Raw genomic sequence first — 265,703 nt, 5'->3', positions numbered from 1 at the left:
GCGTGAGGGTGGGCAGCTCCGATAGTGGTAGGGACTGGAACTGACTGCAGAAATAAGGTCAGCCTCTCCTGGTACACAGATGGGGAGACTGAGGCCCCGAGAGGGGGCGCGGCTTGCCCTAAGGCGCACAGCAGGTCAGGCGCAGAGCTGGCTTCTCCCCAGTGTGTTGGAGCTGGCACCGGCAGTCAGAGCCTGCTTGCTGTGCACCCTTGGACGAGACTCTTTCCTGCTCCTTTCCCTGGCTTTTGTTGAAAGAAATGACAGGTTGGAGCTCATCATTATCTACAGTTACAACTCCTTCTGCTTCTGAGTGAGAAAGTTGGAAACGAAGGTAGCTGATAACAAACTGGGAGCTATTTTGGAGCTGAGAAGAGAAACTGAGACAGGCTGCGTGAAAAGAGACATTGTTCCTATCCTCTAGAACAGAATGAGAAGAAATGGCTGAAACTGAAGCATGAAGGACTGAGAGTAGATACATACATGGACTTCCCACTAGAATTTTCCAGGCACCTCCTCTTTAGTTGGTGGGTTTTATTTTTCAGCTGTTGGTTTTGTTTGGTCAAGAAAACAGAATTTCTGCCCATCCTTTTGAGGGGGTCTAAGTCTGGCTTACCAACAGGGGGATGGACCCCATGGTGTTTCCGGGACTCTTTGGGTTTATTCCCCGGAGGAGTCTCAGTTCTTCTGCATGAGGGAGAAGTGCCCATGTGGGGCCTTTGCCTCCCCGAGTTCAGCGGTTTGCGTTTGAAACATGTGATTTGGGCTGTTTCTTGCAAGGGGATTTCATCAGCTCCCACCAGCCTGCACAGCCCGCCAGAGGCGCCAGGGCTGGGGTTTCCAGAGAGACCGGGAACAGCCCCGGCCCCGCGGCGGCTGTGCTGAGCCGGTAGTTTGGAGACTGGTGGACGCCACGGACATTTCAGTTTACCCCCGTGAGGGAGGCAAGAGAGGGTATTTATAAGGCATCCAGCTCAGTCACCAGCAGAATTCCAGGTCCTTTTATGTTTCCTCAGTCCCGGGAGGTGGGACAGATCTGGAGACCGGGAGTTAGAAGACTTTGGTTCAGATCCCCAGCCCGGCTTCAGCGCCGAGTGCCTCAGTTTTCCCGTCTGTAAAATGGGAATGGGGATGCCCGCTTCAGTGCCACTGTAAGGCTCAGGAGAGGTGGCATCACGGAAAGTTGCTCAGCCCACGTTCTAAGTTTGGAGATGAGGAAACTGAGGCCCAAGGAATTTACTGGGAGGAGTGAGGTCTGCGAAGGGGGCAGCTCTCGTCTATTTTGAAGTGGGTGCTGTTGCTGTCCTCGTATTACAAATGAGAAGCCTGAGGCTCAGAGAGGTTAAGTCATTTACCTGAGGTCACACAGCTCTTCACTGGGGTTCGTGGTCCTTACCGTGGGATGTTGCAGGAGTGTGCCATCTGGTGAGAGCTGATTGTGTGCGTCTCTTCCCCATGCTTGCTTAGTGACACCGTGTTGGTACCTTGAAATGGACCAGAGTGAGGGTATTTACGCTACGGAAATCAGTAAATGCCACAAATCAGGACTTTTTCTTTTCTTTTTTCCTTTTTTTTTTAAGAGAGCTGCATGTGAAGGGTGTTGGGGGATGGGAGGCTGCCCTTGCTCTGCATGGTACCCAGGAGTTGAGGGTTCCTGGCGCTGTAGGAAGCCCCAGGGAAGCCAGGCCACAAGGCACACCCCTCAAGCCGCTCCCTGCAGTGTGGGATCTGGAAAGGAAGCCTGTATGAGATGAGGCTCCTGGTCTGTGATGGGAGCTGCGCGATGCAGCAGCCGTCTGACCTGGGGACGAGTTAGTAGGAGCCTGAATTCGAGGCCGAAATGTCTGGCCTCTAACCTGAAGGTGAAGCAGCCGTCAATGGCCTTTAAGCAGAGTGATGCCCTAAGAAGATTTGCCTGGCAGCCTGTGCGGGAGGGATTCGAGGCTGAGCCGGGGGCGGGGCCCCGGGGAAGAAGCGCTGATTGGCCAGAGGAGCCAGGAGGAGGCTGACAGCGCCCCCGTGTGCTAAACCGTGCGAACACAGTGTCCCGTTACTTTACACGCACGCCCCTGAGACGAGGATAGCAGAGAGGTGTGGAAACATAGCTAAGGTCAGAGCTGCCAGGTTTGCACCCAGGCCTTTCTGCCCCCAAACCTTCGCCTTTTTAATTCCTCGGTTCCTCCTCCACCCCAGCCCACAGTCCCCTCTTGGCTCTGATGTTTCTCGCCAAGTGTCAGCCAAACTCCAGCCCAGTTGCTGAGAGACCTGCTCCCAGGGTGGTCCCACTCCTGCCCCTAGATCCTCGTCAGCATCCGCCCTTTCATCCCTCCTGCTGAGCCTCTTCTGGGGGAAGAGCCCGTCACGTCATCAAAGCCGGAGTGGGATGCCTAGCTGTCAGTCTTCTCCGAGTTTTGGGACCACAGCCAAGGACCAAGGACTGGGTGGGGCCTCAGGGCCCAGGAGGCTGCACTCAGCCCCCCTAAGTCAGGGATGCATTTGGAGGGTAATGCTTTCCTTGTGGGTGCTGACTCAACTCTGCCCTTCATGTGCTGTGTGACTTTGAGCAAGTTGTGTAACCTCTCTGGACCTTTCTTTATCTGTTAAATGCCTGACCATGAGGCTCCAATCAGATAATACACACCATGCCCTAAAATGTTAAGAGTGGCTAAGGCTGGGGGCTGATTGCTTCTTTCCTTTTTATGATTTTCACACGTTCCTACATGTTGCGTCATGGCTATAGGCGCAGGAAAGAATGCATAGTATCAGAGTTTAAAAAGAGGAAGAGAGAGGGTGTGGGGTGGGAATTACAGAATGTCACAGAATGTCACAAAAGGTCAGAGCTGCAAAGGGCCTCACAGAGCCCATCACTCTTCCCAACCTTCATGACCAGGCGACTGACGAGGGGCGTGCCCCAGGTCTCATCAGAGCGAAGCACTTCCCAGGCGTGCTGGGTGGTGGCTTTTTCTTGTATTGTCTTTTTTAAGAATAGTAAGTGTTCGTTTTACTCTTATTTTTAAAGCAACTCTTAGTTTTAGAAAATACACATAAGGAAAAAGAGTACACTTGCCAATAATTCTACCACCTAGTGATGATGATTGTAAATATTTTGGAGCACCTTTCTCTCTCTTCTCCCCTTCATCCCTCCCTTCCTCCATATTTCACTGTTTTTTTCTTGAATGGACTCAAACTAGATCTATATTATTTTATAACTGACTTGTTCAGATAACATATCACAGTTTTTTACATCACTTCCTATTCTTCTACAGTTTGACTGCTAATAGCTGCCTAATAGTCCTTTGAGTGGAAATACAATTTATGTCAATGATCCCCTGTTATTGGACAGCGAGGTTGTTGCCAACCTTTTCACCTATTGTGAGTTCAGTCACAAAGGGATTAAGATTGTACTGTCTGGATTCAGACAGCTTGGCTCAAACCCAGCTTCCTCTCCTGTGAAGTGGACGTCATTATTCTTACCTCCTTGGATTGGCATGAGGATTAAATAATGGCATCCTAAGCCATGGAAAGTCTTTGACATAATAGGTGCTCAGCAAAGTTTTACTGTTAGCAACGCTGTCCTGCAGGTGCACGTTTCTTTGTTTGACGCTTCTCAAGGGGCGTGAATTTCTGTGTGTGTGTGTGTGTGTGTGTGTGTGTGTGTGTGTGTGTGTGTGTCTGCATGGGTGTTTCCTCGATATGACCACACCTTCCCCATCACCCATGTTCCACTTGACTGAGGAAGGCCCGTTTCCTCCCCTCCTTGGCTATTCAGGGTGGGGGCACAGTTTCTAGCTGGGTCAGTGACCTCTGGAACCAGTTTGGGGGCCACAGGGAAGAGGGTACCAGGGAGATAGCATCATTTCTGTCCACTTGGGAGGGCTGGCTGTCCCTTTTTGGGTACAGGACCCAAAGCGAGAACTGTGGTTGATGTTGAGGAAGCTCCAGAGCCAGGAGAATTAAACTCAGTCCTGCAGGGAGCAGGCCGTATTTGCGTTTCACGGACATGGTCAAAGTCATTTGCGGGTGAGCTCTGTGCCAGCTGGGCACTGGGCCAGGAATTCAGGCACGTGGTCTCATTTATCATCCCAAGGATCCTGTAAAGTCAGTATTATCCCCATTTTACAGACAAGGAATCTGGGGTTCAGAGATGTGAAGCAACTTGCCCAAGGCCACACAGCTTTCAAGAGATAACCTGAAGAACCCACAAAACCGTGTACCCTAACCCCCTGAGCCTTGCAGGCTCCCATCAGCACGTGTTTCTGCCTGTGTGGGCAAGTGGAATCAAATTAACCCGGGAGATTTCATGCTGGAAGGTCATTTCTGATACCCCTAGAAATAATCTCAAGCCCCCAAGCTTCCAAAGCTAAGAGAGGGGGAGACACTTGTCCAGCGTCACTCAGGCTGGAACTTGGGTGTCCACTTCCCAAGCCAGGCTCCCATTGGTTCTTCTCAGCCCACTCCTGAGCTCCTCATCTGCCTCCTCTGACGCCCATACTCCTGTGGAATGTAACCCTGTGGGGTAAATGCAGCAACCTGGGCAGGTAGGAGTGGGTGATGTTAGGGGGGCTTTCATTGCTTTCCCAGGGGAGGGAGATGTTGGGAGCTCAAAGAGGGGCTGAGGACAGAATAACACAGCCTTCAGCCCCCAGGATCCTGAAGTTACCAGCGCCTGGTTTCCCCCAGGTTGGCTGAGAAGCCTGGTGGCCCCACTGTGCCCCTGGGCCTCAGGACATCGTGTGGAGGAGTGACTGTCCAGGGCTCGTCACATCAGCCACCGGTGCCCATCCGGTCCTGGGCCGTGTTCCAGGCTTGAAGACAGACAGACTCACCCGCCAGTCTGATTAACATGCTGGCACTTAGATGGGGCTCAGAAGTGACAGTGGATGGAGGGGGGTAGCGGAGTGGGGGGCACTGGGAGAGTGGGTGAGAAATGGCCACTGCGGTGTTACAGCATCATGCCCCAGGGGCTGGAGGGGACCAATGGCCAAAGGCTTGCTGGGCTCCCGTGGTCAGGACGGCAGGGCTGTGCAGATGCGGCTGTACGTGGGCGAGCTTCTGGAGAAGATACTCAAGCTGGCTAGTGGGGGCCAAGGTGTGTGTGTGTTTTTGTTGGGTGACTGGGAACAATCTCTTCCCCATCTCTGGGCCTCAGTTTCCCCCACACACACGCAGTGGCTCCCATTCCTGTCCTGCCCCCTTCCCAAGGCTGTTCTTAAGCGTCAGGTGCTTGAAGGATGAGAGAACAGTTGAGAAAGCCGGCAGGCACTGTGCAGGACCAGAACCTCGTTATGAAGTTAGAGCCTCGGCTTTCACCCTGCCCGGGTTGTTAATGATCTTCCGCGGGCTGCAGTGGTGTGCACACCAAGCGTGGTTGATAAGAGTCGGTCTTAGTGAGTTTGAATCTCTACCGGCACTCCCCGGCTCTGAGTGTGGGCAAGTTGCATGGGCTCTCAGGGCCTCTGTTTACCCGCCTATAAAATGGGGATGTCACACCAGCCTCACTGGGTAGTTGCGAGGGCCACAGCCGGGTTTGGGGGACTGGCTAGATGCAGTAGGTCATCCAGCATGCATTTACTGTGCTTTTACTGTGAGTCAGGGCCTGTGCGGGCACTGGGGATATACAATGATGAGCACTTCACAGAGCTCCCCGTCTTCAGGGAGACACACCTACCATCTAATTCCAAGTGGCACGTCCCCAAGGAGGGCGGACGGGGCTGAGATCCGCAGGTTGCCTGGACATTAACAGAGCGAAGAAGTGGGGTTGGGTGAGGACGGGGAGCACGGTGCATTTGTCCCAGGAACAGCAAGGGGCCGGTGTCGCAGGAGCTCGCTGTGGTAGGGTGCACGGAGGACAGTGGAGGGAGAAGAGGCCGGAGCAGCCCCTGGGGTACGGAGTTTCCGCTTCTCAGAGCGATGGACAGCTCTCGGAGTGTTTTAAGCACAGAGGGGCCGTGTCTGGACGCTTCTGTTTTGGAAAGACCCCTTTGGTGCAGTGTGAGGAATGGATCCCAGGGAGCCGAGAGCTTTCCAGGAGGGGCTGTTGCAGGAGGCCACATAGGGGCGCAGAGATGGGGCAGATGCTGGTGAGATTTAGGAAATAAAATCAGTAGGAGTTGATGTCTGGTTACGGGGCGGGGGGAGAGGGAAGTGTCCAGGATGACGGTCACATCTGGCTTGTGCACCTGGGTGAATGAGGGTTAATCTAGGGCGGGGTGGGTTCGGAGGGCTCTGATTTGGACGTGTTGCTTTGGTGAAGTAGAATTTGGCCCATGGGTGGAGGTTGTGTGCCTGGAGGAGGCAAAGGCAGGGAGGAGGGTGGGTAAGGCTCGGGGGTGTCATGGAGATGGAACAGAGGGCACCACATGGGAGGCTGGTCTCCTTGGGCTTAGGAGCTGCCCCTCAGATGGGTTCGGGGTTATCCAGGGGCCACGGGGCATGCCTGGCAGCGGCAGCCACCTGGTGTTGATGGCAGTGCTGCCTGGGTTAATGACCAGGGAGGGAGGGGCAGCCCACCCCTCACACAATGGCCCACGTGGTCACCAGAGCTGCAGGAAGGGGCCTCATCAGGGTTTGGCGCTGCTCCACGTTGGGCTGGGGGCCATGGGTAGAGCCCCGCCACCCAGATGTAGGAATGGGCAGGGAAGGGGGTGGAGGGGTGGGGTGATTACCGGGAGGAGGGCACCTGGTTCTCGCTCTGGCTTTGCCAGATCCTCACAAGCCAACCTTGAGAAAGTCCGTTCAGTCGTTCATTCATTCATTCACGTTCCAGGTGCCTACTGAGCACTTTGCAGGCGTTGCCTCATCGAGTCTTGGCAGCAGCCCTGTGGGGTGGCTGCACTTCTGATCCCCGTTTCACAGACGAAGAAACCACGAGACTTAGAAATGCAAAGCCTCATAGGTCACAGAGGGGGCAAGAGGTGGGGTCAGGATTTGAACCCAGGTCCGCACTGACTCTAAGATCCATTTTTCTCTCCCACACTGGTGGTTCCAGACTTGGCTGCTCATCCGAATCACCTGGAGGGATTTTTGGACAATACAGAGGCCAAATTTGTCTCCTTCTTCTTTTGGTTTCCTGAATCAGAATCCCTGGCTTCTGGAGGGGGCCAGAGTGGGGGGCCACATACAGGGACTGGAGCCTGTGCCTGCTCCCCTCTCCCCGCTCCTGCCTCTCCCTCTCAGCTCTGGGTTCACAGTCTTGCTGTTCTCAGGGAAAGCCCAGCTGGCTTTGCCCTCTGCACTTGCCCTTCCGGAATATTCCACCGCCAGCCCTTCTTGGGGCTCACTCCTGCCCCTCTCTTCCTTCCAGTCACTTGTTCGAGCGTCACCTTTCCACAGAGACCTTCCCGGCCATCCGCACCTGCTCCTCCCCAACCAGTTACTCTCCGACCCAGGGATTCTCTCCCAGGGCCACACATCCCAGTCAGCTGGGACACTTGAAATCCCTGATGCCCAGAGACTGATTCTGTAGGTCTGGGGAGCCCTGGGCATCAGGATTATCAAAAGCAGCCTGGGGTGTGGACCACACTCCATCCCACTCTTCTCCATCTCGTTCACACCTCTCCGTGTGTGTTTTGTGTCTGTGTCTCCACTAGAGTGGAGCCAGGGCTTGGCCTGTCTTGTGCCCTGCCGTATTCCCAGCACCCAGCACATAGTAGGAGCTCAGTAAGTACCTGTCAAATGAATGAGCGGGATGAGGGGGGCTTGGGAAAAGGCAGCTTGCCCTCTGATGAGCCCTGAGAACAGTAGGGGAAATTTACCTGATCAGCTAGTTTCACACCTCCATGCTGCCTGGAAAATCCCACTGTAGCTACAGGACGGTGGGTGGGATGGCAGGCATCATTGCAGCCTCCCTGAGATGTTGGATTGCACATTGGCAGACAGGGCAGAGAGTCAGAGATGGAAGGGTGCCAAGAAAGCATCCAGTGCGAGCTCCCATTGTACAGGTGGGCACGGAGGCCTAGAGAGGTAGGGAGCCTCGACCAAGGTCATGCCCTAGAGGGTAGGGCTGCGGAAAAGGCTCCCAGAGGGTTGAAGCTGCTAAAGGCCTCCTTTTAGGCTCAGCATGCTGTGTGACCTCGGCCGCGCCTCTGACCCTCTCTGGGCTTCAGTCTCCCCAAGCTGTATTTTGGCTGAGATGGTCCCATCCCCACAATGCTTCCGCAAGTCCTTTCCTGAGCAGCGCGGACCCGCCGAAGGCCTGCAGGGGTTAAGCGCCTCCTGTTCGCTCTCACTCCGCACGCAGACAAACCCCCTCCTTCTGACAAACACTTGTAGGAAATCAGGCTGGGCGCTTCCTGCCGAGGCGCGGCAGCCTCAGCCGCAGCAGGGGCGGGGAGAGGAGGGGAGCGATGCTTGTCTGTGAGCCGCAGCTCGGGCTGGCAGAGCAGCCTGGACGCGGGCCAGCGCGCCATGGAGGCAGGGGGCTCCCCAGGTTTGGAACAAAGACCTCACACGCGGGTCCCCTGAGCCTGGGCCAGCGGGCTGGTGGCGGAGCCCGAGAGAGGTAGGGAGCGGAGGAGGGCGGGTAGGCCGTCTTCCCTCTGGACCGGCCAGTCACAGACTTTGGGACAGTCCGGGCCGGCTGGACTAGCCCAGCCAGGAAGTTGCAGCTACGGCAGCTGTTACTTCTCTCCCAGCTTAGGGGAGCCCGGCCGCCGGGGCCGGGGTGGATTTTAGGGGGATTTCATCGAGCCTCAGGATGCTGGCTTCCAGTCCGAGCTCTGATTCCGATCTCTGAGAACTTGGACAAGCGGTGGTCCCTCTCTGTGCCTGGGCGTCCTCGTCTGCACATGGAGAGTTTGTCCCACGGCTGCTAAGGGGCCCCAGACATGATGCACAGATGAGGAGCAGGCCAGCAGGCAGCAGGGGCGTCCCCACTAAAGAGTGGCCCCTCCTGCCACATAAGGACAAGGAGAGGGGCCAGGGACCGTCCAGCAGACCCAGCCCAGCTCTTCAGGCTGGCGGGACTCGGGTCCACAGCAGCCGGGCACCTTTCCTCGCTCCCCTCGGCCTCTGCTGCGGGAGAGAGCTGGGGGCAGGGGGTGCGTGCAGGGGGGCTTGTGGTTTCTACACAGCTGGCGGGAACCCCTTGAGAACAGCAGCTCTGTGCTCAGCAGCTGGTCAGGGAGGGCGGCCGAGTTTGGGGCTCTGAGCCCAACAGCCCAGCCTGTTTGGAGGAGCCCGGCCCCGTGATATGAGAGGTGTCTTCCTTTCTCTTCCTTTGCCCCACCTCAAGTCTGATGGACTTGGTTTCAGAGTCACGGTACCCTGGGTTTGAATCCCCAGGCCATGCTTCCTGGCTCGATGTCCTGTGAGCCCTGGCCACCTCTCCATGGCTCAGTTTCCGCATCTGGGAGATGTCAGGTCTGGGTGGGAGCAGGGGGACACTCTGGACAGCCCTGGCTGGATGGGAGGGGGCTTCAGAAGGCGCGGGGAGGCAGAGCTGGGCTGCGAGGCGGCGGGAGGGTCCTGGGTTTTGGAGCAGCTGAGGGGGCAGAAAGCCCCGTGGGCGTGGCTGACCCACTCGGGAACTGGAGAGAGAGACCACAAGGGTCTCGGAGACCCTGAGAGAGCTGAGGCAGGGGTGGTGGGGGTGGAGTGGGGAGACGTACAAAAGGAGAGGAGAGTGGTTGGTGCTTCCTTGTGGGGCTAGTCTCTCCAGGGCTAGCAGGGACCCTGAGCCCCAGGGCTCAGCCCTTGAGGGGACTTAGTGCTAACGGGGCTCTCCTGGGCTCGGCCCCCAGCTCGTGGGGCTGGAGCCTTCACCCAACCCACTGTCGTAATGAAGGCTGGCTGGAACAACCCTGCCTTTGGCTGCCTTTCTGGGACCCCTGCCCAGAGCTGTCAAGTGCTGTTCTACTTGCAGACCTCTGCCTTTGCCTATGCTGTTCCCTCTGCCTGGAATGCCCAACCCCATTCTTCTCTGCAAAATGCTCTTTGTCTCTCGGCCCCAGCTTAATGCTTCCTTCTTTAATAACCCTGCTGTATTATATGCCCCATTTGACGTTTTGGAACACTTTTCCTCATTTCTGTCTTCCTCATGTCTTGTATAGTGCTTGGCACACAGTAGGAGGTCATAGGTTTTTTAAAGTGAAGTTGCACCCACTGGGTGCTCAATATCCATCTCTGTTCCTCTGAAATGGGATCTCAGGGAAGAGGAAGGGGGTTAACAGTTGTGAGGCTGTTGTCTTCAAGAGCCAACCGGGAATCTGAAAGTTTGTTTAGCCCATCTCCCAGCTCCCAGCCCACCGAAACAGGGCGATAGCCCCTTGCGGTCCCAAGAACAGGTGGTTTTCTCCATTTCACAGTGAGGAAAACTTAAGCCCGGCAGTTCACTGTGGAGCAGCCGTACCAGGCCCAGAACCTGGTCTGCCATCACCCAGCCTGCTTCTCTTTCACAGCAGCCCAGGGAGCGCCTGTCCTCAACCCAGCCTGCGATTGCCATGTGGTTGGCACTCGTGTGTTTGTTGACTGACTGACTGACTGACCGGGCTCCATGGCACTGAGGGCGTGGCTAACCTGGAAGACAGAGACCTTGCTCAGGAGAGGCTCACAGGTTTGGGGGCCTGGGCAGCATGTGCAAAACTCCAGCCAGTGACAACAGCTGCCTCCGACGTGTGGCTTCCCGTGGTCACAGTGCCATTTCTGCGACGACTGAGTCATCCCAGGAGACAGGATGTTCCTCTTTGCGCACCCAGAGCCGCTGTGATTGGGTGGGCTGCTCTGTGGCACGGCTAGAAAAAAGCCCTTTAAAAAGTCAAAAAACCGCACACCTCCCCCGTCCCTTCCTCGGTGGAGGTTTCAGAAAAAGAAAAGCAACGGCTCTTAGCAACTCTCACACCTGCCATAGTAGCGGGAGCAGAAAGGCCTCCTCCACGTCCAAGCGCAGGCCTTGCCTGGGGTGCTGGCTTAAAATGCGGATTCCTGGGCCCTCTCCCAGAGCCACTTTGGGTCAACCTAGGAATCTGCATTCTTAGAGGATTCTTAAGAGCACTCAAGCTTAAGACCCACCAGCAGGGATTCTCAAGAGGGGTACAGGCCCCCCAGATGGTATAGGAAGCAAGGATTAGAATTTCTCTTTAAAATATTTATTTTCTATCACATCTTTTAAAAAACTCATTTTTGGATATATTTTTTCTAGTACATGTAATGTATTATCATGAGAATACATGTATATAAAGTTAGAAGAAATATATATTGGGTATGCAAGTAAAATATATTTTTACTACTGAGTTGTGTGATTAAAAAAATTTTTTTGGAGAGCGCTGGGCCAAAATTGACAGTTTCAAATCTTGCTCTGTTATTAATGGGTGATCTCGGCCAAGTCGCTATTCCACGCTGAGCTCCACTGTTCTCATCTGAAAAATAGCTTTCCTGTGACCTGCTTACCTGTTCGGGGTGAGGCAGATGGAGATCGTGTAGGCAAAGCTTCCAGCCCAGGCCGGCATAGAGTGGACACAGCCTGTGTAGTGGTGGTCATGGGGGGCTCACAGGGTGACCTGGAGGAAATTCTGGAGGGGGAGAAGGAAGATTGGGTGGGAGGGAGAGGACAGAGGCCCTGAGCCCCTGCCCGAGGAGCAGGGGTTGCCGTCAAGCGGGGAGACTGTTTCCCTGTCCAGCCCCCGCCCTTGAGAAGTCAGCCTTTCTCGGCTGCACCGTTCCCTGGGGAACTTTCTATCCAGAAATAGTTGCCTGCTGACTTTTCTCAACCGTACAAATCAAGGCTCTGACCCAGACGCAAGCACTCACGGGGCTGCAGGGAGGCCTGGGGTGACACTCCGTGGTCTCCGCGGCATGGAGGGAAGAGCCCCGACCTGGGCCCCAAGGTGACCTGTCACCCCAGCTTGTCCTGACCCTCGTGTGGCTTCGTGCTTGGCACAGAGGAGCCTCTTGGGGAGTGTCAGCCACAGCAGGAGGGTGGGAAAGGAGGAGAGGAGAGAAGGCGGCCGGGAGGGGCCCTTCCGCTGCCACAGGTCCCTCTGCAGCTGGGCTCCCCCTCTTCTGGTTCATTTTCCTAAGCAGATGGAAACTTCTAAGCTGCACCTCAGCTTGCTCATCTGTGCCTGGGATGCCCTTCCAACACCTGAACAGGACCTGGGAGGCCCTCCTGGGTCTGGCCACACCTCTCCTTGCCTGCACTCTCTGTGTCAAAGCACTCAGCCCTGCCCCACACCACCGCCATCGGGAAACCACTTCCAGGTCGCCCGCTCCCGCCTCCAGGCCTTTGTGCTCACTGGTCCCTCTGCTGGAATATGCTCTTTTTTTTTAATTGAAGTGAACTTCACTTAACATAAAATTAACTTTTTTTTTTTTTTTTGCTGAGGAAGACTGGCCCTGAGCTAATATCTATGCCCGTCTTCCTCTATTTTGTATGTGGGATGCTGCCACAGCATGGCTTGATGAGCAGTGTGTAGGTCCACGCCCGGGATTTGAACCTGCGAATCCGGGGCCACTGAAGCAGAGTGTGCGAACTTAACCACTATGCCACTGGCCAGCCCCAAATTAACCATTTTAAAATGAACAGTTCAGTGGCATTTCGTATATTTATAATGTTGTGCAACCACCAACTCTATCCAGTTCCAAAACATTTTCTTCACCCCAAAAGAAACCTGTGCCCGCTAAGCAGTCACTCTCTGTTCCTGTCTCCCTCAGCCCCTGGTAACCACCAGTCTGCTTTCTCTCTATGGATTTACCTATTCTGGATGTTTCACATAAACAGAATCATACTATTTGTGACCTTTTGTGATTGGCTTCTTTCACTGAGCATAATGTTTTCGAGGTTCATCCTTGTGGGGGCGTGTTTCAGCACTTCATTCCTTTTCATGGCCGAGTAATATTCCATTGTGTGTGTGTAGCACAAATTGTTTATCCACTCATCCATTGATGGATGTTTGGGTTGTTTTCATCTTTTGGCTATTGTGATGAGTGCTGCTATAACCATGTGGGTACATGTATTTGTTTGAGTCCCTGTTTTCAATTCTTTCGGGTGCTGGAATGCTCTTTTCACTATTCCCCAACTGCTGATCTGAATTCTTACCTGACAGGTGTCAGGGAAGGTTCCAGAAGAAGTGGCTTCTCTACAGGACCTTCCCTGACTTCCTAGGCCTGCACTGGACCCCCACCCCCGGGTACCCCCATCGACTCTGACCTTGATTTGCAGTTGCCTCCTCCGGGGCTCTGTTCTCACGTGAGCAGGGCCTGTGCTCCATGCAGGAGCCTGGCACAGGGGAACCGTCGCTAGCACACATCCAACAGCTGCCAGTGTGCCAGCTGCTGGGCCCCTCACCCTGTGACTCAGGTAATTTTGAAAAACTCGGGAGCGAGAGAGGAATTATGATCGCAGGTTTTCTGAAGGAAACACAGGCGGAGTGACTTGCCCATGGTCACACGGCTTCAAGGGGCTGGAGGAGGAGCTGAACCAGGGCTGTCTGGTTCCAGAGATCCTGCTGGAAAGGAGGGGACTGGAGGAGTAACGCTGCACCCCTTGTGTCCCCAACAGGCCGCAGGCAGGATGGCTGGCACTGAGAGGAGCCGGCGGTGACTCTGGTGCCCATGGTGGCAGCTCTGTCTCCCGAGGATGAAATGGCGCAGGTGAAGTGCAGGCCGGGCCCAACCGCCAGCTCGGGGACGCAGGTCCACTGGGCCACGCCGGGCCTGGGGAAGGGGTCCCGGCGGCGGCGCTGGGCCTGGGCCAAGGCGCAGAAGAGTGCGGATGGGAGTGGCACACGCGGCTGGGGAGAAGAGGGCCCCTTTCCCAATGCCACCAGCCCCGAGCTCCTGGAGGACTTCCGCCTCGCCCAGCAGCGCCTGCAGCCCCTGCGGTGGGACCCGGAGCCACAGCCCGAGGAGCACCAGGATTCCGCATCCGGAGAGTCTGCGGGAGAGGGTGAGACTGGCCCCCCACCCCCACAGCGGGGTCCCCCAAACATCCCCTCTTCTGGCGGGATGGGGGGAGTGGGAGGGAGTTTTAGAGATTTTTTAAATTAAAATCTATGAAGTCTATGATTAAAAAATTTGAAAGATTTAAATTACATAATTAATACTGTCCATTGCAGAAAAATCAGGAAATATAAGCAAAAAAGAGGAAAAATTAAAAATTAGTTATTGTCCAGACTACTCTTTTCCGTATGCATTTCTACAAATGTGATATAAATATGGAACAGTATTCTACAAAGTATCTTATCACCTGCTTTTCATAACTTAATAGACATGAACATTTTCCCAGTTCATCAAATGTTCCTCCACAAGTCACTCCTAATGCCTGCAGGGGAAGTCCTGGTGTGGGTATTCTGTCATTTGTTAGGGCCAGTCTCTTTCCCCTGGCCATTTAGTTAATTTCTAGTTTTTGTTGTTGTAAATAATGCAGAGATGAATGTTATTAGTACATCTTTGCACACTTGGTTTGATAAGATGCTTGGTAATGTAAATTGCTTGGTCTAGGGTGTATGCCCATTTTAAAATTTTTAAAACTCCCAATTAGCCAGCGGGAATGTTGGCATCCCTTGTTTTCTGAAATAACTGTTCCCTTTGTGTCAAGACCAACTTAGATTAAATTCCTACTTTGGCTTGGCTGCTGCCGTGTCCTGTGCCCTTCCTGTGTGCCCTTCTCCTGTCTGAATCTTGGTTTCCCCATCTGTGAAACGGGAGTAATGACACCATTGAGAATATAAGAGTTTGTACGTGGTGCCTGTTGCAGTTGGAACGTGAATGAATCGCCCCGTCTTAGGATTCTGTGAATCAGGCAGGCCCCATGTGGATGGCAGAGAAGCCATAGGCTGATAGTGGATCGTGTCATTACCCCAAGGTTCCTCATGCCAGGTCTGCTTAAAGTGGGCTTTGCCCACAGCTACCCGCTCAGGAGACGTTTCCGAGCTCTCCCTCAGGGAATGGTGGCTGGGACGCGCTGGGATAAAAGGGCAGGGTATCTCCTCCTGAGGTCACATGGTAACCCCCTGCTGTGATATAACAGCTGCTGCCGTGTCCTGTGCCCTTCCTGTGTGCCAGGTGTAGGGCTGGGCAGAGCACAGGCCACGTCTCTTTTCATCCTCACCACCCTCTGCCAGGTAGGAGCTACCAGCCTCCAGTCGGAGTAAAGGCTGCAGAGAGGTCGGCTACTTGCTCATGGCCCCCAGTGAGGGATCCCAGGAGCCACGATTGGACCAGGGCTCCCTGGCTCCAAAGCCCGCTCTCTTCACCCCACTGCATGACTCCTAGTGGCAGAGACTAACTGGCCTGCATGGCTGGGACCGAGGTTCTAGGTCCAGGACCACTCTGAACCACTGCGTGATCTTTGGCAAGTTACTTAACCTCTCTGGGCTTCAAATGTGCCGCTGTAAACAAGAGCGGCTTGCTGAAGGAGATTTTAAGGACCTGAAGGATGTGGAGGTGCCAAGGGTAGGGGAAAGAGCTCGGGGGAGCAGAGGGTGACACAAGGGTTATGACAAAGGTGCATGTGGCCAGAGCAGAGTCTGTGCTTGGTGATATCCAGACTATGTCTCATGAAACTTTGGATCTATCCCAGAGGCTGACACACGGTCTAGGACAGAGTAGGTGCTCGATAAACATTGACTGCATGGATGATGCATAGATGGATGGATGCATGGGTGGGTGGGTGATGGGTAGGTGAGTGGCTGGATGGTTAGGTAGATGGATAGATGGGTGGGTGGGTGATGGGTAGGTGAGTGGCTAGATGGATAGGTAGATGGATAGATGGGTGGGTGGGTGATGGGTAGGTGAGTGGCTGGATGGATAGGTAGATGGATAGATGGGTGGGTGGGTGATGGGTAGGTGAGTGGCTGGATGGATAGGTAGATGGATAGATGGGTGGGTGGGTGATGGATTGGTGAGTGGTGGGTGGAAGGTAGATGGATAGGTGAGTGGTGGGTGATAGATGGGTGAGTGGGTGGGTGGATAGGTAGACGGATGGATGACTGAAAGAATGGAGGGTTGGATCAATGGGTGAGTGGGTGATGGACGGGTGAGTGTGTAGATGGGTAGGTGAAAGAATGGGTGGATGGATGGAGGAATATTTCTTGGGCACCTACTATGTAATAATTACAACACTATCCATTTTCTGGGAGCTTTGCGCACCTTATTGGTCTCCCTTCCTCCCTTCCTTCTCTCCATCCAGTCAACAAATATTGAGCACCTACTCTGCAAATACAATAGTAAACAAAACCAGATGGTATCCTTGCCCTCATAGAGCTTACAGTGTAGTGGGGGAGGAAAATATTAACGAAACAATCACGTAAATAAATGGAAAACGTCAGCTGTGATAAGTATTTCAAAGTAGAGGTGTTCAGTCCTATGAAAGCCTATAAAATGGAGAATTTGACCTACTTAGGGAGATCTGAGAAGACTTCCTTGATAAAGTCAAGGTTGAGCTAATGCCTGAGGGGCAAATAGGAGTTAACTAGGCAAAGGGAGGGAAAGAAGATCTTGGCAGAGGGATTAACATGTGCAAAGGCCCCGTGGTGGCAGAGAACGTGGCATGGCTAGAGCAGGGAGAGACTGAGGGGGACCATGGAGGGAGATGAATCAGGAGAGCTAATGGGGGCCAGAGGCAGGGACCTTAGGACCATATTAAAGACACAGCTCTATCTTGGGAACAACAGGAAGATATTGATGAGTTTTCAGATGGGAGATGAGGAGGAGGGTTGAGGAGATGACTAGGTGGCTACTGCAGTAGTCCAGGCAAGAGAGGATACTGGCTTGGGCAAAGGTGTTGGTGGTGAACTTTCGAGCGATAGATGAATTTGAGAGCTCTATAGGAGGTAATCCTGACATGACCAGGTGACAGATTGGATTATGGGGGTTGAGAGGAGAGAGATGGCAAAGATGCCCCCCAGGTTTGTGTCTTGTGTGACTGGATGGGATGGTGTTGCCATTTGCTGAGACGGGGCACACTGGGGGACAACCAGATTTGGGGTTTGGGTTTGGAGGAACTTTGAGACCACTGGAGAAGGTGTTAGGTAAGTACTTGGCCATATGGGGAGCTCACTAGGATCCTCGCCATCACTGCATGATGAGGAATTGAAAGCCCAGAGGAGTAAGGTGACGTAGGCAACGTCACACAGAGAGTCCAGACCTGATATATGCTAAGCAATGACCTGTCTTTCCAGAGTTCGAAGCAGAGGATGTGGACAGCCCAGAAAGTTCCAACTTGCCTGTCAACTGGCTCCCCCAGCAGGATCCTCAACCGGACATGACTGAAGAGGAGCCTGATGAGCCGCTGGGAGACGCTGAGGTCGAGGAAGCTGGAGAGAGCTCCCCAAGGTTGGAGTATGAGACTGGTCTCAGCTCCGGGGGCAATGGAAACACCAGCCCCGTGGCTCTGGGGTGGGGTGTGGCCTCTGGCCAACAAGCCAGTGGAGACAAACTTCCAGAACATTCTGAGGTCAACCCAACTGTTGATCTCTGCTCTGCAAGGTCCTGGAGCAGTGGGACCATGAGCCTTGACCACCCCAGTGACAGCCTTGATTCTACCTGGGAAGGAGAGACCAGTGTCCCCCAGCCCCCTGCCCTGGCAGAAACCTTACCACAGAGCCCCAGCCACCACCTCCTGGACGCGGACAACAGAACTGGAGGAAGCGTTGCTTTGGCAACCCCCGCGGAGTTCCAGGACTCCTCCACACCCCCAGCCCACAGCCTCCAGCGTCCTGCAGGTGGATGGAGGAGAGAACCTGCCAGCCTCTCCTGCCCTCAGCCCGGGGACCAAGGCTGGAAGCCAACCCGGACAGCACCAAAGCCGCTGCCGTCCCGATTCACGGGCTCCATCAGCCCCCTGAATTCTCCGCCTAGGCCAGCCCGGCAGGACAGGCCGCCAGCCAGGCAGAGAGCCACTCTGGCTGGCCACTCCTCTTCTGATACCCCCAAGTACGGCCGGGGGCGGCTGAACTACCCGCTCCCTGATTTCTCCAAGGTGGGACCCCGGGTGAGGTTCCCCAAAGATGAGAGCTACCACCCCCCCAAGTCCAGGAGCCACAGCATGGAGCCTCAGGGCCCTGCCAGGCCGCTGGTCTTCAAGTCCCCTGCCGAGATCGTGCGGGAGGTGCTGTTGAGCAGCGGAGAAGCCTGCCTGGGAAAGGACGCGCCTCCTACCCACCCCATCACCAGAGTACCGCAAGAATTTCAGACACCTGAACAAGCCACCAAGCTGGTCCATCAACTCCAGGTAAGCCGGACTCATTTCTGAAGGCATGTCACCAAGGCTCCTGTTGGTCTGGAGGCCCAGGAGCCCCTGCTGGTGGACGGAGGGTTGTACCCCAGGCCCTTTGCTCACAAAGAGCAATGACTGCATTTATGCTGCAAGAGTAGTCTGTATTTGTTTGTTTTTAACTTCTGCTATGAAAAAATTCAAAACTTATGCAGGAGAGGAAATAGTATAATGAACCCCCTATACCCGTCACCCAGCCCCTGCAACCCTTTTCATCTATGGCCTCACCCCTTCCCCCGCTCACCCTACTGGAGTATTTTGAAGCCAATTTCAGGCATCAAAGCATTTTACCCAAAAATATTTTAGCATATACATCTAAAAATAAGGATTCTATCTTAAACATAACCACAATATCATTATCTTACTTAAAAGTTAATGCCTACTCCTTAATATTGTCCAATATCCAGTCAGTGTTCAGGTCTCCCATGTGTCTCATAAATGGTTTGTTTGTTTCAGTTTGTTTGAATCAGGGTCCAAACACAGCTCGTATATTGCATTCTGCCAGTATGTCTTTCAAGTCTCCCACCCCCCGCCGACCTTTTCTGCGCATTTTTTTTTCAAATCTCTTTCTTCGTTGTAATTTATTTGTTGAGGAAACCAGTTCTGTCCTATAGAGTTTCCCACATTCTGGACCTTGCGATGCACCCTCTGATGTCTCTTGATACGTTCCCTTGTCCTTTCTTTCTCCTATATATTGTCGGTTTAGGCTAGAATCTATTTCCCCTCTAGACCATGAGCGCCGTGCGGGTAGGGATGTTTTGGCAAGAGCGTGTCACAGGTGGGCCCTTCGGGAAGGATGGGATGCCTGCTGGTCCCTCATTTGTGATACTAGTGGCCACTGCTGGTCGTTGCCTTGGTCCAGTCCTTCATTTGGGGTGACAAAGTGGCAGTATTGAAATGGCATCACTCCTTCTGCATTTATTTGCTGGAAATCTTCTATAAAGTAAAACTTTCTCTCGTCAAGTATTTGGTTACCAAGGTCTTGTTCTCATGGGAAAGACAGGAGAAATGCTGGATTCCGTCCTTCTCATTATCAGTTTTCAGAACAATGTGTCAGTTCCCTAGCATCTTTCAGAGGTGACCGATGACATTTGTGTTCGCTATTCCCCTGCAATGACTTGTTTTGATGAAGCCCTTCAGTTTTGTGTAAGGGAAGTAGTGACCCTGAGTCAATGCAACTCTGATTTTCAAGTCTTCTATTTTTCTACCAAGGGATCCTTGGATGATTCATTCCATCAGGCATTAAAAAACACTTATGAAGCACATAGTACTGAAGCCCCGGGAACAGGGCAGTGAGGAAGGCAGATGTGGGCCTTAGCCCTCTGAACTGACAGACGGGCAGGGAATTGGGACAAATAAGCAAGCAGTTGTGACTGGGGTCATGCATCAAGGTAAAGCAGCGAGAGGCCCTCGTCCCTGACTTATTGCTGGGGACAGTGGAGGAGCTGACCTGCCGCCTCTGACACTCCAGAATTTGGCCACGGGGGTCTGTACTGCATGTGAGTCTGAAGGGGTCTGCTCGGCACCCGCCACTGAGCTCTTTTACTCTGCGGAACCCAGAAGCCCCCTTTAGAGGGCGGGTTCCCTGCAAGGGGTCTCCCAGCGAGGAGCCTGGCATGTGACCGCGTTGCCGTTCCTCTCCACAGGAAGACTACCGCAAGCTCCTCACCAAGTACGCTGAGGCCGAGAACACCATCGACCAGCTGCGCCTTGGGGCCAAGGTACAAGCTGGGGCGGGGTGGACGTGTGGGCCCAGGCCCCGCAGAGGTGACACTGTCCCATCGTCTTTGAGAGGGGCCACTGCCTCCTGCCTCCTGGGACCCTGGGGACACTGGAACCCAGTCCTCATTCTACCACAAAGTCTCTCTGTGGCCTCAGGCAGTGACCTTGCCCTCTCTGGGCTCAGTCTCCTTTTCCGTTGATGAGCTTTGACGTCCTTGAATCCTAGAATCCAGGATGCCCAGTAATCTCACCAGAAGCTCTGTCCTTCTAGAAGAGCTCTGGGGTAAGACCACCTGGGCTCGACTCCTGGCTCCATTACTGACCCGCTGTGTGACCTTGAGGAAGTTACTTGGGCTCTCTGAGCCTCAAGGGAGTAGCCCAGAATTTCTGCTCAGCTCCTGGTGCTTGTTTCCTGGGCCTGATCCTTCCTGGATCTCCCCTTTGTCTTTCTCCCTCCCTGCTGTCTCACCCCTGGCCTGGATGCACAGTGTGTGGCAGGAGGAGTGTGGAGGGGAAATCCATCTACCCCCATCTTGCCCAGCCCCCACCCTGACTTGAGAGAAGGCTGTGAATTCGACACTGGGGACCTTCCCCTTTTCTGGGGTGAGGCAGGAAGTGGGGCCCATCACAGCCCCTTGCGGCTTCCTGCTTCCCCCTACCCCTCTCTTGCCCCATCAGGCAGCAGTGTAGGAGGGCGGATGGGAGCTGAGGTGCAGAGATGCAGACCCTCCTTCTCGCTCAGCCCCCTCAAGGGTCCCCACAGCGAGGCCTGCCCCTGTGATGCTCCAGGACCCCTCCCCCACCACAGCGCTGCTCTCCATCCGCCATCTAGAGGCTTCCTCGAAGTGTGGGCGGAGGCAGCCGTGGTGAGAAGAGGAGAAAACGGAAGGGGCCCTGTTCTGGGAGCAGGAGTCGTCCTGTGTCCCCACACTTGCCTCATGACAGCCGGGTCCCTTCCCATCCTGGCCTCCTTGGCACATCTGTAAAAGGGAGTTAATCACACCTTCCTCCTGGGGCCACTGGCTCCCCCTGAGGTCTCAAGCCTGCTTCCAGCTCTCTGCTCTGCTGAGCCACGTTCAGGGACGGAAGGGACAGGGAGACTTAGGGAGGACAGAGGGGGTTTGGTGAGGTCTCCTCCCCGGGGAAACCACATTCTCATGGCTGCAGACTCCTAGAAGGTCCGAGGAGAAAGCAACTGGTCATCAGGTGGAAACCCTCAGCTCCTACATCTAACAGACTGGGGAGCTGGGACCGCCGGAGGGGCCGAGGCTGCCAAAGGTCGTGGTCAGGGGCAGAGGCTCGGGGCATCTCCTCCCTCCCCCCTTTCCTTCCTTCCTCCTTTACTCATTTAACGGGATGAGTCAGTATATGGAAAGCATGTACCTGCACCTGGCGAGTACTCCCTAAGGGAATATGATTATTATGAATAATATTAATATGAAGGTGTTCATTGGTGCCCATGTGTGCCAGGCACAGTGCTGGCACCGGCAGAGGTGGACAGAGTGTGCTGCCTCCTCTAATGGGCACTCCCCTGACCCAGTGGGGACTCAGGGCCTCCTATGTGTGGTCACCCTGGCCTGGCTGGTGACCCAGACCCCTATGTGTGTGAGGGGGGCATGGGAGGGAAGATGGTCACCCACTTCCGCTTTCTGGGAAAAGACTCCTTGGCCAGTGGATTCTTTTCAGTCGAAGGGTGAGCACAGGTCAGCTGGATTCTTCTGGAAGCAGGACTATACTCTCCGCCCCGACCTCCCCTCAAGCACCCCCCCACCCCGGCAATCTCACAGCCACCTCGGGGGAACAGTACAGGCAGGGCTCACTGTTGTAACGCACTGAGGAGAACACGGAGCCTGAGTAGGGAGGGGACTCACCGTGGTCCCACGGGGCCTGGGGGAGCCGGGCTTCCAGCCGGCTTCCCACTCTGTCCAGGGCTCTGTAGACTTGATCCCCCGAAGGCTGTTGTCCCTGGACCCTCAGGCCGGGACCGGCGCTGGGTGGGCAGCAATGGGTGGGCTCCAGGGGCAGGAGACTGGCATTTGCTGAGCAGTGAACTGGTGCCAGGCCCCAGGCTGAGTGCCCCACCAGGGTCACCTCGGTGAAGCCTCTTCACAAGAGGAAACTGAGGCTCAGCTGGGTGGAGTGGTTGCTTAACACCCCCCAGCTGGCAGGGGATTAAACCCACGTCCACCTGAGTCCAGAGGGGGCGCTCTTTTCCCCATGCCTGGTGAGCCAGCCAGCCCTGGCTCTGGGTCTGTGGTAGAGGCATAGGGATAGGCGGAATGAGGGTGTTACAGTGATAACAACAATAGTAATACATGCTATTTAGACCACTGTCCTAAGTAATTTACCCTTGGGGAAACTGAGGCATAGAGAGGTTCAGTAATTTGCCCAAGATCACTCAACAAGTAGGTGCCGGAGCTGGGGTTTGAGCCCAGCAATCTGGCTCCAAAGCCCACTATTGACACCACGCTCTCCAGCAGAACGGACTGGATAATCGCCGGGTCCGCACTGGGGAGGCTGACCAGGGCGTCCTCGGGGCCTGGCCTGGGAGCACCGCTGGATCCAGAGCCTGGGAGTGGGGCAGGACCAGGGAGCCTGGCTGCAGGGCTGGGAGCCTGGGCTGGTCAGGAGTCGCGCCTGGCTCTGTTCTCTACAGCCAGTGTCTGACGAGAGTTTATGGTGATCTCATGCATTGGCTGCTGCGTTCCACCTCCCCCCAGCCCCTGTCCCCCGTCTCAGCTGGAGGGGGATCTGGAGGGGTAGAGGAGACCAGAAACTACCCCAGAAAGAATCGGGGGAGGACATAACACTGCCTTTCCTAAAGTGTGCTTTCTGATGGCCACTGGTTGGTCCAGAAGCCCCTGGAGCCCCTGGGGGTGGGCGTGGGGAGGTTTGTGTGTTCAGAGGAGGCGAGGAACACTTCCTGTTCTCCCAGCTCCCTCCCCTCCCCGTCCCATTCATACAGTCCATTAGCATTTTAAAGCCTGTGAGAAACCCATCTGTGCAGTGAATAGTCACTTAACCCAGTGTTTCCCACAGTCTCTGGCCCACCCCTCACAGAGTCCTGATTAACCCCCCAAGGGAGCTAATCCATGCTCAGGGAGCACTGGGGCACATCTGGCTTGCAGGCGCCCGGGAGCCCTGGACTGGGTCCCGGCTGTGTCCTGGGAGACAGCTCAGTGGTTGCCCGCACCCACCCCCAGCTCCCAGCTTCCTGGGCATCTGCACAGGCCTTTGGCCCCTCTGCTTCAAGCTCCTCTGATCCTTGAAACAGGGCCTGTGCTGGGAGCTGCTGGTTCCTGTGGTTCCCTAGGTTGGGCCTTGGTGGGCTGGGCCTGAGGCTGGGGGAGTGGCAGGGTGGGGTAGGGGGACAAATGCAGGAGGGCTGGGCCTCCCCCTGGGATCTGGGTTACCTCGGGAGGAGAGGGGTGCTGGTGGGCAAGCCCCCACAGGCCAGTCTGAGCAGATGGCCAAGGAGATTATTAAAATCCAGCTTTGTTCTCATCAGAGGCTGGGCCTGAAAGAAGGGGAGGCAGTGGGGGCCAAGCCACGTGGGCCATTGTCTCTTTCTTTGGAGTAGATTTTTCTGCCATAGCCAGGACGTGAAGAGCAGCTTAAGCAGGGAGAGGCTGCCTGCCTGGGGGTCAGGGAGCTGCATCCACCAGACCCACCTTCAACAGCCCACTCCTGACCTTGGGGCAGCAGGGGCAGTAAGATAAGCTAGCTGACGTTATGAGGAGCAGGGGCACTGAGGCGAGGCACCACAGGGGACTGGATTTTCCAGGGACCTGCCTCTATGATGGCCATGTAAATGACAATGGTGATGGTGATGGTGTTGATGATGGTGGTGGTGATGATGGTAATGGTGATGGTGATGATGGGGATAGGGATGGTGATAGATATGATGGTGATGGTGATGGTGATAATGGTAATGGTAATGGCGGTGGTGATGATGGTCATGGTGATGATGATGGTGATGGTGATGATGGGGATGGGGATGGTGATGGTGGTGGTGATGATGATGATGATGGTGATGATGGGGATAGTAATGGTGGTGATGATGGTCATGGTGATGGTGATGATGGGGAAGGGGATGATGGTGATGGTGATGGTGTTGATGATGGTGGTGGTGATGATGGTAATGGTGATGGTGATGGTGGGGATAGGGATGGTGATAGAGATGATGGTGATGGTGACGGTGATAATGGTAATGGTAATGGCGGTGGTGATGATGGTGGTGGTGATGATGGTCATGGTGATGATGATGATGGTGATGGTGATGATGGGGATGGGGATGGTGATGGTGGTGGTGATGATGGTCATGGTGATGATGGTAATGGTGATGGTGATGGGGAAGGGGATGATGGTGATGGTGATGATGGTGATGATGATGATGGTAATGGTGATGGCGATGGTGGTAATGATGGTGATGATGAATGTGAGGGTGGTGGCTGCTGTTTATTGAGCACTCACTTTGTGCACAGAGAGGTTAGTTAAGTCAGCTGCTCCAGGACTCAAAGGTGGGCAGTGCAAGAGCCTGGACGTGAACATAGGCCCTGCAGAGCTCACACGCTAAGCCAGGGATCAGCAGACTTTCTCTGTAGAGGACCAGATAGTGAATATTTTCAACTTTGTGGGCCACACAGTCTCTATGGTAAGGACTCACCTCTGCGTGAAAGCAGCCGCAGACAATACATAAACAAACGAGCATGGCTGTGTCCACTAAACTTTATTCACAAAAACAGACCGCAGTTTGCCAGCCCCTGCTCTAAACCACTGCACAGTACCTGGGTCTCCTCTAATTTTGAGCTTCAAATGGTATTCCTTGGCCGTCTGGGCTGTTTACCGTATAAGATCCATCCTCAAATGATGGAGATCTGCTCCAACTGAGAGATTAGGTCATTCACTTGTTGGTTTACTCATCCATTCAAACAGCCCTTCATTGCTGTTATTATCAATATAATAATGATTACTGAGAATGTTCTTGTTAGTAATAAATATTAACTATTATATTATCATATAATGCATGCTATATATTAAATACTATGTTAATTATATTATGATTATCTTATAAATTATAATACAAATATTATTAATAAAAATTATTAATATGGAACGCCATAGACTTTGGGGTCAAAGCAGGGTTGTAACCCCAGCGCAAGGATTTATCAGCTGGAGATTTTGAGTAAGTGACAATTCTCTCTGAGTGTCAGTTCTCTCTTCTGTAAGATGGGGATGATGGTCCCTGCCCTGCCTCCCTTTCAGGACTGCCATCAAGAGAGAACGAAAGGACATGTAAGCCCTTTGCCCAGTGTCTGGCCCCCACCCAAGGGCTCCACTAAAAGGTGGCGTTTATTATTACAGGGCGAGTTTGTTGAGTGCCTACGTGATGGTGTGAATGAAGGTGAGGCCTTTTGGGTGGGTTTGCCCTGACCCTGACTTGGCTCTGCTTGTACCTCCCCTCCCCGCCAGGTAAACTTGTACTCAGACCCACCCCAGCCCAGCCACAGCATCCATATGGGGACGATGCCCCAGGGGACCAAGGTCTTGTCCTTCACCATCCCACAGCCCCACTCTGTGGAGCGGTGGCCTGGCCCCGCCGAGGCCCCGCAGGCTGCTGAAGTCTCAGGTGAGTCTGGGAGAGGAGACATGGCTGGAGGGCTCCTTCTGCCTGTGATGCTGCTCTGGGGACACTTTGTTCCCTGGGGATGACACTGGCCTCAGGCCGGGGGTGGGCAGGTGGGGGAGGGAGGCGAAGCCCCTGTCTGGGCCCTTTGACTTGAGGTCAGATGGAGGTGTGGCAGTGTCCCACTTTGAGCCAGAGCCGCCTGGGTGAAGCTCTGCCACTTAGCAGCTGGGTGATCTTGGGCAAGTTGCATAGCACAGAGCATCGTCACTGTGGAGCCATATGAGGGCCAGGCCCAGCCCCAAGCCTTGCCACTCATGATCTCGGTTAATCCCCACGTCAGCCTGGTGAGGTATGCACGGGTGTTACCCCACTGACGGTTAAGACCAAGGCTCAGAGAGGTGAAGATATGCCGAAAGTCACACCACTACAAGGGAGAGGGGTGGGATTTGAACCCGCGACGTTCTGAGTTAGAGCCTGCATTATTGACTGGGAACCCAGAGGCCTGGCTTGGCTCCAGCCGTGTGATCCGGGACAGATCGGGCCCTTGTCCTCTCCCATAAATGGAGACGACGCTACCCAGCCCACTTCCCGGGCCCGTGTGAGGATGGCATGATGGTGCGATGACCGAGCTGCAGCTTGATGCTGGAAGGGCTGGTTTTGAGGTTCAGCATGTCTCTCAGCCCGGGAAGGGCTGTTCTTGGCTCCAATGGTCAGTGGTTGTGTATTCCAGGGTGGCCATCGGCTCGAGGAGACCTGAGCCCCTCCTCTCCCACCAGCGCACCCACCCCAGCGTGGCCTCCAGAGGACCCGGGCATCACCCAGGACCAGCCGTCAGTGGAGCCGACCCAGGCGCTGGCTTCTCAGGCCGGCCGGTTCCTGGCCAAGGTGAGCGGAACCCCAGCTCTGCCCAGTGAGACGTGACTCATCTGGAGAAAGCAGAGCCTCTGCTGGCGTGGATGGGGGGCTCTGCGAGGCCCACCTGTCACTCCGCAGCCAGAGGTGACCTGGGCATCTCGAGAAGGGGAGCCCCTCCCCTGGTGTCAGGGGCCACAGGGCCCCAGCTCCTCCTCGTCACCCCCTGCTGGGTAGAACTCTCTTTTGTGGCATTGCTTCTTATTAAACTCCCTCCACTTGTGCTTACAAGTGTCTCCTGGTTCACCCCCAGGGAGACTTTCAGCTTTCAGGATTCTGGAAGGATAATAGAACCTCCAGGCTACCTTTCCCTCTTCAGGGTAAATCGTCCCACTTTCTTAGTTCATTTCATTACCGAAACCAATTCTCAGTCACCTCTCAAAGGGCCTGTATATTTTCATCAAATCGTCCAAATGACGGTTTGCTGGTCTGTTTATAACTATACACTTGGCCTTCTTCCAAAAGTGCTTTAAAGAGGCTTAGAAAATACACGCATTGTAACCACATTCTGAAAACGAAAGTGAGGAAACTGGGGCGAAGGGGAAGTAAAGGTGGAAAAAGAATAAAATGAACTTGGGGTGAAATGAGTAAACAAAACGTTCTTTTGGACTCCGAACATTTTACTAGATTCGTGTTTGGCTTTGAGTTTCCCAGTTGTCAATGCAAAAAGGGAAATGCAATAGTTAGATACGTCATCATGTCCATCAAACAAATTCCTTCAGAGAAACACCACCATTCTTTTCTTTTTTTCTTTTGGTAACAGCTTTGTTGAGATATAATTCACATACCGTACAATTCATTCATTTAAAGTTAATACTTCAGTGGGTTTTAGTATGTTCAGAGTCGTGCAGCCATCACCAGAGTCAATTTTAGAACATTGTCATCACCCAGTTAGAAACCCCCTGTCCGTTAAGCTGTCACTCTCCACTCCCCTTCCCCCAGCCCCTGGCAGCTGTCATCTACTTTCTGTCTCTGTGGGTTTGCCTGTTCTGGACATTTCATATAAATGGATTTAGACAATATTTGTCCTTTTGTGTCTGGCTTCTTTCACTCAGCATAATGTTTTCAAGGCTCATCCGTGTAGCAGCATGAACAAGCACTCTGTTCCTTTTTACCAACACCATTCTGTGTCCTGTAACTGGAGAGATGTTTTTTCCCTTGTCCTGTGTGTTGTAAAGTAAAGCATCGTTAAGGCTGTCACGCTGAGCAGGAGCTGGGGCGCCAGCTGACCCCTAATGAGCCAGAACCACACTGTCCACTACGGGAGCCCCTGGTCACACGTGGCTAGGGAGTACTTGACATGTGGCCAGTCCAAATTGAGATGTGCGGTAAGTCTAGGACCCATACCGGATTTCAAAGACTTAGTGCGACAAAAAGAATATAAAATATCACATTAATAATTTTTTGTATTCATTGTATGTCAAAATAATATTTTAGGTTGATAAAATTATTATTAAAATTAATTCATCTGTTCTTTCTACATTTTTAATATGGCTACTAGAAAATTTTAAATTACATATGTAGTTTACATTACATTTCTATTTTATGTTATGTAAATTATATATTATAATATAATATCATTATATTATATACATTTCTATATTATATTTTAGCACTGATCTCTAGTTTTCCTAGAAATGATCCCCAAATCATCTTTTGTCTTTTTTTTCCTAATTAAAATTTTTTTTTTTTTTTTTGTGAAGAGATCAATCCTGTGCTAACATCTGCCAATCCTCCTCTTTTTTTTGCTGAGGAAGACTGGCCCTGGGCTAACATCCGTGCCCATCTTCCTCCACTTTATATGGGATGCCACCACAGCATGGCTTGCCAAGCAGTGCGTCGGTGCGTGCCCAGGATCCGAACCGGTGAACCCCGGGCCGCAGCCGTGGAGTGTGGGCACTTAACCGCTTGCGCCACCAGGCTGGCCCCTAAAAATTTTTTATAAAGGTAATAGATGGCCACAGTAAAGACTCTCACACAGTACAAAGGGGATAGTCAGTGAAAATCTTTTCTCTCGCCCTGGCCCTTCTGCTCCATGCAAAAATGTTCAGTGCACACACACACGCACGTTTATAGAATTGGTCACATAAGTATGTGTACTATACTGCACCTTGATTCTTTTCTTTTTTTTTTTTTTTGGTGAGGAAGATTAACCCTGAGTTGACATCCGATGCCAATCCTACTCTTTTTGCTGAGGAAGATCTGGCCCTGGGCTAACATTCCGTGCCCATCTTCCTCTACTTTATGTGGGACGCCGCCACAGCATGGCTTGATAAGCAGTGCATAGGTCCGAGCCCGGGATCCAAACCTGCAAACCCAGGCCGCCGAAGCGGAGCACACGAACTTAACTGCTACGCCACTGGGCTGGCCCCTGTACCTTGACTTTTTTAATATTCCAAATTTGAATATTTATTTCTAGGCAGGCAATGAATTCACTTTGTTCAAATTTCAAAGGATACATAGAGTAGAAGACCACCCTCCCATCCTTGTCCCCCTGCCACCCAGTTCTCCTCCCCAGAAGCAATCAATGTTTCAGTTTCCTGCATCCTTCTAGAGACAGCTTATAATACACAAGCAAATGTATTTATGTATTTCCATTTTTTATTCTCCATATATTTTATACAGATGGTAATATGCTATAAACACTGTCATGTACCCTGATTTGATGCTGAAAAGTAGGTCTTGGAGGCATTTATAAAGAACATACCCATATGCCTTCCTCTTCTTGATGGCTGCGTACTGTTCCACAAATAGGCGTGTAGGTTGTTTCCCATCTCCCCCCGACCATGCTGCAATAAATATCCCTGCCTCAAAGGTCTTCATGCACATGAGTGAGTGCAAATTGCTGTGGATACATCCCTAGAGGTTCCACTTTGATTTCTCCCAAGGCTGCCATGGCCGAGGCCAGTGGTGGAGTCACTTTCTGGCACCTGCCACTCTGTGCCTGGCAGAAAACCCACATCTGGCGGTGGGACCCAGCTCCTCGTGCCAAGCGTGAACGTGGCTGAGTGCGGGGGTCTGTAGGACTCGTCCTCCGGGGTCTGGATTAATGGGGCGTGTTTCCTCCCCTCCCAATGTCCAGGTGGAGTCCTTCGTGGGCCTGATGCGGGCAGGACGGCTGACGCCCCAGGACCAGCTCAAGGTACTGCCACTCTGGGAGAGGCCCTGGGAGCTGCAGACAGCGGCTCTGTCTCCCACAGCGGAGTCTCTGAAGCCTCATTTGCTGCGAGACAGCCAGAGAATCCCAGACACAGTGTCTCCTTCTGGAACAAACAGCCCCTCTTAGCTTTCCACGGTAATGATCATGGTCACACAGTAGTGCCCACTTGTTAAGTGGTGGTGTGCCAGGCACTGTGGTAAGCCCTTGATGTACTCTGTTTCATTTTGTCATCATCAGAACCAGGGGGCAGTTACAGTCATCGCCCCCATTTAACTGGGATGGAACTGAAGCCCAGAGAGGGATTTGGAGACCACATGGCTAGTAGGCGGCAGAGCTCAGACCCAGGTCTGTCTGAATCCCAAGTCCAGGGTCGCAATCACTGCCCTGCACAGCTTCCCACTGATTATCCTGCCTCTCAGTAACCAGAAGAAGGACTTTTCTTTTTTTTAATTTTTTTATTATAAAAGTAATTGCCAAAAATTTGAAAACCAGAGGGAAAAGGGGGAAGAGACCCCTAATCTAGCCGTTATTGGCTTATTTCCTTTTGGACTTTGGTATTTCTAGATGACTACAGTCATATATAAAATCTAGGTTTCTAGTGCATCAGCCAGGGTCCCAGGAGGAGCAGATGGAGATCTGAGAGCTGAGAGTGTGGGGGTCAGTGGAGGGGCTGTGAGCAGGGGTGTCGGCAGCATCAGGGGCCCGACGGGACCAGGGAAGCCCAGGGACTAACACCTGCCCAGAGCTGTTCCCTCCCAGGTCTCTCTTCCCCAACCCCGTGACCTCTTATGTATGCCCCCCACTGCACAGACCCCACGGGAAGCCAGGGGGCAGGGAGCCCAGTGATGCTGGAGGTACAGAGCAGGTTGGGGACAGGAGCTGAGTGAGGGCTCAGAGGGGCCAATGCAACACTCCTGGTTTGTAAAAAAATATTATGATATTTTTACTATGTTACTGATTATTATGTTATTATAGAGATGTCACCTACATTTTCCGATTACAAAATGTGTGCTATGTATTATAGTATCTCACTGGGCAGATGATCAAGGACCTTGAAAATAAAAACCATTCTCTTTCTTCCCCTCTATCCTAATTCCCCCATATCCAGGGAGGTCGAGAGCTCTTGGAGGATCAAGCTTGACTGGGGACTAGACTCTAGTTTTCCTCGGACTCAGTCTGTTGTCTGCACAGAATGAGTGGGATGGGGATGGTTTTCAGCCAGGGGTAATGATCCCGCCTGCTGTAGTTTTAGCCACGTGTTGGCTGTCATCACCTTTACTCTGGGGACCTGGTGTAATCGTTAGGACCATGAGCTCTGGAGCCAGAGGACCTGGGTTCAAATCCTGGCTCTACAACTTACTCACTGTGTGACCTTCACCAACTTAAATAACCTCTCTGTGCCTCAGTTTCCTCCTCTTTAAATGAAGAGGATAAATTACCTCTCTCTTTAGGATCATGTTGAAGATTAAATGAATAATGCAAAGTGCTTTAGCGCAGAGCCCCCATGCTCAGTAAATGTTATCATTATCAATATGACAGTGATGATAATAACATCATCTGTCGTGATAGTCTATAGGATTTGGGAAAAGAGTGGCTAATGTTCCAAAATCCACAGTTTTGAAAATCAAGAATGAGGATCTGTAGTCTCTTCAGTACCTGGTCCTTCTGGGGACATAGTGATAGCATATTTGACATTATGACCGTCATGGAACATGGGGGTTCTTGTGGGTCTACCCAGGAAGGACGGGTGCCCTCTGGAGCTGGGGCTGAGACTCTAGCTGTGCCTCTTCCGGGCTAGCCTGACGGCAGAGAGCTCGACCAGGGCAGGCTGGCTCCAGAGGGTCCTAACCCCAGCCTTCCAGGACCTCGGGGAAGACCCGGGGTGAGTCCCATGGCCCACCACGAGCTGTCTAGTCCGTGCCTCTGCAGGGTTGGAGCCCACGGGGGCTGGGCACTCAAGTCTGCCTGGCCTGCTCTGGTTTCAGGGCTTCCAGCGGCTAAAGGCTGCCCACGCAGCCCTGGAGGAGGGGTACCTGAAGGCCTGCAGGGAGCAGCATCTGGCCCAGCAGGCTGCTGGCTCCGAGGGGACACCTGGGAGATTTGATCCTGGCAGGTGCGTGCTGGGGAGAGTGGCCTGGGAGGACAGATGAGGAAGGCCCTGGGTTCCCTTGGTCACCAGGAAGGGCAGCCTCCGTCCTCATAATTTGTACACTAACGGAACATAGAGAAATCCTATTCCAATTAGCAACCTATCCAAATTGGGGAATACTTGAAGGCTAAGATTTGTGTCCTTCTGGATTCACTGCCATGAGAAGTGACCTTGGAGATAAGAACTGAAACCCCTCCTTAGAGAATGGGGAAACTGAGGCCAGAAGGGGAAAGGATTCACTCAAGGTCCCACAGCCTGTTGGTGGCAGAGGAAGACTCGGGCCGAGGCCTCCTGATCCCCAGTGGCGTCCACTTTCATCTTGTTTGTTTCAAGTTCTCCACATAATCTAAGTGATGACGTCCAGTGGACCCTCCATGAGCGTTCTCTGGTGGCCCTGCTCTGAAGCGCAGCCTCCCAGACCCGCCTGATGAGGCTGCCGTCCCAGGCTCCCCGTGCCGATGTCTCCCCCTTCCAGGGAGCTGGAGGCGGAGATATTCCAGCTGGGAATTCGCCTGGAAGAGCTGAAGGACCACGTGGACCAGAACCAGCAGGAGCCTGAGCCAGCTGGGTCAGACTCGGCTCTGGACAGCCCCCCAGCCACGCCCTCCCCCCACCAGCCACCATGCCTGCCCTTTCCTTCTGGAAAAGCCCTCACGCCGGCCACCCAGACCCTCTGCCCTGAGGTACCTCTTCGCTCAACCATATTGACTGTTCCTTCCGTCATTCTTTTCTTCATTAATTGACTTCTTCACTACATAGTTATGAAGTGTGTGCCATATGCCAGGACCCATGACGCGTGGTGGGAATTCAGTGGGAAACAAAGAAAATAGGTGACCTCTACCCTCTTGGAGTCTTCTGTCTAGTTGAACCGGTTACAGCGTTATTTAACTATAATTTTGGTCAGTGCTCTGAAGGAGAATTATGAGATTCTATAAGAGTAGGTAACAGGGTAACATAACTGAATTTACGGAGTCAGAAAAACTTTCCTTGAGGAAGTAATGTTTAAAGGAGATCTGAGGATGAGTAGGAATTAGTAGGTGCAGAAGAGGAAAAGCCATCCAGCAGGGAAAACAGCCTGTGCAAAGGCCCTGTGGTTGGAGTATGGAAAGTGAGGGAGCAGTTGTCTGAGAGATGTGGCTGGAGAGGCAGGTAGGGGCCCCATGAGGTAGGGGCTTGTGGGTCACATCAAGGGCTTGGTCTTAAACTCTGCTTGGTTTTTCAGCAGGGGAGGACGTAAGAGGATTTGCAGGTGGGCCAGTCAGAGGCTGGGAGGTGGTGGGGCAGATGGAGAGATGCACATGGACTTGGGAGAGGTTTAGAAGGCACATTCAACTGGACTTGGAGTGGTGGTGAGATGGGAGGGAGCCAAGGCTGCCCTCCAGGCTTCTAGCTTGTGGTACTGGATGGATCTAGGGACTATTCACAAAGATGGGAGACCCGGGACAAGGGCCATGCGTGGAAGGGGCTTTGTCGAATTCCCTCCAGCCCCCATCACAACCCCACGAGACACAATCACTATCTGTGTTTTACACTTGAGCGAACTGAGTGTAGAGAGGTCACACAGGTGCCAGAGGTGCAGTCTCTGTGCCTTGTTTTGTGTGCTCCTTGCTGCCTGTGCTGCCAAGATTTGTCTGCTGGGGACTGACTAGAGCAGGGGAGGGGCCGGGGGCTGGGAGAGGGCTGGGCGCTGGTGGGGCATCCACGACACTGAGGTCTCGGTGGCCCACTGATTTGTGGGAAATTCTCTCACACTGTGCTCTGTCCCAGAGGGTAGGAAAACTCTACTAGGCGCTGCCTCACACACTAATGGGTGAAAACCCAAGCACACCATCCTGAGGGCTCCCACACTCCCACAGTGAAGGGGTTTTGGGGGACTGGGTGTCCATACTGGAGTGGGGGGAGGTCAGGAGAGGTGCTTCTGGCAGGAAATCTGGGTTCAAATCTCAGCCCTGCCCTTCTCTTCTGTGTGACGTTGGGTAAATTTGAGCCTCAGTTACCCGTCTGTGAAATGGGTTCTAATAACCGTCTGTGCTGGTGGGGTTGTTGTGAAGTGGTGCCTGCGTGGTGCCAGGTACACAGCCAGTGCTCAATTCTTGGCAGTCAGTCTTGAAGGTCATGTGATCCAGTCCTTGCCTTTTGCACACCCATAAAAGGGTGGCGGGGTTAGTGGGTCTAACCTATCTCTTACTCGTCAGCACCAGCATGAGCCTGGCATAAGGCAGGTCCTGAAAAAGTGGTGTTTAGGTATCTGCTGAATCTCTGCCCCTCCACCTTTCTGGCCCCAGCCTGATGCCCCCAGCATCGACCCCTGCCCGTTGCACGAGAACGTGGAGCTGAGCACGGCCAGCAGTGAGCGGGAGAACACGCCGCCGGGCCTCCCGGCCCCACTGGGGCGCGAGGGGCTGCATACGGAACAGGATTTCCACGGCCTCCTGGAGCGGTGAGTGCCCAGCAGGAGTGAGGCCAGGGCCGCTGGCCGAGGGGCTGGATCTTGGCTGGGCCTGCTGGGCAGAAGTCACGCTCCTCTGTGTTTTCTTCGGCAGGTACCTCACTGTGAAGTGCCTCCCAGAAGCCCTGAGGATGGAGGAGGAGGAGGAGGAGGAGGGCCGCTCCCAGGAAGTTGACGGGCCAGCTCCAGCTCCAGGGAGAGCGGAGGCCAGCAGGCTCCCCGCAAGGCAGCTCCCGGCGCAGGCTGAGAGAAGTCACCGGGCCCCCCGCCAGTATGTCAGGGAGCCTCCCTGCTTGTCCCATAGCAACTCGGAGCCCACAGGGGTGGTGACAGTCATAGTGTGCCAGGCAACTCTTTACAGTTTAGAAATGGCTTTCCTGACCTGTAGCTCAGTGTCTCTCCAAAACGTGGAACGGCTACCACGGATAGCTCTTGAAATGATTTTGGGTGACATGGGTCGTGACCTTCGGTAGGACAGATGTGGCATTAAATGACATTATTCTCCTTCTCAGTCTCAGACCTTCCAAGTACGTCAAGGAAAAAGTCTCCATTAGTGCTACAGTATCTTCAACACCTCTCTTGATCTTCCTTTAAAGAGAGAGAGAGAGAGAATTAGTGAAGAGGTCTCAGGCCCAGAGCCTTAGCAGGCAACAGGGTCTATCTAGAATATAGTAATACTGTTTTCATATTTTTTGTATTTATTTCCAAAGTTAGTTTCTATGTGTAACAGGAAATATCGGTGTCCTGTTTATAATAGTGACCTGAAGTCGTTTTGAGTAGATTGGAGTTTACAGAAATGGCTGAAATGGGAAGGGGGTGTGTAGATGCCTGGACCCTGGGAAGCGATGCTCCAGCCGTTTGTTCCCACGCTATTTCTGCTGTGGTGTACTGGCTGGCTTTTGTTGGCATCCCCATTTTTCAGTTGAGAAATGCGAGGTTCAGAGAGGGGAGGTGCCTTGCCCAAGGTCACACAGCTAGAAGGTGGCAGAAGCAGAGTGGGCACCCAGGGTGTCTGCCCACGGAGCTTGTGCCCTGGATGGCTGGGCTCCCAGGACAGGGCTGCGCGGTCATGCCCGGGCTCAGAGGTGGCATGCCTCTCCTTCCCTGCCAGGGAGACTGTGGAGCAGATGGTGTCCGGGAAGCCAGCGGGCTTCCGTGCATCCATGGCCAGAGATGGGCACCTGCAGGGCCTGGGCAAAGCCGAGGCGGCTCCTCCAGGCCCTAGCAGGCCACCACCCCCTCGGGGCACCAAGTCCACGGAGTCCCACCAGAGCAGTCTGACCAGCCTAGAGGGAAGTGGCGTCTCGGAGCACCTTCCTCCGCGGAAGTCTCGGCACCAAGTGGGCGGGCCCCACCTGGAGGTGAGCGTCCACAAGGGGCATGGGCTCTGAGCCTCGGGGCCACTCTTGGATCTCCTGGAGCTTTCTGCCCCCGGGACTTTGCACATGCTTTCCATCTTGGAATGCCTGCTTCTGTCCCTGCCAGTCACAATCCTGCCCATCATTCAGGGCTTATGCCCAGTGCTGCCTGTCTGCCGTAGCTGCCCCCCACCCCACCCCGTCCCTCTGCCAGGAGCTCTTGTTCCTCCTCTGAGAGCTTGTAGCCCATTGCCTGTAGTTCTCTGATTGCCCTCTGAACCGGAGCGGGTAGTCCTTGACTCCATGCCCTGTTTGTGCCGTCAGCGCAGCGATTTTGAAACTGTTGCAGGAGTCACAGATCACTATGGAAATGTGGCTTATGCTGCGGATCCTCCCATAGCGCACGTATCTGCATGTGTGCACACACACACACACACACATGCACACCTGTGGCCCTGTGAGAACATCCCATGGTAAGGAATCTGCACGAGACCGTGAACACACTGAGGGCAGGCGCCTGTGCCATTCTGTTCGTGTTCTGTATGTCTTGTGTTAGACCCCCGTGTGTAGGAGGTGTCATGTTTGATGGATTTTGTTTTCTCAATTCATTGGGCCTGGCGTTTCTGCAGTCAGAGAGGACCATGGCATTCCAGGCCCAGCCAAAAGAAGGGGAAAAGAGAATCCCATGCCCACGACGGGACTGTTCCCTCCTCCTCCTCCTCTGTTCCTCCGCTCAGGAAACCTACTGCAGGATCCCTCCCCAGGGCCCTGGCTCCCACTCCTTGGGAAGCGAGACTTCCACAGGGTCCTCTCAGGCGTTGAGTCCCTGCTGTGGTCCCGGTGCTCGTGCTGGGGCCTGAGCACCGGAGGACCCTCCCGCTCTGGGCCCGGATGTTGGGAGCTGGGCCAGCCTCCTCGCCTGTGAGCCTCTGGAATGTGAGGCGCAGGCCAGAATCCGGAAGGCTTCCCAGTGTGCCTCCGGCACATTCCTCAGACTTAAAGGGACACTGCCTCTTTCAGGAGCCCTGGATGGCATCCCCGGAGACAGACAGTGGCTTCATGGGCTCAGAAACCAGCAGAGTGTCACCCCTCGCCCAGACCCCGGAGCACCGGCTCTCCCATATCAGGTATTCTGGGGACCCTGACCATTGTCCCATCAGTGTCACCCCCTGGGATAGTCTGGGTTTGAAGTACCTGTGAGCCCAGGACAGGAGTGGATGGTCTGGGCATTCTCAAAGCCCTCATTTCATCCCCCAACAATGGTTCCTTGCCTCCATATTATTGGTAGAGGGGAACTGAGGTTCAGAGAGGGAGAGTGACTTGCCCAGCGTCACTCAGCCAATTAGCAACAGACCGGGAAATAAATATTCGTTGAGCAAATGAATGAGCGAATGGGGAATGAGTAAGATCTATAGGGAGGTGGTGTGAGGTGAGCAGATACAAGGATAAAGGGCAATCAGGGTGGCTACCTGGAGGAGACTGGGGCTGGAACCCAAAGAGAAAGGAGGGGACGCGGGTGAAGAGTGAAGTGATAGAGCCACCCTGTAGAGTGTCGGCCTCCAAGCCCGGGTGCGGGCCCCTCAGGAGGCCCTCCTGGCAACCCAGGTCTGCACAGGAAGAAAGGATTAGAAATTCTATTTCTCTGACTGTTTTCTACAAACATAATTGAGCTCCATAATTTTGCATGTGTGGGTGGGCAGGAGTAGAGCTGTGCAGTTTATAAAGAAATGCATGTATAATGGGGGTGCACCCTCAGAAACATCCTGCTGCCAGGGTGCCAAATCCCAAAGGTCGGGAGCTCATTGGTGTAGCGTGTGGAGGGGCTCAGAGGCCGTGGCCTCTCTTGGGGTGACCTCAACGTGTCTCTCCCTCCCTGGTCCGCCAGCGCCCCAGGGCTGTTAGCCCAGCCCTTCACTGCGTCTGTGCCCCGGGATGCTGCCTCCCACCCGCAGACCAGGGGTCCTCCGGTCCCCAGAAGAGCCGCTGAGTCCGGCACACCCAGGAGCCAAGCCCAGAGGCGCCCGTCCGGCCAGGACAGTCGTCTCCGGCAGAGGGCACCCAGCTTCCGCCTGGAGTGGGCGCGGGCCACCGAGATGGGTGAGTAGGCGCAGCTGGGGTAGCCAGAACCCCCGGGGTGGCCGGATTGCATGGATCAAAAAATCAAACCAACAAAAAGCTTGCATTACCCTTTAGGACACAATATATCATACAGGTTCATCGTAGAAAAATTTGAAATTACAGACAGGGTAGACAAAAGGGGACGAAAGAAAAAGATACGGTGGAAACCATCACTGCTAACGTTTTGGTGTAGAACCCGCAGTCTGTTCTCTATGCCAGTGTGTGTGTGTTTATTGACAGGCACTTAAAACGGAAATGGGACCATATTATCCGTGAATGTTTGATTATCTCCTTTTTTTCACTAAACATTGTGTTGTGAACACTTTCCATGTCTATAAAATCTACGATTTAGTTTTTACCTTTGAAAGTACATTTATTTCCATAAAAAGAAATAAAACAAATTTACAGGAAAGAACATAAATTGATGAATTTTCGCAAAGTGGACACAGACCAAGAAACTCAACATGATCAGAACCCCAGACGCCACCCCACGCCCCTTCCAGCCACTCCCTCCCCTCCCCAAGGTGGCCACTGTTTTGACTTCTGAGGCCTCAGATTCGCTTTGCCTCTTTTGAAGGTTCAACATTTAAAATATTTTTAAAAGTTTAATTAATTATTGATTCACATGCAGTTGTAAGAAATAATCCACAGAGATCCGGTGGGCCCCTCACCCAGTTCCCCCCACTGGTAACATCTTGCAAAACTACCATGTGATGTCACCACCAGATATTGACATGGGTTCGGTCAAGATACACAACAGGCCACCACCACAGGACCCCTCATGGTGCCTTTTTATGGACACACCCACTTCCCTCCTGCCTCACCCCCACCTTAGCTCCTGGTACCACTAATCCGCTCTCCATTTCTATAATTTTGTCATTTCAAGAATGTCATATAAATGGAATCGTATAATATATGACCTTTTGGGATTGGCTTTTTCACTCAGCATAATTCTCTGGAGATTCATCTGGATTGTTCCATGTATCAATAGTTTGTTCCTTTATCTCATTGTTTTTAATGCATAGGCCAGATTAGTGGTTTTGACCTGCAGTTGCCCTGCAGAGCCCTTTTGAGAGGCTCAAGTTTCGAACACTGTCCCCAGAAACACGCACACAGACGAGGGTGTGTCTGTAATTTCAGAGGGAGGTAAAGGCTGCGAAGCCGGTCCCAGAAGGACATGGTGATTCCTGACAGAGTCTGGGGGGCCCACGTGAAGGAACCATGAGCTCTTTGCAGGGGAAGATCCTGAAGACTTGGATCTGATGCAAACGTGGTGGACTGTAGGGGGAGCTCTCATTAGAAGCAGCTCTGTAGGCCAGCTTTGCACCCCAAGCCCCCAGCAAAAACCACATCTTCTGGTTTGGAGGTCAGTGGGTCATTGACCTCATGAGGAACTTTATTTGTGACCTCAGCCGGGCACCGCCTCTTGCCCGCCACCCTTCCACCCACAAATGTTCACGCTTCCAGGGTCCTCTCTGCGTAAACTCACTTTCGTCTCTTTCTGCCTCCCTAGCGGTCCCGGGTTCGGAGGTGAGGGGGCAAAAGCGGGTTTCTGAACAACTGCCCCCAAGCACGACCATCAGCCCAGTCCCTACCCCGGCCCCTGCGGCTGCCGTTCTGCCCCGTGGACCGACAGAGACCACCTCCACCCTCCTCCTCACCAGGACAGGGCGAGAGTAAGTTGGAGACATGGGTACCACGGATTTGAGCTCATCACAGAGCCGGGAGAGCGATGCCGGGGGAGGCAGGGGCTCGCCCGGCTCTCACGTCCAGCCAGTGGTGGCTGTGCTGGGGCCAGACCGGGCTATCCCACCTCCCAGCTCAGGGCTGTTCCGTGGGACTTCAGTGATCTAGACTTAGAGGACACTTCTCCAGCCAGTGGGGAATGACGCAGAGGTTCGCCTTCCTGTTGCTGAGACCTCTTTCCCTGCCCCCCCAACATCTCCCTTCTAGACAGATCTGCACTTCCCAGGGACATGTTTTCTGCGGCTTATGCATTCAGTGTATGAACTGAAAAGAGACTGTTTCTCAATTCTCTTCTTTTTAATCCCAGCACAATTTTTCTACTAAGAGAGTTGCTCCTTGCCTGGTTGAACAGAAATGGGAAAATGGGTTGGTCAGGCCTCTTACCTCTCCTCTGAGTTGCTTTTGGCCAATCATCCATCATGTGCCATTGCTGGATTGGGTGTCTGTCCCAGAATGCACTGGAAAGACTGCCTTGGAGTCGTCACTCCGAGGCCTCCTGGGCCTGTGCGATCGTGGGGCTGTCCTGTTACCCGTGTGCAAAGTCGGGTCCAGCTGCCGGCACTTAGCTTCCAGGTCTGAGTTTAGTAGGTATACTCCTGCAGTCTCCTCTGACCTCAGCCTGGGAATTAGAGGCTTATCTGCCTATGACACAGCAGGCGGTGGGAATACAATAGTGGACAAGACAGTCCTTGGCCTCGTAAGGCTCACCATCTTGAAGGATGGACAAAGCAACAGGAGGTCACACCCCCACTCTAAATACAGTGGTGGGAGAAACTCGAAGGACTGTGGGAGCACAGAGAGGGGGCATCTAGCCCAGGCAGAGCCTTCAGGGAGGGCTTCCTGGAGGAAGTAGTATCTCAGCAGAGACCAGAAGGAAGAGAGATGGAAGAGTATCCCCAGCAGAGGGAACAGCACGTGCAGAGGCCTAGAGGTGAGTGAGTGCCCATCACCTTTGAGGAGCCGAAGGTTCATTCTAGCCGGATCCTCTAGTGTGAGGTGGTGGGTGTTGAGCAATAAAGGCAGAGAGGAAGATGGCGGGACCTGGGGAAGATCTTGGAGGGCCTCCAACACCATGGTCAGAGGTTTGGATGGTGGCTTGACTCAAGAAGGTGCTCACTGCATATTCGTGAAGGCAACAGATCTATTCAAGGAGAGCAAGGGGATTTTAGCAGGGGAGTGGTCCGGCCGGGTTTACACTAGAGAGAGTTCTCTGCCCACTAGGAGGTGAGAACAGACGCCAAGAGGCTGCTGAGAGGCTGCCTCACCCGGAAAAGATGATGGGGCCAGTCGGGGTCGGGGGGGATGCATCTAAGAAGAGATGTTTAGGTGTTGGACCCCCACGACTTGGGAGCTGGTTAACTTTCAGGGTGTTCAGGGAAGAGAAGTGTCTGGAATGACTCAGATTTCTGGCTGGCCAGCAGGTTGGTGCTGATACAGAGATGGGGACCTCAGGAGGGGAGTAAGTTTGCGGGAAAGATGAATTTGAAGTGCCAGCTGTCAATCAACCACTAAAGATTAAGTCAGGGAGACTGAGATCCTGATAGAAATGACCCAGAGAGGGCAGGTGACACCCACGTGGGTGTCCCAAGTCCCCACCATCGTTCAGCAGCCTTTGGCCTGAGACAGGGACCCAGAGTTGCCCTCCGGTCTGCACGCAGCACGGAGCCCGGACCCTCTTCCCAGGCGTGTACTTGTGAGGGGGCTCTCCTCAGCCCACCCTCACAGTGGCCTTGAAATGCCCACAGGCGTCTCCCTGGGGATGGAGGGGAACCACTGCCCTGGACGCACACTGCACGGGGGCGCAGCCAGAGAGAGATCTCCACTCCCTCTGGTCACTCGTCTGAGAGCTGGAGGTGACGCCAGGGGACACTCACCCCTGAGTCCAGGGCCACCAGGCAATAGTCACCCTGAGGGGCCCCCGCCCCAGCAACTGCCCAAGGAGGAGATGGAGAGCCTGGATCGCAGGGGGACAGCCCTGCCCAACCCAGACCCTGACGCTCATGTGTAGGGGGTTGTGTGTAGGGGTGTCTGGGGGCATCGTCTGCCACAGTGCCCGCACCACCCGCAGAACGGGACTCTGGAGATGCAGGGACAGTGGAGAGAAACGCAAACAGCATTTACTCACCAGATGCAGGCAGCTCACTGAGGTCCCATAACAGGTGGGCTGTGTTTGCGATTCCATGGGGATGACAGCAGCCTTGCAGAGGGCCCCCTGCATCTTCCCGCCTGCTCACGTTCAGGTGGTGATGGGAAGAACCCTGTGTCATCTCGTCCTCTCTCCATGCACGGCCCTTGGCTCTGCGCCCTCTTGGAGCCTGGAGGCCGTTCAGTCACGTTCCCTGAGCATCTCTGAGGTGTGAGGGTCTCGGGGTGTGAGATGGGGGCCCGCTCCTCGCCTGCCTGCGGCTCGCTGCCTGGTTGGGAGACAGATGGACCAGCATCTTCTCCCAGGAGTGGAGAGATGGGCTGGAACAACGTTGGGAATGTTTGGTGGACCCCAGGAGGGCGGGGCTGAGTCAGGGCAGGAAGGAACCGGGCCTGGAGGGTTCGCTAGGCTTTCCACAGACAGAGGGGGAGGAGGGGAGGGATCCCAGGGGCCGAGGCAGAATTCCCGTTTGGAAGTGGCACTGGAGCCCATGCCCTGCTGACTCTGCACCCTCATCCTGTCTTGAGAAATTCTCACCGGGGTTTCAGAACAGCTTCTCAGAGGCCCTGCGTGTTAGGTTGGGTAAACCTCAAAGAAAGTTCTGCTCTGCTCCCCCGGTGTGCAGGGACATGAGCTCAGAGAGGGGTCAGGAGACGAGGCAAGGAATGTGGACACACAAGGAGGTTCCAGAACCAATGGACAGCAGATATGGTCCGTGTCCTCTAAAAGGGACAACGACGGGTCATCCAGGCTGCACTCCGGGGCAGCTGTGTTCACCTTGTGTCTCTTCTGTGTCTCTGTCTCCACCCCCGCCCCAGCCAGGCCATCCGGGAGCTGCAGGAGGAGGTGTCCAGGCTCCGTCTGCGGCTGGAGGACAGCCTGCACCAGCCGCCTCAGGGCAACCCGACGTGCCCAGCGTCTGCGTCCGACCGCCCCGCCCGGGCCCCGGACCGACCAGCAGAGTCCTCTGCCCCCTGGGGCTCCCACTATGGCAGGTTTGTGACCCCAAAACTCCCTCCCCTGTGCCCTGCTGGCAGCAGACGAAGGTAGACTTGACTGGCCTCTGGGGCTCTCTCATGTGGGTACAAGCACAGCCACACCCCTCTCTCACTCATTCATTCCATCATTCATTCTCTCTGACATATTTTTGGTGTGTAATATTTGATGCATAAAAGAATATATAACAGTAAGTTTGACAGATGAGGAAACTGAGGGTCAGAGAAGCTCAGAGCCATGTTCTGTGATTACGACTCTGGGGTCTTGGGTGTAGATTCTGTCTTCTCCACCTTCCATTGTGGTATAAGCATTTCTCTGGGGGGCCTTCTCGCTGCTCATCTTTAAAGTCTGCATAAAACCTCATCCAGCGACATCCTCTCTCTCTCTCATTTGCCAGCAAATCCACAGAGAGATTGTCCGCTGAGCCTGGAGGTGCCGAGCAAGCTGTCCCTACAAGAAGGCGGCGGGCCAGGTCCTCCTCGGTGCCTCGGGAGGTGCCCCGACTGTTCCTGAGTAAGTGATCACCCACCAGGGCTGCTTTCTGGAGGCCACAGTTTGGGCACGTTGGCTCAGTGGTCGGGACCACGACAGCAGCCTTGGAGGAAAGTTGGAGAAGGCTCCTGGGTTTGCTGGAGGCAGTCATGGTGCTCTGTATAACAGTCAGTGTCTGTGAGGACTTTGCAGGTACCTCGTCCTGCTGAATCTCCTCTGCACGATGGGTCCTGCTGTCCACGCTCTGCAGTTAGGGACCCCAAGCCTGAGAGCTCAGAGGACACGCCTGCAGGACACCGCTCTGGACTCGGGGCCCGGGGTCCAGCCCCAGAGCCCTCCTTCCGGGCCCTGTGACCTGGCCGGGTTGCTTCCCTGCTCTGTGCAGTTGAGGGACAGCTAGCAGTGCGGTAATAACAGCACCCCTCCTGGGGTCGGCATGAGGGTGCCTGGACGGCGCCGCCCTGTGTCCAGACTGGCGCTCAGGACAAGGTCGGGGTGTGAACGTGGTGAACGTGTCCTCTGTGGTCACTGAGGGCCAGTCTGATTAGACACGCCCAGGCCCAAGCTGGGGGACCTCCAGCCCCGCCCCTCTGATGCTCCTCTCTTTCCACCCCAGGTTCGGAATCTGAGCCCACCTCCCCCCGGCTGTTCTCTGAGAAGAGCAGGAGCCCCAAGGACAGCCCACAGACAGCTCGGGCCGGAGTGAGAGGAGGGGGCAACCACAGACAGCCAGACCGCGTCACCTTCCGGGGCCAATACACAGGTGGGGAGGGGAGGGCGGCAGTGGCACAGTCCCCGGGGTGGTCTCCTCTGTCCTGAGAAGCCTTTTCCATTCAGCCAGTCAAATAGTACCATTTTCTCTGTGTTCTGTGATACGAAAAATATCAGGGAGCATTGCCTCTGGGGACCTCGGTGCCTTGTTCATTCATTCATTCATTCATGCATTCATTCAGCAGTTTCCGATGCCTCCCCTTCCCCAGGACCCATGCTTGGCTCTGGGGAAGCCCATTCGGCTGTCAATCACAAACAGGTTGACAAAGTGCCTGCTCTGGCAGGACCTGGTCTGCAGAGGGAACTCGGCATCGTTTCCTCCTGGCCCACCTTCAGGTCTGAGTCCACAGAGGCCCTGGGTCATGAACCAGGTACCCTGCACATAGTCACGTTGCAGATGACACATAGTAGGATTTCAAAATGCTTAACATTAAAACACATATGGATATGGCCCCTCCTCTCATGAATCTGACTGCAGAGCAGAGGAGACAGTAGCAAATAAGCAGTGACAGCAACTGTGTAGGTTTTCATGTAAGTAAGTGAACTACAGACGCGGCTCCCCCTCACACCCCACTGGGGGTGGGGGGTTAACCTCAGAGCCATAGGGCTGGGGGCTGGGGACAAGGGGCCACAGGAGACACGTCTCTGCCCCAGTGGAGCCTACAGAGGCCGAGGAGGTGGAAGCAAGAGGGGCCCAGTGCACACACAGAGTGGGACCCCCCACGGCCCAGGAGGGAAAGAGAACCAGCAATCTGGCGACTCTGAAGGTCTCGTCTGAGACCCAGGGATGGACGAGGCGGGGGGCGGCGGGGCTGGGTGAGGACCCGAGAGTCTGTCAACGGTCTAATCACGTCGAGCGTTCACGCCTGCCAGGCTGGGCAGAGGCCTCATGGACGCGGCCCCGTCCAGTCCTCCCAACAAGCCTGTGACACCCGCACCATGACCATCCCCATTCCACAGCCCCTCAGAGCACAGGGAGGAAACACCGCTGACCCCAGGCCCGAGCCCTTCCAATCCCAGCCCGCAGGTCAGGCTCTGGGGAGGAGCTTCACTCTGTCATTGCTGATCCTGTCCTCCTGGGCTGCTCCCATCCTGACCGGGCCTGGGTTCGTTGATCACATCTGTGTGTCAGGAACCAGGCAGCTGGCACCTAAGTAGGATCTGAGATGACACAGGAGCCTGAGAGAGCTTTCAATAAATGGACAGATGTTTTACGTACGTGTGTATAGGTGCTTACACACTTATACATACATACATATTACGCACATACATCATGTGTGCGCACCCACAAGAGATAAAAGAGAGAGCCTGTGACACCCTCTGGAGGAGGAGGAGAGAGACCATCACACTCACAGCTCCCAGATCCACATCCATCCAGGGAGCCCACGCTGACTGTTCTGGTTTCTTCCCCAGGCCAGGAGTACCGTGTTCTCACCCCCAAGACTGCCCCCAGAGGCAGTGGCACAGCCTCCTGTCCCCACTGCCAGCCCATCAGGACCCAGGACACAGGTGAAGGCTGGTCCCTGGACAGGCGGCCAGGACAGCGGGGTGGGAGCTGCTTCTCTCGGAGAGGGGGCAGCTGAGCTGCCGTGGGCCCGACCCAAGCTCCGTGGGGGGGTCAGGGCACAGACAAGGGGACGGGGTTGTTCTGGGCATCTCGGCCCTCCAGGGTGTCCCGCCCTCACACCTACTGCTCCAGGGGCTGCTGACTGAACCCACCCTCCTTGACTTTGTGTGGAGAAACCACGGTCATGGTTTAAGAAGACCCTGAGGGTCCTGATAGGGGGTGCCAGGCAGCAGAGGGAGGGCAGCAGTGACTATGTCTTCTCTCCCTCCATCCTCCCTCCACTCTGCATCATTTCCCCACCCTACAGGAAGAGGAGTGGGGAGACCAGTGACCTGAGAATGTGGGCACCGGGTTCTAGTCCCCGTGCTGCCACTGACTTGCTATGGGACCCTAGACAAGTTCCTTAACTTCTCTGAGCCTCAGGCTTCATATTTAAGCTGGGATGGGGGAGCACAGGGTGGGGCTGGGGAGCGCGGAACTCAGCCTGGGGTGTGGGAGGGCTTGCTGGAGGTGATGGCTGCAACTCCCATCACACCCCCATTTTACCTTGGCCAGTTAATCCACCTCTTGGAGCCTCAGTTTCCCCGTCTGTAAAATAGGGGAGAGATGAGAATAGCCAGCCCAGTGGCTTGTTGGACCTGATAAAATGATGCACGAAGGCCCTGAGCAGAGGGCCTGGTCCTTCAAGGCTGACTCACTGTCACGGTTGCCATGGATACAGTTATCGCCAGGTGAAGGCAGCTCATCCCCTTGGCAGAGGTTCCTGAGGGCAGCCCCGTGCTGCGGGAGGCCTATCTGGGGGCTCCAGGCCTGGGGGTTCAGATAGAATCTCCTCCTGAAGGCTCTTCCTCCTCTTCCAGGCGGCGCCACCACCAGGGAGCCACCGGGACCGTCTCCCACTGAAGCCCTGCGATGTGTGCTGTGTGGTCGAGTTGGGTCCCCCCCAGAGGGGGATGGCCCAGACTCAGCCAGCTCTGGTAGGACACAGGCTCAATCTGCTCTCCCAGCCAGCCCCCATCTCTCCTGGATGGGGGTACAGGGCCCTGGGCGGGATTACCCAGGGCAGCTGCTCTCCCACTCTGGGACGGAGCAAACTGGGCTGCGGGTTACTTTCCCAGATCAAGGCACTCCCAGTGCGGCAGCCCAGGGTCCAGTCTGCGGAGCAGGGCTGGGTGGGCCCTCTGTTCTCTGCTAGATCCTCCCAGGGGGTCAGACTGGGTCTCTCTGTGGTGTCCCTCCCCGACAGGGGCAGAAAAGGCCTCCATGAGGAGACGCGCACCTGCCACTTCCAGCCCCAAGCAAAGGAGCCAGCAGGTGGGATCGCCGCCCCGGCCACCCCCCGGACTGTGGTATCTGGCCGCCCCGTCCTCTGCACCAGCCCTTCCCTCCTTCGCCTATGTCTCCTCGGTTCCCGTCGTGCCTTATCCGTCAGCCACTGTGTAAGCACCTTCTCTTCCGACCCTCCCAGCCTCTCTGTCTGTGTATCATGTGCAGAACAAGCCCGACACTCATGTAGTCTCTCAACAAACCCTGAATGCGCCCTGTGTACCAGGGAGAGTGCCGGGCCCTGGGGATCCAGCAGTGAGGGAACCTGGCAGAGGGCCCTGCCCTCTAGGAACTTACAGCCTCAGGGGGATCCAGAACCCTCCATCTTCCATTTCCTCCTGGGTCCTCTCAGCGAGCAAGTAATGTGCACTCACTTTTTGTTTTATATAGGTCATGATAGTGTATAACTGTGAAATTTCAGTTGTACATTATCATTTATCAGTCACCATACAGATGTGCTCCTTTAACACTTATGCCCACTCTCCAACCCCCTCCCCTCTGATAACTACTAATCTGTTCTTTTTATCCATGTGTTTGTTTATCTTCCACATATGAGTGAAATCATGCAGCCTTTGTCTTTCTCTATCTGGCGTATTTCACTTAATATAATACCCTCAAGTTCCAACCATTGCAACGATGCATCCGTTGTTGCAAATGGACAATTTTCTCCTTTTTTATGGCTGAATAATATTCCATTGTATATATACATCATGTATTCTTTACCTATTCATCAGTCGATGGGCACTTGGGTTGCTTCCATGTCTTGGCTATTGTGAATAATACTGCAATGAACATGGGGGTACATAAGTCTCTTTGAATTGCTGTTTTCACACTCTTTGGATAAATACCCAGTAGTGGGACAGCTGTGTCATAGCTACTTCGATTTTTAATTTTTGAGAAATCTCCGTACTGTTTTCCATAGAGGCTGCACCAGTTTACATTCCCACCAGCAGTGTATGAGGGTTCCCTTCTCTCCACGTCCTCTCCAACATCTGTTATTTTTTGTCTCGGTGATTATAGCCATTCTAATGGGTGTAAGGTGATATCTCATTGTAGTTTTGATGTGCGTTTCCCTGATGATTAGTGATGTTGAACATCTTCTCATGTGCCTGTTGGCCATCTGTATATCTTCGTTGACAAATGTCTATTCATATCCTCTGCCGATTTTTTGATCATGTTGTTTGTTCTTTTGTTGTTGAGTTGTATGTGTTTTTAGATATTTTGGAAATTAACCTCTTGTCGTATCTGTGATTTGCAAATATTTTGTCCCAGTTGGAGGGTTGTCTTTTCGTTTTGTTCCTGGTTTCCTTTGCCTTGCAGAAGCTCTTTCGTCTGATGAAGTCCCGTTTGTGTATTTTTTCTTTTGTTTCCCTTGCCCGAGTAGACATGGTATTTGAAACGATCCTTCTAAGACCGATGTCAAAGAGTGTACTGCCTATATTTTCTTCTGGGAGTTTTATGTTTTCACGTCTTACCTTCAAGTCTTTAACTCATTTTGCATTAATCTGTGTATGGGGAAAGATCATGGTCTACTTTCTGTCTTTTGCATGTGGCTGTCCAGTTTTCCCAACACCATTTAGTGAAGACTTTCCTTTCTCCATTGTAGGTTCTTAGCCCCTTTGTCGAAGTTTACCTGTCCGTAGATGTCTGGTTTTATTTCTGGGCTTTCATTTCTGTTCCATTGATTTGTGTGTCTGTTTTTGTGCCAGTACCACGCTGTTTTGATTACTATAGCTTTGTAGTATATTTTGAAGTCAGAGATCGTGATGATGCCTTCAGTTTTCTTCTTTTTTCTTAGCATTGCTTTAGCTATTCAGGGTCCTTTGTGGCCCCATGTGAATTTTAAGATTCTTTGTTCTATTTCCATGAAGAATGTTGTTGGGATTCTGATTGGGATTGCATTGAATCTGTAGATTGCTTTAGGTAATATGGACATTTTAACTATGTAAACTTTATTCTTCCAATCCACGTGCATGAGATATCTTTCCATTTCTTTATGTCCTCATCGATTTCTTTCAATACTGTCTTACAGTTTTCATTGTATAGGTCTTTCACCTCTTTGATTAAATTTATTCCTAGATCTTTGATTCTCCTATTGTAATTGTAAGTGGGATTGTAATCTTGAGTTCTCTTTCTGTTAGTTCATTGTTGGTGTATAGAAACACAACTGATTTTTGTAAGTTGATTTTGTACCCTACATCTTCGCTGTAGTTGTTGATTATTTCTAATAGTTTTCCAATGGATTCTTTAGGGTTTTCTATATATAAGATCATGTCATCTGCAAACAGTGAGAGTTTCACTTATTCCTTGCCAGTTTGGATACCTTTTATTTCTTTTTCTTGCCTAATTGCTCTGGCAGAAACCTCCAGTACTATGTTAAATAAGAGTGGTGCGAGTGGGCACGCTTGTCTACCTCTGTTTTTGGAGGGATGGCTTTCAGTTTTTCCAGGTTGAATATGATGTTGGCTGTGGGTTTGTCATATATGGCCTTTATTATGTTGAGGTGCTTTCCTTCTATATCCATTTTATTGAGAGTTTTATGATGAACGGATGTTAGGTCTTGTCAGTTGTTTTCTCTGCATCCCTTGAGAAGATGATGTGGTTTTCATTCCTCATTTTGTTAATGTTGTCTATCACATTGATTGATTTGTGGATGTTGAACCATCCCTGCGTCTCTGGTATAAATCGCAGTTGATCGTGGTGTATGATCCTTTTGATGTATTACTGTATTCGGTTAGGCAATATTTTTTGAGGATTTTTGCATCAATGTTCATGAGCGATATTGGCCTGTAACTTTGCTTCTCTGTGTTGTCCTTGTCTGGTTTTGGGATCAAGGTGATGTTGGCCTCGTAAAATGTATTCAGAAGTGTTCCGTGTTCTTCAGTTTTTTGGAACAATTGGAGAAGGATAGGTATTAAATCTTCTTTGAATGTTTGGTAAATTCTCCAGAGAAGCCATCTGGTCCTGGACTTTTATTTTTTTGTAGGTTTTTGATTACTGTTTCAATCTCTTTACTTTTGATTGGTCTTTTCAGATTCTCTAGTTCTTTTTGATTCAATTTTTGGAGTGTGTGTGAGTCTAAGAATTTATCCATGTCTTCTAGATTATCCAATTTGTTGGCATATAGTTTTCCATAGTATTCTCTTATGATCCTTTGTGTATGTCTGTGGTGTGTGTTGTAATTTTTCCTCTTTTATTCCTAATTTTATTTATTTGAGACTTCTCTGTTTTTTTCTTAGTGAGTCTGGCTAAGAGTGTGTCGCTTTTGTTTATCTTCTCAAACAGCAAGCTCTTAGTTTCACTGATCCTTTCTCCTGTTATGTTTTGTTTTTTTGTTTTTTTTTTTTGTTTGAATTACATTTATTTCTGCTCTAATTTTTATTATTTTTCTTCTGCTGCTGACTTTTTAGCTTTGTTCATCTTTTTCTAGGTCTGTTACGTATACTTTATTTATTTATTTATTTATTTTTGTGAGGAAGATCAGCCCTGAGCTAACATCCGTGCTAATCCTCCTCTTTTTGCTGAGGAAGACCAGCTCTGAGATAACATCTATTGCCAATCCTCCTCCTTTTTTTTTTCCCCAAAGCCCCAGTAGATAGTTGTATGTCATAGTTGCACATCCTTCTAGTTTCTGTATGTGGGACGTGGCCTCAGCATGGCCGGGCAAGCAGTGCGTGGGATCTAAACCTGGGCCGCCAGTAGCGGAGCGCGTGCACTTAACCACTAAGCCACGGTGCCGGTCCCCTGTTACGTATACTTTAAGGTTGCCTATTTGAGATTTTCTTGTTAAGGTGTATCTGTATTGCTATGTATTTCCCTCTTAGGACTGCTTTTGTGCAACTCATATGAGGTGGTATGGTGTATTTTCTTTTTCATTTGTCTCCAGATATTTTTTTTTTTGGTGAGGAAGTTTAGCCCTGTGCTAACATCTGCCAATCCTCCTCTTTTTTTGCTGAGGAAGACTGGCCCTGGGCTAACATCCGTGCCATCTTCCTCCACTTTATATGGGATGCCGCCACAGCATGGCTTGCCAAGCGGTACATCAGTGCCTGCCTGGGATCCGAACTGGCGAACCCCAGGCCACCAAGGCAGAGCGTGCACACTTAACCGCTTGTGCCACCAGGCCGGCACCTGTCTCCAATTTTTGATTTCTAATGTAATTTGTTCGATGATCCATTGGTTGTTCACTAACATGTTGTTTAGTCTCCACATCTTTTTCACTTTCCCAGCTTTTTCCTTGTAATTGAATTCTAGTTTCATACCATTATGGTTGGAAAAGATGCTTGTGATGATTTCAATATCCTTAAATTTATTGAGGCTTGCTTTGTTTCCCTATGTATCCTTGAGAATGTTCCATGTGCACTTGAGAAGAATGTGTTTTCTGCTGATTTTGGATGGAGTGTTCTATATTAAGTCCATCTGGTCTAGTTTTTCATTTAATTCCAGTGTTTCCTTGTTGACTTTCTGTTTGGATGATCTACCCATTGAGGTAAGTGCAGTGTTAAGGTCCCCTCCTATTATTGTGTTGCTGTCACTATCTCCTTTTAGGTCCATTAATAGTTGCTTTATGTACTTTGGTGCTCCTGTCTTGGGTGCATATAAATGTCTTCTAGGTGGAGTGTCCTTTTTATCATTATATGCTGCCCCTTTTTGTCTCTCATTGTCTTTTTATCTTGAAGTCTACCTAGTCTGATATAAGTATGGCAACACCTGCTTTCTTTTTTTTGTCATTAGCTTGGAGTATCGTCTTCCATCCCTTCACTCTGAGCCTGTGTTTCTCTTTAGAGCTGAGATGTGTTTCCTAGAGACAGCATATTGTTGGGTCTCATTTCTTAATCCATCCAGCCACTCTGTGTCTTTTGATTGGAGAATTCAATCCGTTTACATTTAGAGTGATTATTGATATATAAGGGCTTCATGATGCCATTTGATCACTACTTTTCCAGTTGTTCTGTATTTCCCTGTTTCTTGTCCTGTGTATTTTGGACTGCCAATTCAGTTTGGTGACTCTCTATGATGGTTTTCTCAGTTTTCTCTTTATTTATCATTTGTGTCTCTGTTGTGATTTTTTTTAGTGGTTACCATGAAGTTTGTATAAAAGATCTCATAGATGAGATAGTCCATTTCTGAGAGCCTCTTATCGTTTTAGCCTAAGCAAGTTCCATCCCTTTCTGCTTCCCATTCCAAGTTATTGTTGTCACAACTTAATTCCATTTTGTGTTGTGAGTTTGTTGTTAAAATGAACTGATTATATTTATTGATGTTTTCCTCCCCTTTATCTTTAATGTTATATTTGTTTGCTAATCTGTTCCAACAGAGAGTTGTAATTTTCTGATTTTGTCTACCAGTTTATCTCCTTGCTCAAGGCTTTGTAACCCCTTTCTTTATTTTCTGGTATGAGGGCCTTCTTGATCATGTCTTGTCGTGGGGGGGCTTATGGCAATAAACTCCCTCAGCTTTGTTTATCTTGGAAAAGTTTTATTTCTCCATCATATCTGAAGGATATTTTTACTGGATAGAATATTCTTGGACAAAGGAATTTGTCTTTCATTATTTTGAATATATCATTCCATTCTGTCCTAGCCTGTAAGGTTTCTGTTAAGAAAACCTGATGGGAGTTCCTTTGTAGGTTATTTTCTTCTGCCTTGCTGCCCTTAATATTTTTTCTTTGTTGTTGACTTTTGCCAGTTTTACTAATATTTGCCTTGGAGAAGGTCTTTTTACGTTGATATAGTTAGGAGTTCTATTAGCTTCTTTCAGTTATATTTCCAGCTCCTTCTCGAGGTTTGGGAAGTTGTCAGCTATTATTTCTTTGAACAATCTCTGTGCTCCTTTCTCTCTCCCTTCTCCCTCTGCCATACCTATAATCCTTATGTTGCATTTCCTAATTGAATCGGATATTTCTCAGAGAATTTCTTCTTTTCTTTTTAGCCTCAGTTCTCTCTCCTCCTCCATCTGAAGCACTTTTAGATCTCTGTCCTCCTCTAAGCTGCTAATTCTATCCTCCATAATATTAGCTCTGTTATTTAAGGACTCCAAATTTTTCTTTATCTCATTCATTATGCTTTTCATCTCCAACAATTCTGAGTGGTTTTTCTTTATAATTTCAATCTCTTTTGTGAAGAATTCCCTCTGTTCATTAATTTTTTCCTGATTTCATTGAACTGTCATTCTGAGTTCTCTTGTAACTCGTTGAGTTTTTTAATGACAGCTATTTTGAATTCTCCATCATTTCGATTGTAGATTTCTGTACCTTCAGGATTGATTTCTGGGTGTTTGTCTTTTTCCTTCTCATCTCGAGCATTAATATACCTCTTCATACTGTTTGATGGGGTGGATTTCTGCCTTCACGTAGTGGTATTATCTGGTCGCAGAGTCCACCTGCCAGCACTGGGTGTCGGGGGGAAGGAACTGTATGTTCTGAGCCATTGACAATCCCTGTCAGCTGTGTCGGTCTGATCCTGGGTCACTCATCGGGACCACAGTTTCCCTGTGGGGTCTCCCACCCATTGGGAAAGTGATCACATAGGGGTTTAGGGCTGCTGCCGCATGCTCCTACAGTCCCACTGAGACAGACTCTCTGTTTCAGGGCCACAGCTGTACTATGGGCCTTCGCAGCACCAGGGACCTCCTTCACTCGGGCGTGTAGATCCACTGCCACCACCTCCTAGGTCTCACCAGCTCCTGTGCTTGGTGGTCAGGGCCTCCCCACTGGATCTGAGCCCGGGCCACTCCCTAGGGGCTGTGGTGGCACTGTGGGCTCTCCCACCGATGGGAAAGCAATCACGCAGGGGCTCAGGGCTGCTGTCACCTGTTCCCAAAGTCTCACCGAGGCGTGCTCCCACCCTCGGGGCTGCAGTGGTGCTGTGGGTGCTCCAGCCAGGAGAGCAGTCGCACACAAGAGGCTGCCTGGGGGCTGGAGACTGCCCCCCTATCTCCACCACCTCTCCAGGGTTGGTCCATCCACCCGCAGAGGTATAGCTACGCGGATCTGATAGGCTGATGTGCTGTGTGGGTATCCTCTGCTAATCAATGAATGTCCATGTATTTGTAGTTCAAGGGGGAGAGATAAAGGGAAAGCTCACTCCTCCATGTTGGTGACATCACTCTCACTTTCTCTAATAGGCTTTAATATTTAGAACAGTTTTAGATTTATAGAGAAATAGAGCAGATAGTACAGAGAGTTCCCATATGCCCACACACACATACAGTTTCCCCTATTATTAACATCTGACATTAATATGGGACATTTGCACAGTTATTGAACCATATTAATACTTTATTATTAACCAAAATCGATAGTTTATTCAGGTTTCTTTAGTTTTCCCAGAAGCCCTTTTTCTGTCCAGGATCCCGTCAGGACACCACACACAGGTAGTCATCACATCCCCTTAGGTTCCTCTGGGCTGTGACAGTTTCTAGATCCCCCTTGTCTTTGACAACCTGACAGTTTTGAGGAGGAATGATGGTGAGGCTCGTGGATCTGGATGGAGCATCAGTCAGGACAGAAAGATGAGCAGTCGAGGCAGCAGTGGGTCAGGCTGGAGAGTCAGAGCTGCCCTGGAGTCCTGTCTGCCCCTTCTTAGTGCTGTGGCCTCAGTCACCCCACCTCCTTGTGAGCCTCAGTTTCCCCATCTGTGAATGGGTCATAGTCTCCATCATACACAGCTGTATGAGGGGGACATGAGACACGTGGCAGGGACCACGTGAGATGTTTGTGGAGTTTATAGGGCCTTGCCCACATGTGCTCATTGCTGGCAGCTTTGTCATCAGCGAATACTGATGCTGCTCAATGTTGTCATGAGTAAGAGGACAAATGAGTAAAAGCAGCTTCAACATGACAGGATTGTGCAGGGAAAAAAGCCTAAACCCTGGAATTGGGAGACCTGTCTTCTGTCCCAACTGTCACCAGCTGATTCTGTGCCTCAGTTTTCCTCACTGTAGAATGAGGGCGTGGGGAGTCCTCTTCAATGGCAGGTCAAAAGAAGCCTGTGTCTGGGACAGCGAGGGGCCAGAGTCACCATGAGGGCTGGCACTGGTTGGGAGCAGAGGCTCGAGGCACCATCATCCTCCAGTCCCCCATGAGGACTCCCACCTACAAAGTGGTTTCTGCCTCTCAGCTGAGTGAAGATTTCACACCCGTGTCCCTGGCTCCACCCACCCTCGGGACTGATGATGGCTGTCCCCTCTCTCCTCAGGTTCTACACGTCTCCAGGAACTACCTCAGCCCACCCCCCTGCGGAGGGGCCCCCTACAGCCTCACCCCGGCAGGCCCCGTGCCACCGGCCCTCCATCCGGCTGGACTTAGAGGACCTGGAGGAACTGCACAAGGCCCTGAGCCGAGCCGTGCAGGCTGCCGAGAGCGTCCGTGCCACCACGCGGGAGATGAGCCGCTCCCTGTGTGCCGACCTGCGCCAGGCCCCCGGCCTGCGGGGCTCCTGCCTCTTCTGACCTCCCTCGGGGCAGGCAGTGGGCAGGCTGCTTGCTGCTGTCCCCCAGCCAGGAGTCGTCTGTGCCCTCCTGAAGGCCCTGTGGACCCTCAGAGGAGGTCGCCTCCAGACCAGGGTCTGCCTGCTCCATCTCGGTGTTCCCAACCAGAGGGGGCGTCGGCCTGGTCATCAGGAGACGTCGCTGCCCAGGGCACAGCCCCTGGAGGAGGGGCAGGGACCGAGGCCGCCTTCTGTCCAGATGCAGCCTGTGGGGTCTCCTCGTCCTGCGCGTGTCCACCTCCAGCTAATAATATGGATTTTATAGACGGAGAGACAGAGTTTTCTAAACTGAGGAGTGTTCCTGGTCTTGGACCCTCCATAGGAGGCCAGAGAAGAAGGGACAGGGCCAGGGTCTCTGGAGCAAACCTGTCCACCGCCTGTGACAGCCGCTCCGGAGGAGCCGTCTCTGGGAAGGCCGTGGCTGGGCCCTTTCTCCTGGTGACTGGAGTCCGTGGGGCACGTTGAGACCATGAGGACGTCTTAGGATGTCGCCCCCAGGGTGCCGTGCACCCAGCTTCTCCCTGGTGGGAGAACTTTCCCCTGGGCCTGCTGGGATGGAGACCCCCACGGTGGGCCCGGGAAGCCGTCTCCCACGTCCCTCTCAGTCCCTCATCCGAGACCCCGCTCTCTCCCTGGATCCCTGTGGAGTCTGGCTAGTGGCCGGCTACCCGCCAGGACCCGGTCTGTGGCCATGAGGCCGGGCTATCTCCTGCCCCCACCCTGTAGCAGCGCGTACCTCAGCTTTTCCGGAATGTGTGTGCAGCGATGATATGTGTATATTTGAGGCATTTAAAAATCTATTTTCATTATGAGGGAAATGAAGAACAATGAATATTGATCTCAAAAAAAAAAAGAAAAGAAGGTCAAATATGTTCCCAAAGCCGCCCCGTCTGTGCTGTGTGTCCTCAACTTGTGTCTCTAAAGTCAAGTGTCGGGGGGAGGATTGGACGCCAAGCCTCCCCCAGGGGACCTGCTGGGGACATATTTCCAGACTCTGCCTGCCTCCCTCTGGTGGCATCTGTGTCTCCCACTTTCCCCTCTGCCTGTCTCAGAACCGTGAACCTTTTGACTGGAGGGGCCTCCCAGGAGAGGCCGTGTCAGCAAGTGCCTTTTATTGCAGCCAGAGATGGTTTGAGACACACGGCAGATTGGCGTCTGCAAAAGCACGAGCCTAGACTCTCTCTCCAGTGCTCCTTTTAGTAGCAAACAGCACCCACAGCTGCCATTCACTGAGCGCCAACCAGATGCCCATCCTGGAGCTGAGTACTCGGCGTGGCGTCCCCTCACAGTGCACACACCACCCTCCAGGTTCCCACTGTGTCCCCACTGTATTGATGAGGAGACTGAGGTTCCGGGGGGCTCTCTGCCCGCATCACGATGGTCTGCCTCCGTGTCCATATCCTTGGTTACTGTTTTTTCTTCCTAAATTTCCTTGATTGTTTTCTCCCCAACTCCTCCTTCTTCTTCCCTTGACTTTTTCTCCCATCTTCCCCACCTCCCGGCTGACTTGCCCCTCCCTGCCCACCAGGACCCATTTCTGTGTCATTCTTCAGCTGGGCCTTCTCAGTCGGGTTGAAACAGCCTCTTGCTGAAGCTGACACTGAGGTGGGAAGATTCCTTCCAGGCTCTGAGCCTCTGGTCCACACCCTTCTGGGGGCCAGGAGGCTGTTCCGAGAACGTCAGGATGGGAAGGGGGAGCCCGAGGCGGGGCCCCGGGCACAGCGGTGACTCCAGCTTCCAGAAAGGATGCTGCAGTCTTGGGTCTGTGCAGCCCGCTCTTTGGCGGGCGTTGGCGTGTGAGCCCAGGACGGGCATCAGGGCGGGGTGAGGGTCCTGTCCCTCTCGATGGCTTAGGCCCTCACAGGCAGAACTGCCTGAGAAATTCAGCCCCGGCTCTCCTGCCGCCTGAGTGGTGCCCGTTCCCTCACGTGGCCGTAAACAGGAGGCCCTCAGGTCTAGAAGGAGGCTGGCCTTCCCTGCTGGACTCCTGTTCGGGTGCTCCTCAGTTCTCTTGATGCCACGCGGTGGGCCTGCCTCACGCGTGGCCCCATCTCGAGGGCTCCAAACACACGTGCACGGGGGCTGGTGTCCAGGGGCCACCCCGGCCCCTAGGTGTCTCATCCTCCTTCTGGGTGTCAGGTGGGCCCCTGAGGACACGTCATGGCGACACACGGCCCCTCGGGCCTAGGCCCCAAGCCCCCGCGTCTCCCCGTGTCCGCCCTGCCCTGGCCCAGGCCCCCGCCTCTTGCCAGGATGCTCACAGCAGCCTCCCCTGGGGTTCCTGCCTCCGGTGCTGCCCCTCCCCGCTCGCCTCCCCAGACGGCCACGGTGGTGTCTGCAGTGGGGTCCCTCGTGCTTGGTGCCACACGCCCGAGTCCTCCCTGCCCCTTTTCCACCTGAACTCCTTCTTGGGGTCCTCTGCCTCAATGTCCCTCAAACGTGTCCTCTCAGATCCTTGGCCTGCAGCAGGAACAGCAGGCAGTATCAAGTTCCTGATCTTTCTGGACTGGTTCAGATGCCCCTTCCAGGCAGCCTGCCCAGACTTCCCCGATACAGAAGGAACCACCCCCGTACTGGGCTCCCACAGCCCTGTGCACGTGGTCATCTCTCCTGGCACGTGTGCTGGGGGTCCAGCGGGGCTCTTCCAACCGAGGGCAGGGTCTTATCCAGGGGTGAGCCAGGGCTCAGCTCAGGGCAGGCTTCAACGTGAGTGAATGAGTGAATGAATGAGTGAATGACAACTGCCCGTCCCAAATGCAGAAGCTTTATTGGTGCACCTGAGGCACAGAACAGAGGTACCAAGGGTGGGCAGGGTGAGGGTGCCCCAACGTCCCCACGGTCCTAACCCTGTTCCGCGTCCTCCTGGGGCTCCTCATTTGTCTTCTTCCTTTCCTCCTCGTGCTGCTTCTCCAGCGGCCCACACTGATCCTGCAAGACGGGGAGAGGAGAGCATAGTGACTGGAGGACAGCGGGTCCCCAGGGGGAAGATGGAGTGACCTGTGGACTGTGGCTCCGGCCCGGCTCTGCCACTTCCCAGCTGGGTGACCTTGGGCGCGTCACTTTCCCTCTCTGAGCCTCAGCTTGTTTTCCTGTAAAAAGGGGCCTCACACCCCTAAGAACAGCTGGCGTTTCCTGAACCCTTATGACCCGCCAAGCCCGCGCACTGACACTCTGGATCCCTCACCCCCATCTGCAGATGGTGCCACTGGGCTCAGGGCGGCCGTGTGGTCCCCAAGGTCTCCCAGTTGGGAGATGGGGGGCAGGCAGCAGGCCAGGGAGCCCCCCAGTGCCTGTGCTCCTCAGCCCTTTCCCAGGGTTCCCGGGGGTGAGGGAGGATTTGTGCCACTGGTGGTCGCAGGAGGTGACCTCAGGGGACAAACCGATGGACACGTTTTATGTGAATGATCATGGAAGTGTGTCATCTACATCCACAAACGTGTACCCAGCTCGTCCACTCTGGAATCTCAGAGATTGTCTCCTAGGACAGGACCAAGTAAAGCTTTCATTTATGCAGGTTTAGGGAAAGGATTCAGGAGATGCTCTCAAGGGAATTCTCAGTCAGAGCAACAATCGGGACGCTGCTCCTGGACCTGTGCAGCCTGGGGGACACTGAACCACACCCCAGCTCCCCTCGCGCGGATTAGAAGCCTGGGCTGCGGCAGGCAGTTGTAAATGCTAATGCCTCGCGTGTCTCTTTCCCGTGTTCCCACCGCCACACCTCGGGCTGCTGTCACCTGCTGTCAGTCTTTCCAGTCCCCCCACCTGCCCTGGCGTCCTCGCTGCTTTCCAGTGACTTCTCCTCCTGGGCTCTCGTCCACCCCCGTGGGCCTCTGGGAAACTCAGCTGTCCCCGCGGTGAGGCGGGTGCTTCAGAGTAGGATATCCTGCCTCGCTGTGCAGCCTAGACTGGCAGCTTTCCCTCTCTGGGCCTCTGGGGCTGCGCAAGATGGGACCACCCTGGGGTGGGCACTGCCCGGCCCCCGTGCATTCACCTTTTTCTGATCAATGTAGATGATTTCCAACTTGTCCAGGCCCTTGCACTTGATGGCTTCATAGAACTCACTCAGTTGCTCCTGGGTCACCTCCGGCTTGTCAGCTGCAGGAAGGAGCGAGGGGGCTGGGTGAAGATGCTGGGAGGCCCAGGCTGGAGGCCAGAGAAGTCTGGGGTTCTGGGATCCCAGACCCTGGAATGGGTGGTCCCGGGGTGAGGCCTAGGTGGGGTGGCAGGGCGAGGGGTCCCTACCATAGAAGGACAGCGCCATGTTCTTCTCATCATCCGGGAAGTAGAGAAGCATGAAGGTCCTGGGGTCCTCAGTGAGGATCACGTTACCAACATGTTCTCTGCCCGTCTCTGGAGGAGAAAGCCTCTGGTGAGACCACGGGCATGGCACCGTGGTTCCCATCTCACAGGCGAGGACACTCATGTGCCCAGGGCCACACAGCCGATCGGGGAAGGCCAAGGGTTCACTTAGGCCCTGTCCCAGCTCCTACTGCGTGCCAGGCCTGCACGGAGCACGTCACTCGTGTGGAATCAGAGGAGCCTTTCTCCCCGTTTTGCAGATGAGGGAAGTGAGGCCCCGTGAGGAGACTCAGACTGCTACCTGCTGTCGGTTCAAGTCCATTGGCATTTGTGTGCTCCTATTATGTGCCCTCTCTGTGGTGATGGTGGGGACGTGGGTGAGGTCACTGCTTGCACAGCACACAGGCTGCCACCCTCAGCTCGCAGAGGATGAAGAGTAGTCGAGAGAGGCGGGACTGAGCCAGCCTTGGGTTTGAATCTGAGTTCTCATTGCAAGCTGTGTGACCTGGGGAAACTACTTGACATCTCTACTTTTCTGTTTCCTCGTCTGATCTGAAGAAATGGGAGGGTGCTGCATCCTCTGTGCCCAAAGCCCCATGGCTTTAGCCCCAGCCCCCTTTCTGTAGGCTGGCCCATCCACGTCCTCCCCTTCCACATAGCAACCCTGTGCCCAAGGGCTTGCCTTCATGGCGTTTGGATATGGTTCTACTCTCCCGGTGGACATTCAAGATGCTGGATTCATAGAGGCACTGGTTCCCACTAAAGCCCGACAGAAGCGAGAGAAAACAGTAAGTCGGTCCAGGAGAAGTGGAACATCACCCATCACAGTCATCCGGGGTAGGGGTCAGGTGGGGGTTGGAGTCAGCCCTCCCCATTCCACGGATGGGAAGGCCGAGGCCAGGAAGGGGGAGGGTGTTGGTCATGGTGTCCTGGCAGCTAGGGGTAGAAGCCAGAAGCGGGGGCTGGGGCTGAGCGTGTTGGTCTCACATGGTCGGGTACTCTCTGAGCTGTATCGTGTCCTCCGCAGAGTTGGGCGTTAAGTAGAAGAAGGCCGCCTGGAGCAGCTGAGCCACCTCACTATACTCAGGGTTGCGGGAGGCTGTCGCGATATAGAACCACTTGCCAGAGAGCTGGGGAGAAGCCAGGAGCAGGTGATGGAGGCTGGGAGCAGGATCCCCGATGCGCCACTGGGCCATGACTCTGCAGATCTCTCCTCCAGGTTGCAAACAGGGGACTGCGGCCCAGGTGAGGAGGGGCCGGGCAGGAGCTCACGCTGAGCATCAGGGGTCTCCCCGCCCCACCCCCGGGCGGCCCCTTCTTGCCCAGGACAGAACTGTCCCTGCTGAGGGACCTGGCAACGAGGCTTCTGAGTTTGGAGGCTGAGGAATGCCTCCGGAGGCTGCTCAGAATTTCACCCCAGGACCAGGAGAGAAAGGGCAGTCAGGAGAGGACGCTGAGCACAAGCCAATAGGGGAAAGGGAAGCCCAGAGAGGGAGGCAGCCGCCCACAGGCCCAGCACTCACCCGGTCCAGGGTGGCATCGGTGAGAGGCGCTGCCCTGAACTTGGCACACGCCAGACTCTGGGCGTCCAGCAGAGGAAGGAGGGTCAGGACGGCGAGGGCCCAGGGCAGCGCCATGCTGAGAAGGGGAGGCACCAGGAGCCAAATAGAGCTGGTGGCTGGAGGGTGCAGGGACCTTTATAAGGAGCTGTGGGTGGATGTGACTCAATCCGGAGATGGGGAAATGCCTTACACACAACCTTCCCTCCTTCCCTGAAAGCCAGCTGTAGGCAAAGCCTCCAGCCCAGGTCTGATGTGGGTCCCTGACCTGGAGGGTTACCAGGGCCTGAAGGTCTGTCTTTCAAGGCCAAGGTGGGTGTGGGCTGGCCAGATATTTGTCAACATGTAGATTTCAAGAGGTGGGCCTCTCAGCAAGCTCTCGTTTTCATCAATTCCTGTCCCACTGAGTTGAGAGAGACCCAGCCACAGATCAAATGTTGAAGGCAACTTAGAGCTCCCAGGCTCCAGTGGGGAGTGGGGGGATGGGATGGGGGAGGGGAAGGTGGTGAGGGAGGGTCAACAGGGATTCAGTTCAACTGAGTGTGGTGACAACTGTGACACAGCAGAGTCCTGAGGGGCCCCACCCAGTCCCGGGGGGCAGGGACGCTTCCCAAAGAAGGGGGCATCCACTCTGAATGTCTGTTTCCAGGAAATGTCTTACTTGAACCATCTCCCAACATCCCGAACAGGAAGTTATCCCCGTGTGTCTCCACCCCCTGCTGTGCGAGCAGGGAGCTGCCTCTCTGGTCACGGACACATCCCCATCCTGGAGCAGCGCCCGGCATGTGGGGCCTCAGTACCCACTGTAGGTGAGTAATTCCACTGCCTATGTTGCATCTCTACTGAGGGGTAAAGTCATCATCCACATGAATACATACTTTCAAAAAGTATTATTATGCTGTGCCCACAATTTTGTATTTTTACTCAGTTCTTATATTTTCTATAATTTTTCAAGCTTTGCTGTAGTTGGTAGTTGTGATTTTTGAATGGATACATAATCTTTTATTATCTTCCTAGATTCTAACTGACTGAATCATGTCCTCCCTTTAGATAGAATGTATTTTGCTTTATGCTTTCCAGAATTTTGAGACATAATTATCTGTAGCATTTTACTTATTTTTTTTTTTTTTTTGTGAGGAGGATGGGCCCTGGGCTAACATCTGCCAATCCTCCTCTTTTTCTGCTGAGGAAGACTGGCCCTGGGCTAACATCCGCGCCCATCTTCCTCCACTTTATATGGGACGCCCCACCACAGCACGGCTTGACAAGTGGTGCGTCGGTGCACATCCGGGATCCGAACCGGTGAACTCCGGGCCGCCGCAGCAGAGCGCGCACCTAACCACTTGCGCCACCGGGCCGGCCCCCTCTGTGGCATTTTATATTGGGAGTTTTTTCCTCTGATGATAAGTGACAGAGAGAGACCAAATTGCTTTCTAGAATTACTGCACCATTCAAGAGAGAGAACAGTATGTGTCGTGTGTAAGACTTGAGCATTATTCAAAATAGCCCAAAACTGGAAACAACGCACATGTCCATCAACAGGAAAGTGGAGAAGCCAATCGTGGCCTTTTCATACAATGAGATATTACTTAGCAATACAAAGAAGTGAACTACGGATACCTGTAAGGACATGAATGAAACTCCAAAACATTGCACTGAGCAACAGAAGCCAGACTTCATAGAGCACATACCGTAGGAGTCCATTCTTCGAAAGTTCCGGAGGAACCCAAACTAACCTATAATGATGGAAATCAGATCCCTGGTTGCCCATGGAGGGAGGAGGATTTGATGCCAAAAGGCCCGGGAGAGCTTTCTGGAGCAGATGCGATGATCTGTGTTTCCTGGGGGCGGTAAGGACACACACGATGCACACCTGTGAGGACTCAGTGACCTGTAACCCACATTGTGAGTGTCACTGTGCATGTCATTGTGCATGTCACTGTGTGCCGGTTACACCTCAACTAAGTCGATTTCAAAACACTCTCCCTCAGACAGAGAAAACACACACAGGACAAATCGAAGAACACTGATGATTTTTAATGCCGTGCCGTTTTGGCAACGCACAAGTGAGTCTCTCTCTCCGCATCTGCCCAGAACTGGAAGTTCCCTTCTTTTCTGTCTTTTTGGCGGCTCGGTTAGTGTTCTGAATTTGCATTGCTCCAGTGTGAGTCTTGATAAGTGACTGGAGTTCTTCAGGAGGGAAGCGCGCAGGTGAGACAGAGCGTGGGGCAGAAGGACCTGGAAGGTCTGTGAGCTGGAGCACGTGATGGCCTCGGGGTGACCAGGGCTGGTGCTGGAGAGGTTGGCGGGCATCCGAGCCCGCAGGGTGCGAGAGCCAGGCTGAGGAGTCGCAGTGGACTGTGCGGTATTGGGGAGAGATTGAAAGATTGTAAGTGTGTGGGGGGTGAGTAGTCAGACTTGTTCTTTAGATAGATCACTGTCTGTCTGCGGTGGGAGGAGGGGAGGAAGGATGGGGTGTGGGTGGGGAGAGCAGGGGAGGCGGCTGCAGTGCTCCAGGTGTGAGAGGATGGACAAGGGACAGATGCAGACACTGTGTATTTCCAGGAGAGGCTGAGCGTTGGGCTGACAGCACCACCATGAGACCTGGGCCATTAGGGCTCCTGTCAGAGCCCAGAGCTTTAGAGGGACCCACACATCACGCACACACACACACACACACACGCGCGCGCACACACACACACTCAGTTTATTAAAGAACACATAAGCACCTCTGTCTCTTGTGATCCGGTGCCTGATACTGGCACAGAGTGACCTTTGGCCCTAAACATCCTTTCTCACAACCAGCACTGTTCAGACCCCGGGGGAACAATTCTTTCTATTTTGCTCTAATCCTAGAAACATCCGCTGCTGTAGCCGTCTGTCCTGAGCCTTTGTGGGAGATGCTGCTCCCGATACAGGAGACAGACGCTATTTCAGAGTTCAGGAGGACTTGAGGAGACTTCAGGTAAGAGAAAAGACAAATTCACTACCTTTCTAATTCCCGCCTCTCAGCATACAGGCAATAAATTCTTGCAAGATCAACTCCTGTTTCCCAATAACACGGGAGTCCGTTTTCTTGCAACGTGTAGCGGGAAGGGCCTCCTGAGGGGTCTGGGCTCAGAGAAGGTGTTCACTGAACATTCGTGAAGGCACAATGGTCCACCCCAGGACAGCAAGGAGGATTTTAGCAGGGGAGTGGTGTGGTCGAGTGTCCACTGTAGAGAGTTCTCTGGGTGCTAGGAGGTGAGAATGGAGGCTGAGAGGCTGCCTTACCCTGGAGAGATGATGGGCCAGTGGGGAGGGGAGGGGGTATTGATTTGAAAAGAGGTCTTTAGGAGTTGGGCCTTGAGGACTTGCGAGCTGGTTAATTTTCGGGGAGTTCAGGGAAGGAGAAGTGTCTGGAATGACTCAGATTTCTGGCTGGCCAACCGGTTGGTGCTGATACAGAGATGGGGACCTCAGGAGGGGAGTAAGTTTGCGGGAAAGATGAATTTGAAGTGCCAGCTGTCAATCAACCGCTAAAGATTAAGTCAGGGAGACTGAGATCCTGATAGAAATGACCCAGAGAGGGCAGGTGACACCCACGTGGGTGTCCCAAGTCCCCGCCCTCATTCAGGAGCCTTTGGCCTGAGACAGGGACCCAGAGTTGCCCTCTGGTCTGCACGTAGCACGGAGCCCGGGCTGTCCTCCCAGGGGTTGACTGGTGAGGGGGCTCTCCTCAGCCCACCCTCACAGTGGCCTTGAAAACCCCCACAGGCGTCTCCCTGGGGATGGAGGGGAACCACTGCCCTGGACGCACACTGCACAGGGGCACGGTCAGAAAGAGGTCCCTGCTCCCTGTAGTCACTCCTCTGAGATCTGTGAGTGACGCCAGGGGACACTCACCCCTGAGTCCAGGGCCACCAGGCAATGGTCACCCTGCGGGAACCCCACCCCAGCAACTGCCCAAGGAGGAGATGGAGAGCCTGGATCGCAGGGGGACAGCCCTGCCCAACCCAGACCCTGACGCTCATGTGTAGGGGGTTGTGTGTAGGGGTGTCTGGGGGCATCGTCTGCCACAGTGCCCGCACCACCCGCAGAACGGGACTCTGGAGATGCAGGGACAGTGGAGAGAAACGCAAACAGCATTTACTCACCAGATGCAGGCAGCTCACTGAGGTCCCATAACAGGTGGGCTGTGTTTGGGGTCCACGGGGATGACAGCAGCCTTGCAGAGGGCCCCCTGCATCTTCCCGCCTGCTCACGTTCAGGTGGTGATGGGAAGAACCCTGTGTCATCTCGTCCTCTCTCCATGCACGGCCCTTGGCTCTGCGCCCTCTTGGAGCCTGGAGGCCGTTCAGTCACGTTCCCTGAGCATCTCTGAGGTGTGAGGGTCTCGGGGTGTGAGATGGGGGCCCGCTCCTCGCCTGCCGGCGGCTCGCTGCCTGGTTGGGAGACAGATGGACCAGCATCTTCTCCCAGGAGTGGAGAGATGGGCTGGAACAACGTTGGGAATGTTTGGGGGACCCCAGGAGGGCGGGGCTGAGTCAGGGCAGGAAGGAACCGGGCCTGGAGGGTTCGCTAGGCTTTCCACAGACAGAGGGGGAGGAGGGGAGGGAGCACAGGGGCCGAGGCAGAATTCCCGTTTGGAAGTGGCACTGGAGCCCATGCCCTGCTGACTCTGCACCCTCATCCTGTCTTGAGAAATTCTCACCGGGGTTTCAGAACAGCTTCTCAGAGGCCCTGCGTGTTAGGTTGGGTAAACCTCAAAGAAGTTCTGTTCTGCTCGCCAGATGTGCAGAGACAGGAACTCAGAGAAGTGTCAGGAGATGTAGCAAGACAAGCGGACACATCGAGGCAGCCCTGATGGCCTAGTGGAGAAAGTTCAGTGCTCTCACTGTTTCGGCGGCCCGGAGTCGGGTCCCAGGTGCAGAACCACACCACTCGTCTGTCAGTAGGCACGCTGGGGCGGTGGCTCACATAGAAGCACTAGAAGGCCTTACAACTAGAATATACAAGTACGGACTGGGGCTTTGGGAAGGGAAAAAGAAAAAAAAGATTGGCAACAGATGTGACCTCAGGGCAACCCTTTCCCAGCAAAAAAAAAAGAAGAGTGGACACACAAGAAGGTTCTAGAATCAATTGAGAACAGAGTGGGACCCTGTTCCTCCAGAAAGGGACAAAGGCGGGGTCATCTAGTCTGCACTCCGGGGCAGCTGTGTTCACCTTGTGTCTCTTCTCTGTCGCTGTCTCCACCCCCGCCCCAGCCAGGCCATCCGGGAGCTGCAGGAGGAGGTGTGGCTGTACCGTCTGCGGCTGGAGGACAGCCCGCACCAGCCGCCCCAGGGCAACCCAACCCGCCCAGTGTCTGTGCCCGACCGCCCAGCCCCGGCCCGGGACCCGCCAGCGGAGTCCTCCGCCGCCTGGGGCTCCCACTATGGCAGGTGTGTGACCCCAAAACTCCCTCCCCTGTGCCCTGATGGCGGGAGAAGAAGGTAGGCTTGACCGGCCTCTGGGGCTCTCCCCAGACATGTGGGTTCAAGCGCAGCCACACCCCTCTCTCACTCATTCACTCCATCTTTCACTCACTCTGACATTTGTTTCCTGTGTAATATTTGATGCATCAAAGAATATATTGAACATACATGTTAATAATAAAGCTGGATACAGTGAATATCCCTCAACTCTCCACCCCACTCTGAGCTGGAATATTTCTAGACTCTCTCCCTCTCACCCACTCTCTCAGTCCTCATTCATTTATGATGATGACTTATAAAATCAGCTCACTTCTTTTGAGTGTTTCTATGGGAGGGCAGTAGGTTAAGGGATTTGTGGACATTGTTTCAATAATTCTTCTAACAACCTTCTGAGGTAATTGCTCTTCTTATCCCCATCTGACGTATGAGGAAACTGAGGGTCTAAGAGGCTCAGAGCCATTTTCTGTGATTCTGACTCTGGGGTCTTTGGTGTGGACTTCTGTGCTCTCTTCCTCCCCCTGTGTTATAAGCACCTCTCTGAGGGGCCTTCTCGGTGCTCAGGGTTTTTTTGTTTCTTTGTTTTTTCTCTTTTTTGTTGTTGTGAAATTTTTCTTGTACATTATTGTTTGTCAGTCACCATATAAATGCCCCCCTCCACCCCTTGTGCCCACCCCCCACCCCCCTTGCCCCTGGTAACCACAAAAACATTCTATCTGTTTGTGTGTTGGTTTTCTTCCACATATGAGTGAAACCATACCGTGTTTGTCTTTCTCTTTCTGGGTTAGTTCGCTTAACATAATACCCTCCAGGTCCATCCATGTTGTTGCAAATGGCACGATTTTGTCTTTTTTGATGGCCGAGTAGTATTCCATGGTGTATATATACCATATCTTCTTTATCCAGTCATCAGTTGAGGGACTCTTGGGTTGCTTCCACATCTTGGCTATAGTGAATAACGCTGCAATGAACAGAGGGGTGCATAAGCCTCTTTGGATTGTTGATTTCAGGTTCGTTGGGTAGATATCCAGTAGTGGGATAGCTGGATCATAAGGTATTTCGATTTGTAGTTTTTTGAGGAATCTCCATAGTTTTCCATAGAGGCTGCACCAGTTTGCATTCCCACCAGCAGTGGATTAGGGTTCCCATTTCTCTACATCATCTCCAGCATTTGCTGTTTTTTGTCTTGGTGATTATAGCCATTCTAACGGGTGTAAGATGATATCTCAGTGTGGTTTTGCTTTGCATTTCCCTGATGATTAGTGATTTTGAGCATCTTTTCATGTGACTATTGGACATCTGTATATCTTTTTTGGAGAAATGTCTGTTCATTTCCTCTGCCCATTTTTTGATTGGATCATTTGTTTTTTGTTATTCAGTTGTGTGAGTTCTTTATATATTATAGAGATTAACCCCTTGTTGGATATATGGTTTGCAAATATTTTTTCCCCACTGGTAGGTTCCCTATTCATTTTGATCCTGGTTTCATTTGCCCTGCAGAAGCTCTGTAATCTGATGAAGTCCCACTTGTTTATTTTTTCTTTGGTTTTCCTTGTCTGAGTAGACATGGAATTCAAAAAGACGCCTTTATGGCTGATGATGAGTAGTGTACTACCTATATTTTCCTCCAGGAGTTTTATAGTTTCAGGTCTCACCTTCAGGTCTTTGATCCATTTTGAGTTAATTTTTGTGTATGGTGAAAGAAGGTGGTCTACTGTGATTCTTTTGCAAGTGGCTGTCCAGTTTTCCCAGCACCATTTATTGAAGAGACTTTCCTTTCTCCACTGTATGTCCTTAGCTCCTTTGTCAAAGATTAGCTGCCCGTAGATATGAGGTTTTATTCTGGACTTTCAATTCTGTTCTGTTGATCTGTGTGTCTGTTTTTGTACCAGTACCATGCTGTTTTAATTACTATCGCTTTGTAGTATGTTTTGAAGTCCAGGTTGTGATGCCTCCAGCCTTGTTCTTTTTCAGGATTGGTTTAGCTATTCAGGGTCTTTTGTTGCACCATATGAATATTAGTATTCTTTGTTCTATTTCTGTGAAGAATGTCCTTGTGATTCAGATCAAGATTGCATTGAATCTGTAGATTGCTTTAGGTAGTATGGACATTTTAACTATATTTATTCTTCCAATCCAAGTGCATGGAATATTTTTCCATTTCTTTATGTCATCATTGATTTCACTCAATAATGTCTTATAGTTTTCACTGTATAGGTCTTTCATTTCCTTGGTTAAGTTTCCTCCTAGATATTTTATTCTTTTTGCTACAATTGTAAATGGCATTGTCTTCTTGAATTCTCTTTCTGTTAGTTCATTGTTGGTATATGTAAATGCAACTGATTTCTGTAAGTTGATTTTGCACCCTGCCACTTGGCTGTGGTTATTGATTATTTCTAACAGTTTTCCAATGGATTCTTTAGGGTTTTCTATATATAAGATCATGTCATCTGCAAACCGTGAGAGTTTCACTTCTTCGTTGCCTATTTGGATTTCTTTTATTCCTTTTTCTTGCCTAATTGCTCTGGCCAGAACCTCCAGTACCGTGTTGAATAAGAGTGGCAAGAGTGGGCACCCTTGTCTTGTTCCTGTTTTCAGAGGGATGACTTTCAGTGTTTCCCCGTTGAGTAGGATGTTGGCTGTGGGTTTGTCATATATGGCCTTTATTACGTTGAGGTACTTTCCTTCTATACCCATTTTGTCAAAGAGTTTTTATCATAAATGATGTTAGATCTTGTCAAATGCCTTCTCTGCATCTATTGAGATGACCATGTGGTTTTTATTCCTCATTTTGTTAATGTGGTGTATCACATGGATTGATTTGCAGATGTTGAACCCTCCTTGTGTCCCTGGTATAAATCCCACTTGATCATGGTGTATGATCTTTTTAATGTATTGCTGTATTCGGTTCCACCATATTTTGTTGAGTATTTTTGCATCTATGTCCATCAGAGATATTGGTCTGTAGTTTTCCTTCTTAGTATTGTCTTTGTCTGGCTTTGGTATTAGGGTGATGTTGGCCTTGTACAATGTGTTGGGAAGTGTTCCTTCTTCCTCTGTTTTTTGGAATAGCTTGAGGAGGATAGGTATGAGATATTCTTTGAATGGTAAAATTCTCCAGAGAAGCCGTCTGGTCCTGGACTTTTATTTTGGGGGAGGTTTTTGATTACTATTTCAATCTCTTTACCTGTGATTGGTCTATTCAGGTTCTCTATTTCTTCTTGATTCTGTTTTGGGAGGTTGTGTGAGTCTAAGAATTCATCCATTTCTTCTAGATTGTCCAATTTGTTGGCATAGACTTTTTCATAGTATTCTCTTAAAATCCTTTGTATTTCTGTGGTATGGGTTGTAATTTCTTGTCTTTCATTTCTAATTTTATTTATTTGGGCCATCTCTGTTATTTTCTTAGAGTCTGGCTAAGATTTGTCAATTTTATCTTTTCAAAGAACAAGTTGTTAGTTTCACTGATCCTGTCTACTGTTTTTTTTGGTGTCAATTTCATTTATCTCTGCTCTAATTGTTATTATTTCTCTCCTTCTGCTGACTTTAGGCTTTGTTTGTTCTTCTTTTCCTAGTTCTGTTACATATAGTTTAATATGGCTTATTTAAGTTTTTCCTTGTTTCTTAAGGTGGGCCTGTATTGCTATGAATTTCCCTCTTAGGATCTCTTTTGCTACATCCCATATGAGTTGGTATGGTGTATTTTCATTTTCATTTGCCTCCAGATATTTTTTTATTTCTTCTTTAATTTCTTCAATGACCCATTTGTTGTTCAGTAGCATGTTGTTTAGTCTCCACATCTTTGTCACTTTCCCAGCTTTTTTCTTGTAGTTCATTTCTGGCTTCATAGCCTTATGGTCAGAAAAGATGCTTGATATGATTTCAATCTTCTTCAATTTATTGAGGCTTGCCTTGCTTCTCAACATATGGTCTATCTTTGAGAATGTTCCATGTGCACTTGAGAAGAATGTGTATTCTGCTGATTTTGGATGGAGTGTTCTATATATAGCTAAGTCCATCTGGTCTAGTTTTTCACTTAGTTCCGCTATTTCCTTGTTGACCTCTGTCTGGATGATCTATCCATTGATGTAAGTGGGGTGTTAAGGTCTAGTATTATTGTGTTGCTGTTAATATCTCCTTTTAAGTCCATTAATAGTTACTTTATCTACTTTGGTGCTCCTGTGTTAGGTGCATATATATTTATAACTGTTATGTGTTCTTGGTGGAGTGTCCCTTTTATCATTATATACTGCCCCTCTTTGTCTCTCATTGTCTTTTTTATCTTGAAGTCTACTTTGTCTGATATAAGTATGGCAATACCTGCCTTCTTTGGTTTGCCATTAGCTTGGAGTATCATCTTCCATCCCTTCACTCTGAGCCTGTGTTTGTCTTTAGAGCTGAGATGTGTTTCCTGGAGGCAGCATATTGTTGGGTCTTTTTCTTCAATCCATCCAGCCACCCTGTGTCTTATGACTGGAGGATTCAATCCACTTACATTTAGAGTGATTATTGATATATGAGGGCGTAATGCTGCCATTTTATCATTTGTTTTCTGGTTGTTCTGTATTTCTCCTGTTGTCTCGTGTATTTTGGACTTCCAATTCAGGTTGGTGTCTCTCTATGATGGTTTTCTCAGTTTTCTCTTTAGTTATCATTTGTGTTTCTGTTCTGACTATTTGTGTAGTGGTTACGATGAGGTTTGTATAAAAGATCTCGTAGATGAGATAGTCCATTTCTGATAGCCTCTTATTTCCTTAGTCAGAGCAGTTTCCATCCCTAGTCAGAGCAGGTTCCATCCCTCTCCTCTTCCTCTTCTCAGTTATTGTCATCATAACTTATTCCATTTTGTGTTGTGAGTTTGTGGTTAAAATGAAGTGATTATGTTTATTCTTGATGTTTTCCTCCCCTTTATCTTTAATGTTATCATTAAGTATTTGCTAATCTGTTCTGATCGAGAGTTGTAATTTTCTCATTTTGTCTGCCTATTTATCTCCTTGCTGAAGGCTTTGTAAACTCTTTTTTTTCAGATATGAGGGCCTTCCTGATCATATCTTATATGGAGGGTCTTGTAGCGATGAACTCCTTCAACTTTTGTTTATCTAGATAAAGTTTTATTTCTCCATCATATATGAAGGATATTTTGCTGGATAGAGTATTCTTGGATGAAGGTTTTTTCTGTTTCAGAATTTTTTATATATCATTCCACTCTCCCCTAGCCTTTAAGGTTTTTGCTGAGAAATCCACTGGGAGTTCCTTTGTAGGTTATTTTTTTCTGCCTTGCTGCCATTAATATTTTTTCTTTGTCATTGACTTTTGCCAGTTTTACTAACGTATGCCTAGGAGTAGGTCTTTTTACATTAATGTAAGTTGGAGTTCTATTAACTTCTTTTACTTGTAATTCCAGCTCCTTCACCAGGTTTGGGAAGTTCTCACCTATTATTTCTTTGTACAAGTTCTCTGCTCCTTTCTCCCTCACTTCTCCATCTGGAATACCTATAATCCTTAGGTTGCATTTCCTAATTGAATTGGATATTTCTCAGAGAATTTCCTCTTTTTAGTCTTAGTTATCTCTCCTCCTTCATCTGAAGCAGCTTTATATCTCTATCCTCTAAACATCTAATTCTATCCTCCATAATATCAGCTCTGTTATTAAGGACTCCAGATTTTTCTTTATCTCATTCATCATATTTTTCATCTCCCACATTTTTGTTTGTGTGTGTGAGGAAGATCGGCCCTGAGCTAACATCGGCCAATCCTCCTCTTCTTTTGCTAAGGAAGACTGGCCCTGGGCTAACATCTGTGCCCATCTTCCTCCACTTTATATGGGACACCACCACAGCATGGCTTAACAAGTGGTGGGTCGGTGCACGCCCGGGATCCGAACCGGCGAAACCTGGGCCGCCACAGTGGAGCATGTGCACTTAACTGCTTGCGCCACTGGGCCAGCCTCTCGAACTTTTTTTTTTTTTTTATAATTTTATTTATTTATTTATTTCTCCCAAAGCCCCAGTAGATAGTTGTATGTCATAGCTGCACATTCTTCTAGTTGCTGTATGTGGGACTCAGCCTCAGCATGGCCAGAGAAGCGGTGCGTCAGTGCGCACCCGGGATCCGAACCCAGGCTGCCAGCAGCGGAGCCCGAGCACTTAACCACTAAGCCACAGGGCCGGCCCTCGAACTTTTTTGATTGGTTTTTCTTTATAGTTTCAATCACTTTTGTGAAGAATTCCCTGTGTTCATTAATTTTGTTCCTGATTTCATTGAAGTATCTTTCTGAGTCCTCTTGTAACTCATTGAGTTTTTTTATGATAGCTATTTTGAATCCTCTGTCACTTAGATTGTCAATTTCTGTGCCTTCAGGACTGTTTTCTGGGTGTTTGTCTTTTTCTTTCTTGCCAGGAGTATTACTATGTCTTCATACTATTTTATGTCGTGGATTTCTGCCTTCGCATAGTGATAGTATCTGATCACAGATTCCACCTCCTGCCACTGGGTGGGGCAGTAGGTGTGTGTTCTGAGTCCACCATGATCCCTGTCCACTGTGTCTGTCCAAGCCTGGGCCACTCCTTGGGACTGCAGTTTCCCTGTGGGCTCTCCTACCAGATGGAAAAGCGACCCCGGGAGGGCTCAGGGCTGCCACCGCCTGCTCCCACAGTCCTAGCGAGATACGGTCCCCCCTTCAGGGTGGCAGCAGTGCTATGGGCATTGGCGGCAGCTGGGAACTCAGTTGCTTGGGCCCGTAGATCCACCGCCATCTCCTCCTAGGAAGTGCCAGCCATTGTGCACGGTGGGTGGGGCCTCCCTACCGGGTCTGAGCCCAAGCCAGTCCCTGGCAGCCGCAGCGGCACTGTGGGCTCTCCCATCAGACAGGAGAGCGATCACCCAGGGGCTCAGTGCTGCCATCACCTGTTCCCGCTGTCCTGCCAAGGTGCGCTCCCACCCTCAGGGCCCCAGCGGTGCTGTGGGTGCTCCAGCTGGGAGAGCAGTTGCATGCAGGAGGCTGCCAAGGGGCCAGAGAGCACTGACCTATCTTCACCACTTCCCCAGGGCTGGTCCGTCCACCCTCAGAGGTATAGCTGCGTGGATCTCTCAGGGGTCCTGATGTGCTGTGTGGGTATCCTTCGCTGATCAATGAATGTCCATTTAGTTGTAGTTTAAAGGTGCAGAGACAAAGGGAAACCGCTCACTCTGCCATGTTGCTAAATCCCTCTCGCTTTTAATTTAATAAGGTTTAATTTTTAGAAAAGTTTCAGATTGATAGAGAAATTGACCAGATAGTACAGAGAGTTCCCATGTGCCGCCCCACACATATAGTTTCCCCTAGTAGTAACATCTGACATTAATATGGTACATTTGCACAGTGAGTGTACCATATTAATATTGTATTATTAACTAAAGTCCGTCATTTATTTGGGTTTCTTTAGTTTTTCCCTGAAGCCATTTTTTTGTCCAAGATCCCATCAGGACACCACACACACTTAGTCATCACGTCCCTGTAGGCTCCCCTGGGCTGTGACAGTTTCTAGACTCCCTGTGTCTTTGATGACCTGACAGTTCTCAGGAGGACTGATGGCCAGGCTCGTGGATCTGGATGGACTATCAGTCAGGACAGAAAAGACGAGCAGTCCAGGCAGACGTGGGTCAGGGTGCAGAGTCAGAGCTCCCTGGAGTCCTGTGTCCCACTTCTTAGTGCTGTGGCCTTGGTCACCCTACCTCCTCTGAGCCTGTTTCCCCGGCTGTGAAATGGATCATAGTCTCCATGAAGCACAGCTGTGTGCAGGGTAAATGAGACACGTGGCAGGGACCACTTGAGATGTTTGTGGAGTTTATGGGGCACGATCCCCTGGTGCTCATTGTTGTATAAACTGCAGCTTTGTCATCAGCAAATACTGATGCTGCTCAATGTTGTCATCAGTAAGAGGACAAATGAGTAAAAGCGGCTTCAACACGACAGGGTTGTGCAGGTCAAAAACAGCCTGGACCCTGGAATTGGGAGACCTGTCTTCTGTCCCGACTGTCACCAGTTGGTTCTGTGCCTCAGTTTCCCTCACCGTAGAATGAGTCCGTGGGGAGTCCTCTTCAATGGCATGTCATCAGAAACCGGTGTCTGGGACCACGAGGGGCCAAGAGTCGCCGTGAGGGCTAACTGGGTGGGAGCAGAGGCTCAAGGCCTTCAGCCTCCAGTCCCCGGTGAGGACTCCCGCCCACAGTGCTGTTTCTGCTTCTGAGCTGAGTGTGGGCGAGTCGTTCAGGAACCTTCCGCTCCACAGACTAGGAGAGCCCATCCCCCATGCACAGGCCTCCGGTGGAGGTGGAGGAGACACCTGCTGTGCCCCGACTCACTGGGCAGAAAGCTTTTCCCTGGAATTTGATGACCGGGGATAAAGCTCTGAGTGCCCAGGGGAGCTGTGGGTCTGTCGACTTCCGAAGCTGTTCCTTGTCCTTCCAGGCTCAGGCCTGTGGACACAGCCAACCAGGTTCCTGTCCCCAGGTCTCGATGGGCCATGGGGAAGGGGAACGGCCCCGGGCTTTAGTGCCTGACGGATGGCCAGTGGGAGCCCTATAACCTTGGGGGGAGTCCCGTTGCTCATCTGGGCCTCATTTTTTTCCTCTGTGAAATGGGTCGTGGTCAGGTTTAAATGAACTAATGCATGGAGAGCCCATTGTACACAGAAGGTGGCCAGTAACCATAGCGCTTCTGACGCTGCTAGAACTGGGGCTCACGGAGCCCTAAAGTTTGTCCAGCGCCGTCCGCGGGACTGAGCATGCCCAGTGGCTGAGGCCGGTGCGTCCTTTACAAGGATGAATGCGCCTGTGCTGCCACCTGCTGGTCAGCCGCCGTATAGCCCATGCGCCTGAGGCTTTCTAGCCAGGAGGGTTTTTTGTTTGGGTTTATTTGGGTTTTTGTTTTTTGTAGCTTTTGTCCTAGCGGGAGTTTTGTGTAACTTTCTGACCATTCCGGTCATCAAATTATCAGAAGGTCGGGGTGTGTGGGAACCTAGTAGTTAACACCAGATCGTCCCTGAGGGAGGGAATTGCATTGAGAAGCCCGTTTATTTGGACCAGACGACAGGTATCAGCATCTACTGGGAGCTAATGGGCTCTGGGTGTGACTCTAGCCCTGCCCTGCCAGCTCTCTGACCTGGGCCTTAGGAGCTGCCGCTCACAGAGCGTTTACCGTGGCCAGGCCGCGCACAGAGCTGTTACCTGGAATTTCCTGTGGGATCTCCCCTGGGAGGTAGCTGAATATGGCTGTCTTCAGTGGGGACACAGAGCCTGGAAAGAAATAGCTTGTCCGGGGTCCTGCTGATGACGGTGAGCATCTTTTCACGTGTCGTTGGCCATTTGTGCCTCTTCTTTGGACAGACGTTGGTTCAGATCCTGGCACAGCCTGTCTGTCTCACTGTACAGAACGCAGGGTAGAGAGGGGAGGCTCGGGAGTAAGACTAGAGTTTACAGTCGGCCCTGCAAGATGCCCCCGAAGGACTCCAGCCAGGTCCTCATGGCCTCATTCCTGCTTTATTTGGGCGAACTCTTCTTCACCCCCCTTCCTCCTCCTACACATTAGTCCACATCACAGGGGCCACCACCTCTTCTTGCCCATTGTCAGTTTCCTTGACCCTACACTTGATGGCTTGGAGGAATGCAGGAGTCACTTCCTGGAGAAATCTGAGCTGCATCTCGTGTCTCGTCAGCCCATTGTCCCCAGCGCTTTATCACATCACCCACATTCCTGCAGGACCAGGCTGGGAAGGGCACCTCTCCACCTGCTCCTTGGGGGAGGGGACCAGACCTATCAGTCCTGCAGAATCCTAACTATTATTGTCACGTTCCTCCAGTCCCCACACTCGGCAATGGGACTACCATATACTATGTCTCCCATGAAGGGTGTTTGTATGGAGCCTGGGGAGATCCTGGTCTCCCTGAGCTCTGGCTCTCGGATCAGAGGCTCCAAGAAGGGGCGGGGTCCGTGTTTTCCATTCACCACTGTAACCCCAGGGCCGAGCACACCGGCTGGCCCGTGTACATGGTCAGTGAATATTAAATGAACGGGTAGACTGAACTACTCGTTCTTGAGCACCTGTTCTGTGTCAGACACTCCTGGTTATCTTCCTTCATCCTTCCAACACATCCCTCCAAGTAGGCATTTGTTATTCCCATTGTAGAGGTGAAGAAACTGAGACCCAGAGCAACAGGGCCAGGGGCCCAGCTGGGGCTGAGAACGGGCTGATTCAAAACCCATGTCCTTGGCTCCACCCGCTCTCGGGGCTGATGACAGCTGTCCCCTCTCTCCTCAGCTTCTATGGGTCTCCAGGACCTACCTCAGCCCACCCCACCCCCGAGGGGCCCCCCCACAGTCTCCCCCCAGCCGACCTGGTGTCACCGGCCCTCCATCTGGCTGGACCTGGGGGACCTGGAAGAGCTGCACCAGGCCCTGAGCCGAGCCGTCCAGGCTGCCGAGAGCGTGCGGCCACCACCTGGCGGATGAGCCGCTCCCTGTGTGCCAACCTGCCCCAGGCCCCCGGCCTGCGGGGCTTCTGCCTCTCCTGACCTTCCTCGGGGCAGAGAGACAGAGGGCAGGCAGGGGGCAGGCCACCCCCTGCTGTCGCCCAGCCAGGAGTCGTCTGTGCCCTCCTGAAGGCCCTGTGGACCCTCAGAGGAGGTCGCCTCCAGACCAGGGTCTGCCTGCTCCGTCTCGGTGTTCCCAACCAGAGGGGGCGTCGGCCTGGTCATCAGGAGACGTCGCTGCCCAGGGCACAGCCCCTGGAGGAGGGGCAGGGACCGAGGCCGCCTTCTGTCCAAATGCAGCCTGTGGGGTCTCCTCGTCCTGCGCATGTCCACCTCCAGCTAATAATATGGATTTTATAGACAGACAGAGTTTTCTAAACTGAGGAGTGTTCCTGGTCTTGGACCCTCCATAGGAGGCCAGAGAAGAAGGGACAGGGCCAGGGTCTCTGGAGCAAACCTGTCCACTGCCTGTGACAGCCGCTCCGGAGGAGCCGTCTCTGGGAAAGCCGTGGCTGGGCCCTTTCTCCTGGTGACTGGAGTCCGTGGGGCACGTCGAGGCCATAAGGACGTCTTAGGATGTCGCCCCCAGGGTGCCGTGCACCCAGCTTCTCCCTGGTGGGAGAACTTTCCCCTGGGCCTGCTGGGATGGAGACCCCCACGGTGGGCCCGGGAAGCCGTCTCCCACGTCCCTCTCAGTCCCTCATCCGAGACCCCGCTCTCTCCCTGGATCCCTGTGGAGTCTGGCTAGTGGCCGGCTACCCGCCAGGACCCGGTCTGTGGCCACGAGCCCAGGCCATCTCCTGCCCCCCACCCTGTAGCAGCGCGTACCTCAGCTTTTCCGGAATGTGTGTGCAGCGATGATATGTGTGTATTCGAGGTATGAAAATCTATTTTTGTTAGGAGGGTAAATGAAGAACAATGAATATTGATCTCAAAACATGAAAAGAAGGCCAAAAAAGGAAAACGTTCCCAAAGCCGCCCCGTCTGTGCTGTGTGTCCTCAACTTGTGTCTCTAAAGTCAAGTGTCGGGGGGAGGATTGGACGCCAAGCCTCCCCCAGGGGACCTGCTGGGGACACATTTCCAGACTCTGCCTGCCTCCCTCTGGTGGCGTCTGTGTCTCCCACTTTCCCCTCTGCCTGTCTCAGAACCGTGAACCTTTCGACTGGAGGGGCCTCCAGGAGAGGCCGTGTCAGCAAGTGCCTTTTATTGCAGCCAGAGATGGTTTGAGACACACGGCAGATTGGCGTCTGCAAAAGCACGAGCCTAGACTCTCTCTCCAGTGCTCCTTTTAGTAGCAAACAGCACCCACAGCTGCCATTCACTGAGCGCCAACCAGATGCCCATCCTGGAGCTGAGTACTCGGCGTGGCGTCCCCTCACAGTGCACACACCACCCTCCAGGTTCCCACTGTGTCCCCACTGTATGGATGAGGAGACCGAGGTTCCGGGGGGCTCTCTGCCCGCATCACGATGGTCTGCCTCCGTGTCCATATCCTTGGTTACTGTTTTTTCTTCCTAAATTTCCTTGATTGTTTTCTCCCCAACTCCTCCTTCTTCTTCCCTTGACTTTTTCTCCCATCTTCCCCACCTCCCGGCTGACTTGCCCCTCCCTGCCCACCAGGACCCATTTCTGTGTCATTCTTCAGCTGGGCCTTCTCAGTCGGGTTGAAACAGCCTCTTGCTGAAGCTGACACTGAGGTGGGAAGATTCCTTCCAGGCTCTGAGCCTCTGGTCCACACCCTTCTGGGGGCCAGGAGGCTGTTCCGAGAACGTCAGGATGGGAAGGGGGAGCCCGAGGCGGGGCCCCGGGCACAGCGGTGACTCCAGCTTCCAGAAAGGATGCTGCAGTCTTGGGTCTGTGCAGCCCGCTCTTTGGCGGGCGTTGGCGTGTGAGCCCAGGACGGGCATCAGGGCGGGGTGAGGGTCCTGTCCCTCTCGATGGCTTAGGCCCTCACAGGCAGAACTGCCTGAGAAATTCAGCCCCGGCTCTCCTGCCGCCTGAGTGGTGCCCGTTCCCTCACGTGGCCGTAAACAGGAGGCCCTCAGGTCTAGAAGGAGGCTGGCCTTCCCTGCTGGACTCCTGTTCGGGTGCTCCTCAGTTCTCTTGATGCCACGCGGTGGGCCTGCCTCACGCGTGGCCCCATCTCGAGGGCTCCAAACACACGTGCACGGGGGCTGGTGTCCAGGGGCCACCCTGGCCCCTAGGTGTCTCATCCTCCTTCTGGGTGTCAGGTGGGCCCCTGAGGACACGTCATGGAGACACACGGCCCCTCGGGCCTAGGCCCCAAGCCCCCGCGTCTCCCCGTGTCCGCCCTGCCCTGGCCCAGGCCCCCGCCTCTTGCCAGGATGCTCACAGCAGCCTCCCCTGTGGTTCCTGCCTCCGGTGCAGCCCCTCCCCGCTCGCCTCCCCAGACGGCCACGGTGGTGTCTGCAGTGGGGTCCCTCGTGCTTGGTGCCACACGCCCGAGTCCTCCCTGCCCCTTTTCCACCTGAACTCCTCCTTGGGGTCCTCTGCCTCAATGTCCCTCAAACGTGTCCTCTCAGATCCTTGGCCTGCAGCAGGAACAGCAGGCAGTATCAAGTTCCTGATCTTTCTGGACTGGTTCAGATGCCCCTTCCAGGCAGCCTGCCCAGACTTCCCCGATACAGAAGGAACCACCCCCGTACTGGGCTCCCACAGCCCTGTGCACGTGGTCATCTCTCCTGGCACGTGTGCTGGGGGTCCAGCGGGGCTCTTCCAGCCGAGGGCAGGGTCTTATCCAGGGGTGAGCCAGGGCTCAGCTCAGGGCAGGCTTCAACGTGAGTGAATGAGTGAATGAATGAGTGAATGACAACTGCCCGTCCCAAATGCAGAAGCTTTATTGGTGCACCTGAGGCACAGAACAGAGGTACCAAGGGTGGGCAGGGTGAGGGTGCCCCAACGTCCCCACGGTCCTAACCCTGTTCCGCGTCCTCCTGGGGCTCCTCATTTGTCTTCTTCCTTTCCTCCTCGTGCTGCTTCTCCAGCGGCCCACACTGATCCTGCAAGACGGGGAGAGGAGAGCATAGTGACTGGAGGACAGCGGGTCCCCAGGGGGAAGATGGAGTGACCTGTGGACTGTGGCTCCGGCCCGGCTCTGCCACTTCCCAGCTGGGTGACCTTGGGCGCGTCACTTTCCCTCTCTGAGCCTCAGCTTGTTTTCCTGTAAAAAGGGGCCTCACACCCTTAAGAACAGCTGGCGTTTCCTGAGCCCTTATGACCCGCCAAGCCCGCGCACTGACACTCTGGATCCCTCACCCCCATCTGCAGATGGTGCCACTGAGCTCAGGGCGGCCGTGTGGTCCCCGAGGTCTCCCAGTCGGGAGATGGGGGGCAGGCAGCAGGCCAGGGAGCCACCCCAGTGCCTGTGCTCCTCAGCCCTTTCCCAGGGTTCCCGGGGGTGAGGGAGGATTTGTGCCACTGGTGGTCGCAGGAGGTGACCTCAGGGGACAAACCGATGGACACGTTTTATGTGAATGATCATGGAAGTGTGTCATCTACATCCACAAACGTGTACCCAGCTCGTCCACTCTGGAATCTCAGAGATTGTCTCCTAGGACAGGACCAAGTAAAGCTTTCATTTATGCAGGTTTAGGGAAAGGATTCAGGAGATGCTCTCAAGGGAATTCTCAGTCAGAGCAACAATCGGGACGCTGCTCCTGGACCTGTGCAGCCTGGGGGACACTGAACCACACCCCAGCTCCCCTCGCGCGGATTAGAAGCCTGGGCTGCGGCAGGCAGTTGTAAATGCTAATGCCTCGCGTGTCTCTTTCCCGTGTTCCCACCGCCACACCTCGGGCTGCTGTCACCTGCTGTCAGTCTTTCCAGTCCCCCCACCTGCCCTGGCGTCCTCCCTGCTTTCCAGTGACTTCTCCTCCTGGGCTCTCGTCCACCCCCGTGGGCCTCTGGGAAACTCAGCTGTCCCCGCGGTGAGGCGGGTGCTTCAGAGTAGGATATCCTGCCTCACTGTGCAGCCTAGACTGGCAGCTTTCCCTCTCTGGGCCTCTGGGGCCGCGCAAGGTGGGACCCCCCTCGGGGTGGGCACTGCCCGGCCCCCGTGCATTCACCTTTTTCACATCAGCGTAGATGATTTCCGACTTATCCAGGCCCTTGCACTCAATGGCTACATGCAACACCTTCAGTTGCTCCTGGGTCACCTCCGGCTTGTCAGCTGCAGGAGTGAGCAATGGGGCTGGGTGAGGATGCTGGGAGGCCTGTGTGGGCGGCCGGGGAAGGCTGGGGTTTTGGGGTCAAGCCCCAGGAGTGGGTGGTCCAGGGGCGAGGTCTGGGTGGGGTGGGAGGTGGAGGGGTCCCTACCATAGAGGGACAGCGCCACATTCTGCTCATCGTCCAGGTCTTGGGCCAGCATGTAGATCTTGGGGTCCGCGGTCAAGATCATGCTGGCAACACGTTCCTTGTCCTTTTCTGGAGGAGGAAGACTCTGGTGAGACCACGGGCATGGCACCGTGGTTCCCATCGCACAGGCGAGGACACTTGTGTGCCCAGGGCCACACAGCCAATCAGGGAAGGCCAGGGGCTCATTTGGGCCTGCGTCCCAGCTCCTGCTGTGTTGCCAGGCCTGCACGGAGCACGTCACTCGTGTGGGATCAGAGGAGCCTTTCTCTCTGTTTTACAGATGAGGGAAGTGAGGCCCGAGCGGAGCCTTGGGCTGCTACCTGCTGTTGGTTCAAGTCCATCGGCATTTGTGTGCTCCTACTATGTGCCCTCTCTGCAGTGCTGGTGGGGACGTGGGTGAGGTCACTGCCTGCACAACACACAGGCTGCCACCCTCAGCTCGCAGAGGATGAAGAGTGGATGAGAGAGAGGCGGGACTGAGCCAGCCTTGGGTTTGAATCCAAGTTCTCATTGCAAGCTGTGTGACCTCAGGGAAACTACTTGACATCTCTGTTTTTCTGTTTCCTCATCTGATCCTGTAACGTCCTCCTTGGGTTGTTTGTGAGTAGTAAGTGGGTTAATTCATATAATGTGTTTCAAAGTGCCTGACACGCAGTAAGAACTCAAAACTGGTGGCCGGTATTAGTGATTATCGCAGTGTGCAGGTGCTGGGATCATGGAGATAGAAGAAGCAGGCCTGTCCCGTATTCTCTGTGCCCAAAGCCCCCAGGGCTTTAGCCCCAGCGCCCATACTGTAGGCTGGCCCACCCACGTCCTCCCCCTTCCACACAGCAGCTGTGTGCCCGAGGGCTGGCCCTCACCACGTTTGGATATGGTCTTATTCTCCCGGTGGACGTTCAAGATGCTGGATTCATAGACACAGTGGTTCCCACTAAAGCTCAACAGAAGGAGGAGAAAGGCAGTAAGTGGGTCAAGGAGAAGTGGACCATCACCTGTCACAATCATCAAGGCAGGAGTCAAGGGCAATTGGAGTCAGCCCTCCCCATTCCCGGGATGGGAAGGCCGAGGCCGGGACGGGGGAGGGACTTGCTCAAGGTCTCCTGGCAGCTAGGGGCAGAAGCCAGAAGCGGGGCATGGGGGTGAGGGTGTGGGGGTCTCACACGGTCAAGTACTGTCGGAGCTCTATTGTGTCCTCCGTGTGGTTGAGGGCAAAGTAAAAGAAGGCCGCCTGGAAGGTCTTAGCTGCCTCCTTGAACTCAGGGTTGCGGGAGGCTCCTGCGATATAGAACCACTTGCCAGAGAGCTGGGGAGAAGCCAGGAGCAGGTGATGGAGGCTGGGAGCAGGATCCCCGATGCGCCACTGGGACATGACTCTGCAGATCTCTCCTTCAGGTTGCAAACAGGGGACTGGGGCCCAGGTGAGGAGGGGCCGGGCAGGAGCTCACGCTGAGCATCAGGCGTCTCCCCGCCCCACCCCCGGGCGGCCACTCCTTGCCCAGGACAGAACTGTCCCTGCTGAGGGACCTGGCAACGAGGCTTCTGAGTTTGGAGGCTGAGGAATGCCTCTGGAGGCTGCTCAGAATTTCACCCCAGGACCAGGAGAGAAAGGGCAGAGTCAGGAGAGGACGCTGAGCACAAGCCAACAGGGGAAAGGGAAGCCCAGAGAGGGAGGCAGCCGCCCACAGGCCCAGCACTCACCCGGTCCAGGGTGGAATTGGTGAGAGGCGCCACTGTGAAGTTGGCACACACTGGGCTCCGGGCGTCCAGCAGAGGAAGGAGGCTCAAGACGGCGAGGGCCCAGGGCAGCGCCATGCCGAGACGGGTCACCGGGAGCCAAACAGAGCTGGTGGCTGGAGGGTGCAGTGACCTTTATAAGGAGCTGTGGGCAGATGTTACACAATCCAGCGATGGGGAAATGCCTTACACACAACCTTCCCTCCTTCCCTGAAAGCCAGCTGTAGGCAAAGCCTCCAGCCCAGGTCTGATGTGGGTCCCTGACCTGGAGGGTTACCAGGGCCTGAAGGTCTGTCTTTCAAGGCCAAGGTGGGTGTGGGCTGGCCAGATATTTGTCAACATGTAGATTTCAAGAGGTGGGCCTCTCAGCAAGCTCTCGTTTTCATCAATTCCTGTGCCACTGAGTCGAGAGAGACCCAGCCACAGATCAAATGTTGAAGGCAACTTAGAGCTCCCAGGCTCCAGTGGGGAGTGGGGGGATGGGATGGGGGAGAGGGAGGTGGTGGGGGAGGGCCAACAGGGATTCAGTTCAACTGAGTGTGGTGACAACTGTGACAGAGCAGAGTCCAGAGGGGCCTGTCGGGGGAAGAGGGAGAATCTCCCTCTGCCCTTTTCTTTAAGGTTTTTATGGCTGGCCAAATAATCAACAAGACAGGTTAGCAAGAGAAAATAATACCAAGTTTAATAATATGTATACATGGGAGAAAGCAGGGACACTGTGTTTTTTAACACAATAGCAGAAATTTTTGTCTTAAATACCATGTTTAGCCAATGACAAAGGAGGATGTTGGGGGTGGGGGGAGTCAGTTACAGGAGATTACCACTAAAGCACAGTAAACAAGAGTAAGGTTATTATGCAGATTTAAGGCCTCACCTTCCACATTGATAAGCCTCTAGAAATGAGGCCATCCCCCCCTCTTCCCAAAACAGAGAGGGAGATACTTTTATAAATGGAGATTTTTCTTATAAATGTAAATGATTGTCTGGCAACTCCTGGCAGGGCCATCTAGAGAATGTGGCCAGAGAGACAGAACTTCTGATAAGAGGGGCTTGTTCGTGCCTTTTCTATTGTAACCTCCATCCTACATTATCTTTACAGCCATCATGATAGATCTGTTCCAGGAAGGAGCCACCATGTCAAATTCATTAGGCAGTTAGTGGGGGAGGTCAAATGTCCCTAGAGAAACCAACCAAGGTAAAGAGATACATTTCAGGGTGGCCAAATCTTGATCTCCCACAGGCCCTACCCAGTCCCGGGGGCAGGGACGCTTCCCAAAGAAGGGGTCATCCACTCTGAATGTCTATTTCCAGGGAATGTCTTACTTGAACCATCTCCCAACATCCCAAACAGGAAGTTATCCTCATGTCTCTCCACCCCCTGCTGTGCAAGCAGGGAGCTGCCTCTCTGGTCACCAACACAACCCCATCCTGGAGAAGCGCCCAGCACATGGAGCCTCAGTACCCACTGCGGGTGAGTAATTCCACTGCCTATTTGCATCTCTACTGAGGGGTCAAGTCTTCATCCACATGAATACATACTTTCAAAAAGAATACTTACGAGGGCCAGCCTGGTGGTGTAGTAGTTAAGTTCGTGTGCTCTGATTTGGAGACCCGAAGTTCGTGGGTTCAGATCCCATCCGGCACCTACACACCGCTCATCAAGTCATGCTGTGGCAGCGACCCACATACAGAATAGAGAAAGATTGGCAACAGATGTTAGCTCAGGGCCAATCTTCCTCACACACACAAAAAAAGTATTATTACAATGTGCTTACCATCTTGTATTCTTATTCCTTTCATATATTTTGAATAATTGTTCATGTTTCAGTGTAGTTGGTAGTTGTGATTTGAATGGATACATAACCTTTCATTCGCTCATAGATTCTAAGTGACTGAATCATGTCCTCTCTTTAGATCTACAGCATATTGTTTTATGTTTTCCAGCTTTATTTAGATATAATTATCTGTAGCATTTTATTCTGTGATTTTTTTTCCTCTGTTGATAAGTGTCAGAGAGAGACCAAATTGCTTTCTAGAATTACTGTACATTCAAGAGAGAGAAAATCATATGTCGAGTGTAAGACTTTAGCGTTATTCAAAATAGCCAAAACCTGGAAACAATGCACATGTCCATCCATAGGAAGTGCAGAAACAAATTGTGACATTTTCATACACTGGGATATTACTTAGCCATAAAAAGGAGTGAACTACAGATACATGTAACGACGTGAATGAATCTCCAAAACAATACACTGAGCAAAGGAAGCCAGACTTCATAGAGCACATACTGTAGGATTCCCTTCATTGAAAGTTCCACAAGAGCCCAAACTAATCTATAATGGCAGAAATCAGATTACTGGTTGCCCGGGACAAGGAGGAGGGTTTTGTTGCCAAAAGGCCCGGAAGAGCTTTCTGAAGCAGATGCAATGTTCTATATTTTCATGGGCGTTGTGAGGACACACACAACGCACATTTGTAAGAACTCATCGAACTGTAAACCCACACTGTGTACATTTCATTGTGTGCCAACTACACCTCAACTAAGTTGATTTAAAAAAACTCTCCCCAAAACAGAGAAAACTCACACAGGACAAATCGAAGAACACTGACGATTTTTAATGCTGTGCCAATTTGGCGATGTACAAATGAGTCTCTTTCTCCGCATTCTGGCCAGAACTGGAACTTCCCTTCTTTTCTGTCTTTTTGGCGGCTCGGTTAGTGTTCTGAATTTGCATTGCTCCAGTGTGAGTCTTGATAAGTGACTGGAGTTCTTCAGGAGGGAAGCGCGCAGGTGAGACAGAGCGTGGGGCAGAAGGACCTGGAAGGTCTGTGAGGTGGAGCATGTGATGGCCTCGGGGTGACCAGGGCTGGTGCTGGAGAGCCTGGTGGGAATCCGAGCCTGCAGGGCGCGGGAGCCAGGCTGAGGAGTCGCAGAGAACCAAGCAAAGAGCAGAGTTTGGTCTGTCTTTTGTCATAAAGCAGTTCAGCTCTGTCCCAGCCTGCAAGCCTCCTGAAGCAAAGCCACAGACAGTGAGCCAGATATAATAAGAAATATATATTTGGTCTCTACCTCTGTTTCCTGGCACACAGCTCCTAAAACTCTTGGAGTCTCCAAAGTGCTAAGTATCTTTTTGTATGCTAAGGAGATAGGCAGAGGCTGGGGGCTCCTGGACAGCCTGAGGATGGGGGCAGGTTACCACATAATTAGAGGGTTGGAACTTTCAGCCCCACTCCCTGACGTCCTGGAAGGAACTGAGGCTGGAGATTGACTTGATCACCAATGAATGGCCAATGATTTAATCAATCGTGCCTACATAATAAAGCTTTCATAAAAATCCTAAATGACGGGGTTCGGAGAGCTTCCACGTTGGGGAACATGTGGAGCCGGGTGGGTGGCCCCTCCAGAGACAGCATGGAAGCTCTGTGCCCCTTTCCACCTACCTTGCCCTATGCATCTCCCCTGACTGTGAGTTTGCATCCTCTTATAATAAACTGGTAATCTCGTAAGTAAACTATTTTCCTGAGTTCTGTGAGCTGTTCTAGCAAATTGCCAAACCCGAGGAGAGGGTTGTGGGAACCTCTGATTTATAGCCAGTCGGTCAGAAGCACAGGTGACAACCTGGACTTGTGACTGGCGTCTGAAGCGGGAATAGTCATGCGGGACGGAGCCCTTAACCTGTGGGATCTGATGCTATCTCCGGTTAGTGTCAGAACTGAATCGAATTGTAGGACACCCAGTTGGTGTCTGGAGAGTCAGAGAATCCCTTGGTGTGGCAGAAAATCCACACATTTGGTGGCCAGAAGTATTGTGAGCGGGGCAGAGAGAAATGAAAGTGTGAAAGATGACGTGGGTGGGGCCATATTAAAATACGCCAGAGCAGCCATTTCAGGGGAATTGCCTTGCACGTCTTTTCTTTATCTTCCAAACTGGACCAAACCACCAACATTCCAAAGAAGTCCGTAAGGACCAGAATATCCTGTCTGTCAGGACTGATCGAACCGGACTTTGCTCATGGCCGAATCGCCAACCAATTAATGAAGGACAAGTGTAGCCTTTTGCCTGATGATCGAGCCTCAGGCCAATCTCTGAATTACAAATCTAGCCTTACCTCATCCAGCACCAATGAACTCTTCTTTAACACAACTCACCTCATCATCCCTTTTTCCATAGAAACCCTGAGCCCTCTCCTGTAATCGGGACATTATTTGGGTTTCTACCAGAGTCTGTGCTCCATGAAATGTGATTCTTTGATCCCAAATAAAGGCTTTCCTCTTAAACTGGTTTCTGTTTTTGTAGGTTGACAAAAGTTTCCCTTACAGTGAGTAAACGGAGTGCCTCTCCTCGGAAGGGGTGGGTGGGGGTCCTCACCACCCTCACTGTCACTCAGGCTGCCCCTTGGGGGTCTCGCTGTCCCCCCAAGAGGCTATCCAAGTAGTTCCTCCAAGCGCACCCAGCACTCACCCTGACACAGTACAATTTTCTTGATCTTCTTCCATTTCAAAGATGCTTTAGTACCTCTTTGGGTTGAGGTTCTGGGCAGCCCTCCCTAGCCCACCACCCTATCTAGCTCTGGCACAATGTCCAGAGAAGTTTGGCAAGAAAGAAAGAGACAGAAAAGCAATCAGAGCAGAGTAGGATGGTGAGGAAGTGTTGTCTGGCTCTACCCCTTGCTACCTGTGTGACCTTGGACAAGTTACTTAATGTCTCTGTGCCTCAATTTCCCTAACTATAAAATGGGGATAATAATGGTACCTACTTCATTGGGTTGTTATGAGGATAAAATCAGTTCACATTTGTCAAATGCTTGTTAAGTGAAACCAGCTTGCTTCTAAGTGTCCGTCTGTGATGATTACCATCGCCGTCGGTTTCAGGACAAGCTGGAGTGGGGAGGAAAGAAAGACTCCTGCATTACATAAACATTATTTCAGGCACTGCAGGCTCCATCCCACTTCTACAGATATCAAAACGCAAAAATGTGTCTGTAGAAGGTTCAGGAAAATATGATATTTTCTCCATTAGACAGATGAGGAGACAATGGCTCTGAGAGGTAGGTGAAATGGTGAAAAAAACGAGGTTTAGACACTCAGGGAGATGCGCCCATCTGAAATGATTCATTTCGTGAGAAAGCCACTTAATACAAGTTTCTTCCTCAAAGCTGGGCCTGAGCTGTGTCTGATGACCAATTTGTGATTTTCTGGGTGAGCAGCCACAGAGAATACATGAACAGAGCAATTGTCCTAATTAGGAACTTTGTGTCAGGGCCGAGGAAGTCCCCAAAAAGAAGATTCGCTCAAGTTCAAATCCTGTTTTTGTGATCCTGGGCAACTTATGTAACCCCTTTGGACTTTGGTTCCATCATTTGACGAGCCAGCGTACTAACACGTGACTCAGGGGTTGTGTGTGAGATGAAAACACACCACACTCGACACGGCTCCTGGTGCGCGTCCAGTGCACAGAAACGGTAGCCGCTGTTATTTTGAGTGGTGCTATTATTGGGTTGAACCATATGAGACTGTGGATTTTATAGGTCAAAAAGCAGTTGAGGAGCTGGCCTGGTGGTGTAGTGGTTAAGTTCACACGCTCTGCTTCGGCGACCCGGGGTTCGCAGATTTGGATCCCGGGCACAGACCTACACACCTTGTATCAAGCCATGCTGTGGCGGCGTTTCACATATAAAGTAGAGGAAGATGGTCACGGATGTTAGCCCAGGGCCAATCTTCCTCACCAAAAGAAAAAAAAACCGTTGAATATCATTCAATTGCATACATTTCACCCTCTGTCATCAAACAATAGCTCTGTCTCTGGTTGGCAAGCAGGGAAGGGCATGTGATCCCCGTTTTGCAGAGGGAGAAACTGACGCCCAGAGAGAGGGAATGACCTGCCCAAGGCCATGTCCCAGTCAGGAAGCTGGGACAGGAATCCACCTGCCAGACTCTCCCCTCCTTGTCTGCCCCTCCCTCCCTTTCCCAGCCCCGGGCTGCCTGTCACTGTGGGATGTGACTGTCCACAGCTGTGGCTTGGTTCACTGTGGACATGTTACTGCACCAGGTCCGTTTTTGCCCACCGTCCAGAAAGCCAATCACCGAGATGATGAGATTGCAGAGAGAGAGGGTTTATTAATCACAAGGCGGCCAAGTGTGGAAACGGGAGACTGAATCAGCTTCCGAGAAATCAGGGACCCGGGGATATTTATGGGGTGGGGGGCAGGGTGGTCTGAAATGATGGGCGGTGAGGAGAGATGAGGTAAGGGATGATCTGCGCAGGCGTAGACAGACTTCACGCCTCCTCGTAGGAGGCATCTTCACAGAATGGCGGCATTAGCCTGCCCTGAGGCTGGGGTTCCAGCCCCTTGATGTCAAAAAGTCGCTTATCGGACACACGTCTGCACGGGCCCAGTTGATGGGTAGGTGGTCTCAGTCCAGCCTAAAGCGGACAAGGGGTTCAATTCCTGAAAAAAATAGCTCAAACCCCCATCACCATGGTGACCCAGGCTCCAGGGAGATGTCATCTACAGGAACCTACTGGGAGTCAGAGAGCATATTGCCCAAACAGCGCAGTTAACAATGGGTAGGTTTATCATGCAGATTTAAGTCCTTGCCTTCCGCCTTCCCGTTGTGATAAGTTTCTAGGTAAGGCCATCTTCCCCTTCTTCCTGGTACAGGGAAGAAGATACATTTACAAATGGAGATTTCCTTTACAAATGTAATTGTCTCTTACAATGGGCAACCAGAACTAAGAATGGGTGTAGCAAGGACCCTCCAGATACCCGGAGATGTCTCCTGTGATGGCCTGTTCTGAGCGCAGGCCTCCCATCCCAAACTCCTTTGGGTAGTTAGTGGGGGTGGGGGCCAATTCTGATACCCCATCGTTACTAGCTGCTTAATCATCAATGGCTAACTGTTTGCCAGTTTCAGAAAGAGCAAACACAGGCCGGCCCGGGCTGTCCCTTGGAGCTGGCTGGGCCTGGGAGGTCGACCCTGGTTGTTTCTTTACACTCGGTTGTGCAACGGGCGATGGAGATGGCAACTGCTGTCAGCTTGGAAGAGCTGCCTTCCGTCCCCAACAACCACCTATCTGTCCCTGCTGGGAACGAGCTGGCCCAGGTTTAGTGGCCTCACTGGCCAGGTCACAGAGGCCCTCCTGGAGAGCGAGCTGGGCTAAGAGTTGCAGGTGTCACAGTTTTAACATAGGCCCTCTTCCTTTTTCCCTCTGGCCCTTCTTCCTGACCCTCTGGTATCCTCCCGTGTCTTCAAAGCCACACAGATGCTGCTGACGGCTCTGGAGCTCTGACTGTGGCACAGACCTCGCTCCTGTCTTCCCAGCACCACCAGCCGCCTCCTGACAGCTCCGCTCCAGCGCCCCGTCACAGCTCAAACACAGCTTGGCCAACCCACCTGCTCTCCTGTGCAAACCTGCGGCTTATCCTACTCCCAGCCCAGTACCCCGGGCCTCCCACGCCCTACCATGTAGCACCACTTTGAACTACTTACTGATCCCCAATTATGCAGTGCCATCTTTACTTCTGGGCCTTGGCAGGCGCGGTTCCTTCTCCCTCTAATGCCCTTCCCCATCTGGTTAACCTCTCTTCATTCTCTCTCAATCTCATCTTGCGATGGTTAATTTTATGGGTCAACTTAACTGGGCCATGGGGTACCCAGATATTCAGTGAAACATTCTGGGTATGTCTGTGAGGGTGTTTTTGGATGAGATTAACATTTGAATGTGTTGAATGACTAAAAGATTGCCCTCTCAAGTGTGGGTGGGCCTCATCTAATCTGTTGAAGGCTGAATAGAATTGAAAGGTAGAGTAAGAACATTCCTCCTGCCTGACTGCTTGAGATGGACGTCAGTCTTTTCCTGCCTTCTGTCATGAACTGAAATATCAGTCCTTCCTGGATCATGAGCTTGCCAGCCTTTGGACTAGAACTACACTGTCACCTCTCCTGGGTCTCCAGCTTGCCAAGTCACTCTGCAGACCTTGGGACTTGCCAGCCATCACGATCATGTGAGCCAATTCCTTATAATAAATCTCTTTATACACATACACACGCACGCATACACATGCACACACATCCTATTGGTTCTGTTTCTCTGGAGGCACTGATTAATCAGAGTGTCACCTCCTGACTATCGTCCCTGTGCTGAGATTGCATCAGCTGTGTCACTTTTGGCTCCGCCACCCCCCACATCCGGCCTCCTGCTCTCCGCCTTCCTAACCCTTGATAAATAAATGACAAGCAATAGGACACATTGGAGCACATGATGAAGCCGTTTGGTGTAAAATTAATTCGGCCTGACCTTGTTTTTCCAAAAGGGCCAGACCGTGACCTTTGAACATGCATTGTGTATCTGCTTTAAGCAATTACCATGTCCCAAAGACAAGAACAAAAGCCCTTAAGATAACGATGCAACTTCCTCCACATTGGCATTTCCTTAAGGATAAGCATTTCTCCCCAGGCTAGGTTTTGGTTGCTGCACTCATCCTGTGACCACCCAACTCGAGACAACAGACCTGCTACCTGCTGTGCCCATCAAGACAGCAGACCTGAAACCTGCTGTGTCCATCAACCGCTGTGCTGACAGGACAATCTCGTGACTCTTGTAAAAGGCACATTGCAATCATATGTGATACATGCCCTTTGACGGTATATAACCATTCTGTACACCCCACTTCTTTGGTGCCCTTCCCTCCTTGGGGAAGGAAGGCCCTGGGCTATATGGTCCCCAAATTTGGCTCATAATAAACTCACCCCAATTTTGATTTATAGATTGATCATGGATTATTTGCGTCAACACCCTTAACCACACAAGGTTCAACTCCTCCAGTGGCCTCCACCAGACTCAGAGCCCCTCAGACAGCTGTCAGATCCATCTCTGTGACTCCAGGGCCCACACACAGCTTGGCACAGGGAAGGCGGGAATGATAAACCTGTTTGGAGGGAATGAAGAAGAGGGTTCCTGTGAGCAATCGCTGAACAAGTTCAGTGCCTGTGATGTACTGTGGCTACAGCAGAAAACAAGATCCATCCCCTGCCCTCACAGAGCTTTCTGTGGGGAAAACAGACACTAAGGTGACTGAACTTTCCCATCTGCAAAATGGGAAGTGTGATGGAACAGCTGGGCACCCTCCAGGGGTGACCATCTACGGCAGACCTCAGGAAACAGACCACTCTGTCTCAATTTCATTTCTGATTATTTGTTGGTCAAAGAAAGGAAAAGAACATTCTTATCTCATTTCCAAGGTTTTTTTTTTCCAGTATTGGAAAACCGTTTTCCAGATTTAGGAAATACCGCAGGGCCGTAATTCTTGGGACTTGAGGTTGCACTGGAATCTCCAGGGGGGCTTCTTAAAACAGAGTGCTGGGCCCCCCCTCAGGGTTTGTGATTCAGTAGGTTTGGGAAGGGGCCAAAAATTTGCATTCATAGCCAGCTCCCAGGTGCTGCTGCTTCTGCAAATTCTGGGGGCCGCACTGAGAACCGCTGGTCTAAGGTACACGACAGTGGTCTCTGCAGTCTGGGGTTTGAACTGCAGCTTTGCCTCATCACATGACCTTGGGCATGTCCCTGGGCTTCTGCTGCCCTCTGTGTGAAATGAGAGGGCATACCTGGGACCTGGGAAGCGCCAGGCCCTTCCAGACCATGAATCCTGGACTGTGTGGACAGGACTCTCGGAGCCATGCCAGGGCAGCAGCTCCCAGTGCTCACTGTCTGAGGTTGGTGCTGGGGAGGGAGGGTAGAGAAGACCAAGCCACGTGTGGACTGAAGACCTAGAAAACCAGAGCAGATTTTTAAAACACAAACTCCCAGATGTGATCTCAACTGCTTGTGACTTGTCATTTCTCCTAGATAAGAAGGGCACAAAGGTTCTGATTCATCTAAGGCCCTAGGGAAGGAGGAACAAGCTAAGAAAGAAAGAACTCTGAAGCAAGGGTCAGGAGATACGGGTCCCAGGTCCAGCAGGTATAAGTATATCCCCCAATATTGAACAGGATATACTTATGCTAAAAAAAGTAGTTATTGTTTACTGAAATCCAAATTTATCTGGGCGTCCTGTATTTTTATTTGCTAAATCTGGCTAATTCTAGCTCCCAGACTTTCACTCACTTCTTCTAAGGCAGGTGGTGGTGTGGCCTCTCTCAAGAATCCCCGGGTAAGAATTGCTCATATTGAAGCACTATACACAATTGCCGATAAATGGAGACAACACAAATTCCATCAATGGATGAATGGATAAATAAATGTGGTATATCCATACAGTGGAATAGTATTAAGCCATAAAAAGGAATGAAGCTCTGATACATGCTACAAGGATGAACCTTGAAAACATTATGCTAAATGAAAGAAATCAGTTACGAAAGGTCATAGATTGTATAATTCCATTTATATGAAATATCCATAGTAGGCAAAGCCATAGACGGGAAACAGAGTACTGGTTTTTAAAGGGGGGGATGGGGGGGTGACTGCTTCATGGGTATGGAGTTTTCTTTGGGGGTGATCAGTATGTTCTGAAACTAGATAGTAGTGATGGCTGGACAACACTGTGAAGGTAAGTTTTATGTTACGTGTATTTTGCCACAATAGAAAAAGGGCGGGGGGGCAGCCCGGTGGCATAGCGATTGGGTTTGGCACATTCCGCTTCAGTGGCCTGGGTTCTCGGGGTCAGTTCCTGCATGCAGACCTACACCACTCATCAGCCATGCTGTGGCGGCGACCCACATACAAAATAGAGGAAGATTGGCACAGATGTTAGCTCAGGGCGAATCGTCCTCAGCAAAAAAAAAAAAAAGAATTGCTCTTGTTAACCTCAATATACTTCCTCCCTGTGTGTTAGGGGTTGAATTGTGTCTCCCAGAAAGATATATTGAAGTCCTAACCCTGTTACCTGTGAGTGTGGCCTTATTTGGAAATAGGGTCTTTGCAGATGTAATCAGGTTACGATGAGGTCATTAGGGTGGGCTCTCACCCAGTATGACTGGTGTCCTTCCAAAATGATGTGCATATGGAGTCACACAGGGAGAATGTCACGTAACTGCAGAGGCAGAGACAGAGGTGCTGCATCTACAAGCCGAGGTACGCCTGGGGCCACCAGAAGCTGGACGAGGTAAGGGACCTCCCCTAGAGGCGTCAGAGGGATCCTGGCCCTGCTGACACTTTGATTTCAGACTTCCAGCCTCCAGACTGGCAGAGAATGCATTTCTGCTGTTTTAAGTCGCCTGGTTTGTAGTACCATTACAGCACCCCTAAGAAACCAATACACTGTGAGACCTGGACCCCATCCATTTTGGTGCCGTGCCCCCAGGCGCCATATTACTCCCTATCCCCCCCTCCTTTGGGGGACGCTGCATAAGCAGAGCATCCTCTGAGCATCTTCCTCCCACCCCCCAGCCCTGCCAGAAACCTCCCTCCCGGCTTTTCAAGGAAGCACACAGCCACAGATGCGTCATTCCATTGCCTCAGTTTTAAATATTTATTTAAAATCCAGAAGGGAAAAGGAGACACAGAACCCAGTGGGGTTTTAACACACTGACACGTGGACAGAGACATTAACAAGGACAGCAGAAAAACCCAAGAACGAGACAGAGGCCAGGTCGAGACTGGCGGCATGGGGACACGGAGCGCGGAGATGAGGTCCGAGCTGCTACACAAGTGTACTTCCACGGGGAGCATCCGGGCGGGGGCGGGAGGGCGAGGGGTACAGGAAGTGTCCAGTGGGGAGGGTGGGCCAGAGTGAGGTATTAAATAATGAAAATCAAATCCAATTCCCAAAGAGATACAACTTAAGAAAAAAAAAAAAAAAGACACATAGACTTTCACATAAAATTTCCCCTTCTATAAAAATAATTCCGTAGTTAAAATCATCTCAAAGTCAACCTGGGTGTTCACTGGTTCGCTGATACAGGACAATTCAGATGACACTGAATATCCCTATCACGTTGAACTCTGAGATTCCCATAATCATTCTTGTTCCTCAGCCCACATTTACACTTGCAGCTAACGATGCTGGGTTTCTATAGAATTTAACGACAATGAAAAAAGCAAGAGGATGGTCGCATCTTGAAAGGACAAGCTCCAGGAAGGGAGGACCTTGGGGGATGGTATGTGGCTCCATGAGATCGTTCCATATTTCTATTCTGCCTCCAAGGCCAGCCCTGACCCAAGGCTGCTCTTGTAACTGGTTTCATCAAGGTCAAGACTCCTCCTGGGATACTCCAGTCTAGATCGTTCTCTTCCAGACAAGCCTAACTTCCTTCCAAGGCCACGAAAAGCCAACCTAAAATCCTTCCTGCTCAGGCCACCCCCCTGCCTTAAAGAGGACAAACATTTCCAAGTCCATAAGTTAAAAGGTAAAATCTTTCTACTTCTGTTTCTGGTAGTTTTTTTCGCTTTGTTTTTTTTTTTTTTTTTTTTTCTTTTTCCTTTTTTTTTTTTTCCCCTCCATAGCAGATTACCTGATGAGCATAAGGGTGATGCTAGGAAAATTGAACACTTCCCCAAACTTTGTCATTTGGAGGAGAGAGAAAAATGTGGATGATACCCCACATCAAAACATTGCTTCAAAGTCTGTGGCAAAAATGCTAGCACCTTCAGAATCTTAAATAGGTTTTTTTTTTTTTTCCTTAAAAAATCACATACACTACGAGACAATTGCGAGCACCAGCGTTTTCACAGTGGGAGGTAGCAAACGGCACCCCCAGCCCCGAGGACCTCGCCCCGCCCCCCGGCATCCATTGCTTGCCACCCTCTGGCTGCTCCCTCTCTCTCACCTCTTTCCCAGGTGAAAAAAATAGTAATGCACCATCTTTGTGTTTGTTTAAATAAAATATATATACTTCTTTCTTTCCTTTTCTTCTTTTTCATGTCTCCTCTCTAATATTGCACATCAAAGCTCCCCGCATGGACCAGCGGATGAGATGCCCCCTTCCCTCGAGCTGGAACGTGGGGTCTTTGGGCAGGAAGGTGAGGAGGGAAGGGGGTGGCCGCAGAGCTGGGAGACAGGCCGGGGGGCTCAGGTGGGTTGCAGGCCCAGCTTGCTCTGGCTGGCTCTTTGGTTGGTCTTTGGGGCTGAGCTGGGATCCGTTGTTCCCAAGGTCACCCCATTCCCTGCTACCCTCCCAGCCACTTCTACTGGGCAGACAACAGCTGGGGCCTGCCCAAGGATCCCAGGGCAGGTGAGCTGCCTCTCCTGGGCTCACCTGCCCCTGGGTACCCTCCTTGTGCCTCCTCCTCCTCTTCCCTCCCCCACGAGGCCTAGAGGACCCAGGAGGTCAGAGGTCAGAGGAAGCACGCAGGTCCAACTTCAAGGCGGTACTGCTTCCCTGATGAGGCAGGAGGGAGGTTGTCCACGCTGACGATGGGCAGCTGCTGGGGGTCCTGGGTCCGGAAGGTGAAGAGCGTCTGATGCCAGCGGCCATCCTGGACCTGAGGGTAGAAGGCAAAGAGTATACATGTGTCCATCATGGTCCTCAGCATGTATCATGTGCATTTCCCCATCACTTTTCCTATGATGACAACTTTTAATGGCCACGTGGTATTTCACTGTAGCAACGACTCGTATTTGTCCATTTCGATCGCTTCTAATTTTTTATTCTTATATAAGTAACGCTGTAATGAACATCATTATAGCTAAACCTTTGTGCACATTCTTAATCACTTCCCTGGATCAAATTCTAGAAGACTCGCTGGATCAAAAGATAGGTACATTTCCAAGGCTCTGGATATATATATATATATATATATATATATATATCCGTATATATATGTGTATATCCGTGTATATATATATATATATATATACGGATATATATATATAGCTGCTGTCCCAAAAGCCTCTGCCAATTTCTTTTTTCTAAATAACTTTGTGTGAGAGTGTCCATTTTCCCACATCCTCACTAACATTGTGTATTACCAGGTTTGTTTAATTTTGTGAAACTGTTTTTTTTTTGACAACTCTCTGTCTTCCTCTCCGCCAACAACCCACCTGTTTTAGGCACCTGAAAATGACCAAAAATGTTAAGAAATTAGCCTGACCAGAGTGGGGGTAGAGAGAAGAGTAGAAATATATCCTCTTATAAGCAGCCTTGCAAATAAGTCCAGCAACTACCAGCCCGTAGATTTTTTACCAGCTCAGATCTTCCCTCAGAACGTTCCCAGAGAGGAAAATGAATAAAAACAATTTTATAAAACTGTCATAATAAAATTATTGCACAAAGATAAAAATTATATAGATCATGCTAATTTAGTATAAAATTGTCACACAGAATTTCATAATAAAAACAAGTTTTTCTACTTGTCCCTGCACGATGGGCCTGTGAGGGGCTCCAAGGGTTACCTTGCAGCCATCCACGGACACTTCCGGTCTGAAGTGACCCCCGGCTTCGAAGATCTGTCCGTTCCAGGCCCGGAAGCGCACAGCTTGCTTGGCTGGCATCTGCCCGGTGCCCTCCTGCCACACGGTCATGTTAAGGCAGTGGATGGTGATATGCTGCGTCACCTCGGAGCTTAGGAGGTGCAGAAAATTCATCTGGACCCGGCTGACGGCAAACTCGACCTGTGGAGGAGGCACGGCGGGGAGGCCAGGTCAGGCTTGGCTGCCCGCATCCCTCGCCTCTCTCTGGAGGGCGTGGGGATAAGCCCTCTCCGGGTAAGCGTTTCCCAACCATGCTCCCAGATGGGTGCCCACTTGCAAGATAGGGAAAATGCGGTCTGTGTGGGCCAGTCCCACAGCCCATGGGTAACCAGTGAGGGAAAGAACCGCGGTCTGCCTGACTCCAGAGCCAGGGCTGCAAGGGGTCTAATGCCATCTGATCCCCCCACCCATTGCATGGAGGGGTCTTTGGAGCTGAGCTGGGATCCAGGGGCCCAGAGAGGAAGAGGATCTTGCCCAAAATTGAGAGGCTCTTGGAATACAGAAATGATAAGTGCCTTCTCCATCCTTCCTAAGTCCCAAGATCCCGGTGGGGTGGGGTGGGGTGGGGTGGGGTGCTGCTGGAAACGGCAGACCTGACAACAAACAGGAGGATGGGATTGTGGCTTCAGTGGTTGTAGTGTGAGCCCTGACAGTTGGGTTTTCTCTTTTTTGTAATACAAGCGCCTGACTTAACCTTTGATTGACAGGCATCCATTTCAAAGACGGCTGTCTGGAATAAAGCCAGCCACAGCCTGGATAGAGTCAGGCCCCTCCCTGCACTGAGCCTCCTTTGTTTTAAAGATCTTGGTTGATTTTGATAACTCACTATTTGGGCCACTTGTTTTTTCCTCTTCTTGTGCTTTAAATTCCTGCTCTTATGTTTTAAATTCACCAATAAAGAATGAGCCCATGAAACCCTCAGCCCCCACCGTCAACCCCAAGAAAAGCAGAACCCCAGGCCCGCACGCTCTCTCTTTCTCTCTACCTGCAACCTCGCTGTGTGGCCCCAGTTGTGCTGTGTAATTTCCAGGTCCTGTAAGTAAGAAACCTTTATTTTTTCCAAGTCTCCTGATGGTAATCGCTGAGGGCATCTTGCAGTCACAAGGCCGGTCCAACCACAACACTGGTTATTGATAGGCTGACACGAGCACAGGGCAATTGGCATAGTCAGCAGGATTGCATGATTGCCTTGCAATTAACCAAGCGGAATGCCCTTTACCTGAAACTTGCCTCCTAACCACCTAACTCAGGGGGGGAACACCATCTGGGAAAGGAGCACTGCTCACTGGGGTCTGTCGTGCCGCTGTATGATTTCACGTGTTGCCTCTGTCATGTGTTGCCTGTGGGATGCAACCCAAAAGGTCACAGCTGCCATAATAATCCAGTGATCTCCCCAGAGCAGTGTCATCAAGGCTATATGGTCTAACAAGATGATTAGACCACTAACTATAAAGGTCTTAATTTACTATTAATATACGTAAGGTTCCTCCACGCCTCGAGGCCAAGGAGAGCTAAGGAGGGGGGACTGGATCACAAGGATATTGTCATCACCTAAGGAGAGGCTCTGGGCTAAAGGCACGAGGAAAAGATTCCCAGAGGTGAGAAGGACGGGAGACCTCTGCCTGCGACCACTGAGTCGGTGGGTTGTGCCCAGACTGTGTGTCCTAACCCAGGAGAGTGAAATAGCCTTGCAACTAGAAATCAATGGCACCCCCAGAGGGAACATACAACAGAGGCCTATGGTCTCTGTGTCACCACTTTGCTCACTACTGTTGCTCTTGGACCCCTGACCCAATGGGATATTACCAGGGTCCAATCCCTGGTGTGATGTCACTAAAAAAATTAATGGACAAATATAAACATCTGAACATCTGGTGCTGGTGCATCCTAAGAACCCTGAAGAGGTACACCAGCTCCTTGATAAATGCAAAACCCCATGGACGCCTCCTGGGCATTGCGCAGTGCTATGGCATCACCAACATGCCAAGACTCTGGTATTACGCTCCAGAAGCCTGAGGGCTTTTCCCAAAGACCCTGTGCATATCAGGCTAGTGGAAGCAGACCCAATCTTGGAGAAACCCTTGGACACCCTGGAAGGGAAAGCACGCACCTATGAAGAGCGTTCACAGTGACGTCATCCAAAAATTTCCAGTAACAACACATAATATTAAGGTAACAAGAAAAAATCAAGAAGTAGAAACGGAGGTTTAAAAACTATACCTTAACTAAAATTCAAACCTTTCTTAAAGATTTTATGCTTCAAGAAGGAGAGAGGGGAGAGAATTGGCTATTGAGGGGTTTGTTTGGAATGGGGTCTGAATTGGTACTCATGGCTGCCAAAATGTGAACTGGCCAATATCTCTAAAGACCCTAAAATCCACGACTTTCTTAAAGATCCATCCTGGCCATATGCTTGTTTCCTCCAAGATACTGCTGATCCTGAGGCCCCTTGGCTTTCTCCTGAACAGGGCAGAACTAAGAAATGTGCCTGATGAGTCATCCCTGCCACCAAGGGAAAAGCTGACAGGGTCATCGAGGCCTCTAGGGAGGAGGAAAAGGGAAAGGGGAAGGCAAGGGTCCCTAGAGCCCCCGATATTTGTACCAGTGCCCTCTCCCTCCTCACTTGGATATTTACTGCTTAGCACCATGCCCATCCTTCCATCACAGTGAACATGGCTAAGGCTCACACAGAAGGAAAACAATAAGACGAAGTCCATCTCCTGCTGCACAAAATTGGCACAATCCAATGGGTTTATCATCTCCATGACTATAATGACCCAATGACCCTCTCTTCATTTCCAACTCTGAAGAAGCCCCATTTGACTCTGAGTCCAGAGAATTATTTTTACAGGGCACTCCCCCTAATCACAGGGCTGTGCTACTACATTTTACTGGGACTGCCAAAACCACACAAAATGTACGAAAACTCCTAGTAGAAAACTTGCACTCTTTCTCTGTCCCTTAAAGAGGTAAATCTTACCATGTCTTTGAAATGTAAACACTCCAGAGGGTAACTAAAACTCTGCCCACAATCACCTAAGACTGAAGGAAAAAAAAAAGGAGAAAAGAGGCCTTTTGAAATACAAACTGCTATAAAAGCTCTGTTGCCCCAAATCTAGTTCACAGCCTCCTTAAGATTACTTGTCAAGGACAAATACCAATCTTAAAACTCTTCTTCACAAATATTAGTAGAAAGCTTTAGCCATTGGAGCAGGTAACCTTAACTTGTTCCGTCTGCCAGACACAATTTGAAGTCCAACGTTATTTATAAACTAGTGAGTTTTATGTTGTTGTACCTGATTCATGGCTGAAGTTTTGGAACAAAAGCTACAGGGTCTCTGTGTCTGTCTGCATGTTTATATATGTCTACAGATGTATATTATGTATATGTGATTTTTTTTCTTTCTCTCTACCTCCGGATGGTATTGCCAAAATTAATTTATAAAAGAGCTCTATTTGATTGGCTTATAAATAAGTGCTCATGAACTAAATCTTCCTAAAACTCAGAAATACAGAAACTAACTCAAATGTTTTTCAAGTTCACACAATCTGGGATAATCTTTGGTAAATAAAAGCTAGTTTAAGTTTGGTTTAGATAAAATAGGTACATCTTCAGAGTTATCAGCATTAATATAATGCAGATAAACAACTTTTATTCTACCTGGGTTTACTAGTCAGATAAATTTATGTTATCTCTGTTACTAAATTTGTCAGCAAGAAAAGTAGCTTGGGATGATGGCTGACTTTGTTTACTGTCTAATGAAGTTTTCGTGGGTAGTCTAAGCATAGTTGTTGGGAGCAAGTGATTTAGATAGATTAAGTGGAAGAAGGGCTTCAGCAATAATTAAGTGTTATGGTATGTCTACTTAAAAAGAGTTTCCAAAATCTTTGGTAACTTCCACCCTTAGAATTTTGCTAAGTTAAATTAAATGATGGGAATTCATTGAATGTCTAGATTATTTCCAAATAAGATAAAGTACTGAAACATAAATTTCTAAACAAGTCTAAATTTACCTACTTTTGACCTCTTATTACAGAGGAACTAAAGAAATTTGGGTTAGTAAATATGTCTTGTGCCACACTGAAAAATTGTGCTATAAGGAAATAGATGTTTCTAGAAATTATGAAATGTATTTATAAATTTGACAGTTTAAAGAACGCTGGTGTAACAGGCAGTTCAAAATTGCTTCTTAGTTTACACTAGAAATTAAGGTTTCTAAGGGTTAAGAATTCTGATTAACATGTGTAATTAAAACTGCTAGAAATAATAAGGCACATGTCTCTGTATGCAAGGAAGGTAGGATGTGTTTTGGGTAAAAAAGGTATGAGGAATGGACATGCATTTTTGTTAAGGGAAAAGAAAATAAATTTGTCCTAAAGTAAAATTGGTTATTTCAGAATGGGAAAGAGGAAAATAAAGGACAAAATGATATAGGAAGTTGGGAAAAGAGAGAATGGAAAAGAGAGAGAGAATTTTACCGTGTGTAGTCAAGTTGGCTAAAATTGGATTGCTGTCATAAGGATTTTTTTTTAAATAAGCTTTAATTCAATAGTATGCTTACATAATTTTCTTTCATCCGATAAAAGAACAAAGTTTTCTTGGCATATTAGTCTGCTTCTGATAAGAGACTATGAAAGGCTTTTCTTTACCTTTTAAGTAATCTGGCTAGAAAGGAAAGATCTTGTGTTTTATCAAAATAATTTCCTGTGCTTCAGGTTGTTGTAATCAGCTCTTTGATTACTTAAGAAAATTGAGTCTTCTCAATATTAAAAGAGCTAAGTTTTGCTCACAACTATGTAACTTCTGTATTTGCCTTTAAAATCTTCTGTCACTTTGGTTAAGTAGACAATTAAGTACTGTTTCATAATGATGTGTGATCTTATTTAGTCAAGTGTCCAAAACCTTTGATATTTTTGACAAACTTCCCCAAATCAAATTCTAAATGAAGTCATTTTTGACCTGGAAATAACTTCAGGATTTTCCAGAGGGCCTCTGGAACATCTCGAAAGATTTGTTCTCTCCCTTATAAAAAGAGAGGCATTAAAATAATTAGGCTTGGGCCGGCCCCATGGCTTAGCAGTTAAGTGCACGCGCTCCACTACTGGCGGCCCAGGTTCAGATCCCGGGCGCGCACCGACGCACCGCTTCTCCAGCCATGCTGAGGCCACGTCCCACATACAGCAACTAGAAGGATGTGCAACTATGACATATAACTATCTACTGGGGCTTTGGGGTAAAAACAGGAGGAGGATTGGCAATAGATGTTAGCTCAGAGCCGGTCTTCCTCAGCAAAAAGAGGAGGATTAGCATGGATGTTAGCTCAGGGCTGATCCTCCTCACACACACACAAAAAAATTAAAATAATTAGGCTTATTTGATATATTAAATTACATGTCAAATAAGAAATAATGCTACACCTTCTTTACAGATATCCTTGTATGGATAAATGCTATTAATATAAGTGTTCCAGAAATTACATGAAATTCCTAAAAGTCTGATATGTAATGTTATCAGTCATAATTCCAGTTATCATATTAAAATGTTGTGTGTCACAGAAATAACCAAATTTCCTTGTCAATTGCATTATAATGAACTCTCATCAGATCTTTAACCATAGACATTTTAAAGTCTTTTGTCATTTACAGACAGTTACTGTTTTACTCTGATACTTTTGCAGAAGTGCTACATTTTCAAGGAGATGCATGGAAAGGACTCAGACAAGTACAGGTTTCTGATAACTTTCAGATCATACCACTGAACTGGTAAGAATTTACAGAATTCTAAGGAAACCTGGATTCAAAAAACTGGTAAAAAAACATTAAGATCAAGAATTAATTACAAAGGACTGAATGAACCAATGAGGATGATTATAATTTTTTTATACGTCTGTCTGAAACATTGCTAGTTCTTTAATCTTTTGGTTTCTAGATTGAAGGAAACTTTTTCTCTTAAGCTAGCTATGACTTACAGCAATTTGGTAAAGAATACCTTTGTAAACAAAGATGAAACAATTACTCTTTCTTCCTACCTGATCCCTCTAGAATTTGGAAACTCTCAATGAGTATTCTTATTCTCATGGCAATTTAGTTATTTGCATAAGTTCAAGAAGAATCTGTTCTCCTTGTAACAGGACACAGTTGGAAACAGTGGTCATAATACCAAGGTTTTGACTGGAATGTCGTATTTGAGAGAGACATACGTAGACTCAGATATGACCAGATTGCTTTAAGGAACTAAGGTTGACTTTACAGAGGCAATAAAGCCCCTTGAAAAATTGGCATGGTATGTTGCTTACAGGGTTCCCAGCAGCCTTACCAGGTGAGTAAGGAAGGTCACTTCCTGGCAGGCCCAAGAACCTCAGGATATTTTGGGGACCTCAAGAAGAGAAGAATTCACCCAAATCTATAGGTATTCCAGGTGACATTGGATGATGAGTTCTTGGCTTGGCTTCTTGGCCTAAAAAGGCTTTTAAAAGTTCAATCTGAGATTCTTTATGAAAAGTTCCAGCAAAGCAGACTTAAAAGAGCCTGTATGGTCAATCACTGCTCTTGCTACACTTATATAATAATCAGGCCGAGTTTATTGAAACTAGACTTAATTTGCAAAAAAATTAGTCTTACTATGGTTATCTTTGATAGAAATGGGGGTGACTGTAGAGAGAAAAATTATGTTGAAATGGAAACTATAGTACACACTTCTGGATATTAGATTCTAGTTCTGTCAATTTTGTTTTGTTTTCTACCTGTAAACTGGACTGGATGCTGAATTGTCATTTCCTCCAATATCTGGCTACAACTCTCCAAATTAATGTTTCCAATTTTTCTCCCACCCTTCTGATCTGGAATCATTGAGAACTAAAACTGCCCTTTTCCCAAAGCCATGCAAGCTAACATGGGATAACTTGATAGAAACTTCAGAGAAACCACCACAATAGCTTATATGTGGACAATCTTCATGCCTGTTGCTACAGGGGTCACTCAGAAAGATCACCAGAGACATTCAAACTGCAAACCAGGAAAATCTACCAGATTGCCACTGACTCCATCTGAAGATGCTTCGAGCCCAACTTCTGGAAATCTTCCCAACTGGCTGTCTTTAGAACTCAGAAACTGGGATTATAGTCTACTCCAATCACCAACCTTTTTTTTTCTTTTGTTTCCATAGAAATGCCTCTTATTAAATACTTGATTACCTGCACCATGTGGGTGTAACTTGGGGAGCCCACCTGCATCACCGCCCCCTGAAATGAGACACAACCCTTTAACCGAACCGACCCATTCTCAGGACTAAGAGAGTGGTTCAATGAGATATGGAGCAATCTACCAACTTGGGACGGGTTCAAACCTACTTACACCAGATGACCCAAGGTGTTAAAATATTTCACAATATTACCCAACTCTTTGAACAGATTCCTGTGGCCCCTGAGATCCCCAACTTAGTTTCATTGCTGGACCCTTCAAGTTTGGGACAATGGCTACGGACTGGATTTCAGCCTATTGCCTGTATAATTATTGTAGGATTTGCTATTATAATCCTATTTAGATGTGCAATTGCTGGGTTACAATGTGCCCTACCCCTGACTTTTAGCACATCATCTATCTGGGCAGTGAGTGTCCTCATCATTGACTCTGATGCCTTGGCATCACAGGATTGTAGTGTGAGCCCCGACAGTTGGGTTTTCTCTTTTTTGTAATGCAAGTGCCTGATTTAAGCTTTGATTGCCGGTCATCCACTTCAAAGACAGCTCTCTGGAATAAACACATTGCTAGCCACAGACTAGATAAAGAGCCAGGCACCTCCCCCCACTGAGGCTCCTTCGTTTTAGAGATCTTGGTTGATTTCGATAACTCACCATTTGGGTCACTTGTTTTTTCTCTTCCTGTGCTTTAAATTCCTGCTCTTATGTTTTAAATTCACCAATAAAGAATGAGCCTATGAAACCCTAGGCCCCCACCCTCAACCCCAATAAAAGCAGAACCCCAAGCCCGTGTGCACTCTCTCTCTACCTGTGACCTCACTGTGGGGCCCCAGGTGTGCTGTGTAATTTCCAGGTCCCGTAAGTAAGAACCCTTATTTTTTTTCAATGTTTCCTGATGGTTATTGCTGAAAGGCATCTTGTAATCATAATAAGAACCACAAGGGCCGGTCCAGCCACCACATTGGTTATTGATAGGCTGAGAATGGCACAAAACAATGGTTCATTGTTCCTGACGGGGATGGCCACCGGGATGGGCGATCACGCTGCCAACCCGGGCACCAACTCTGACCTCACCCTTCTGCCGGGCGGGTTTGCCACGTGGCCCCCAAACCTCAGCAACAGAGGAGAAAGGGCCTGCTGGACCGTGAGCCGTGTTTCCTGCTGAATTCCAGCTCCTGGCCCGGTGCCTGGCACATGGTAGGAACTCAACAAAGACTGGGTGACCAGCTGGCTTGCCTAGAGAGTCTCAAACTCCGGGTCAGACACGGTCAGCAGAAGGCAGCCCCTGGAGCCTCCCCAGGGGGCCGATAGGATGGGATGCAAGGGGGCTCTGGGTCCCCAGCACGCCTGCAGCCAGAGCCGCTCTTCTCACTGCAGCATGAATCGTCCCATATGGAGGACTTCACGTAACTGCAGACCCACAATCCACTGAGGGGCAACCTGGGCGGGGTGGTTACACCCCACTGCTGACACCTGCCTTGGTTTATTGCAGAGTTGCCCTGAGCCACCTGAAATGCTCAGCCCAGAGACAGGCACGGGTAAGTGGGCACTGAACATTAAATATTTGCATACACAACTCTGCCAGCCTGTCCCAGGAGAGCAGCATGCTGACTTATCTTGTGCTGATGGTTCACAGTTCTCCAAGCTGGGCAAGCTTGGCCAACTACACTGTTTTAGATATTAGGAAGAAATTTCTATTTGGAGAAAGAACCATTAGCATCATACAACTCAAAAGGGTTTAGAACAATTCATCACCAATTTACAGATGAGGAAACTGAGGTTCAGAAAGAGGAGATGACCTTCACACTGCCGTACAGCAAGATAGTCAAGGCTCAGACCAAACCCTAGGTGGGCTGTGGCCCAGGGCAGGGTCAGGGTAGAGCGGGCCCGCCAGCACGGGGTGGGGAGCAGGTGGATACCTTGGAGGCCGTGATGGGCTTGAGACACGTCTGCCCACCATGTGTGAAGTTGCAGGAGACTTCGATAGTGTCGGACGAGCAGCCAAGGTTTGGATCCACCCAGTAGGTACCTGCAGGCAGCATGGGATAGGGCAGGGATGTGTGTATGTGGGAGGAGCCCAGGGCTTGGTTCTGCTGGTGGACCCTGCACCTTGTGACCTGCTGAGACCCAGGTGGCCATAAAGGTGGGGAGGGCGGAGCAAAAAGAGATTCCGTGAGCCACAGAGATGGAAGGAAACCCTCTGGGCAGAGCTCACAGCTGGCAGAGCCCCCACAGGGGCCGCATGGCTGAGCACTTGCCCATGTCGCTACTGGGAAGTGTCCATTTTACAGAGGGAACAATTGAGGTTGAGAAAGGCTGAGCCACTTGCCTCAAAAATTTAGGGATCACCTAGTTGAATGGTTTCTCCGCAAGGCCAGTGATCCTCCTAGGGCTGGCAGGGGAGGGGTGGACTCTGGGCTTCCACCCCATCAGCCAGGCACCTCTGCTGGCATCTGATTTCCCCGTTGGGCTTCAAAGGAGACAAAGGCCCCACAGCTGAAAGGGTGGGACAGCTGGCCTCTAGGCCACCTTCTTGTGCAGCGGAGGGAAGATGGCTGAGGGCGGGACCACGGCTGCCCCAGCTCACACGGCTGGTCAGAGGCAGGGCTGACATACAAACTCAGGTCTGTCTGCCTCCAAAGCCTGTGGTCCTCCCACGGCACCACGTCCGTCAGCTCACGAGAGAGAAGAGAGTTGGATGAGGTGCAGACAGAAAGAAGGGAAATCTCGGCTCTCCAGGGAAGCCATGATGGGGTCCCCCCTCGGTCCCCTCCTGGCCCTCGGGGGCTTTTTCTGCCAAACCTCTTTTCTCGTTGCACTGAAACGGTCATGCCCAGCTTGTGGATCTGTGGGCTCTGCAAGAGCGGAACGATTCCTTCTATGTTGCCCACTATGTCCCCATACCCCAAGCACAAGGCCTGGCATATTGTGGGGCTCGGTGACTGTTTGTTGAGTGAATAAATGACTGCCCATGTGCCTATCTCCTCGAAGACAGAAACCTGGCCCCGATGAGCTGAGACTGGAAGGCTCCATCTCCCCCACCTCCTCCTGGCACGCCCCTGCCCCTGCCCCACCCCATGTCTGGGGCAGACCCCACGGGCCTCATACCATCCACCATCTTCTGCTCACAGGCCATGAGGTCCCGGCAGACACGGGCGGGGTTCTCTTTGGTGCCCAGGGGCGTCTTAATGCTCTGGATGAGGTTGCTGAGGTAGTGTAAGGTTTTAAAGATCTCCCCTCCCTGGTCCAGCACCAGCCGGTCCGGATGGCTGTAACCCTGTGGTGAGGAGAGAGGGTGACTATCGGCCCCTTGAGGTCCTGGCCCGTCCCGAGGTCTGAGCCTCCACAACCCCGAGTTCTCGCTACTTGGGAGACATCTCTGAGTCCCCAGGGGCACGGAGGTGGGTCTCCCTCCACTTAACAGATAAAGATGCTGGGACCAGGGATGGAGGGGGGGCTGCCACGAGGGCCTAGATCTGGGCTCTGGTGCAGAATGGGCAACAGGTCCCATGAATGAGGCAGACACGGGCATGAGGGACATTGGGGAGAGGCTCCAAATCCCTCCGGGAGGGGTCAGTGGGGGTCTTTCCCCTGACCCCCCCAGTTGGAAGGAAGATAATGGGCTCTTCTATGCTGCCCTCTCCCCTGGATTGTGAGCCCTGAGAGAGCCAACTCGGCATCAACTTTCCCCAGCATCCAGCTCAGGGAACAGATGGAAAGGTCTATGGGAGGTCTGAGCTTGGGGGTGGTGAGTTCCCCATCATGGGAAGGAATCAAGGCAGCAAAGGGCACTCCTGACAGGGGCTCAGCTAAAGGACACCTGAGGCCCTTTTCAACCTGGAGTCTTAGAGCTGAGCTGGCCACAGGCCAGGGTGTTGTGGGTGACCATGAGCTTCCTGCTCCTGGAGGATGGTGGGATTGGACCATGGGAAGTTGCTGTGGGCTCTGGGTCCAGGGGAGCATCTCTTCCTGACTCAGGCCAGCAAGAACTCTGAGACCCTGAGAGGGCTTTGGGGGAAAGCAAAAGGGCTCAGCGCCTGTTTCTAGAAGGCCCTGCCGTGGCTCACACCGGCCGTGACCTGGGACTCGTTGCTCTCCACTCTGAGCACCTGCGGCTGTGAGAGGCCATCACGGGCTATGAAACGCCCGGTGCGGGCCACGTGGAGGGCACTGACCACAGGCGGCCGTCATGTCTCTTTCCCCAGGAAGGGTCCCATCTGGCAGGGCTCCTGGCGGTACCTCTGCTCTCAGTGCTCCATTCGTGTCCATCCACGTCTGGAAAGCTGCCCCAAGGTCATCTGGCTGCTGTGCAGAGAGAAGACAGGGTGTGTATCCTGGCCCCCAGGGTCCCCCAGACCCACTAGGCGGGAGCCCCAGCGTCTGAGCGCGGGCTGTCCCATCCCACCTTCCCCGGCAAGATCGTGGCCAAGTCACACGCTCTCTGTGGAACTCCCTGTCCTCCCTCACCTTGCAAAGAGTCAGAGCTGACCCTTCCACTCCCCTCCTCCAGGCACTTGGGTAGCTCTCCATCGCCCTCAGGATTAAGTCCAAACTCCTCAACGTGGTTACAAGACCCGGCCTGAATGCTATGGTCTCTGGCCCTGCCTCTCTTCTCTCTCCCACATATGCTCTGTGCACCTGACATGCTACCGTACTTCGAGGTTCCTAACCACCATGCTCTATCTAGCCACAGGGCCTTTGCACCTGCTGCATCCATTGCCTGGAACACTCTTCCCTCCCTCCAATGCTCCATCTGGCTCTCCTAGTCCAGTGGTTCCCACCCAGGAGCGATGTTGCCCCCTCAGGGACATTTGGCAATGTCTAGAGACATTCTTGGCTGTCACAATTGAGGAGGGGGTGCTACTGGCATGTAGTGGGTAGAGGCCAGGGATGCTGCTAAACATCCTACAATGCCCAGGACAGTCACTCCCAGTGAAGAATCATCTGGTCCCAAATGTCATTAGTGCTGCAATTGAGAAACCCTGCCCAGCCCTCATCCCATAGACATCAGCTGTGATGGGAACTCTTTCCAGATGCCTCTGTCCCCCGGGCTGGGTGCAGCCCCCTTTCTCTATGTCCCCACAGTCCCTGCATCTCTCCTTCGGCTTGCACCACAATTGTCTAATATACACTTGTACCTCCAACCTGAGCTCCAGGCTTTCCAGAAGCACAGCTGAGGTCTTGCCATGAAAACAGTGAAGAGGAGAAAGCGACAGTGGATAGGGCTCAGGACTGGGGTGCAGGGCTGGGGCTCTGGGGGTACTTCTCAAGTTCAAATCCCAGCCTTGCCACTTACTCACTGTAAGATCTGGGCAAGTTGCTTAACCTCCCTTTGCCTCAGTTTTCTCATCTTGAAAATGGGCATGATTATAACCTTCTCTTCGAACAGTTGGAAGGAATAAGTGAGTTAAGACATGAAAAGCACTTCTAATGGTGTCTGGCATATAATGAGCACTCACTATATTAGTCATTATTCAAAAAATTCAAAATCCTCCAATTTTCCATTGTTTAGAGTGGAAGGGTTTTTCCCGGACCTCTTCACTTTCCCCCAGCTGGCTTTCCTATTGATAAGGACTAGGGAAGGGAGTAGAGGGACAGGCCAGAGCTGTCACGATGTTTTTGTGGACGATGCAGAGAAAGGGACAGTGAGAAGCTGAGATGAGAAGAGCAGAGATTCCAAGGGCCCCTCTCCATTCAGTCTGTCCCCTGGGCCACCCCCTGGGCCGCTGTCAGGGCCTGATTCCACCAGTCAGCCTCGCAGGGGTCCATGGGGAAGGACAGGTCAGAGGGCATGGGAGGTGGCCACGCTTTCAGACAGGGCTGCGGTACCCCCAGGGAGGGACACAGGGACCTGATCTGCTCCCTTGCCCGACCCTCTTTGGACTCACAATCCGAGATGGAGGGACCCCGTGACAGTGCGATTTACAATAAGAAATACATATTCGGTCTTTGAACCTGATCCTGACACAGAGCTCCTAAAACCCTTGGAATGTCCTATGATGAGAGTGATCAGGGTGTCTTTTTTTACGTTAATGAGGTGATTTTTGGAAAGCCCTTAGGTAACCTAAAGGTGGGGAGGCTGGTTGCCAGGGGAGCCAATGATGTTATTAGAGGCTTAGAAATTTCAGTCCCATCCCCAACCTCCAGGGAGGGGAAAGGGGCTGGAGGCTGAATCCATTGCCAAAGGCCAACGAGGTCCGAAGAGCTTCTGGGTCGGTGAACACGTGGAGAGGCAGGGAGAGTGCACACCTGGAGAGGGCAGGGAAGCTCCGAGCCCTCTGCCCATACCTTGCCCTATGCATCTCTTCCCTCTGCCTGTTCCTGAGTTATATCCTTTTATAATAAACCGGTAATCTAGTAGGTGAAATGTTTCTCTGAGTTCTGTGAGCCACTCTAGCAAATTAATCAAACCCGAGGAGGGGGTCGTGGGAACCTCTGGTTTATAGCCAGTCGGGCACTCACAAGTACAGGTGACCTGAAGTACAGGTGACCTGGGCTTGCCACTGGTATCTGAAGTTGGGGGGCGGCGGGCAGTCTTGTAGGACCTGTGGGGTCCGATGCTGTCTCCCATAGACGGTGTCAGAACTGAGTTGAATTGTAGGACACCCAGCTGCTGTCCTGAGAATTGCTAGTTGGTGTGGGGACCTCCACACACTGGAATTGGTAGCAGAACCTTTCCAGACCCTCAGCAATTAGCTGACCTGTACAGAGCACACCAACAGGACCTGGGAGCCCAGCAGTTGGAGCATCTTCCTGGGTTCACAGTCAGGAGCACATCCTGGCTGAAACTTGGGCTTCCTGCCTCCCGGCCCAGGGCTCTTTCTGCTGCTTCAGGGTCCAGGGCTCAAGAATGGAGTGACAAACGTGCATGCGCATCCCTGGGCCCAGCTTAGGGTTCCAGCCACCATGGCCAGAAAGGTCAGCTGCCAAACGACACCCCCACAAGGCCTTACCCCAAGGAGGCAAAAGAGAATGTTCGGCAACTTACAAAGTAGATAGGGCTTCCTGGAGGACCCTGCAAAAGATGAGGCTGGGTCAGTATGTGATGGGGACTGGGTGCTGGAGTCCCGGGGGCTGTCAGGAGACTGGAGGGGGCCCACCAAGCTGGTCTCCACTCTCCCAGAGCCTGGCCTCACCGGGGCAGGTCTCCACTGTCCCGGAGCCTGGCCCCACCGGGGCTGGTCTCCACTCTCCCGGAGCCTGGCCCCACCGGGGCAGGTCTCCACTCTCCTGGAAGTCTATGGGTTACAAGAAGTTCCCGAGTCCCGTAAGGTTAGGGTCAAGACAAGCATCTGCTGGCAAAGCCTTGGGCTCCTTCACAGGAAGCCACCTCCTGCCCCGGAGTCCAGGGGCACAGAGCACACAGTTACCTACCGGTGGGCCGGGCCGCCCTCGGGGGCCGGGAGGACCCTGGAGGGAGAGGAGCAGAACAGTGAGGCCCTGGTCAAAGTGTTCCATCTCCCCACCCCAGACCTCCTCCAGAAAACTTAAGAGCCTGGGACAAGGGTGCCCCTGGTGTAGACAGGCACAGACGGGCGACAGGTCCAGGAATCCAGAACGCCCCCACCACCCCCAACCCTCCCCTGCCCCACCAGCCCTCACACCCGGCCCACTCACCCTCGGACCTTGCAATCCCTGGAGGGAGACAGAAGTGGGGAGAGAGAGTTAGGGTACCCGGGCTAAGCCCCCCATGCCCAGAGTCCACCCCTCCCCCACCCTCAGAAGCACTGCCCCTACCCATTCACTCACCAAGTCCCCCTGGCTGCCTTTGTCGCCCTTCGGACCCTGCAACAAACCAAGGCGCAGTGAGAGAGGGCTCAGAGGGGAAGCCCCATTTCCCAGATGGGGAAACTGAGGCTCATACTGGCCCTGGGTCACAGAGACAATCTGGAGCCAGGCAGGCAAGGGAACCCAGCAGTCTTTCTGGCCACCCCCCACACATACCGGGCGTCCTGAAGGTCCCAGGATTCCGAGGGGCCCAATGATGCCTTCCTTTCCCTAAAGGAGAGAGAAAGGCTTGTGTGTCCACGTCCCAGGGCCTAGGGAATAGAGTCACAGGGATGGGAGGGTAGAGGGCAGCCTGAGTGTCCCAAGGAAACGGGATGGAGACCTCCTCCAGCAGGGGCCAGGCCATGCATCTCCCGAGCCCCCTCTCTGCCTTGGGGTGGGCTCCAAGAGTGCAGAGCAGGTGAAGGGGGAGGATGGAAGCCAGCTGGCAGGAACAGCCTAGACAAAGGTGTGGAAACGGGAGTGCAGACTGGGTAGAGGGGGCGCAAGGCTGAGGGCACAGGAGGAGGACATGCACCCACCAAGCTGATGGCCGGCCAGCCTGGGACCTGGGGCGACCGCCCCCGCTGGCACAGAGAAGGAGGGGACTCACCATCAAGCCAGGGGGCCCCCGAGGACCCTGGATGCCTTTGAAGCCGATGTCTCCAGGGGGGCCCTGCAAGAGGCAGAGGAGGGCTGTCTGTGTCTGGGTGTCTGCTAGTAAAGGCCCCAGCAGTTCCACCACCCCTGGGGACTGGCCTACCTTCACCCTCCCTGTCAAGAGAGGCCCCAGGAAGAGTAACAAATGTCCACAATTATTAAGCAGGTACAGCGTGCCGGCCCGGTGCTGTGTGGTGTATGCCTCTGGTCTTACTTAATTGTTACAACCCTCTGCTATTATCAAGCCCATTTCACAGATGAGGAACCTGAGGTCTGGAGAGACCAAGTGACTTGCCTACGGCACAGAACAGGTCAATTGCGGAGCTGGGCTTAGAGCCCAGGTCCGCTGCACTGTGAGTACCAGTGGGAGATGCTCAAGCTTGATTCCGGCTGTGTTCCAGCCCATACTGTAAATGCTCAAGAAATACTTGTTGAATGAATAAAAGAACGTGTAGGTGGATGGAGGGGAATCTGTACCTTGGGTCCGAAGAGGCCCGCCATTCCTGGGAAGCCCATCTCGCCAGAGTCACCCTGCGGGGAGAACGGGATGAGACAGGGTGAGGGGGGCCAGGACAAGGGTGTCTAGCCAGTCACCCAGGACCCCTGACACCTCCCGGGGACATCAGTCACCCCACTGTGGGGCGATCAAGTGATGGGAATAGCTCATAGACTAGACACCAGGTCAGCATGGGCTCCGAGGGGGCAGGAGCCTATGCCCTCTGCCAGAGGAGAAAGGGGAGGCCAGCTCAGGGATTCCACGAGGAATGTTCTAGAACACTCAGGATATCCTGTTCCAGGTCTTCAAGGAAAAGAATGAAAGGATGTGTAGACTCTTCCCAACCTGTAGAACCCAAAGGCTCTAGGAATGAATGATGCACTGAAAGTAACCCTATTCCTGAGGGCCAGCTCTGTGCCAGGCGCTCTGTGTGCACCACCATGCATGCGTGTTCCTACATCAGCCCAGGGAGGCACAGCATGCCCTGTTCACAGAGGGGGAAACTGGGGCTCAGAGAGGACAGGAACTTGCTCAACGTCACACAGATGCCACATTGTCGAGTGCCCTGGATTTATATCAGGGGTGAATGATTCCAGAGGGCCAAATTGTATGTTAGGTGTTGGTTAACTTTTAAAGACACTGCCCAACTGTTTTCCAAAGTGGGTGTACCGTTTTACATTCCTATTGGCAGAGTATGAGAGTTCCAGCTGCTCCACATCCTTGTCAACACTTGGTATGGTCTGTCTTTTAAAATTTTCACCATTCTACCAGATGTGCAGTAGCATCTCACTGTGGATTTAATGAGCATTTGCCTAATGATATTGATCTTCTTTTCATGTGCTTACTTGCTTTCTGTACATCTTCTTTGAGGTATCTATTCAAAACTTTTGCCCCATTTTTTTAATTGGGCTGCTTATTTTCTTATTGAGTTTTGAGAGTTCTTTATATATTCTAGATATAAATCCTTTACCAGAGATATGATTTGCACTTTCTTCTTTGATGAAGTCCAATTTATCACATTTTGTTTTATGGATCATGCTATTGGTGTCACATCCAAGAAATCTTTGTATAACCCAAGTCTCAAAGATTGTCTTCTATGCTTTTTTTCTAGAAGTTTTAGCATTTTAGGTTTTCCATTTAGGTGTATGATTCATGTTGAATCCATTTTAGCACATATGAGGAATCCAATTGTTCCGGCATCATTTGCTGGAAAAGACTATTCTGCATCCACTGATGTACACTTGCAACTTTGTCAAAAATTGGTGTCCATATACGTGTGAATATATTTCCGGACTCTTTATGCTGTTTCTTTGATCTATTAGTATATTTACGGCAGTACCATACTTTCTTGATTACTGTAGCTTTAAATTAAGTCTTGAAATCAACTACTGTGAGTCCTCCAACTTCGCTCTTCTTTTTTCGAGTCGTTTTGATTACTCTAGGTCTTTTGAATTTCCAAATGCATTTTAGAATCAGCTTGTTATTTTCTACAAGAAAAGCCTGATGGGATTTTGACTGGGATTGTGTTGAATCCATAGACCAACTTGAGGAAAATTGACATCTTAAATAATATCGAGTCTCTAGACGGAGGAACACAGTAAATATCTCCGTTTTTAGGTCTTCCTCAATTTCTCCCAGCAATGCTTTGTAGTTTTTCAGGGCACATGTCTTGCACACCTATTGTCATATGTATCTCTAAGTATTTCATATTTGTATGCTATTGTAAATAGTACTGCTTTTCAGATTTCAAATTCCGACTGCTTGTTGCTAGCGTAGAGAAATACAATTCATTTGTGCATATTGAGCTGGTGTCCTGCCATCTTGCTAAACTCACATATTCTAGTAGCTTTCTTGCAGATTCCACTGGATTTTCTACATAGCCAATCATTTCATCTACAAATGAAAAGTTTCAGTTCTTTTTTGAAATAAGTGCCTTTTATTTATTTTCCTGCCTTACTGCATTGGCTAGAACCACAGGTACAATGTTGAATAGAAGCAGTGAGAACAGATATCTTTGACTTGTTTCTGATCTTTGAGAGAAAACATTTAATCATTCACTATTAAGTATGATATTAACTGTAGGTTTTTCACAGATGCCCTTTATTGAGTTGAGGAAGTTCTTTTCTATACCAAGTTTGTTGAGAATTATCAGAAACAGAGTTGGATTTTGTCAAATGCGTTTCCTGCACCTACTGAGAGGATGAAATGGGTTTTCTTTTTCAGTTTGTTAATATGGTGAATTATACTGATTTATTTTCAAGTGTTAAACCATCCTTGCATTCCTGGGATAAACCTTTATGTACTACCATTTTTATACATTCTTAGATTCATTTTTCTAAAATTGCATTGAGAAATTCTGTATCTATATTTATGAGGGATATTGGTCTATAGTTTTCTTTTCTTGTAATGTTTGTCTGGCTTTGACATCAGGATAATGTTAGTTTCATAGAATGTGTTGGGAGGCATTCCCTCCTTTCCAATTTTCTGGAAGAGTTTGTGCAGGATTGGTATTATTTCTTCCATAAACATTTACTAGAATTCACCAGTGAAGTCATCTGAGCCCAGAGTTTTCTTTGTGGGAAGCTTTTTAACTATAGATTCAATTTCTTTAATAGATATAAGGCTAGTTAGGGTTCTGGTGTGATCACCTCTCCTCATTCTGAAGGGACCACTCAGATCTCATTTCTCAGCCTCCTCCCACCCACCCCACTCAGGGCAGGCAGCATGGTATCTGGCGCCCAGAGAGGGTGATGCTCGGCCCTTGTCACAGAGCAGGCAGGTGGCTTCTGGGTCTGCGTGTGTGCACGTGTGAAGGTGTGCATGTGAGAGTGTGAATGTGTGTCTTCCCTGGGGCTCACTCACCGGCTGGCCTTTGGATCCGGGCTGCCCCTGGTTCCCAGGAAGCCCCGTTCCGCCCTCTGTCCCTCGCTTGCCAGGGGGACCCAGCTGCCCGGGTAACCCACTTTCACCCTTAAAGAAACACCAAAATGACCAGTCAAAGGGCAGAAATGGTTCAAGCTCAGAAAGGGTAAGAGCCACGTCTGATTCATTCATCTCAACCTCCCCTTCAGTGTCTAGTCCTGGGCTCAGACAGACTCACGGTGGCCTCCCCCACCACTCAAGAAAGGTTTCCAACAAGATGCCTTCGAGGAGGGTCCCCGCAGCAAGCAACATCTCTTGTTCCACAAAAGCCCACAAGAGGGCGCCCAAGGACAACTCAATAATCAGTTGCCCGTTCCCAGAGCCTGGTAGGGGGCAGTATTTACAGCTACCCGGATACACTATCCTTTAAGTCAGGTTCAAGCTCGGGACAGGGACCCCTGAGAGAGGTCAGCAACATGGACTCCATTTCACACAGGCGCTGGGACGTGGGTGCCCATGTCAGCGTCACAGTCAGCGTCATTACAGTGAGTACCAAGGCAGAAAGGATGGAGGGCAGGTGAGTGGATTAACAAGTGTCTGACCTTGAATCCTGGGGGCCCCTGTGCTCCAGGCAAGCCGGCCACACCTGGATTTCCTCTCTTCCCAGCAGGGCCCGTGGGGCCAGGGTCCCCATCGTCTCCCTGCTCCCCCTGTAAAGAAAGAGGGCAAAGGAGGATCTCATGTTTCGGGAAACAGGCAGCCAAGGAGGCAGATGGTTCAAAGTCTGGGTGAACTCCGGGAGCCAGAGGAAGAGAGGTCAAACACCAGGATGGAGATCACACTGCCTGTGTGTGAGGATGGCTGGACCAGTGGGAAAAGAGGAGATGAGGATTTGTAAGTGGGGAAGGAGAGGGATCTTAAAAACCAGAAGGTCCCTCCACTGGTCAGGGAACGACCTTCTGGGTGCTGGCAGGGAGGAGACAATCAGAAGGGCCACACTCTCGGGTCCCAAGGGATGAGGCAATTTGCCCATGCAGGAAACTTCTGGATATGTTGGTTCTGCCCCATCCAAGTTTCCAAACCCACTCCTCCTGGCCCACGGCCTGCGGCAGCAACCCCCGCCCCCCACACACCCCTTGTCTCAAATGGAGGCGCCCTCTGTTAACCTCAAGTCCTGCTCACCTGCTCTCCTGCTTGACCGTCCCTGCCAGGAAGCCCATCTGGTCCAGCGACGCCCTCGGGGCCCTGTCTCCCCATCACGCCCCGAGGCCCCGGCAGCCCCTGCAGGCCCTGGGGGTACATGAGAGGCTGGTGAGGGCTTCTGGGGAGGGCAGGGGGGCAGGCGCTGGAGGAGCAGCTGTGGGTCACTCACCTGGATCCCCCTCCGTCCTGGCGCCCCGGCCTTGCCTTGTTTTCCCTTTGGTCCCTGAAAAACCAAGAGGCACCTGACGGGGGCTGCCTGGAGGAGGCGTGGAAGCCTAGGAGCTCTGGAAGGGGGTATTGAGAGGCTCGGGGGCCCCTGTGTGGCTGCGCCCCGCCCGTCCACCTCTTGGGCCTCAGCATCTGAATCTGCAAATGGGCCCGAGCACTCTGGCCCTGAAGCCCAGCGGCAGGGCTGGCCTTGGAACCTGCCAGTGTCATCACTGACTCTGCTCTGGGCCCTGGGCGCTCACTGGCTCCCCTGCTGCAGAGGCTCTGGGCACTGCATTTCCAGGTGGGAGCCTGAGCCGTAGCTGGCTGGTCCATTTGATCCTCAGACAGGTGGTCCCTCTCTGGAGGCCCCGCCAATGGGGCTGGGAACCCTCCTCTGGTCTCATTGCTTTCCCCGCCCTGCGTCCCACTTGCTGTGTGCTTGGGCCGGCCTCTTCCCTTCCCAGGACCTCAGTCTTCCCTGTGGCCACCCTGCCCTCTTACCTCTTCCCCTTTCGATCCTTTCGGTCCCGGTCGCCCCCGGGGTCCCGGATGCCCCTGCAAACCAAGGTGAGATGACGCAAGGCAGCCCCAGGATTCTCTCCCGGGGAGGGTGGCCAGTCTCCGCCTGGAGGGGGAGGGGTGGGGAGGGGTTTGGGGGTGCAGGCTCTGGGGGTGCCCCCAGGGTCCGGGCAGGAGAAACCAGAATGGGCTGCCCCAGGCCCTCCTGCATGGAGGGTCCCTTTAAGCTTTAAAGGGCCCAGCTCTTTAATTCCCCCACTGCTGCTCCACCCCCATCAGGGCAGGAGCGCGGATGGGACGGGAAGCACCACTCACGGGGAGGCCCTGCTGGCCAGGATTTCCACGGAGGCCTTGCACACCCTCCTGTCCCTGGAAGCCAAGAAGAGACAGGTGAGGGGGCCCATCTTGGAGCGGGCTGGGGGCCAGGGCAACTTCCAACCTGGAGGCGCCCCAGAAGCCCTTGTTCTTCCCAGCCATGTGTCATTGTCCCCTGAATCTCAGTTTCCTCATTTGCAAGACGGGTGAAATAACGACCCTGCCAGAGAGGATGAAGGAGGGGAGGCAAAGAGCCCAGGGCGGGGCCTGGTGCTCATTTGGTGGCTGGTTTCCTGCTTCTGCCGGGAGAGCTGTCCCTGCCGCAGATCGGGAGACTGAGGCCCTCAGAGGGGAGGGGCTCTCTCCTCCGCCTCATCCTCTCCCTCTCTCAGGCACCTTCCCCTTTCAGCATGAATTACACCCTGAGCCCCCTTCCAGGGGCTTGTGCCTCCAGCCTGGGCACTAACAGTGGAAGGGCTTGTCCCCTGGTGAAGGCTGCTCTGACTCCAGGGTGCGTGGACGAGGCGGAGGAAGGTCCTCTTGTAACCCCCTCCTACCTCCCCCCACCGCCCCCCGTGGCTGCTGGCAGTACTTACAGGGTATCCGGGGTCCCCTGGTTCCCCGCGGTCTCCTGGATCACCCACAGGGCCCTGAATGACAGGGACAACAGGAAATATGGGCCACCAGGTGCAGGGGATCTGCACCCTCTGTGGGGCTCACAGCAGCCTCACCTCTGCTGGGCCTCCCCTCCCCATGCAGCGGGAGGCCGGGGCTCCACCTGGGCCACGGTGCAGGGGATGGAAGGAGGGGGGCTTACCCGATCTCCAGGTGGCCCGGGGGGCCCCTCGGCCTTGCCGTCCTCGCCCTGCTCCCCCTGGGAACACAGAACCAGCTTTAGGACAAACCTGCTCCTGGTGAATTCTGGGAATTCCAGACACTCCACGCTGAGGCCAGAGATGAAGTGCAGCCTACTTAGGGTTACAGACGGGGAGACTGAGGCCACAGAGGGAAGAGGCAGGCGTGGGGTCAAAGCCAGACCCGGGCATGGAGCCAGGACTGTGGGCACAGAACAGTGCACTTTACCCTCCACCCCGCTGGGAGCCCCCAGCTGACGCCCTCAGGCCCAGGTAGCTCAGAGCAGAGACCTGGCCACACCCGCTCTGCACAAGACCAGCTGCTCAGACCTTCAACAGGTCCCTGCCTCCTCGGAGCTCTCTCTCAGCTGGGGAACGGGGGTGAGGGAGTGAAGGGACAGCAGTGATGCCCGCAGGGGAGTGGTGGGGGTTCCATGAAATGGTGCAGAGGTCCCCACATGGCGCTCAGCGGACAGTAATCCCAGCCGCTGGCATACACAGGCAGGGCCCCGGGCGGGACACAGGCACCCACAGAGTCCCCCCAACGACCCTATGAAGCAGGCGATGTTATTCTCCCCATTTTACAGATGGGGACACTGGGGCCCAGAGAGCTGATGGGAGCTGCTCAGTTATTCAGCCCTCAACACGAGTCCCTTTCTCTGACCCGTGCCGGGAGAAAGTGGGCCGAGAACCAGCTTTAGGACGAACCTCCTACCCTCTATGGGAGCCCCCGAGAAGGCCCTCTGCTGCCCTGGGGTGCACTCAGCAGCGGGCCGACTAGGGGGTCTTGTCCACAGACAGTTTCCTATCTGCAAACGGGACTGTAATGCCTCCCAGCGCTGCTCGGAGATCCAGGGAGGAAAGACACGGCAAGATCACGGCACGCTACTGCACACACAGTGGGAGCTCTCCTGACACACAGTGGGAGCTCTCCTGCACACAGAGCGGGAGCTCTACTGACACACAGTGGGAGCTCTACTGCACACAGAGTGGCAGCTCCTCTGCACACACAATGGGAGCTCTAGTGACACACAGTGGGAGCTCTCCTGCACACAGAGTGGGAGCTCTCCTGCACACACAGTGGGAGCTCTACTGACACACAGTGGGAGCTCTACTGCACACAGAGTGGCAGCTCCTCTGCACACACAATGGGAGCTCTAGTGACACACAGTGGGAGCTCTCCTGCACACAGAGTGGGAGCTCTCCTGCACACACAGTGGGAGCTCTACTGACACACAGTGGGAGCTCTCCTGCACACAGAGTGGGAGCTCTCCTGCACAGAGTGGGAGCTCTCCTGCACACACAGTGGGAGCTCTCCTGCACACACAGCGGGAGCTCTCCTGCACACACAGTGGGAGCTCCACTGACACACAGGGGGAGCTCTCCTGCACACAGAGCGGGAGCTCTACTGACACACAGTGGGAGCTCTCCTGCACACAGATCGGGAGCTCTGCTGACACACAGCGGGAGCTCTACTGACACACAGTGGGAGCTCTACTGCACACAGAGTGGCAGCTCCCCTACACACACAATGGGAGCTCTAGTGACACACAGTGGGAGCTCTCCTGCACACAGAGTGGGAGCTCTCCTGCTCAGAGTGGGAGCTCTCCTGCACACACAGTGGGAGCTCTACTGACACACAGTGAGAGCTCTCCTGCACACAGAGTGGGAGCTCTCCTGCTCAGAGTGGGAGCTCTCCTGCACACACAGTGGGAGCTCTACTGACACACAGTGAGAGCTCTCCTGCACACAGAGTGGGAGCTCTCCTGCACAGAGTGGGAGCTCTCCTGCACACACAGTGGGAGCTCTACTGCTCAGAGTGGGAGCTCTACTGACACACAGTGGGAGCTCTCCTGCACACACAGTGGGAGCTCTCCTGCACATACAGTGGGAGCCCTACTACACACAGAGTGGGAGCTCTCCTGCACACAGAGTGGAAACTCTACCGCACACACAGTGGGAGCTCTACTGCACAGAGTGGGAGCTCTCCTGCACACACAGTGGGCGCTCTATTGCACACACAGTGGGAGCTCAGTAGACGGCAGTCAAAATGGCTGTTGTTGATAATAATAACAGGAGGGATGATGTGTGGCATGGATGTGGGCAGAGAGATTAAGGGAGGAGCAGAGTTTGCAGCAGACGTCCTTGGGCCACAGCAGGCCACCGTGGGCCCTGTCCACCGGCAGCTGGCTGGACGCCATGTCCCAGCTACAAGGAAGGCATGAGCAGAAGAGCAAGTGGCAGAACCTCAGGTATCAGGACGTTCCAGCCCCAGACAACTGGCGTCACCTCCCGTGCGGGTGCATTCTCGGCAGGGGGCTCGAGTTAGGGCTCCCTTGAGCCCCCGGGCTATCGGCAGGGATTGAAGGGGAGGCCTGAGAGGCAGGAGAGAGGGGAGCCACCCCTGGGGCTGGAGCCCGTCCCAGGCCCCAATCAGCTCCGAGGGCTGGCGGGTGTAGCACCTGGGCCCAGGGCCTCTGTGGCTCCTGTGGGCAGAGACTGAAGGAGGAGGGACTCAGCTGGAGACCAAGACCCAGCTGCCCTCTGTGGGGTGGCCCAGGGAGTGAGGATTCTCTTCTCCCCACCACTCTCTATGGCTCTTTGTCCCTGGCTTCAGTCCCGCTGTGGAGGGAGGCAGCAGGACTGGGAGCTCTGGGGAAGGGGACAGTGTTTACCTAGTATATTCCATGTGCCAGGCACTTTGTGAGGTATGTTTCACACATCGTTTCGTAGAATCCATACAGCATCCCTACGCTGCTGCGACTAGTGGCCCCATTTTACAGATGGGGAAACTGAGGCCCAGGGAAGGAAGGGTCTTAGCCAAGGCCGCACAGGAATCAAGGGGCAGTCTGGGCCAAAAGCCAGCTATACAGATCTCCCCCTCTCTCCCCACACTGTGGCTGTAGTTTGGGGATGACTTTTCAGCACCATAAACTGGTGGAGCCCCCCGACCTTGTTCCCGGAGTCTCAGCCCATCTCCCCAATGCCTCTGGCCACCGCCTTTGTAAACACAGGCCCCACAGGGAATTTTCCAGCTAAACAGCATCTTGACTCATCTAAGCATCTGTTTCCAGCTAGGGAAGCAGGGCCTGGCATCAGACAGTCTGAATCCTGGTCCTGTCAGCCTCCTACCAATCCTGAGCTAGTCCTTGAGCATCGTGGAGACTCAGTTTCCCCACCTGTCATGTGACACACCGACACCTCTGTGCCGGGGTTGTGATGAGGATTATGGAGAAAGCCTGGGGAAAAAGCTTTGCACATGGCCTTGCGTTTTGGGGGTCGCCCCCACGAAACTGCTCTCTCCGCCCCCCAGCACCATCTGGCTTGTGGCTGGCTGCTCATGTACGTGACTATTTTTATTTTTGAGTTCTTTAGGGCATCATTCTGCAGCCCCTAGCTCAGGGCCGAGAACACACTGAATAAATCATTATAAATCCACAAATACCTGTTGGATGGCCGGAGGAGTGACTGAATTAATATAATAATGGCTTATGGGTCAGAAAATGCATCTGGCTGGCATATATATGTGCTGTCCTGCTTAGCCTCCCATTCCTGAAGTATCTACCCACTTAACAGATGAAGCAATCGAGGCTCAGGGAATCTGGGGCCCCACCCAAGGCCCTGGCAGACTTAGGGCAGATTTGGGGTTAGGGTTCCATTCTCAGCAGCCACAGGGACTGCTTGTGGGGCTGCAGACGGCCCAAAGTGGAGGCTCCCCCGGGTTTCAGGGTCCGTGTTAACCCCTCCCACGCCAGCCCTGGCCAACGACGACGAGGGCCGCAGAGGGACCGGAGGACCGAGTGGCACTTCTGCAGCTTCCTGTGGGCTGAGTCGGAGCCTGCGGCCCGCGCTGATTGCAGAGCTGTCCTCCCCCAAGCAGGAGGAAGGGGCCAGCTGGAGAGCAAGCCCGGCCAGGGTGATTCACCCGACAGCGGGATGTAGTTAACACGAGCTGACTCGGCAAAAGAAAGGAGGGCTGGGGAGGCAGCGCGGCAAGGAGACAGCAGCAGCGCCTGCTGGAGGCATTCCAGCTGAGCCATTGGGGAGGAGAGAAGACAGGAAGGAGGGACTCAGGGCCGCCAATGTAGGACTCAGAGGCTTGGGGCTCACAGCCAGCTCGGCACTGTGACCCAGGGCCAATGCCCTGGACCTCCGGTTCCCCACATCCCCACCTGCACAGTGGGGCAGGCACAGCAATCTGCAAGCTTCCTTCTAGGAATCCCTCTCCTTTCCCGAATCTAGAGCCAAGGGGTGGACACGCCTTCCCTCTGCCTCGGTGGTTCCTTCCTGGCCATGAAACGCTGGTGATCCTCACTCTCTATCCTAAGCCCTCTCCTGGCGCTCGCTGGGTGATCTCATCCACAAGCAAGGCTTCAATTCCCACGCTCGTGGAGAGGATGGAATGGCACCATTTTAGTCATTCCATGACAGATGTCCATTTCCCTGGCTCGACTGGAAGCCCCAGGCCGGCAGAACTGTGTTGGGCACAGAGACGACATCTGACACATCTGTGCTGAACGTGAGTCTCAGGGCTCCTGCCGTGCGGGCACGGCCGTGGTGACACTGGCCTCCTGGCCGGCCGTGGTGAGAGCAGGGGTGAGCCTGCCGTGAACTTCCCACGCCGCCACAGCCACAGTGCCCCCGGGCTTGCTCCCGCCGCTCCGGATGCGAGGGAGCAGCTGCTTCCGGGGACCAAACACCCACCTTCTCGCCCTTTGGTCCCGGAGGTCCGAGGGGTCCTATGACGCCTTTGTGTCCCTGCAGGAGACAAGACGGCGGGAGGTGAGAGCATGGGTGAGTGAGGACTCAGGAGGGTCACACGATGAAGGACAGGAACGCAGAGATGGAGACACTGAGCTGTGCGACTGGGTCCTGGCTCTGCCCCAACTCGCTGTGTGGCTCTGAGCAGGCCCTGTGCCTCTCTGGGCCCTGGCCTCCCAGACATGGCATGTCGGTCCCAGACACACCTCTAAGGGTGTGCCTGCTTGGATGGTCGGGGGCTCTGCTTGCCCCACCTCGGAGCAGACCTGGGGCTAGATCCCGGGAGAGCCAGCTGTGTCCTCTGGGGCAGGGGCAGGGACAGGGGCCCTCTCCCTCCTCTGCCCCCTTCTCCGTCTCCTCCTCTCCCTGCTGTATCTCTTTCAGACACTGGATCCCACCATCAAACTTAACAAGCTGTCAGCCCTTGCACACGTTCTTTAGCCTCCCTGAACCTCAGTCTCCTTTTCTGAGCAAGCCCCATGCCTCTCTAAGGCCTGGTCTCCCAGACGTGTACGTGGGTTTGGCTCAGCCATCTCTAGGGGGTGCCAACTTGGATGCAGAAACAGGCTAAGGCTCTTCCCTTCCACAGAGAGCGGTTACGAAGCTCAGACACAATGTATTCGAGATACCCACTGTGGGAAGGAAGGACTCTGCGAGGGCACAGGGACGGGGATGGCTCTCCCACCTGGCCCACGGCTGGTCCTTAACCCCTACCCTGGGCTGCGGGCCCAGGTGCTCCCTGGAAGAGGGGAGACCACGAGTCTTCAGTAGCCCGAGGGCTGGCCCTCAGCTGGGAGCTGGTGGGGGCAGCGGCCGAGGCAGGCCTGGCTGCAGGCCTGCAGGACAGAGTTCCAGAGAAAGAGGGAGGCGACATTTCCTTACTTCGTAACCAGGCAGTCCCGGTTCTCCTTGGGCCCCCATCCGTCCTGGAGCACCCTACGAGAGAAGGGGCCTGGCATTGGTATGGAGAGCACCCCACCCTGGCTCTCATAGCAGGGACTCGGGCTGGGTCTCTCCCCCAGGCTCCAGCCCAGTTGAGCCCAGGAGCCTGGCATGTCCACTCTGCCCAGAGCCCAGGCCGGAGAGCAAGGTGGGGAGAAAGGGCATCTGTCCCCTCCCCGGGGAGCATGCCCCTCTCCTGCCAGCCCTTCCTCCTCCCAGCTCCTGTGGTTCATGAGGGCCGATCGCTAAATTTTCCCCAATTTTGTGATCCAATTGTTAAACAGAATCATTAAGAAAAATTAAATTACATGACCTTACAGTTAAATCAATTATATTAAAGATGACGATTCAAAACTCATTCCTTCCTAATTATCTTACTATTAGCCGTGCTCATGAGGTCACTTCCGGCTACTGACTCTGTGGGGTGGGAATACTAGACAAGGGAGCACCCCTACCCATCGCTTCCCAAGTCCGCATTTAGTGACACCATGTCAGGAGCCTGGACTCAGCCGTGGTGGCCGCATTTACACCTCGGCAATTGGCAAGTGTCACAAACCAGCAGAGCCATTTATCAGCACAGCTGGCAGCCCCAAGATGCTGCAGCCCCCTCATCTGCCGCCTCCCTTGCTCCCTCTTGGGGTCTTCCTCCCCTGCAGCTGTCACGCCCCTCAGGGCCCCTTCCTTCAGGGCAGGGCCAGCAATGGGCTGGGACCCCCTTGGCGTCACCCAGGGAGTGACAGCAGCTTCACCCTAACCCTTCTGAATCTGTCTCCAGCGGGAGAACGCCTTGTTCAGTCAATCTGGTCAATCTGGGTCTATAAAGAGCTTCAGAAAACCCACAGACCCCTGAAAATTGCAAGAAACACTTTGCATTGTGGGTACTTGTCCAGGGAGAGGGGCTGTGGCTTCTGCAGCTTCCCAAAGGGAGCCATGGTCCCAAAAAGTGGCGGGGACAGCAGACACCCAGGGGTTTAGCTGAGAGGTGCAGCGGGCAATGCCCCCCTTCCGCCCTTGGCCCCCTCTGCTCCGTGCCGGACCCCCACCCCACCCCACCCAGAGAGTTCTCACCGTTGGTCCCAGGCTGCCCCGGGACCCTTTCGGGCCTGGGGTGCCAGGGGGTCCAGGGTCTCCAGGGACGCCCATCTCACCCAGCTGGCCTTGGTAGCCCTTGGCACCCTGCAGCGGGAGGAGAGACAGGCTGTCACCAGCCCAGCAGAGGGGAGGGGAGGGAGGGCGGGAGCTGGGAGGGCGACACAGGCGGATCACAGCCGGAGGAGGGAGGTCCTACCTTGGCTCCGGTCCGGCCCTTCTCGCCTTGTTTCCCTGGTTTTCCTTCAGGACCCTGAAGGGAGAAGGAGGGAAAACAGAGAAAGAGGAGAAGTGAGAGAAGATTGAGGCAGATCCACGGAGCGCAGAGCACTAGCCCTGGAGGCAGACCTGGGTTCAAAGCTGATTCTGCACTCAAGCCCTGTGTGATCTTGAGTGACCTTGAGCGTGACCTAACTTCCGGTGCTTGGTCTCATCTGGGAAGTGGAACGATGGTCGTCTCTGCCTCACAGAGCTGAGGATTCAACTGGCGATGGGGTATCATGCCTGCAAGGGGCCCAGCCCATAGCAAATGCTCCATCAATCGCGGTTGTCATGGTACCATAGGCGCCCAGGGCTGCCCCAGTGGGAGCAGCTCTCTGCACCAAGCTCTCCCCGCGTGCCAGGCACTGTTCCATCCCCTGCCACCCCCTCCCATAGATGGTGACGGCCAAGAGCCCCAGGGTGAAGCCGCTTGCCCAGCGCCCTGCTGGTCCATGGCAGGGCCCTGATTCCGTTGCAGGTCTGTCTGTCCAGGGCTCAGAGTGCCCACTGATGACACGAGGGAAGCAGGAGAGGTTTTCTAGGCTCTCCCGCATCTCTGACATGCTGCGCATCACTCTGACAATCCCTGAGGGCACATCCCACCGACAGGGTCCCCCTGCCTCAGGGGTGGGGCTGGAGGGGCCTCCTCACAGCAGGACATTGGGCTAGAAGGTCAGCCACCCTCCCCTACTCTCCCACTGGGGCACCAGGCCACTGCCTCCAACAGCCGCTCTGCCCCCTCCCCCACAGGGCATCCCGAAAGGCTGCCCCAGGGAGGCCGATCTGGCCTTGATTCCCAGTTGTCAGAGAAACTCAGTTCAGTGGGGGTGAGCGTGTGTAAGTGTGCATCTGTGAGCGTAAGAGAGACGAGAAAGAAGAGAGAGTCCCAACCCTGGTCCACACTGAATTCGGATGTAGGGGGTAGTGCAGGCAGCATTTCTGGCTTGGAAAGGACATCCTGACTGCCCCCAGAGGATAGTCCTCTCAAGGCCCAAACCTCACAGGGAACTGGAAAGAACATTTATGTTCTTGGCAAGCACTAAAGAGCTGGTTTGATTCAATTCCTTTGGCTGCATTAACAGAGGCACATGCTATAGGATGAGGGAGGTGATGGTCCCATTTCAGAATATGCTGCACAATTAGGCACTGACTAATTGTGATGGAGGATGGGCAGGAAGAGGGGATCCTAGAGGAACAAGGAAACACCTGGGCTAACCCAGAGGGACTTGATTCCTGTCTGCAGATTCCTGCAGCTGCCCTGGGGCGGGGGCAGCTGTGTTCTCTGAGGTGGCCAGCAGACGGAAATTATAGGGAGGCCGGCTTTGATTTAGCACAAGGGAGAAACGTCTGCTCAAAAGACATAACACGGCAAACATGTATTGGAGAAGACGACTCTCCGTCCCAAAGGGAAGAGCCAGTCAGACCACCCTGGGGCCCTGGAAGGACCACGCAGACCACCCTGCATCCTGGCGCTTGAGTCCTCATATGACCCTGGGCAAGTCCCTCCCCTGCTCTGTGCCTCAGTTTCCCCACCTCTAACACGAAGGGCTTGAGCTGGCCTTGCGCTATCTGGTGTGGCGGCCCCGAGCCACACAGGGCTACTGAGCACTTAAAATGCGGCTGCTGTGGCTGAGGAACTGAATTCTGAATTCGATTTAATTTTAATGAACCTAAAATTAAATTTAAAAACTGAGAATTCAGTTATTGGCAAACTTTTAAGTATGTTTGGAACAACCTGGGGATATGAATCTACATTTTCAACTGTGTATTTTATGAAATCTAAATAGAGATCAAGTATTTCCAGTGGAAACTTAGCATGCGAATTGAGATGTGCTATGTTAACTACACACCAGATTTCAAGGACTTAGTACCAAAAAAACGAATGCAAAATATCTCATTAATGATTTTTTACACTGATCACGTTAAAACGTTAATATTTTGGATATGTTGGGCTAAGTAAAATACGCTATTAAAATTAATTTCACCCATTTCTTTTTACCTTTTTAAAATGTGACTACTAAAAAATATTAAATTACATGTTTGGCTCATATTCTTTTACTACCAGACTAGACCATCTCAAGGTCTCTTGATCCTCCAGTAATAAAACACTAACAATTGTCACAGCCTCAACCGTGGGCCAGTGACTCTATATCATATCTCATCCAATTCTGGCCACAGGGCTGGGAGGAAGAAACTATTTATCTCATTTTAGAGCTAAAGAAGCCTCAGCAAGATGAAAGCGCTGCCCACGGGTCAGCTGGCCAAGCTGGAATGAAATGTGGATGCTTAGTGTCTGGGGCACCCCTTGTCCCAGGCTAGTCCTGTTTGGGCAATTGTGAAATCATACCACAGGGGCTGGTGGAGTTTGCCCGTGGACTGAGGTGATTCCAACGGCTGGTCCCTTGTCAGAAGGAGAAATGAGTCAGCGCCAAAGCATTCGGTCCAGGGCCAGGGAGAGGGGAGTCTCCCCCAGGACAGGGCGGGCGGCCGGCCACTTGATCTGATGGGCCCTCTCCAGCAGGGAGCAGCCCCCAGGGTGTGGGAAACCCTGAGTAAGGGCTGGAGCATCCAGTGGGGTGAGGCTGTGGGGCCAGGATGAAGACTTTTGCTGGGCCCCCATCCATATAGATGTATTTCTGGAAAAGCCCTGATGGCTCATAAAAGTCTATTTTTAAATACTCTGCTGTTTCCAGGCCACAGAGTAGGAGATACTTGTTCTGCAGCCCTGATGACAAAGAGACTCAAATACAGGCCTCTCACTGCCCCTGGCACCTGATACACACTCAGTCTGGCCCCGATGAACCTCTTTCTAGTTCCAGTATATGAGAAGTGGGAGTGACAGCAAAATATGGACATTAACACTGCTACCACCACCACCATCAACACCATTCCCATCACCACGGCTCACCACCACCACCACGGTCACCACCACTGCCACCACCATCAAAATCACCAACCACGCCACCATCCTCATCACCACCGTTAGTATCATCTCCACCGTCATCACCATCACCACCACCATCACCATCACCATCTCACCATCATCCCCACCACCGCCATCATCACCATCACTTCCATCATCATCACCACCACCATCATCACCACTGTCATCATCATCACTACCACCACCATCATCATCACCATCACTTCCATCATCATCACCATCATCATCACCACTGCCATCATCATCACTACCACCACCATCATCACCACCATCACCATCTCACCATCATCCCCACCACCGCCATCATCACCATCACTTCCATCATCATCACCACCACCATCATCACCACTGCCATCATCATCACTACCACCATCATCACCACCATCACCATCTCACCATCATCCCCACCACCACCATCATCACCATCACTTCCATCACCATCACCACCATCATCATCCTCACCATCACCGCCATCTCCACCATCATCCTCACCATCACCACCATCATCACCACTGCCATCATCACTACTGCCACCATCATCACCACCATCACTAACACGATCACCACCACCACCATCATCCTCACCATCACCACCACCATCACCATCTCCACTGTCATCCTCACCATCACCATCACTACCACCACCACCTTCCAGTCATTTCCTCCTCCAAATTCATAAGACCATCTTTTATATTTTTGGTGCATTTTATAAACTGCTTTCCTATCCAACGTTTCATTGACTCTTCATAGACGGAAAAAACAAGGCTCAGAGAGAGGCAGGGATCTGACCAAGGTCACACAGGGAGCGGGGGCTCGAGCCAGAACTCAACCTTTGGACTCTGGGTCCAGGGCCATGTCTGCCACTTGGTACTGCCCACGCCACAGTCACGACACTCAAAAGCTAACTGGGAAAGGGCCCCTGGAATGCTGGAACTCAAGTGATCTCAGCACACAGTCCTCCCAAATCCTTCATCACACCAAGGGCACGGCCCAGACAGGGCAAGGGCAGGGGAAAGGTCACACAGCAAGTTACTGGTGGAGAATCAGGGCCAGCGCCCCTTCTGCACATTCAGTGTGGCTGAATGTGGGGGTTGGGCAGGACAAGGGCAGCAGGGCTGGGTTCGTGCAGAGCAGGCAGCCAGGCTAAGGAGAGTGATGTTATTCCGCGGGTGTTCAGGAGCCATGGGAGGGTTGGGCAGGGAAGGGACGTGGTCAGCTTGGTTCTCGGGGAAAGTCCCGGTGGAGGAAGGACCACAGCAGAGACCCTCAGGTGCCTGCTGCCAGAAGACCTCCCGCCCAACGGCCCGACAAGCACGAGTGTTATTCACACGCAAGAGCCCCAGGACTGGCACGCAGCCATGCACTCACCCGGACACCAGTGATGCCAGGGGGGCCAGGGGGCCCCTCCTCGCCCTTCAGCCCTTCCTGGCCCTTGTCGCCACGTTCACCATCAGGCCCGGGGTCACCCCTGTCCCCCTGGGTTGGAAGGGCATGAGGAGAGGAGAGAGAGAGAATAAATTAGTCACCAAGCCCATCATAGGCCCCGAACCCAGGCTCCATTTGGGTGTCCACAGCTGACCAGCCCCCCGATTCTCCTGACAGTTCCGAGCTGCCGAAAGGGTCGGGCCGGCGGGAACATCCCCCACATGGCGGGTTGCGCCGGGGAGGGAGTGGCTCAGAGGGAGGAGAGGCCCCAGCCACGCCCACTCCCTGGAGTTCACAGGAAGGGGGCAAGTTTCGGGGCCTAGGGCTATTTCTCCCCAACACAGACACACTGGGAAGACAAGAGTCTTCAGAAGCTGAAGGGAATTTTTAGAAAGGAAAAAAATTCACCCAATTCTGCCTCTCAGAACTAACTCCTTCCATTTATCTGAGTTGCATTTTCAATGCTTGCTCACGCAAAAACAGTTTGCAATAATAATAATAATAAGTAATAGGTGATAGTTTCCATTGCTACGGAGAGGCTCAGAGCAACTGTTCCAAAGCAAAGAAGCTGGTTAGCAGGAAAGGCAGCTTTGAAGGCGTAATCCAGTCGGACTGCACGCTTCCACCTTTTTTTTTAACGTCTCGCTCTATTGTGAGCACGTTCTCCCCCTGCTGCCTGCTCTGTGTGGTCCTCATTCCCACTGGCTGCAGAACACTCCCTCTGTCCAGTGGATGGCAGCTGAAGCTTATACAGCACTTGCCGTGTCCACGCTCTGGCAGGCTAGGCAGTGCCAGGATGGGGCACGGCTGGTGCCCTTCGCCCCATGGACAGAGCAGGTGCGAGGGGTGCAGCACGGGCCGCAGAGGAGCGGGGCAGCACCCGGCAGAAGGCCGCCTCCATCAGGGCTGTGGCCAGTCTGCAGGTGGCGGAGCTGTGACTGTCGAGGGAGGCCCGTGGGACAGGGTATGAAGTCATGGGTAGGAGGAAGGGGTGGGCGGGGGAGCGGGCTTGGAAGATTGGAGCGTGTCTTTGCCAGTTCTGTTTCCCGGCGCCACGCTTTACGAGGGACACTGATGAACTGGTGCGCGTCCAGGAGAAAACAGGGTGCAGAGGGCGTGAAGCTGGAGCCTGGGAACAGGACCTCGGAGAGCACACCCTGCAGGCCGGTCCTACGGGGCCTGGGCTCCGGGTGTAGGCAGCTGGTGCGGGGGATTGCTGGGGCAGTTTCTAGACAAGCCCAGGAGGACTTCCCGTGGAGAGGTGTCCGGAGATGGCACAGATGAGGGAGCGAGGCTCCAAGCTGAAGCGTGGGCCAGCGCAGGGCAGATCTCGGCACCAGGAAGGGTCAGACAGGTTGGTTTCTGAGAATTCTCACATTCCAAGCATAGCCTGGCATGGAGACAGGGGGCTGGTCTTGATGACCCTCTTGTAGACGCCCCTGGGTCCAAGACTCCCCTTCTGGCTCTCCTAGCAATCAGAGGCAGGCAGTCTTTTCCAGGTGGCTGGGCTGGTTTTCAGCGAGGGGCCCTAGCCTGGGCCCTGCAGGGGCCCCGGCTCCAGCGACTACCCAGACCCCCACAGCTTGGGCTCCTATGCAGCTGGGGTGGGCATCCTTGTGGATCCCATGCAGAATGGGCTCTGGGGGTCCTGGAGAATCCTGGAATCCTAGGACATCTGCCAACACTCAGAAGAGCCTTACGAGTTGCCTAGCTCGACCTTCTCAATTTACAGATGGGGAAACTGAGGCCCAGAGTGGTGGAGACTTCTCAACACCACATGTAAATCAATGGCAGAGCAGGGGTAAGACCCCAGGGTTCCAGTTGCTTCTATTTCCAAGGTTCTCTGCTCAGGGGGCAATATCTCCCCCACCCCTGGGGTTATGTTGCCTAAATTCAAATCTTGCTGCCATTTCTCAATAGCTGTGTGACCCCGGGCAAGTTTTCTGATTCATAAAATGAGCACCAAAGGGTTACTGTGAGGATGGAAAGAGATAATCCATGTAAACAGCTTAGCACAGCGTCTGGCCCACGAGCCCTGGGGAAAGGTCAGCTGTTACCAGAAGTCACAGCCCCCATTGCCACCCTTGGCAAACTCAAAGGCAATAATCAACACAAAAGCACCCTGTAAACTATAAAGTGTGGTGCACATCCAAGAGGTTCTTTTCACCATGAAGGTGATTCTTGGACAAACACCATAAAGAAAACAGATTCTCTCCTGGGATTCCTGCGAGGACCAGGGAAAATGCTGGACATCTGCGTGACTCCTCTGGCCCAGGTCTAGGGCGGAATTGGCTTTGGAGGGAGTGAGAGAGGAAGGAGCCAGGGCCGAGGAGCCATGACAAGTGAGCGGGAAAGACTGTGAGGCCCCCAAGCCTGGAAGACCTCCCTCCCATCCCACCTCAGCAAAGATTCCAAGAAGAAAGTTGGCTCCCAGAAGTGGATGAGGCTGCCACAGTGTGCCTCAGTTTGCTCATCTGTCAAGTGGGGATGGTAATGAATCTAGCTATAGGGTTGCTGGGAGGATTAAATGGGGTATTTCCAGGAAAGCTCTAAGGCAGGTGGTGCAAGCATACGGTAAGGACACAAAGCACTTTAGCCAGAATGTTCTTCAGTGTCACCACAATTCAAGCAGGCACTTGGCAAAGGACCGGGTTGTACCCCCGGATGCAATAGGGGTAGAGGGGAGAGAAGGCAGATGATGCCAGACAGGGGGCGCTCTCGCCCTTGCAAGGAAAACACGGGGCAGATGGGGAGCCCGGGGCCTGTCACCAAAGCATCTCCAGATCCAGGGCAACTGCGGGGACGGGATGGTGGGGGTAGAGGTCTGGGGATGGGAGAATTGAGGCCCAGAGAAGAGGGGTGCTTCTCTGAGGTCACATGGAGTAAATGGGTGACAAAGGGAATCTTGGATGTGGCCCTCCACATGTGACAGGTCAGCCCTGGGGAAAGTCCCCCTATTGGTCCAGGGCTGGGCCAGGGATGGAGGCCAGGAAGGGGCTGGGAAGTCAGAGAGCGATGCCCCCCTGCCCCTAGGTTCAGGGCAGCCGTGGTGCCTCCTTAAGGTCCAGCATATGTAGCTGACAGAGGCATCTAAGGGATGCAGCAGGGCTGAGTTAGGCCTATGCACTTTGGTGCCAGGGAGCCCTGGGTTTCACTTCTGGATTCTCCACTCACAGCCATAGACTCACTCTGGATGAATACATCTCTGCCTCCCTCTGAGCCTCAGTCTCTTTCCCTTTAGAATGGGCACATGGTGCAGAGAGCAGCTGAGGCTTGGGTCTTGGCTGTGCCACTACCAGCTGTGTGTCCTTCAGCAAGTTGCTTAACCTCTCTGAATCTCAGTTTCCTCTTCTAAAGACAGAACTTACCCCATAGCGTTGATTGAGGTGATACATATAAAGGGCTTAGCATAGTACCTGATACCTGTGTGACTAGTTCTCCATAAATAGCAGCTAATAGGTCACGGGTGGTAATGATCATTTTCCTGATCTTTTAGGGTGTTCGGAAGATAACAGATAACAAAGCCGCTGGCTCTGGGCCTGGCATAGAGCAGGTGTTCATGTACCACCCTTGGATAAGAGAGGCTGCAGTTTTGAGAAGGGCAGCAGTGAGGCGTGGAAGGTGGGGATGGTCCCCAGTCCCACCTGGGCAGGGTGGGGGCACTGGGCAAGGTGGGAGGCAGTGGGCAGGATGCAAGGTGGGCACTGGACAGGGCTCCCCCTCACCCACCCTGCTCTCAGTGGGAGCCAGAGGTCTGCTCTGAGCTTTATGGCAACACAGTGCTTCTGGGAGAAAACTTAGGTCTTGATGGGAGGGCAGCAGGGGCAGAAGCAGAAGGCAGTTCCAGAACACCCCTCCTCCCCAGACCCTGCACCAGAAGGACACTCACCTTCAGCCCATCGGGCCCAGCGGGGCCACTGTCACCCTCGAGGCCCGGCTCTCCCTGGAAAGGGTAACGAGCAGACATTACTGGGGAGGGGGCCACAGCAACATTATTGGGAAGGGGGCCACAGCACACTTTTACCTCCTCCCCCTCCATGGGGCAGGACCCCACCCCCCGATCTCCAGGCAGCGGGGCCCTGGGGCACCTGGCACATGGCGGGCACCCAGTGAACAGGGGCTGGATTAATGAAGGAGCAGGAGGGGTGAGGCACCCACTCTCAGCTCTCCAGAAGGAGGGGCAAACCTCTGAACCACAGCCAGCTCTGCCTGCAGGGTGGGGGCTACATGAGGTCACGAGTTAGAAAGTGCTGGGCACAGAGCCGTTCAGGTTGGTCGGCTGGACTGGGAGGCAGTGCAGCCTAGCGGTTGAGAAAGGCTTTGACGTCAGGCAGACCTCAAGGTCCCCACTGAAGGCTTCCCATTCACTGGCGGTTTGACCACAAGCAAACTACTTAACCCCCATGGGCATCTGTTTTCTCATCTGAAAATGGGGCTGATACCACTTCTCTTAAGGGTTCCCATAAGGCACACTGTAAGCACCCCCAAATGGGAGCCGTTGGATATATTATTCCTGGAACTGGAGTGAGCCCACAGGGAACTCTTGGTGGATCCCATTTCTCAGGTGAGGAAAGTGAGGCCAGCCCTCAGACTTTCCTGCCAGCAAGTTTGGGGATGATTCCAAGATCCTGAATGCCCCTCTGAGCCTCAGCTATGTCCCCTGCTTGCCCTTCCAGCTCCAGAGATGGCCCCGGACTCCTCAGTTCTCTAAACGGCTGTCAAAGTAAGTTTGAGTCTCTCTCTGCTTTTAGAATTCACAGCTGTTTGACATCTGAGCTGGAAGGGGCCTCAGAAGTCATCAGATGCAGGGATGGCAAAGACGTGACGGGTGTGCGTAGATTCCACCCTTCTCGTGCCCAAGGCAGACATCACTAATCGATCCATGAGACTGTGGCTCCATGAGGATAAGGCCTTCTGTTACTCACTGCTGCATTCCCATGGCCTTGAGAGAAGTGCCGGGCACACAGTGGGCATCAACTGAATGCTCGTCATTCTCTTTCCTGCTGCGCCTGACAGGGCCTCAGGATCCTTCTTAACGTGGCACTCCAAGAAGGCAGTACTGATCAATCTTCACGGACACACAAGATTTGCCATCTCAGGGCTCTAAGCTCCACGCTCACCTCTCGTGCCCCCTGGCCTTCCCCTCTCATTCTATGTCTAACTCAGTTGTAGGGTCACTGTTAACTTTGGGCATGAGGCATTGGGAAAGAGGAAAGAGGAGAAATGAGGAGACTTGGGTTGGGGGCCTGGTGCCCCATGAACTCAGCCCCACACTATAAGGTACTAGAGGCCACCTGCTCAGCATCCCTCATAGCACCCAGGCGGCCACGTTCAGACAGGGACCTTATAAACCGCCCACAGAGCATAGAGAGGTGGACACAGGCATTGCAAAGCTTCTCACAGGAAGACAAGCCGTGTAGGCTTCTTTTGGAAAAGAGGAAGATAACCTTCCATGGAATGGTCTTCAGGGATGATAACAGCTGTTTTTCAGTAAAAGCACTTGGAGGTCAAATAAAATTGGGGACCCTGGATTAATCCAAAAGGAATCAATTTCTTGATTGCAGGCCTTCTCAGAGCCTTGAAAAAGCTACTGAGAATGTGGAAGAGGGAACACGGAGCATGCAGTGAATCCCAAACGCTTTGACACAGAATGCTTTTCTTCGAAGAGCACCCTGGCCTACCAAGAGAGCCTGGATGAGGCTGTAGAGATTCATGGTCTGTTTCCGCAGTTGAGGAAACTGAGGCTCAGGCAGGTTGAATACAGCCCTCCCCCACCCCCGCCAAACACCCAGGGGGGCTTTTGCAGGGAGAGTGAATTTGTTTTAACTTACCCGCTGCCCAGTGAGGCCCTGCTCCCCAGGTGTGCCCAGAGGCCCAAGGTCACCCTAGGAGAAGCGAAACACAAGTCAGTGGGGCTGGGTAGGGCCAGCCACAGCCCTCACCACCAGCTCTGATTTGGGGGTGCTGGGGAGCTGGGAAAGCTCCTTCTTCCCAGGACCAAAGAGAAATGGTAAAAGGCCAACCAGACCCCCTGTCACCATGTGGGGACTGCCACCACCATCCTCACGTCACACTTTGTCTCACACTGAATGCTCACAACGACCCTGCCAGGAAAGGCATCTTCTTCCACCAGCCAGGAAACTGAGGGACCGCGGGGTTCGGCAACTAGCCAAGCTCATGAGGTTCGTGAGGGACAGACTCAGGATCCAACCTAGGCAGTCTGGCCCCAGGGAGTATCGGATACAGGGATGGCAGCTCTGTGGCTGACCATTCTTGACTCTCCCTGAGAGCCTTGCAGAGAAACCCAAACGAGGAAGAGGCCCTAAACAAGCCAGAATAAACGTCACCCGCCCCCCAAAAGGGTCTTTCTCATACAGGGATTTCCAAGCTCTGCTCCCTCCCTGCTGGTGTCTGGGGGCGCGAGGAGGAGACAGCGCCCTGAGCCCCAGCCCTGCCCCAACCAGAAGAATCCCACTTCCATCTGTCTTATATATGGGGTGGTTTTCTGCATTGTTCGAGCAAAGGATGCTGGGACTAAGCCGAGACTGACAGTCCCGGGCCTGCTCCAAGGCCCTCTGGACGGCAGCAAGGCTCAGGCAAGGATAGGGGTGATCTGTCTCAAGTCCCACAGCCCCCCAGGCCCCCCCAGGCCCCCACCTCAACAATGCCCTTGGGCCGCCAGCATCGTGCATCAGCTCTAGGACCTGCACAGGAAGCAGCAGCAGAGCGGGGAGGGGGCTCTGCCCAGAGCCCAGGGATCAATGGGCGCCTGTTTCCAGCAGGTAATGAGGGGCACCGGCGCTGAAATGCAGATGGTATCGCGGGAGGCCAGGAGGTATGGCCGCTCCAGCGTGGGGCAGGTGCCAGAGAAAACATTGCTGGGCAGGGGCCAGGGGCGGGGCCTCCGGGCCAGCTGGGCCCTCCGACGTGGCCATGGTCAAGCCCTGCTCCCCAGCCAGGAGCACAGAGGACCCATTATCCCGGGCACAAGAAAGGCCCGTTTCTCTTCCACGGGGAGGACGTGGCCGCCAGCTGGGAGCTGTTTTCAACAAGTTATTTTTCTCCTTTCATCCCGCCTTACCTTCATCCCGGCTTCCCCAGGAAGGCCTGGTTCTCCCACTGCACCCGGTGGCCCCTGCAAGAAAATGCGATTGGTCCCTCCTAGAGCAAGGGCTGACCCCTGGTTGTAAGGGAGGAGATAACGGAGGCAGGCTCAGAGAGGGCAAGGGAGGGGCCTGAGGCCACACAGCATGAGAGACAGAGCTGGGAGCAGGCTGCAGCCTTCTCAGAGCTTGGAGCTGGGACTAGGGGGAGGGGAGTGGCTGGGCCCAGGCTGCCGAGCCTCGGGGCTACCCAGAGGCTGCCGAAGCCCTCTCCCTCCCAACGAGTGCGGTTCACCACATTAGGAGTCCCTTGGCAAGTGTGGGGAGGAAAATTTCGTGATTCACATAACAACAGGGGAGGAAGCCAACGATGCTGTGTTCAGGGCTGAGCGATTCCAGCCCTTCTCTCTGTAGCCGGGCCAGGATGACAAGGGTGGGAAGGGTCCTGAGTTATCACCACTGGCATGGCTGCGGCCCTCGCAAAAACCCTGGGGCTCAGTTTTCTCCTCTGGACAAGGCAGGGGTGTCTGAGGCCCCTTCCAAGCTCCTTGCTGCGTGACCTTAGGGCTGGTTCTGCAGCTGAGGAGCTGGGGTGAAGTCCCAGACTGGGCGGGGGGGGGGGGCGGGGGGGACTATTGCTGCTTTCCTTGGTGCTGAAAAAGAGGCACTGCCAGCCCCCCATGAGGGTCCCGGCCCCCCCGCATCCCACCTCCTCTCCCTGGGACTGGGAGCCCAGCTCCCCACCCTACGCCATTAGGATGGATCTGCCCTCTCTGCCAGGGTGTCCCCCTCCAGTCTCTACAGCTCACGGGACATGACCACCTCCTCGGGCCAGGACAGGGACCCCCGAGGAGGAGGAGGGCTGGGAGGGGCTGATCATCCCCAGCAGCACCATGGGACAAACAAGGGGCCCACAGCACTCACCTTGGGTCCCATCTCTCCCGGAGGGCCAATTGGCCCCTGGGGTCCCTGAGGGCCCTGGAAGACAGACAGACACACAGACGGTTGGCAGAAGACAGCCTGGGCCCTCTTTGGGGTCTGAAGCTCAATAATGCAGTCTGGAGGGGTGGGTGAGGGTGAGGACCCAAAGAACCTGGGACTCTGCAGCCCACCCCCACCCCCTGCCACACTGAGGCTCCTGGCGTCTCCCCCGCATTCCCTCCAATCCACCTGCACACTCTCCTATTCATCTATCTAAACCCCAGTGGCCCTCCTCTGCTCAGAAACCTTCCAGCTCTTGGCTTGCTCACTCGGTTCCCTCTGCCTGGATGCCCTTCCACCTCGGATCCACCTCTGGAAACCCCCAGCCCCGCCCCTGGTCAATCCATTGTTCAAAAGGGCACCCCCTTCGCCCTCAAGATGGGGGACTGCAGCACAGCCCTGGGGTGCAGGAGCCTCCTGCCCTCCCCCTGCCCACCCGGATTCCTCCTCCTGAGCCCCTCGAGACTCTGTCCTCTCCTCTCCAGCAGCACCACTCCACGGCCTCCTCACCAGGCCCCCGACACTCGGGCTGGCCCCCCAAACCCATCCTTCCAGGGAGATCTTCTGAAAGGTCACCTCTGTTCCAAAACCTGCAATGGCTCTCGTTGCCCTTGGGATAAAGAGCAAACTCTCTCCATGGCTTTGGATGACCGACCCCTGTGACCTCCTGCCTTCCCCGATGTCCGACTCTGTCCACTCCAGCCACGCTGGACTCTGAAGTTCCCGGTCGCCTTGTTCATTTATTCTTATCCCCCCTCCCTGAATACTCTGTTCCCTCTGCTTTTCACTGCGCTAAGCACTCTACACACATTTTCTCATTTCATCTGCACTGCAGGATGGCAAGGTAGGGACAATTATTCCCATTTTACTGGCAAGAAAACTGAGGTTGGAGGGCAGGGGAGCTTAGACTCAAACACAGAGCTGCTGTGGTCCCTGGCCAGTGCTGTCCCCACCACCCGAGGCCTGTCCCATCGGGGCGGTGGAGCCCCAGGACTGTCCTTCTCCAACCTCTCTCCTTGTCTGACCCCATGGCCCACACCCCCAGGAGGCGGCCCATCTGAGACCTTCTGCCAGGGGCAAAGATGCAAACGAGGGAGGGAAAGGGCACTTACCGGTTCTCCTGGGAGGCCCTTGGTGCCCGGGGGGCCCGAGGGACCGGGGATGCCCTGCAGAGACAAACAAAGGGGACCTTAGTCTCTCCATGGCCTTCTCCACCCGGCCTGTCCCCTTGGCCTCAGTCAAGCGGTCACAGTATATGAAGTCCTACTCCCACTCTCTGCCACCTGACAGATGGGGAGACTGAGTCCCGGGGGAAGAGATGTGCTGGAGGGTCTTCAGTGCAGGGACTGGGCAACTAGAACTTCGGGGTTTCCACAGCAGGATGGCTAAAGTGGCTATCAGCTCCCCAAAAAGCCCTACGGAATTTCAGGAACTGGCGCTACTCACGGGAAAGCCTCGAGTGCCGGAGTGCCCTCGCTCGCCAGCCGCACCCTGGAAGCACAGGGGGCTCGTTAGAGGCACACATCGCTAAGCAGGGGGAGGAGGGGGCTGGCAGCTTTGGCCCGACATACCTGCTGCCCAGGCTGGCCCGGTCTGCCCTGTGGTCCTGGAGGGCCCTGCAGGAAGCGATGCACGAGAAGGTGGGCGAGGGTGCTTGGGGGGACATTTCAGGGGTCTCACACTCCATGGGAGATACAAGGAGCCCGTGGGAGCGTGGCACCCACCCCTCGCCCCAGGGTGCAGATGGGAAATCTAAAGGCCGTAAGGGGGGTGGCTCTCCAGTCAGCAGGTGCTCAGGGTCAAGAACCAAGGACCCCCAGCTCCTGACCGGATAGAAGTAGTCTCGGCTCTCAGGGCCCTGGTGGCGGTTGAGGGTCCTGGGAAGGGGTCAGAGGCCACATTCTCTTTTCCTCCCGCTCTCTCTCAATCACAGCTCTCTCTCACTCACTCAGTCTCAAGGCTCACCGCCCCCCCCCGCCCCCACGCTCAGGCCTTGCCGGGCCAGGAGGAGTGGCTGTGAGCGCCGCAGCCTCTCTGGATGCCCTGCTGTCCCCAAGGGGCCTGCTGCTGAGGAGGGTGTGAGCCTTGGTGCCTGGATGCCCAAGCCAGCAAGGGAGGCGAGAGGAAGGGCAGGCCACGGGGTCGGTACCTTCAGACCCTTGGACCCCTGCTCCCCAGCTGGTCCGTCTGGTCCTCGGGGGCCCTGGAAGAGGAGAAAGGGACTAGTGCAGTGGACAGCAGGGGTCTCCCTCGGGCTGGGAACCAGGTGGGCGGGGCTGCCCAGAGCCTGGGCCTTTCTCTGCGCGAGCCTGGGGCTCCCCCCCCGCCACTTCCCGCATACTCCCACCCTGAGCGGGTCACCCGTGTGCAGTGTGCCTGCTGAGGTGGCTCTGCGGAGGGTTCGGCATGGGTGGACTCAGCTAGAGGCCCTACTGTTCCGGAATGGGGCTGGTGGTGCATTTAAACCCTGTTTAAAGAGACCCAGGGGGTCAACCAGCCAACCCATTTTACAGATGTGGAGACTGAGGGCCAGAGGCGAGAGACATGTGGCCAAGTCCCCGCAGCCAGGTCTTCAGACTCTGCGGTCACATGCTTTTCCCCGAAACAGGTGTAAGGACCACAGCCCTTGGGGGAAACTGACAGAAGGACTTGGGGAGGGTCTGCATGTGGCCAGATGTGTGGAGCAGCCCCCTCTCCAGCCAGATGTGCAAGTTAACCTGGCCCAGCTCACAGAGAAGAGTTGACCTGAGGAGGGGGCAGGAACAGGGCAGGGGTCAGGCAGCTGTTCCCTGGAGCTCTGGGCTCAAGGCTGACCCCTGAGATGGGAGTCTTGTTCCCTTGAGAGCTGGGAGGCCCCTGAGGCAGGTGGAATGCAGATGGGACCACTGAGGCCCAGCCAAGGGAAGTGACTTGTCTGAGCACATCAGCAGCTGTATCTCCCCGGGGCTCCACCCACCGCCCCATGTGTCCCCTCCACGGGGACTCCCACAGAGACACAGAGCGATGGGGCCCCCTAGAAAAAGCCCCCATGGAGAGCAGTCTGATGTTTGTTCTGTAGGGGATCGGAGAGGCCGTGTTGGGGAGACAGAGGATCCTGTGAAGGAGGCTGGCCCACTCCAGCCTGGGAGCACGGGGACCAGCCACAAAAGGGGACCGGGGAGTGTCTGGGGGGAGGGAGGATGAGGGATGAGAAAACAGAACGCGGAGAAATCACTTAAAAATTGAACAAGGAAATTTTCCACTAATAACTGAGCCAGAAAAAGTGACGATTCCTCTTATCAGCTGCCCGGGGCTCCCAATGCTTCAACTCCGCAGCACGGCCTTAAATAGCGCCCCATTGATTAAATCAAGCCGGGACAGGGGACCATGGGGCTGCGGCCAGTCGTTCAGCTGGGGCTCTTCGATCCCAGTATCCCCAGGCCTGGGGCCCACTGGGGGTCCAGCGCTGGGCACAGTGGTGCTGGGGAAATGCTGTGTCTCAGGGACAAGCGTCTGCTCCTTCTGAGCCTCGGTTATCTCGTCTCTGAAATGGGGACAAGAAATCTCTCCCTCAAGGCAGGAGATGATGCTCACGGCAGCTCAGCCCCTGGCATGGAGTAAGCACTCCATGATCCCCAAGTCCACCAGAGGAGACGCAGGATCCCCAGGAACAGGGACACAGAGGGATGGCTTGGCGGATCTGGATTCAGTCCCTTCCTCAAAATAGGCAGCTTATATATAGTACGTTGCGTAGAACGGGATGAGAGTTTTCAGAGGTTCAAGACAAGGTTCGATTAGAGGGCGTGGGTGCAAGTTCTGGTTTTGCTGCCGGCCTGCTGTGTGACCTCAGGAAAGCCCCTTCCCCTCTCTGGGCCTCAGTCGCAAGTGGACTCTGTCAGACCGTGCGTTAGACTTACCACCTCTGATACAGGGCCAGGGGCCTGGCGAGGCAGGAGCTAGATTGGGGCAGAGGCATCCCAGGTCATGGGAGCCGGAACAGAGGCTGAGCTGACGGGTGGGCATCTGAGCCCTCCTGAGAGATGGCTTCTGGCCCCTGGGCTCCGTCTCCAGCTGAGGCATCAAGCTCCCTGGAAAGGGACAGCTCTGGGAGTGGAGTGGAGGCCCAGAGGTGTTGAGGGCTTGGCCTGAATCACACAGCACCCTGTTTATCCTAGGAATCAAAGCCTTTCTGGAAGAAAGGTCATGTGATCTACAATAATAGTAATAACAGCAGCAGCAGCAGTGATAATAGTGAAAGCTATCATCCTCATTTTACAAGTAAGGAGACAGCCTATGGTCCGAATTTGAACACAAGTCAGCCAGATGCCCATTTTTTCCCACTACTACCTGTTACTGTTTATCAGTGTGAGAGTGAGCTCCCTGTCACAGCGGGTGTGCAAGTCAGGGCCTATAGGAGCCTGCCATGAGGGTCTGCACTGTAGAGTGTTGGAGGAGACAACCTCTAAATCACTGTTATCTGGGAGACTCCGCTATCCTCTGGGAACACCGGAGAGCTCAGGGAGAGGCTGGGGCTGGCTTGGGAGAAACAGGACCAACCTCTCCTGTCTGGAGGGAGGAGGAGGCAACGGGCCCCAGCCACCCCCACCCCCCACCCCCACCACCAGTGGCAGGCCTGGGTTTCTATCAGAGCCACACGTCTGTCCTCTCATAGCTCCTCCCCAGGAAGATGTTTGCAGTCACAGCTGGGGCTCAGTGGGGAGGAGCCTGTGCCATGGACAGAAAATCCGGCCAATGGCAGCTCTTGTGAAAAGGGGATGGATGAATGAGAGGGAATGAACACGTGCCAGGCACGTCCCACCCGCTGCTCCCATCAGATGCTCCCATGTGCGAGGCGCTGGCAAGATTTAATCCCCACGGCCATCTGAAGAGGTCAGTTCTGTTGCTGACTCATTTTACAGAGGAAAAACTGGAGGCTCAGAGAGCAGAAGTCAGTTGCCCAAGGTCAAAGATGAGGAGTCAGAATTCAAGGCCAGGTCTGCTGAGCTCTAAGCCCCACCCGCGGGAGCGGAGTCCACTGTCAGACACTTGAATCTCAGCATCCTCACGACTCCCTCAAAGTGGAGAGTGGAGGAGATAGCGGAGCCTCCCAGGGAAGAGGGATTTTAGACGTCATCTTCTCTGCCACTCTGCCCCAGCACGCAGCCTTCCTGGCAGGCTCCTCTAGGCCCTGACTTGCACACCCCCCATGATGGGGAGCTCACTCCCACACTGATAAACAGTGACTGGTAGTGGTGGGAAAAAATGGGCATCCAGCTGACTTGGGTTCAAATTCTGGCTGCTTATAAATTCCTCCTAATGTCATCTTCCGAGCCTTAGAGAGGTTAAGAAACTGGCCTGAGGTGCCAGAGCTGGCATCTGGGAGGGCTGAGACCTGCCCCCATACCTGTCTGACCCCAGAGCCCCCACTCCTTCAACTGGGGCCCGTGGACCCAGACCCTTGGCAGCAGTGCCACCAACAGCTGAGGGTCTAGGGTCTCATCCTGTCCCTCACCTTGACCCCTTAGTGCTCGCTCTTCTCAGGGCAGGAGGGTTGGGGTGGGGGGCAGCAGGGCCCATCCTGCCCATGGGCAGAGAAGCAGGCAGGGCCTTGCAGGGCCTTCCAAGTCCATTCTTCATGGCACATATGGGGAAACTGAGGCCCGGAGAGCAGCAAAGCCTTGGTAAGATTACAGGGCAAGCCATAAGGTGCACAGGGAGCGTGCCCAGAACTGAGCTCTTTCGCAGGCACAGTGGGTGCCTCTCGAGGTCCCCCACCAGCCTCAGTTACCCCGTCTGTGAAGTGGGGCCAAGGGTAGCCTGTTAGGCAGGGACTCAGGGGGCTGATCTCGCAGGTTTTGCATTCCTGCCAAACCCAGGAGGGGGGAGGGGCTCATGTTCCCGAGGCTCCCCTCCCGGGCCCGGAGACTTTGATGTGGTTGGGAGCCTGGGTTTCCTCAAGCAGGAGATACATTCTTCCAGCCACTGCTGGGAAGGGGCGGTGGAGACGGCTGGGGGTAGCTCACTAAGTCGAGAGGAGCCTGAGCCTCCCACGGCGGGTGGGGGGCAGGGCCTGGGCCAAGGCGGCTCACCCTCCAGCTAATCTGGCTTCCCGGGGCAGGAGGGAATGTGCACAGGGTCAAGGTGGAACCCGGCTGCCAATGGGCCTCGGCCCCTCACCGAGACAAGGACATGGCACGGGGCGGGGCCCCACTGAGCCCAAGGAATGCCTCTTAATCTCCCCTCTCCCAGGCCGACTGCTCAGGCCATCTGGTTCCGAGGAAAACGTAAAACCATTTGAAACTCAGCCAAGAGGAGAATGATCATCACACACCCCCGTATGGAGCTCACATCCCCGGATGGAGCTTGGAGAGCAGCCCCGGGCTGCCTGCTCGACCCGTGCCATCTTGTTCCTTTTTTACAAGGCTGCCTGGCCCAGCACCTGTACACCAGCTGGGGGCAGGAAACCACTCCATCGGCCCCCGCTGCGTGATGGAAAATAAGGCTGCATTGAGTATGCCAAAGAGCCAGATCCCCTGGGTCCAAACCCCAGCTCTGCCACTTTCTAGCTGTGCAACCTGAGGCAGGTGATGTAACCTCTCTGTGCCTTGTCTGTAAAATGGAAATAAGAATAGCATCTACTTTATGGGGTAGTGTTGAAGATTAAATGAGTTGATGGATATGATAGACAGCGCTTGTGTTAGCGATTACCTCTGGCTACTGCGTTCAGGACAGCCCTTGCTTAAAACCCTCTATGGCTCCCCACTACCCTTGCAGCATGGCCCACAGGCCTAGCTGCAGTGTCTGAGGCCCTGCTTGGCTTGGTACCCGCTAATTCTTGGTTTCACCCCTCTCCCCTGCCCCTCTGTTGAACCAATGGCAATCCCTACATAGGGCACATCTTCTCTCACCTTAGGGCTTGCCCTGCCTGGAACCTGGCACCAGCTCCAGCAACACCCTCTCCCTGAAGCCTTTCCCTGGTACCCTGTCCAGGTGAAGTGCCCCCTCCAGGCTCCCAAACTACCTGTGCTTACGCCATCAACGTGCTAATGCCCCTGCACTGTCCATCAGACCTATTGACTGAGCCATGAGGGTAGGCAGGGGCCATGCCCGTCAGAGCCTCCAACAGCGGCTGGGACACAGTAGGTGCTAAATAAATGGTGGTTGATGAATGAATGGACCAACAAATGAATGAACAAAGCACGGTATCACAGAGTCTGTCTGTGCCCACTGGGCACTGGGTGGCAAGGCCTGGTGCTCAGAAACGGGCTGGAAAAGATGGGGGGGGCATGCTGAGAGTCAGGCCCAGGATGAGCCCGGAACCCTGCCTGGTACTGTGAGGCTCACAGATCTCAGGGCTGGGCGGGGGCAATGACCAGGAGGTAGTCTCTACAGCAGGTGGACCCCGCCAGCGTCGCCCCACTTACCCGGCGCCCCTTTGCTCCCCTCATGCCCGGTGGGCCTCGAGATCCTGGAGGACCCTGTGGGGAGGAAAAAGAGTTTGGAGAAGCCCCTTTATAGGGGGCAAGTGAAACACCGAGGGCCAGGACAACCCGCTGGGGCCCAGCAGCCCCCATATGGAAGGACTGGGCCCAGTGGAAAATCTGTCCTGGGGGGAGAAGGAGCCACCAAGCTGCAACCTTGAGTCAATGTCTGGGTTCCATGGGCCTCAACCTTTCCTGGGCACCTGGCAGCGAGAGAAGGTTCCCCGATGGATGAGCCATTTCCTCCTTTATCTCAAAATCAACAACCAGAAGCTCCATGACATTCCCCACAAAAAGTCTCCTCAAATTACCCATTTCCCCTTTTCTCCCACATCAGCAAGGAGAATATGGCGACTCAAGTTCTGTCCACCACCCGGACCCGGAAGACCACCCAGAGTCCAGAAGGCTCTGAGTGGCCAGAAAGAGCCTAGAGGTAAGAGGCGAAAGGACCAGACCACAGCCCGGGGTGGGGGGGGCATCAAGGAAGGTGAGACCCTGGGCAGAGAAGTGGAGGGGGAGGCGAAGAGAGGGGAACAGGCCTGGCACAGGGAAGACGCCCAGGCAGGCATCTGGGTTTGATGAAGGAATGACGAGAAGAGGAGCAAGGGAGAGACAGGGAGGGAGGGAAAGAAGCCACAGGGCTGGCTTTGTTCTCAAGTCCTCAGCACCTGGCCCATGACAAGGATTTAGGGATGTGTTGAAGGAACACAAATACACGGACAATGGAAGAGGACAGAGGGCAGGAAGGCAGAGACAGCAGGCGGGGAGAGGAAGCGGGCGCCTCGCTGCCTGATTTCTCTCCCCCATTCCAGCCCCAGCTACACACAGCAGGCCCACCAGGAGCCCCGACAGCCGCAGGCGCCTCTGGGCTCAGCAGCCAGTCTCAGATGGGGTGTGCTCCTCCTCCAAGGGAGAGACGGCCTCATCCCTCCGAATACCAGGCAGAGGCCCAGCTCCCTTTGGGGCCTCGGGAGAGACTCGTGCTGCTCCCATTTCTCTCTCCCCGGGGTCTGGAGGGGTGTCCGACTGCTGAAGGGCTGATGCGGGATCCGGGTCCCCACCCAACCCCTTGACAGCAGAGCAAGCAGGGTGTTGACCTGGGCTTGGCCCCATAAAGAGGCATGGTGGAGAATATGAAGACTGGGTGAGAACAGGCCATTTTATAGGCACTCAGACCACAGAAGGCAGGCAATGCGTCACTGGGAAATTTCAGGAACTAAGTCTCGACTGAGAGGCAATAGTAGAGTGCTTAAAAGAGCAGACTGTTCTTCCAGAGAACTAAGTTCAAATCCTGGCACTGCCACTTACTAGTTCTGTGACCTCTGGCAAGCAACTTAAACTCTCTGGGCCTCAGTTTTACCATCTATAAAATGGGGATAAGAAGAGTTCCTGCCTCCTAGAGTTGCTGGGAAGAGGAAATGACCAGGAAGGTCCTCAGTAAAGGGTAGCATCAGCTCTCTCAAAGGGGGAGGAGGTTAGAAACTGGAGGTCCCAGAACCTGACTGTCCCTTCTCCCCAAATAATGGGCTAATCTTGGCTGACCTCCAGGGACTGTGGGAGAACACGGATGTTAAAGTGATTGAAAGGTGGGAAAATGCCAATCAGCTGTGAACAGGATCATCATAAACGTCATTTTAATAGTAATAGTCTTACTAATAATAGTGGTCATTGTATCTAACAAGTAGTAATAGTAATTATTGTTATGACCATTCATTAAGCGCTTAGTGTATGCAGGGAGTTGCTAAGCATTACATCATACACTATATAATTTATTTCTCACAACCATCTCTTAATAAAGATAGTATTATGCTGGCTATCTGATGGGGAAACTGAGGCTCAGAGAAGCTATGAATGTTGCTAGCCGTCACACAGCTAGTAAGTGGGGGAGCCAGGATTTGACTCACATGTGTCTCAGTCTGAGGTTTTCTGGACCTCTGTGCTATCCTGCTTCCCCAGTGGCACTGGGGGCAGCTGGCTGGCTGGAAGGAGCCCCCAGAGACCCAAGGGACCAACCCTACACTGCAGCAGTGGAGGTCCACGGCAACCTTGAGATCTGAAAGCATCAAGTGGCTGTCACATTTCACTCAGTCTCAGCCAACCCATTGAGCAGACGGAAGCACTGAGGAAATGGGGTGGGGAGCTCAGTGGGGCCACGGAGGCAAGGGGCTCAGAGGAGCCCAGCACCTTCCTTCTCTGTGCTGGACCGGATGTCCCCACTGTTTTCCCATCTTCCACTGGCCTTCCATTTTGTCCCAGCAACTCCTTTCCGGGCTTTCCTCCTCCCATTGGACGGAGGGACAGACTGAGGCCCAGGGAAGCCAAGGTCCAGGGGCGCAGGAGCTATAATTTGATGACGGACCCCAGCATCCTTGTACTCAGGCTTCAGCCCTACCCTGGGCACCTCCCACTCTTTGACAAGTGACTTAAACTCTTTGGGCCTCAGTTTCATCATCTATAAGATGGGGACAAGGAGAGTCCCTGCCTCCTAGCATTGCTGGGAAGACTCTAGATGGGCAGTAGGTGCCGGAGAAGTTTGGGAACTGGGTTGGCCCGGCTTCCCTAATTGGCACAGAGAACCGGTGTGTGTGAGCGTCCTTTGTGCTCACACCATCAGAGGCTCATGTTCCCTCCCTCATCAGACCCCAGGGAGCCCCCCAGGCTGGCCTTTGGAGGGACCCGGGCTGCCTGAACTCATCATCCCCCAGCCCTGCCCCGGGATCCTGCGTGGGCTGACCCCCTCCTCCAATACCCTTTCCACCTGTCGGAAGCCCACCTCTCCACCTCCCCAGGGTGAGTGCCCTTCCCAGTCTCCATGTTCTCCATCAGCAGAAACTCCCTGTGCCCGGGCTGAGAGCACTCCTGCCCAGACCCCATATCACCCTCGGGGAGTAGAAGGGGCCCCTGAATCTGGGTGCTTCTGGCCACACACACCCCGGGCCTCCTGCCTCCCCACCCCTCCCTGCCCTGGGATCCTCAAGAATATCCCTGGTTCCTCAGTCCTCACAAAAAACCCAGGACCCCTGCATCGTCGGCTCTGACCCTCAGCCCATGCGTCCCCAGCATTTCTCTTCTTCTCTCCTGCTTTCTCTAGAGCAGACATCACTTATCCATTGGGTTTCCTCTCTGCCCTATGCGAGAATATAAGCTCCTAAGGGTAGGACAGCTTTCTGCCTTATTGATGGCTGCAGCCAGAGTGGCCCCATGCACGTATCATACAGTATTTCCCGAGCAAAGGAACAAAGCAGTGATAAATAATAGTGCTAATGACCAAGATGCTCCTGTGGAATGAACATCACTACATAGTGAACATTAGCCGCACAGTTTCATTTAGCCCAAGCAATCACACTGTCACGACCATGATTATTTTCTCTTTTTTTCAGATGAGCACAATTTAGGCTCAGGGTTCAGTGCTCTGCCCTGGCAATAGAGCCAGAGATTGGTGGAGCTGGGATTCGAACCCAGGTCTGTCTGACCCTGAGGCCTGGACTCCTCGCCCTTACTCGACAGTGGCTTTGAGCTCAGGGAGCATGAGGGCTTTGCTTACCGGGGGTCCAGGCTCTCCGGGGCTCCCAACGGCACCTGGCATTCCCGGATGACCCTACTCAGAGAGAAGATAAAGAAGGAATCAGCTGTGTGAGGTGCCTCTTCCTCCTTCAGGCCCTCCTCGGCCAGCTCGGCCCCAGCCCAGGGACACAAGGGTGACAGCCAGGCATCCCAGAGGGAGGAGTAGGTCATCCTGAATGCCTGGGGTATGCAGAGGCAAGAGAGCAGAGCTGTCACCGCGCTGTGACAGGAGAGGGCAAGGGAAGGCAAACTTGCTCCTTACCATCGACCCCTTGGGTCCGGGCACGCCTGGGGGTCCCATCATGCCCCGGTCACCCTGTGATGGAGACAGCAATCCAGGGAGGTCACGGCTGTGGGCTGGCTCTGTGGGGCACAGCTGCAGAGGGCCTTCCAGAGGCCAAAGAGGGGCAGACTCGCCCGAGGTCTATAGAGTCCCTGCCCTGCTCATGGCCACATCACCCAGAGCGGTGACAGTGGAGGGGTGGGGGTCTGGGATTCCACCCAGCAGAAGCCAAGACCCCCAGAAAGTCCTGGGAGGCCTCAGCATCAACCACAGCATGCCACACTGTGGGCTGCCCTGGGCAAGGGTGGTCCTGATCAAGGATGAGCTCATTACATTGTCCTCTTTGATCCTCACCCATGTCATGCGGTCCCCATTAGGCCTGGCATCCTCTGAGCAGGGCTTGCTGAGGCAGAGACGGCCAAAGAAGGCATTTCTTTCATTCTCCCCACCCCCTACCCAAACCTAGATGAGATGCTGGAGAATCAGAGATGTAACTCATTCCCTCTTGAGCAACCCAGACAGACCGGGCAGAGACGGCAGGTGTAGCAGACAGAGCTACGGCCGGAAGGCAGAGGCTCAGGGTTTGAATCCCGGCTCTGTTTTTGGGAGGCCCTGTTTCTGGCATCTACTCAGCCAGCAAACATAGATTGAGGGTCTGCTACGTGCTTGGCACTGAAGCCACAGTGGTGAGCAGAAACAGGCCGACCCTGCTCACATGGAGCGACACACTCAGAGTGTGGCGGGGAGATGGACACAAATGACCAAAACGGATGCAAACTGGGGTTAGGGCAGTGAGGGAGGGGTGTCGGGGCTAAGGCGTTTCAGTGGGGGATCTGACCCTCCTGGGTGCAGGGATGTGGTGGGAAAGTCTTGTTTGACCCAAGAGCTGAAGGATAACTGAGAGTCATCTATGCAAAGAGGGTGGAGGTGGGGGGAGCGGGAAGAGCGCACCTGGCCGAGGGAACAGCATGGACAACGGTTCATAGGTGAGGAGGGACACAGATGTTGGAGCAACCCAGGCAGGCAGAGTGCGCCTTCCTATTGCACTATGGTTACGTAAGATGCACCCCTGGGGCAACAGGGTGGGGGGCATGCCGGACCTTTCTATGCTTTTCTTTGAAACTTCTTGTGAATCTATGATTACTCCAAAATAGAAAGTTAAATTACACAACGAAGAGGAAGAGGAGGAAGAAAGGAAGGAGGAGGAGGAGGAGGAGGTGGTGGTGACCAGAGTGTCTGGGATGCAGAAAGTGATGGGGAGGGAGGCCCAGGATGAGTCTGGAAAGGCAGATTAGGGGAGGTGAGTCCTCTCTCTGGCCTCAGCTTCTCCGTCTTTCCAATGGGAATAGTCTGGGTGCCCCCGGAGGGCTTGCTTGGGGATGAGATAAACCCATACGAAGGAAAGCAGGTAACCTCAGGACCCACAGTGGGAAATGGCAAGCCACAGGCTGTCTGTGGCTGGGCGCCAGCGTGAGGCCAAGTGGCTTAGCAGGCAAAGGTGGCCTTGGGGACTGCACCCAGTTCAAATCCCAGCTCTGCCACTTCTAATCTGGGTGACCTTCAGCAAGCCACCTCCCTGATTCGAGCGTCAGTTATCTGGTCTGTAGAACAGAGCTGCTGGGGATTAACAAGGCAACCTAAGGAAATGTGCTCCTTCTTTAAAAACATGAATCTTTCCCTCCCCTCTGCTGCCCATCCCTGTGCAGGGCCAGACCTCAAGCATCAGGAGACATCTAACTGCCCTGGGGGTGCTGACAGGAGGGCAGGGCAGAAGCCCCAGGGCATGCTGGGAAAGGGGACAATGGCTCCTTGACGGTCAGAATGCCAGGGAAGCGAGGAGAGGCCGGAGGAGAGAGGTCTGAAATCCTCAGGTCCACTGACCCCTTCATCTTTTTTAAAATTTAAAAACACAAGTTCTACTGGTTTATACATTCCCCCCAACGCAACTTACCTTTTCTCCCATGATTCCTGGCTCCCCGACCAGACCAATGAATCCCAAAAGTCCCTACAAGAAACATGCAGGAAAACAAGAGAAAGGAGGAAGCCACGTGAATTCAGGGATGTGCCGAGTTTCAAAGGCAACCCGCCCTCGTCTTCCTTCCTCTGGAGCTGTCTCCCCGTGTCTCCTGCCCCGTGCCTGGTCATCCAGCTGGCGTGGGGCAGCCACTGAGGAAAGAGATGCCTCTCTCTGGGCACTGTCCTGACTTCCCTCACTCCACCAGATGGTTCTGATTTCGGAGCCAAGCGGTGGGGCCACTGCCAGCAACCCTGGGAGCGCCACACATTCTTCCCGCGCCAGAAGCAGGCTGGGAGGCGGCCACGTATAGGGGGCGCGTTGGGGTGGGGGGGATGGCCCTTAAGCTGTGCTGGGAAGAGGCCTGCCTGTGAGCAATCTGTCCCCTTCTTTTGGGGCTCCGGGCTGTTTCAAAGCAAGAAACAAACCTGCTGGCCCGGCTAAAAATACCACAACAGCCTCCGCCAAAAGACCTGATTGAAATCTGGGAAGTGGAGTCCTTTTTACCGTCCTCTGAAAGACATCCTGTCCTTTCTGAAAGGGCACACACACACACACACACACACACACACACACACTGGTTCCTGTTGCTCTTTTTAACTCCACTGGGTGATACTTCGCCTCTGTGTTCCAGGGGATCTTCGGTGGCTGGAGGCCTCGCGGTCACCCTGAGCAAGCAAACACACGCATGCACGGCGAGGGTGCACAGCCCAGAATAGTCACCGAGGAAAGCAGACCAGTCCATTCCAGACCCCACCCTCTTCTCTGCCGAGGGAAATTCGAGCAGAGGGGGGTCTTGTGCGGTTCAGGGGTGTGAAAGCGGCTCTGGAAGAGCTCAGGTTTGCAGCCAAGAGTTTCTGGGAGAATTAGGAAAGACTGAGGATGCGTGGATTTGTCCCATAAAATCTGCTCCCTGTCCCCATGCTGTATCCAGAAAGGAATGAGACCTTGCACTTGACGGGAAACGGATCAGAAGTCGTACACTCAGAAAGGGAAGCTGCCGACCTGTCAGTCAACTAGACGGAGAGAATGGTACCCCATGCTGTTAGAAGTGTGCGTCTCAGAGAGAGTTTTCAAGTGAATCTCAGGCCAAGACCGTGTATGTCTTGCTGCTGCAGCCTGGACTTCCACTCGGGTCTGTGTGGCCCCAAATACCACACACTGTCCCCCGACCCCGGGCCTCCCAAGTGTGCGGCCATGAGCAGGGCCTCCCTGGCACCCCAGGACCATCATCACACAGGGGGGTTCTGCTTCCCTGAGCTCAGAGACCCTTCGGGGTTCAAGTATGAGGCGAGAAGAGTAAAGCCCAAGGTATGAGGTCATGGCTAATAAGTCACAGAAAATAACCAAGCATTTGACTTTTGCAAAACTTAATTTAAAAAAAATGAGAGCATTTTCAAGGTGATGGCAATATTAATACCAACAGTTGGCACTTACGATGTGCCAAGCCCTGTACCTGACCCTTTATCTATGTCATCGTCATTCAGTCCTCAGGTTTGTGGGCCCTGGGCAAATCGCAGAGCCTCTCTGAGCCTCATCTGCAGAGTGGGGGACTTTAGAGAAAGTCCATCCCCACCTCCCGGGGTTGTTCTGAAGATGGGGACAATGCATGGCATACGTAAGCACTCAATACATCTCAGTTTCCTCCCATCCCATTCTAATTTATTTCAAAAGGGCACGGGGTTAAGAAAGAGGCCTGAGCCCCCCACACGGAGCAGGCCGACTTTTAGAGGATGCCGGATGAAGGGAATAAAAACTGCTCTGTTAAGACGCCCCTGCCGGACCGGCCCGCAGAAACAGAAATTTCATAGCTACTTTAAATTTATGAGTTGCTGGGTCCTGGAAGGCAGGCGGGTCATAAACCTCAAACAAGAAGCCAAACAGGATCCTAATGAATAAGAGCCATACAGCAAGTGCCCCATTCCCCCGCCCCCCAACCCCTGGGGCACCGTCCCGGAACACCCTGGCACGCCTGTCCTACGGGTGGAGCTGAGGCTTGTCCAGAGAAGCCAGCCCTAGAGGCCCAGGGCTTCCACCTGGCTAGTTGGGTAGAGAGACAGCTCTGACAGCTGTGGGCACAGCTGGCTCCTCTCGAGCTGGCAAGAGGGCACAGGGAAGGAGGCAACATTGTCACCTGCAGCGCACACTGCACAGGCAGGATCTGAGGCCCCGATCTGGGGGAGGAGGCTGGCCTGGTCCTCACGCTGTCTACAGATAAAGGGCCATTGCCTGCTATGCGAGTTTTTCTCCCTCCCTCCCTTCTCGCATAGGACATTCTGCTAGGCACTGAGGATGCAACCGGGAAGAAGACAGTTGTGGGTCCTCTGCTGGACTAGGCATCTCAAGGTTAGGTGTTTACATGCCTGGCTTCCCCCTGGACAGAGCTTCTTAAAGGTAAGGCCATGCCTTGTAGTCATCTCTGTGTCCCTAGCACCCAGGACAGAGGTTGCACTGTGACAAGCTGTTAGAACTGACTGTAGGGGCTCAGGAAGTCAAGGGTTTTTCCATTCCCTCCAGGGCAGGTCTTGGGAAGCCAGCGCAGACCTGAGTGTCACCTTTGGCTCTGACAGTCATGTGACTGCCTCAGAGATCTTGGGCAAGTGACTCCACTTCTCAGAGCCTTGGTTTCCTCATTTGCAAAATGGGGATAATAATGGCCACTGCCATAGGGACGCCAGGGGAATTGCAGGTGATGCTGTAGAAAGTGTTTGGCACAGAGCCTGGTACCCAACAGGCGCCCAATAAATGTAGCTGATGCTGTGGCTCTAAGGAGGTCCTTATAATCTTTCCTGGGGGTCCTCTGATTCTGCCAGGAACAGGAAATGCCTGCTCCTTCCCACATCGGGAGGGGGCCAAGGGAACAGCTGGTGTGGCACCCCAGCATGCCCGGGGGCAGACACAGGGCTCCAGCTCTGCCTCGCAGCTCAGACAGGTCTATCTTTCCTACTAAGCCAGCTGGGCAGCTAGTGGGGGTTCTGCTGAGCAAGTGGGCCTGGGGCTGCCCTGGGCAGGGTCCCCACTCCTCCTGGCTCCACAGCTCTGCCACTACCTCTTGATCATCTTCGTCAAGCCCATTCTCCTCCATGAATCTTAGATTGCCAACGTGAACTAGGATCTAGGGGTTCTGAACCTGGGGTCCCTCTAAGGCTGCATGGATGCAATTCAGAGGGTCCAGGAACTTGAATGGGAAAAATTACAACTTTCCTTTTTACTAACTTCTAACGGAAATTTAGCACTTCCAACTATGAGTGTAGGTAACAAACCCACAGGACCTGTAACTGTCACAGATATTTACATGTCACATTATAGTCATTTGCAGAGATTTCAAAATGTATCATTAAGGCTTGTCCCCACTTCAAAATTGAGGTCATTAGGGGACCGCCCCACGGCGCAAGCGGTTAAGTGCATGCGCTCTGCTTTGGCGGCCCAGGTTTCGCAGGTTCGGATCCCGGGCACGGACCAATGCATCGCTTGTCAAGCCATGCTGTGGCGGCGTCCCATACAAAGTAGAGGAAGGTGGGCATGAATGTTAGCCCAGGGCCAATCTTCCTCAGCAAAAAAAGAGTAGGATTGGCATCGGATGTTAGCTCAGGGCTGATCTTTCTCACACACACAAAAAAAAAATTGAGGTCATTAGACCTGCTGCTAGATATCACTATTTAATGCATTAATAAAGAAGCATATCTGTGAGTCGATCACATTTTAACATATTTTCATAACTGTATTTCAATATAATTGATTTCCTTTGTAATCCTTTGTTTTGTATTTTATGCATTTAAAAACTCTACTCTGAGAAGGGGTCCATGGACTTCACCAGCCTGCCACGGGGTCCAAGGCACAAACAGGGTGAGGACCTGGGGACAGGCAATTGCTAAGGACTCTTTGTGTCCTCCATCCTAGGATTCCGAGTATCTGTTTCCCCAGGGCCCCACCATCAGCATAAGCATGAAATTAAATTTGCTGATCATATTGCCTTTTTTCCAATCAGGAAATAGATGCAGGCCACGGCAGCCCGTCCAGACTCCCGGGCTTCCCACAGAATGCGCTCGAATGACACTGGAAAGGTTTCAAAAATCCAGTCCTCCCCCTGCTTAATTCCTCTCTTTCCCCCAACAGATGTTGCCGGCCTGGTGAGGAAGCCCATCATGCGTGACTCTCACGCCACTGATGGCGTTTTTCCGAGGAGACAAATTCTTCTGGGTCTCCAGCATCATCCCTTCCTCTGGCCTGAGACAGCCCCTTGCAGGGTTCGGGGAGTGGGGTCCCTTCTTTAAAGGAGTGGAGGAGACTGCTGCCCTCCGACCTGACCTCTGAGCCGCGAGGTTAAGCTTTCTGGAGGTGCGGGATGCGGAGGAGGGTCTAAGGCTGTTCGTCCACGCGGCTCTCAGAGATGCTCGTCTCCAGGCCGAAGGCTCTGGACCTCGATAACGAAGATCCTGATCCTCAAACCTCCTGTTTAACGACTACTTTCAACCTCCTCTCCTCTTCAGACCTTGGCTCGGCGTCCTAATGAGCCAGAGCCACTGGTCTGAATTTCACTTTCTTTATAATTTAGGGACGCCTGGACCCAGAGCCGCTGGAAGTGGCTGTGCTGCTCCGGTCGGCTTCCCCATCTGTAAACTAAGCACGGGCGGCGAGTGTTGAGGGCTCTACCAGTTGTAACATTCTGGGAGCAAAGTCACATCACCTCTCTGGGCAGATGCCCAGAAACCTCCGCAGGGTCAGGCCGTGGGGATGGCTGCGGAGACTATGATTCACGGCTTTCTCATTCAGTGACTTCACCTCCCTGAGAGTCAGTGTCCGTGAAAGGAAAGGGGCAGATGAGCGGACCTCGCTCTGGGGCGGGGATGGGAGGGAAATGAGGTGTATGTGGAGTGCTTACTGAAGGGCCGGGCACAGAGTAAGTGCTCAATAAAGGGAGCCACTCTGCTCAGAGACCCGTGCTGACGTACCTGCTCGCCCACGGGCCCCGGCCGTCCAGGATCGCCCGGCTCCCCCTGCAGAGAAACACAGAGGGTCACTTGACATGCGCGATGGGAGTCCAGGCCTCCCGGGGACACTCAGCTGACTGGCCTGAGTCCCCACCAGTGGGGATGGACCAGGAAGCTCAGCTGCAGAGTCTGGTCTTGGAGACTCCAAACAAATGGCAGGGACACTTGGCTGGAACCTCTGGCCCCAGAGATGACCCTAGTCACCCATTCCTTCTGAGTGGCCCTTGGCAGATTACTCAGCATCCTGATGTCTAAACCCTTCATTAACCCATTGCATTTTGTGGATGTGGAAACTGGAGCTCAGAGAGGTGAAGTGACCTGCTGGAGGCTACATGGCGAACTAGAGGTAGGGCTAGAGTTGGAACTTTGCTCTGACTGATTGAAATCGCCATTCCTCCTGCATCGGGCTGCCCCACCGCGGGACGAGCGGGGAACTGGGGAGTCAGGACTCCTGGGTCCCAGACCCTCACCCACCAGAGCTCGGCTACCAGCTCACAAGTGACCAGTGAGTCCCGTCTCTGCTCTGGGCTCAGCATCCTCAGCTATAAATAAGGGAAATCAGACTCATTCGTCTCCCAGGCTATTTCCAGCTCTCACGCTTGGTCTTGTCTGTCAGCTTTATCCCTTGCTGGCGTGGCTCCCGCTCCTTCAGCAGCCACAGCCGCCCTGGTCTCCCCACAGCGTGAGTGGAGAGAGGCAGCAGACCCATGGGATACACCCCCCGGGCTATGTCACTGCTCCCACCACAGAAACCCAAGCGGTAACTGAGGGAGAAAGGCTGAGACCTCACAGGGCAGGACACAGGCTCGGACTAGCCGGGAGTTTGGCTCACAAATGGATGTGGCTCTTGGCAATCCTGGTTCCAGCCTCAGCCTTCCGTCCTCCCACAGACTTCACGCTCACGCAGACCAGAGGGGCCAGCAGACACGAGAGCCATCTCCCTTTAGAAGAGGGGGACATGGACGACCTGGGTCCCCTGGCTCCGCCCTAACCCTCTGTGGGTCTGCCCAACTGGAAACTTGGCCCAACAGTCCCTGCCCAGGACGGCTAGGAAAATCCATGCCCCAAGGGGAGGCTTTGGGAAGCCATTAAGTGAGGCTGCCCAGGTGTGGCGGACCATCACTCCCCTACCTGGGGCCAGCTCCTTTTTGATAAATTTTTTAAAAACCTGTTACAAATGTAATACATATTTTTTGTATAAATAGCGGAAATATAGAGGCCCAGAGAAGAAAATGGAACTCTCCTACAATCCCACCACCCAGCGATAACCCCTGTCCACAGTGCAGCCTCTGCTCTGAGCATATAGAACACAGTGGAACCAGCCCCTGCAACAGGCCATACTGGAATGTTCCATCTTATAATCTGCTTCCTACCACCACCACCACGACACGCACAGGCATTGTTCCATCATGTAATATCTTCCACCCCACCGTCTTGGTGGCCTCATTATCTCCCATGATATAACACTGCCCCCCTGTTGAACACCTAGGTTATGTCCATTCTTTTCTTGTCTGTTACAAATACTTTGTGATACACGGGGACCGTTTCCCCCCCTTTTCACAACTAGCCGTGGAGCTCGGGGTTCGTCCTGGGCCCTCATATGTTGGCTCCCCATCCCTCCTCTCCTCCCCAGCCCAGTCACTGCCAGGTCCCCTCACCTTCAAGCCATCCGGGCCGGGCCTCCCAGGAAACCCCTTCCTGCCGGGTTGACCCTGCAACAGAGAGAGGTGAGTGAGAGGAGCCAGGCGGGGGCCGCCTTGCTGGGGTCCCAGGATCTGGCATAGGGGAGGGCCACAACGCCCCAGGGGACAGGGATGCAGGGCCCTGATGTCATCACGCCACCAGGGAGGGTCTGCAGCTGTGTGACCCCGGGGAAGTCTCCCCTCCCCGGCCAGTCTCATCTCAATGGGGATGACAAGGAGCGGGGAAACAGAAAGGGCTGGACAGAAGATAAAGGGCACGGGGGAATGGAGAGTTCATGCTCGTGGTTCTCAAAGTGTGGCCCAAGAACCCCTGGGGGTTCCTGAAACCCTTTCAGGAGAGTCATGAAGTTAAAACTATTTTCATAATAATATTAAGATGTCATTAATATTATTATGTGTCACGCTCCTTCTCATGAATGTAAGCGGAATTTTCCAGAGGCTCCACGACATGTGGTGTTATCAACAGATTGAACACAGAAGCAGATTGGAGAACCCAGCTGACTTCTATTAAGCCAGACATTTAAAGGATTTGCAAAAATAGTAAAACTCTTTTCATCAGATGATTTTGCTTTGGAAAATAGACCTATTTTTCATAAAACTATTGTTTTCGTTAACATGAAGTGGGTTTATTATTAATGTTAAATGAATCAATAAATACATTTAAAATGTCTCAATTCTAATTACTAAGATCAATGAATGTAACCCACACAAAGAAAACCATTTTGGGTCTGCCATCATTTTTTTTTTTTTTTTTTGTGAGGAAGATCAGCCCTGAGCTAACATCCATGCTAATCCTCCTCTTTTTGCTGAGGAAGACCGGCTCTGAGCTAACATCTGTTGCCAATCCTCCTCCTTTTTTTTCCCCCCAAAGCCCCAGTAGATAGTTGTATGTCATAGTTGCACATCCTTTTAGTTGCTCGCCATCATTTTGAAGAGTGTCAAGAGGTCCTGAGACCAAAAAATTCATGAACTGCAGGTATACACAATCACTGGGATGGAGGGGATGAGAGACGAGACGAGAACCTTCCAGAAGGCAGCTTGGAGCAGTGCAGAGAACGCAGGATTAGGTTCCAGGCAGGGCACCCCCACTTCCTGGCTGTGAGAAATCGGGCTAAACCCCTCGCTCTTTGAGCCTCGATGCCTCGAATGAAACTAAGACAAGCGGTGCCTTTCTCATGGGAGAATCAAATGAATGAAAACAGAGGCAAAGCGCCAGCGCATAGTAGGTGGGCAAGGGCAGACGGTCAGTTTCCTGCCTCTTGTCTCTCTCCTCTGGGGTCTGTCCTGATCCCCTGTCTGGCTGGCCCAAGGCCTCACTGATGACTTCTCTCCGGGGCACCACCCAGATGTTACCCGCCTGCGCACAGCTGGCTCAGCGCCCACAGATTCCACCTCCCCCAGGCCAGCAACACTCACCTCCAAGCCAGGGGCCCCTGGCGGCCCCATGGGGCCCTCATCTCCCTAGAGTCGGGAGACACGAGAGAAGAAAAAAAGGAGAAAGTTAATCCAGCGGGAGTCTCGGCGAGTTTGACCTATAAGGAGGAAAAGGGAGGACAGAAGACAGCCCTCCTGGACCAAGAGAAACGGTGCACCCGGGCCCCCACCTGGCCCCACCCGGGGCCGAGGCGCCACCAGTCACGGCCTAGAGGACTTCTGTGTGAATGGGGTTCCCAGCGTCATCTGAATGTGACCAGCCCAGGGTCGTGGCAGTGCTAGGCAGGAGTCATATGCCATCATAGACTGTGGGAACAGAGCCCCAAACAGCAGCTCAAAGATATGGGCTCTATTCTGAGCTCTGCCATTTACACAGTGGCAGATGTTAGCCTCACTATGCCTCAGTTTCTCCATCTATAGAATGGTGCAGTGTGGAGAAGATCATCCTAAAGTATAAAGACTAGCGAGTTCCGGGAGGACAGCAAGTGATCTCTTATTTTTTTTTAAGCATCACTCAGGATGGGTGTGCACAGGGTCCAGTGGACGTGCGGTGAGTGAAGGGAGAGAGGAGGGCAAGAGAGAGGGAATAAACGGAGAATGAATGAATGTATGAGTGGATGAATGAATCAATACAGACGCGAGCAAGTGGCAGGCATACTGAGGGTGTTCTTGAGTGGTAATGCGAGTGTAGACAGAAGCATGTGGCTGGGGCCGTCTTTCCCTTCTCCCCTCCCTTCCCACTTCTGGCCCATGGAGACTCTTCAGACCTCCTACAGGCGCAGGCAGCCTCCAAATTGGCCCCTCTGGATGCCAGGCCTAACCAAGGGGCCCTCTCCAGCACTGCCCCCCAGCTTCCAGGAAAGCAGCCCCACGTGGCAGCTCCCCAAGCCAGCGCTGGGACCCCGCCAGACCCAGCACCAGCCTGAGAAGGCATCCGTGTCAGCCAGATGCCAGCCTGTGGTCGCGGCAAGTTTGGGCCTCCCGTACCCTCAGCGGGGCTGTGTGTCATGGCGGCCTGTGCCAAGGGGGGTGGTGGGAGACCTCACGCATGGGCAAAATCTGGGGCCAATAGAGACCTTGTCAATCCCCTTCTTCAGGCGTGAGTCAATAAGCAAATCTTTACTCTGCTACTTACTAGCTGTGCAAACCATGGATTCTCCGGGGATGCCCCAGGCAGCTCCCAGGAGCACACAAGTTAATTGCATGAGGTCTATGTCACGGGCTTTGGGCTCAAGCACACGTGGGTTCGAATCCTAGCCCTGCCTGCCACTAACCACGGGACCTGACACAGTCTCTTCTGAGTCTCGGGGCCTCACCTGTAAAATGGAGCTGACAACTCCTACCCTCCCATGACAACGCCCCGATACACTGCGCTACTGTGAGCAGGAGTGGTGGATGCGGCTCTGAGAGAGAGAACGCCAGGGCAATGGGGGTGCCGTGGAGGGCGGGAGTGACCCGCCAGCCAGGCCAGGGCAGAGAGGGCCCCTGGAAGGGTCAGGGGCAGGGTTGTAAGGGATGAACTGGAGGGCAAGCCTGAGGTGGCCTTGGATCTCAGCTCAGGCCTCCAGGACCCAGGACAGAGCAGGCCGGGGGCTGTGCAGAGACGGGCAGGGGCAGGGCCAGACAGTCTCACCTCAGGCCCCAGCTGCCCACGGGGTCCCGGCAGGCCTCGAGCTCCAGGCTTCCCCTGGTGAGAAGGGAACAAAAAGGATTTCAGAGGCGGCACCACCGTCTCCATCACAGGCTAGCAAGACTCCCCTTTACATCCGAGCCAGGCAGCCAGCCCTGGAGGCCTGTGGTTTCCGCAGAGCTGTCAGCTTCTTCAAGCGGAGCTACCCCGGGCAGGGACTCACCTTCATGCCTTCTGGGCCATTGTCCCCAGGGGGGCCAATGTCTCCGGGGAATCCCTGAGGGGAAGCAGAGAACAGGGGTCACCCGTGGGGACCAACCTGGGTTTCCATCCTACCCTGTGTGGGATGTGACCCAGGGAGGTCAGTTAACCACCCTGATCCTGCGATCCTCGGTTCCAGAACAGGGGTCTTGGTACCGACCTTACACCTCAGAGAGCTGCTGAGAAAATTAAGTGAGACAATGCGGGAAAGTACTCGGCACAGGAGCAAGCACACACAAGGTCTGGTCCTGGGCCGGGGGCAGCCATCTTCTGGCCCGAGAAGTCTCATCCTTTGACTGCAATGATCCTGCAGGCAGGATGACGTTCTGGGTTTGCTGTGACTTGGAAAGGGTTGAAAAGCGCTGCTCTAAGTAATCTCAGCTCCTCCTATCGGGAGCTGAAATCCCTCTCCAACCTGGCCAGGCGTGTGGGACTCTGCCCCACACCACCAAGGAGGGCTCACTGCTGCCAGACCAGGCCCAGTCCCGACGGATGATGTTGCAGTGGAAGCTTCCTCCTGACATGGAGCAGAACCCCATCCCTTCCCCCTCGTCAACCTCGTGCTGCCCCTCTGGGACCCACAAAGCACAGGGGGTCCCTCTTTCCACAGTGGTCTTTGCATATTTGGAGACTAGTTACCCCATTCCCAGAGGCCTGCCCTTCTCTGTCCCTTCAATAGCTTCTAGTCAGGGAGCCAGCGCCCCTTGGCCTGGCTGCCTGCCATGGTCCGTTTCCATTTTGGTGATCACCAGGACGCCCATGCTTCTCTGGGTGTAAACTGACCAGCACAGGCCAGTATGGGAACATCCCCTTCTTTGTTTTAGGGCTAATACCTCTGTTAATTCAGCCTAGAACTCCATTCACTTTCAGGGCAGCCCCACTACTCCTTCAGTTTCCTGCCAGCTAGAAAGCAAAGACTTTTTGCGTGAATCCCTGAGACCAAATGCCCCCTCCCCTCTTGCCTTCGTAAGTTGGCATTTTTTCCCCTCTTTTGATCTTTTGGTAACTCCCATTAAATTCCAGCTCAAACATCCTCTCACCCTTTTCACTGGCAAAGGCAAGAATGGTCCTGAATTTGGAGCTAACACAGGAAGCCAAAGACCCATGTCTTTTTCTTCAAAACGAGAGGTTCAAAATCCCATTTTGCCTCCAACTCGCTGTGTGACCACCGGAAAGTTCCTAGCCTCTCTGAGTCTCAGCTTCCTCAGCTGTAAAATGGTGACCATGACATCCACCTTACAGGGCTGTTCTGGGGCTTGAAGGGACCCACGGGAGCAAAGCGCTCCATCAGTGCCTGGCACCTGCTTAAGTGCTCAATAAAAATCTGCAGCCAAAACGATTCTGGGTCCCCTGTCCCGGGAAAACAAGTCTGCCCGGGGCGGGCCTGTCTCTAGGGAGAACTTGGTGGTCTGGATGCTGATCAGAATTCTGGTGCTCACACAGATGGGGCCCGCAGATGAAGGATAGATAATTCATGCTGGGGCCGGAGAGCAGGCCCTCCCATCTTCGGTCTCTGGGAAAGGAAGGAAAGAGCCAGAAGCCGCTGACATGCTCACTAGTAACTATCTTCAGCTGAGCAGAGCCGTCTTCTGGATACTACATCAGCCCATCCAAACAGAACACAGGCCTGGGAGAGGCAGCCCCCGGATCTGTCCAGGGACCCAGGAGGAAGCCACAGGGGATATTATTTGCCACAAGTAGCAGAGGGACCCTGAGGAAGCCACTTCCCTGCTCTGTGACTCACTCTCCTCATCTGTAAAATGGTGGGAATACCTCCTTCCCACGGTTGCGGTGGTGATTCAACAAGTTCTCATCCCGAAGACACAACACAGCTCCGGGCACGAGGTGGTGCCTACTAAGAGCACACATGCTTTCCACCCTCACTGGCCAGGCGGCTGGGGAACCCGGACTCTCAGAGAAGTCTTTTTCCACAGCAACCAGGGGAAGGGATCAGGACCATGAAGAGAGGCCAACGCCAGTTGTCTAAAGATAGGACTGTGTCACGGCCAAAGTCAACACAGCGGAGAGTCAGCACTTGTAGCTTTCAGGAAATACTCCCTCCTCCATCCGGGCGATACCAGGAGTCATCTTTGGAAGAGTCTGGAGAACCGGCAGAGCCAGACTTTTGTCTCTGAGACCTTGCAGATGAGCAAGGGCCCAGACTAGGGAGTTGGGGGTGGGTGGGGCTGGCTGATTCCCCCTGCAGGGCCTTGCCCAGGCACTGCTTACCCTGTTCTCCAGAGCTAGGCCCCATAATAGAGAGCGGAGGGCAAAATGCTCCACCAGCCGCCTCACTCCGCCGTACGTGGAGGCCGGTTGGTGGACATTTAGCAAACCTATGCTAATGACCACACGCATCAGACACTCAGGGTCCACTGACTGAGCTAGAATGATGATACTGATTGCTACATCCGTCCTTCACTATTTCTCATTCTCCATTCAAACACCAGAATTTTACATTTGCTCCATGCTTCTCACACCCGGGTGCTCTGAGCCCTGAACTTTTCCAGGGTGTTGGGATACGGGGAGCTCCTGTGAAGGGTCCAGGCAGTAGAGCTCAGAGGGTTTTCTTGATGTTTTTTCTGGAAACTGAAAAGGTGGCTACAAAGCTGGGAAGGGTCTCTGAGGCCAGTTTCTGTCCCACGGCCATTGAGAGGCCCCGGGGAAGCTGGGGTGGGGGACGCACAGAGGCAAAACAGGAAAAATGGTCAGTCTCAGAACGTCTATTCTCAGCCCCATCTCTCATTTGCTGTGTGATCTCAGGCAAGTGTCTCCCCATCTCTCGGCCTTGGTTTCCCAAGGACAATCCCCAGTCCTGGTTGCAGCCAGACACAGAGAAATAGGGCACTACATACCTCGGGGCCAGGGGGCCCAGGAAACCCAAGGGATCCTTTGTCTCCAACTTTGCCCTGTAGAGCAGAAGAGATTGCAGGGGAGATGGGGGTAAGTGAAGGCCCACCTTCCACCGACCCCTCATATTATCGCCCTGGCTGTGGGTGGTTGGAAAACTCAGAAGTATATGAATGCAATCTGCCTCGACAACTAGAAGGAGCTACTCTCAAACCCCGCCTCCTACACTTCCTAGCCACGGGATCCTGGGCAAGTCCCTTCACTTTGTAGAAAGAACCTCAGTTTCTCCATCTGTACAATGGGAGCAATAATAATTCTCTAACCCCTGGGGTGGTTGGCAGGCTTCGAAGAGATACAGTACAAGAAGGATCTGATACACAGTAACCTTCAACGAATAAATGACACACACTGCTATTATTAACATCATTAGTATTGTTCATAAGGCATAAGGAGCCCTGGATTCTCGCCAGAGCCCTGCCAGTGACGGAGGCCTGTCTATGATGCTCGGTGAGTGCCTGTCCCCTGGGCCTCAGTGTCCTCATCTGTAAAATGAGCCAATCTCCATTCCTGCCCTGCCCTGCTCGCCTCCCAGGGCTGCCGCAGGAGGAAATAAGGTCCGGGATGTGAAGGCACCCCCGGCCACATTCCATGACCAGTTGGAGAGTGTGAGGTTTGGGGGTCTCAGAGCCGAGGTACTCACCAGAGGCCCTGGCTTCCCCCGTGCGCCCGGGAACCCCGGCAATCCCTGGCTCCCCTGGAAAAGACCCAGAGCAGGCTGGGGTTAGTGGGGAACAGACGTGGGCAGAGGAATAGCTGCTCATCCTTGCCAGCCTGAGCCCTGGAGAACACTCCCCTAGGATGAGGGACGAGCTCCCCCTTCACTTTTCCTACTGGCAAGCTCCAGCTCGGCCCCAGGGATGCAAAGGTGAAACAGCAGCCCCTGTCCTCACCAGGTCACCCCGGAACCCAGGACTCCGGGGCTCCAAGCAGGCACTGAGCACCCTATGTGCCTGGAGAACTTGGGATACTGGGGCCCAGCAAGTTGAGCAGCCAGGCCTGCGAAGATGGCAACCCAGAGTCACCGAGGCTGGGTCAGGACAGGGCAGCCAGGAGGGAGGGAAGAGGAAAGGGAGCACTGGCCAACATCTGGGCCTCGTTGACTGGCTGGGTGAGGTCCAGACGGGGCCACGTGGTGCCAGACACAGGCACAGAGGAGCCGGCCTCGGCAGGCTGCCTCGGTTCGTCAGTCCATCAGTCAGGCCAGTTACTCACTCGCTCACTCAAACGTGTCCTAAATGCTCACTGTTCTGTGCAGGATGCTGAGCCAAGCCATGCCAGGGCAGTCTGGGGCCGCATCCCCACGGAACCCGCCGTCTGGCACAAGTCCTCATCAACCAGGGGAGAAAGGTGCTGTCACAGGTGAGGGACAGACAGGCCGCTCAGGCCACTCAGAAAGGCCGCTTCCCGAGCAGGTGGAGACAATGGCATCCGAGCAGGGTTTGCAAGATGGGGCAGGGTCGGGCCGAGCAGAGGCTGGGCGGAGGCTGCGCCAGGAGAGGCGGCGGCGTGTGCAAAGCTTGAGGGGCCGCGGGCAGTTCAGTGGAGTGGGAGCACAGGGCGGTAAGGGCGAGGGGCAGGAAAGTGTCAGACAGGCCTCCTCTCTGGGGTCCTGGGCGCCGGGGTGAGGAGCCAAGACTTCACTCTGGGAGCAGTGGGGAGTCATGGATGGTTTGTGAGCACAGAGCAGAGCTATGCATCAGAACCATTTTGCGGCAGTGAGGAAGACAGACTGGGAGACCAGAGGCTGGAGGCCTGGGAATAAGTCAAGAGGCCGTTGTAAAGTCCAAGGAAGAGATGATGAGAGGGTGGACCGAGGATGGAGAAGACAGGATTGTCTGAAAGGAAGCCATCTTGCAGGTGGTCCTGATCCATTATGGGCCCTGGGAAGGAAGCCAGGGCCAGAGAAGAGAAGGGCGGGGGATGAATCTGAGGCAATTACCTTGTCTCCTTGGAATCCGGTATCTCCCGACACACCTGGAACCCCTTGTTCACCCTAAATACACACCAGCAAAGAAGGTTACAATGGAGACCACGGTGGGTTCCAGAAGCCTCCCCACATCCAGACCCACTGGCAGGGTACAGCTTTGCCGAGGCTGTTCCCAAAATTGATCTGACCAGCAGCAGCCTTGTTAGAGAAAAGGGCAGCCCCTCCCCGGGGGAGCCTGGGTGGGGAAGGCAGGCCCTGGGGGGACCGAGCCGGTTCATCTGCAGATCTGCCTGTGGTTGTTCAGATGCCTGAAAACTCCACTAACAGAGCTAACCCGCCCCATGTCACTCGGCCTTCCAGCAGGACCGACACCTGCGGGTCAAAGGAACCGTGTCTTGATCTTTCTACCTCTTCATCGTCAACTGATGTCACCCAGGGGCGAAGGTAGCCTGTCCAGTGTCCCCACACCACTGTGGTTTCCGAGTGCTTACATCTGTTGCTTGATATTTTTCACCACCAGGCTGTGAGCTGTCACTTCTTCCTTCTGTGGGAGTTTCTATGCAATCTCGAAGCAATCTGCTTCAGGATCTGTTTCAAAGCAAGCTGCTTCGGTCTTCTTCTAATTAGCTGCTTTTAATCAGCGATAGCGTGAGAAACCAGATAGCCTGGCTTGTTAAGATTATGTGTAAACAGCGAGTTAACCGGCCTCGAGTCAGGTCTGAGTGTTCCTCTTCCAGGATGACGTATTGCACAGGGTTGGTGACACTGATTCTGGCTGGCAGAGGTCTCTTCTGCTCCCTCCCTGTTTTCAGCCACGTCCTGGTAAACAAGCTATCACGGAACCAGATCGGGGGAGGTTTCTCCTTAGAGCCGGAACCCCCTCGCGCAGCCCTCATCATTTCCAGCTTTCCATGGTGGACATTACCAACTGTCCGTTGGCCCCAGGACTTGCAAACATTCACAGCCCTGGGAGCAGTTGGAAAATGGGGAGAAAAACCCAGGAAGAATGGAGAATCTGAAAGAACCCACAGCATGCAGCTCAGGCCACGACCCAGCAGAATAACTTCCTTGGTAGAACAAAAGCCAGAATTAAAAAAAGAAAAATTTTTTTAAACTTACTTTGGTTTTTCCAATTTGGAAAATCCTGTATAACATCCCAGAGTTTTAGGAACCAAGAAACTTTTTTTTTTTTTTTAATGCCCGAGGGAGGAGTGAGGGAGTAAAAAAAAAAGATTAAAAGGCACCTAAGAAATCAGGACAATGGATTTGGAGAAAGCTGGTCTTGGAGCGGGAGTCTCCATTCCAGAATGCGCCTCCACACAGGGAGAGCCAGCCCAGTGGTTGTAAGTGGGACAGAGGCCAGGCTGGGTCATGGAAAATCTAGAATTCTAGGCAGGATGACCATAGAACATGAAGGGATGGTTCCGTCATCCCAGGGGAGGGCCCAGGAGATGGGGGGAATGGGGGGAGACTGATCTGAACCCCACTCCCCAGCCAAAGGGGCAGAAAAGAGATTTCTTTTTCTTTTCTTCATTTTTTAACTCCAGAAACTTATTTGATTTTCCTGAAAACTATGGGCAGGAAAATAATTTCCTCCTCCTCTTTTTTTTTTTCCAGAGCTTTCACATCTCGCAATGTCCCGGGCACCACCAGTCAGCATGCCAGTGAGTTCTCTGTAACACATTTATTTCCATGTTCCTGATGAAACAGTGAGCTGGAGGCCAGCTCTGCAAAGAGCCTATAAAAAGCTCGCTGCTTGCACTGCCATTTCCCTCCCTTCCTTTCTCCCTCGTCCATGACTTCAACATTTCCAGTGTGCTGATGGCTCAGACCTCAGGGTAAACAGGTAGCCGTGGGGAAGCCCTCGCCTCCATCAGGAAGCCCCTTCATCAGGAGAGGGAGGACCACGGAGGAGCAGGCTTAGCAGCCAGCAGGGCGGCGCCAGAGGGCGGAGCAGAGTGGGGGAGGCAGAGGGGCTGCAGCTGGAGGCTCGGGTGACAGTAGGAGACGGAAGAGGTGGAAACAGATGGAGAGAGGGTTGAGGTTAGTCCTGTACCCCTGGTTGCCAATGGATGGGGTGGGTAAGACAATCTGGGGACGCCCGTTTCAGCCCAGCAGTTCTAATTTTCTAAGAGTCCAACAGCCCGATAGATCATTGAATGTCCTTTGACGCATCGTCTGTTTCCCTGGCTGTGAAATGTAGGCACTGGCAGAGGTGACCTCCAAGGGTCTCAGCTGTGTCTTTCCGACCTCAGTTCTGCTTCGTGGTTGAGGTCCCTGGAGCCAGGGGCCTGGTTGAAATCCTGACACTAATTACCAGCGCGTGGGCTCGGGCAAGCTTCCTCTCTCATGGGGGCTGGAGGATGGGTGGGTTAATCCCCACAGAGCACTCAGATGGTACCCAGCACTGGCACCCGTCCTGATTCTCAGGTTTAGGAGGAGCGGAATCATCTGAAGACAGGTGCCGGAGGAGCCTGGCCACGGGAGCGGCTGAGTGGCTCTCATCCACTGAGGCTTATGGAAACTTGGTTGCTGCCCGAAACCCCTCCCACAGCCCCTCTGGGGTAGCTGGTTTGTCAAGAGACTGAGGGGGGGCAGGAAGACGGCCACAGGACAGACCACCAGGAGCACTGCCCCTCCCCCATATCTGTCACTCAGATGCTGTGTGGCCCAGGCCACCTGCTGCCCCACTCTGGGCCCCAGGGGCCCACCTACCCACCTCCAGCTCTGCTTTGGCCCAGGGTCAGACAGTGAGAGCTCAATAGCAGGGCTGTGCAGGACACATGGCAAGGGTGGCCTCCCCGTGGCAGCTGGGAGGAAAGTGGGTCGGGGGCTCAGGGGCCTGCCCTGGCTTTCCTGTTACATTTTCAGACCCAGCGCTCTCTGGGGTTGGGTTCCCAATTCCCCTGCAGGCGGTTTATGTGGATTTGTTTCCTCCTGTGCCTGGGCGAGGTCTCTGGGCCCGTCATCTCAGCATCGCTCCCTCCTCCATCCCCCACCCCCACCCTCTGGGTTATGCGGTTTCAGTCTCAAAACCCAGACACTGGCCTCAGCTCTGCTCTCCAAATTCAGACACCTGCCCCACCTTATCCCCCACCTGTGCCTCAACAGCCCCCTGTGCTCTACCCGCCGAGGTCTGCACGCCCCCAGAACCATCTGTCTGAGCCCCACCCAGAGTTACAAAGAAAAAGCTGGGGAGCACAGATTTAGGGGGCCAGAGGGGAGGCAGGAAGAGTGCAGGGGAGTGGACCTGGCGAGAAATCAGCAGCAGCGTCGAGGCGGAGGGGGGTTCGCATGCAGATAACACAGTGCAATAAGGGAGTATTCAGATCACCTTATCACCTTTCAGTCCGGGCTCCCCCATGTTCCCCATCAGTCCCTGCAAGACAAAGGCCGGGCCAGCCGTGAGAGAGGCTCGAAGCCCCCGGAGTCAGGAGCCCTGGCTTAAATCCACTGATTTGCTGCGAGACCCCATGCTAGATGCCTCAGCCCAGGGATCAATTTGCCTATCTGTACAAGGGGGCAGTGACCCCTGGCTCACAGGGCAATGGTGTGGACTGAAGGAGCATGAGAAGGGGCAGTTTGCTCGTGAACCACAGCACTCTGGACAAATCTGGGGAAAAGGGTGTTAATGGGGCGATGGGCTTAACGAGCAGTGTCATATGCGTGTTGGCCAAACGAGGTAGTCCCGGAGCGTGGTCCTGGCAGTCTTAGCCCATCTTTCTCCTGCACGCCCATCCCGCTCAGGGATGTACTGAGTTCATGGTTTGCCCACGAACTCAGTTTCTATGCCCCTGGTGATGACCCCACCGGATTTTCAGTGCCCGGAGGTCCAGAATCGTATCAGACTCATGCTCAGTTGGGGACTGCTGTCTAATAAAGATGTCTGGATAAATGACATACAGATTGGACCAGCTCTCAGGCCCGAGAAGAACCGAGCTCCTGACCTGCCAGCTTCCACTCCGGCACCCTTCTGAGTGTCCCCCCATCCTCCCCTCCCCCAACACTGCATCAGGGCACCCTTCCTTCTGGGCTGCAATGGGTCAGGGGGTGCCCGGCTGGGACGAGGACCAGAATAGGGGACGGCCCTGTTTACCTTCATGCCCTTGGGTCCTGGGTAGCCAATCGGACCCAACACTCCCATGTCGCCCTGGGAAGAGAAAGAGAAGAGGATGCTGTGAGAGGCGGCCCACAGGAGCTGGCCAGGGAGGGACGGTTCCCAAGGTCCGTCGGGCTGGGCTTCTGAGGACACAACCCCGCTGGACTGCTCCTGGAATTAGGAATGTTCCTTTTTCTGTTTACATCCACTGAAGCGCTGGGATAAATTTCACACAGGTCGTTTCTCAAGTTCATGTCTTGATTGCTGCCCCTCCCCCTCCACTTCTTTCCATCTCATATTAGAAATTAGATCTTTCTATTCCACATTAGACCCTTTACATCCCATACTAGCTAATGGACTCGGGGCATTTCATTTGATTTCTTTGGACCCCAATCTCCCTATCTATATAAAATAGGGTCAATGATCCCTCCCCCGAGAGCTACTATAAGCATTAAATAAGCATACACAGAGGCCTTGGCTCCTAGCTTAGCGAGGGGGAGGCGCTTTCTGCTTCCCAGAAGCTCGGCATCTCCTTGGGAGGGCAGCAAGGAAGGAGGGGGCTGTCAATCACAGACACCCCAGGGCTGGCAATGGGCCCAGTAGGACGGTAAGATCAGCTGGACAACAGTTTGGAGATGCAGCTTCAGATCTGATCAGCCTGTCAGGGTGGGGACAGCAGAGTTCTTAAACGCTGCAGAGCCAAGTTCCCTCCACAGGGCGCTCCGCGTTGAGGGCTCGGGAAAGGCCGGGAGGCAGCACCTCTGCATCCATTGGAGGCAGACCCTCAGTCTCATGTCCCCTCTGCTGCTCACTCATTGTGTGATTTGGGGGGCTAACCCTCCTGTGCCTCAGTTTCCCCATCTACCAAATGGGGATTAGCAATACTACGTACCTCCTAGAGCTGTGTCGAGGAGTAATGGACTTACAGGCGTAGAGTACTTGGCAGTCTCGGGAGGCGTTTTTGGTTGTTGCAACTGAAGAGGTGCTACTGGCCTCTGGGGGCTGGAGGCCAGGGATGCTGCTAACACCCTACAACGCACAGGCCAGCCCCCACAGCAAAGCATTATCGAGCTCAAGCTGTCAATAGTGCCAAGGTGAGAAATCCTGGTGTGGAGTGCGGAAGCGACTGGATTTTCTCTTTCCCTCAAATCTCCTCACTTCCTGTCCTCCCCTATCATACCGCTCTCAGCCACGGCCATAATGTGAAGCCCACGCCCAGAGAAAGGGAGCCCCTGAAAACACTCTCTCCTCTCCCTTTTCCATCCTCTGTGACTGATCCAAGTGTCTGGCTGCTGTGTGAGCTCAGTCAATGTGCTTGACCTCTCTGAGCCTGTTTCCCACGTCCCTGAGTCAGGCTCCATGGAGGCCCCCGGCAAGTGCTCTGAAGCACTGGAGGAACAAAGGCTGCCCCAGGTAGCCAGGCTCCAGGACGGGTTCCTGTCTGAGCTGCCTGGAGACGTCTCGGAGGGAGGCCGGGCAGACAACGAAAAATCACATTCCTGTCTGCCTCCGCAGAAGGGCCAAGGGGCCTGTGCAGTGGAATGCCCCCAAGGAGACAGACGGAGGGAAGGGCAGAGTTCACAGACGGCAGCGTGGCCTGGCTGAGGAGATGCCGATTCTCACCCTCAAACCCCACCCCAGCATGACTTAGACCAGCTGAGGTAGACACTGGAGGCTGGCCAGGGCCCTGCCATAGACCGGCTGTGTGGTCTTGGGCTAAACACGTCCCCTGTCTGGACCTCAGGATCCCCACCTGATTGGGTCAAACCAAGCCTTCCAGCTGAGCCTTCGCTAAGAATTTCTGCCTTCAGTTCCCATCAACTAATCTTCTCATTGAGAAAGTCTTGATTTAACAGGAAATGATAGTAATGCACAGAGCATCCACTGCTAGGCATTATGCTAAGACTTTACATGTCTCAAACCAATTATTCCTCACCACAGCCCTTAGAGATTCGATCTACTAGCCCCATTTACAGATGAGGAAACTGAGGCTCTGAGAGGTTAGGGCCTGAGCAAATCGCAGAGCTGGGCAGAGCTGGGATTCACACCAGGCAGCCCGTCTCCAGAGCTTCTAGGCAATTCTGAAGTAATCTTTGGAGAGAAAGGAGAGAAGAGAGGGAAGAAGCCAGGATCCCTGGCAGGGAGAGGCTGGAGTCGGAGGAGAAGCCAGCCCTTCGGAGAACCGCCTCCCTCTCGGCCGGCCACTCTGGCAGCGGCTCCTCTCCCCCTCTCTTTTCCTGGCTGCAGGGAGTGAGGGTGGCCCGCCCAGAGTTCCCCGTGGTGCTCAAACAAACAGAGCAGGCTCTGCCACTGCAGTCGGCTCCAACTGGGGCCCGCGCACGGGCAGGGGACCAGCCAGCAGCTCCAGGAACAGGCTCCAGAACAGGCTTGTTCTTCCCCGCTGCAGGCCTGAAGGCAGCTGGTTGTGTGGGGACCGAATCCCATACAGGCCTGTGTGGGGCCACGGGGGAAGCAGCAGCACTACACTCACCACCCTGCAGGCCTCTCCAAAGGGGTCTGTGCGGGGTGGGGGGCAGGGACCAGCATGGGCATCGAGCCCCAAGGGGCCGGGAATCCGTGGAAAGGGGCTCTGGCTGCAGGGCACCCGGGGAGAAGGTGGCGGCTCATTTAGGGCAAGTCTTCCCCATGTTGGCGGGACCCCCACACTGGGCTATAAAAGCATTTGGGGGAGGAACAGAGAAAATTCCAGGCCACCTTCCCCCAGGACAGCCAGCAGATTACCAGTCTGCTCCGCGCTAGACACCCTCGCGGGTGGCTTGGCCAAGCAACACACAGAATGTCGTGTCCCCACAAGAAAGAACAATGAGTAATGCCCTTGATTTGGATCCTGTTCCCACTTTTGCCTAAACTCCCAGACAGCGCTTTATACACTTTGCCCTTCATTTCACTGGCTCCACTGAAGAACACAAGCAACCACATCTGCCCCCATTGAAAAAGCTCCTACTGTGCGCCAGACACCAGGTGCGACACTTCCAAGTCTCATTAAATCCTCCTTGACGCTGTGCCAGGAGTGGTGTCGGCGGCTCGGGCACTCGCCAACTGCTCACGGTGAGCCCAGGTTGGGGGAGGTCAGCACCGTTATTAGCTTCGTTCCATTTTACAGATGAGAAAACCGAGGCTCAGAGGGAGGTGCAGCCACCTGCCCGAGATTAAGCACCGAGGAGGGGCCAGAGGCAGGACCAGAACCCAGGTCTGTCTGTCTGTCTGGCCCCACAGTCCATGCTCGCTGGCCCTGATTGACTGTTTACTCCAATAAAAGACTCAAGGATGCTTTTCATCATTGCTGTCACTAATAAGTGACAGTGTGTGAGGACAGGCTTCAGATTCAGACATGGGCGTGAGCTCCACTCCTCTGACAAGCCAGGGGGTTTTCCAGGGCCCCTAAAGAAAACCTGGGCACTTCCAGTGCCCACCCTTCAGGGCAGACTGTTTCCGACAGCCAGAGTGTTCTGCCCTGTGCTCACATTGTTAACGCCATTCGTCCTTCCGCCGCCCCTGCTGTCAGGTCTCAGCCTGACATGGGTTTTGCTCAAAGCCCTTTCCACGCCGATGATCATTTATGTGTGTGCTGACGTGGCTACCACCTGCCCCGTGGCCCAGAGGAGGCGCTCACGTGGCTTAATGCCTGGGTGGCTCCTGTGGTCTTAATCAGCACCATCTCTCACACAGAGCAGCCCCTGGCACCGCCCGTTCCGTTCCACGTTCTCATGCATCTGCTGTCTCCATCCAGCACAGAGTCGTGCTGAGCCGACGGGGTGGCGTGCTGCAGTCGTGAAGAGCATGAGCTGTGGACACACGCCCAGGTCCAGCTGATGGGCTGTGTGACCTTGGGCAGGTGCTTCAGCCTCTCTGAGCCTCGGTTTCCTCTACTGTGTGATGATAATCCCATTTCCTACCCTCAGAGGCTTGCTGTGATCATTAAATGCTTAGCACGGGGCCTGGTAAATGTCAGCGGGGTTCGTAACCTTGCTTTATAGACAAGGAGACCAAGCCAGACGATCATTTAGTGACAGAATATGCTGGATATGTCCACCATACCCCACAGAATATGTCCACTATACCCCACATGCTGGGCTTTGGCCAGATCACATACTCTTTGGGTCTCATTAAATGGAGGAGCCAAAATTCCTTCTGTGTCACTCAGAATGAAAAGGGCAGAAATCCTTTGTTGAGCAGCTTCTGGAATCAGGCACACACTTATTGAGGGCCAAAGGGTTTCCAGTACTCAAAGGGGGCTGTTTCGAGATAGTCTCACCTCAGAGGCTGCAGGGGGTCACGCAGACCTGGGTTGCAAGTGCCTAGCTGGTGACCTCGGGCCCCAGCCTCCCCATCTGGGTGACCAGGCTGCAGCTGCCCAGCCGCCTCCAGCATCTCAAGGCTCCCAGAGCCTAATGCATGTCAAGTGCACGCAGAGCAGACAGACGCTCCGTCAATGTTAGTCTGTCCCCTCATGCCCTTCCTCCCGGCTACAAGGACCCCAGGGGACAGGGGAAGTTTAGGCTTCACTCTGCATGCAAATTGCTCCAGCTGACTAGACAGAAGGCATTGAATAAATGTGAATCGCCGCTAAAATGATAATCAATATATGGAATTCCCATTTGCTCAGCTAAAAACCCACATCCTCTGGAAAACCATAGGTGACTCATAATCCCTTTTCCTCTTTAACTCCCGGGTAGAAAATTCCTTTCCTCTCCAACTTTCAGGGAGGCAAATTCTTCCCCAGGCACAGAAGCTGCTGTTCCCAAAAATCCAGGGCTGCAGTGGCTGTCTGGGGCGGCAGAGGGCACTGGCTTGGGAGCAGTCGTGACTTGAGGGCTCAGGGCCAGCCCTGTGACTCCCCCACGCACAAGGAGATAGGGAATGTCACCTTGGCAGCAAAGGGAATTTCAAAACGGCGGGAAGCGAGGCTGAAAGTGGCCAGACAAAGACACAGGGCAAGAGAAAAGCACAAGGAGAAACGGATCCACTCTTCAGACAAGGGCATCGCGGCAGGGCGCAGGCTTCAAGAAATGCAGGAAAGCCCGGGGCTCACCCCCAGCTCAGGCCCTTCAGAAGGCAAGCAGGGAGAGGAGTGCCCTGGACCAGGGGTTAAGAGACACGGCCTCTGATCAAGCCTCCATCCTCTCCCGCCGTCTGTGTGATCTTGCCCAAGGGCCTCAGTTTTCCCATCTGCCAAATGGAATTCTCCTAAGAGATATTGTGAATAGGGTTGCCAGACTGAGCAAATAAAAATACAGGATGCCAAGTTCAAATCTGAATGTCAGATAAACAACGAATGATATTTTAGTAGAAATGTGTTCTAAATATTGCATCCAACATTCAAATTTCACTGGGCATTTTGTGTTTTATCTGGCCACCCCCAGTGTGGAAAGCAAAAGGGAGTATAGGTGTGAAGGGCTTTGCAAAGAGTCAGGAGCACCGAGGGCTGTGATGGATAGTCTGAGTCTCCAGAATCCGCGTGTATTCGGCCATGCGATATTCTCAGCTCTCTCAGGACCCAACCTAGCGGACGCCGAGACAATGACAAATAAGAACATGCGCCAAGGATGACAGCCAGGATATGTAAACATCGCTTCAGAAAAGCTCTAGGGACTGGCAGCATTTAGCCTGAAGAAGGAGCTTGGGAAGAACAGACAACAACCATCTTTACATCTCAAACATCCTCTCCCAGGGCCAGGGAGACGACTTGGGCTTAATCCACAGGAAAACCTTGCACAATGAGAGCACTGTGAAAACGGACTGGGCTCCCACGGGAGGGAGCCTCCAACACCAGGGTGTTCACATTGGAATTTAACGACCATATGACCAAGATGCTCCAGACAGGACTCTGGCTGAGCCTAGAGGAGGCTGGACCAGAAGACTTCGGAAGTCCCCAGGAACTCAGCTCTCTAACTCTCATTGCAGATATTTCTTTTTCCAAAACATCTAGGTCAGTGCCTGGTGCCAAAGAAGGTGCTTGGCAAGGGACATCAGCGATGACAAATGTGTGACTCATGTTGCCACTTCCTCATCCCGAGCCAAGGCAGACATCACTAATCAATTGCAGCACCCTCTTCTGCTAAGTTCCAATGTGACTTTGAAATCTTTCTCAGTGTAGCCACCTAGACAGCTGCTACCAAGCACAACGTATCTTACGTGTGTCTGTGAAATCATCATCATCATCATCATCACCAACAACCACTGTTATTATAACTAGCACTTCCTGAGTACTTACTATGCACTAGGCACTTTATACATACTAACACTTTAAATCCTCACAACCATCCTCCAAGTTAGGTACTAATATAATCCCCACTTACAGATGGAGAAATTAAGGCAGAGGGGAGTTTAGAAATTTGCTCAGAATTGTGATTAAATGAGTGGTACCAGGCATCTGATTCCAGGAGCCGCCCTCTTAGCCACTGGACCAGACTGGACTGTGTGTGTCGTGGTCCTAACAAGAGTGGGCACAATGACCCCATTTTATAGAGAGGGCCCGGGAGGCTCAGGGAAGTGAGGCCATAACAGAGACCACAGAGCCAGAAGAAGGAGAGGCCAGGATTGGGACGCGGGTTGATCTGACCCTCCACCCCACTCCACCCTGCTCCTGCTCCATCCACCTGAGCAGGAGCAGATAGTCCCCGGGGGCCTCTGGGCTCTCTCCTCTCCCCAGGGCCTTCTCCAGCCTCCCACTAACAGAATTTCTCGGAACGGTTGCTGGAGTGGCCAAAGCTGGAGGCCCATTTGTCAACCTAGGGAACAGTCTCCCTGTGTCCCTCCATGGCCCCCAGACTCAAACCCCATGAGGAATGACCCAAGGACAGAGCAGAGGGGGCACCAGGCCCTCGGGAAAGCTCCTAGAGTCATTTCCCAGGCTCGGACCTCTCATTGGCCCTTGGGGCTGGGCCCAAGCTCAAGGCTCACCCTCTGAAGGCCCAGTAGGGGCCCTGGTTTTTGACGAACAGAGCCACTCCACACGGCCTACCCCAATCCAGATGGAGTCAGAGATCAGACTGCCTCCCACCTCCCAGCGTACAAGCCTCTCTCATCCCGGGCACGTCAGGAGGTAATAACAATAATTAATATAATGATATTTTCCAGAGTGCTAGACTCTGTGCCAAGGACTGTAAATGCAACGCCTCATTTAATCCTCACAACCACCCCAAGAGCATTCTAATACCATCCCTGTCTTACAGATGGGTAACTAAGGCTCAGAGAGGGTAAGTGACTTGGCGCAGGTCACACAGCCAGGATGTGGCAGAGCTGTGACTTGAACTCAGGTGGTCTGGCTCCAAAGTCAGTGCTTTGAAGAGAAGGATGGAGAAAATCGCCCAGCGTGGCCCAGAGCCTCAGCAACTCTGCCGGGCACTTTCTTCCTCTGGACCTGAAGCACCTCCCCTGTCAAATGGGCACGCTATCACCTGCCAGGACCTCCTTGCAGAGTGACAGACAGGCAGCAGATGTGAAAGGACAGTGGCAGCCTCATGCCCCAAGTGCCCATCCGCATTTAACCAATGAAGAAGGGGCTCAGAGAGGGTAGGTGATCCACCTGAGGCCACACAGCAGGGCTTTCCTCCCTCAGCTCCCTCCCCAGACTGGTCTGTCCTGCTCCCCCAGCTCCTCCTGGGGTTTGGTGAGAGAGGGGCCTTTTCAGCAGGACCTGTCACCTGCTCCCCATACCCTGCCCCCCGGCTCTCCCCCTCCCCAGGCACCTGTGTACTTACAATGAGGCCGGGCACTCCCGGGGGCCCTGGCAGGCCCAGTTCTCCCTGCAAACAGAGAGATCACAGCGTTACTTGCCCTGTCTCCCTCCAGGACCACTCCGTCCACGCCCTCCTCCACGCCGGCACCTGGTGGAATCCTTGAGAGCTGACCACTCCCTGTCCCCGACCAGGGACTCTCCTGATCCCGGCCTGCAGTTTGGACGAGACCCTCCCCACTCTGCCGTCTGTAGCAGGGGAGGCTGGGTTTCCACATCCAGTATCCTCCAACTGTCCGTGAGAACGGATGAGGGAGTCCCAAGCTTGGTAAGAAAGACGTGCAGGGAGCTTGACCAGGAAGATCTCAGTCTCCATTGATAGACGGAGAAACTGAGGCTTGAGGGGTTAAGGGATTTGCCCAAGGTCGAGCGCAAGGAAATAACACAGTGGGGTGGGCTCCAAGCTGAGAGCCACCAGGCCGGCCTCCCTCCCTCTCTCAGCCAGGAGATGCTCGGGGCCTTCAGAACCCCCCTCCACCAGAAGGAGGCTCTCAGGTTTCTGCCTCCCAGGGCCTCTGAGATGCTGGAGAGAGCTCTTGCTGGGAGTCAGGAGACGTGGTCGTGTGTGGCAGGGGGCGAGTTTCCGTCTCCTCATCTCTAAAAATGGAACTTCAATCCCAGAAAAGACAGGTAGAGGGGTTTGGGTCAAGTTCAAAACACAAAGGCATGAATAAAAACAGGGCCCTAGCGGGGGCTGGCCCAGTAACATAGAGGTTAAGTGCACACGCTCCACTGCGGCGGCCCAGGGTTCGTGGGTCTGGATCCCGGGCACACACTGACGCACTGCTTGTCAGGCCATGCTGTGGCAGCGTCCCATATAAAGTGGAGGAAGATGGGCATGGATGTCAGCCCAGCTCAGCAAAAAGAGGAGGATTGGCAACAGAGGTTAGCTCAGGGCAAGTCTTCCTCATTCACACACACGAAAAAAACAGGTGCCTAGCAATGGTGATTATCAACAAGAATTGCCCACGTCCTACAGGGGGTTCATCTTCCTTCATCTGTGCAATCCCAGGGCTGCCCAGATGGGTGGCTGTCATTACTACAGCCACCAAGAAAGGGTGGAGGTGAGAAGCAGCCTTGGGAGGCTCAGGGAGGGGAAGCGACTTGTCCAAGGTCACTCAGCAACTTTGTGGCAGAGCTGGGACCACACATCAGGTCCCGTTTCTGCTCTTGTAGGCCATGAGTATACAGACACCCCTGCCCCTCCCCAAGGGGACTTCCAGGGTGACATCACGTATTATAATGGTTGATCCAGAACTGGTCTGCTGAAGGAAAGGCCCTGATTTCTCCCCTTTATCCTTTGCCGGCTCTTCCCTCTACCTGGAATGTCCCTCACCCTTCTCCTCATCCCAATTCCAATGTCATCGTCCCCAGGAGTCTTCCCTGCTCCTCTCTCCCTCCTCCACAGCCCTGGGACCTCTTCGATCCCGCCATCTCACTCTGCCTTGTGTGACGGGCTAGGGAGACAGCCGTGAGCTCCTGGAGGGCAGGAAACGTACCTGGTTATTAATTCCTATGTATAACCACTCCGTCCAGCGCACGCGTGTCATGGACCAAACACTTCCCTGCCCCTACCTCATTTCATACACACAACTGCGCCGCATTCCGATCCCCCGATTTACAGATAAGGAAACTGAGATTCAGAGAGGTGAACTGATTTGTCCAGGCTTCCACGCCTGGCAAGCAGTGCTCCAAGATTCGAACCCAGGGCTTCAGCCTCCAGTGGAGCCCAGGGGTCAGCCCCGCCTGGGTCAGCCCCAGGGAGCATTTGCGGAATTGAAATTAGCACATAATCAGGGACCGATTATGGATCCAGCAGCCGCCTCCGCAGAGGGCACAGCTGGGCACAGCTGCTCAGGCAGGGAGCCCCAAGGAGAGATGGGGACATGGCTGGTGTCCCAGAGAGCTCTGGACGGGGTCTGCACCCCCGAGCGGAGAACAAGCTTCCTCTTCCGCCACGGCCTGGGCCTGGGACAGGAAGGGCAAGGCGGGCTCAGCTCCCCAGGGCAGGCTGACCTGGCCCCTTGATGGGCCTCCGACTATTTACAAACACTGTAAACACGCCTGTGCTGGAGATTTCTGTCCCACTCAGCTCTTCTCTCCATGCAGGCCTGCAGACCATCTGCTCCCCAGGCCAGTGCCCTCCCATCAACATTTCGCATGCTATGTAAGATGGCAGCAGCCCTGGCTTCCCCAGTGGGGAGTGACTTATGGATCTTGTGAAGTCTTTGGGGATGGGGCACAGCCTGGGGCTTTGGGAACAGGGGTTTAGTGGGCTGGAGGGCTCTCTTAGGGGGCCACAGGGCATCCACAGCAGACAGGAGCCTGGGGTTCAGAGAGGGCATGCTATTTGCCCAAGGGCACTCAGCTAAGAGGTGGCAGGGCTGGGATTTGACCCACATCTGTCTGGGCCCAAAGCTTGGGTTCCTGAAACCTGCAGTGTTTGCTCTCAATCTCTCCAAAAACTTAAAATACTTACGGGGTTTCCGTCCAGTCCAGGAGGGCCTCTTTCCCCAAAGTCTCCGGGAAACCCCTGAGGGCATGAGAGAGAAGAAACATCTGCAGATTAGTGTCTATACCTGCGGGGTGGCCTTGATCCAACCCCAGGGGGGACACAAGGACACGTCCATGCAGGCTCACTCCTTGACTCCGGGACCTGGGCAGGCAGTGGGGTCCCGGGTCCCCCCGTGCCCTCAACAAACACCCCACATAAAGAACTTCTCAAGGACTGGCTACTGCGGCGGGGCCCACGGCCAGGGAGGCCTCTTCTTCTCTGCTCAGAGTCTCTGAAAAGGATCTGGTACCCGGTTTCCCAGCATGGAAACGCCAACCCCCCAATCTGACAGCTGGTCCCAGTGGAGTGTGGGGTCAGGAAGATGGCCTAGGCTCAGACAGGTCGCTGACTTGCTGAGAGTTTTAAGAGTATCCTTTTCCGCGGCCGGCCCGGTGGCGTAGCGGTTATGTGCGCGCTCCGCTGCTGGCAGCCCGGGTTCGGATCCCGGGCGCGCACCGACGCACCGCTTGTCAAGCCATGCTGTGGCGGCGTCCCATATAAAGTGGAGGAAGATGGGCATGGATGTTAGCCCAGGGCCAGTCTTCCTCAGCAAAAAGAGGAGGAATCGCATGGATGTTAGCTCAGGGCTATCTTCCTCACACACACAAAAAAAAGAGTATCCTTTTCCCCCATGGGCCCCAGTTTCCCCACTGGTCAAAGAAGGGAGGGCGTCTGAGGCATCTTCCAGCTCAGACTTTCTATGGTTGTGACATGCTCTTCCAAAGCCACCCTGTAGAGTCACAATCGCCATTTTACAGAGACAGAAAGTGAGGCTCTGAAAGGGTGAGAGTCAAGGTCACACAAGGTCACGCCACTAGTGACCACCAGCACCGCGGCCACAGGTGAGTCTCAGCAGCTCGCAGCGAGGCCAGGCCACCGGTCTGGCCCTCTCACCTCTCCTTGACCCCATTCCAGACTCTCTGGGGAGACAGGCAGCTGGAAAAACATCAGCTGTGGGGATGCCTCGGGGGCCGGGGGAGGGGGAGACGACTCCATCCTACTTCAAAAGGAAAAGAAAGTCCTCGAGCTTGGAATTTGGGGAAACCTGTTCTCCTCCCCTCCTTGAATTCAAATCATTGTTTTTCCAGGGAAATTTAATAAAAAACAAGCACATTTTTTTCTGACCAAGTGGAGGCCTGAGCTGTTCAAACAGTAACGATTCCACATGGAAGATAACAGTGTTTCTGGTTTCTGACGCTAGCGGGGGAATCCAGTGAGGAGATTAAACTGAAAAACAAAACCCAAACCAATTACGAAGTCTATACTGGCTGAGCAGAGACCTTGAAATGCATGTGCGTCCAGGCCTGTAGCCTTGCCCTGGCCTGCAACGCTTTGTTGCTGATGGTGCCGTCAAGGGGATTCCGACTCCTAGCTGCCCTGTGGACAGCAGAGCGGAACCCTGCCCAGTCTTTCTGTGCCCTCCTCTCACCTTCTGGCGCTGTATCAGACGATGCTCTGCTGCTGTTCACAGGGTTTTCAACGCTAATTTTTCGGACCTTCTTCCAAAGGCCCTTCTTCCTCATCTGTCCTAGTCTGGAATCTCCACTGAAACCTGTCCACCACGGGTGACCCTGCCGGTACTTGAAATCCTGGTGGCACAGCTTTCAGCATCACAACAACACGCAGCCACCGCAGTATGACAACGGCACACAAGTGGTGTGGTTCCCTGACCAGGAAACAAACCCCGGGCCGCAGCGGTAACACAGCACCGAATCTTAACCACCAGAGCACCAGGACAATCCTACTCCCCTCAAATCCGTCCTCTGTGGAAGCCCTCTTGGAGGAGAAGGGCAGAGGTTGACACTGACCCTATAGGAGGTGTGGCATCATCCAGACGCCCAAAGGAGGAGATGAGGACATATTCTGGTCACGCGTCGCTTAGCGACGGGGATGTGTTCTGAGAAATCATTAGGCGATTTCGTCATTGTGCGAACATCACAGAGTGTCCTTACACACACCTAGGCGGTACAGCCTACTACACACCTAGGCTGTCTGTATTAATCTGATGGGACCACCGTCACATACGCCTCTGTCTTTGACCAAAATGTCGTTGTGTGGCGCACGACTATAAAGAGATCCGGACCAAGCTGGGCAACTTCACTTGCCTTTGGCAACCATCCTTGAGGGGAAGGTTGTGTCATGCGACAGATGGGGAAATTGAGGCTCAGAGAGGAATGTCACTTGGCCAAAGCCCCAAAGCAAGTGTGTGGCACAGCTGAGTCCAGGTCCCACCTCTCTGGACTCTGCCAAGTTCGTATGAGCTGTGCACGGGCAACTCTGGCCTGCAGAAGCTGCTCGACTGTGCGCCCGACTGGTTTCAGAGTGTGGAAGAGGAGTGTGTGTGTGTGTGTGTGTGCGTGTGCGTGTGTGCATGCACATGTGCGCACGCACAGGCCCACCCCTAAATCACGTCTTTGTCGGGGTACATCTGACCCTATCTAAGATTCCTCTTCCCACGTCCTTGGGGTCTCCCCTGGCAGACTCCAGCCTCCCCCGAGTCCAGCCCCCCTGTGTCCTGCCGTAAGGTGGATCCCTCTCACCTCCTGGGACAGGAGACACCACAGGCCGGGCTGTGGTCGGGGGAGCCTTCTGAAGGCGTTGAGTTCCCGTCTCTGCCTTTGGAGGTTGGGGTTGGGGGCCTGGCGGGAGAGGAAGACAATCCCTCTCAGGGGACAAAGGGGATGCTGTCCAGCTGAGCATCTGGCCGACGCCACATGGCCCACAAGGGGCAGGACTCAGGAAGTCTGTACTCTGCTCTCCAAGTCCGGTGTCTAGAGACAGCCCGAGACTCGCCCTGGCTCGCCTCCAGGCTGGCTGTGTGACCTTAGGCAGACCCTCATTTGACCCTCTGTCCAGGCTGGGAGGGGGGGCTGATGTCTAAGAAGCCTTTCAGCTTGGCCCAAGATGAGCCACCCTAGGCCCCTCTTCCCCTAGGCGCAGGAACGCCACTCAGCCTGGGGCAAAATGGAGACCTTGACAGTATCCCCCAGGATATCCACACCCAGCAGCCACCAGGCAGGTCTCGAACCCATGGGCCTGCACTCAGAGGCCGCTCCAGGCTGGCTCAAGGATACCTCTCAGACCAGCGCCTGGGCCAGCTTCCCCCACGAGGCTTTGGAACCAGGGTGACCCAATACCAGTCCTGGCTCCACCACCCGCCGGCCTCTCTGAGCCTCAGTTTTCTCTGCTGTACAGTGGGGAGTACCGAGAGGATGAACTGAGGGGTCACATGGAGGGCGAGCCCTTGCTGGCCCCTGGAGGCAGCAGGAGTGTCAGGGCATGTCTCTGAGGTATAAGCAAGGGAAAGACTGTCAGAATGGTCAAATCCCAAAGAGAGGCACTTCTGCAGACAAAATGTGGCCCATGTATAGCCGTAGGTGATGATGTGGGATATAACAATGACAGCAACAGCAGACTCTAACAGCCCAACGACACGGGTCCCATTCTTGGCCCCATTTTAGAGATGAGGAAACTGAGGTCCAGAGAGGTTAGATTACTTGTCCAAAGTCACACAGCTATGGACTAGCAGAGCGGGGACTTGAACCCAGGCAGTCTGACTCCAGAGCCTGTTTTCTTAGCCATGACTGCACACTGAATGCACAGAATGGACCAGAGCCTGTGATCTCATGCACAAGAGGGAACGGCATTACTGATGCTAAGGACTGGCCCCGCTTGTACGTGCTTGGTCGCCTGATGTACTCAGCCCCCGTCTTCATCTTCAGTCTCCTTTCCTTCAGAGGAGTCAAGTAGGTGACTTCTAGGAATCTAGGGTTTGTAGTTAAGAGTGCAATGGTTGGGAAAAAAAGACAGGAGTTTTAAAAGAGCTGGAACAAACCTTTGTTTGGAGCAATCACAGATGGTCTAAGAGGGAAAGACCCTAGCTGTCCCTGACAGTCAGCATCTCATTGCACCAACGGGGAGACTGAGGCTCAGAACACGCCCAAGGCCCCCTCGCCCCACTGGCCTGCCTCACCCCCCCACTCCTGAGCCACACAGCCCATTCCCAACACTCGCCCCAGGGCCCCTGAGCTCGGCCCCTCTGGATCTCGGAGAGCAGTCACCGAGCTGGACATGCAGCCCCACTTCCACCCCGCTGGTTTCCCTGCGTCTGGCCGCGCCCGCTCGTGCATGACACGCATCCCCAGCCCGGCCAGCAGGCCGACCTTCCCCCGCAGGCCCCAGCTCCCGGCTGCAGCAGGCTGGCCCGAGGCCCAAGGAATGAGCTCGGCGCCCTGCCGCGGCCCCAGCCACGTGGTTTCCCCACTTCCCCAGGTCAGGCCTCCCTGGGGAACTGGACGCCTCGTACTCGGAGCAGAACAAGGCCCGGGGGGGGAGGCAGAACCAGTCTCCACATTCTCTCCTGGCTACAGCAATTCAGAGCAATAGATGGGAAGACAGGGACGGTCCTCGTCACACATTCACGTGCCGAGGGCCAGGGAGGCCTCTGAGGGTTATCCCATCCCCTCCCTGCCTCCAGGCAGGGTCTGCCCCAACCATCTACTCCAGAAGGTGGGATGTAGGCACAGGGAACACTGCAGCCTCCCAGACCAGAAGTCCTGCTAATGTCTCGAAGCCTCAGCTCCCTGGCCTGCAAAACCGTCAGTCCTGCCCAACCCACCTGGCAGAACTGGGCTGAAGAGAGGTGAGATGTTTGTAATCCAGCCCCTGGTAACCCTAACATGCCATCACCCGCTAGTTAGGGTTGGTACCAACAGCGCGAATACTTAATAAACTCCAGGAAGAGCCTGCAGAAGGATCTTGGAGACCTTTTTACAATGTTTAAACTCTCCAAAGTCGGGAAGTTTCTGCACACGTCTAACCCGCATCCTTCCTGCTGCACTTGAAGCAGCCTGTATTCTTTTCTAGAAGACGTGTGCACTCCAAGCGTGCTGACACAGAGAGACCCCTTGAGGTCCCCAGCACCTTCTTCTCACAATGCTGGGCACATTTTTACCCCGTCCTTTTGAAATCCACGTGGGAACCCAGGAAGAAGAGTCACCTCAGGCGACAAGGAGGAGAGAGGAGGCAGAGTCCTCACCAGGATGCCGGGGTCACCAACAGCCCTGGGACGGCTCCAGCTCAAGTCTGGGACACTGGGGACCACAACCCCAGCTCACAGCATCGCCACAGCTAAGAACATTCATCTGTTTTGGCCTCAGTTTCCCCAACTGGAAACCACTTTGCTCCCTGCTCCCCCCATCTGAGAAGTGGAAAGAGCCTTGAACTTGAAGTCAAAAGGTACGGTTTTGGAAGCCTGTCCCACGCTGGGTGGGCATGTGGCCTTGGGCAAGTCCCAACTGTCCCCGAGCCACACGCATAGGGAGCTGGAGCCAGGGCTGGGCCTTTCCAGCTCTGAGCTTAGGGTCTGCCCGCCTGAGTCACTACATAAGACCAGCCTTGGCAGGCCTGGCCGGAGGCCACGGGAGAAGCTGTGAGCGGTGGCTGGTCCTGCCAGGCATTCCAGAGGGCCTGACCGTAAGTTCACAGAGCGCCCGACAGGACAATTCACAGCAGCGTCTTCCCAGCCCCCCTGAGAGCCCCTTGTCTGGGAGGTGTGGCTCCATCCCCACTGTGAGTGTCACTGTGCCGTGCCCCAAACAAGCCAGGACAGCCCAGGAGAAACCCCTTCAGCTCCAGCAAGTTAGTGACAGCTTCTATCTGGACCCCTCCTCACGAAACCACAAAACATTTCTCTTTCTAGCAGGCAATGTGAGGAGATGAAAGCTAGAGACTCAGCTTTCCTTTGCAGGCTGAAGAGTGAGCACAGAGAGAAGAGGGGTGATGTGGAGAGCACCCCGTACTAGCAAGCAAGGGTCCTGGGTTCAAGTCCTGACTCTGCCACTGACTTGCTGTGTGACCTCGGGCAAGTTACTGGCCTCTCTGAGCTATATCTGCTTATCTGACAAAGAGGCTGGGCCAGCTCATCACTCATGTGCCTGCAGCCCTGATGTGCTCTGATCTCCACTGTCTCTTTCTCGGCTCCCATCAGCAAAAGACTCCCACACACCCTCCTTCCAAACCTGGCACCGAGGAGGCCGTGCGCAAGGGCCTGAGGTTTTGCACGCTGGAGAGAGATGGGCTGCAGCAGAATCAGCAGCAGCCCTGCCAGAGATGATGCCAGCTGTTTCTGGCACGAGGGACTTCAGCTCATTCTCCCAACATTCCCTCTGGTTAATAAGTGCCTAGAAATCGCCCAGGCCAGAGCTTTGACAGGAGCAAAGCCATTCACAGAAGGAGCCCCCGACCCATCCAGCAGATCGAGGGCTCGGGGGTGCTGGTAACAGGGGGCTGGCCCTAAAGAGCACTCAGGGAGTGTGGGGGCCAAGGGCACCATGGACCCCGAGGCCCAGCAGAGGCAGAGACACAGCCACAGGGACTCGGGGATATGAAATCCTATTCTGCACGTGTTAAATCCTCTCCACGCAGACCTGGCCCGTTCGCTGGCCATGGCGGCTGGACCAGAGTCAAGGGGACTTTCAGGGCCCCCGGGGGTATTGCGAGACCACAGGGCTGTTTGGCTGAAGGGAGGAGGGTTCCTTCCACCCACGCCTGACACCCCAGCGCCAGGGAACACCCCCATCGCAGAGGAGACGGCGGAATCTCAGGAAGTTAAAGGCGCAGAGGCAGGAAGCAGAGAAGAGTTGTCAGCTATGCGGGTTTAAGTCTGACGAGACCTCGGAAGGTCTCCGGGCGAACGGCTTTGACTGTCGAAGCCTCGATTTATACATCTGGAAAACAGGTAAAATCAACGCCACCTCGAAGAGTCAGTAGGGGAGTCACGTGTAGTTCACATACCGTGCAGGCGGAAGGGCCTCCATCAGTGTCGCTTTTGGGGGTGTGTTTGGGCTACGTGTTAGCCCCAGGGCCGGGCACAGAGGAGCTGCTCTAGGAATTTTTGTTGCATGAGAAATGAGAGTGGCCTCGTCTCACACACAGGTGGAAAAGTGGCACTGAGCACCCGAGACCAGGTGCTGCCTTCCCGGCCCTGAGCAGCGTGGCTTTCAGCTCCAGGAAGAAAACAAGTGGGCGGCCGGGAGGAGGCAGTTGGAGGGGCTGCAGGAAGCAGGAAAGGGGGGGCAGGGGGGCTGGAGAGGAGGCGGGAGAGAGGACAGCTGGGGCATGGCCCTGTGGACGTCCCTGGGGGGGGCAGCGTGGAGAAGCAGCCTTGCATGCCCAGGGTTTCATGGGTCTGGCCTCCTCCACGCTCAGAAGACTCTGGAACCCACTCTTTAAACAGCTACATTCTGGGGCAAGAGTGAAGGCTCTGGCCGCTGCATCCTACCCCGCCTCTCAGAAGCCACAAGACCTTGGCCAAGTCCTTCACCCTCTGAGCCTCGATCTCCTCATCTGTAAAGTGACAATGCCTGGCCCTCCATGAGGCTCCCAGGATGGAGTCTGAGCAAATCCCCCACGGATGGCTCTGGAAGTGGACCTGGGTGATGGCACAGGGCCCAGCTGAGATCATCTAAGTAAGTCAACCACCCCCATTCTGCAACTTAAACTTTGGGAAAACAGGCCCAGAGAGGTATAGCCCTTGGCTCAAATTCACACAGCACAGAGAGCCTCAGCCACCCATGAATCCACGAATAGGAACAATGACTGCTACTATTTATTGAGCACTTACTACATGACAAGCACAGTGACCCCATGAGCTGGAAGCTATTATCCCCGTTTCTCAGACAGGAAAACTGCAGTTCAGAGAATTTCAGCCAATAACGCTCCTGCCCCATGGCCTTTGCACCTTTGTTCCCTCCACCTGGACTGCTCTTCCCCAGAGAGCCAAATGGCTCCCATTCCCACCTCATTCGGGTTTCTCAAGAAGCGAGGAGGACTTCCTGGGCCAACTACTCCAACAGCCCATACCCCAAGAACTCACTGTCCCCCTATCGTACTCATCTTAACACTCAGCACCATGTGACATGCAATCATTCATTCTGCATTCCCCCATTCAGTCATTGTCTGTTCTGTCTGCCCACGAGAATGGGAACTTTGTCTTGTTCACTGCTCAGCACCAAGCACATTCCCCAGTCCATAGTAAACACTCAATATTCACTGAACGAACGAATGAAGAGTCTCCTTGTCCAAGGTCGCCTGGCTTGCGGAGCAGATCCGGACGCCAGCCCAGCCCTCGCAGACTCCAGGTCCTCGCCCCGAAGGCAGAAGCCTCAGCTGCTGCTTCCCATCCAGATCTAGTGTCAGGTGTTAGACCTCGGAGCCAGAGGGATGTCAGCCACAGAGATCTAGGACTGAGCGCGAGGCGCCCCCTGTCAGCTCCTTGAGGCCAGCACCTGATTCCTGCTTTCTTTGCATCCCCCCCCGGCCCCCAGGGGGCCCAGATCCACACACTGCAACAGGTAAGGTGCCTGTGAATACGCATGTCAACCGCCAAATCACAGACGGCCCCCTTTCTGGGCACCCTGGGCATCCTGGCTCTCCTCCAGCCACCTCTCAAGTTCTAACCTCCCCCACAGTCCCTTCTCCATCAACCACAAGCAAAGGAAGGCCCAGACCCAGAGCCAATGATGGTTCCAAGTCCAGGGGTTCACCTATGGGGCAGCAGCAGAGAGCCTGAAGCCCCCAATGGGAGCCGAGCCTGAAAGTAAGATGCCTCAGTTAGTCCTGGGCCTCCCTCAGCTTGGCTGCAGGACTCTCAACATATCACCCCACCTCTCAGAGCCTCAGTTTCCCCTTGTAAATAATGAGATCATTGCAATGAATGACTTTCTCCCCAGGTGAAGATTCTAGGAAATCCACGTTTACAAATTATCGCGGACCAGTGAACCAGAGAGGCTGCCTTGATCCGCCGTTGAGATCAGAAGCCCTGGAGACAAACCGAGTTAGAATCCTGGCTGCGTTGTCGTGAAACTGTGGGCAAGTTACCTAATGGCTCTGCGCCCTGGCTTTCTCTTCCCGCCCGCAGACGCCCAGATAAGGGGAAACACAATTTCCTGCCATGATGGAGAGTCCTGGGCAAAGCTGGCGGACTAGGGGTTACTGCTGAGCCCCTCTTGGGGTCACCCCTGCTGTGGGCCCACCCACACCCCACTGCCCTCCAGCCAGTGGAACTGTTGACACCAAGACGGTACTGAGACTGCGTGTTTTCTGAGATGGGAGCACAGTCACCTGGTCCAGCCAAGAGCCCCCAGTCTGAGCAGACCCATGGACACTAACGACCCAGACAACAGAAGCCCCCCAGACACAGAACTGCAATGCAGAGCAATTGTCGCACAGAGAGAGCAGCCACCCCAGGGGGCCCCGCGCCCACACAGCCCCCAGCCCCAGCCAGACAGCAGCCACTCCGCCTTCCGGCAGCAGGACACGAGGCCCAGACAGCCCCACGTGCTGCCCCACACACTCAAAGCAGAGCAACGGCCAAGCAGAGAGAAGCGGAGAATGCCCCGGCCACGGGTGGACAGGGCAGCGCGGCCAGCAGGAGGTCAAGTTCACCCATAGAGTCTGCGTAATAGACACGGAAAATCTTTACCGGCCTACCCATCTTGCCCCTCTTGCCAGGAACGCCAGGCAGACCCTGTAGGAGGAGAGACAGGGAAGAGGTCAGGACGGAATTCCAGCAGGGGACAACCAGCGTTGCCCCAAACCAGCCCCAGAGCCACCCACAAGAGGAAGTCACAGAGGACCTAGTTAGAGGCCACAGACACAGTTGGCACCAGTTATATGCACATCAGATGGAGGGTCTTGCACTCTACAGGGTTGGGGTCTGCGTGGACCCGAGCTGGGGAAATGCCTAAGGAAAGCACCCAGTGTTTCTGGTATAGGTGCTCAATAAATGCTCCCTCCGCCTTCCTAAGATTCTCTATACCCAGCTTGTTGAAGAGGTTACAACTGAGTTCCCAAATATGGGCTCGGGTTGGGAAAGGATGGAAAGAAACGTCCAGAGGCTTGCAGGCCATATGGTCTCTGTCATAATTACTCAACTCTGTACCGAGAGCGAAGGCAGCCACAGACAATGTGTAAACAAATGAGCACGGCTGTGTTCAATAAAACTTTACAGAAAGAGACGATTGGCGGGATCTGGCCCGCGGGCCGCAGTTTGCAGACACTTGATCTGAAATACAAAATGGGCCCATTCCTCATTTGCTGAAAGCCCTTCAGAAGCTCCCCACGCTCTCAGAATAGAGTCCCTTTCCTGACTTCTGCCCTGGGTGCCGTATAACTTCACCCAGGTGGTCCCTCCAGCCTCATCTCCCCCCATTCTCGCCTCACACTCAGTGCTTTCACTGTGTTGACTGTTAAACTCGCCAAGTATTCATGTGTCCCTGACTTTACACATGCTGTTCCCTACATCTGGAAGGCATCTGCCTTGACTTGTCCCCTTAGCAGACTCCTATTCAACCCAAGGGCACCTCCTCCAGGAGGGATTCCATGACTTCTCCAGGCTGGCCCCTGGCAGGGGGATGGGTGGGCAGGAGGTAAACAAGGAAAGCATACTCACTCGCTCTCCATCGGACCCTGGCAGGCCGAAGAGCCCTGGGAGTCCAATGTAGCCCTAGGAAAGAGCAGGGGGGTTAGAGGGGCTGAGTGGCAGGGTGTAGGTGGCCCGACCCATCCCAGCGCCCCCTCGCTGGCCTCCCACACCCCGGCTCCTCTTCCTCGCTGGCAGCAGCGGCGGCTCCGGCAGCTCCTCGACGACATAGGCCTTGAGGCGAGTGTATATGCCCATGGACTGCATGGTGCTGGCTTCCACGATGTAGTCCAAAGGCACATACCCTCACGCCAGGGAAGGCGCGGGCGCACATGAGGGAGGCCCGCCCCGCGCCGGGGCTCCGGGACCTGCAGGAAGGAAGCTCTCGGCCGGGTTAGACGCGAGCGTGGCAGCAGGTCCTACCCCCCCCAGGGATGGTGGCGGGCACCCGTGGCTTCTGCAATGCCTCCTTCTGGGCCTCGAAGGCCCTGGATGTGGGGCTTACGTTCCCCATGGCCACTTGAGTGCCACCCTGGCATGCTGATGTCCTGCCAAGCACAGGTGTGCCACTGCACCCAACCCTCCCAGGGGGCCAGCAGATGGCTGTCACTCCCTCACTGGACAGACAGGGAAACTAAGGCTCTGGAGATAAAGTGACACAATGAGTCAGGGGTAGAGTCCACTGCCCTAGAATGCACCTGATGTTCTGCCTCCCAGCCTTTATTCACGCTGTGCCCTCCACCAGGCATGCCCTTCCCATCCCCGTGATTGCAGAGCAAGTCCTAGCGCCTTCTCCTCTGGCGAGCATCCCTGAACGCTGAGCCAGAAGCAATCTCTGCCATTCCCGCCAGCAGCATTCTCGCACCTCAGTTAATAGGATTTACCACCCTCTCCGCTGACCTCCACTGTCTGCATCCATGTTCATGCCCTCTCTAGCCTGGGAACCTCTCAAGACGAGGGACTTAGCCCAGGGCTCCTATCACTATCCGCACTCTCTAGATATTTGTGGAATGAAAATAAGAACCGTAACAAAAGCTAATATTTACTGAGCACAAAGTATGCGCCAGGCCCAGTTCTCAGGGGTCTGCACTCATTAAAGCATTTACTGCGTCCTCACCACACCCCGGGGAAGTAGGTATTATTAGTTAGCCCCCCATAGAGGGAAGAACATTTAGGCCCAGAGAGGTGAAGTGACTTGCCTAGGGTCACACAGCTGGAATGTGGTAGAACTGGTGTTTGAATTCAAGTCATCTGACTCCCAGGCCAGGCTCCTAACCACTCTGCTACACTGCCTCCCACGGGCACGCAATCAACACAGACTCACAACCAAGAGGTCACAGAGCCTCCTTCTTGGCATTCAACGTGATCAATATCCCTCATCTTAACAAGCGACATTTACTGATCCTAACGAGCTGGGCTTATATCCCAGATTTACAAGTGAAAAGATGGGCTCAGAGAGGTTCAGCGACTTGTCCAAGATCCCAGAGCCGGTTAACAGCAGAGCAGGTCTCAAAGCCAGTTGCCCTGACCCCAAAGCACGCACTCCGCCTACTTCATAAACACGAGGCGGGTGGTGGCAGGGTAGGGAGGGCAGCGTGAGTGGCCCCGGCTCACCCAGGCTGCTCGGGCCCTGTAACCCTGGAGAGGGGCGCGCTGGGGCCAGACCAGCTCTCTCCCCATGTGTGGCCTCGAGATACCGCTAGCTTGACAAACACCCAGATGTCATTAGCCTGTCTCACTTCTCCAGTCCTCCTGGCAGATCAGGTATCCCTGGGGCTGAGCTGAGAAGACTTTCCCTCTGGGCTCAGAAGGCCCCTCTGGGGCCACAGCTCGTGGGAACAGCTGGAGGGAGGGAGGGAGGGAGGTCCAGCATGCTAGGGCAGGAGCCTCTTCAGCCCCTGCATATCACCACCAACACCATCACCATCATCATCACCATCATCACCATCATCACCACCATCACCACCATCATCACCATCATCATCACCATCATCACCATCATCACCACCATCATCACCATCATCACCACCATCACCATCATCATCACCACCATCACCACCATCATCACCATCATCATCACCATCATCACCACCATCATCATCATCACCACCATCATCACCACCATCACCACCATCATCACCACCATCACCACCATCATCATCACCATCATCACCACCATCATCGTCGTCATCATCACGTCCTGGGCAGCTTGCCCACCCGCCCCCTCACCCACCTCCCAGACACTCTCCTAACAGCTGCCTGTGGCTTACAGGGATTAGGGCTGAGACTGCAGCCATAAATAGCTTTGGCTCCAGAGCAGAGGACACATCACACCGGACCCGGCCTGACTGAGGACTGTGTGACCCACTTGCTGAACATTCTTTGAGAGGCAGCGAGCCCAGGCCTCAGCACACCTGGCTCCTCACCCAGCTCCACCTGGGGCGTGCAGTGTGAACAGGGGCCATCGGTCCCCCCATGAACCCAGTTTCCTTGTATGTAGAAGACAGGATTCCACCAGACCATCTCTTAGTCTGGCAAACTCCATTTACCCCCATTCGATTCACCCAGAACCTTCTCCACTGCCCCACAGCCCGCCTGGGAGCCCCCACCAGGCGGCCCCTCATCAGAGTACTTGCTTCCAAATTCCTGATATCCCCAGACCACGCTAGAGGGAAGAATGGACATCTCTCCCATTGTAAAGATGGGAGTGTGAGGCTGCTGGCTACTCAGGGTTTGCTCCAGGGACCTTGAAGGAGGGGGCGAGCAGATGCTCCAGCAGCCCCCAGGCCTGGGAGTGTTCACCCATCAGGCACCGATGCCCTCCACAAAGGGTGGTCCCCAGCCCTCAGTCGGGAGAAGGAGAGAGGCCTCTGAGTATTCCAACAACACACAAGGTGGCCCTGGCTTTGGTTCCTCAGCACTTGGGATGTGCTGGGGCACACAGCAAGAAAATGCCTGACTGTAGCAGCTGGACCACAGCCAAGGCCTCAGCAGAACCTTTGCTGTCCAGTGCGCCCGGCCATGGAGACCAAGCCGGCTTACCTGGCTCAAGGGTCCCCCATCATCCGGCCCTCCTGCTGTCCCTCTGCCCTCCAGGGAGCACTCAGGCCTGCTTCCAGAAGGCCTCAGCCCCAACACCCCCAACAGACACTGGGTGGAGGCCTTACAGCCCTGATCTCCCATCAGGCCCGCTGGAGGGACAGGTAATGCCCACCCAGGGCCCACCTGTGTCACTCCTGCCAGGGCCCACTTACCCGGCTGCCTTTGGGGCCAGGGTCTCCTACAGGTCCCGGTAACCCCTGAAACACAAAAGACAGAGCGGCAAGGACATATGGAGACGTCCTACCTGCTGCCAAGAGCCCAGGGCTTGTCCTGTCTCCTTAGGGCCTCAGCTGCGCCCTCTGCAGAATGTGGTCTTCAGGCTGAGCCCTTGGCTACCCCACTGTCCCAAGGAGGGGGCTCGGAGGGGAGACCGAGTGGGAGGAGCCTCTGGAGCCCCGCCCCACAGCCCTGGAACTCCTCTGTCTTCTGTTCTCTTATTGAGCATCCTCGCCCTGCTGCTTTCAAACACAGGGTTCCTCGGTCCAGCCCCCTGAACAGCCCTTCCTTCAGCCCCACCCGGCGGGTGCAGCTCCTTGGCTCCCAGCCCGCCGCCTCCCTCTGCCTGGGGGCACCCGTGGCCATCTCCACACCACGTGGCCACAGAGCTTCCAGAAGCCATATACTGCACCTGCCTGCCAGGGTAACCTTTGGCCCCTGGGCTGCCCTCGGGTCCCGGCTGCCCCTGCAAAGGAATGGAAAGAAACATGAGGAAAGGAGAGGCCTGCCCAGCTCCAGGTCCGGGGGCAGTGCTTACAATGCACAAAGAGAAGGGCAGGAATGTGAGACGAAATGGGAGGGAGGGGAAGCCACCAGCCTGCTGGGCACCCGAGCCCACCACTCTGGGAAACTGGTAAGAGCAGCTTGGGAGGGACAAAACCCCCTGCGCTCACAGCCCGGGAATAAGAACACACTGAGGCCTGGCTGGCTCTCCCACACTGGCAGTGACTGCTGTTTGACTTGGGCCGGGGCAGCCAAAATTCCTGCAAACCCCGTGGCGGCGTGTATAATATCCCCTAACATCGCCCGGAACAGGCCAGCTATTCAGGCCTCTAACCGGAGCCGAGCGGCCCATGCCAATGCCGGGCCGCGTGGACTCCAGCCCTTTCAGGCAGATGTGGCCAGGGGAGAGGCGGGGTGGGGGCCCCAGCAGGCTGGGAGGCAGAACCGCCTGGCTCTGGGGCTCGCTCCTGGAGCGGGGCCCGGGGAGGAGGCCAGGGCCAGGCAGGGGCTGCAGCGAGGGACAGCGAGCGGGGCAGGGCTGAGGCCGCAGCCCTCACCTGTTCTCCGGGGTACCCCGCCGGTCCAGGATAGCCCTTGTGTCCCTGTGGGGGGAAGAAACTGCATCAGGCAGGGAAGCCACATCTGGGCGTGTGGATGGCAGAGGCCCAGGCTCCCTTCCTGCCTTTTCCGCGCTGCATGTACTATGGCAGGGATGTAGTACTTGTTCAGCAAATGCTGGCCGAATGGAGGTACGTACATCGGGGTTAGCAGTTCTCGCGGTTTCCTTTCTGCCACCAACGGTTTAGACCAGAAGAGGTCAGGGGGGTTGTTCACTCCTTGGGCAGGGTTTGTGAGCTGAACTGGGATACAGCAACTGTGACAGAGTGATGCTCTATCCGAACCATTCTTTCCGAAGCCAGAGAGAGGCTGAGAGCCTCAGAAGCAGGGGTAGAGGGGTTTCTCAGTGGATGGGGGACCGATCAGAACCGTAAGGTCTGGGATATGTTCAACCACCCTGTGACACTGGACCTTCTGCCACCACTGCCCCTTCTCATTAACCCCCATCGGAAAAGATGTCACACACACTGACCAACTATAGTAGCCAACATAGCTGCCTCCCTTCCTCCCACTGGTCCCAGCAACCGTTCCAGGGGGACAGAGGCCTTCTAAATGCCCGACTGAGCAGGACTCTGGCAACGTCCCAGCACAGCCTTGACCCTCTGTCCCCTGGCCCAACTCCCGTGGTCCAAGACCAGGTCTCCAGGTCCCGAAGACCAAAACGAATGTGTGCTTTCAGGTGGCACGGGGGACGACCACCTGAGCCATTTCATGAGTTAGGAGCTCCAGGAAGGGAAACTCCGGACTTCAAGCTTCTATCAGCTCAGGGATGCTGTGAAATAAGGCTGAGCAGGAGGACTTCCAGATCAGACAGGCGGCTACACTGGTCTCCACTAGACCCCCGCAGACGGGGAGCCCTGGGCTTCTTCAGACACGGTCCCTGACTTGCTGTGCATCTCCGAGTGGGTTACCGCCCTTCTCTGGACCACAAATGAGGGGTTTAGAACTCTGAGTCCCCCTCAGCTCCGGTGTTTTAGAACTCCAGAGTGCTAAGCACCCCCCAGGGTGATAAACAAGACTCTATATTACACACACATGATGCCCATAGACCCCTTGTGCTGTTTAACACTACATGACCTCCTGTAGCCCTCACAACAGCCAGGTGAGGTGGGGAGCAGGCATTATTATGTCCATTTTACAGAGGAGAAAACTGAGTCTCGGAGCACTGGAGCCACTCGCCCCCCATCCCATCGCTAAGGAGCAGCAGGCTCCCAGTCACCACAGGGTCCTTCTGACACCCGAGGCCACACTGAGAGCCCTGCAGGCATCCCGAGCACACACAGCTCACGCACAGACACAGACACACAAGGGCGCACACATTTGGCCCCCCGCACACTCCGGGAAGCAGGGCTCTTAACCATAAACAGCAGAGCCAGTTTGATCCAAGAGGTTCGGGGAGTTTACGAGCATTCCTTCTGCACCTACTCACGCCTCCAGACTGCTCAGCGATAGGATCGCATCTCAGTCCAGGGCCCATGGGATGGACGCAACACGCTGGGCAAGATTCTTCTACTGGGGTGTGTGCTCTGTTCCCCAGTGGGCAAACTGAGGCACAGGCCACAGCCAGCAGCCAGCATGCAGGGTAGTGAAGATCTTGTTTCAGATTGATCTGGATTCCTGCCCTGCTTTACTGCTGGCTGGCTGTCTGACCCGGGGCCACTGATGTCACCTCTCTGAGCCTTAGTTTCCTCTTTTGTAAAATGGGGATGTGAGGGTTACCGCATGGATTGCATGACCTAAATGTGTGTAAAGCATTTAGCACAGTTGAATTCAAGGGCCCTGGAAAGACTAACTGCTATTATCATCTTGATCTTCGTATTTCATTCATTCATTCAACAAACATTACTGAACTTGTATGCACCAGCACCATCTAGGCATGGAACGAACAAGAAGACAACATCTTTGCCTTAATGGAGTTTACAGTCTAATTAAGGAGCTATAAAAACAAATAAATATAAAAGATCATGCCTGGGGGCTGGGGAAATGGGGAAGTGTTGTTTTCATGGGTGTAGAGTTTCGGTTTGGCAAGATGAGAAAGTTCTGGAGATCAGCTGCACAACCATGTGAGTATACTTAACACCACTGAACTGTACGCTTAAATGTGGTTAAGATGGTAAATTTTATGTTATGTGGTTTTTTACCATAATTAGAGATAAAATTTTTAAAAAAGAGATAATGTGTGGTAGTGACCAGAGTTAGGAAGAAAAGTGAGTGGAGTCAGAGGACAGAGAATGGCAGTGTGGGGAGGGGTGGTGACTGCAGGGGAGCAGGCAGGGAGGCTGCTCTGCGGAGATGGACGAGGTCAGGGAGCGGGATAGAGGGCTGGCTCTCTGGGGAAAGGCATTCCCAGCAGAGGGCACAGCAGATGCAAAAGTCCTGAGGCAGGAATGCTCTCAGGCAGGTTCGAGGGAGAACAAAGCCCGTGTGGTTGGAGCAGAATGAGCGAGGGGTGAGGGTAGAGGGGCGGGGGGTGGTCAGAGAAGAAGCAGGCAGTAACAGGATGGGAAACCACAGGAGGGTTTTGAGCAGGGACATGTCACGATACGACACATATAATCGTCATTATTATCCTTTCTCTACTTGGAGCTTGCAGATGAGGAAGAACAAGCAAAGCCTTTTCCCAGGAAGAGCCGAATCGAGCTTTGAGCTCTAGGCTGTGTGCCTCGGCACGGGCGATTGCCCTCTCTGAGCCTCACTCTGCCATTTTCTGCCTGCCTCAAGGGGTTGCTGCAAAGAGCCAATGCACAAACGGGGCAAGGATCCCAAGAGAACCATGAAAGGGAACTGGGGCGCCCCAGAGCATCACCTGCTCCTTTGGCTTCCTCTGCAGCCACGAGGAAACCTTCCGGAAACCAATGCTTTAGCAGAGAAGTGTTGCCAGGGAAATCCCAGGAGATTTCAAATTAACCCTGTACTCAGGATGCAGCTAAAAGGAAACGAATGATGACCAGGGACATGGCCGTGGCCTGCCATGTGCCTGGCCCAGCACTAAAGCCTTAAATACGTCAGCTCGTCAACTCCTTGCAATCACCCCTAGGAGGTAGGAATGGTATACCATGTATACCTGCCAGATAAGGAAGCTGAGGCTCAGAGAGGTAAAGAAACTTTCCTGAAGCCACACAGCCTCCCAGGGGCAGTGTCAGGCTGTGACTCCAACCCCTGTATCTTTAACCACCAAATCACGGGCTGAGACATACTTACTGAGGCCCGAGGCCCTCCTAGAAGAGCCACACGGCCAGCCAGGGAGAGACCCCCTTACAGACCTCCTCCCAGGACAGAACTTCCAGATCATTGCAGCATGACGGGGGCAGAGGACGGTCACAGAACCCTGGAGTACCTGAGCTGGAAGGGACTCAAGTCATCATTTGACAACCTCCCTTCTCATTGGACGGACTGAGAAACTCAGGCTCAGAGCGGGAAGGGACTTGCCCAGAGTTACTTAGCAAGTTATGGCCAAGCTCCTACTGTTCTCCGGGACTCTAGACCCGCTGGGCTGTGCTTTGTCCAGAAGGCCACGATTCCTAGGTCCTTCCCGCTCAGAGGACCCTGAAGGGCCGTGAACACTGTCAGGAACACTTGTTACTCCTGGCTGGCCGGGAGCAGCAGAGACTGAGCAGAGCCAAGGCACGGGGCAGCACGGTGGGGGAGGCTCGTATGCTCCCTGGAAGAACCCTAACAGTGTTTACCAAGCCGGGCCCAGCCAAATAGCTTCAAATGACAGGGCCCCAGGACCTGGGAGAATCTAAACCATTATCTTTCCCGGGGCCCCAGCAATTACAGGGAGGGCACTGACCGCAAGGTGGACTCACAGGCAGTGATTTCCCGGTGTGAGCCATGCCTGACTGGTCCTAGGGGAGAGCAGATGCTTCGGGGGAGCTCCAGGGACCACGGAATCTGCAAGGGACCTCCGGCTGCCTGGCAGGCGGGTCCCCACAGGGCCGTGTTTATAATAGAACTCAGTCTATATTTTGGTTTGGGAGCCAGATTAATCATTGCTTACAAGGCAGAAGGAGAAACCAGACATCACCTCACTGTGGCTGCAGACAGTCTCCCCGTCGGCGGGGATGCTATCTGGGCTTTGGGCACGGAGGGGAGGGGGGGTCCTGTCCTTGCCTGGGGGTCCCGGGGACCAACGCGTGCCTGGACCTCAGCTGTTGCCCCTGGCTCCACCCCAGCCTATACGAGGCCCTGGCTTCTCTTGCAGTAAGATGGAACTCACCATCCTTGCTTAGCACCCTGGGAGTGAACCACTGAACTTCCCTACCACTTTGGCAGCCCACAGGCCACACTGGGCAGTCAGCAGGACAGGGAGCCCCATTTAACAGAAAGGATCAGAGAGGGAGAAACACACACTGAGAGATAGGGTGGCTCATTACATGATACTGGCCAAGTCCCTGCTCCTCGCTGGACCTCAGTTTCCCCAGCTGGCCTCTCAGAGCATCCCGTTGGCTCAGAAATTACAGGATTCTGAAACATGTGGCTTGTCCAAAAGCACAGTCCATCACGGCACAGCCAGGCACCTGATGTCAAACTCTGCTCAGTGGGTATTTGAGACAAGTCGGGCAGGAAGGTACAATTTCCGTATGGCTCATTCATTCATTCATCCAGTCATTCATTCATTCAACAAATGTCTGCTGAGCCCCAGAGCTGAGCCAGACCCTGTGTCCAGCACTAAGAATACGCTGGAGAACAAAACGAACTCACTCCCTACCTTCCAGAAGGGGACGTGGGCATTAAACGCATGTTAAGTAGAAGGAAGGATAAGTACTGATGCTAAGAGAGTGTAGACAGCCAAGCAGAGGAGGTGGCATGCAAACTGAGGCTTGGAGGAGGAGCCAGGAGGAGAGCAGAGCGGGAGGGGAGCTCAGAAATGGCAGCTGGGATGGGACCCTGGAGCCCCAGGCAGCTCAGCAGCAGGGGAGCCCAGAAGGTTCTCAGGAGGGGCTCTGCACGGAACGGGGGCGGCCACATCCAGGCAGAACTGGTAGCCCTGCAGAAAGGCAGGAGATCGTCTCAGGCAACCTCACTCATGCTCCCCAAAAAACACTCCCAGAGGACCCCCTCTGCCCGCCCATTTTCTTACAGCTTCCCACAGACAGTGGCCAACTCTGGCGGCATAGGGAGGGCTCAAGGGCAGGGTGGGGGCTACAGGAGGGAGCCAGGAGGAAGTTTCAACTTGAGTACCTACCAATTTCACTCCATTAGTCATGTCTACCTGGGGCAATCTGTTAAGAAAGGTTCTGAGGCCATAGCAGGGCTCGGCAAGACAGATTAATTAGTGATGCCTGCCGTGGGCAGGGGAGGGAGAGTGGTGTGGGAGGGAGCAGACACACGTGCCCAGCACCGTGCTCAGCCCCACATGAGGAAACAAAGATGAACAGGTCCTCCGTGCACCCGCTCCAGTCTGACAACCGTGCCAAAGACTCCAGTGAGCGGCCTGCCAGCCAGAAAGCGTAGAGTCCCAAAGAGGCTGAGAGGATGGGCTGGTGAGAGAGGAAGGGAGGGGGGACTTCTGCCTGGAGGTGCTGGGGAGGTGCTCCTGGAGAAGATGGTGGTTGAGAACAGAATCAAGGGATGAATCAGTGAAGACGAGTGTGGAGGAGAGAGCATGCCAGGGGAGGGCACAGCATCAGCAAACGCAGGGAGGCAGGAAGGCCCAGGGCCCATAGGATTGGAGGGAGTGAGGGCTTCTACACAGCAAGGTTTCCCGGCCTCAGCACCGTCGACATTGTGGGCTGAGTAAGTCTTCGCTGTGGCCGGGGGGCTGTTCTGTGCATTGTCGGATATTTACCAGCATCTCTGGGCTTCCACCTGTTAGAAGCTAGTAGTATTCCCTCCGTTCCCCCGGTTTGATGACCAAAAATGTCTCCAGACACTGCTAACTCTTCCCTGGGGGCTGAAATCACACCATTGGGAAGCACTGCTCCAGAGGAGAGAAGGCAGGAGGGTCAGACTAGGGACAGCATGAGACTCTGCCCTCCCAAGGTGCACACGGGGTTCTGGCTCCTTCCTGGCTAGTGGACGGTGGTTAAATGGTAACTAAGCAAGATGACTGATGGCACCAGATGGGCCAGACCTTCTTCAGCCCTTATCCCTTATGATCGTCATGATCATTCATTCATTCAACAAATACATATGCAGTGCCCACCATGTGCCAGCCCCGCGCTGGGTGCTGGGATACAATACCTCATTTAACCCTCCCAAGCACTCCGTGAAGCACCTGAGGTTCAGCGAGGTGCAGCCACTCGCCCAGGCTCACACAGCAGGAGAGGGACAGAGCCAGACTCCATCCAGGTCTGTCTGACCCGGGCTATGCGCCTGCCCAGCCCTCAGGAACTGGCTCTGCGAAGCCCCTCAGCGAGCACGGCAGGCGAGTGCAGAGAAACAAACCCTCTCGTGTGGGGAGCCTCTTTTTACTCGACAGCCCCGCTCTTATTTGAGAAGCTGTTTCAATCAGCGTTGTGAAGGGAGAAAGGGCCCAAGGGTCAGAGATATGGGTTCAAATCCCAGCTCTGACGCTTAGTGACCCTGGAAGGTATTTCCATTAAACCAGCGGCTCAGTCTTGGCTGCACATGAGAATCTTGTGCCTGGGTCCCACGCAGACCAAGTGAACCCGAGTCCTCGTCCCCAGCTCCCCAGCTGGTTCTAACGCCCAGTGGGGCTGGAAACCACTGCCACAGACTTCACTCTCCACGAGGCCCTGGATGATCTCATTTGCATTTAACACCAGTATCAGCACAGGGCCTGGCATATAGGGTCACACTTGCGGGATGACTGGAAGAGTGAACGAATGAATGAATGAGACTTATCTGGGCCCCAGTTTTCTCAGCTGTACAATGGGCATCATACTGCCTGACTCTTGGAGGGTGTTGTGAGTGAACAATGTGACGAGGGACAGTACCCTTTGTGCCACCTCTAATTTGCCACACTGGTTAATATAGGAACCCTTCCAACCCAAACCCGCTTTCTGCTGCCTACTTTTCTCCACAGCCCTTTCGTCTTCTCACATACCTTATATTTGTACTGCTTCCACTGTCTCTCTCCCCCCACGAGAACGCAAGCTCTGGGGGACAGGGATTTTTGCCTATTTACTCAGCTCAGTGGCTGGCACCCCATAGGCATGCAGTCAATTCTGTCGAATAAATGAACGAATAGGATTATTGGTGTCACTCTGAGGTGACACCAACATTCAACGGGCTGGTGAGCAAAGAGGACGCTGACCTCACCTCTCACCCACTGATGTTCCTTTTCCTCCAAGGCCCCCCACATAAGATGATGCAGAAGAGCCACCCAACAGGATCAGGGCAAAGTGGCCACTGTTGTCACCAAAGACGCTTGTGGGAGGAGAGACTGCTTACAAACAGTGATGATCCCAGCCATGGCTGCCCACCCCCTCGGTCATCCTCCCTGACCCCCACCCTGGTCAGGGGGCCCTGCCTTGGGACTTGAGCTCCCCCATGCTCTGCCCACCACCCTCTGTGAGCGAGTGACACGGGCCTGCCACAGACCAACCCCTCCGTGTTTGCCTCGGCCAGGGCCTGAGGGACTCTGTATAAAGGGCTTTGCCAAATAGTTCTCCTACCACACACAGCCTCTTCCTTAATTTAGAAAAGATGCCTCTCCCTGCTCAGGTGAGCTGGTTCATCCTGGTTGCGGCCTCTTGGCCTCCCTGGACATCTGCTAAGAGCAGACAGCCCTGGAGCCCCAGTCAGGAGCCGGTCCGGGCTATTTTTCCACCTCCTGCCACCTCTGCTAGACTCCTGCCCCCATGCAGAGCAAGACCACCACCGGCTGCTTTATGAGCCAGGACTGGAAGGAGACTTTTCCACTCACACCTCATCTGTCAGAAAGTGCTGGAGCCCAGAGGGGAAGTGAGTGGGGAGAGGGAGTCCTTCTGTGTTCTCTGAGCCAGAAAATACCACGTTTCCCCAGCTCACAGACAGCCATGGACTCCTGTCTGGGTCTGGCCTTTTCAGATTTGCGGTGTGGCCTGTTCTTGCCATGGATGGTGGAGGAGAAGGGGATGGGGGGACGTGATGCAACAAGTCCCCCTGTGCCACAGAGACCCTCGGAGCAAGGACAGGATGGAGCCAGGAGACACACGGCTGTCCAGATGAGAACCAGATGGCCCAGAGAGAGGGCAGCTGTGGTCACAGCTGGGAGCCAGGGTGGAAGCTTAAGACATGGCCCTAGGCCGAAATATCTACTGGAAAACCCATCAGTGATGGGGGATTTTCCCGCAAAAAGTAGTGCCCCTTGGCCTGCACTGTCCTCGCCTGTTTCCTGAACACCTACTATGCACAGGCCCTGGGCTAGGCCCAGTAGGGACAGCGACAAACCAGATTTGCACGCCTTGATTGATGAGGCTGGCCTCGGGGCCCAAAACAACGAAGCTAAGAAGGGCTAAGGGTCCCTGAGCAGAGTGGAGGCTCCTGGCCTGAAGGCTGGGGTTCTAGGAGGGCTTCCTGAAGTAGGCACAACCAGAGTTGAATCTGAAGGATGAGACTCTGGCTGGGAAGCTGGAGAGGGATCAGGAGCACTGTGAGCCAGAGACCCAGCATCTAGGGAGACAGCAGACTTTCCCCCAAAGGCGTTTAGAGAAGTCACTCCCCCAGCACAGTGAAGCAGGGACGGGGTTGGGGGCGGCATGACAGCAGCTCAGAATGTGCAGAGGACGTATTGCCTTGATGGCACACTCCCCTTCCCCTGCCGTGTACCTGGGAGGACGAATATTACACTCAGAGAGGTCGTTGTCTTGCCCAAGGTCACACAGCTAGGAAATGGCGGAGCGGAGAGCAGAATACAGGTCCAGCTGAGCCCAGAGCCCACTCTCTCAACCTCTCTGCTGCAGGCCTTGCTCCAGGCTTACAGCCCCAGGCCACGGGGGGTCAAGGAGCGGGGTTCCTGTCTCCACCCCAGGTAGGAGGAGGCTGAGGTTTAGAGAGGGGACGCACAGGCCCAAGGCCGCTCAGCCAGTGGGAGATGGAGCCGGGCCAATTCGAGGCCCCCCTGGCTCTGACAGTGCTCTTTCCAGCACCACACAATCCCCAGGACGCCTCCCCAGGAGCAGCTGGGCCCCCAGAGGAAGAACAGCACACCAGGGCCACTTCTTGTCGCGCCTCCTTAACCGTGATGCAGGGGAACCTACTCCAAGCCAAGGACCTGCCCACCCCCAGGCAAGCACAGACCCTCAGAAACCTCTCCCACCTCCCACCAAAGCTCCCGGTGCCCGACGGAGCGGGGCTGGGCCGGGGAGCGGCGGGCGGGCGTGCGGGCGGCACAAAGCACTCCTGCCTGAAGACTTCGCTTGCTAGGAAGCCCACTGGGCAAGGCAAAGCATCACAACCGAGGTGTACCTTTCGTCCAACAGGTCCTGGGTTCCCAGAGAGCCCTGGTAAGCCCATGTTGCCCTGAAAAACAGAGACAAGGGGGTGAGGTTGGGGAATGAGAAAAGAGACACCCATTAAATTGAAAGTGTGACCTCGAACGGCCTGTTGTTTGCAAAGAGGATTCATGGGGGCCTCAGAGGAGACTCAGGGGCCTCTGAGTGGGGTGAAGGCAGCTGAGTGGGTGGGGTACTCAACCCCTTCCCATTCAACCCAGTCACTCTGCTTGGTCTATTTTATAGATTAGACTTCAGCAGAAGGTACCATTTGGGAAATGGATTCTGTTGCTAAAACTATGTTTGAAGACCACTGCCCCAGGGGACATGGGACTCATGGGTCCCATTCCGATCAGCTCTCTCTCTGCATTCCTGAGACACCTTCCCTTCTGTCCCTTCTTCACCCTTGCTGGGCATGGTGGCCACCTAGTAGGGGACATTTCTGCCACCACCATGAGACCCGAGATCAGACAACCCCGGAGTAAGAGAGACGCCCGGGCCCCTGGACTTTGTTAGACCTAGGTACAAATCCTGCTCTGCACCTGATCAGCTGTGTGGCCTCCAGCTAGCCACCCCGCTCTGGGCCTCTGTTTTCTCATCCGCAAGCTGGGCCCATCTGCCCTGGCTTATAAGGTTCCGACGAGGAGCAGATGGAAGTGTAGGTGAGCATTTACACCCAGTAAATGTTTGCTGAATGAGAAAACTTATCAGCGAGGATGTGAAAGAATGAGCCACCCATGTCTCAGGGAAACCAAAGGGAGCTGCCACTTCTGCGTGCCCAAGGACAGGAGGCTGTGTTGAGAAGCAGTGTTCGGCCCATCAGGAAGGCTCTTGGGCTGTGTCCAGAAGGAAGCCAGACGGACTGGAGCATTCCTTCCAGGATATGGATGCCGGAGACGTGGGGTGACCTTACTTGGAGGTCTGGGTTCCCTGTTCCCGCCTGACCTGCACTCCTTCCAGGCCTCCTGCTTAGTTTATGGGGTGGACGCTTCAGGGATGGAGAAAGTCCTTTGGCCTAAGTGTTCTCTCTTCCATGGGAGAACCTTTTGGTCTCATAGCCCTTCAGAGTCAGGGAGCCCTGAATCTACAACCCGTTCTCTTCCCACCTCCTAGAAATCCATGGACCTGTCTGCTCGAATTAACAACCTCAGAGGGGCCTTTGAATGTCTGTCCGAAGCTTCCTGAGCATGTGCTACCAAGAAGCTTCTGGATGCCGAGGGTCACCTAGCGGGCCCTGCAGAAAGCCATGCAGAGCAGGAGGCAAAAGAACATTCACCAAAGGTGTGTCCACGGACAAAATTCTCTGTCGGTTTTATCAGTTGCAACTCCGGAAGTAGGCAGCAGGACTGGCTTTGCGTTTGGTGTGGGAAAGCTGCAGGACTTCAAGGAAAAAGCAAACCACACTCTGACCCTCCTAGACTTTCCCAGCTCCCTGCCTCCATCACGCAGCGGCCTCTGCCAGGAGGGCTCCAGAGCACGGCGGTTTCCCTGCTGTCCACTTCCCCGCTTCCCTGAGCACTGGGGTCCCTGGAAACCTACCTTTGCCCCATCGTGGGCCTTTCCTGGTGAGAGCCCCGGGTCCCCTTTCTGTCCCTGCAACAAAAACAATTCCACTTTGGCCACTGAGTCATCTAGAGAGGATGTCTCCCCACAAACTCTGCTCTAAGTCCTGGCCCCTGCTTAAATGCCCCCCCCCTCCATCTCTCACTCACACAGCTCTAGAGCGGTCTTCTCCAACCCCATGACTCCCCTGCTCTAACACCTTCCACAGCTCCCCACTGATTGCACGATGACAGACTCCAAACGCCTCCTCTGGCATCCCAAGTCTTGTCACCTGGTCCCAGCCATCCTGCCCAGACTGCTCTCCTTCCACCAGCAAACACAGACAGGGACCCTCTGTCCCTTCCCCAGACCACAGCCCATTCCTCAGCCAGGTCCTGTCTTTCCTGCTGCCAGGTCCCTGCTCAGGCAGTCACCCTCAACTAGAAAACCATTCCCTGAGCCAAACCATAAACATTCTTCAAGCGGCAGCTTGAATGCGTCCTCCTCAACCAACCTGTAGATCTCCGGGCCCACCAGACAGGTGGCAGGTCCTCGCATATGATTGTTGCTAAGACTGCCCCTGGGCTTGTTCCCCTGGCACCCTCAGAGAGCTTCTGAGAGACACCTCCAAGAGGCAGGCCCAATTCGTCTCAATTTTCCAGTATGCTCACCTCACCTCTCTCTAATTATCGAGGGTCAGTGCAGTAACACCTGCTCACTTCTGTGTACAGCCCTTCACAGTTTGCAATATCCCTCACCTCACTAGATTCTCACAATAGCCTGATGAAGTGGGCAAAGGAAGTGTTATTACTCCCATAACACATTTGGGGAAACTGAGGCCGGAAGAAGGAAAGGGACTGTCTGAGGACCCAAGATGAGGCATTGGCAGAGCTAAGACTAGAACCCTGAAGACGCGACTCGAGATCTGTGTTCCAGGATGTCCTGGGACCTGATGAGTTAGAATAGGCAGGAAATAGAGGAGAAACCAACAAGCAGTGGGGTCCCCAGAGACAAGCATCCTCTGCGCCTAGCATCCGGGAGTGTCCCCATCACAGGGATCCTGGCTCCCAAGAGCACAGAGCTCAGGGAAAGGGCCCACAGAGTTCACAGCTGCGTCTCTCATGGGGCTGAAGAGGGCTCCTGGCTGCGGCCCACTCATTTGGCCCAACCTGGATAGATTACTCAGGAAACAGTCCTTTGGAAAGTTGGTCCATGCTGATGTCACCTTCCAAGAGCCCCTGACCCTTGTCCCTCACCCTCACTCCCATGCTCCCTCCCCGAGCTGGACCCTGAATTAGAAGTTCTGGGGTGAAGCCACAGACTCACAGTGGGACGTTGGACAAGTCACTTCACTTCTCTGAACCTCTGTTTCCTTCAAAATGGGGGCTACACAGCACACACACAGGCATGCACACACATGCACATGGGTGCATGCACATACAGGCACATGCACACAGGCGTATGCACACACATCCACCGGCTTCCCAGGTTTCTTGGCAAGGAGCCAGTGAGATAATGGACATGACACATGGGACCAGTGGTTTGGCCAAATTTGATTAATTCCCATTTGGTTCTTTTCTTCATCAGGACCCAGGCCTTTCAAATCCCCACGAGAAATCACTGTACTCCGAACTGGACAGAGCCCTAAAGAGGGAAGGGAGGGCCTTTCACTGCCCCTACTCCACGCCCTATGCTGTGCTGGGTCCGCTCCATGCAGCAACTCTATTAGTCCTCTTAACACCCACTTGTTGCAACTCAGCACCAAAACTGGGGTTCAGAGAGGCTGTCACAGCCTGGGGTGACACACAGGTAAGAGGCAAGGTCTTACCAGGTCTGACTAGGTTCTTGATCTATCTGACTTCAAAGCCCTCATTTAAGAATGGGAAGTCTGGATGCTTCTCCTACACCCCCTCCAACTGCCCCGGATGAAGGCCAGCCCCTCCTTGCTAGGACCCCAGCTCTCCGTCTACCTGGGCCCCTCCAGGTCATTTCCACAGAACCTGCCTCTGGGACCCTCTACCTCACACTGCGGCTGCCCCTCTGACTCGCTCTCACCCTCAGCAGTCCACAAGCCCAGCTCCAGTGCCTTTTACGTCCACGGTGCACGGCCAGGCCCACGGCTACCAAGGATTCCAATGGCCAAAAAAGGACGCAGCTCCTTCCCACTCGCCCTTGCCCACCTCGGTCTGCAGCCGGTAGAAGAGCTGGGCTTAAAGAGCTTCCAGGGTGGGCCTTTGTGTATCCTGTTCTGTAATTTTACAAAAGGGGAAACTGAGATCTAAAGAGATGATGGACTTGCTCCTTGCCCAGAATCCGTACCTGGGGCATTTTAGTTACTTATGGATTTCTCTCTGCATTCTCAGCAGCCAGCACACTGCTTGAGATGTAATCCCTACCCGAGGACAACGTCCACAAGCACAGATGTTTATTGAACATCTACTATGAGCCTAGGCTTGCGATGCATACAGGGGATACCATGGTGGGGCACAGGACACGGCTCGTGCCTGCGGGGAGCTCTTGAGGGGGAAACCAGAGAGACCGGTAATGAAGATCAACACCAGCATTTACGGAGTGCTCTTCGAAGCTCTCGACACACAAACCTATGATGTAGCAACTCCCACTCTCCCCACTTCACAGATGAGGAAACCAAGGCACAGAGAGGATATAACTTGTCCAAGGTCATACAGTTGGTAAGATTTAGACTCAGGCAGTCTGGTTTCAGAACCCAAGCTCTTTACATTTCAATACGCTACAGATGAAAAACTACGATCCAGTGATACGTTAGTACAGGAGGAAGTCAGGAGAACTTGACCCAGAATGGGAGTAAATCCCTAAACTAAGGCTGGAGGAAGACAAAGAGGAAGCCAGAGGAGGTGTCAGCTCCAGGGATGCTCAAGGCACCTGGAGTCAGGTGAAGGTGTGACTTCTGGGATGGAGAAGACTGTACGTCTTCACAGCCAGACTCCTGAAAATTCTCCAGTAAGAGACGCGAGAAATATATAAAGTCTAATTAATTGTTTACACCTTGGTGAAGACAAGCACCTGGTCGCCAGACCCAGCTCTCCAGCCAACAAGCCTGTGTGACCTTGGGCAAGCCCGTTTCCCATTCTGCATAGGGAACAGTGGACTCCACCTAGACCAGTTAACAGAGCCCTGCAGAACTAGAAGATGGATGGGAAGGTATATCCTAAATCATAAGTGCTACAAATATAGTGGTAATGGGAACTGTTTTCCTTCAGGAAGGGTTGAGATGTGGAGAGAATAGAGGGCTCTGAGAGGATGAGGCCTAGAGAGAGGCTGAGACAGAGAAGATACAAGTCACAAAGGATTGGGGAAATTCTGGGCCAGAGTCCCTTGTGCAAGTCATTGCTGATCCAGAGCACCCAGCACAGGGCCTGGCCCAGAGGAGCCATCATAAAATATTTCACAAATGAGCAAATGAATGAATGGAGTCTCAAGAGACAACACTAGGGCTGGGATCAGATCAGAATCGGGCCCCAGCCCTGGAACATCCTCTGAAGATTCATGGGGACCCTCACTATCACCACCACTATTTCATGGGTTTAGAAGTTCTGGCCAATGCAATAAGGCAGGAAAAACAAATAAGACTACTAACCATTGAGGAAAAGGAGACAAAAATATGTTCTTTTTTGCAAAGAATATGAATGCCTGTCTAGAAAATCCAGAACTAACTGAAATACTAATAAGATAATTCAGTAAAGGGCATGGTTATAAAATAAACACAAAATGTACAAACATACAAAAGCTAATAGTTCTCTTCAATATCTGAGAGCCAGATAGAAAATGTAATGGGGAAAATAGCCCCTTCATAACAGCAACCAAAGTACAAAATTTCTAAGTACAAATCATAAGAAAAGAGGGTTTATGCAATAAAAACTATAAAAGTTTACTAAGAGATGTTTTAAAAGCTCAGCCAAATTGGAAGACATGTCATGGTTTTAGATAGGAAAACTTAATATTTTAAAGATGTTAATTATTCACAAATTTATATACACTCCAATTTAATACAATTCCAATAAAAACCCCAAGAGAGTTTTTTTAAGGAAATTATTAACATAGGCTTTATAAAGTTTATCTGACAGAGTAAATAGCGAGAAATATTTTTGAAAAGGGGGGAGAGGAAGATACACAGTATAAAGATAGTAAATGTCATAATAAAAAATAGTATTTTACTAGCATAAAAATATATAAACAGAGCAATGGAACATATTTGAATGGCCTGAAATAGACCTTGGTCTGTCGTATAATAATCAGTGGAGGAAAAGTTATTTAATAAATGGTTAACTACCAGGGAGAAAATTAAGTTAGAGCCCTACTCCATAGCCACCCCCATGAAGATTAATTCCAGATGGTTTAAATTTTTAAGAGTACAAATGATATTATGAAATGACTAGGAATATAAATGAATGCCTATCTAGTCTTAGGATGGGAAAGAAATGTCTAAGTTTAAAAGTAAAGAAAAATTTTACATATGGTAGAGCTCTCTCCAAGCTATCTGACATACTGTAAGTTCCTAATAAGTATTAGCTATTACTGTTAGTCAAAAAAAAAAAAGGATAACACTTCCATTTGTGAAAATCATCGTGAATACTCTTAATAAGCAAACGATTAACTGGAAAATATTTGTAAGGTAGATGAAGCCTTAATAAACTTAATACGTAAACATAAAGAATTTTTACAAGTCAATAACAAAAGACGACATCCTAACCCCAAAAATAAACAAATTCATAAATGGTGAAATACAAATGGAAAACAGATGTAAGAAAAACATTCTTCTCATAGACCATCAATGAAATGAAGTGAAAACAATAATGAATTATCTTTTTAAGGTCTCCTCCTCTAATGCTAGGAGCAGCATGAATTGGTTCAATCTTTCTAGAAGGCAATTGTTCATAAAGTAACAGCTAAACATTTATATTGCACTTACGTGCAAGGCAGATTTTAGATTGTCCACATATCTGTATGTATGCATGTATGTGTATATTTGTGTATATATACATCTTGATTAATGTATATTGCTTAATCCACAGAGGAGGAAAGGCTGGAGAGCTGTGGAGATAAACTGCCTTGGGGTTAAAAACTAGGGGCTCTGGAGTCAGGTAGGGGAGGGTTCGAATCTTGTCTCTGCCACTCACTAGAAATGTCACCCTGGGTAAGGTACTTGGCCACTTTAGATCTTATTTGTCTCATCTATAAAATAAGAGTAATAAGACCTGCCCTGCAGAGTACGTAAAGCTCTTGGCTGGTCCCAGGCCCCCCCGGCTGTTCAAAATGCACTCAGTGTTTCTCATTGGCAGGGCCACCGCAGGATGCGTGCTTTCTTTTTGATACTTTCTAGACTTTTCACCATTTTCCGTAATGAGCATGCCCTACCTCAGTCATCAGAGGAGGGAGAAAGGTAGGCTGGGGCCCGAGGCTGTCTCCATCTCAGCTCCCAGCAGCTCTGCTGGCAGTCACCCGGGTCACCGCGCATGCCCCTTCTCGCCTGCCTGTTCCCCTCCCTGGTGCCCAAGGGCCCATGGTAATCCTGGGTAATTCACTGCAAACCAAGCAGGCCAGATCAGGGATGGGGCGGCCTGCTGCCAAGGAGAGGGGGGCAAGGCGCATCCTCGTCCAGCGCAGGCAGCACTGGCTTTCCTGCACAGCTGGAGCCCCCGCCCCAGCCTCTGGCCCGGAGCTCCTCACCTGCCCCGCGGCCCAGCGTTCCACATGACTTGACCATGGTCCAGCCTCAGCACCCCCATCAGGGCCGCTCCAGGCCTCCCTGTGCCACCCCCCGACCCTGCTGGCCACCGACCAGGCTCTGCTTCTCCAGCTGCCCGAGCGGCCTTCGCAAACCGCATCTGATCATGTCACGTCTGCCGGAAACCTTTCAATGTCTTTCTGCCGCTCTTTGGATAAAGTCCCAAAGTCTGACCACCCCCTTCCAGGCCTGCCACCTCCCCAGCCTCCTCCTGCCCCTTGGCTTGGTCACCTGATACACTTCAGACCTCAGTTCAGCCTTCCCACCCTCTGGGAATGCCCATTTCGTGTGGAGCCCTTATCATGTGTAATTCTACGTTTCTCGGTGTGACCGGCTTGTATTCACAAGGGCTGGGACATACGTGTCTGTGCCCCATTGCCTGCGCGGCGTCTTGCACAAGCCCCAGCCCAGCCCTGCTCTAAGTGACTCAGTTACTCCTCATGACAACCCGAGGGGACAGCTACTCTTATTCCCCCACTTTCCAGATGAGGAAACTGAGGCATGAGAAGTTCAGATAACGTGCCCACAGTCCCAGAACCAGGAGGCGACCGAGCCGGGATGTGAACCTTGGCCATCTGGCTCCAGGGTCCTGCTCTTGAGCACAGTGCCTTCCTGCAGCAACGAACATGGTCGGTCAACCATGAACCAACCCAACGACTCTACCCTGGGCCTCCGAGGCCAGCTACTGCCGTCCTCCCAAGGCTTCTGGCTTCTCAGAGCCCTCGATCCCGACTCCCTGCAGGAGCTGACGAGCCCTCTTGATGGATCTGAACGTGGGATGCGTGGGTATATGGTACATGGGGAGGCCTTGGGCTCTGGAGTGGACACGTGGGGTTGAAGTCTAGCTCTGGCCCATACCAGCTGTGGAGCCCTGACAAGTGTCTTCCGGGAGACAAACCCAAGGATCTGAAATACATCCCTGCCACTGCCCACAGGTCCCTGCGCGTGACCTAGGGAAGTCACCTTGGCCCTTTGGGGTTCGCTCCCCTGCAACCTCAAGAGGGATGAAGTCCCTCACCTCTGCTCCATCTCCCCTTCTGGATCCTCCACAATCCACCGGGCTCTCCCATCCTTCAGTCTGGCAGGGGGATCTTTATCCCACAGGCCTTGGGCTCCCAAGGGCTCAGTCAATGAGCTGAAGGAATGGCTGCACAGCAACCTATCCAGACACAGCGCAGGCTCCCTGTGCCGGCCCTGCCTGTTGAGCTGATTCCTCCATCAACAGCACATAGTAGGTGCTCCATAAAGGTCTGCTGACTGAAGGAAGATGAATGGATGGGTGGCCCCAGAGGCAGCTCTAGAAGCCAACACCCCGCGGGAGAGGAGGAGCCAGCACGGGGGATGGGGGAGGCCAGCCCCACAGTCCCACCAGGTCATCTCCCAGGCCCTAAGGGGATGAATAAACAGTGAGGACCCTCGCCCCAGCATCCCAACCATTCCTGCAGACACACAGCATTCTCTTTCCCTCTCAGCTAAGTCAGGAATTCCATCCTGGGAGAGCCCCTCTTTAACCCTGTCCTGTCCATGCCACAGACCAAGGGCAGCCCAGGGCCCAAGTCTGGCAGACCAGGGCCTCCCACTCAACTGGCCTGTCCTGGGTCCACCTCTGCTCACCCCTTAGTCTCCCAGCCAAGTGTCCAGGCAAAGGGCACGACTTTTCCCCCTGACATTTTATGCGAGTGCTAATGGGAGAAGCAGCATCCCGTTCCAGGGTATTCTCTGGTACCCACACCCTTATCTTTTATACACAGAAGTAAGCTGGAGTCCCGCCCACGAGGCCCTGAGTCACAGGTCCCAGCTCCATGTGGCAGCAGGAGGACCCACTTGCTAGGTATGAGCCTCACTCACCACACCCAGAGCTGCTTCTCAAAATGCAGAGAGAGCAGCTGGCGGGTCCTCCTCCTGCCACTGCACGTCTATTGGCAGGATGGGAGTGGGCTGCAGGCCAGACTGGGGCTGCCATGGGCCTGGAGCAGAGGCCCCGCAGCATGGGCCCAGCATGCACTGGGGAGGAGCCAGTGGAGCATCTGCTGCTACAGAAGCAAGGGGTTAGCCTGGGAGCGAGAGGGAGCGGGAAGGACCAGACAGTCCCAGAGCAGGCCAAGAAAGGCATGTTCCTGAGCAAACCTGGCAATTCAAAACTGCCGCTGATCCTTAGCATCCTGATGTATCCGGTGGCCTAGGAGAAGCAGAAATCTCCAAAGGACCTCCCCTCTCTCTGCCTGACCGATGGGGGCAGGTCTCACTGTCATTTCCTAGACAGTCTCTTAATCTGCCTGAGCCTCAGTTTCCCCATCGGTAAACGGGTACAGTATCGGCACCTATCTCTTTAGGTCTTAGCGGGGATCAAATGAGACGGGCTACATAAAGTGCACGCCTAGCGCCTAGCACACAGTAAGGGTCCAATATATGGTGGAGGTTATTATCAATGTTCGCCTTGTTAAAACCCAGAGCACCCGCAGGCAGCTGCCGGCCCCCTGAGGCCTCTGTGCTCACCTTCCAAGGAAGGAGCCCAGCCCAGCCCTGGCCATAGAGTCACAGACCCGCAGGCGCTGAGGCCTGTGCTCCTGCAGCTCTGTGCAAGGGGCCTACGCCAGCACTCCAGTGCCTTATCATCATAGATGCAGGGTTGCCTGTGTACGACTTTTGTCCCAAACTCCCAGACAAGTTGGTGCACCAAAGGAGCACTGTTCCAGGAGTCAGGACTGCTGGAGGCTGCTCGGCCATCCCTCACTACACAACCGGGGGCCAGTTAGTGGCTTTCCTTAAGCCACTTGACCTTTACAGTTGGGTTAGCAAAGAATGACCTGGAGCCTGGGACACCCAAAGCCCAGGGGTGCTCTCCACCTGGTTACCCCACAGATGACAGCTGGGCTGGGTGGCCTCCTAACCAGGAGCCCCTCTCCCCTCCTGGCCTGCCCTGCACTTTCTCCGCACAGTCGCCGTGCTCTCGGCTCTCCCGACCTTGCCCCTTCCTTCCCCTCCTATTTCCCCAGCCAGTCGTCGAGACCTTTTCTCCCTGTAACCTAAATGTTGCTGGCCCACGTCTCAGTCCACACACTGCCCGGCACAGCTCTGTTCTCTGCCGGAGCTCCAGGAACATCCTGGGGAGCTCCAGGGCTAGCGTTCCCCGCGGTCATCAGAGCAGCAGTCCCCCTGGTCTCTGGTCTCATCTAAAAGTTAACCGGAGCATTCCAAGCAGGTTCCCTGGGGGAGGCGGCATCTCTGTGCTGGCCACACCCCAAGGCTCTATCTCCAGCTCAGAGCTCTCCCGAGTTCCAGAATGTCTGTCCACGAATCATCGCCACCTGGCTGGGCTACGGGTTCCCAAATGCAGCATCATCTTATTCCTTCTCCCGGGTTCCTCGGTTCAGTCACCTAAGCTAACGCCAGGGAGTCACCGTCTCTCAGGTCTCGTCCATCTCCGAGATGGACGCCTCCTCCCGTCCCCCGAAGCTGGCCAGGCTAGCCTCCTCTCTCCGCTGTATCACCCCGGGTCTCTCTGCCTCTGCTCTGGTCCCCACCCCGAGTCCATCCTCCACATGGCATCCAGGGATCTTTCTCAAACACGGTCTTTCCAAGTCCCTCTCCAGCTCAGAACTCCACATGCCTCCCCAGGGTGCATCTTACGACCCAGGAAAACTTACACCCCTCGTCGGACATTCAAGGTACTCCCCGTTAGCAGCAAATGACCTTTCTTCTACTCCCTTTGAGGGCTTTCGGTTCTAGCTGCCCTTCTCCCCCCAGTCCCTCCCAACCAGAAGTGAAACGCCTAACTCCTCACTGTGTCTCTAGTCTGGCACAGGGCCTGCCACTTCGGAGGTGCCCAGGGAGGGCCTGCGGCCTGGATGTGGACCCCCCACCATGACCCTGAGGACCCCCCCAGGAGCCCCTAGGAAGCAGCCCAAACGTGGCCTTAACCCCAGCACCCACGCACGGCCCTATCTCCAGACCACACAGCGAGTACTCACTTTGGCTCCAGGGGGGCCCGGGAGGCCTGGATTCCCATAAGGCCCGGGAGGACCCTGAAAGGGAAAAGAGAAAAAGAGGTGAGGGGAAACATGAGTGACTCCACTCCCCACAGCGTGCCCGGCAGGTTCCCTCCACCCGCTGGGTCTCCTCCCCTGGCCAAGTCTCAGCATACAGCCATGGTGGCCCACTTTTAGGGAAGGCCCCCTCAATGCCTGGCCTGTGCTAAGCACCTTCCATGCATCATCTCATTTTATTCCATTCATCCCCGAGGTAGGGGCTACCACTATTCCTATTTTGAAGATGAGGATGCTGGCGCTCAGAGAGGTTTATAATTTTCTCAGGTCGCCCAGCTGCTAAGGGACACAGCCAGCACTCAACCTTCAGAGCACAAGCCCTCAAACCCTGAATTTTGCTGCCTTTCCATGCTCTCTCTGCCTGCTCCCCATCAGCCCTTCCCGAGCTGGCTTCCTCGGGCTCTAAGCACCCTTAGCTATTTGCTTCACTGCACCACGCCTGGAACTTTCTCCCTCCATCACCTTTGCCACACTGTTCCCATCATCTGGCATGCCTTTCCCATCCATCCCCTCCAGCTAAAACCCACCCCATCCTTCAAGGCTAAAATGCTACCTCCTCCAGGGAACCTTCTGGAACTCCTCCTGCTTAAAGGAATCTCTCCACCCTTTAGACTCCAACCGGACTGTTGTACGAGCCTTTGGAGCTGAGAGTTCAATGAAGGGGGCCCTTGGTCTCCTCTCAACGAAGGTGCAACCCTCTTGTGGCTGCAGCACGTGGTCAGAGCTCTCCCTTAGATGCCTACAAGCTCCGAGCTTACAGTGTCCTCAGGGGCCATGAAGCAGCTGGCAAGACTGGGCCCAGAGAGTCAAAGAGTCTTGGCCAAGGTCACACAGCAGTGTAGTGGCCAAGCGAGGGTCGGGACCCGGGCCTGTTGGCTTCAAGTCCAGGGCTTATTTATGGCACTGGATTTTTCCAGGCCATATCCAAATCCCCTTTGCAACAGCTGGGGCCTGTTATGTCCACTTTCTCCAGCAAGGGCCCTGGGCTAGAGCCTTGCAGCCCAGTAATATAAACAGATCCCTCAGAGCGGGTACTTCCTGAGGGTCTTCGTCCGAGAGGAATAATCTGGGGCATTGGGGGTGGGGAGAGCCACCTCAAGGGGTGCCCCCCACCACATCAGCCTCTAGATACACTGCCCTCATCCCTGGCCCCTCTTGACTCATCTGGCTAACTGTGTATGAACTTGCTTCCTTCCTCCTGCTCCAAGGCCATCTTCCCAGCTGCGGCCTGTCACATTCTGAACCAGCCACCTCCCTCTTCCTCGATTCCTGAACCAGGACCCGCCTCTTCCCTGACCATGTCGAGAAGGAACAGTGTCCAGAAGCTCACTCAGCCTGGGGAATTTATAATAATGCCATGGGTGACCCTCCCTGTAAAAATAATCAGCCCTCCAACCCCCTCCCAATATTCCAGCAAACACTGCCTCCTGGCACGTGGATGTAACCTGGATGCATAACCTGGTCCCAGTTCCGAGCCTCCTCCCCGCCAGCCTCAGTCTCCCCACCTGTCCTAAGAATGGCTGGGACCTCAGATTCAAGGCATTTGGAAGGCCTCAGATCTTCACCCCAGCCCAGGCTCCCGGGATTGAACCTCACAGCTCAGCCTGAATTGGGCCAAGATTGGGCGGGGGTGTTGGCAGAGGGGCCCCTCACCTCCAGTGCCCCAGAACCAGGCATGGGCTGTGCCAGGGGAAGTCAAGAGTGACCGTCTCTCCCTAGTTGTGCCCCCAGCTGCCCCAAAGATGCCAGGCTGGAGCACTCCGTTACCTGCTCTGCAGTTTGTGACGATAGGGGCTCCCTGCTCCCCTGCCCCCACCTCCCCACCCCTCTGCAGCCACTGCCTTGCAGAGAAACAAGCACATAGTTGACTGGGAGCCAAGCAGACCAATTCTATAAATGCTGCAGCCCAGAAAGCAGGATGGAGGAGGCCTAGGGATTCCCCACCGCCCCTCAATGGGCCGGGGGAGCACGTGGAGGTGGGAAGGGGCATGCCACAGAGCTGCGGGTGACCTCAGGTAAGGCCCTGCCCCTCCCTGAGCCCCGGAGCCGCCATCTGTGCAGAGAGGAGCTGGAACTGTTTAATCTTAGTGTTCTATTATCTCTGGAATTTTGTGATCTACGGAATTTCCAGTCTACAAACAGTACGATGAGGGCGGGGGCACACAGAGAGGCTGAGAAGGATGTCAGGAGAGTCGTTCCCTCACTTGTGGAAGTTCAGAGCTGGGAGGAACCTTGGAAATGCCTTACCACCATCCCACGTTTTATAGATGCAGAAACTGAGGCCCAGAGAGGGGAAGGGAGTTGCCTAAGATCACACAGCTTCTTGATAGAAATGTTCTTGACTTTTAAACTAGAACTCGTCCTCAACCATCCACCTAGCACCCACTGCACGCAGGGCACTCTGCTAGGCATCATGTAAGAAAGAGAAGGAAACAGGGCCCGTCTCTGCCCAGAGGGGCTCAGGTGAGTAGATGGAAAAACTATCCCAATAGGTGGTTTAAGATCACAGGCTATGGAGTCAGACGGTCTGGTTCAATCCTGGCTCTGGTATTTACTCTCTGTTTGACTTTATCCAAAGTAACTGAACCTTTCTGAGCCTCAGTTTCCTCATCTGTAAAATGGGGATAATATTGGAACCTATTTCTCCAAATGGCTGGGAAGATAGGATGAGATCATTCACATGTAGCTCAGCCAACAGAGTTCAGAGGTCAATGTGAGCTTGTAGAAAGTGACCTTTGCCATCCAGAGGGGCAGTTATCTGCTGCAGAAGCTCCGAGAAGGGGATGGTCATCAAAAAAAGGAGGTGGCATTTGATCTGAGCCCTGGATGGAGGAGGAGTTTGCAAAGGAGTGTGCTGGGTGGGGAAAGCAGCCTGAGCTAAGGCGCAGAGGCCGGAGGGCTCAGGAGTTTGGGGACGCGGCAGACCGCCTGAGCCTGGAATGCTGGGTCAAAGGGCCTCGTCCCGGTCCCGGGCTGCAGGCTCCCATGGCCCGCAGTGTCCATGACACCTCGGTGGTGCCCAGCTCCGGGCATGTGCGCCATGGAGGCTCTGAAGCCAGGAGGAAATGCTGCTTCAGACAGCAGATTCCAGAGCCCTGGGCCCAGGGAGCACAGGGCCAGGCCTAGAGGGAACTAGGGCTCAAGTAATTGCATAACCAGAACCATCCGCTGGGCTCAGAGCTAAAAATACGCCCCAGGCAGCTATCTCTGCCAGGGCCTCGCCAGGCACCCAGCGTGGGAAAGGCTGATTCAGCCTGGGCACAGATGCCAGGCGCCGTGGGTCCGAGTCCTCTCGGGAAGGGGACAGACTTCCCTCCAAGAGGACCCCCAAGGGTCCCAGCATATGCTAAGAGCCTGGGTTCCAGCCCTAGCTCTGCTCTTTCCTAGAGCTCCGTTTCCTTGTCCCTGAAATGAGAATGGTCATCCTGGCCCATGCGGGGTCTGGGGAGGGGGATCAAATAAAACAGCACAGGTGACGTGCCAGGCCAAACACACACGAGTTGTTTTTCACTCCCAGGTTCAGGCTGGCTCATATTAGCCACCGCAGCCCTGCCAAGCTATCCTCCAGCCTCTGGTTGAACCTCTCAGCACAGAGAGCTCATCCCCAACCTGGCATGGCCTGGCCAGGTGCCTATGTCAGCATCCCTACCCTGGGATGGCGCTGCAGAGATGGGAAGATGGATGCAAGGGTCGCGTCCTCCCAGGTCAGCTTTTTTCCTGGAGAAGCACCACAGACCACCAGCCCAGGGGACGCGGTCTGCAGAAACCCCTTCTCCACCCCCAGCTGCAAAGGGTGATGCCCACAATGGACGACTGAGACCCCGGAAGATGTCATCACTGTCCCGTGCCATGTCTGTCCACACGGTGTCCCTAAGAACCCTAAGTCCACTCCAATGGACAAAGTGGAAAATGGGTGCCAGAGAGGGGCAGTGAACAGCTTGAGGACACACAGCAAAACTGGGACTTCAGGGGCAGTGGGACGCAGGCCAGAAAGCCAACCAGAGCTCCCAAGGACGGTGTGCGATGACTTACCCGAGGCCCCCGTGCACCCGGGGGTCCAGGGAGCCCAGGCAGCCCGGGGGGACCCTGAAGAGAAGATAAGAAGACAGTGTCAGTGCCAAGTGGCAGTAAAAAATGGGTTCAAGCAGTCATTCAACAAACCTGTCTAGAGCTCTGGGCATGGAAACCCCATGCCTGAGAACAGGAGTCCCCTGAGGTCCCTGTCTGAGGAACTCATGCTCTTTGGAGCTTTCAGGCCTTTGCAGCTGCTGTTTCTCAGTCTTTGAAGCTCTCATCCTTGATTACTCAGCTACTTTACTCAGTTAGGGTGTCACTTCTTCCAGGAAGCCTTCCCTGATCTCTCCCCCAAGCTGGGCCAAGTCCTCTCTCTTCCTCTACTTTGAAGCCCACTATATTTTTTTGGGAATTGTCTGCTTAGAAGCCTGACCCTGCTACTAGGCCACAGTCTCCTCAAAGGAACTAACGGGATATGAGTCATCTTCTCTCCCCAGGGCTCCACCAAATGTTTGATAAAATAAAACAGCAGGACACCTCAGAGCTCAGCCGAGTTCTCTGCAGAGCCAGAGCAGAGAAGGGACTTGACCAAGGTCACACCGAGTATCTTTGCACCACAGAGAGGCAGCGTAGCACACGAGGCATAAGCAAAGGCTTTTGCATCAGACGGGGCCTGGGTGCAAATCCCAGGGCTGCCACTTACCAGCTGGGTTTGGGCAAGGTCCTTAGCCAGCCTGTGCCTATAAAATGGGGGCGATAATACCCTCCTCCCTGGATAAGTGTGAGGATGTAACGAGAGACGGTAAATGTTGAACACGGTGCCTGGTATAGAATTGTCACTCAAACGTTCCATCTATTCCAGTGGTCACAGCCTGGTCCAGCCTTCATCACCACTCCCCGAGAACCTGCAACAGCCCCCTCATTTGTCTCCCCACCTCCACCGTCTCCCCTCTCCAGTTCTCTTCCACACAGCCTCGTTCACCATCCCAAGGCACTCCCCTGCTCAACAGCGTTTGACTCCCCATTTCCCAGAAGAGAAAGGCCTAACCCTGCAGCACGGCATTCAAGGAGCACTGTCTGGCCTCACCGCTCTTCTCTTCACACAAGAAAGGAGGCAGCCGGGCAGACTTGCTAAACTGTGGGCTGATCTTGGTTCAAATCCTGGTTTTGCCACTTAACAGCTGGAGACTTTGTGCAAACCCTGCAGCCAGGCTGAGTCTCCACTGCTCCCTTTACGACGGGTTCAGTAGCCACCGTCCCATCTCCCCCGAAGGAGTCAGTGACGATTAGCTGAGTGCCCAACGTGAAGAACCCAACACGGAGCCTTCCAAGGAAGCCAGGATTTCGAGGATATGTGAGGCCTGGGGAATTCATTTGTTTCAAATAACCCTCACGGAGATTCCAGGTTTCCTGCCCAGAGTTAAAATCGGTGTTGAAAACCCAGTCTGGTTTGGCTGGTAATTAATCCAGATCTCACGCTGGGCAGCCTCAGTCCACAGCGCTGGCCTGTGAACACCACGTGCTTGCTCGTCCGTGAATAAAACTCAGGAGAGAGACGCAGACAGGCAGATATGGGGACCAAGGCCCCGGGGTCACTGGAACGAGCCTGGTGGAGGGAGGGTGGCGGCTGCGTGACCTCAGGCAAGTCCTGGGGAACTCTGGCCACCTTGGCAGCAGTCTTCCCTCCATCCAGAGCCCGGGGGCTGGGGGACGGTTTCTAGTCTCATATCTGGTTCTGTGGGTTTGGGATCCAGGGCCAGTCTACTCCCCGATGCTCCCTGGGAGTCACAGAGTCCAGTGTAAGCCTGGGGGCCTGCCTTCTCACTGGGCACCCCCACTTACTAGCTGTGGGGCTTTGGGTAAGCTACTTCCTATCTCCAGGCTTCCTTCTTTAACTGTGAAATGAGGATCTAACAGCATCTAGCTGACAGATAATCTAGAAAAAGTGCTAATCCTGGTGCCTGGCACACAGTTAATGCCCAAAAGTTAGCTGTTGTTTCTGTTAAGCAAGCTGCTGGCACCGCCCTAGCTCAAAATTGTAAGCCACCCTCCTCGGCATCTGTTTTTGGGGTGAGCAAAGATCTCCTTTCTTAGAAGACCCTTGTTGGCCCTGTTATTCCAGGTGATCCAGAGTTAAAGGGAAACGCAGAGGCTAAGGCTAAGCATTACTGTGGGTATCGTTATCATTACTGAGAACTTTTAACAGCTGAGAAGCCAAAGAGAGGCTCAGAGAGGCAAAGCGACTTGCCCAAGACCACAGAGCTGACAGGCAGAGCGTGGATTCAACCCAGGACCATTTGACCTGCTCTCTTACCCTAGGCAGTTCCCACACAGACAATCTTGGGTAGGTGTGTGCTGACTAAGTGTGCGACCTTGAGTGAGTCCCTTCTCTGTGGGCATCTGTGAAATGAACATCCCGGAACCTTCCCAACAATGGCATTTCCTGAATTGTGGGGTGGTGGTGGTTTCTTCCTCCAGGTCACCCGGCGGGAGAGGAAAGGTGAGATCATGCCCATCTTGCAAAGAAGAGGGCCAAGGCCCGGAGCGGCGAAGGGCTTGTGCAGGGCTCGGGGGAGGGAAGTCTCTGCGGGGTGTAGCTCCCTCATGGACCCTGGTAGGGCCGCAGCTGCAGAGGCCTGGACACTCCCTCCTGGCCCTTCTTCTGCCCCAGAAACGGGGGCATCCAGGCTGGAGTGTGACCTCATCCACATCTGCAGAGCAGACTCGAAGTGCCAGTGGGGACCCGCGGCCCAGCCTGGTGATGTCACCCGAGGATGACTCCTTGACACGGCAGTCCTGCCCTCTGCTCTACCAACCTGGGACGGGCTGCCCACCCCACTCCGCCGCAGCCACGGGCCTGACCCTTCTCCACTCGGCGCTCACGGTGTGGGTGGTCGAGCGAGGGCGGGCGTCCCCTGCCCCTCTCCCCTGCACCGAGACCCTGCCTGTTCTCCATGCAGTGGAAAAACGCTGCCACTTCTTTCCAGGGCCCAAAGCCTGAGCGGGTGACTCCAGGATGATTCACGAGGCCAGGGTGGGATTTTCCACTCCACGCTGCAAACAACGGGGCCTCTGAGAGGGCCCGGAGCCGAGGGGGAGGGGAGCAGGGGCCGCAGCCCGTCTGGGGAGGCGGCCGAGGCCAGGGCGGGGGGCTCACGCAAACAGAGCCATGGAAACAGCCAAGCAGCCCCCGCCCTGGGCTTCCCCCAAGGGTCCTGGCCTCCCACAGCCAGACCCAGGGGAACCCCGTCCCACAGAACAAGTCCACCCTTGTGTCCAGCTGCAAGAGCCCGCCTGCCAAGCCTTGCAGGGAGAAGTCAGTCTGGCATAGCCCCTGGCAGCAAGCAAGCAGAGCTTTCACAGGCCTGGGATCTGGGAGACCTGTGTCCGGTCCTGTGTGTGCCACTAACTGCACGGTGACCCTGAGCAACGACCTTTCAGTCTCTGGGCCTCTGCTCAGCGCATGTAGCCTGATGAGGGAAGGCAGCGGCCCTCACTCAACGGCCCTCTCCTCCCTGACCATCTGAGCTCATGATTATTCCCAAGCAGAGCCCACAGGGCACCGAGACATCCCATCTCTGTCCTAGAGAAGAACCAATGGGCCAGGGCTGCTCGGTACAGCCTTGAGCAAGTTACTTCATCTCCCCGTGCCTCCGGGCCTCAGTTTGTCCAGCTGTAAAATGGGGATGTAATACCTATCTCCCAAGACTACGTCTGCACATGCACGTATGCTGCTCATTCTCCATTTGCTCCCCAGATGCCTTCTGTGCCCGGGGAAGCTGACCCCTACAGGCCGCATCCCAGGCTCCCTTGCTCTCTCCTGGGCTGGGCTGGGCGGGTGGGAAGCCCCAGCAGGAGGCAGCAGAGTAGCAGGAGAGCGTGGGCAGGCGTTTCTCTCCCTGCTCGGCCCTGCTGTGCTGTAGTTTGGCCCCTACGCCTGCGGGAGACCCCTGGTCACGTTTCGACTCCCCTGGGTTCTGGTAACCACTTTCCCTCCCTTGCACCTTCAGGTCGGACCGCGTGCTTCCTCGGATGCTGCTCACGCCTCTGTAGATAGTCCCTTCCTTAAACTCTCCTCAGCTACCCTGTTCCCACCTGGAGCCGCAGGACAGCATGCCAAGCGCTCAGCACAGAGCCTGGCCCACAGGAGGAGCTCAAAAACCATATGCTACAGACAAAGCAAACCGCCCTCCATTCTCCTGGGCTTTAGAGGATACTGGTATAAGGGGAGAATTTCTCAAGATCTAGCCCCAATTCCTAACCGCCCTCTTGCGTGCAGACCTTCCTGGTTCTCTTAGTGCAACAATGACCATCCCTCGCCAACCATCAGCACATGAATCACCAGCCACAACAGTGTGCTGGGACTCAGGCTCTAGCGCTGGCTGCTTTAGGCCCCTCTGACTCAATCCACACAACAACCCTGGAAAGGTAGGTGGTATCATCTCCCCATTTTATAGAGGCAGAAACTGAGGCTCAGAGAGGTCAAGTCAGTTGGCAAAGGTCACACAGCACCTGGCACCTAGAAGGCACTCAATCAACGTTTGTTGAAAGGACAAAAGGATGGCTGGATGAGGGAATGGTTCAAACCCAGGTCATTCCGAATCCAAAGTCTGTATATTCCGTGCACTCCACGTGGCCTCCTCACCCCGCCAGCAGCAGAGATCTGTGTAACCTCAAGGAGCCTGGCCTGAGAGTCAGGACAACCTGGTGTTTGTATGGATCAAATTCCTTCCTTCATCTCACAGATAGTCACGGAGCATCTGCTGTGAGCCAGGCCCTCGGCCAGGTCTCCCCGGGGTGATGCTCGCAGAAAGTGCAAGCTTGTGCAAATGCCAGCGGCCCGATCGCGAATGAATGAGGCCTTGACTCGCCTCCTCCCGGCGTGGGGCTACTGTGCAGCTTCTGTGCAGCCTCTGTGAACCACAGCCTCCCCGCCCCTGCTCACCCGGGGCCAAACTCAGCTTTTCCATGCTCCCCCCGCTCCGGGGGCTCCCACAGAGCTCCCTCGCTCCGCGGCTACAAGTCCTGGCAGGCCAGGGCCCAGAACTCTGTCTCAGCCTCTGCCAGGGCGTCTCGTGCCCCTCAAGAACCGTGCAGAACGGGTCCCACACAGCCACGGCCCCCCCTCGGGCTCTGAGAGGGCCCACAGTCACTTCTAAGGAGGGAGCTCTTGTCGCAGAGGGGAGACAGCCCCAGGGGAAGGAAAGAAATTCCCCGAAGTCACTGAGCAAAAATAGATCTCCGAGGCGGCCTTGGCGATCGCCCAACTTGCTCCCTCACAAGCGGGGGGAGCTGTTATTATCCGACATTCTGCAGACACTGAGGCTTGGAGGGGGTCGGGGCCCCAGAGCTGGTAAGGGGCGGAGTCAGGATTTGAACCCAGGTCTGCTTGTCCCCAGGCTGGGGACAGTTAAGCCCCGTGCCCCAGGCAGCACGGCTTCTGCTCTGCTGGATTAGAGCCTGCATGTATATGGCGGTTGGGGGCGGATAAGAGAGGACAGAAGGAACACGAGTTCTTGTCACTGTTGCTCAAAGATGCCACTTTGATTATGTAATTTCTGGTATCTGGTGAAATACAAATGACCAGCTTGCCACCTGCCACACGGCGGACTGGATAAAGCTTCTAGAAGCTTCTTGGCTCCTATTGGAGTGAGGCTAGGTTCCAAGCTGGGGAAGGACGGGACTAGGGGATGGTGTGGGGCATGAGGCAGGATGCCACCCAAGCAGATGGATGTCCTCATCTGCTCAGGGTGGAAGAAGCAGCAAGAGCCTTGGTCCTCGCCTGAAGTCAGGGACCCAGAGGTGCATCCCAGCTCCTGCAGGAAGATGCTGGGTGCCCTTGGCCAATCATTCGTTCCTCCAACCCATCCCCTCATCTGTAGAGCTGCGATTAGCACACACATCCCGCCCTCCTGCACCCGTGGCCGTGCGGTCCTAAAGGGAGATGCCACGCATGTGGAAGGAGCTCATGAACGTGATGGGTATAGAAACAGAAGATTCTTCAGATGTGAGCTCTTCTTTTGAGGAGGAGGACAGGGTCTAACACATCTCTGAAGCCACCAGCCTCTCGGCCCTGAGTCCGAGGCTCTCAGAGTGGACACTCAGGGGTGGGATGGAATGTGCTGGAGTCTGGAGCTGGGGCGTAAACTTCAACTCTGACTCCTGTGTGCTGTGTGGCTTTGGGCAAGTCCTGGCCCTCTCTGGACAGTCTCCAGGCTCCTCGTGTGCCCAATGAGAAGGGTTGAACTGAATGATCCCTAAGCATCTGTCGACCAAACAGGTCGATTCCTGGACCTTCTTTGATCATAAGGAAGCTCGAGGAGCAGATCTGGCAGGAGGCCTCACCTCCCGCTGACCCACATCATCAGATCCCAGAGGAAAGTATGTGGCTCAGGCATCTGACAGGCCCAAAGGCAGACTCTACGCCGGAAAAAAACGCTCTCGCTCAGTTCTGCTGGCTTGGACACAGCCGTCCTGTCTCCACACCACACACCCCTTGGGAGGCAGGGTGGGCCTCATCCACTTGGCAGGGTGGAGACCCCAAACCTCACCTCCCTGTCAGAGGGGGGCAATTCACCCCTCTTCGACCTCACAGCCAGTGAGCCAGCACCCGTGCAGCTTGGAGAGCTGAACTGTCAGGGCCCAGGGCCCAGGGCACCGGGTGCGTGAGTCGGGCTGGGGAGCCTGGAGGGGTGAACAGGGTACCTCCCTCCCCTTTTCCTCGGCTCCCAACTCTCTACCCTGCCAATTTCAGAACGTGGGGACTTGAGCACACGTTGACATAATTGCACAGCAATGCATACCATTTCCATAAGTTCTACAATATGGTTATAATAAAAACGAGCTCTCCGTCCCCTTGGAGACAGCCTGAATAAATATTATTCCTAATGATTATTAAAACTCATTAAATGTGTTTGTACGGCCTGGGAATTCCCAGCATCTGCCACTGTCTCCCCATTGAAGGGAGCTTACCCTCAAACACAGAGCCTGGGGGAGACCACACAGTGGTCATCTCCAAGGCTAGAGCACAGAGGCCCGAGCTTTCTGGAAACTCTATCCCATCATTCCCCACCCGGAGGAATTGGCCTCCAGCTGCAGAAAGGTCGTTGCCCCTGGAGACAGTCCCAGGCACGGCAGAAGCATCGACCCTGAGGCCACCTCCTGCACGTGGAACGTTCTTTCTCCCTTCCTTGGCTGCTCAGGACCAATCTGACTCTCCTCACCCCAAACTCCTCTACCAGGGGCCACAAATTACATGCCTACAAGAGGCAGGCAGGCGACATAAACGGGTGAAAAGACCGGGCTGGAGGACCCAATCAGGATACGTGGGGACCGTGGCAGACAGGAGCGGGCCTGTCCTGTCTCGGGGGCAGCCCTGACCCGGCTGCAGCCCACGGGCCGCTGCATTTTTCCACTTTCCAAGAGAGGCTGGTCACCAGGTCTTTTATATGGAATCTCTCACATTTTTTAAAATATGAGTAGCTTAAATATTTTTAAACAATGCAACATGTGCCAAACAAAACATCCAGAACTACCCATGTGCGCCCTTTGTCCAAAACTCCCAGACAAGCTGAGGGGCCAGAGGCTCCGCTCCAAGAGTCAGGAGAGCTGACCTGGGGCCAGTCAGTTAATGGTTTTCCTTAAGCCACTGGACCTTGACAGTTGGGTTAGCGAATGACCTGGGGCCTGGGCCAACCAAAGCCCAGGATGCTCTTCACCTGGGGGCGGCCACCAGACCTGAGTCTGCCCCGGTGGCTCACGAATCCGGAGTGGGATGCGCAGTCCTGAACACAGTAGAGGTGGCGGAGTGGGGGACCCGGGTTCGAGTCGAGGCTGCCCATACCAGCTCCTGGCTCTAGGTTGTTCTCTTCCTCTGCTCTTACCAGGAGCAACCGCTTAACCCAACTGCCCCCACCACCCACTTGAGCTCCAAGCAACGTGCGGACCCCACCCAATCTTACCGGCAAACCACAGTCTCCCTTGGGCCCCGGAGGTCCCATCAGCAGCGGGAAAGGCGTGGGTCCTGCCAGGTGGAAGAACGAATAGCCACTGCTCACAGGCTGGGGGCTGGAGGACAGGAATTGCACTGGGGCCAACGCCGGGACCGGGGCGGTCTGCAGGCTGGGCCGGGGCGGTCTGGGGCTCGGCCCGGTTGTCGGATCGTTCAACGGGACATCCCTGGCTGCCTTCCCGGGTCTGAGGGGGACGGGCTTCCGGGGGCTGTTCTTGGGTCTGGCTTTCCTTGTGGCTCCCGATCCAGTGGATTTTTTGCTTCCGGTGGGGGCTGAACCAGGAGCAAGGGTGGGAGGCACCACCGCGGCTGGTGGCTGAGGGGTCCTGGTAGAGCCAGGACTGGGGGCGAGTGGTGGGGGCAGAGCAGTGGGTTGGGGAGGTCTGTACGTGCTGGTGCGGGCAGGGGCCGGCTCACTGGCCCGACTGCTCATGTTGGCCTCAGTCTGGACCACTGGGGGAAAGGGCTTTTTGGAGGAGCCCGTGGCGGGCCGTGGGGGCCGGGCGCTGGGTGGTGGAGGTCTGGGCGTTACGGGGTTCCTCTGGATCGGCCTCACTGTGGGACGGGAGCCTCTGGCAGGAGCTGGGTGGGGCGTGGGTAGCACTGGCTTCTTAGTGGGAGGGGCCGACTGTGTGAAGGAAGGTGGAGCTGCCTGCCGGGTGGGGTGGGGTCTTTTGACAGGGGCAACGGAAGGAGACCGGGCTGAAGGCTTGGTTTGGGGACTTTTGGGGATTTTGGTGGCTGTGTTCTTCCGCAACGGCTGGACAGATCTGGAGGAGCCGGCAGGCGAGGCTGGGGACACAGGAGGAAGCGCTTCACTGGCTGACAGCTTGGCAGGTGGCGGTGGGGTCCAGGCTGGGCCCCCCACTGCGACATGCTGCTGCGGGTCTATGGTGCTAGTCCTTAGGGGCTTGGAGGGGGTGGTGGGCACCACAGTCACCCTGGGCCCCCTGCCTGCTGGCCGTGACCCCAGGGCTGGAGTGGCAGTGGTCAGGTTCTCCAGGCCCGGCAGAGCAAGGTCGGTCTGGAAGGCGACGGCCGCGCCAGAGTCTCGTGGGAGGAGGGGGTCCCAGCTGGGGCCGGTACACGTCAGCCTGTCCACACAGCTTTCTCAGGTGGGCACAGTAATTGTGAGCGACCTGCGTCACAGGGTAGATGCTGAACTGGCACAGGGCACCTTCAAACTGGACAGCGTGGGGGCTCATCTTCCCAAAGAGGAAGGAGCCTTCGGGGTCGAGCGCTGGGTCCCTGCGGAAGGGCAATGGGACAGACACCCGGCGCTGCCCGCAGGCCGTCACCAGGGTGACCGTGCGGCCACGGAGCTCCAGGGCCAGGTGGTGCCAGCGCCCGTCGTGCACGTCGAGGTCGAAGGCCACGGAGCGCCGGGGTCCCAGGTGGACCACGGTCTTGCCGGGGAGGAACTGCAGGCCCAGCTGCAGCTTATGCTTCCGGCTGCGGACGGCGAAGAGGAAGGCATGGTTGACCCGGTGGGAGCAGAGGCTCAGCACCAGCGCCAGCTCTGCGCCCAGGGTGGCAGGAATGACAGCGGCCGTGGGGGCCTGGAGCCGGGCCCGCTGCGTGAAGATGAAGCCCGACTGGAACGGAATGACCCCCGGGGGCGGGGGGCTCCGGCCGCCCGCTGCCTTCGTCCAGCTGAGGCCCAGCCGCTGAAGGACGTCCACATCTGGAGAGGGAGGGCAGGGCGAGAGGGCACGGTCAGGGCCTGCGCCAGCCCCAGACCCCGCCAGGTGCACAGATGGGGAGGATGGTCCACCCGCTGCCGCACGGCTGTGGCAGAGAATGCAGAGTCGGAACCAATCCCTTGTCTGGCTGCGTGATCTTGCATATAATGGTTAAAAACACCAACTCTGGAGCCAGGCTTCCTGACTTCAAATCCTAGCTCCACCACCCACCAGCCCTGTGACTTTGGTGCCTCAGTTTTCCCATCTATTAAAGGGGATCATGGCAGCACCAAATTCAGAACAACCTTCTCATTCACTTGAAAAAAAGTGCCTGGCACAAAACAAGCACTTTCAAACGATAGCTATTAATGCTAGACATAATGGTAACCACCAAATGCTAGTGTGAAGAGTATTTGAGGCTGCCCGACATGGCTTGTTTCCCCTTGTCTCTGCCTCGAAAGCCATCACCTCCACGAAGCAGTCTCACAAGCGAGGGAGCACGGTGACAGGAACAGACATGTCACCAGAGCTTTGTAAGGATGTCCAGGGGGCCCGACTGGTCTCACCACCTTTAGGAACCTACCCCTTCCCCTTCCCACTCCCTGAGGTCTCTCTGGCCAGAGCAGGCTGGGGGAGCTGCTATCTGCCCAGGACGGGGAGGACATAGCCAACGACTCCCCTCCTCCCTGGGTGGCTTTGGAGCGAGTAGAGGAAGTCATCAAGGCGTCCCCATAACCTCTGTCCTCTGGCGCAGCGTGTGGACATCTGACCGTGGTCTGGCCAGGTCACATCCGCCCAGTAATTACGTCGGCAGGGCTTGCCAGAGCAAAAGGAGGGCTTCCAGGGTGTTTATGGAAAGGCTTGCTGACCTTGCGCTCGCCAGGTCGTCCGACCTCCTTCATTGGCTGAGCTGCCAGCGTCCGCAGAAGCTGGCTCCAGAGCGCCTCCTCGGCAGGAAAGGAGCGGCTGCCTCCGGAACCGGGGTCTGGGTCAGGTCCTCAGGCCCCTCCCCAAGACCCTCAGCAACCTAGCCCGAGTGTGGAATGCTCTCTCCCTCACCGCCTGGTGCCAGGGGTGTGCACTGGGCTGGATGCAGCCCTAAGCACTTAGTGGCCCTCAGGTGGCCACTGAGAGGTGGATGGACAGATGGATGGACGGACAGATAAACTGAGAACCTGGGTGCTGGCAACACGGCAGCATAAGGGTTCCACAGCAGGCTCTGGACTCAGAAGCCCAGACCTTGGAGCCGGACAAGACCACTCGTGAGCCTAGGCTCCGGGCCTCGGTTCCCTCCACTGTAAACGGGGCCACGCAGACAGCCTGCATCATAGGGTTGTTGGGAGATGAAATGGCAGTCTTCCTCATCGTCCTTCCCCACGCCCTGCTCCGGGGACCTCTGGGAAAGTCTCTCCTGGGCCTCAGTTTCCCTGCCTGCAGGCTGCTGTTTTTGGTGGGCTTGGCTTGAAGACCCTTATTCCTCCCTCAGACCCAAGGGCCTTCATTTCACTTCAAATTTCTCCTTTCTCCCTCGTCTGTCTGTCCCCAGGTCCTGAGTTAAATAAACCACTGCTTAAGGATTCTCTTAGTTGTAATGTATTTTAGATGCTTTAATCACTGAAAACCTCTTCCTATCACAAAATACTACTCCCTATAAACAACTTGTGGGGGACGAGGTAAGGGCAGGAAGCCACCTCTGCCTTGTCCCACCTCAGCAATCCCCAGGAGGCCCCCAGGCCTGCACACACGTGTCCCTGCACACTGCAGCTTACAGACCCCAGCACTGCCCAGGGGCAATGACAAGCGGCCAGGCCAGGCGGCATAGATGAGGTTCCCCTCATCGTCCTCTCCAGCTGGGTTTCAAAGGTGACACCAGCCAGTCTCCAGGCCTCCCCTGCAAACTGTCTACGGGTCAGAGACAAAGCCCCAAACTCGGGTCCCTGTAGCTGGTAGAGGTGGTCATCACTGCACTTCCAGAAGCCTCTGACTACTGTGTGCTCCACAGGACATAGGGCAGGGCTATTCTTGCCCAAACTTCTCAAATACATAACAGAATTAACAACAATAATAAATACTAATATTTATTGAGCACCTACTATGTCTCGAGTGCCTTACATGCATTATCTTGCTTGATTCTCTCAATCACCTATGAAGCAAGTACTGTTTATTATCCCCACTTTATACATGGGGTTAGAAAAGTTAGCTATAATAACTTGCCCAAGGTCACGCAGCTTATAATAAAAGGCACAGCCGGGGTTTGAACCCAGGCCGTCTGGCTCCAGGGTCTTCGTTCTCAGCCACTATGCTATCCCGCGCTGGAGCCCCTCCACCGACTGGTTGGAAAACGGGATGGAGACACAGCCAGCATCCCATCAGGGGCGAGGAGCTAGGGGACAGAGGAATGAACACAGCCCAACGCCAAGATGGAAGGAGCCAGCCAGCTGGCCGCAGCAAGATGCCTTTATTACATAAACCTGGCTCCATACAGTTCGGGCCTCTCCCCACCCCCACCCCCCAGTGCCTGACTCAGGACTCTGGACAGCTGTTCACCTACTTTGTGGGGGAAACGGCAAGCATGGAAAATATGACATTTGCACAAAATGTTGCCAGGCAGCGGGACTCTCTTCCAGGCACGGCCCTCCCCTCCCAGGGGTCCAATCCCTGCCCAGCGGCCAGGTCAGGCCACAGGGGCCCCGGGAGTGCCCGGCTGCCCGCCCCAGCACACTGGCCAGGCGTGGAGGAGGGGGCACGGCCGCTATTTTAAGAGGCATTGTGGCTGCTCGACAAACAGATGTGGGAGAGGTTTCAGTTTCCACGGGCAGCTGTGCAGCCAGCCCACCGCAGCCCTGGCCCCCTGGACAGCTCCTCGGGGATGGGGGGGAGCGAGAGTCATGCAAAGAAGAGGGCAAATCACAGGCTTGTGCAATGAGAGCTGTGGCCTCAGTGTCTCCTCTCAGCCGTTCTTGGAGTACCCATTGACAAATAGAGACAACTGAGGCTCACTGACCCCACGTGACTTACTCAAATTCTGCCCCAATGGGAACGAAAGGGTCACCCTTCCACCTCTCTGCACTGAGCCCTTCCTCTCCCTTAGAAAACATCAAATATGATTCTTTCAAGCCCAGAGAGGATTTGCCAGCCATGGGCTCCATTCTATTGACGAGAAAACTGAGGCACTGAGTTCCAATTAGGGGCACGGATGTCTCCCACCCCCGCGTTCTCAGGTCCCTCTGTCCTCCCTTGTCTCCCCCTGGACAAAGCGAAGGGAGCATTACCTTCAGGAGCTCCTTGGGTGGAGGCCAGGTGACAGGCAAACGAGACTAAGATCCAGGTGAAGAGAAACCCCCTAGAGACCGGGAGACACAAGCAGACGCAGCATCAGCCTCCGCCCTCGGGCCCAGATCCGGCTGGGGGTGAGGAGCGGATCCCCCAGCCCCAGTCCCATCCCAGCCTCGGGGGGGGGGTGGGAGGCAGGCTCTAGGACCCCATCAGTGCAGCCCACGCTCCCAGGTCTCCAGGCGCAGCCTCCGGGTCAGGACCTGCTTACACAGCACATACAACCTTGCCATTTACAGATCAATAAACCAAGGTCACGGGGCAGGAAACAGTGGGTAGGAAGCCCTGCCCTGGGTGTCAGGAGACCCAGGGGCCAGCGCAAAATCTGCTGCCGACTCACTGGGCAACAAGGGGCCAGCCCCTCCCCCTTTCTGGGCCTCAGCCTCCCCATCTGTACTATGGCCTCAAGACCTTGAGGCCCCATGGGCGGCAGAGCCAGGGCTGAAAGGTCATCGGGAAGACCAGACTGGAAGACTGGAGACCGGGGATCAGAACTCACTCTCCAGACCCAAGGCAGGGAGCGTGAGAAGACCCCCCAACCAGGAGCAGTGTGTGCTGAGCAAGCTGCCTCCCTGCCTTTACACTGACGGAAAACGGGAGGAGCGAAGAGAGATGATGACGGGGAGTCAGGCAGACCCAGGTGCAAACCTAGCGCCCTTGCTTCCCAGCTGTGTGACCCTGGATGAGTCACTCAGCCCCCTTGAGCCCTCTGCAACGCGGCTGACACTCCCTATCTCGAAGGCCAGGCGTGAGGATTAAGCGAGCTCATGCATGTCAAGGGCTTGGCCTGGCGCCAGCCCCAGAAGTCCTCCTTAGACGGTGCCTGCTGCCCTGTACTCTGGGGCCCGGAAGGGTTAACGCTCTGCTCAGTGGCTCTTGCCAAGATGGGCAGAGGCGGCGATCCGATTTCACCTTCCTGTGGGAGCAGCCACCAGAGACACCCGAAGCCACCCGGGGCATCTGATCCGCGAGCGGGCAAAGGGGAGGGCGGCACGCGGCCAGAGACGGCCGGCGGGGAGGCAGGCGAGAGCCTCGACAGGCGGGTGCTGAGGGATAAGGCTGGGACACACAGGCCCGGGATCCTTTTCCAAGAGGAAAGCGAGGATGGTGTGCTTCTGGGGAATCACGTAATCCAGGAAACCCGTCCGCCGGGCTTGATGTCTGGGATCTTCCCAGCTCCCTGGGCGCCTTGGAAAACAAGCTCACACCCGCTGATTGAACAGCAACGCTCCAGTTTCATTGCAATTAGGATCAATAGTAATCCTGACCTGGACACTGGGGAAGACACTGGTGGTTACCCACACAGCCACGCCCCCCTTCCTGCTTGTTCAGGGAGACCTGGGCTTCAGAGGACACTGGATGAATCTAGCAAGTCTAAGCAGATCCTGGGAATTTCATTTGCCATGCCAGTGACTGGTTTAGGCATGCATATGTGACCCAAATGTGGCCAGGGACATGTGAAGGATGCCTGTCAGGGCCCCTGAGGAAGTGTTTCAAAGGGACAGAGAGGTTTTCTTCTAACCTTTGTATGTGGTTGAGTGAGGATGTGCTGCTGCTGCAGCCATTTTGTGCACATGAGGTAACAAGCCCCATGAGCACGTGAGGATGACAAAATGGAAAAATAATGGGTGTTTGATGACACTTGAGATGCTGAATTAGCCAATCCTATTACTGCTTTTCCTTTGGACCTCTTGATAGGGGAGGCAATAGCTCCCCTTATTGTTTAAGCCATGTTGAGTTGGGTCAGTTGCTTGTAGCCTGCTGCCTTAAGCATAAGGCAAACTAGCTGAAACAGCACTCAGATGCTAACAGTGGTCCCTGAAAAGCCTTCTCCAGCCTCAGGGCCTTTGCACATGCTGCTCCTGTTATCTAGACATCACTCTTGCCTGGTCAGTTCCCACACACACATTAGATTCCAGCTTGGGTGTCACCTCCCACAGCCCACTGCATGTCCACCACCACAGCAGGCATCTCACTGTCTCTTTTCCTGTTTCCCCTTCTAGTCCTACGTCCTTGAAGGGCAGGGACCACATCTGTCTTATTGACCCTTGTCTTCTCAGCGCCCGGCAGGCACATGGGAAGTGTTCAGTGCATTTCTGCAGAAGGAATGAAGACAACCTGCTTTACTGGACTCTGGCCTTTAAAAAGGGCCTTCCCAACCGTAACTCCGGCAGGCCCGCCCCGCTCTGACTGCTTCCAGGGCTGCTCCTGGCTAGTCCTCGGTCCCTCCTCATCTCTCCTGGCTGCTGTCGCTGCTGCGAGAGTGCCTTTCTCGTGCAGCCAGCCCTCCCCGCCACCCCGGGCCTCGCCACCAGCTCCCCACCAGCAGCGACTAAAGGTCAGAGTGCCCAGCTGCCCCTGCGTTGCCCCAGGACAAGAGCAGAGGCTGACCCCTCCGGTGTGACCTGCCCACTTGAAGGCAGCCTCAGCAGCTCTGAAAAGAAATGATGGGCAGCTTGTCTGAACTGACGAAAACTGAGGCTTCGGAAGGCAGGTACTTCCTCAAGGCCACCCTAGGCCGGCTCTGGGGTCATAATTCTTCAGCACTTTTTTGTACATCCACCAGGTAGATACTGCAGAAAACGGTGGCCAGACCTACTGGGGAGGAGCTGTCTCCTACATCCCAGTCTTGGCAGTTGCCAAAGCACAACTGTGCACCAAAGGCTCTGAGAAGTCCTGCAATAAGGAAATTGACCGCACTTTCTGTCCTTCAGCAGTTCCCGAACTTAGAGGACTGGGGAACTCATTTTTCCTAAGACTGCCTCCTCAGAAGACACTGCTCCTCGCTTCCCAGTGTTCCTGCAACCTCACTAGCCTCTGTTCCATTTCTTCCCACCCTCCCTCCCTCGTCCTTCCCAGGCACCAGCCCTCCTTGAGATCTCTGTCTGTGTTACGTCGCATCCACCCTCCACAGGATGCTTCCTAAGCTAATAAAGAGAGGCCAAGTGGAGAGAAGAAGGGGCGAGAAGCACACGTGTCCTTCTGGTCAATTTGTCCTGCTGGGGTCATGCCCAGGTGACCACTCTGTAGAGAATAAGAGGGGAAATTAGGGGGGTATATTTTTAATCCCTAAAGATAAGGAGAAAGAAGACTCAAAGGAGAGATAGGATCAGAACCTTCTCTTCAGTTAAGCTAACACCATGGTTTCTAACTTGAGAATTTCAGCCCCAAAGGCCTGTTATAAAAGTATTTGTCCCCCATTCACTCACGTCCACAAACGCAACTGACCCCCTAGGAGCTGGATTCTCTGTGCACCTGACCATAAACTGCCAAAGGAGAGTGCGGGAGTATAGAATGGGAGAAGGTCCTTCGAGGTCATCTAGAGGCCAGATTCTGGTCCTATAGTCGAGATGGGCAACTGAGGCCCAGAGAGGGCGACTTGCCCAAAGCCACACAGCGCGTCAGTGACCCCCACATCATCTGCCTCCACCAGTTAGCAGACGGTCCTTTTCGCTGGACTTGTCTCTCACGGAAAGAAACTGGAGACTTACAGGGACTTCCTACTTGCCAGAGACCAGAGTCCCAGCCTGCACCAACAGGCACAGAGAGGCAGCCTGGGGCGCCAGCAAGCCATCTAAGCGAGCTCCGGGCCTGGAAAGTTGGCTCCCAGAGGGAGGCCCTGCCGATTCTTTTGCTCCCGTTCCAATCCTGTTTAGGCTACTGCTAATAACGTTTAGTGCCTGTGCTGGCTCAGAGCTTTGTTCTTCCAGACTTCTGTTTTCACCGCTGACTTGTGGGCCTTGGCTCGGCAAACCCAGGGCTCCAGGATGTCGGGAAGACCAGAGCACAGGGGCCAGAGAGGGCAGGAGGCAGCCGAAACGGGAGCCCCGCTTAGGGAGCCTGAACTTGGAGACACAGCCCAGCCACACAGCCCCCCAAGAAGGGAACCCAGGGGTTCCTTTTCCCTGCAAAAAGCTCTCTGCCAAATACAGTTATTCCTGGACCCCTAGGCTGCCAGGACCTGCAGCTGGTTTCCGTGTCGTTTCCTCCATCCTTGTTACCTGGGAACCCACAGGATCTCAGAGACTCACACCGGCTTTAACATCCACTGAGAGCTCAGAGCGGAGACCCAGGGCGCTGAAACTCACAAGCAAAGCAGCCCTGGGGACCCCGGGCTTGGCCGTGCTCCCACGGGGTACGCTGGGAAGGATGCTGGCCAGAGGACCACAGAACAGCAAAGGTGGGTGGGCCTGGTCCGCCTGCCTCCAGGGACTGGCCAGGCCTCGTGTCCCCAGACAGCCATGCCCAGGCTCCTTTCTTCACACCTTACACCTCTTCTATCCTCTTCCATGGGAACACAGACAGGTCATCTGTCTGGACAGGATGCAGCCCAGGATTTTCCAGTTGACTCACACATCCATTCAAGATGAAGTGAATAATAATATAAATAACAGCTGCCATTTATTGAGCACTTACTACATACCAGGGACTATTCTAGTCCTTTACAAGCACGGTCCCCTTCACAATACCCTGCTAGCTGGGAATTAAGATGCCCGTTTTGAGGATAAGAAGAACGAGGCTGGCCCAGGCTTGCAGGGCAGAGTCAGGATTCAAACTGCCTGACTGCCAGGCTCTTTCTGCCCTGCAACCTGCCTCCCACGGGGGCGAGGCTATGAGTGCCTTGCTTCAGTCTTACCCCACCAACTGATAAGGCATTTCCACGTGCCACACCAGGTTCTGGGGTATCAAGAGGATCCCTGGATGCAGAAACGGGGGAAGAGAATATGCCAACAACATAACAGGGGGAGTGGGCTCAGAGAGGGACAGAGCGGACAGGCCCCCTCCAGGGCACCCCTCGGGGAGCGGATCGCTGTTAAGCTGAGCCTTGAGAGACAGTGGGGCACGTGGAAGCATGAGGAGGGGAGCGTTCTGAGTCCAGGAGCAAAGGAAAGGAAAGACGGGCCTGGGATGTGCTCCATACACAGTGTCACGGAGCCTGGTCTGGCAGAGGTGTGCAGGAGCAAAGCCGGAAGGCAGGCCGGGGCCAGAGGGCACAGGATCAGGGTCACTGCAGAGACGAGGGAGGCAGCAAGACAGGGGAAGGCAGAGGCCGGGCCTCAGAGCAGCACGAGGCCCATGTGCCCAAAGCTTGGGCCCCACTGTGGGGTGCTCGCCTGGCACCACACTCCTACCCAGCCGCTGGCATCTGCCCTGGCACAGGGTCTTCTGGAGAAAATGAGTCAGCAGTGTGCTTACTGGTGCAGTGTGTGTGTGTGTGTGTGTGTGTGTGTGTGTGTGTGTGTGTGTGTTGTGGTGGGGGGTGGGGGAATCTCAACCAGCCAGCTTTTTCCAAGACATGGGAAAGAAAGGGGGGGCAGCATCCCCCTGATTCCAGCACAGAAGGGGCAGGGCATGTGGGGTGGGGCGGGGCCACAGCCCTGACCAGCCTCTAGGGAATGTCCACCGTTCCTGGGGGCAGGATGGAAAGGGAGCGAGGTCTGTGCTTCTCCGGACAGTGAGCATGAGCCGCAGCCCATAGGGCCCTAAGGGGCTGCTCCCATCCCGCTCACTCCCACACACACCCACACTCGGTGACTGGCTCTCGCACATGCTCACACTTACAACTCCCACTCCACAGGCTGGGAGTCAGAGCCTCTGGGTCCCAGCTCTGCGGCAGCCCCACCTTGGAGATTCCGGGGCCCTCTCTGGCCCTCGGTTCCGCCATCCGTACAATGAGGGGTTCGACTTGGTGCTCTCCCAGGGCCCTTTCTGCTCTGACATGCTAGCTCTCACTTTTTCTCTCTCACACACGCAAAGCGACAGGAACTGAGACCCCCTCCCCAGAGAAGCAGAGAAACCCTGAGACACACAGACCCAAACAGACTGACACACGCGCGGCGATTTCCAGAAACAGGGGACGTGCAAAGACACACAGACACTGCGAGAGGAGCAGAAGCCGAGACCCGGAGACCGAGAAACTTGTGGACAGTTTCAAAAGAACAGACAGAAACTGAGACTTACAGGCTAGCGACCTGGAGACACCGGAACACACCGAGCCAGCCAGAAACCGAGACCCCTCCTCCCGCAAACATCCCAAGAGCCCCCCTCCGCCCCCCGCCGGCCGCTCCAGGCGCCACCACCCACCCCCAATCTCGACCCCGGGGCTAGCGCGGCCCCCGCCCCAACGCGATCGGGCAGCCCGGCCAGGCGGGGCAGCGCGGGCAGCCTCGCCAACCCTCGCCGGGCCGGGGGCGCGGCCCGCGTTAACCCCTGGCGGCCCGCCACGCAGGGGCGCAGGAAGGGGCAGGAAGCTGACGTTCCCCTGGAAGCGTCCCGCGCGGCGGGGAACCCCAGCCCTCCCCGAGGCTGGAACAGCAGGAAGCTGGAGAGGGGGGTCCCCGCACTCGTACTCACCCCCCGCGCGCCGCCGCCGCCGCCGCTGTGCCTCGGGGCCCCCGCGCCGATCCCGCTCCCATGGCGGGCCCCTACTTCATGCTCCCGAGCCCCGGGGGCAAGTGTGGGCGCGCCCCATGGGGCCGCCAGCCCCCCGCCCTGCCGCGCCAGGCCGGCTCAGAGCGCGCGGCCCCCGCGCCCCCAGCGCAGCCCCGCGCCCAGGGGCGCCCGAGCAGGCAGGCAGCGCGGCCGGGGCCCCGCGGGCGCCCGCGCCAGGCCCATGGTCCCAGGAGTCCCGGCGCCGCGCTCGCCCCTGCCTCGCTCTTTTTCTGCTTCCACCGAAAAGGAAGAAGAAGCAGGAAAAAAAAAAAATGATCAAACTTTTGGAGGCGGGCTGCTGGCGGTCCCCGGAGACAGAGCAAGGCCGGGCGAGGGCGCGCGGAGGGCGGTGGAAGCTGCCTCCCCGCCGGCCTGGGGGAGGAGAGGAAAAGGAAGGATTTGGGGGAAATGAAGGCGATTTAAAGTCTCGGCCCGCGGTGGCTCTCCACCTTCTCTCCTCCCCGCGCCGGGCCGCCCTCTGCTGCCCCTTGCTGCCCCCTGCCGGCCGCAGCCGGGGACGCAGCCCCCGCCGGCCCACGACGGCCCCGCCGAGACACCCCCACTCCCCCCAACTCCACCCCCCGTAAAGATGGGGAAACTGAAATTCACAGAGAGCAAAGAGTTGGCCAAGACTGCACAGCGGGACCAGCACAGTTCGGAGATTCCGGACTTCTAGCTGTGAGACTGCGCGTCCCCGAGTTGGGGGGTGGAGATCGAGGGAGAAAGGGGACAGACTACTGCTGAAAGGAAGCCGGAGTTCCAAGGAGAGATCTGGGACCAGGACGCAGTGTCCAGACTCCCACGACAACGACAACCACTGTCCTACCACACATGCACACACACACACACACCCCTATTTTCCTCCCAGGAGCGCCGCGGAGCACAGACTTTCCTGGGCACGTAGTGGGTGGGCTTGTTAAATGTTGGTCACCCTCCTCTCTCTTCCCTCTCCGTTTGGTAAGAAATGGGAGATTGACCTTCCCCCTACTCCCTCAGACCCTACGCTGGAGCGCAGAACCGCACACCCTGACACGGCCGCAAACACCAGGCAAATTCGCACACCCACCACCCAGTCCCAGCCCGCGCATTAGAACCCCCTCCGCCTCCACCTCCACGACTTGTTCACTGGTGCGCACACACACTCCCACACACATCCACACTTACCCAAAACTCAGACACACGCTCACACTCATTCACACGCAAGCACAACCACGTACTCCTCCTGGGCTCACATAAACACATCCCGGGGTATATGGGCTCGGACGCACACCCAGACTCCACATACGCAGACGCATGCACACTACTGCTTACACGCACACAAATGCACACTAGCCTAGCCTAGCCAGATCTCCCGCAACGTACACACCAGCGCGCATACCTCTCACACACCTTCACGTGCACACAAACCCCCCACACACACCCCAAGTGCACACACGCGCGCACCCCCCACTTGCACACAGCTCTCCGCTAGTGCCCATCGCACGCGTACACAAACGCACTCATTCCGAGCACATCTAGTCTCCTTCCCATACCCGCGCACCTTTACGCACACACACCGCTAACCCCAGCACCCCAGGAGCCCCGGGGCACTTACTGGGTCCCTAGATGCGAGGCTGGACGGTCGGTCCTTCCTCGGGCGCCTAACGGCATTTGTATTCATGGGTCCCCGCAGCCCCGGGCGCGGGCGCGGGGGCGGGGGTGCGGGGTCCCCTTCCCTAAACTGGGCGCGGGCGCTCGGAGCGCAGGGGCGCCGGGAGGGGCATGGGCGCGCGGGGCTGCGCCGCCGGCCGGATCCGCCTGCGCTCGAACTTCGGCCGCTCTGCGTCCTCGGACTCCGACGCGGGCTCCGGGCGCGGGGGGCGGCTCATAGGTGCTGGGCCCGCGGCGCCCGCCGGGCCTTTTGAAGTCTCCGCTGGGGGCGGGGAGGGGGCGCTGAAGGCGGCCTTTTAAACCGTGGCTGCACGCGGGCTCGGTGGAGCAAGGTGTCTGGTTTCAGCAAACTTTAGGAAAAGTCCCAAGCCAAAGGGGTGGGGTGGGGGGAATGTGCAGCCAAGCAAGAAAGAAAAAGGAGCCGCATAGCTGTGCGCTGCTTCCTGCAGGGGGCAGAGCACCCATGGCTGCCAGGAGGGAGGCCCAGCGTGGTGCTGGGGAAGCCGCAGGCGGCTGGACGGCGCGTGGATCCTCTCCGCACTCCGCACGCCCACAGTGAGCCCGCGTTCTCCACCTCCACGCGGACGAGCCTCGGGGAGTGCAGGAACACCCAAAACTGCACAAATTTTTGCAGTTTGTGCATTCTTCTGCGGGAGAGGGGCCACGAGGTTCCTCAAGTTTTCAGAATTCCACGGCTTTTGAAGGTTGAGAACTCGCAGTCCAATCACAGGTGATGTTTTTGGAGGTGCATGCTCTGTGCTAGGCCGATCCCATCTTTATTTACATTTTTGATATTTTGTTCATTGTGGATTTTTTTTTGCATTAATTTTGACATTTTTAAAGTGTGGCACTAAAATATGTATCTTGATTACTTGGGGGTTTTTGGGGCACCTCCTTAGATGTAAAACTCCATTCTTGAGGGGTTTTTGGCACCCCTATTATTTTGCATCCTCGCTTTCCTCGGCACTATGCTAAGTGCCACCATTTATGGGAGGCCTGTTATGTTCAGATGAGAAAGCTGAGATTCTCAAAGGTTAAGTAACTTTCCAGAGATCGCTAAGCTGTTAGGTGGTGGAGGTGGGATTTGAACCCCAGGAGTCTCCTGTCTTCTGCAGCTGAGCGTGATCATTCAACTCGAGCTTTTAAGAGGTTCTCAGCAGATGGTTCAGGTCCTGCCTGTGAGCTCCACTCCGATGCCTGGACCCAGGCTCTGGACAAGCCCGCTAGTTCAAGGCCTTGTCCGTGCTGTCTCCTCCCTCCACCCACCCCCCTTTGCCTGTTCACAGACTCTTTGTCCTTCTAGGTGCACCTCCAAGCTCTGCCCACACCCATATTGTAGCACACATCACATGTCCTTGTCAGATCCAGCTCTGTGTCCCCACAGAGCTTGCACACCCAGCATGGAGTCTGGGCCGCAATAGATGCTCAAACCATTAATAATTTAAGTGAATTTCTTGAACTCCGACTGTGTGCAAACCCCTGTAGAAAGCTAGGGGAGAGAGTCTGCCACTAAGAGAGTGAGGACAGAAAAATTTGCACACACTCCTGCTTTCTGGGCACAGGCACATTTGTCATGTGGACAGAAGACATGCACAGCAACTTGGGGCAGGGAGGAGAGCCTGGATGGGGGACATCAGACTCCACCGTGTCACAGAGAAGCTCCTGCAATCACATAGAGATAACACAAGGAGAATGTGATGGATGCTGTCAGAGAGTTACAGGTGAAGTGAATTGTCAAGCAGACTAAGGAACTGAGAGAAACCAAGGAAGACTCCCAGGCTGAGGTGGCCTTTGGATCCTGAAGGGTGTGTTGGATAAACATGCAGCCATGGGGGAAGACAGCTCAAGCGGAAGAGTTACAAAAAGGCCAGGAGGACGGAGGAGATTTCAGGCAAGTTTTGAAGGAGGAGTCAGGTGGCCCAGTAGAGCAGCTATGCAGTTCTCCCCTCTGCAGCCTGTGGGGATGCTGCACGACTCCCTGGCCACAAAGACATTTCCAGGCGGGAGGATGCATTTCCTCAAAGGTCGGGCAGCAGGCCAGGGGCTGAGCTCCAAGGTCTTTCCAAATCTCACTCCCAAATGTGGCTATGCAATGGTGAGCCCCGGGGAGCCCTGCTCCACTGAAGGCAGCCCAAAAGACCCCTGGGAAACTCCTCAGAGCCGGTAATGATGGATGGTGTGCTCTTCCAGAGCCTCGCTCTCTCCACCTGTAAAGTGGGTGCATCGAACCTCATCAGCTGCCTAGACCCTTGCAGCCTGGGGGTATGAGGCTGTTGTTCAACAATAAATCCAACTCAGTACGTAATTATTGAGGGCTAACTGCGTTCTTCTAGGTTGGGAGGGAAATGAAGCTCATGGCCTTCCAGGAGTTCATGGTCAGCTGGAAAGAGGAGACATGGACACGGATGAGAATTCTTGGGAAGGGACCTTGTTAGCTGCCTCTGCTGCCTCCTCACACCCAGCCCTTCTGCCAAGTGGGTTCCTGGCACAGCACCAGTGACTGGGCACCTTTTTGATGGAAGTTGGGTGCAGAAGACGCTGAGCCGTTGCTCACCCTGTGAAAGGGATGGGGCGCTCACCAGCCAGCCAAAACAGGCCATCTGTGTGGGGCAGAAGGCGATGAGACTGGGAACTGGATGGATAGTGACTACTTGGCCCACATAGAAGTTTCAGGGACAAAGCAGAAGGATAGGCATTCCTGGCCTGGCGGGGACCTTCAAGGGCCACCTAGTTTACTCCCTGCCAAAGCAGATCAGCTGTGGACCCCTTGCCCTCTGAGGCACACCTGCCTTCAGAGAAACTGTTGGTCCCGACAGCCTTAATGGCAGACACTTAGCAGGAGCTAAATAAGTGTTTGTGAACGAATCAGTAGATGAATCAGCCTGCAGAAGAGAGGGTTGCACCCTGCCCGGGTATCGATTCCCATCGATTTATCCACCAAGCTTTTTCTGAGGACCCACTGTGTGCTGGGCTATGCTTCCTGCTCTCCAGTCGTATGTTGGAGGAGGCCAGCGAGGAGACAGACAGACAGATAACACTGAAAGTCTTGCCTCGAATCACACTTGTTGGACTGGTCCTGCAGAGCTGGGAGGGGAACTCGGGTCCCATGTATGAGTCCCCGGATCTCCCGATGCCCTGCTCTACTGGGCACACTGGGACAGGTCTTTCTTTCACGTTTGGGCCCCGTGCAGCAGGCAGCATAGGATGTGTGCACACAACACAACGTCTGATAACAGAGTCGTTCATTCCAGGGTCACGCAGCCAATCGGGAGATGCTGCTGGGCATCAGGCCCTGGGCTGGGCACTGTTCACAGGCAGATACAAGCCGTGCTCCCTGCTGTGAGCACGCATGAAGCACAGTGCCTGGCACATAGGAAGCACTCCAGACCTGCTGAGTGAATGACGGACGGTAGGAAGGAAGGAAGGAAGGAAGGGAGGGAGGAATACATGAGTGAGAGTAAAGTTCTCCAGATGAGACCAAGTTAGCGCCCTCTGCCACCTGCTCTCTCCTACGTCATGACCCTCACTCCTCAACAAATATTTCTTGGGCACGTGCCACTTGGCAGGCCCAGTTTTAGGAGCTTCAGAGAAGTTCGTCGTGCTCTGTCCCACTCACTGCTATATTCCCAGCACGTGGGATGAAGCATTTCAGTCCAGTGAATTGAACTGAGCTCCATGCCAGAGAAAGAGGCAGCCTTCAATAGTGTCCCCTCCCTCTGCCCCCTCCAGGCAATGCCAGTCCAGGCCCTCTCCCCAGGGGAGGTGGCTGGAGCCAGTGCTGGCTGTTGCCATGGCCCGCCTGTCTCCTAGGGCTCTGGCTCTGCCTGTGGGGCCATGTCACTCTGGCCTGGCAGCTGCCAAGACCCCAGAAACAATCACTCCATCAAGAGGAAGGAAGGCTGAGGCCAGGGAAGCTCCTAAGACCCTCTACAGGAGGCACATCCTCTGGGCCCGTGATCCTATTGTTTGGGCATCCCAGGCTGTCTCTCCAGGGCCTTCTCCCCTATCCCCAGTCTGACTTTATTTCCTCAGGGCTGGACAGGTGGCAGAGGGCTGTGAGACACCCAAAGCCCAGTTTGCAGAGGCTGATATTGACCCCAATTTGGGGGCCCCAAGAGAAATTCAGGGGCGGAAGAGCCCCTAAAGCCAGCTAGCCCAACTTCCTCCTTTTACAGGTGTGTAAACTGAGGCTCAGAGACGGGGTGTGTGATTTTCTCAAGGTCCCACAGAGTCGATGGTGGGGCTGGTGTGAGAAGCCCGGCCTCCCACGTGATGTCTAACTGTAGAGAGTCAAATCCACCTTCTCATCCTTCAGGTCACTCAGTCAACCTTGGAGCAGTAGACCCATTTTCCAGACGTGAGATCTATGTAAGTTAAGGTCTCTGGGCTCTCTCTGATGATGTGTCTGGAACCATTGGCTGTGCCAGACAGGGAATTAGTGATGAGTTCTGGGCCACGCCCACAGCCGAAAGTGGACATGGGGCAGATGATGAGCTCAGAGAGTTTTCGGGCCTTCGCTCACGGGACCACCTCTGCCTGGAATGTCCTTCTTTACTGGATCCCCCATCAGATTCCCACAGCTGTCCCCTGCCCTGCCCCATCCTGCCTGGTACTCAGGACACCATTTCACATCGGGGTATATATTCGTCTCAGGTACCTGCTAAACTGGAGCTCCTCAAAGCCATGGCTGTGTCTTATCTTCATAGACTCCCCGGTGCCTGCTCCGTGGTAGCCCAGACCAGGCCCATAGCAGATGTTGGATGAATGAGGCAGGAAGGGAGGGAGGGGTAAGGGAAGGAGGGAAGAAGGGAGGAAATAGTGGTAGAGCTAGGGGCTGGCTGACCACCATCCCAGGACATTCACATGATGGGGGCAGACACCGTTGTTTCATCCTTTCAGAATTCCATCTTCATCCACCTACTTCTAAGCAGCCTCATTCTTCAGTGGAGATCATGTCCTCCCAAGCCTCAAGGGTTGAATCCTGCTTAGACTAAGCCCACCGTGGTGGTCACCTCCCTTGGCCAGTGAGGGATTTGGATGTGGACTTAAGATACAGCCCAACCCTTGAGATGTGAGATGAGTTATATATGCTGGGGCCTTCTGAGAAAGTTCTCCTCACTTTTATAAGTGGACACAGGCCAGCAACATACCCCTTTCTTCTCTTTGAACGTTGTTGGGAGAGGATGTACTATTTGGAGAGGCTGCAGCCATCTTGCCACAATGAGGTGACAAGCCCTAGGTCCATGCCCACCAGACTGATGGCAGAGAGGAAAGGCAGAAAGAAACCGGGTCCTTCAAGACATTATTGAGATGCTGAATCAGGCACGCCTGGACTGCCCTTTCTCAAAACAATCTTGTCCCTCATTATTGAAGCCACTTTTCATTGGATTTTCTCTCACTGGCAGCTGAAAGCTTCCTAGCTCGTGTAGCAGAGGAACAGGAACTTTGGTCTGCACCAGGCAGACCAGGAAATTGCGATGACAACAATGACAGTAATAATACCCTGCTCCCAGATAGCCCAAAATAACTTCATGTTTGGCATCTTGAGGTTCCGCCCAACAACCCCTGAGGTTGACAGGACAGGTATCCGCATCTCCAGTTTGGAGATGAAGAACCATATCACAAAAGAGAAAGGTCTTGCCCAAGTTCTCCCAGCAGCAAGGTGACCAAACTGGGGCTGGAATTGTGGTCCCCAGTGCTCAATACAATACACCAAGACCCATGTGTGGTGAGGTCCGGGGGAGGTCCCGTCACAGCCCAAGGAGTGGTCAGCCAGAGCCAGCTGGTGAGGGGACCCCAAGTGAATTTCAAAGAGTTGAAAATTTGCCCAGTCCAACGCCTGGTTCTATGATGTCCCAAGCAAACTTCTGGGTGGCAATCTGCTGTCAGACTCATTGGAGAGACAGCTGGGTCAGAGAGTCACCCTTCCCCTCCGCCAGCTGAAATCCACACTCCGAGATCTTGGCTGCCTTGTCACCCCATGCCCCGACCATACGATGTGATACATTCCTGCTAGTGGATGGTTCCAGGAGAAATTGGCCAAAGCAAATGCCTTTGGCTGCTTCTCCTTGTCACAAAGGGAGGACAGAGGAGCCACACATACACCACTCTGCCTCCCCGTCCAAGAAATCAAAAACCAGTTCCGCAAAGAGCTCTTCAGATGCGTCTCCAAGTGTCCTCACGCCAAAGCTTGTTTTACAATGGCTGTTGAGGACAGCAACCCTGAAATCAGCTAAAGCCTGACTCTATGGCTGAAATCCCTCTGAAACTAACAACCCCACCCCCTAAGGCATCTTTTCTCCAGGCTCAGCATTCTCATTTCCTCTAACCACTACTCATCTGGCATCCGTTTCATATCTTCCAGCGTTGTCTCCTCCAAAGGCATTGTGGTTTTTCAGTACCCAACTGCTGCCAAGTGGCTGCAGCAAAGCTCAAGAGTTTGGGTGGCATCTGACTAGCAGAGTTGTGCAGGACTATCACCTCCCGCCATATATATTCTATGCTCCTGTTAATGCAACCTGAGTGCATATTAGCTTTTTTTGGCAACCACACCACAACATTCACACTAAGCTGAAGACCATCAAGAACATTTAAGATCTTCTCATGTGCCTCCTCTGAGGTCTTAGTTAAGTATGGTCCATCCTTTCAGCTCATCTGAATTGTTGCTTGTTAAATATGCTTCTCTTGTCTTTGCTTAAGGACCAGTGACTGCTGGACACTGACCACTGGGGGCACTGATGACCATACTGATTGATAGTGTTGCTTTGAACCCATGGGTCTGAAGTATTTCAGCATGGTAATACCAACTCATCAGTATTGTTTATTGATAACAGTGAGACTAATGATTTGTACTTGGTCTTGGTGAGACCACTGGAAAGCTCTGCCATGGGGGCTGGTTTCCTAGCAAGAATATGCGTATGTGACCAGCCAGGGACAAGAAATCCCAGTTGAGACTCCATTTGGGGCTACCTTGGTTTTGGGGTGTTCCAGGCACGAGTCAGAGGTCCCCGGTCTGAGAGAGAGAGTGCAGCCTGGGATGGCTCTTCACAGGGGGGACGACTGGCGTTCATGCCTGGCCTCTCCCGATTCCTTGCTCTGAGGCAGCCTTTGGCTGAGAAGAAGTCTTACCTTAGTGAGGTTCCTACATTGCACCATTTTCCTGCAAAGAACTACAGATGTGTAAGCATTGTCATTTTGAGTCCTGTGAGTTGTCTTTGGCAATGGAACCCTGTCTAACCGCTGTCATTAGCGCAGACCCTACTGCAGGCACAGCCATTCGCAAAGACAAAAGGGACGTCATGGTAACTGCTCTGATAGGTCATCAGAGATGGGCGTTCACCGCTCCTTTCTCCCGGGGATGGGCAATTTATTTACTGAGGGGTATTTTTCCCATATTTCCTGCATTTTTTCAAGCAGATTCTTAATTGGGGTTTTGCCTATCTAGACGTCTGGGAGTGGTTGTGATTTTATATGAACCCCAAGCCTGCCCAGCACCTGAGGCTGGCTGTAGGACGTGGCCCCGTTGACACCCCTGGGCTCACGTCACAGCTCCCCTGTGGGACCATGTGGACTCTCTTTTCCCTCTGAGCCTGTTTCCTCATTGTGAACTTGGGGTAACCACCATGCACCTCCATGGTGACTCTTCCTACCTCCCAACTTCATCAGTCCCTGGGAGGCGAGCCATCTGGTCAAAGCCAGCTGGTCTCAGCTTGATGTCCCCCCACGCTAATGGGGTCTCCTCTAGTTGAGCTGGGAAGCAAGAGCACGCTCCTTCTCTCTTGCTGTCCTTGTTGAACATGTCCGGAGAGGCTAACAGCACGCTCCCATGCAAATCCCTAGCCGTGTGGTCTTGGGCGTGCCATCAAACCTCTTTGTACCAAGGTTTCTCCATCTTTCGAATTGTGATAACAATAGCATCCTTATCTTTTAAGTTGGTATAATACTATTACCTACCTGTGCCTCTGGTCTGAGGATTAAATGAGTTAATAGATATAAAGCACTTAGAATAGTGTCTGGCACATGGTAAAAGTACAATAAATACCGGTTGTATTTATTATCAGTATTATATTCTGAGGTAGTTTAGGTGCCAATGTTTCAAAATAAAACAGCATTCTTGGAGTGATGAGGATGTGGAACCTCAGGCAAAACTGGCCGCAGGCTGTGCTTTTTCCTGGGCAAAAATCTTTCTGAGAATCTTGTTTGCTTTTGACTCTCTTTGTCCCGGATGCTGCCTCATCCCAGGAAGCCACCGAGAGGCTTAGATCCACGTCCCTGTGCACAGAGGGTCAGGGAAAAGAGCACTTCCTGATAACGCTGGTTCAGTGTCTCAAATTGGGAAAATGAAGCCCTGGGAGTCAGGGAGCCCCCGCCCCCATAGACAGCCAGCAAGTCAGAACCGAAATCTCTTCTCCCGGTGGTGCTGGGGCTGGCTCATACCTGCTCCTATTGGCTCGTGAGAGCAGATGGTTAAATTTTCAGGAATTTTGTGACCTGCTGTTAAGTCATTATTAAGAATTAAATTGCATAAACTTATAATTAAATAAATTATATTAAAAACAAAAGTAAAAAATCTGAAAACTCATCTCTTTCTAGTTATTACATTTTACTATTATCTATATTCTTGAGGTTGTTTATGCCTATTGTAAGTGGACAGGGGAAGTACTATGTAGTGATGTGCTACTTGGCATCTCTTCTCAACTCAGCGTTCAGTGACATCACACAGGTAACTTGAAATTGGCCAGGGCGGGAGTATTTACACCTCTGAAATTGGCAAATGCTATAAATCAGGGCTCTTTTCCCCCGGAGATCCTGTTGTGAAATGTTTGTTAGCTCACCCCTGCTGTTTCTCACCTGGACCAGCGAGCATCCCCCTTCTTCCCGAGATCTGCAATCTTGTCCCAGAGCATAGATCTAGATCTTGCTCAGTCTCGGGGCATCCCTTGGTGCTATGATCTTCTCTGCCTTTTTGAAATTTCCTTCTTCTGCAACATCACACATTCCAGCTACACTCGGCTCCTTACGGTTTCCTAAAAACAGTATACTTTTCTCCATTCCTCTGGCGCCTTGTGCATCGAGTTCCTTCTTTGGAAGGATGTTCTTTCTAGATTCTTATTCTGCAAAATTCAGAAAGTATCTCCTTCTCTGGGAAGCCTTTCTTGTAGCCCCCACCCTCGCCCCAGTGCAGGCTGGATATAGTGGTGAGCTGGTAAATATTTAACAACCAGCTCTCCAGACAGGGAGGGGAAAGCCCTGATTTTTAGCATCTGCCAGTTTCTATGGTGTAAATACTCTCATCATGACCGATTTCAAGCTACCTACATGTTACCCCCGAGTGTGAAGTTGGGAAGGGATGTACAAGCCAATGTGAGTCATTCCAGCACACCACTGGCTAGATCAGACGCCTGCCTTTATGTCCCACAGGAGCCCCCAACAATGCAGCGCCACACCAAGCCATACTGGAGCCTGGGACAGAAGGAAAAATCAGTAATATTGATCCTGTCTTCAATTAAAAGTTTTATCTTTTGTTCATTCTTGATTTTTTTTGCATTAATTGTGATTTTTTTTAAATATTGCAATAAACTGTTATTCATCTGGATTACTGAGATTTTTCTAGCTCTGCATTAAATTTGGTTCCTGAGACCAGTGCTTCCCACCCCTCACCCTGATCTTGGCCAAGATATCATAGCCCGTATCACACAGTTATAATTACCATTGATTAGCTGTCTCCCCTACCAGACCGAGAACCTTGGGAGGGGAATTCATTTCCGTGTTCCTAGGACTCGGTACACAGGAGGTGCTCAATCACTGTTGTCTAGCAAGGAAGTGGATGAGTCGATGGATGAATCAACCCCTCCATTCCTCTGCCCACAAAATCAGATGCTGATGAAAGACATCCTCTGCTCTGGACTAGGGGCAGGTTTGGAGTGTTTGAGTTTCAGTTCTTCCAACTCAATCAAGATTAACCTTGCCCTTGACGCAGGCGAGCCAGCCCCTCTGCTGGGTATTTTCACCAGCGTCCATCTGCAGACACCTCCAGCCTGGGGCAGCAATGGAAGGAAATTGAATCTGGAAAGTGGAGACTGTACTAAGACCAAACGATGGGAAGTCACAGAGAGGCAGCCATCCCTTCAATCCCAGGGAAGACTTTCTATCAGTTTTGTGTCAGCTACCTGAAGAGGTAGCAAAGTTCCTGTCCCTGGATGGGTCACAGGGGACTGCCATTTGGCAAGGTCAACGGAAAGGAGATCCAGGCACGAGACACTTCAGGACGACTTCCGGGTCTACAATTTCATGGGTCATCTGCTGTCTGAGGGTACCAGGACCTGTTCCTGTGCCTGGTCCCTTCCTCACCCTGAGGACCACCAAAAAAGGTGATGGGGCATCTCAGGCATCTCCCTGGACCCCAGGCAGGGTGGGAGTAGGAGTTAAAGGATTCTATTTCTATAAGATTGGCCATGGCTTCCATTTTTTAAGCACTTGGCATATGCTGGGCCTTCTGCAAAGAGCTTCACATGCATTAGCTCATGGATTACTCACAAAACCCTCAGAGATGGGCGTTATTCTAATCATTCTACATATGGGAAACAGAGAGGTTGGCAACTTGCCCAAGGTCACACAGCTGTAAACTGATGGAACTAAAATTCTAACCAGAACCATCTGATTCTAGAGTCCATGATCTGAACCCCATCTATGCAAAGAAAGGGAATTTCTAAGATTGAAATTTGAGCACTCGTGTATACGAAAGTCAAAAACGGAGGTGGGAATGGGGCAGATGTAGCCATTTTGTCTCTCCTCTGACCTGGCCTTGAAATCTGCTTTGGACACGCTCCCTGCTCTCCCAGCCCACCCATCGCAGAAGCGCTCATGGGCCCTTTCCACCCACCATCCCTTCCACTTCTCCACCAGTCTCCAAAGGGGAGTCGCATGTTCCCAAACGGGGATTCTCCAGCTCAGAGACACTTGTAAGTCCATATTTCAAGGGGGCGGGAGAGAGGGAGGGAGTGAACGAGCAGCGAGCGTCTCTCACATGCCAGGCTCTGCGTGCACGTTATCTGTCCTCCTCACCCCAGAACTCGGAGCAGGTGCTTTTCCTTCTCCATTTTTAAGGCCTACGTTGTCCAAGATGGTAGCCACTAGCCACATGGGCTATTTACATTTAAATTCCCTAAAATTAAAAAACATTAACAATTAAGTTTCTCCGTCACCCTAGCCACATTTCAAGTGTTCAGCATCCATAGGCAGCTAGTGGCTACTGTATTGGACAGTGTGGATACAGAACATTTCCATCCTTGGAGAAAGTTCTGTTGGACAGCACTGTAGCGAAGAAGAATGGGGACTCTGAGAATGGCTTGCCTGAAGCCGCACAGTAAGTTGTAAACAGAACTGGGATGAGACCCATATTTCTCCCTTCCAAAGCCTCTACTCCCCGAGCCTGGAATATATTTGCCACCGCCTGGCCCCAGAACAAGGAGGATTGTTTGCCTGGGATGTTAGGTTGACTTGGGAAACCAAATAAGAGATCAGAAGACTGTGGGTGAATACTGAAGTGGAGAAAAGGAGCCAGATGTTCTTGAGAGTTATTTTTATCCTGCCCAGATATCCTGGGGAGTTGCCCCCCCCTTCAAGCTATTTTTGTCTCAAAAGCTGGAATCAGGATGCTGTCTCTCTTGGAAGGATGGCGGGATCCACCGACACATCATAATTCTAGCATTGGGAGCTCCCTCTTGCTTGACAATTTCCAAGGCGGGTTCGTATCCATTCTCTGATGCCATTCTCCTACCAGTTTGGGAAGCCAGCACAGTAAACAGGAATGCAAGCCCCCAATTACAAATGGGGAAACTGAAGCTTGGATGGGTGCAGTGAGCTGTTGCAACAGCTCATACATGGTTGAGCTGGGATTTAAACTCAGGCTAAACTCCTTTCTGAGTTGGGGGTGGATTCCACATGAGGGATATCTACTAAGTGATGGAAAAACAGCTCAAATTTGTTGCTCAACCCCACCACACCCCTTTCTGGATGAGTAAGCAAGTTGCTTGACATCTTTGAGCTTCTCTTCCCTGGTCCATGATACAGAGAATTCTAATCTTTTTCTGGCATCTTCCATGGTCTTGCTGGGAATCTGGCCAGTGGGAAGATTTTGGTAAATTGGAAAACATTCAGAAAAGATTTATTATTATCATCATCATCATCATTTTTATCACCAGCAGCAGCAGCATAAGCCATGAAATCTACGATTGCGTGCAACCTCCACCCGTTCCCCGTCTTTGGTCCTCAGTTTCCCTGCCTGAAACCCGAGCAGTTTGGCGCAGAGGATCTCCATGGGGGCCTTCCCTCCAGCTCCGGCTTGCCGTTTCTATGACCCATTCATTCGGTCAACAAGTGTTTATTGAGTTCGAGCAGCCTGACACGGTGGGGAAATGAAGGACCGGCTTCTCCAGAAGGCTCTCTGCCCGGGCTGTTTCAGCCACATACGCAAATTTCCTTGTGTTTTCAAAAGGCAAATTATGGGAAACATGGTATTCACCATAACACACTCGCCCCATCTCTCAGGGAAAAAAAAAAATCCCTCCAGCCCCACCAAGAACTAAGCTAACAGAGGACAGAAACCCACCCTTGTTCCTCTGGGCAACTTTCCAGAAGCTCACGTCCCTGATGAAAAAGGGGGAACTATGCGGCCGTGTCTCTCTGGGGCTGCTGTAGACCTCATAAACAACCTGTGTTTGTCCCAGCTCCCTCCATCCTGAGAGGTCAGTCATAGCCAAGGAAAAAAACAGCCCTGTTCTGTGCCCGGCCGTCCCCAGAGGGAGGAAAATTGTCCATAAATATTTTTATCTTCATGGTCACCAAGGGAGCTGACAGGAAAGCTTTGATTCTCCCTTCCTCTGGGGACCCCGTGGTCAAAGCTGACCTGGGTGTCCCATCTCCCACCCCCAAATTACAGGCTGCTGGCCACGCCGCCTGCCCCCAGGAGGTGGTGGGATTAGAGGCGGGACCACACTGTACACCACGGCCAGCCTCAGGGCTGTTGGAGTGGCCTCTCCCAGCCGGCTGGTTTCCTGCCAGGAGCTGGGTGGTCAAAGCAAAGGAAGGGAGGACCCAGAGGTGGCACTGGAGTGGGGAAAGGGTCCTAGGCAGAGGGGGCAGAGAGAGGCCCAAGGTGGCCGTCTGCATCTGGGGTCCCTTGCTCATCAGGGCCCGTGTAGAGGAGGTCTGAGCATTACTGATGCGGGAAGTGCTTCATGGCAAAGCAGATCCTTGGAGATCCGTGGACTTTCAAGATCCAAAGAAAGAACGGCTAATGGTGGAATTTCAGACTCTGTGATAGCCACTGGCAGACACTCAAGGTCAGCAATCCCACCCCAGAACTCCTAAAATCATCCCGTGTCCTGTCCTTCCTTGCTGTAACCTCCACGACTATCTGAAGAAGACTGCTACCTCCTGGGACTTTCTAGAAGGAAATGCTGCATCTGGGGGTATATCAGACATGAGAACTTTTAAGGGTCATCCAAGTGCAAGGCTCTATGATGCTGTGGCTCCTAGATCACTTGAACCATGAAATTTTACGCCCAAAGCGCTAGACTTCTAATGGCTTTTGATGGCAGGGCTCTGAAATCCTGGAATCCCACCTGGCGCTGACTTTCGGCTTCTACGATTCCGTGCTTCTGCGGCTAAGATTTCTGTGATCCTTGGGCTCTGTGACCTACTTCAGGGCAGACAAGGACCTCGCACAAGGGGACATTCATTCCTAGCAGGGATTACACACGGAGGAGCCCCATGGGGCCGGCTGAGCGCTCCTCCGTCTGTGATGGGCAGCATTCCACGGTGCAGAGGCTCCCGGAGCCCAGCTTGCCTTCTGACCTGCTCCTGGCCATATCCTCACGTGGCCCCAGCCCAACCCCGCCCAGTCCCTCCCAGCCCACGTCACTAGGTGTGGGCAAGGATGCTGCAGCAGCCAGCGCCCATGCCCTGCCCCCCACCCCATCAGCATCATTCCCATAGGGCAGCGAGAAAGGGAGGCAGTAAATAACATTTCCTCAGGCAGCATGTCCCCTAAGGAATCAGAATCGGAGAGATTGGGGTAGGTGGACTCGTCCCTGGACCCAATCTTAACTTGTTTCATCTTGATTTACCGGACCAGCACCAGAAGGGCCATATCTGGATGATTCAGAGGTCCATCAACCTCAAAATATGTCCTTCCACGGCCTACCCTTGTTGGAAACCCCACCTGTAGGAGCTGCTCCATTAGAAGAAGGTCTCTGTGTTATGCTGGAGGGGAACGGACCCTTCATTCCTCTTTCATTATCTTACTCATTTATTCAACACACGCGAAAGCAAAATCTCAGTCCACAACTCAGGGCACAGGAATATGACCTTCTTTTTTTTTCTTTGAATAAACTAAAATCCAACTTTCAGTCCATGTGTCACCATGCTGGCAGGAAGTTCAGTGCTTGTCATTCCTGAGGCTCCCTACATCCTTTTATTCTATCCTGGTTCTGGCCATGCAAAGGTCCTGGGGTCTTATAACACATTCTGGGAGGTCTCTCTGTCCTTCTGCTCCCAGATGTGGCCACTGAGTTTCTCCTTGTCTGCGCCAGATGTCCCTTTATGTCCAGTGACCTGGTGGCATGCTTTAGACATGGGAATCTGGGATACCAATGTGTTGGGTCCAGCCTCCCTAGGGACACCATAGAGCATCCTTTTTAGGGCTTTATCTGTTTCCCACCAACCTGAGGACCCACCAACACCAACTTTCACCTCCTCCTTGCCTTCAGAGGCACTCGCCCTTCCCTTCCCCTCGGGGAGGCAGAGCCTCATCTCCTCTCTGAGCTCACACAGACTTAACATCAATGAGCCCCAGTTTGCAGCTCTTCCAAAACTCCAGTGACCAGAACATCTTAAGGGCTGACTGCCTGCTTGAACTGGGGTGAAGGGGGAAGACACAGACCTTAGTGCAAATGAGTACCTCACAAGCTCATCGTCCCACACACACTTATTTGCACGTGATCTTGGAGGATTTATTGGAGCAGCCGGCTGGGTCCTTGCTAAAGACAAGAGCCGAACCCAGGGGGAGTGGAGCAAGGCGTGGGTATGGTTTGTGGGTGCAGCAAGGAGGTGAGGTCTGAGCACGGAGCTCCTCTGGGAAATTGAAGCTAGGTGTGCGAGGTTGGGAGGGAGGGGCTTGGAAAGGGGGTGGAGCATTTGGGGAGGCCTGATTGGCTCATGCTCCCGTGGGCCTGCCTGCAGCCTCAGCAAGGGTGCTGAGAACCTCTGGGGAGAGACAACAGCCACACCTTATGAGGAGGCATCTGGCAGCCACGCAACAAGCACCAGGCTTGGAGTCCGGAGCCCTGGTCTGGCCCTGGATCCACCGCAACTCACTCTGAGACCTTGAACAAGTCTGTCCACTCCCCCCCACCCACTTCCTCAACCCCCACCCCCGGGCCTTGGTTCTCCATCTGAAAATATGAGCACTGGGCTTCCCCTTCTGTAGGGCCGGATCCCGATTACCCAGTGCTGATGCTGCGTATCTCCAACTGGGGTCTAGCATCATCCTGGCCTTTGGTCTCCATTCGGCCCCTCCCGCCATCTTGAATAGAGGCGGCTGCTGTCTACATGGAGTCTGGTTTGGACTCACAGCTCAAGGATGGCTGGGCGTGGGGTGGAGCACAAGCCCATCAGAAGTGGCTGCATGTCTCGGGATACAAGAGAATATTCCTCAGCCATAAAAGAGAAGAAAATACTGCCATTTGAGACAACATGGATGAACCTTGAGGGCATTACGCTAAGTGCAATCAGCCAGACACCTTAAGACAAATACTGTATGATGTTACTTCTATGTGGACTCTTAAAAACCAAACTCATAGAAATAAAGAACGGATTGGTAGTTGCCAGAGGTGGGGGGTGGGGGAAATGGGTGAAGGGGGTCAAAAGGCACAAATTCCAGTTATAAATGAATAAGTCATGGGGAGGTAACGTACAGCAGGGTGACTACAGTTAATGATACTGTATTGTATATTGAAAGTTGCAGAGAGAGTAGATCTTAAAAGTTCTCATCACACACAAAAATATGGTAACTATGTGAGGTGATGGATGTGTTAACTAAACTTATTGTGGTAATCATTTTACAACATATACCTATACCAAATCATTATGCTTTATGTCTTATACAGTGTTGTACGTCAATTATATCTCAGTGAAGATGGGGAAAAACAGAAGGGGCTACATCTCCTGCTCCTTTTTTCCCAGCTGCAGGGGCCAGGCTGACACCCACCCCCGACAACACACACACACAAATCCGCATGCACACACACGCACACGTCGCTTGGCCCTCTGGAGGAGGATGAGCACTGCCTGGCAGGGGCGTCAGCAAGGAGACAATGCTGCCAAGCCTCGAAGGCCACTGTCAGGGCATCTTGCTCCCTCACAGGGGCAGCAAGACCCCTGTGGTCGCACCTACCACGCCTTTGTAGCCCTGTCACCAGTCCCTGCCTGCATCCCTCGTGGTCCGGCCACACAGGACCAGGCCCAGCTGTGGGCAGCGACGGGACAGAAAGCAGAGAAAGAGGCAGGGAGGGAGAGACGGAGGGAGAGAGAGACAGAGACAGAATTCCAGGGGGACAGGGATGGGAAGGAAACCGGAAACAGAAAGAGGCGCCAGAGTCATAGAGGATGGCCAAAGATGGACACAGAGAAAGAGCAGGACAGACGGCTCTGAGGGAAAGACGCCTTCCACAGGGAGGAGAGAAACCGTCGCGGAGGAGAGCAAGAGGGGGCCAGGGATACACGGTACAGGAGGAGACTGAGGAGAAATGGAGAGAGACGTGGGCCAGGGAGAGAGAGGAGACACGCAGTCACACACATACACACACACAGTCACACACTCACACACACAGTCTCACACACAGAGTCACACACATACACACACACAGTCACACACTCACACACACAGTCACACACACAGAGTCACACACATACACACACACAGTCACACACTCACACACACAGTCACACACACAGAGTCATACACATACACACACACAGTCACAGACACAGTCACAAACACAGACTCACACACAGTCACACACACAGAGTCACACAGAGTCACACGCATACACACATACACACAGTCACACACACAGAGTCACACGCATACACACATACACACACACACAGTCACACACAAACACTCACACAGTCACATACATACAGTCACACACAGCCACACACATACAGCCACACACACTGTACACACACAGTCACACACACAGCCTCATACACACAGGCACACTGACAGCCTCACACACACAATGACACACATACACAGTCACACACACGCAGTCACACACACCAAGGACAGGCCAGGAGAGGCACTGGAAGACACTGAGACTGAACCCCTAGCCAGGAGGGCCCTCCACATTCAGCCAGAGCCTGGATGACTCCCAGAGGCCCCTCAGAAGCCCCCAGAGGCTGCAGAGCCCAGTGAGCCCAGATTACCTGCTGTGCGCCCATCTCAAAGTAATGCAAGTCTGCTGGGCTCATCCAGAGTACGGTCCTCGGAGGCCAGGGTCTGATATACAGGTGCACAAGCCTGCTCGTGCCTGTTGTGCAATCCACGCCACAGAACCCACACCTCCCTCCTTGCCCTTCCCTCTCCTGTTCCGCTTGGCTGCCCTCACTCCCTTCCAATGTTAATCAGTAAACCACACATCTGAACCTCTCTCTCTCAGGCTTTGTTTCTAGAGAACCTGGCCAAAGACGCTCACCTCTCAGCTTCAATTCTTTCTGAAAATAGGAGTAATTAGACTTACTCCTCAGGGTTGTTCTGATAATTAAATGAAAGGTGATATGAAAATCACTTGATATGGGGCCTGCCTGGCATTGAGTAAGCCCGTGATAAATGCTTGTGGTCACCAGCATGATCGTCATCATCATCACCATCACCATCATTATCATCATTATCATCATCATCACCATCACTGCCATCATCACCATCACCATCATTATCATCATCATCATCATCATCATCATCGCCTCATCATCTTCGTTGCCATCATCACCATCATCATCACCACCATAATCGTCATCATCACCATCATCACCACCATCATTATCATCTTCACCATAATCATCACATCATAACCACCACCATCATCGCCATCATCATCACCACCATAATCGTCATCATCACCATCATCGCCATCACCATCATCTTCACCATGATCATCATCATCATCATCACCATCACCATCAACATCATCATCACCACCATCATCACCACCATCATCGCCATCCTCGTCACCACCATCATCGCCATCATCATCATCACCAGCATCATCATGATCATCATCACCATCATCGCCATCATCATCATCACTGTCGTCATCATCATCACCACCCTAATCATCATCATCGTCACCACCACCATCATCGCCATCATCATCATCATCATCATCACTGTGATTGTCATCATCGTCACCAACACTGCCATCCTCACCATTGTAATCACTGTCATCACCATCATCACCCGCACAGAGGGGTGTGGGGAAGTGGGGGAAATGAGGCCAGACAGGCCCTCCTTCCCTTCAGTGCTCTGTCTCTAGCACAGTCGTCTCCCACGAGCTTCATGCTTGTCTATCCAACTTCCTGTAGGTCCTCCTCACCTGTCCCATGGACACACAAACTCAACCTATCCAAAACCTCCCCGTATCCCAACTTGCCCCCCCTCCAGTGCTCTCCTCCCACCTCCTGCCCTCGAAGAGGATAAACATTTTGTTATTTATTGATATTTCTAAGGACAAGGATAGATCCTGGAGTAGAGGTGATTGACACTCAATATATATTTGCTGAATGAATGAATGAGTGAATGGGAAACATCAACAAGGAAGGACATAACTTGCCTAAGAACACACCAAGCATGGTGAAAATGGCCCAACACCCTGGGCTCCTTCCCTCACACCGCCCACAGGTACAGCAGGCAGCAGGTGCTGCTGTGGGCCAGCCTGAGGCAGCGTCTGCCCCCATCCTGGGCCCTTTGGGTCTCTGGAAGCAACCCTTTCCTGCCAGCACCCAGCCTCCCGAGTTATGGAAATAGCGAACAGCACCAGCAGAGGCCCCAGGCTGCTCACGGGCTCTCCTAGGAAGCAGGTGACAGGCCATGGGAGCTTCTAGCCACTTCTGAGTAGTCTGCCCAGGCCCTGTACATGCAGGTAGGCTCTCCGCGAGAGGGAGGCATCTCTTTCTGTCCTCAGGGCAGACAGCTGCTGAGCCTCACCTCCCTGGGTTCCAGGACTGGGGGGCACTGGGCCACTTCCCATTGCCCAGATGGGAAGACAGAGGCACAATGGGCTCACCCAGGTCACCCTGTGTTTTGGTGCAATACATTGTCAACCACATCTCCTGAAGTCAGAAACAACAGTTAACTGTGAGAGCTGCTATTTGTCCGCCCTCTGTCCACCCAAGGCACCATGCCGGGAGCTCTGGCCATGGGATCAATTCCTAGCCGTAGGTCTTATTACCCCCATTTTAAATACAGGGGCAGTGTGGCCTAGAAAGGCTCAGCAACTCACTCAAGCTCACACAGATTCACGGTCGGGCTGGAAGACTGCAGAGTCCCGGCTGCTGACAGAGTCAGCTGGGACACAGCCCCTGAGCCCTGCAGATCTGCCCCTGGCCCTGGGGGCCCGGGCACAGGTACCCAGCTGGTGCTGGGTGCGCGGGCTCTCCCTTCCACGGCCCTCACCCACCAGCCCTCAAAGCCCCTTTCATGGGCCTGCTCCACACCCCACTGGGGAGGCCAGACAAAACCGCTAGTGTTGGGATTATTTTTCTATTTCCAGATGGATCTGTTTTCTGGCTCCATCCAGGGCCTCCCATCACTGCGTGGGGGCCGGGGGCCCAGCGCCAGGTTAATATTAGGAGGCAGCAGGAAAAAAAGGCAACCCAATGCAGCGCCTCAGAGAGTTCTAGGCTGTTCACCACGGCAGCCTCTGAGGACTATTCCTGGGGCATTTAAGGGGGCCTGGCAGCCAGGTGGGCCACGAGGAAGAAAGAATATTCTTTCTTTTTTTAAATTTTTCAAGGAAGCTCTTGAGTGTCTCATTTGGGGCTGGGGGCCAGCACGGCGTCCCCAAGTGATCTGCGAGTTGAGCTGGGCTCTCTACTCATGCTGAGCTGAGGACGGTCTTTTAAAATTCAGCCAGGCAGTCATTCATTTAACCAACATTTACTGAGGACCTACTACTGTCAGAGGATGCACCACACCCAGAGGAAACAAAGGTTTGTACCCTGGTGGAGCCCGTGGTCTAGTAGGGAGACGGGCGTTAGTCAGATATTTACATCCGTGAATGGAAACTTACCACTGTGATAACGTGCTATGGAAAAGAAGGCCCAGATACAGACGATGTCAGACTTTGCCTTTTTTTTTAACCACCCAATCTAAATGCTTCATTTTTCAAAAGAAGAAAAGTAGTCCCAGAGAGGGACAGAGAATATTGGCATCTACCCAGAAAGGGTCCAGAGAGTCAGAGCTGTACCCACCTACTTTGGATGGCCATGGCAGACCCATATGGACAATGGTGGGATTCTGGAGCATTGCCCTGACCATGAGGGAATATGTGAATAAGATCGGGGTGCAGGGGACTCATTGATCACCATGGATCAAAGCCAATTGTATGGAAAAGTTGTCCCCAAAGCTCATTAAATCTGTCTGATAATGGAAACGTGATTCAGTTACTGTTAATAAAAACAATCCATTCCAGCCCAAGTGGGGAAATATCCCAGCCCCTTCTTGGTCTCCAATGCCCAGGAAGAAGATCAACAGAGGTGGACAAACCCGTGTACGTCTAGGTGGGACATTGGGGCGAGGAGAGACGGGGCACCTCTGAGGCCCAGATGAAATACCAGGAGAGGCTGATCCGAAGCAGAGTCGTCTCAGTGGGGGAGACGGTGTATGAAGGATTGTCCCGTGTCAGACAGTCCACGCCATCTGGGTGGCCTCAGGGGGAAGCTCCAGAGGGAGATTTCAGCTCACGCTGAGAAGGAACTTGTTGAGGTTCAAGCAATGAACGGGGGAATATGGAAGATGGTAAACAACCAGTCCTGGGGGGTGGGGACAGCGCAAGCAGAAATCAGTGACTCCTTGGCAGAGGCTTCAGGGGAAACTCTGGCCTGGTTAGGGGATTGGATCAAAATCCAGGGCCAAATGAGGTCTACAGATGTTGTCACACTCAGGATCCTGGCAGGAGGCAGCACACACTAAGGGGGTCAACGGAGAGAGCATTTAACGCTCCAGGCAAAGAGACCAAGTAGCTTATAAACGATGGTAGTACTACTACCCATGATGATAAAAAGAACATTGGAATGGATCTTCTCAGTGGAAATATTCCAAGCTAGGCATCCACAGAGGAGAGGGTAGGGTTCTGGGAGTCAGCCAGGGCTGGTGAGGCATCCTGGGGCTGGTGGCAGGGAGAAGCCTGTGCCATCCCAGTCTGAAGGGGCAGGGAGAGGGAACGAGTTGGTAGAGCCAAGAAGGAGGTGCATCCTGAGGAAAGCAGCCATGCCCAGAGCTACAGCAGGGAGGGACGGAGTGAGCACCCCCGCCTCTCTCCCCTCCTGCCCTTCCATCACAGGCCAAACCCATTCAGAAGCTAGGGGGCAAGGGAGCCAAGGTGACGCCATCCAACTTGTAAAGATCAGCCTCCTGGGCCACCTGGCAGGGCAAGGAAGGGCAGAGTGGATGGGGGGACCTGAGAAGGGGAGGAGAATAACAAGAGAAGGCGTGTTTTGATTGCTTGTCCACACATGTCCACCTTTCTTTAAAATGCCTAGGGTGGTAGGGCATGCAATTTCCAGTTGGCCACAGGCCTCACCACTCCCAACTGCCTTACAGTTCAACTGGCCCAATTTGTCCATATGTTCCCAACTAACCCCTGCAGGCATTTGAGTTAGTGATCCCTGGAAAGATAAATGTCAGAGGCACCTTCTAAGCCCCCTCTGACTTCATGATTCTCAGGGAAGAGACGGTTAAATGGAGAGAAGAGAGTTATTTGTTCAACACGTATTGAGCCCCTGCTCTGGGTTGGGGCCCAACTGGGGTTCTGGGGACCCAGTGTTTGTCAAGACAGACCTGTTTTTAACCTCAGGTAGCTTACAGTCTGATGGGGGAGACATGAACTTATTTGTTGAACAAATATCTGTAGGCATGGTTAGTTGCTGGGGATAAGTATTCCAGTTGAGGGAGACAGAAAATAAACAAGAAAAGTCTTAGAATGGCTGTAATCACCAAGACAAAAAATAACAGATGTTGGAGAGGATGTGGAGAAAAGGAAACTCTCATACACTGCTGGTGGGAATGCAAACTGGTGCAGCCTCTACGGAAAACAGTATGGAGATTTCTCAAAAAATTAAAAATTGAAATACCATATGACCCAGCTATTCCACTACTGGGTATTTATCCAAAGAACTTGAAATCAACAATTCAAAGAGATTTATGCACCCCCTCTATTGATTGCAGCATTATTCACTATAGCCAAGAAGTGGAAGCAACACAAGTGCCCATCGACTGATAATTGGATAAAGATGATGTGGTATATATATACAATGGATTACTACTCAGTCATAATAAAAGACAAAATCGTCCCATTTGCAACAACATAGATGGACCTCGAGGGTATTACGTTAAGTGAAATAAGCCAGACAGAGAAAGACAAACACCGCATGATTTCACTCATATGTGGAAGATAAACAAACACATGGATAAAGAGAACAGATTAGTGGTTACCGGGGGAAGGGGGTTGGGGGTTGGGCACAAGGGGTAAAGGGGCAAATATATATGGTGATGGATAAAAATTAGACTATTGGTGGTGAGCACAATGCACTCTATAGAGAAACTGATAAATGATCACATACACCTGAAATTACACAACGTTATAAGCCAATATGACCTCAATAAATAATTGAAAACAAAAAGAAACAAGGAAACTCTTAAATGCAGAACATAATTTTATAAATGCTGTGAAGAAAAACCAAGCAGGCTAAGTGGTGTGAATATCATGCGAAAGATGTTCAAGTTATTAGTCGCTGCATAAAAAACAACTGCCAGCTTCCTGGCCCAACACAACCACCATTTTGGGCTCAGGGATCCTGTGTGTCAAGAATTCGGGCAGAGCACAGTGGGGAGGGCTGGTCTCAGCCCCGTGACGTCTGGGGTCTCGGCCAGGAAGACTGAAATG

The 265,703-nt window shown here is 53.9% G+C and overlaps 4 protein-coding genes across 4 annotated transcripts; 1 reads left to right on the top strand and 3 right to left on the bottom strand.

Annotated features, from left to right (window-relative positions):
* The first annotated feature begins 7,439 nt into the window (after positions 1 to 7,439).
* On the top strand, positions 7,440 to 55,213 carry AKNA (AT-hook transcription factor). The gene is made up of 22 exons (XM_058523858.1): positions 7,440 to 8,497; positions 13,493 to 13,879; positions 17,115 to 18,166; positions 19,855 to 19,929; positions 25,403 to 25,559; positions 26,290 to 26,444; positions 29,554 to 29,613; positions 31,617 to 31,744; positions 32,256 to 32,463; positions 34,066 to 34,220; positions 34,324 to 34,500; positions 35,341 to 35,590; positions 36,608 to 36,714; positions 37,473 to 37,684; positions 39,219 to 39,381; positions 42,416 to 42,592; positions 42,991 to 43,106; positions 43,702 to 43,848; positions 45,270 to 45,365; positions 46,284 to 46,400; positions 46,670 to 46,862; positions 54,948 to 55,213. Exons 2-22 carry the CDS (start codon positions 13,546 to 13,548, stop codon positions 55,198 to 55,200), a joined length of 4,332 nt encoding a protein of 1,443 aa, XP_058379841.1. The 5' UTR covers positions 7,440 to 8,497; positions 13,493 to 13,545; the 3' UTR covers positions 55,201 to 55,213.
* Positions 55,214 to 57,988: 2,775 nt separating this feature from the next.
* Positions 57,989 to 61,174, bottom strand: LOC131393257 (alpha-1-acid glycoprotein 2-like). Its single transcript, XM_058523859.1, has 6 exons — positions 61,061 to 61,174; positions 60,525 to 60,667; positions 60,229 to 60,296; positions 59,481 to 59,588; positions 59,230 to 59,333; positions 57,989 to 58,166 (listed from the first exon to the last, which is right to left on the bottom strand). Exons 1-6 carry the CDS (start codon positions 61,172 to 61,174, stop codon positions 58,080 to 58,082), a joined length of 624 nt encoding a protein of 207 aa, XP_058379842.1. The 3' UTR covers positions 57,989 to 58,079.
* An 18,727-nt stretch (positions 61,175 to 79,901) lies between these two features.
* Positions 79,902 to 83,307, bottom strand: LOC131393691 (alpha-1-acid glycoprotein-like). Its single transcript, XM_058524742.1, has 6 exons — positions 83,132 to 83,307; positions 82,594 to 82,736; positions 82,294 to 82,364; positions 81,395 to 81,502; positions 81,145 to 81,248; positions 79,902 to 80,079 (listed from the first exon to the last, which is right to left on the bottom strand). Exons 1-6 carry the CDS (start codon positions 83,243 to 83,245, stop codon positions 79,993 to 79,995), a joined length of 627 nt encoding a protein of 208 aa, XP_058380725.1. The 5' UTR covers positions 83,246 to 83,307; the 3' UTR covers positions 79,902 to 79,992.
* Positions 83,308 to 94,621: 11,314 nt separating this feature from the next.
* Positions 94,622 to 242,522, bottom strand: COL27A1 (collagen type XXVII alpha 1 chain). The gene is given in 62 exon segments (XM_058523857.1): positions 94,622 to 96,587; positions 97,498 to 97,716; positions 106,694 to 106,803; positions 107,883 to 108,051; positions 109,014 to 109,079; positions 111,763 to 111,789; positions 112,149 to 112,184; positions 112,392 to 112,409; positions 112,524 to 112,559; positions 112,719 to 112,772; positions 113,155 to 113,217; positions 113,679 to 113,732; positions 116,560 to 116,667; positions 117,162 to 117,269; positions 117,742 to 117,849; positions 117,932 to 117,985; positions 118,474 to 118,527; positions 118,807 to 118,860; positions 119,403 to 119,456; positions 119,624 to 119,680; positions 124,365 to 124,418; positions 125,304 to 125,357; positions 126,432 to 126,539; positions 126,652 to 126,705; positions 131,026 to 131,133; positions 134,972 to 135,025; positions 136,914 to 136,967; positions 138,164 to 138,217; positions 139,110 to 139,163; positions 140,279 to 140,332; positions 140,613 to 140,657; positions 140,738 to 140,782; positions 141,316 to 141,369; positions 146,570 to 146,623; positions 150,171 to 150,224; positions 150,453 to 150,506; positions 152,425 to 152,478; positions 157,440 to 157,484; positions 159,137 to 159,190; positions 160,598 to 160,642; positions 162,249 to 162,302; positions 162,469 to 162,522; positions 165,362 to 165,415; positions 166,057 to 166,110; positions 167,356 to 167,409; positions 170,678 to 170,722; positions 171,440 to 171,493; positions 179,167 to 179,211; positions 181,681 to 181,734; positions 191,240 to 191,284; positions 192,209 to 192,262; positions 195,433 to 195,477; positions 195,909 to 195,962; positions 196,558 to 196,602; positions 205,976 to 206,029; positions 207,541 to 207,594; positions 217,279 to 217,332; positions 221,386 to 221,439; positions 229,329 to 230,444; positions 230,446 to 231,062; positions 234,333 to 234,403; positions 242,420 to 242,522. Coding segments are annotated over 62 exon segments (5,535 nt in total). The 5' UTR covers positions 242,476 to 242,522; the 3' UTR covers positions 94,622 to 96,440.
* Positions 242,523 to 265,703: the final 23,181 nt, after the last annotated feature.

This window comes from Diceros bicornis, chromosome 28 (genome assembly GCF_020826845.1).
Source record: "Diceros bicornis minor isolate mBicDic1 chromosome 28, mDicBic1.mat.cur, whole genome shotgun sequence".
In the NCBI taxonomy this organism is placed as follows: Eukaryota; Metazoa; Chordata; class Mammalia; order Perissodactyla; family Rhinocerotidae; genus Diceros; species Diceros bicornis.
The sequence above is the reverse complement of the archived record's forward strand: the minus strand, read 5'-3'. Positions and strand labels throughout refer to the sequence as shown.

Excerpts from the sequence above, each read along its gene's own strand:
- LOC131393691 (XM_058524742.1), bottom strand. The coding sequence starts at position 83,245 with ATGGCGCTGCCCTGGGCCCTCGCCGTCTTGAGCCTCCTTCCTCTGCTG. Across the intron at positions 82,365-82,593 it reads CTCCGACAGTACTTGACCGT|TGGGAACCACTGTGTCTATG; the intron begins GTGAGACCCCCA and ends GTTGAGCTTTAG. Across the intron at positions 81,249-81,394 it reads TGTGGCGCTGTCCCTCTATG|CTGACAAGCCGGAGGTGACC; the intron begins GTAGGGACCCCT and ends TCACTCCTGCAG.
- AKNA (XM_058523858.1), top strand. The coding sequence starts at position 13,546 with ATGGTGGCAGCTCTGTCTCCCGAGGATGAAATGGCGCAGGTGAAGTGC. Across the intron at positions 32,464-34,065 it reads CCCAGACCCTCTGCCCTGAG|CCTGATGCCCCCAGCATCGA; the intron begins GTACCTCTTCGC and ends TTCTGGCCCCAG. Across the intron at positions 37,685-39,218 it reads GGCGCGGGCCACCGAGATGG|CGGTCCCGGGTTCGGAGGTG; the intron begins GTGAGTAGGCGC and ends CTGCCTCCCTAG.
- LOC131393257 (XM_058523859.1), bottom strand. The coding sequence starts at position 61,174 with ATGGCGCTGCCCTGGGCCCTCGCCGTCCTGACCCTCCTTCCTCTGCTG. Across the intron at positions 60,297-60,524 it reads CTCAGAGAGTACCCGACCAT|TGGGAACCAGTGCCTCTATG; the intron begins GTGAGACCAACA and ends GTCGGGCTTTAG. Across the intron at positions 58,167-59,229 it reads TCTACATTGATCAGAAAAAG|GATCAGTGTGGGCCGCTGGA; the intron begins GTGAATGCACGG and ends CCCGTCTTGCAG.